The sequence below is a fragment of the Vicugna pacos genome, chromosome 13, assembly GCF_048564905.1.
Source record: "Vicugna pacos chromosome 13, VicPac4, whole genome shotgun sequence".
In the NCBI taxonomy this organism is placed as follows: domain Eukaryota; kingdom Metazoa; phylum Chordata; class Mammalia; order Artiodactyla; family Camelidae; genus Vicugna; species Vicugna pacos.
This window is the reverse complement of record NC_132999.1, coordinates 45,557,402-45,798,131: the sequence shown is the minus strand read 5'-3', so window position 1 is coordinate 45,798,131 and position 240,730 is coordinate 45,557,402. Positions and strand designations below refer to the sequence as shown.

Here is a 240,730-nt window from a genome sequence, read left to right as displayed (position 1 = left end):
ATACTAAAAAATCACTGAACTGTGCACTTTAAATGGGTGAAATTTATGGTATGTGAAGTATATCTCAATAAAGCTATAAAAAAGACAAGTAATTTTAAAAATGCAACTTTGAAATCTATTTTCATCTATTAAATACACTGGCAAAAATTTAAATGATTATTAATACCCTGTTTAAGCAAGTTTTTTGAGAAAATCAGCACTCATATTGTTTAAATTGAGTATACATTACTTTTTATGTTATTTTTATTTAAAAGACTGAGGTTTAGGGAGGGGAGGGTATAGCTTGGTGGTAGAGTGCATGCTTAGCATGGTCCTGGGTTCAATCATCAGTACCTATACACACACACACACACACACACACACACTGAGATTTTTTATTTCTGAAAAAGGAAATGAGACTTGGAAGTTAAAGAACTGAGCTCTGCTACTTCCTGGCTGTGTGATCTTGGAGAAGTGCCTGAGTCTCAGCTCCCTTATTTGAAAAATAAGGGTATCCATACCTTTCTCACAAGGATGGTTACAACCATTAAATAAACTAATATACATAAAGTGCCTGATCCAGAATTAGCACTTAATAAATATAGCTGTTTTATTGTAGTTGTAGTCTTGTAGTTATTTCTGAATCCCCAGAGACCAACAGGAGTGCAGAGCATGAAGTCATTGCTCATTAAGGATTTGTTAAATGAATGAATTCAACAGCCATCCAGAGCAACAACTCTCATTCAGCAACCCTAAAAGTAATACATTATATTCAGAGATCCAGCTCTTAAGCCAGACCAGAAATTACTTACTTTACCTCTCTGAGCCTCTGTTTTTCTCCCCTGGAACATGAGATTAATATAACAGCACTAAGTGAGATAAAGCAGATAAAGCATCTAGCTCCACGGGGCCAGGACTGTGGGACTGTGGAACGTGCTAAGCAGCCATAAAGGAAAAATACGTGAGAGAAGGAAAACAGCAGATATGAGAAAACTACAAAATGACAAAATTTCCAGAACTTTACCAGGCTCTATGCTGCATGGACTCATTCTGAGATCCATGATTAATTCCCTAATTTTAAAAGTTAGCATAGAGATTCTAATATCACTTTACCCAGAGTCACATGGTGCCACACCCCATTCAGGCCTGTCACCTTTCAAATGCTGTAATCCCAACAGAATACCAGCCCTGCTTTCCCTTAAGGAATTGCTCTCACAGGACCTGAGGCCCTGAGGCCCTGCCAGGCCCCAAACTGTCAGAGCATCACCTTCAACAAACTCATAAGACGTCCTGTTAGTAAATGCTTACTTGTGTGCCATGTACTGTGCTAAGATTTATATGCATTATTTCATTTAAAACTCCTCCACGGGGGTGAGTATAGCTCAATGGTAGAGCCCATTCTTAGCATGTGCAAGGTCCTGAGTTCAATCCCCAGCACCTCCATTAAAAAAAAAAAATTTAAATAAAAGTAGTTCAGAAAATTTTCAAAAAGGATAAAAATAAAATAAAACTCCTCCAAACATCTATGACGTGGACATGATTATTCCCATTTAAAAAAGAGAAAACTGAGTTTGGGGATGTTACAGAACCAGATGAGCATTTATCCAAATATGTTATCTAAGGTTATTTGGTGAGAGTTGTCTGGTCAGGAGGATGTCGAAATCATCGCTAAATCTTCAAAATCTTCACAATTCAGCAGGTTAAACCCATAAGTAACAGATAATGTTGGCAATCTTTGGGAGTTTTCAAAAACCAAAAATCTAATCAAACTGGCCTGGAATGAGGATTAGGGTGGGTTTGAGAAGGGTGTTTTTAATCTAATCAGTAGAAGCCTAATCCATTCCATTGTAACCTAATCAGAAAATAGCACTCTCTACAGAAACATTTAGCAAAAGCCCTTTCAGAAGACATTGGTTCAAGAATTTCAAGGTACCTCTTTCTTCATTTGGTAGTGTTTCTCAAGTTATGGTCTGAGGCTCTCTGGTGAATCAGCAAATCCGGCTACGCTGACAGCTGAGAACAAATCCCAGAATGGACAAATGCTGTTCAGTTCTATGGACTCTCATTCTCCCTTACAGCCAATTTCTATTGGCTTGTAAAAGTTCCTATAATGTGATATTTGTAAGCTGAATATAAAGTATTCTCAAGCAAAGCTGAGACACTCCCAGTTTTCTAAAAGATATTTTGTTATCAATGTTGATTTCAGTTGCCTTTTCAACTGTGTTACCCTTGTGTTTTTGTACATTTGTAGACTCTCCCTTGGGTGGCACTTCCGCTCATTGTTTCCCTGCTTGGGTAACTGTTACACTGTTAGCATTTCAATTGTCATTTTGTTTCTTAACAAACCTCAGTTATTAGAGTGCTTTTCCTGTAGGAGGGTAGGAGTCAAAGAGGGTTTGGGCATCCAGTATTGGTGACTAAGTAATTCTGACCAACTCTCCCACTCAGAAAAACTAGAAAAACTGGAAAAAAATCTAAAAATCTTTTCTAGAAATCACTAGAAAGTTAATAAGTTAATGATTACTGAGCCAGGATCTGGGAAAGGAGAGAAACTGAGGACTATAAACCACACAAATAGGACTACCTTTCCAGGTGGGGCATTTCCTGAGAGGTAACTAAGAGGCTGAATGGTGCTTATAACAGCCTTGGTAGTTAGGGGAACAGAGACTGGAGTCCAGAACCTACTAAGAGAGAAATACCTAGTAAACAACTCTCACTCTGGATTGAGATCCCAAAGGACTGTATCCTAAAAGCAAAGGTGAGTAGACAAGCTCTTTTTAAATTTTTTGGGGGGAGTGGTAATTAGGTTTATTTAGGTTTGGGGTTTTTTTTTTTTTTAATGGAGGTACTGGAGATTGAAACCATGACCTCATGTTCACTAAGCAAACTCTCTACCTCTAAGCTCTACCTTCCCCCAACAAGCTCTTACAAAGATTGAAACTCAGTTTTAAACCATCTCAAATCCTGAAACTGTCTTAAAGTGATCCCAGAGTGCCAGTGCCCAAGTACCAGCTGAAGCCTCCCTGGTTGAATATATCACTGTCCTACAGCTTAAATTATTTCTGTGAACAATTATGCAAATATAATATTCAGTCCACAAAAATCATCACACATACTAGGAGACAAGATAAAATGAACAAGAAAACAGCAGTGACAAAACACAATAGAAAAGGACACAAAAGAAACTCATTTTGTAGTCATCAAATTATGATGTTCAAGAAGACACGTGGAAGATTGATAATTCTGGCAGAAAAGTGAGAAGTATACACAATAACTAAATCCATAACTGAAAAGTAAAATAATAGAAATCAATAACCCAATGGATTGGGTTTAACAGAAGATTAAACACAGCTGAAGAGAGAATTAGTAAACTTAGAGGTAGGAAGAAAATATCCAGAATAAAACATAAAGAGGCAAAAGGATAGAAAACAGAGAAAGGATAGAGTTATAGAGGAGAGAATGATGTACAGGGCACTGGAGAACTGAAAGGACCGGATGGAAAGAGTAGGGCAGAAGAAACATTTGACATGAAAGGGCTGATTTGCCCTAACAAAAAATTAGCTAACTAATGAAAAAATAAAGCCACAGATTCAAGAATCCCTGTGAATTGTAAACAAGAAAAACCTGAAGAAACTTAAAAGTGTTATGTACATGAGGGTTGATGGGGTAGTCACTATCCTTTCACCCATCCTCCAGAGACATGGGGTCAAATCAGGGCATTGTGAAAGCCTCTATGAAAACAAAACTGAGGCAAATCCCATATATGCAAGAAATGGAGGAAGCAAAGTATACTGTTGGTGAAAGAGAGAAAGAAAGAAAGGGAAGGAAGGAGAAAGAAAGAGAAAAGCTAATACCAAAGAAAAAGAGAATTAGAAAGTTTAATAATAAAATCCTAGAACTAAAATTCTAGACATCATGATCACAAATGATCTCACAGAGGAATCCAATCGTGTATGGGAAAGATGCAGAAGCATTGGCTTGTTAGGAGAAGATGTAGGTACAGATAGGTTTTTGTTTTTTAGAAATTTACAAGAATTAAGTAAACATAAGTATAGGTTTTAAGGTTAAAGCAATTAACCAAAAAATAAAATAGCGTTTATAACACTCAAACCAGCAGAAGAAAACTTCATAATGAAAAGTGTGTGTGTGTGTGAAAATAGAGTAAATAGGAAATATAAAATATTACAGCAGGAGAAAAGTCTTAGGAGTAATTCCAATAAATATAAATATAAATATGTTAAACTTACCAATAAATGATCAGAACTCTATGATTGGATGAAATTATAAGAAACACACTTTAAAATAAATAACAGTTAAATATGAACCTAAGGAAAGATATATGTATCATAATGGTAAAGAATTGCATTATATATTGGTGAAAAAGTCACTGAAACATGAATTATAGATATATAAACTTTTATATATCAGCAACACATCCTCCAAATACAGTAGTGTAACAGAAAGAACTGCAAGAGGAAAGAGATAAATCAATCATCAAAATGAGAGATCTTATAGGGGGAGGGTATAGCTCAGTGGTAGAGTGTGTGCTTAGGGTGCGTGAGGTCATGGGTTCAATCCCAAGTACCTCCATTTGACAATAAATAAATAAATAAACCTATCCCCCTCAAAAAAAATTAGCGATTTTATACCATGACTTTTTTCAAAATATATAGATCAAGTAAACAAAAAATATCTAGGAATATCAAAAATCCAAACAACACAGTAAGATCAGCCTACTAGCTATATTTAGAATTCTATTCTCCACCTACAGAAAAGTATAGACTTTTTAAACATACATAGTGCATGTTCAAAAATACAACACAACAGTGTAGTGGGTATAGCTCAGTGGTAGAATGCTTGCTTAGTGTGCATGAGGTCCTGGTTCAATCCCCAGTGTCCCTCCTAAGGGGGAAAAAAAAGAACACGCATAATAGTATAAAGGACACCTCAACAAATTCCAAAAAAATCAATAACATGTAGACCATATTCTCTAACTCTAAGATGTGAAGTTTTTTATTGTTGAAAACTATAAATCCTATGGAGTTAGAAACTAAATCACATTATTAAGTAACCACTGTGTTAAAAGTGTATAAAAATCTTTTTAAGTGTAAAAAAAAATTACTTAGAAACGAATAATAAGGAAAACATTATATGTCAAAATTTGTGGAACAGAGCAAAAACAGTTATTTGGAGGGAAGTATATATAATTTTAACTATAGTTTGTTTATAATATCTTTTTAGGTCGATAAAATAGTTTAAAATGAATAGGCCATGCACTCCAAGAGGTTACAAAATGTTACTGGACAAGCCCAAGGGAAAAATGGAGAACCATGTGGATCCTATGAGAGAAAGCTAAGAAAGTACTAACACAGGAATCAAAACTGCGAAAGATGTGTTGGCTTTTATTCTCTGTGGATGCCCAATTATATCATCTTCCAGAACCTTTCAAAAAATTCTGGAAAATCACCAGACAAAACTACCTACTCATGGGCAAATATGTAGGTAAATATTATTATTCAGTGGATACAAGTAGTGACTTTGTGACACAAGCACTGATTCTGCTTGTGACATTGAAAGTGTATTATCCAGAATGCATAATAGGATTGTGAGGAAAATAATGAAAACTGAAAAATTACTCCAGTAGTTGCCTTTTAAAATGAATATAGGACGGACTGGTATAGCGCAGTGGTAGAGCGCATGCGTGAGGTCCTGGGTTCACTCCCCAGTACCTCCTCTAAAAAAAATAAGGAAACCTAATTACCTCCCCCCCTAAAAATAAATAAATAACAATAAATAAATAAATAAATAAATAAATAACCATTTAGAGTTACTCTTTAGGATAAAATGATGTAATGTCTGGGATCTGATTCAAAATAATCTGGGATGGGGGAAGTAGAAGAGGGTATAAACGAGGCAAGAAGGTACAGAAATTGATAATTGTTAAAGTTGAGTGATGAATATATGGGAGTTTTATCATGCTATGTAGTAAGATGAGAAGACCAAGAACAGACAAGGTTTTTTAAATCTTTTTATTGTAGAAAATTTCAAATACATATAATAAGTTTAAAAATAAAATTTAGTCTTGGCTGTTCTTGGTCTTCTATTCTTACATGTGCATTTCAGAATCAGCTTGTTAATCTAATACTGTCTGAATCTATTGGATTTATAGATCAACTTGTATAAAAGTCTTTTTCTGACACTAAGCCTTCCTACTATAAGTATGTGATAGCTCTTACTTTTTAAGGTCTTCTTTGGTATCCTTTAGCACAATTTTGTAATTTTTTATATACATCTTTTTTGTTAGATGTACTCCTGAGTATGTCATACTTGTGTTGCTACTTTACTTGTTTCTTTGTATAATTACATCATATTAAGTCACTTGTGTATAGAATTGCAAACGGCTTTTGTATACAGATCTTATCGTCAGCTGCCTTGCTATATTCTTCTATTACTCTAGTAACTTGTCTGTAGATTATTGTGTTTCTAATGAAAACAGTTTATCAACTGAGTATAATGCCAACTTTATTTTTTCCTTTTCAATAATTATGCCATGATTTTCTTATTATTTTCTCATTGCAATGGCTAGGCCCTCCATCCCATTGTTGAGTAGAAATAGTGATAGTTGACGTGCATAATCAGGCTTATAGTTTTAAAGGGAATGCTTTTAAAGTTTCCACATTTATGATAACATTTGTTGTAAGTTTTTGAATAGGTACTTTGTTTGGGTTACCATTCTAGTTTATGTTCAGTTTTGTCAAATAGTTTTCCTGAATTCATTGAAATGTTCATATGGATTTTTTCCTCCTTAATCTGTTATTATAGTAAATGACATCTATAGATTTTCTAATATGTAGGTATATTATTCCCGGGATAACTCCAACTTGGTCATGGTGTTTATTTATTTAATTCGTTATTGTTTATTATTAACTAATATTTTGTTTGGGATCTTTGTGTCTATATTCACAAGTAAAATGGATCTGTAATATATTCTCCCTGTTTTAACTTTATCCGAACTTGGTATCAGTTTATATTGGCCTCATGGACTAGGCGGGAGGTGGGTATTCCCTCGTTTTCTATGCTCTGGAAGAGGCTGTATAAAATGATCTGTGTGTAAGAATAATCTGTGTCTTGAAAGTTGATGGTATTTGCCTGTAAAACCATCAGGGCCTGGTGTTTTCTTTGTTGGAAGTTGTTTACTGCTTCAAGGTTTAAAAAGTTTTTATTATGAAATAATCATAGATTCACAGAAAGTTGCAAAAAAATGTACTGAAAGATCCTGCATACCTTTCACCCAGTTTTCCCCAATGGTAACATCTTACATAACTCTTGTACATCAAAAACAGAAATTTGGCCTTGGAACAGCCCACATGCCTTATTCAGATTTCACTAGTTTTATGTGCATTCATCTGTGGGTGTATGTGTGTACAATTTCATGTAATTTTATGACATGTGTGAATTGGTGTAACCACCACTACAATCAATATATAGAACTGTTTCATCACCACAAGGATCCCTTCTACTCCTCTTTATAGCCATAACCACTCCTCCCCCCCATTTCTAACTTCTGGCTACCACTAATCTGTTCTTCATCTCTATAATTTTGTTGTTTCAAGAATGTTAGATAAGTGGAATTATAGAGTATGTAAACTTTAAGGTTGTTTTTTTTTTTTTCACGCCACATAATTCTCTTGAGTTCTATCCACATTGTTACATGTATCATTGTTCCTTTTCATTCCTGAATTAAGTTGTATTCAGTAGTGTGGTTGAAACACTGAATTTTACCATTGAAGGACATTTTGCTTGTTTCCAGTTTTGGGCTATTACAAGCAAAGCTGCTATCATCAATTATGTACAAATGCTTTGTTTTGTGAATATAATTTTCATTTCTCTGGGATAAGTGCTCAAGAGTACAGTGTTAATCATTATAAAATTACTTGCCTTTTGGTTTTTCTTGAGTCAATTTTTGTTGTTATATTTTTCCATACAGTTGTCCATTTCATATAAATTTTGAAATTTATTGGCATAAGTTTATGATAGTTTTATCTTTTAAATCTGTTTTCTCTATAGTTATGGCCCCTTTATTGTTTATAATATTAGTTATTTCTCTTTTTCTGCTTCTATTTATTCTCATTCAGTCTTACCAGAGATGCGTTCACTGTTAGCTTTTTGAAAAAAAAAATTTTTTTTTTCTTCCCTTTTTCCAGCTGGAACCATGGAGGGTGCAGAAAAGGAGAGAAGGGTTACTGCTGTGCCAGAAACCCTTAAGAAAGAGTGAAGGAATTTCACAGAGCCAAAGATCAAGCATATGAGAAAGAAATTCACCCAAAATGTGCTTCAAAAGGCAAAGAGGAAGCTTATCTACAAAAGAGCTAAGCACTGTCACAAGCATTATAGGCAGATGTACAGACTGAGACTTGAACAGCTAAGATGGCAAGATTTCTTACTTTTGGCTGCTTGACTTATTAATTGGAAAAGATGTATTGAAATCATCTGATGTGAAGGTGAATTTAGAAATTTCTCCATATAGTTTTATTAATGTTGATTTTGTGTACATTTATACTATCTTATAGGAGTATATATGTTTAGAATTTTTATATCTTCTTGGTAAACTGAATTGTTTACCATTATATAGTGATCTTCTTTATCCTCGATGACGTTTTTTGTCTTAAAGTTTTTTTCTTCTGATATAAATACATCCGCACAAGATTACTTTTGGTTAAATTTTAAAAAAAATTACTTTTGGTTAAAATTTACTGAAAGGTCTTTTTTTTCTCCTCCATGTCCCCATGAATTTTGCTTTTTTAATCCAATCTGACAAATTCTGACTTTTAACTGATGAGTTTTGTCCCTTTAGGCTTATTGCAATTATTAATATATTTAGGCATTTCTACCTCTTCTTTTATTTAATTTTACCTTTTTCTTTGTTCTTCCTTCATTCTTTATAAACCTATAATTTATATCATTCCTCAAAGATGAGAATTTTAGCATACTTTCATGTTCCTTGGTGTCTCCCCACCCATCGTGACAATATTGTCTGAAATTTTAATAATGTGTTGTTATGGAAATATTTTTTCCTCTTATGAGGAGAGAGAGGTATTCGTTTTTGTTTTTGTTTTGTTGTTTTAAGACTACAGCAAGCCTTTCCACAGACTTTGATTAAGCTTACTTCTGATCTCTTAGAGCATCTCCTGGACTTGTTTCTCTTCTTGAATTCTCTCCAAGAACATTTTTTTATGTGAATCTTTGTGTGGCAATACTTCTGAAGTTTTGCATACCTGAGACTGTCTTATAATTATACGTTTACATTTGAATGATAATTTGGATAGTTCAAAATGATATTCTTCAATCCTTTAAAAGATTTATTCCATCCTCACCTTGTATCTATTCTGTCTGCCATATACTTCTAGAGCACAGCTATCTGTTGCCGTGTTGCGGTTGAGAAGTCCAATTTCAATCCTATTTTTTACTTCTTTGTAAATCACTTTTCTTTCTAATTAGAAGTTTTAGAATTTTCTTCCTTGGATTGATTTTCTTCAATTTTATTAAAATGCATTTAGGATTTTTCTTACCATTCCTTTTGGGCACTTCATAAACCCTTTTAGTCTGAGGTCTTTCATTTTCCTTTAATGCTGAGAAAGTCCTTTCTTTAAAAATTTTTTTCTCTAATATTAGTAAAATATGAATATTGGGACTTCTGCTTCTTTCTTCCATGTTTCAAAATATCTTTTTTTTCTATTTTCCATTACATTATTTTTCTTTTCTTGGAGGCTTCTTCAATCTGATCTTAAATCTTAATAATTCATCCTTCAGCTATATCTAAATCAACTATTTCTCCCATCTATAATGTTCTTTATTTCAACCATTATATTCTTCATGGCTAATATTTTTCACTTTGTCTTTATTAATATTTCTTATTAATTTTTCATGTTGCTAATATTTTCCTTATCTCTTTAGTGTATTTATTATTCTATGGACCCTTTGTTTTTAAGAACACTGTTTCTGATAATATGGGTAATCAAGTTTGTTTTTCTTCTGAGGTAGTTACACTTGGGTGATATCTTCTTAATTTGGCCTGTTGGCACCTATTCTGAGAATATTGACTCCTCTGCCTGGAAATGCCTCCCAGAAAAGGGGGAAGAGGGAAGGGAGAAGGGTCAACCCCAGTCTCAGCCAGTCCCAGCAAACATCACAAAGCCCTTCCAGCTTTACCTTCAAGCCTCTAATAAACTGAAAGTGCACTTTGGAGCTGGGTTGGGTGGAAGTGGAAGATTCAGTGCCCAAGGCTGTTCAGGCACTGTCTGTTTCTCATCATCTTGATTTGACCACTGTGACCCCAATCCCACAGATCTGGGCCATGACCCCAGATTTCTGCAGCAAGTGGCCAGGAAACAACTGAACCAAGGTGATGGTGGAGGGGAGACAAAAGCAGAATTTAAGCTGCTTTTTACTAATTTATCCTTTCATAGCCTTGCTGTATGCACATGTAGACGCACCAATTAAAAATAGTCTTTCCAGGGGTTTCTCTCTTTCGTTTGCGTTTCTAATGTTCTGTGTCTGTTTTAGCTAGAGTTTCTTCAGCAGGTGACTTGGAGGAGGAAGCAGCAGCTCATGCTATTTTGCCATTTTAGTAGGAAGTAGAAACACACTTTTAATCTTGATTCCAAATTTGGATCAAGATAAATTCCTCAAAAATTAAACATATGCTATATGTTTAATAATAAACAATTAACATGACCTTCAATTTCACTCCTAGGTAGATACCTGGAAGAATTGAAAACATATGTTCACACAAAGACTCACACACAAATGTTTATGGTGATATTATTATTAGTCACAAAGTGGCAATAAGTATCCATTTGATGAATAAACAAAATGTGGTATATCCATATAAAGGAAAACAGTTCAACCATAAAAATTAATGAAGTACTGATACAGTGTGGCTGACCTTGAAAACATTATGCAAAATAAAATAATCCACAGAAAGCCATATATTGCATGATTCCATTTATTTGAAATGTTCAGCAGACAAATCCATAGAGACTGAAAGAAGGCAAGTAGTTGCCAGGGGCTGGAGAAAGGAAAATGGGGAGTAACTGTTAATGGGTTCGAGGTTTCTCTATGTGGTGATGAAAATCTCAAATTAAATAGTGGTGACCACTGCACAACCTTGTGACTACTAAAGCCCACTAAACTGTACACTTTAAAAGGGTGAATTTTTTGGTATTTTTATGAACTGTGTCTCAATTCTTTTGAATTTTAAAGCAATTTAATAAAGGAAAAATATAAACTATTTTCACTTATAATCGGAAACAAATGTAAAGAAAACACCAGCTAACCAAGTGAAAATGAGACGCTATAGTATAGCAATTAAGAGTGTGGACTGTGGTGGGGAGTGTTCAAGTGACAGAACACATGCTCAGCATGAACGAGGTCCTGGATTCAATCCCCCCGTACCTCCTCTTAAAATAAGTAAATAAATAGACCTAATTACCTCCCTCCCCCCCAAAATATAAATAAATAAATACAAGAGTGTGGACTATGGAGTCAGGTTACCTGATACATCCCTTGGTCCATCAATTCCTGAGTGACCTTCAGCAAATCATCTAACCTCCCTGTACCTCACTTTCCACATCTAAAATATGGGTACAATACATCTACCTCAAAGGGTTGTTGTGAGAAGTACATGTAATTAAAAAAAAGTGGTTAGAACTAGTCTTGGCACATAGTAAGTGTTCAATAAATGTTGTCTATAATTATAATAAAAATCATACAACTTGATCAAGTGGGATTAATCCCACAGGCAAAAGCATGGCCAATATTTTTTAAATCTACCAATGTAATTTATACGTTAATAGATTAATGATGAAAAGCATAAGATTATCTCAATTGATGTTAGAAAAAAGGCAGTTTATGAAATTCACCTCTTTGTTATAATACTTGTTAAGCTCAGCAAACTGAGAATAGATGGAAGCATCCTTAACTTGGTAAAGGTTTTATACCAAAAGTCTACAGCAAATGTTACACTTAATTGAGATTTTTTTAATGTCTTCCTTTTATACTAGGAACAAGACCAGGTTGTCCAATCATCACTGTTGTTTACCATGTTACTGGAGGTCTGGCCAATGCTGTAAGGAAAGAAAAAAGACTTAAGAAGGGTGGAGATTCAAAGCAAGGAGATTAAATTATTACTACTTGTATAGGACATAATCATTTGTCTAAAAAAGCCAAGAGAATCACCAAAAAAACAATTAGAATCTATAAGAGAGCTCAGCAAGTTTGCTGGATATCAGCCTACCAAAAGCAGGGGAATTTCTCTCTGCCAGTAATAACCAGCTAGAAAATATAATTTTAAAAAATAAGAAACATGTAACAATAGCAATGAAAATCTTAATGTATTTAAGAACTAATAAAAAATATGCAGATATCTACAAAGAAAACTTTTAAGACCATAGAGATGGAGATAGATGATAAACTGAATAAATGAAGAAACATGTTTTCGGTGGAATAATTAAAAATTATAGAGATGTCAAAACTTCCCAATAGTTTACAAATTAATTGCAATCTCAATAATAATTCCAGATTAAAAATCCACAAGTAAAGGTCCACCTTGACAAGGCTTATAAAGAAGGGGGACTAGCCTTATCAGATATTAAGACTTACTACAGTAAGCCAGAAAGAGAAAGAAAAATACCATATGAAATCTCTCATATGTGGAATCTAAAAAAAAAACCCAAAAAACCCATAAATACAAAACAGAAACAGACTCATAGACATAGAATACAAACTTGTGGTTGCCAGGGGGATAGGGGGTGGGAAGGGACAGACTAGGATTTCAAAATGTAGAATAGATAAACAAGATTGTACTGTATGGCACAGGGAAATATATATAGGATCTTGTGGTGGCTCACAGCGAAAGAGAATGTGACAATGAATGTATGTATTTTCATGTATAACTGAAAAATTGTGCTCTACACTGGAATTTGACACAACATTGTAAAATGACTATAACTCAATAAAAAAACGTTTAAAAAATAAAATAAAAAGAAATTTCAACTATTAAAAAAAAAGACATACTACAAAACCATGGGAATAAAATACATTTTAGCATTGTTCAAGAACACATTTTTGTTCAAGGACAAATAGACCAATGAAATAAAATAGAAATCTTGGAGACAAATCCATGTAAATATAAGAACTAAATATACAAGAAAGGTGTACCACACTCAATGTGGAAGGGGTGGTTTATTTAGTAGGTAGAGTTGGGAAAACTGGCTCACAATAAATATGATATACAAAGATAGACTCAAAATGGAATAAAAACCTAAATATGGAAGGTAAAAGTCTTGAGTTAATAGGAGAATATATTTTACCTAGGAGTGGGTAAGTAGCCTTTAAATAAAATTTAAATCAAAAGCACAAACCATTTTGATCACATTAAAATTAAGGATTTCTATTCAAAGCATGATATAATGCACAGAGTCAAAAGATGAAGACAGAGTGGAAGAAGACATTTGTGATAATTAAAACTGAAAATGACTGAAAAAAAACGAAGGAATTCCTGCAAATTAACATTGGCAAAGGATATGAGCAGATAATTCACAGAAAAGTTAAAGCAAAAGGCTAACAAGCATTTGAAGGGATGCTTGGGCTTAGTCATCAGAAAAATGCAAATTAGAACCATGGTAAGACATCGCTTCATACTATTAGAGCAGCAAAACGTAAAAAGCCAGACAATCTGAATGTTATCAAGGACAGATATCTGTATCTGTGTCTATATCTATATCTTTATCTATATCTATCTCTATCTATATAATATATGTATCTATATAAATCTAAAAAAATCTATCATTCATTGAGCATTTACTATGTGCTCAACGTTTTGCTATGTTTGAACCTAAAACTTTGGACCATGCATTTTGACTTCATGGTACAGATTTGGTTAAAGAAATGGTCTAGAAACAATGACAATTTCAAACTCTGTGCTCACATACATGCTTCCTATTGGCTACAATAGATGGACTTTCATCTTCCTACCTAAAGCCAATCTCTCTTGAGTCACTAGATTCAAGGACCTTGCTCCGTTGATCTTCCTCTTTCTCTACATCATCCGCTCTTGCTCTCTACTGGGTCATTCCCATCAGTTTACAAACATTCTATTTCTACAATCTTAAAAGAAACTTCTCTTCACTCTACCCTCTCACCAATCTCCAAAGAGTTGTGTCTTTTTGCTGTCTCTCATTCCTCTCATCTCATTCTCTTTTAATCCTACTCTAATCTGGTTTTTGCCCCCAAGCTTCCACTGAAATTGCTTGGCTAAAGTCACCAATGACCTCCATTTTGTTAAATTCCCTGCTCCTCCTCCTTGTTACACTTACTTCTCTTGGTTTTGAGGACGCCACATCATCTGCTTCTCATCTCTTTTCTATCTCTTTGTGGATTCCTTCCCTTCTCCCAGACTTCTTAATGCAAGAGTGCTCCAGGGCTCAAAATTTGATCCTATTCTCTTCTCTGTCTCCTTTCACTCCCTTGCCAGTCTCATCCAGTCTCATAGTTCAAATTCCACTTGTATGCAGGCAACTTCCAAATTTGTATTTCTAGCCCAGATCTCTTTCCTGAACTCCAAACTTATTTGTCTGTCTAATCACATATTGCTTGAATCTGCTTGAAAGTTGAATTGGGTATCTCAAATTTAAAATGTTCAACAGATATCTCAAATTTAAATGATCTTATTTATATATTATTCCTAGCTGCTTAATTTCAACAGGCTCAAGTCTCTCCTGATTGGCTACCACTCAATCTCTCTCTTATCATTCACAGCCGAAGTGTTTGAAACAGTTATAGACATAAAGATTCTACTTCTTTGCCTTTCCTTCGCTCTTCGACTGTTGAAATCTTGCTTCATGCTCACCGCTGCAACTAAAATCTCTCAATGTTAAATCCAGCAAATACGGCTCATTTCTGATTCTTCCTGGGCTTATATCCTGTGCTGTGTAATGGGCATTGGTGGCTTGTACACCCCCAGGCTTCACTCCCCCTTTGACTGCTAACAACAGATCCATTTTCCAGTGGGGAACAACCTTCTCACCCATCTTGGTTCAGGGGACACCAATCCCACCCCCAAGAAAGGAATAAGCTTATGGCCCAGGCTTAACCAATTCATACATCTCAGGAAATGCCCAACGACTCAGTCCGGACCGCTGAGAATCATTCCCAGGGCTTCTCCTAGAACTAGTACGAAAGAACTGTGCTTTTCCTACGGACTTTGCTAAGCTGGTAGACTATATGTCTGGATCTGCCAATTGTTATCATTGTCCCCTCACAGAAAGAGCTTGCTTGTGAAGAACGCTGACGCACAAGGATGAACACCTCAGAACTAGCCATACCCCAAAGCTAATCCTCTCGTCTGAGTCAAGAAACTCTTTTTTCTTTTGTTTTTGCTTAAATCGGTTTTATTTGGGCTTCTATTATTTACAACAGAAAGCATCTTGGAAGATACTGACTGCATATTTTATGTTGCTGTTATCCATGTTTTAAATCCTGGATTTTCTTTTTTTGTTTGTTTGGTTTGGGGTTTTCTGTCTTTTTGTTTTCTGAGGGGGAGATAATTAGTTTTGTTTGTTTGTTCATTTATTTATTTATTTTTAATGGCTGTACTGGGGATTGAACCCAGGACCTGGTGCATGCTAAGCACTTACTGTATCACTGAGCTGTACCTTCCCCTCCCTTAAACTATCTTTTTCTAACAAAATCACTATGTGTCATTCCACTTTGACAATAATCAAAAACTTTGTTGTTCTAATAATATCACCTAAAATAACTTAAACAAATTTGCTTTTTTGACTCCAGTATTGATAAGTTATCATCTGAGAAAAAAAAAAAAAAGATCCTATTGGTATCAGTGCCCTGGGCAAATGTGATATGTTTTATCTTACAGTTCACATCATCTGCTGCTATTTCTGTACCATGAGGTTGAGTTTCTAATTAAATTTACTATTACTTTCATAATGACACAAATTATTATGTAATAACTAGCATGAAGCCACCATTAAAAATCTGCAAAAAATTACACAGATAAAGCTTAAAGATTATTATATAATGACCTACTAATTGTACCATATCAATTGTTTGCTGCTATGGAAATTTCATTACTACAAATACTATAGATTGTTTAAGTTTATTAGCATATAACACTGATAATAAAGTGTTATGAATAATATAAAATACTAAATCATAAAATTACTTCTCCCCAGATATTAGAAAAAAAATTTTCTTTGAGATCCAGAAAAAGAAATTGAAAAGCTCTTGTGTAAAGTTTAATTATTTAAAAAATATGTATGTAGTTGCTTACATTGAACTAGGTGCTCTCTTCAGCATTTTGGTTCCATTGACGACACTTAGTGACAACTCTAGATGCCTAGACTTCTGAAAATACTAGATGGATTGCCAGGAAAAAAGGAAACAGTTCAGAGGTACTAGTTTCAGCAAAACATAGCACTAACACATTGCTGGTAGGGCAGGATATGAGTTTACTTTGGACTTCTACACTCCACATAACTGATAGAATTCAGAAAAAAACTAGAAAAGACCAAAATAATAAAAATAACAAAAACAAAGAATCCATTAAACCAAATGTACTTTCTGCCTATCAGGCATCTAACCACGAAACTTTGCATTTAAAACAGGCAACTCTGATTGAAATGATCTATCTTGGGTAAGAAATATTGAGTTTCCAGATAACAACACAGGTAGAAAGTTTCGGAAACTTAATACTCACAATTCTTCTGGGGAAAAAAAAATCACTAAATCCTGGTTACTTTAGTCTACCTCAAAGGATTCTATATTTTGTCTACATTGTAAAGTCTTTGAGGATTGGAAAAAAATTGAATCAACACTAGAATGAGAATGAAAGCAAAGATTGGTAGCATTGACTGCATATTCCTAATAAACATGAAGAAAGTGAAATGCACACCAACCAAAATGAAATCTGATTCCAAAAATATATCCATGTGCAAAGGAGAAAAAAATTTGGGTGCCGTTTTTGAACATATGATACTTATGATTCACTTTTTGGTGAGGGAATATCTAAGCTCATCCAAGAAAGTTAATGAGTGTGATAATGGGAACTGTTCTTAATTTGGCAAGAATCATAGCAGAATTTGATACAATTATATCAGAACATTTATGCAAAATATAAACATTGACACAAAATAATATTACACACTGTTTAGGGAATAAAAGATAAAATGAAATAATTAAATGTATAAACAGATGCAATGAGTAAGATTATGTTGAATAAAATAAGAAATGTTAGACATTACTCAGTTATTTTAAATACAACTCCAGGAACAAGCTATGTAGAGCACATAACAATTATTTTAGATTTGTAGATTTGCAAAATGCAGAAATACCTACATTGAACATCTTGAGAGATTTTGTTTGGCAGATAAATTGACTAGGGAAAGATTTTGCATTCTCAGTAGACCACTCAAAAAAACTGAATTTAGACAAAAATAACCCAAAAGGCCAGGAATATGACAATGCAACAGAAATGCATGGAAAACTATAATGAATTATAACAGAAGATCCTTGAAAAATAATTCTAGGGAAATCTTAGACTTTGTATATTCTTTAAATTTGATAGTGAATGATGTGATAAAAAAAATTCTTTTGACATCACTGATTTTTTAAATATTGCCTAGGAACTATCCAGCAAAATTTCAATTTTGCTGAAATGTTGAAGTATTTTGAACGTGTACTTTCAAACTTTGAATATCAAAGTTGAATCCATAATGAGAAAGTGAAAAGAATGCCATAATGCCACTAATAGCTCAAGAGGCAGGATGCAGAATCCTTCTTAGGAACTTTTAATTATATTAATAAAGATATAGATTCCAGAATACAAAGTATACTCAAGCAAATTTCAACTTTTAAATGTATTTGCTTGGGGCTAATATGAAATGGTGTTTAGATAAAAATATTATAAATGAATCATATAGGAAACAAAATGTAATATACATAATGCCCTTAAAAGCATTGAAAAAAATTAGGACACTCTTTGTTTAAAACAGGAAGCCAGATTTATGAAAAATGGATTATTGGTGCCAAATTACAGAATTTAAACACTGATACCATTAGCCACATAGAAAATGCTAAGAAAAAGGAGGAAGACTCATTTTATTGTGATTTCCAAGATTAAATTTCAAAATTATTTCATTTTATTTTGCTATACCTGACCCACTAAAAATATCCTTAAAAGAAAGATGTATGATACTGAAACAATATCATGACCTTTTAAAAATGTTCTAATCCAGACAACATATATAACTCAACATATATATATGAAGAATATGGACTACTGCAACTCTGTAAAAATTTACAACTGAAATCACCTTTATGCATAAGAGAAGATTTTGATGAGACATTAATGTGTTAAGAATCAAAAATCTTGTTATTTTCTAAACTCCAATATGACTACCATTGAAGAATTGCAATGTATTTGCAACAATACTTTTCTATTATTTTACATTCAATATTTGATTTGTGTAATTTATACAGAATGACAATGTTTGTCATAATTGTTATTACTGAGAAATAATTAACTTATAAACTGCATTACTGGACGACAGGGCAACTTTTTCTAATTATTTTGTTTTTGTTTTCTTTTTTTTTTCCTTTGTAGTATAGTCAGTTTACAATGTTGTACTCTGATTCTTTCACACAAGGGATCAGCAAAATACAGCTTGCATGACAAATTCTCAACCTGCTCCCTGTTTTAACATGATCCCTACAAGCTAAGAATAGTTTTAACATTTTTGAATGGTTAAAAAAACAATCAGAAAAAGAATACTATTTCTTGACACATAAAAATGACATAAAATTCAAATTTCAGTGTTCATAAATAAAGTTCTGTTGGAACACAGTCACGCCCACTTGTTTAAGTACTGTCTGGGCTGCTTCCATGATCCAACAGCAGAGTTGAGTACTTCCATCAGAGACCATATGATCTACAAAGCCTAAATAAAATATGAACTATGTGACCCTTTACAGAAAAAAATTTGCCCATCCTTGCTTTAAAAGGCACTGTAGGAGCTTGGTACAGTCCTGTATAGACATGGATCCAAGCAAGGTTCCCTATGGATCCCCCAATCACCTAGTTGCTTCCTGAGCATCTCACCTTGATGGCCCATAGACATCTTGAATTCAGCCTGGCCCATACCTCCCCATACCTACTCCTTCTGGCACCCCCATCAACCCAGTGGCTTAAGCCAGAACTTTGGAACTATTCTTGAATCCTCTCCACTTGAACTTCCCTGCTCCTGCATCCCATTAATTACCTCTTTTGTATCTTCCAAATCCATCCCCGTCTCCACACACCTACCAACCTAGCTGAACATCAGCATTTCCTGCAGGATGATTAGACCAATGTCCTCAGTGGGGATTCTGGCCCCAACTTTTGGACCCTCTAATCCATCTTCCACTAGGTAGCCTGGATGGTCTTCCTAGAATACAAATCTGACCTCATCATTTCCCTTCTTCAATCCCTGCCCCGGTAGAGAACTAGACCGTTTGTTTATCCATGGTCTCTTGCAGCCACAGCACTATCTTTCCTCTGGCCTCTTTCTGTGTGGGTGTGATGGGACCGACAATCCCCACATCTGGCCAGTGGGCCACCCCTGGGTGGGACATTGAGCCAATCAGACTCTTTTCTGGGAGTGTTAATCTTGAGTGAAGATACATAGAAATGCTAATCTATTGATATGAGAGGCAGCTTTATACCGTAGGATTTTGGGTCTGGGCTCTGGAGCCATAAAGCTTAGATTTGAATTTCAGAATTCAAATTATATATACTGTGTGACTATACTCTCATTATACTGTGTGACTGTGGGCAAGTCACATAACTTTCCCATCCCTCGATGTCCTCACCTATGCAGTAGGGAGTCAGAAAAGTTCATGCATACAGAGGACTGGCCACTTGAAGATTCAATAGGCTCATACATGCACAGGGCTGAGAGTAGCACTTGGCATGTGGTGAGAACCTAGTAAGGGCAGCTATCCTTACTACCTAGAGAGTTAGCACACGAATTCCTGTAGCTGGGACCCCATCCTTGCTCTTTCCTGGGCCTGGTTGTTTGTTCTGTAGCTCTCTTTAAGAGTGCCCTTTGTCTTTCTTAAAATACTTCCAGTGGAATCTTGTTATTTTTAACCAAAGACCTCTAGCCAACACTCTCTCTGTGGCTTCTCACTGCCCTGGGGACACAGGTCAGAAACCTTCGTAAGGGCTCCAGGTCCTGGGTGTCCAGCCCTGCCAATCTCCCTCCTCCAGCTCCTTGTGTGTCCCTGAATTTGCCAAGCTCTCCCTTTGAACCCAGATTCTCTGCTTCCTAGTCAGGAATGCCCCTTCCCGGTTCCCACACACTTGTCCTCCCCCAGCCTCCAGGTATCAACCTTATAAACTCTTCCCCATTCTAGTAAATAAAAGCAGGTCACAGCTACCCATTCCTGACAGACCTCTGGAAAGGGGCAAGGCCCTGCCCCCACCCCCACGACAACTGGGGTCACTGATAAGAAGAGACTTGGGACAACCCCTCTGATCAGAATTCTTGACCAGATTTGCTCCCATTTTGCTCTTTGTAGTCTGCATTAAGAAAAAAAAATCACTTTTGTTTTGCATTTTTCAAATAAAAATGCTATGATAATATATAACATTCTTTTTAAAACAGGGGTTCTGCTACATGCCCTTCTTTCTCCTTTCTCCTCCCCTCTCCCCTACATCCCTGGGGCACCCCCACATTCAGTGTCTCTTACTTTCCCTTGTCTCCAGCAAGCTGAGAGCTCTTGGAAAACCAGGACCTCAGCTTCCCCACTTCAGAGGCCCCAGGGCCTGCCCAGGGAGGGGATCAGTTAATGTTTAATGATTGAGTGAGTACATTTTAGAGGGCAATGAAAGGGGCCTAACCTCGGCCTTCCGGGGCCCTTTCCGCTGAGTTAAGGAACCCTCAAGGAATCTCTGGTCAGCTTACTGTTCACAGATCCTCTCCCACAGCAGCAGAACAAATTGACGCCACTCCCTACCTACTCTACCACTGCAGTCCCCCACTCCAGGAGAATCTCTCCCAGAGCTGCGCCCTTGACTCCGCCCCCTCTGCGCAGGGGTGAGGCAGGGAATGAACGGGTGGGTGTGGGGGTGGGGGTCTTTTTCCCAGACCCGGGGGTAAATAAACGTCACAGTGTCCTAGAACCCAAAGAGAAGAAACAAACTGTTAACTGAGAGGTTAGCTGGCACCTGGTGCCAGGAATCGCTGTATTTTCAATTTTCTATTTTGTGCTGTCTAGAACCCGTATTACCTCTTAAAACAACAGCAAAGCCAAAATAAATACTGCTTTCCAAGTTGTCTTTTTGTGTCTGTGTTTTGATGTTGTGGTTTACTATTCTTTATTTTCAGTTGGGTAAGGCCAGGCTCCTTTCCCCTGTGGACACACAGATTCTGCACACATACAAACCCCAGGAATGAAACCACTTTACAAAATTACAAGCGGGAAGAAAGGGCTGGGAAAGGAGCCAAATCCTGGAGAGGTCTGGGTGCGGAAAGTCCTTTGAGTACGCCAGGTGCCCTCTGGACTGTTACCCCACCGCGGGCTCTCCGCCCCCTTCCCCACCGGTCAGCCTGGCCACACCTGGTGAGGGGGGTAGACGGTGAGGGGGTTGCGGGGGTGAGGGGGGCCGAGCACAGGTGCGAGCAGCCCAGAGGAAGCCTTGGATTTTGCCACATTCCCTCTATGACCTCTCTTCTTAAAAGAATGATTTCACATCTGCTCTTTTTCTGGAAACACCTAAAAGTTTTTGAAACAAACAGTTAAGTTTTTTTTTTTCCTGCGGGAGGGGGAAGGTAATTAGGTTTATTTATTTATTTACTGGAGGTTCATGGGGATTGAACCCAGGACTTAGCGCATGCTAAGTACACACTCTACCAACTGAGCTATACGCTCCCCACCAAGATTTTTTTTTAATGTGCTTTTCAAAGCAACTTTCGGAATGGCGCTCTCTTTTGCTTCTTTCACCCTCCCGCTGTCACCACATGTTCCTTGGGGGTCGGTGAGGGTGGTGGGGGGGTCCGGGTCTGACCTGTGAAGTTTCCGCCAGGCCTACCTCCTCCCCACGCTGACATCTCAGAGGGAAGAAGCCACAATTCCCTCCAGCCAAGAAGGAAATGAGTCCCCATCGGACGCCTGAACCCCGAGACCCTCCGAGGGGCTTGCACAAATTTATCTTACAACTGGCAGACAAATTCTGGGGACTTGGAGGTGCGAAGGGCTTGCTTCTGGTTCTTCTAAGTCTGTCTCCTGCTTAGTTACAGAAAGCATGGCTGTGCTCAACAGCTGAAGAAACACGGGAAGGATCAAGAAAGGAATTTCTCCCAACTCCACCTCCCCATTCTGCCTCCAAGCCCACGTGAAAGCTTGGCTCCCCAAGTTGCACGGACTGGAAGAACCAAGCAGGTGTGAAGGGCTCAGGCTCTGAAGCCAGTTGTGGGCTAGAATCCCTGCTGGTTTACCTCCGTTTCCTCACCTGTAAAATTGCACCAGGCACTGCCCTATGCGGTTGGTACTTATTAATTCATCCTGACCACAACCTTCTGACGCAGGTGCTGTTGTTACCTTCATTTTATGGAGAAACCCAAAGTGAAGAAGGTTGCTAAGGGCGCCGCTAGTAAATGGCACAGCTGGGATTTGAGCCCGAGAAGTTTGGCACCACTAAGCTCTGCTGCTGCCCTGTGACGTAATCATCTTTATCTCAGAGAATCTCTTAAAGGAGATAGGAATGTAAAATGCGTCCCACAGAACCTGAGGCTTAGTGAGCACTCAGTAAACAACCCATCATCATGAATTGTCAGAGGCAGTCACAGCCATGGTAGAGTCCTTATGTACTCAAAAAATAAAAAATCATAAGGAATTTTAAAGAAGAGGAGGAGGAGGAGGGGTGAGGGAAGAAGAAAAACTAGGAAAGAAATAGAGAAGGGAGGAGCAGGGAAGAAAGAAAAACCAGACCCTGGTGATTAAAGAAGACTGCTGAATTTTCTCTTTAATACCTTTGCTTTAAAAAAGCATTTAAAGGGGAGGGTATAGTTCAGTGTTGGAGTGCTTGCTTAGTATGCAGGAGATTCTGGATTCAATCCAAATAAATAAACCTAATTAACTCTCACCTAAAAAATAAAAAAGCATTTACATTTCATTAAATGTTATTTATTCTTTTAGAAGTTGTAATTCTTACATGTGCTCATCATAAATGTTTCAGACAAAACTGCAAAAAGCCACAGTCATGGAAATTGGTATGGAGATTCCTCAAAAAATTAAAAATAGAACTGCCATGTGACCCAGCAATCCCAGTCCTGGGCATATATTCAAAGGAAATGAAATCAGGATCTTGAAGTGATATTTGTACTGTCATGTTCATTGCAGTATTATTTACAACAACCAAGATATGGAAGCAACCCAAGTGTCCTTTGACAGATGAATGGATAAAGAACATGTGGTGTATATATGATGGAATATTTTTCAGAATGAGAATGAAGGAAATTCTGCCATTTGCTACAACCTGGGTGAACCTGGAGAACATTCAGCTAAGTGAAATAAGCCAGAGAAAGACAAATACTGTATGATCTCACTTATAAATGGACTCAAAATGAGTGGAACTCCTAGAAGTAGAATGCTGGTTATCAGGGTCTGGAGAGGTGGGGGAAATGGGGAGATGTATACAGCTGCAGTTATGTCAGATGAATGAGTCTAGAGATGAAAGGTACAGACAAAATGATTATACTTAATACTACTGTATGGAGCACGAAATACACTAAGAGAGTAGTTTCCAGGTGCCCTCATCACACACACACAAATGGTAACTTCGTAAATAGGTGATATGTTAATTAGCTTGACTATAGTAATCATTTCACTATGTATATCAAATCATCACATTGTAGACCTTAAATACATATGACTTTTGTTTAAAAACATAAATAAATGGAAAAGATAACCCCAAAGACAAACAAAATTCAAACATAGAAGTCCTCTCTCAGCCCACATCCGCTGCTGTACAGCTCATTTTTCTCCCTCAATGAAATATGCAAACTATATGTTCAGTTCTACTGCCTCCTTTTTATCAGCTGCATAGTATTTCATAATATGATTTTTTTTTTTTTTTTATGCATCCCCCTTATTGGGGAACATTTATTTTGTTTGTAATTTTCTTTTCACTATTTCATATAATGCCTCACTAAGCATTTTTACAGAAATATCTTTGGCCCCTTAGGAAAGTATTTTTCAATGATAGATTCCCCAGAATAGAATTTCCGCACCTAAAGAAACATGAGTGTAAAATTCATACTTTTATTGAGTGAGTTAAATATTTATCAAGGTTTGTTATGCCTTGTACTCTTCCCGGTGCTGGAAACACAACAGTGGGTGTGACAGATGAGATCTTTGCCATCATAGGTCTTGTATTTGTGGGGGTGGGAAGGGGAAGGGGAGAAAGCAAGTAACTCAAGTGTTAAGACACACAAATTGCCCTCCAAAATGGCTGCCCAGTTTCAAATGCATTAGTAAAATATAAGGATACACGAACACATCCAGACACTTCACCAACATAGGCTATCATGTACATTAAAAAATTTTGTCAATCTGCTAGATGAAAAAATTGCATTCTTCGTTGGCTTTTTTGTAACTTTGGGATATTAAAAGTCTTTTTATGTTTCTTAGCCATTTCTTCTGTGAATTGCCTATTTGCATTCTTTATTTTCTGTTAAGTTGTTTATTTATAGGTGCTCTGTGCTGACTCTGTGTGTATTAGTTATACATTATAAATATTTTCTCCCAATCTGCTATTTGTCTTCTAATTTGGTTTTGGACTCTTTTTAGTACATAAGTTTAGATTTCTTTCTCATCAAATTCGTCAATCTTTTACATCACGGCTTCTGGGTATTTGTTAGGAACACCTTCCTCAACCCCATGTTATAAACTTATTCACCTGTTTTTTTTTTCCTGAGCTTTAATGGTTTTAAGTTTAGTACTTAAATCTTTAAGGGAGCCAAACTCTATCTAGATGAGAATTCTGTCCTTCCCCAACCATGAGTGACCTGATGGGTCCTTAAATCCAATGGCCCTGAATTCCCTGCTACAGAGGTGGACCTGTCCTGAGCCATCCTCAAACAAAGAACTCTTTTCCTTGTAATCCTGCAAAAAATCACTGCTAGCTGTGGGAAAGTACCTTCCCAGTCTGCCCTCTGGCAAACTCTACTAATCCATAAAACCTATCCTTTGTTCTGGGCGTCTGCCTCTCTCAGTGTCTCCATCACTCTTAACTGGCAATTAGAGGTTCACACCCCACGCCTGGCCCTATCACCTGCACAGAGCACTCCATTCCCACCACAGCAGATGCCTCCCACCCTCATTCAGTGAATCCCACTGGGAACTTGGTCAGGGCTCTGATCCCAGGAGCCCTAACCCCACGAATTCCCTAAATGTTTGCTGCATAAATATGTACACAAACTTGTGAATTGCATGCTTACTATATGCACTTGGCTTAAATATATATGACATATTCATCTCTATGTATTTTTCTACTTACCAAATAATACATGATTATCATAAAACATTTACAATTGTAGAAGTCTACAAAACGTGCAAGTCTTGCAAAACGTAATCCTGCCCCTTAGTGAGAACCACTGTGAACAGTTTGACATACAAATATTTCTTTGAATTCTTACAACAGCTATGCAAAATAGGTTTTATTATCCTCATTTTCCAGATAAGAAGTTTGAAGCCAGGGAGGTGAAGCAACTTAACCAGGGTCACGGAGCCAGTAAGTGGTTGAGTCAGGATTGGCAAGGGCAGTGGTCAGGCCCCAGAGTCTTTGCCCCTTCCCTAAAACCTACCGTTGCCCCACAGGTTACAGATGAAAGTTCCCGGAAACTCTTGTAGAATTAAATAAAATCATGGATGCCAAGCAGCCAGCAATGCCTGATACAAGGGGACTACTAGAAGGAGCGGGTTCCTGATAATTTTTCATGGACTTGCCACTTTTGATTTTCCAAGAATTCTAACATTCTGGGGTTTGGTGCATGACCCAGGATCACATGTGGTATTCTCTGGAAGAGCCAGATCCTGGATAGCCTCTTCACCAGCAGAAGATGTAGTAGACCTGGCCTGGGCTTTAGAGACAGTGTGATGGTAAGACGCACTCTAGACAAGATTCAGGAGCCTGGGGTCCTAATCCTGGCTCTGCTACCTGTGCTTGCTGTGTGACCTTGGACAAGTCACTTCTTGGAGTTTCCGCTTTGTGTTTTTAAAGTGCAGATAATTAAAACAGCCATCACTGAGTCACAGGGCTATTGGGAGGTGATGGACATGAAACTGGAAATTTGGGGGGAGGTGCCGCTTGCTCCTAAAGTCCCTTGTGCTTCCCTCTCTTTGTACTTATCACTCTGTACTGGAGATATCGTTTTGCCAGTCTGGCATCCCTGAGAGGAAAAGCAGAACAATTATATGTAAATAAATATATATAACTGTCAAGTTCTATACAAAACAAACTATGGTTACCAAAGGGGAAAGGGGTGGAGAGGAGGGATAAATTAGGAGTTTGAGATTAACATATACACCTTACTATACATGAAATAAACAATAAGGACCTACCATACAGCATGGGGAATATTCAATATTTTGCAATAACCTCTAATGGAAAAGAATCTGAAAAAGAATATATACATAATTGGATCACTTTGCTGTACGTGTGAAACTAACACAATATTGCAAAGCAACTATACATCAATAAAATAAAGTTAAAAAAAAAGTCAAGTCCTACGTGTGTATTAAATTTGTTGTACAACAAGGTGATTGAGCTTATAAACCCCAGAACCAGACTACCTTGGTTCAAATTCCAGCTCTATTACTTAATAATTGTGTGAATTGGGCAAGTTGCTTAACTCCTCTGAGACTCTTTCAGTTTCCTCATCTATAAAACAAGGGTAAAGTCAGCACAGATTTCATCCCGTTGGTACGAAGATTAATTGAGCCATTGCAGATAATGTGTTTAGAACAGGGGTCAACCAGCTACAACTCATGCGCTAAATCTGGCCTGCCGCCTATTTGTATAGAACTCACAAGCTGAAAGCGGTTTTTATATTTTTAATTTTACACACACATAAAATAGAGGAGATTTGTTTTCTGTCTTGTTATATACATCCCTACATGATAGTGTCAATTTTGGCTCTTTGCCTGCAAATCTTAAAATATTTCCTAGCTAGCCGTTTACAGAAGAAGTTTGCCTACCCCTGGTTTGGTCTAATTCCTAACCCCTAGCAAGAGTTCAGCGAATGATTAACTATTTATTACAATGGGAAGAGATAAGTATTTTTGTCTTTGTTTGTACAGATGGTGAAATGGAAGTTTAGAGGTGGAAGTTAGCCTGGTCACTGTTATGATTTTTGCAGCATTGCTCTGGGATGTTTGGGACTCTGTGAGGGTGCCCTGGGGTCCACCCATACAGCTGCTTCCTTAGTCATCACTTAATCATTGGGAATCATGTTGAAAAAGAATAAAAGGCTTCCTGGCCTCTGTACAGGAGGTGAGGTACAAATTCCCTTCACTTGTAGATTTCCCCTCAACCTGTCTGGGAATTCTAGCAACCAGGAACCGTCTATCCATCATACATTCATATAATAAATATTAATGGAGAAACTGGGCTTCACTCTTTCCCTGCTGGGGCTGCCATTTAAACAGGTAAGCAGCTGGTGGGCTCCTGCTCACAGCCTCACTGCTGCAGCTCAGAATGGGACAGAAGCTTCTGCCAGAAGATGACCGAGGATGGATGCTGAGAACAGCTGAAGAGACAAGAGACATGGCCAGAGCATGCTGCTCCCCCAATCCCAGCTTCTGCTAAAGAGAGGTTTGTGTGCCCATGAAGTTGAAGGCTGTCTCCCTGTGAACTAGGTATCATAAATCTGCACTGGTTTAAAAGTTCAGGGTTTGGAGTCAGGCCAGCCTGGGTTTGAATCCCAGCTCTAGCCACTATTTATGTGGCCTTGGGCCAGCCATCCTCTCACTGGGCTTGGAAGCAGAAGTGACCTTAAGAACCATCCAGGCTGAAGTCTTCATTTTGCAATTGAGAAACTGTTGTAGGTTAAATGGTGTCCACCTAAAATTCATATGTTGAAATCCAAACCCTCAGTATCTCAAAATGTGGCCTTATTTGGACATAGGACCTTTACAGAGGTAATCAAATTAAAATGAGGTCATTAGTGTGGGCCCAAATTCGATATGACTAGTGGGAGAAATCTGAAGACAGACAGTGCACACAGGGAGAACACCATATGAAGATGAAGGAAGAGATCGGGATGGTGATTCTATAAGTCAAGAAGCACCAAAGGTTGCCTGAAAACCGCCAGAAGCTGGGGAAGAGGCATGGAACAGATATTTCCTTACAGTCCTAAAAAGGAACCAACACAGTCAACATCTTGATCTCAGACTTCTGGTCTCCAAAACTGTGAGAAAATAAATTTCTGTTGTTAAATCAACCAGTCTGTGGTACTTTGTTATGGCAGCTCTAGCAAACAGATATACAAACTGAAGCCAGGAGATCTGTATTCTGTAGACCTATAAAATTCACTGTGTAACGGCACGTAATCCTGTCTTAAGCTCGATTTCCTCATTTATAAATTGGGATCAGGATCCTACCAATTCAACAAATGTTTTAGCCTCCTATTATGTTCCAGGCTCTGGGAATTCAGAGGTAAGTAATTCCCCAGTCCCTGCCCTTCGGGAAATAACAATGCGGGTACAATAGTGTGAATGTGTGGCAATTTATAGTGCAGTGAAACATTATCAGCAGGTTGATAGAAATCGGTACAGAGTACAGTAGGAAAAAAGAGGACGGAAAGATTGATTCTCTCTGGGAGGTGCTAAGTGTCACATGTACTGGGTATTGAAAGATGGCTTGGTGTTTACTGGCTGACAAAGCGAGGCAGGAGGGGTGGGTGGAGCATTCGAGGCAGAAGGAATAGCTTGGGCAAAACCCAAAGACACGAAACAGCAAGATGTGTTTGGAAAGTTGCAAGCCATTCGATAGCGTCAGTCCTCCAGGAAAGTAGGAAGATGGAAAGTAAGGCTGCTTCTGAGTGTTAGCCTGGTCAATAGAGTAGACCTGGAATCACATTGCCTCCCACTAGGTAGCCAGTGTGACCTTGGGCATGTTAATCAACTGCTCTGGACCTCAATTCCCTCATTTATTCATTCATTTGACTATTGAATACCTATTCTGTGCTAGGCACAGTGTTGGATATTCACAATACAACAGCAAATAGGGCAATCAAGGCTGATGGGTTCTTGCCGTCATGGATCTTAAAGTCTATTGGCAAAGAGATAATAAAACAGATAATGTTTATTAGGATTAGGTTTAGCTGCAAATACAATTAAGCCCAAACCAACTGTGTCTGGATGGTGGTCCAGAGTTTGTATGTCATTCTGTTGTCAGGACATAGGTTCCCTCTATTTTTTGGCTCCACCATGGTTGGTCTTAACCTCAAGATACAAGAAGCCAGATCTACACTCCAGGAAGAAATAAAAAGAAGTGAAAGGGGCATAAGTGATCACACAGAATCCCTTAAGAAGAGTTGACACTTAGGACTCTTCAGAAGAGTCTCTTCAGCATAGAGTACTTCCCCTCCATCCCATAGGCCAGACCGCTGTTACCTGGCCACATTGGATAGATGCAAGGAAGTCTGGGAAATGTAGTCTTTATTCTAGGTGGCTTTGTGCCCGGTTGAATACTGGGAATTTTGTTAACAGAGAAGAGGAGAAAACTAATAGACTTTGCTATGCAAGTATAAGAGGAAATTGTGTGAAATTTTTTCTGTTGTACCAGATTTGGGGATTTGGCCCCAAAGTGGGAAAAATTGCTGCTAAGTGCCTCAAATTCTAAAAAGAACCACAGTAATTGGGGAACCTGCAGATAGGGCCAACTTCAGGCGTGTGAACTCTGCAATCTTCTGGGGCCCCATCCTCAGCAGAGCCCCAGGCTTGGTTAATGCTCTGCTGTCACCATCTTGATATTCTTAATAATTTCATTTTTGTACCAGAAATCCAAGGGAAGGATGGAGTGTGCACAAGAGGGAACAGATAAACATAACATGTGCCTACCAATCCTCACCAGACCGTTTTGCATATAGTGTTCATGAGGCCCCTTGAGCATAGGATTCCAGCAGACCCATGATGTGTGGAAATGCAGTGGAACTCACAGCAAGTGCAAAGGAAGCGGGTTACATCTGTGCGGGAGTTCTGATAGTCCCGGCAGACCATGGCTCCTGTTTCAATCAGAACTTTCTTGGAATGAATGAAAAAGTCGACAGCATTCTAAGAAACCCAGATGATCAGGGGACCCTACCATATTCTTTCTCATCCATGTTACTTCCCTATGTTAGCCAATCACCTTGAAAATGACTACAAGAAGGAAAGGGAAAGATAGGCAATCCATAGCTCATTTCATTCCTTATTCATTAGTATTTCATATGATTAACTATTAGTAGTAGCAGTAATCTTATTGTTAAGATTAATATTATTATTATATATAATATACATTATTATTGTATTTCATTTCCTTCCTTATTCACCAATAAGCCAAAGGTAGACAGTGTTGATAAAAATATGTGCACATCAAGAAGAGAAATAATTGACAAGCCATAGAAATAGACTCATAGACATAGAAAACAAACTTTGGTTACCCAAGGGGAAAGGGAGAGGATGGCTAAATAGGAGTTTGGGATTAACAGACATACACTACTATATATAAAATAAATAAACAACAAGGACCTCCTGTATAGCACAAGGAACTATATTCAATATCTTGTAATAAGTTATAATGGAAAAGAATCTGAAAATATATGCATACATATATATGTCTATGTATAACTGAATCGCTTTGCTGTATACCTGAAACTAACATTGTAAATCAAATATATCCCAATAGAAAATAAAATAAAAAAAGAAATGAAATAAAAGCAGTTGATTTAGCGTCATACAGTGTTTCCACTATTCTGGTAAAATCAAACTACATATGTAGGTACAAACTATGAAATTCAAATTATGTAAATTTTGTGATTTGGCATGAGTTAACTGCTCTTATATTTGCATTTAAACCCAGAATTTTATATAAAACATAAAAATATAAACTATAAAAATAAACACAAAACATAAAGAATGGCAAATTCATGCTAATAATTTATTTTTTATTTAAATTACATTAAATAGCAAGTGAAAAATACTGTAAGTCTAGAGAACAACCACACATTATCAGCAGAATATTGTCAAAGTTCATTTATGCTGTTGTCTGTATCAGTACTTCATTCTTTTTTATGGCTGAATACTACTCCATTGTGTGGATATATTACATTTTATTGATCCATTCATCAGTTGATGGAGATTTGGATTGTTTCCACTTCGGGATGCTGTGAATAATGCTATATTTATAAACATCTGTGTACACCTTTTTGTGTGGAAATATCTTTTCAATTCTTTCAAGTTAGAGTGGAATTGCTGGATCATATGGTAACTCTTAACGTTTTGAGAAGCTGCCAGACTCTTTTCCGAAGCAGCTGCACCATTTCACATTTCTACTAGTGATTGTATGAGAGTTCTAATTTCTCCACATCCTAATTATCTTTGGGATTACCACCATCCTGGCAGGGGTTGGCTAATTTTTTCTGTAGAGGGCAGGCAGTTACTCAAATCGGATAATGTAGCAGAAGAGTAACTATAGACAATTCAGAATGAATGAGTTTGATTGTTTACAAAGAAATTTTATTTACAAAAACAGGGTGGGGAGTTTGGCCCAGAGGCCATAGTGTGCTGATCCTGGCTGTAGATCATTGTAACATGTCAAACTGGGCACATATTTAATATCTGAAAGTGACTTGTGGACTCTGACCTAGATGTCATATCATTAAGGGTGTTATTACTCAGTCAGGGGAAAAGATGGAAGAACTAATGAATTACCATGTTTGTTATACTAGCAATAACCATAAATGGTATATGTGCTATGGAAACTCATTGTATGAGTACCTAACCTAATTCAAGATAAGGATGAAAATTTGAGGGGTTTGCAGTGGGCTAGTGATCTAGCGGCTGAAGCCTGAAGAGTGAATGGCAAGTGGTTGCAGGAAGAGTAATAGAAAAGCATCCAGGTGGAGAAAATCCAGTAGCAAGAACAAGATTACCATGTTTAAGGAAATGAGAAAAGTTCAAAGTTGTTGGAACCAAATATGCAAGGCAAGGTGAGAGAGGTGTATGGGGTTTGGTGTTAAAATGTCTTATAAATCAAGCTAAGGAAATTTGAGCTTGATTGGGGGGGGGTTGGTCTTTTTCGTTTTGTTTTATTGTTGTTTTTTTGGGGGGAGTTCTGTTTTTTAATTTTTTGGTGGTTTTGTTTGTTTGTTTGTTTTGAGCTTAATTTTTTTCTAAGGATAACAGGAAGCAGTGAAAAGGTTTAAGGATTTAAGAGCTGTGTTTCAAAAAGTCTTGCTGCACAGACACCCTCGCCTATAAACTGGAAAAGTTATTATCTACTTCCCAGTGTTGCTGTGGCAATTAAATACAATTATGTTCATAAACTACTTAGTACAATGCCTAATAGTAGATATACAGTAAAATTGTCACAGTAGTAGATGTGATAAAAGTGACCCATAAATCAGATGTGATTAGATATCTAAGGGAGTAAATCAGAAGTGACAAATGTGGCCTTACAGCATGTTTTCTTTTGCCAGAACAGTATTTAAAACATTTTAAACTTAGTTACTAACATTTAAAAATCTGGACTTTTTACATAAATTTTAGATTCCCAGCTTCTCTTAAAAATCGGAAGTTCTGGCAACTTCACTTACACAGCCACATGGCAGAGTAAGAGCTGTCTGGTGACAGCTGCCCTGCTAAGAGGCACAAACGTTCAGTTTTCCCCAGTCCCCACCTGGCCCACTCATTCATTGATGGTATCTGCCTAACTCCTCCAGGCATTTGAGTTTGAGAATCAGGGAGTAAATTAACTGTGTGGCCAGGGATTTAGGAAGCCACCAAAACTCTGACGTGACGTGTCTCGGAGTAATCTCACCAACAAGCCAGGACCCTGATCAAGGGCACTGTAGTCTATTTGCAAAAAGGCTGAGGGAATCATAAGGACCCTAAGCATAGGACAGATAAATACCAATTGACGACGCCCTTCTAGCTTAGAAATGTTTTGGTTACCAGTAACAGATGCAAATTTCAGCTAGCTTAAGCAGTAAGGGGAATTCTATTAAAAGGTGACTGGAGAGGCTGTGGTTTAAGATGGCAGCCTGACCCTTTCCTCATGTTCTGTTTGGAAACCCAATTAAAATAATAGAAAAATATTTTAAAATTATATATTTGCACCTAAAAAAAAAAAAGAAGAAGGTTCATTCAATAGTGAACTGGAAGTTTCAAAAAATTTCAGAATGATGGCAAATGAATGCCAAGAGTTAACTGATGATGAATCACATCCCAGAAAGCAGTAAATCTGAAAATGCAGAGAGAGGACGGCAGGAAAAGAGAGAATCACTATTTCTGGCAGAATTCTAGAAAGTTCCTGACTGGGAAATGAGAACTAGGAGAAAGGACTGGAGTCAGAAATGGGCTGTAAATGTAGATACTAATTAAATGTCCCACCCAAAGGCCCTTCCACCACATGGAAGGGAATGGCAGGATGTAATGGGAGGCTCTTCTTTAAGGCAATTGAACAAAGTCTCTGGAGACAGTGAAGACAGCTGGAGCGGGAGCTACTGCCCCAAGAAATCTCTCCTTTAGAGGCCCACCAGCACCACGACGGCCCCTCAAACTCCTCCAGCAATGAGGCCTTCAGTCACAAAGCTTCTGCCAAGTTCACGCAAGCCCCAGAGAGCCTTTCGATTGCCTCTTTCTTAGAAGTACACAGCTAACAAGGCTTGCCAGGCATTTGACGGAAGCCTGCTATGTGCAAGAGTGAAAGAGGAAGGCCAAGATAAGCAAGTAGGAAAAAAAGATCACAGAGGTAGCAAAGATAATTTAGGGACCCTACTTAGGATCCTTGGAAAAATCTGAAGTTATACTAATCCATTAAATAGCAACAGTATGCTTTTTAAAATGAACAGAACAAGAAAGACTTCTTGGAATTAGTAATAGGATTACTTGCTTTTTAAAAAAATGCAGCTGACGAATTTTAAATAAAAGTTCTCAGAATGTAGGACTGAGAAACAGAACATTTGAAGGTTGAATAAATAGAAAACTTGAATCACCCATCAACAGGAAGAGACTGGAAAGTGACTAAAGCTCTATTATTTTTTTAAAAAGGTGTGAGGCCAGATGGTTGATGAAGAACAGATTATTTAAGATTATTGATTATTGATCTCAAAGTCATGTCCTACAATTATTTATTAATAACAAAGAGAAAAAAATGGTAACCTTGCAGTGAAGAAACTTGGAGGACACAAGCTTTATCAAATGGTCAACATTAACATCACCATGACTGGGACAAGCTGAGTTTATCCGGGTGCCATGCATTTAAAAGGACATAGCTCACTTTTGTGACATTCTTGTTAAAGATGCATCACTTGAATCCAATCATGAGGAAACATTAGACAAAACCATCCGAAGGACATTCTACAAGATAACTGGCCTGGACTTTTCCAAAATGCCAAGGTCAAAAAACAAATAAATGCTGAGGAACAATTCCAGATTAAAGGAGATTAAAGACAGGACAAACAACAAGTTTATACTGTATAGCATAGGGAACTATATTCAATATTTTGTAGTAACTTATGGTGAAAAAGAATATGAAACGAATATATGTATGTTCCTATATGACTGAAGTATTGTGCTGTATACCAGAAATTGACACAACATTGTAAACTGACTATACTTCAATAAAAATATATTAAAAACAAAAGACAGGACAATTAAATGCAATTCATGACCTTGGATTTGATCCTGGATCTGAAAAAAAAATATCTCGAAGGGCATTATTGCAACACTTGATGAAATTTGAATATGAACTGTATACTAGGTAATAGTCATGCGCTCATATTAAATTTCCTGATTTTTATAATTGTACTGTGATCATATAAGAGAATGTCCTTGTTTTATATGCAGGGGGATGGGGAAGAGAAAGAGAGAGAGGGTGAGAAAATTATGTAGTGTAAAATGTAAGCAATTAAAATCTGAAATTCCTTGTTCTATAACTTTTCTGTAAGTCTAAAATTATATCAAAATAAATTAAAAATCATCTTTAAAAAGATGCCAGATCAGATTATTTCACAGCTGAATTCTTTCTAATTATTAAAAATCAAGTATATCTGGTGTTATTTTAGATCACAAAATTTAAGCCTCACAATTTATTTATATGAAACTAGAATAACCTTACTATGTAAACTTGATGAAGAGGGATCCAAAACTATATACCAAATCATATTATATAGATGTAAAAGTTCTTAATAAGACTTTGGCAATTCAAATTCAGCAACATATTAAGAAAATAATGCACTATGGCCAAATAGACTTAATTCTCATTATATTAAAGCATTAACTATGAGAAATATATTGATAAAAGTTAAAGAAGAAAACCTGTAAGATTATATGAATTGAGGCTGAAAAGCATTATCAATTGTTCCTAATGAAAACTCTTGAGTAAAATACAGAAACATGAAGTGAGAGTTAGTAACAGTTTTACTAATAAGAGCCAAATGTGCATCAACAGGAGATATGAAAAATAAATGTTTTATATTTAAATAGTGGAATATTACAGAGCAATGAAAAAGAAGCAATTCCTGCTCTATACAATAACATGGGTGAATCTCTTAGATCCAATAACAAGTGAAAGAAGCCAGATGTCAAAGAAAACATACTGTATGGTTACATTTACATGAAATATTAAAATAGGCAGCATTACTGTATCATAATAGAAAGTGGTTGTTTTTGGAGGAATATTGTTGGAAGGGGCAAGGGGGAAGCTTCTAGGGTGTTCAAAATGTTCTCTATTTTGATCTGAGAGATGGCTCTACAGATATGTTCATTTCTGAAATTTAATGAGGTATACATTTAAGATTTGTGCACTGTATTGTATCTATGTTATGTTTCATTAATTCCTTTAAATATGGATAAATAAAAACTACTTTTATGTAATTTTTTAAAAGCCCAACAACTTATTTACCAAAGACCAACAGCAGCATCATTCTCAATGGTTGAACCCTAAAACCATTTTCATCAAAACTGGGAAAACTGGCAAAACATAAGGATATCTGCTTACATGTTATTACTGAATTTGTTTTCAGAGGTTTTATCAAATTAGACAAGAAAATGAAGTAACTAGTATAAATACTGGAAAAGAAAGGATAAAATTGTTATTTCCAGATCCCTTGAAGCCCCCACCCCATTTCTCTGGTCCCCTTAGGGCAAAATATCTCGAAATAATTATCTAGTCTTATTATCTCCACTTTTTCTCTTCCTATTTTCTCTTTTTGAGGTTGTGGGGTTTTTTTAAATGGTAGTACTGAGGATTGAACCCGGGACCTCATGCATGCTAAGCACGTGCTCTACTACTGAGCTATATCCCCAGCCCCCCATCTTCCCATTTTGTCTCAAATGTACTCTAATCAGCCTTTTGTCCCCATTCCTCCATGGAAACAAGGTCATTGATGACCTTCATGTTTCAAATCCAGTGGTCAAATCCAGCCTCCTTTATTTGTCAGACGAGCAGCTTCTGATCCAGTCAATCGCTTCCTCCTCCCAGAAGCCCTTTCTTCACATGGCTCCTGGGCCACCAACCCCTGATCCTCCTACCTCTCTGTCTTTTCTTCCTCTGTAGTCTTTGCCAAATCCACCTCACTTTCCCAAACTCTAAGTAGTGGAGTTCCCCAGGACACAGTCCTTGGAGCTCTCTCTTTAAAAAAAAAAACAAAAAAAACCTTATTATTATTATTATTTTAACCCATGGTTGTAAATTCCAATTTTATCCTTGCAACCCCAGATCTGTATCACCAGCTCTGACTTCCCCCCTGACCTCCAGATGAGGAATTCCACTGTCACCTAAACTTTTCCACTTGGCAGTCCAAATAGGCACTTCAAACCCAACCTAATCAAAATGGAATCTTGATTTTCCCTGCAAAGCCGGCTCCTCTCCCAATCTTCCCTGATCTCATTAGTGACAACTCCATTCATCGAGTTGTTCAGGCCAAAAATATAGCATCCTTCTTGATTTTTCTCCTTCTCTCATGTCTCCCCTTTCCAATCCATCAGCAATGCTGTCAGCTGTCTTCAAAATAGATCCCTAATTGGGGCACATCTTGCACCTGCAGTCACCATGGTATGGCAAACCACATTCAGCCCTCTCCTAGGTTGTTTAACTTGGCTCCTAACCACTTCCACTTTTGCCCCCACAGTCTGTTCTCAACTCAGCAGCCAGACTGTTACTTTTAAAACTTGTCACTTCTCTACTTAACCTTCTATTCCCAAAACACACCAAGCACATGGTCACCGAGGACTTTTACCTCTACCGAGAATATTCTTCCAGTGACTCACATGATTCAGGTCACTGCTGAAATGTGGCCCTCCCCATCAAGGTATCTAAAATAGCCCTTCCAGTCACTCTACCTCTAAGCCTGCTTTATTTTTCTTATGACAGTTATCATCCCCTGATATATTTTATTTATTTATGTGTGATTATCTCTCTCTCCCCACTAAACTGTAAGCTCTGTAAGGACAAGGACCTTTATGAGTTTTGTTTATTAATGGTATTCCAGCACTTAGAACCCTTGATCCATATTAGTCCTTGGCCCAGAGTTGGTGTTCAATAAATATTTGTTGAATTATGAATGCTGAATGAAAATTTTATTTACTTAGGAAAACCCAGTAAACCCTTGTTAGAAAAAAAAAAGCCCACCAAACTACCTGTGGTAAGTTGAAGGGTAGCATCCCCTCCAAAATATGTTCGCCTCCTGGGACTTGTGAATGTGACCTTATTTGGGAAAAGATTCTGCAGATGTAATTAAGCTAAGGATGTTGAGACTGGATCATCCTGGATTATCTGGGGAGGCCCTAAATCCAATGACAGGTGTCCTCATAAAAAGGCATACAGAACAGAGATGGACAGAGGAGAAGGCCATGTGAGACAGAGGCAGAGACTGGAGGTATTTCAGCCACAAGCCATGGAACCCTGGGAGCCACCGCACACTACAAGAGGCCGGGAAGGATTCTCCCCACCAACCTTGATTTTGGACTTCTGTCCTCCAGAACTGTGAGAGAGAAAATTTCCTGTTATTTTAAGCCCCAAATTTGTCATAAATTTGTTATGGCAGTCCTAGAGAACAAATACACCACCAGACTAATAAGATAATTTGGCAAGGACGATGACTACAGGAGAAGTATGGGAAAATCAACAGTCTTTGTACTCATAATAAGCAGTTAGAAAAATAATTTAGGAGGGCCACACAAATGAAAAAAAGCTATTGTACCTAATTGTAGAAAAGGATAAAATCTTATAGAACAATATAAAATAAGAACTAAACAAACGGAAATGACATACAATTATTTCAGACTTCATGCAGAAGCATAACGTTTAAACTATCCAAGAAAATAATAAAAAAAGAATAAGGGTGGGGTCTTGCCATACCAGCTAATGAAACTTACAATGAAGAAGTTGACAATTGTATTGTATATTACAATATTATAATTTAACACCTATATTACATACTGTAACATTAAAAGAAGCAAGTGGAATCCAGAAATAGATTTACGTATACACACATACATTTATGCATATACAATGTATGGCATAAGTAGCATTTCATTTCAGATCAAAAAGATGGTAGTTTACAAAATGATGCTAGCATGACTACTATTGGTCTAGTCTAGCGGATAACAAAGTTGGTTTTTTCCCTTCTCATTATATCAAAAGTTAATTCCAACATAGAAAATAAACTATGGTTACCAAAGGGGAAAGGGAGTGGGGTGGGGAGGGATAAATTAGGCGTTTGGGATTAACATATACATACTACTACATATAAAATAAACAACAAGGACCTACTATATAGCACAGGGAACTATATTTAGTATCTTGTAATAACCTATAATGGAAAAGAATCTTAAATAGAATATATAAATGTATACGTATAACTGAATCACTTTGTTATATACCTGAAATTAACATGATATTGTAAATCAATTATATTTCAATTTTAAAAAGGTAATTCCAGATGGATTAAAGATTTAAATGCAAAAAAAAATTTAGAAGAAAACTTAGAAGAGTATCATATAACCTAGATTCTAGAGTTCAGGGAGATTCTTTCACACAAGATAGGAAATAAAGAAATTTTAAATAAAAGATAAGATTTTTTTGTCCCATAAACATTTTAAGAGAAAGTAAAAACGGTACACCTGAAACTAACACAACATTGTAAATCAACTATACTTCAATTAAAAAAAAGAGAAAGTAAAAACAAAGTCAAAGGACAAATGTTTGACCAATAAATTACCCGTAACACAGATGGCAGATAAAAGAGTTATAACTTGATTATACAAAGTTCTTATAAACTGATAAGAAAAAGATAAACCCGTTCCAAAAAACAGCAGAAAATGTGACCAGTTTACAGAAGAGGAACTCCAAATGGCCAATAAAGCTATGAAAAGATGTTCATCCTTCTTAGTAATCAAATACATGAAAATTTAAATAACCATAAGACACTATATTTTGCCTTTCAGTTTCATGATTTTCACAAAATATTGTAAAAATTAAGAAGAGTGATAACTTTGGTTCTTAGTAAGGCTGTAAGAATTGAGTTTTAAATTTAAATTTCCAATTTAAAATATACAAAGCCTTTTGTCCACCTGGCAAAGCACCCAACAGAAATACAGGCACAGTTAAAGGACAGATACACAAAAGTGTTTATTACAATATTGTTTGTAAAGTGAAAAACAAAACAAACCAAACAAAACCTGAAAACAACCTGCATCCCATTGACAGGAGAATGCTTGAATAATTTGTGACACATCACCAGCACGGAATATTTTATAGCTAATAAAAGAAAAAAATGAGTTAATTCCATTCATTTGCAACTAAGATCCCCATGTTGAAGTGTCAGGAAAGAAAAAGAAATTGCATGGAAATGCACATAATGTAATCCTACTGTTGATTAAAAAAGCATGACAAAAAAACCCCCAAATATATATAAATAATTGTGTGAGCATGGGGAAAGACATGGATGGATATACAGTATAATGTTCAGACTATTATAATTGATTACCTTTAAGGAGGGGTTGTTGGAAAGAGAAGGGGAGAGAAGAGGTAAAAAGAAGTTTTCAATTGGTGAAACAAAGACAATAATATAATCATTCCTAAACAAGCATGAGAAATACATTCATAGCAAAAATGAGGGGACAGTGTAATTGTTTGCTTCAGGGGTTTGTTAAATTAATAATGGAATGGAAATCCCTCCAGAAAAATAAATGATAGCCATTAGGAAACAGTGCTGTACACATAGATTTATATGCTGAATATGTCAAGTGAAAATAACAGGCTACATGCAGCACATGGACAGTAAGACCTCTCCTGCTGATGTATTTGTCTGTAAATGACACATGAAAGGATAAGGGCAAGAAGTTCATGGTAGTGTCTGTGCTTTGGAATTCAGGGTGGTCATCCTCCCTCTCCATGCCTGCCACTGGTATTTTTTAATTTTTCTAAATTAACTTCGAATCTAAGAGGAAAAAGACAGAGAAGTGAGTTCCGGACAAAGAACATCTGATTTCTAGGAATTTAAGAAAGAGAAGAGAGAAGACACATTAGTCCTTCAAGATGGTCTGGTAACACTGATCCTCAGAGAGAAGGGTCTGTGTTTCAATCTGATTATTCCCAAATTTCCTTTCCTCCCCCGTCTCCATCCAGACAGCAAATTGGAGAGGCAGCCTCTGCTAGACCACAAAGGGTACCTTCATACACACACACACACACACACACACATCCCCCGAAGCAAAGCAAAGTCATTTACATAACTAATAAGGGTCACTCCAGGAATCCTTCCCTGGATGGCTCTAGGTAACTTTCTGTGTTCTTCCGGGCTGACAAGCAAGCAGCAACTTTAAAATAGCAGCTTCTCTTGCTAAACCAAAAATTAAGGTCTGTCTCACCAGCCAGTCTTCTACATTATTAACAGCTAACAGACCATTAAAACCTGCCGGGTAATGTCCTTCCTTGACCCCGTCCCAGGCCTGGAAGAATTGGGAAACCTGGAGATAGATGTGCTATCAGGACTCTGACTTCATATGCCTGGCCTGGCCTTGCCCCTCCCCTCACTTACAGAGGATCAACCTAAATCTCCAGTCTGAGCGGCAAGCTCAATGTGGCTCATCTAAGGGGCTACCAAACACGGATCAGATCTGGTCTACTGTACCTTTTCTACTTGACTATTTAGAAAGGCTTATGTGACTATGGGTGATTCTGAGCAGAAAAGGGTGGTTGGTGTGATGGATGGCACCAGTGGTGTGCTGGTCAGTGCCCAACAACCGGCTTTCTGGGGAGAAGAGATAGCTCTAGTTTGCAGCATTTGTTAATTTCCTTGGTGTGAATCCTCTCGCTGGTTGATTTCAAGCTGATCTGCCACTTGACAACAGTCTGAAAATTGAACTGCTCCCAGGACCTGACATGATTGGATTCCAGCACAACATGATAAACTCAGGACCCTTCCTGGGGACACACAGACCCAGGGTTCTGACATCTTCTAGGTCAGGTCTTGCCTCTGTCCCACCTCTATGGGCCCTGTTATTTACAGAAAAAATGTCATTCTTAAGGATTTATGTTGAAGCAAAATGAACAGAATGGGGCAGAAACTCTGGAGTCCAATAGGCCTTAATTCCCTGCCAACTAAGCAGCTTCACTTCCCTGGACCTCAGTTGCCTCACCTGTAAAATCAGGATCATGATCCGTAAAAAATTTGTTGTGAAAAATGAATGAGATAATATTCATGAAGTAGTTGACCATCAGTCAGTCTGACTTCCTTCTATTCATTACCATGACCAATTGCTTATGATATGATACTATGTGCAAAAATCAGAGCAGCAAACTCCTCTTAGATTTCATCATCAGGGACAGGCTGGTTGCCTGGGATGAGGGTAGCGAGATTAACAGAGAAGGGCATGAGGGACCTTTTTAGGTGATGAAAATATTATCTTGAGAAGCCTGTGGGCTACAGGGTTGTATGCCTTTGTCAAACCTCATCTAACTATACACTAACAATCTGAGGATATAATTCTATGGAAATTATACCTCTATTAAAAAGTGAAAGAAGTGGGGACATGATTATTAATTACAGGTGCCTTTAAAAAGCATACAAATTAGAGGGAGGGTATAGCTCAGTGGCAGAGTGGATGCTTAGCATGTGCAAGGTCCTGGGTTCAAACCCAAGTACCTCCATTAAAAATAAACAAAAAAATTTTTAAAGCATACAAATTAGCAAATGGATATGAGAAAGAGCTGGGTGAGAGGCTCATCAACAGGTCAAGCCTGGAGGTGGCTCAAACTCTCTCCAGCACGGAGGCAGCTGCTAATCACAGTGACCATGGGGGTTCTGGGCGTAGGCAAGGGTGTGGTACTGTGAGTCAGGCACCCTCACACCCCAGCTAAGATCTCTCCAGCAAGCCACTGTTCCAAGACCACATGCTGAGGGAACCAGAAGTCACTGTTTATTTAAGGCTTTCCTTGTCAAGGGATGCTCAACCCAGGCAATATGACTCAGCTGGAAAATCTCACTGGCCAGAGCTGGCTGTTGGGCCAAGTTTATCGGACAGACACAGTCATTGACTCGAGCATGCCTTTGAAGACTTTTAAGCAACACCTTCCAGCTTCTTAGATTCCTACAGCCAGTGCCTCATGCACGGTGCTGAATTCGACCCGCCCCAACCCGTTGGCATCTATGATCTGACCAGAGACTGTTGCCAAGAAAACAAAGGCTTAGGAAGCCCAAAGGAAACCTGTCCTGCAATATTAACAACAACAAAAAAAGAAGGATGTCAGAAACATTCTCCCAAAAAAACCCAGTAAAATCTGGTCTATTGTACTCTTTCCTCAGAAAAGAAGAGAAAAGAAAAGAAGAGAAAAAGTTGCCACAAATAAGCCAGAAAACAGCAGTCACTTCAAGATGAAAAGTAAATAATTAGTAAGAAGAGTAGAACTTTCCTTTCTTATCATTCGAAAGATAGATATTTGGCCTAAGATCCTAGCAGATAGAAATTCCTTCATGGTGCATTCCCATTTTATTTCCACTGATTTCAATCTGGATACCAAAAGATGTGCAAAAGAGTTTAATATTAAAATTCAGCTTTTACAACCTAAGCATCCATCAATAGATGAATAGATAAAGAAGATGTGTTTTGTATATGTGTATATATATATATATACACACAATATTCAGCCATAAAAAAGAGTGAATTTTTGCCATTTACAACAACATGGATGGACTTGGAGGGCATTATGCTAAGTGAAATAATTCAGACAGAGAAAGCCATATACTGTACGATACCATTTATATGTGGGATCAAAAAAATACAATAAACTAGTGAATATAACAAAAAAGCAGCAGACTCATAGAGAACAAACTGGTGGTTACCAGTAGGGAGGGGCAATATGATAGGTGGAGGATTAAGAGGTACAAACTATTATGTATAAAATAAGCTACAAAGATATATTGTACAACATGGGGAATATAGCCAATATTTTATAATGACTAAAAATCGAGTATAACATTTAAAAATTGTGAATCACTATATTGTACACCTGTAACATATATAATACTATACATCAAGTATACTTCAATTTAAAAAAAGAAGAAAAAAAGATTCAGCTTTTAAGAGTCTAATGCAATTTACTTAATCTCCTGTGAGTGGCCAATTAATATAGAAACATCTAAACATCTTATTATGAATTTTAAAAAAATTTTACAGTAAAGAATAAAAGAGAAATTAGTTGTTATTTCTTTTCATCCATAAGAATAATGTGTTTCTAGTGTTTCCCTATGTTTCTGGGAAAATGCTTTTTTAAATTACATAATACTAACTCGGGGGGAAGTATCTCAACAGGGGTTTTTGTGTGGATGGATGCCAAAAAAACCTCCCACATTTCTTACTCTAGGACACAGTTTATGATGCTCTATATCTGTAAAAGGCAATTCTGAATAAAAACAATTTGATTCACAAATTAGGTATTGCAGAGTATAAATTCACTGCTGCCTTTAAAATAAGACATTTGTAAACAAGTTGGCCACATATACTGAATTTATGTTGTTGGTAAATTCATTTCTGTTTATCTGTTTCAAAAAAGAACCCAGACAGAATTTTCAATAGTCAATCTGCTATATAAAAACCCATCAAGTGACATTGAAGAAAATATTTGTAAATGGCTTGCTTTTACTTTTCTTTTGAAAGAACATAAGTGTTGAGAATTATGGTTTATGCTAGAAATTGACACCATGATATGAACACTTGAATAAGCCCCAAAGTTGCTTGAATTTTCTCCAGGGGCAAGCTAAATTAGATCTTGTGTTATCAGAGGTCACTCAGCTTAAGAAATGTGTGTGTTGCAATCCAGTTGCCAGTTTTTCTTTCTGTCCAAATATGCCTTGATGAGTAACAAACCAAAGTACAACAAAAGGAACAAAAGATAACCTGTGGCACTGTGTATAGCAAGCATTCTCCGTCACTAGGAAACAGAAATACATCAAGCATATCTGGAAAAAAAAATCTCTTGACCCAGATGGCAGTAATAATTAGTAAACAGGAATAGCAATAAAAAGAGTTTACATGGTCAGGGTCACGGGTTAAGGGAGTCTTAGAATGTAATTTACTTTGTTGCAGAAGGATCTTTGTTCCTGGTGAAAGCAGTTGGTACTGGCCAGCTTTCAGGGCCCTCTGACCCCAGGGCTATTGAGTGTAATCTGAGTGGCCATTTTGTAATCATTACGGTACTGGATTCCTGAGTGAGGCAGAGGGGTTGCCTGCTTATGCTGGTGGCTAGGCATGGGGCAGGGCAGGGTGGGGAGCCAGGTACCAGAGAAAGAGGAGTTACTTCCCTCTGTACAAAATGGCACATTTCACCCTTACTTCACTGGCGCTGGCTAAATCAAATAACATTCACAAACTGAACGTTAGCCCCTGCCTTGGAAAAACGGCTCCACTTTCTGAGATTTTGCAAACGCTAGCGATGGTTAAAACACAAATGCTAGCAAACGGTTTTCGTAACTTTTTGGTGAAAAACAGTTTTTCCCTACTTCAAACTTTTTAATTCACTGTCGGTCTTTCAAATTGGACAAGACTTTTAAAACAATTGTAACTACATTCTACTTTTAACATTTGTTTCTTTATGAAACTTTCTACCTTGCCATGTTTTAATATTAATATCATGGGCTTTCCAAAATTGTTAATAGACTGTATGAACCATCTCTAGACTCTAAAGCATTCTTTATTGCTCTGTTATAACACAACCAAATTTCAGGAAAAAAATTAAAGATAATGGTAAGAAATTGACCCAGAAGGAAAAGAGAGGAAGGAAAAAAGAGAAACTAAGAGATATGGAGGCCAGGGGGAGGGTATAGCTCAGTGGTAGAGTGCCTCCTTAGCATGCATGAAGTCCTGGGTTTAATCCCCAGTACCTTCACTAAGAAATAAATAAAATAAATAATTACCTCCCCCCTAAAAAAATAAAATAATGCAATATTATTTTAAAAAGAGAGAGAGGTGGAGGTCAGATTGAGAGCATCTAACAAGCAATCCAGGAGTTGAGAATGGGGCGGATGGCAAAGAGGCAATACTGGAAGAAATAAGGGCTGAGGATTCTTCCAGAATAGAAGGAACACATGCATCTTCAGATTGGAAATGTCCAAGTACTGAGCAGTTTCAATAAAAATAAATCAGCCAACTGATAGCAGCGGTTACCTCTGAAAGGCTTGGGATTGGCACAAGGCTCGAAGCAGATTTTAGCCTTAGCTATAATGCATGAATTTTTTATAAGGCGATGGCATCTGTGTATTTCATAGGCAGCCGGGAACTATTTTTATGAGAGCCTAACCAGGCTTAAATGTTGTTTCTTGCTGGGAAGGCAATCAGTTGGAAGCCGGGGAGAGAAGTCTTGAGTGAGCAGATACTTGGATCACCACCTGGGGTGTCTGCCCTAGAGATGCCGATGCCTAGGGGAGGAGACAGAGCCACGGAAAAGTACACCGTGGAAACTCTCAAAATAGATGGAGACATCAACTGCTGGCAGGAGCAGCTCGTGTTCACAGTATGCTGATGATGATGCCAGGTGGTTAACAAGCAGTAGCTGATCTGAATCTCATTAAACTCCAGCAAGGCTGGGCTATCTTGATTTCCATGTTAGTGATAAGGAATCTAAGGCTTAGAAAGAGTAAGGTACTTGCATGAGGATAAGGTTATACATTAGCAATCAAAATAGCCAACACTTACTGAGTGCTCACTACAGAGCAGACACTAAGAACTTGCTATACGCATGTATTAGCTCATTTAATCCTCACAAGAACCCTACAAGGCAGTTCTAGTTTGTCTTATTTTACAGATGAGGAAACTGAAGCCCAGATGTGTTAAGACCCTTATCTAAGCAAATTGGTGGTACAGCTAGGATTTGAACTCCATCTGAACAGAGCTATGCCCTTAATTTCACAATATTTTGCATATGTGCTGAGGACACAGAAGAGGCTAGGAAATAATGCACACTTGAGCACGAGGGGTTCGGGACAGAGCAAGGAAGGATCCTTTGGGTGGGTCTTAAAGGGTAAACTGGATTTTGCCAGGGAGAACTGGGGTGAAGACAAAGCATGAGCAAGGGGGTGTGGCTTGGGGATAGTGGGAGGAGTGGCAGAGAGGGAGTGTCCCATTCAGGGAAAGGTCTCTCATATACTTGAGGGTTTTTTTCTTTTTGGTGGGGCGGGGAGGGGAGGTAATTTATTTTATTTATTTACTTTTAGAGGACATACCAGGGACTGAACCCAGGACCTTGTGCATAATAAGCACTCACTTAGCCACTTGAGCTTCTATACCCCCTCAATATACTTGAGTTTGAATCTTAGACTGTGAAAAAGTAACCCACCCATTTCTTTCATCTTTTTATGGCGATTATAATAGGACCTATCTCAAAGTCTAGTGGGAAGATTAAATGGGATAAAACACTGAAAACTGGGGGAGAATATAGCTCAGTGGTAGAGTGGGTGCTTCACATGCACGAGGTCCTGGGTTCAGTCCCCAGTACCAAAATGCTGGCACAGTGCCTGGCACATCATAAATCTCAATACACGTCAGTTATAATTATCAATTATTCATGAGTAACTACAGTTGCCCTCTTACATTTCTGATTCTTTTAGGTGGTAGATTAGATTGTTGGAAATTTTTCTTGTTTTTTGAGGAAGGCCTGTATCACTATGACCTTTCCTCTTAGGACTGCTTTTGCTGCATCCTATAGATTTTGTGTGCTTATATTTTCATTGTCATTTGTCTCAAGGTGTTTTTTTAAATTTCCTCTTCTATTTCATTGTTGACCCACTGGTTTTTTAGTAGCATGTTGTTTAGTCATTTCTGTGTTAGGCACAGATCTTTGTTTCAAGTGATGGAGACCCAGATCAGACAAATGGCTTTTGTTTTGGAAGACTCACTTGGCCATGGGAAGTACAGGGGTCTGGCTTTCATCCATCTCAGGGACAGCTGACTCACGGGGCTCAGACACTGCTAAGTCTCTCATCTCTGCCTCTCTCTGCCTGAACTCTACTGTTTCGAACATATATTGGGATCACGGTGGCCAGCAGCTATAGAATCTCTCATCTTTACCACCCAGAAGGAAGTTAGAATTGTTCTCTCTCACTCTGGATGTGAACAATCTTGGGAAGGCTCTGATATAACATGGCCAGGGAGATGGGGGCCTGTAAGACAGGCAAGCTCCTATTTGAAACACATGGTACTTGTTGGGGAAAGAGAGAGAGTAGGATCATTTCCAAGAAGAGTGAGGTGTAGTTCTGGGCAAGACAAAACCACAGAGTACATCTAAACTTCACTCGCTTCAAAAAAAGGACTTCCTTGTACATACTGCTTTTTGCATAGTAGCAAAGTCAGTGTTTTGCTTACCAAGCTTTAACATCACAACCAGATTCAGTGTGTGCATGCCTGTGGAAAACTTGTTTTTCTCTCTGGAGTCTTGGAACATCTCCTTTTTGTCCCTATTGTTCTGAAATTTCCTGCCAATGTAACATGACATGGACTGATTTTCATCTAATTATTTCTGGGAACTCAGTGGACCTCATTATGGTAACTAGCATTCTTCAGAGTTTCTGAATTGTTTCTTGGAGGAATTCCTCTCTTCTTTCTGGAACTCCTGAAACTCAGGAGTTCCAGAAAGTCCTGAAACCTGCTAGACTGGCCCTCTCATTTTCTGATTATTTCCTCCCCTGTTTTCCATCTCTGTCATTTGCTTTACTTTCTGCGACAGTCCCATCATATTTTGTTCCAAGTTTCAGTGCTATCATCATTTTAATTCCAAGAGCCATTTTATATGGGTGTACAACATCATTTGACACAGAAAAAAAAAGGTTTGGATTTTTAGAAAAATCTACACAAGCAAAATAAAGAACAAAGTTCTTTTTATGAGATTGGTTTTCCCAGTATCAGGTCCAGCTCACGAAGGCGGTTTCAACTTCACACAATTAATGGCTAAAACCAAGATGCCTTTGGGCAATGGCCCAAGTGCTGATTTTACTGGTTTGCATTGAAATCAGTGAAAACTGCATTTGGATCAAGAGAAACACCACATTTGGAAGCAAAAGAAATGGGAAAAAGTGTCGCTTTAGACTAATACTGTGCCATTAGTTGATACATTGACAACGTGTCAGATGATTTAGTATTAACCCAGAAAACTATTAAATAGGATAAAGCTTTCATTGTAGATTGATGATCCTACAGACTGAAATAATTGTTGTATTTTTGTGGCACCAGTTAGAATCCCAAGAGAGAAATGTCTGGAAGAACCTCTGAAGTTTCAAGACAATCTGCTGGAGATGAAATATTCAAAGTGGTAATAAACACTTTGAAACACATGAGATATTTTGGAAACAGTGAGTAAGTCCAGGTTCTGATGGTCAGGCAGAAAGTGTGAGCTCTACACCACCAATTCCTTCTGGGAAACCTGCAAGCCAGGTAATACTTGTCTTATTGGGAAAAAAAAAGCTTTCCTGTATAAGTTTGCAGAAATTTGCCTATAGATCTGAATTCCATGTTAATTGAGGTTAACGAAAATAAAGAATCGAAGTAATAGAAGCTGCTACAATCTCTTCTGTTTAGAGTCAGAATACCACTTCTACCAGAAATTGACACATTGTAACTGATGGTACTTCAAAAAACAAAAAAACAAAAAAACCCACTTCTGATATTTCATATCAAATTACATGGCTTCCAGGGACAAGTGTATAGCTCAAAGAAATACATTTTTGTGATTAGTTCTTACTTTTCAGACGAAAGTTATTATCTTTGTAGAAAGTTTTATTCATTTTGTTTTTGTGTTTTGTTTTGTTTTTTTTAGAATCTGGTTGAGCTTAATTAAAAATTGCAAAGATGGCATGAAAATAGTTACCAGTATCGATGAAAATGTTCATAAATTCAAGGCAAAATTCAACTTTGGGAAATTGATACTGAAAAAATCACATGCTGGTGGTATGTGAAATAGAAGGATGGTCTAATTGTTCTAATACAGAATTTCAACAACTCTCCAGTTCCCAGGCCCACCCTCACTCCGAAGCCAGAGCCACCTGGTTCTACCATCTTCTGGGCTTTGGGGGGACACTGCAGTGAAGTTAGGTGGCTTCTCAGCTGTGCCCTGGCTGGTTTAGATTCAGCTCAATCATCTTTCTTCACCTTTTAGTTAGAAGGAACACATAGTAAAGTGTGTGTACAGTCTGCATATTTAACTGGAAATAAATAAATGGTGCTTTTTCACTTCGTTTTTTTTTAAACCAGAGGAACTTTTTTTTTTTTCCAGAGAGAAATCACTTCAAAGTCCAACTTATGAAAGAGAAAAAGTGGGGTTGGTTTGGTTGGGGCAGGAGTGAGGCTGTCTCCTTATGGGATGTTTTCTGAGTCCCTTAATCTCTAGACCAAGGTTTCATTTGACTCAATCAATTTGGCAGCAATCATGTGATTTTTCTGAGCCAGGCCCCATGCCAGTTCCTGAGGATACAGATGTGGAAAACAAAGTCCCTGCCTCAGGGAGTGCATGGTCCGGTGGTACAGACAGATGGATGTATAAATAATTATGAGGTTGCTGGTCCTGGAAATGAGAACTGGAGGGGCATCAGTCAGGACTTTTAGTTGTTCCTGCAGGAAACCCAGGCAAACAAGCTTAAGCAGAAAAGGTGGGAGTAGGAGGGGCCATTAGAAGGACTCGAGTGCCTGTGATGGGTTCCCAGGAGGGCCTGGACCCAGAAACCAGCAAAGCTGCCTCTGGCAGCCAAGTGATCCTTTCTGTTTCCTCTGCTAGTCACCCTTGGAGTCATCCTCATTCTTGTTTTCTACACTTTGCAAGCCGTCAGCATGTTTTGTTGGATTTGCCCTCAACGTCTATCTAGAATCTGACCCTTTTCACCAACCCCACCACTATTCCTTTGGTCCTAGCCACTATCCCCTTGGGCCTGGAATCTTGCTTAGCCCCCAAACAGGTCTCCCTGGTTCTGCCTCTGCAGCCACCTTAATGATCATGCTTTAAAGGTTAAGTCAGAGGGTGGGGATAGCTCAGTGGTAGAGCACATACTTAGCCTGCACAAGGTCCTGTGTTTAATCCCCAGCACCTCCTTCTAAAAATGAATAAATAAATAGACCTAATTACTCCCCTGCCCCCGAAAAATAATAAAATTCAAAAGTTAAGTCAGATCATGTCACTCCTCTGCTCTAAACTTCCCCCAGTGGCTATTCTCATTCACAAGGCCCTGCAAACGCAGCTCTTACTGATGGTTTATCTGGTTCTGTCTCCCCTTGCCCACTTTGCTCTGCCTGGATTGTTCTTCCCTAAGGGGTCACAGGACTTGGTGGCTCTCCTCCTTCATATCTTGACTCAAACATCACCTTCTTGGTGAAGACTTTGCTGGACACCCTAATGAACATTTCAATACTAGCCCTCTCCTGCCCTGACATGTCCTATCCCACATCCCAACCTGATTATTTTTTTCCTCCTTAGCTCCTAGAACCATCTAACTTTTATTTTCCATATTCACCTTGCGTGCCATCTATCCCCAACTAAAACATGCCTTCCAAGAGAGCAGGGGTTTTTGCTTTCATGGTTCCAGGATGTATCCCCAGCGCACAGAACAGTGCCTGACACACTGTTGTTGCTCAATAACTATTTACTGAATGAAAGAAAGTCTGGTCCCTCTTCTCTCTGTAGACTCCTCACCCCTCTCCTCCCCCTCCTCTTCCCCCTTCTTGTTTCTGGAGATAAATTACTGGGTCTGTTCTGGAGCTCTGTGATAAATTCCAATTTCTCAGCCCAAGGACTCTGAGTGACCCAGTCTGAGTCAGCTGTTTGGCCCTGGACCAATCAGCTATGGTCACTGGGGAGGGATCATATCCACAGCCTTTTCTGTGGTAGGGATCATTTCCCAGAGAATCAGGGCTGAAAAGGTGGCCCAAAATGTCTCTATGAATGTCAAGAAGCAAACTAAAATTTATCTAGAAAACAGAAGCTGCCATATCCATTTTTTTAAGCCAGAACAACAAATAAAAATCTTTGGATTTGGGGTTTCTTTTACATTTGTGGCAAAAATGCCAGTCTGGTTTCCTGCCACATTCAACTTCCCCTCTGACTTAAGCTGTCATGGTTCCCACAGTCCTCCCCCTGCTGTCCTGGCCAGAGAGGAGTGGCCGGGGCGGATCTCTGGCCCAAGGAAAACCAGTCCTTTTGTTGAGTTGAGCCAAGGGAGACTTTCCCAGGAACTTGAGCAAAGAGACCCACAGGCCATGGTCAGTTGGTGGTGGGCTCCAGGGCGAAGAGGTCCTGATGTAGAGTCAGGATCCAGGGGCACCTGAACTGTGGCGGGGGCCAAGTGATGGGAGAACAGCTGGGAGTGATCGTCACTGGTCTGTAGAGAGCAGCTCCCGGGTGGCCCAGGAGCAAAGCAGAGCCGGGTGGATATAGCTCAGCGGGAGAGCACGTGCCTAGGAGGTCCTGGGTTCAATCCCCAGTACCTCCATTAAAAAAAATAAATAAGCCAAATTGCCTCCCTCCCTAAAGATAATAATTCTATATACATATACATATAACCAAATATATATATTTTTTATTTATTTATAAAGAGCAAAGCAGAGACAAGAGATGGCCTTGCCTCAGAGAGAAGGAGATGAGACTGGCGTCCAGTTTGTCCTCTCCTTAGCTGACCCTCTCTTCCCTGCCTGGGACTGTGCTGGTCACTAAGGATGCGGATAAACAAGACAGAAGGGACCTTCCCCTGCAGAGCTTGCACTCCAGGGGGAAGAAAAACACGAAACAGTTAGTCATGTGGATAATCAATTCATTAATTAGAAGCATCATCACTGATGTGAATTAATGATACTACAAAGTAATTATTTATGAATATTCCAATATTCCAGTGTGCTATAAAGACAAAGGACATGGGCTGTCACTCAGCCTGGGCTTTACCGCTGGGACCTCAGAGCGAAGTAGGAGTTAGCTAGGCAAAGAGGGAGGGGGAAGAATATTCTAGAAAGAAGAGGTGGGCTGTGCAAAGGCCCTGAGGCAATAAAGGATATGGCACATTCAAGGAACTGAGGGAAGCCCAGTGTGACTGAAATGTAGTGCACAAAAGGGAGGAGACAGAAATGGTGGGCAGGGCCAGCCTTATAGCCACAGAAGGAGTTTGGATTTTATTCCTCCAATTGCAGAAGGTGGAGGGGGTGGCATTACTTCAGGGACTCTAAGCAGGGAACACCATGATGTCACAGGCAGTTTAGGAAGGCCACCCTGGAGGCAGGTCTAGATGTGCGGACATGGGAAAAACGGTCAAGACAGATCTTTAAAGAAAAAAGGCAGGTTGCCAAATGCAACATACAGAGCGATCTCAGTTATGAAAACACAAGCAAACATTTTGTTTTACTCAGACTTACAAGGACACAAGTATAATTAAAAGCATCATTTGCTCTCTCAGGGAGCAGTAGACTTGGGATTTATGAAATTAATCATTGCTCTGTGCTCAGTTTTCTTTGAATTTTACAATGAGAGTAGAGTAAATGCCTGTATTACTTGTTTGAGTAAATGAATGAATGAATGAATATCCTGTTTTAATAAAAGCAAAGAAACAAATAGTGGGTTTTTCCAGAAGCAGATCCCAAAACGAAGATTCTTGTACAAATGATTTATTACCAGGAGAAACTGGTAAGGGAGTGTGGGAAGCCGGACAGGGAAGAGGAAAAGGTCAAACAAGGATGTGATTTCAGAAAAAATCCAGAGGGCAGTGTAGCGTGTTTGATCCTAGCGGGAATTCTGGAGTAGAAGTACCTTGCCTGAGTTGTCTTGGTCCGAGGCAAGGGAGCTGGGCTGCCATCTCCATTCCCATCTGTCATGTCATGCGCACTGGTTGGGGGCATGGGGATACGGAGCCAGGGCTAGGACTTAACCCCCCGGGTAATTCTAGCTCTCTGGAGGCCAGAGCTGCTCAAGCAGCTGAGTCCAATCTTCTGAGGAAGGCTCTAGGAGCTGGGCCATTGGAAAGGAAATCAACAGCACCAAAACCAGGGCAGACGCACAGAAGAGGATCCATGGAAATCTGGATTGAACATCAACAGTGCCCATGACGACATTAAAAAAGTTGTTTTTTAATAGGTAATATGCACACATGGTATGTTGCCAGAGGTATTCTGTGCAGGTACAGCTTGTATGTATCTATTTCCTACCCTCTTTAAAAAACAAAACAAAACAAAACAAAACATGTAGTTTCATACTCTGAATATTCTTTCTTACTTTCTTTATTTCACATCTTGGAGGCAGCACCATGGCAGTGCACTTAGATGCGTCTCATTCATTTCAGTGACTTGTAGTATTAAATTATATGGTCAGACCTTACTTTAAGCATTAAGGAACATTTAGATTATACCTAGTCTAGCAGGGTGGGTATAGCTTGGTGGTAAAGCAAGCATGCATGAGGTCCTGGCTTCAATCCTGTTTTTCCATTAAAAAAAAAAAGTATGTATTCATACCTAGTCTTTACTACAACAAAACTCCAATGAATATCCTTTGTATGTGTCTTTGTGTCTGTATGTGTCTGTGTCAGATCTGTAGAAGTAGTATTGTTTGATACAGGGTTATATGCAGTTAAACTTTTAAAATGGATATTAGCAAATTGCCTTCCATAGGCCAGGTACTGAACCACCAATTATGAAACTCTCACAGGTTATTTAACTCAGATAAGAGCATCTTCCATAGGAGTATTTTACCTCTCTTCAGTTGGTGTTTTTGTGTCCCGGGCCTTGAAGCAAAAAGCAAATATAGTTTATGAAAAGGAAAAAAAAAAGCTCAGTGTCTCCCAAAGAGACTCCACCAGGTCAAAACCATGGTACCCCTGGAGCAGAAAACTGACATTGACTTCTTCTGACACATCATCTGACAGTATCGCTCCAAAACAGAAAAGGAAGGGAACTATTTGTGGTTGAGTATCTCCTAGGCCCTTGACATCTATTAACTAAATTGGTCCGTGGTGCGTGGTTAGTTTCCAGCTCCCATATCCATTCTACATCCAGGTGACGTGTCCAAGCTGGTCAGGATAATTCCACCTTCCTTGACGGTGAGGGCTCAGTGATGGGTCACAGAACCCAATTCTGTCCAATAGGACCTGAGAAGGCTCTCCCAGAGGGCTTCTGGGAAATGTTTTCTCCTCAGAAAGAGTCACAGGATGGTACGGGTCTCCTCTCTTCCTGAGCACTGTGGTGCTTGGATGTGAGGGCTGGAAGTGTAGCTCTGTCTTTCAACCTGCCAGAGGACAAGCCGACACTAGGACGGGCAGAGCAGAGAGATGTCCAGAACCTGGGTCCTGGATAGCATCGTGGAGTCATCAGCCAGCCTGGAAGCCCTCCCTACCTCTGGACCTTGTTAGATGCAAAATAATAGACGTCCTGAGGGGGAGGGTATATACCTCCTTCGTGCTTAGCATGCATGAAGTCCTGGGTTCAATCCTCAGCATCTCCTCTAAAAATAAATAAATAATTAAAGAAACCGAATTAGCCATCCCCAAAAAAGTTTTTTTTAATAAAATCAATAATAATAAATAAACATCTTAATCCTTCAAGCCATTTTGAGTTGGGTTTTCTGTTCTGTACAACAGAATGCATTGCAACTGATTCACACCAGTATTATCAACAACCCCTCATCACACAGTCTTCACAAGTATGCTGCTGAATTTGGATCAATATGTAAAATATATTTACAGTGCTTTACCTGAGGACAGATACTGTTACCATGATGTCTGGCAGACAGATGGCTGAGACGTGTGACAATGTCTCAGCTGATGCCCAGGAGACTAGGTTTCAACTGTAATATGCAAGAACTTAGCCTTCTGAATATGAGAGAATGTGGTGAAGGCAGGAATTCCTGGGTGATAGGCGTGGGCACATGAACATGCCTTGCTCAGTAGAGTATCCTATTTGCCTAACCTCAGTGATGGGTTTAGGAAAGAATGGGCATTTGCCTCTGAGTCAGATGAGTCTTCCTGAGATTATTTTCTCCCAGAACTTTTGGAGAAAATTATCTCTTTCCCCTGAAGTTGCTAAGCTAAATCTTAGACTGCTGGAGGCCATCAAACTTCCCACACAGAGAGACTGTAAGGCAAGAGGAATGGAAGATATTATCTGAGCTCCTGGATCCGGCCATACCTGACACTAACTGTGTTATATTTAGAGTTTTCTAATCTCTCTCTTTTTTTTTAACTTATTAGATCTGAGTTTCTGCCCCTTTCAGGAGAATCTCCTATCATACAGCACAGCCTCTAATACTGACACATGTGTTCCTTGAGTCATATACATGAAGATACATTATATGTAACTTGGGGATGCCATTCATTTTGCATAGGTACATTTTGGGAGTCATGTAAATAGTGGATGGGATTCTGACCCCTTGAGGGTTCCTTTGGAATACAGGCCTCATCCTGAACCATGGAACTAAAAGGCCTTGGATCCTCCTTTAGGAGAAAGCAAAAAGAAGGCTGAAGGGAAGGAAGAAGGGTGAGGTATACACTGTCCTGTAGGGTTAATTGCACAGGCTTCCGGGTTGGTGACTCTATCTGAATTCCATTTCTACCTCTTAATCTCTGTATGGCCCTGGGCAATTCACTTTCCCTCTCTAAGCTTCAGTTTTCCCACCTGCAAAAGTAGGCTAATAATAGTGGCAATCCAATAGATCTGTTTTAAGGATTAATGAAATAATGCACATAAACCACCACTCATTTCATTTCCAAGTGACAGATGCCAAGTCAAACTGTCTTTTATCATAAAAAAGAATTTATTGGCTCATTTCACTGAAAAGTCCAGGAGAAACAGCTTCAGGTATAGGTGGATCCAGGGGCTCAAATGATGTCATCAAAAGTTACTCTGTAGTCTCTGCTTTCTTTTGCTCTGGCTCCATTCCCAAACAAGCCACACCAAATTCAGTATTTTCTCACCACAGTTACAACCCTAGCTCAAAGCACCATTGTTTCTACTTTGATGACTATAACAACCTCATAACTTGTCTCCTTTCTTCCTACCCCTGACTCTTCACTGTCAGTCTCATCTCCACAGAGCTTTCTTTTAAAGAGCGTGAATCAGATTATATGACTCCCCTGCCCAAAACCTTCCAACAGATCCTTGGAGTAAAATCCAAATTCCTCTCTATGGCCCACCAGGCCCTTCAAGACTGGCCTCTGCCTGACCACACGAACTCACTTCTGCTTCCCTCCTCTCTCACTCTACTGCACTGGCCTTCCCATTTTTCCTCATGCTGGGAGTATTCCCTCTGCCAGGAACTCACCCCTGTGGCTTGCTCCCTAACTTCACTCATACATAGTTCAATTCTCTTAAGGGATCTCAGGGAGAGCCCAGGCTTCTATCGTCACAATTCCAAGTCCAGTAAGGAAAAGAGAGATCTCTTGCCCAACAGTTTGTACACAAGTCCAGGGCTGGCTTTCATTGGCTCAAATTGCACCCTGGACACATCCCTGAACCAATCTCCATTGCCAAGGAAGGGGCTGAGATGACTTGACTGGCCAGGCTCTAGTCACATACCCACTGACTAGAAGCTGATGGAAGTTTGGCCACTGTGGAGGAAGGCAATTCCCCAGGAGAAAACTGAGGTCAAGTTACCAGAAGGGTGAAGTAATGCTGGGCAGCAAGGGAAAAAAAAGAAAAAAAAGTCTATTTTCTGTGTTTTCATGGTGTCTGACAAATAAGTGTTTGCGGGCAAAAAAAGAAAAAAAGAAAAAAGCCAGCTTGTATTGCCTGCAAAACCCCTCTGAGATCTTCTTCATCAACATTCATTCATTTAACAAATTTTTATTGATATCACTCAATTCCAGGCTCTATCCTAAGGGACTCTACTATTCTCTTAAATCAAAGTGTGATGGATGATGTGAGTTGTCTAGAACAGGGCCTGACATTTATTCAACAATATTTATTGAGCTTTTATTAGTATTGGAGAGGAGCTCAGATCGCAGCTGTGAGCACCGTAGGTGGTCCCTCTCCTCCCAGGGCTTATATTTTAATGGAAAAAAAGGCCAAAAAAGAACATTCAATCTGAATGGAAGCACAAGCCACTCTTAAGGCTAAAACTTTCTAGGGAGAAAAAAGGAGTATCTTTGGCTTATTCTTTACTGATAAGCCCTTTGAAATTTGGAATTGTATACTTGTATTAATCATTTTTTAAAAATATTGATTCATTATTTTAAAAAGTAATGCCATAATGAATGTCATTGAACTGTTTAGAATGGCTAAAGTGAAAAGACTAGAAATGCCAAATGCTCAGGACAAAGTGGAAGAGCTGGAACTTTCTTACATTGTTGATGGTTCTTTAGAGAACTATTTGGCTTTATTTCTATTTCTATTTCTATTTCTATTTCTATTTCTATTTCTATTAAGAACTATTTCTTATCAAATTAAACCTACAACAACCCTCTGACCCAGCAATTCCACTCCTTAACCTAAGAGAAATAAAAACTTAGGTTCACAAAGAGATTGAGATGTTCATACCTTAATACCAGCCCCAAACTGAAAGCAACCCAAATATTCATCAACAGAAAAATAGAGAAACAAATTATGGAATGGCTATATAATGAAATACTACTCATCAATGAAAAGAAACATTGATACACACCCTATGTATGACTATTAAGAAGAATATGCTGAATGAAAGAAACCAGATTCAGAAAAGTCATATAGAATGCTTTAATTTATATTCAATTTTAGAATAGGCAAAACTTAGCCAGGGAGAGAGAAATGGGAACAGTGGTTGCCCTGGGTGGGAAATGGGGTTCACGGGGAAGAGAACTTTCTATGGGGCTGGCAATGTTCCTTGTCTTGGAGATTTAAGTTATGAGGGTGTTTTCATTTCGCCAAAACTCATGGAACTGCATGTTTAAGTTCTGTCTGTGCATTTCATTGAACGTAAATTATACTTCAATTTAAAAAAAAAGAAAGAAAAAAAGTAGTTGCAAGTATTTGAATCAGGGAAGTTACTGCTTACTACAGAAATGTGCGACAGGATAACTCCAGGAACGTGTAGGTGTATGGGAGAGGTCATGGAAGGCCCCTACTGAGAAAGTGAGATTTCAAACCTTAGGAAGACGATGAATTGTCCGTGTAAACTGGGATGAAGGAGGAAGGCGAGCTCAGCACAAATATGTTAGCTTTTCATCGGTGAAGACCTTCCTTACCAAGTACCTGGCGTTCATTTTGTGCCTGCAGCTTTCATAGCTGTGTTATCATTATTTAATCTCCCAGTGACCCTTCGATATCATCGTTTTGGCTCCCATTTTACAAGTGAGCAAGCTGAGGTCAAAGGACTTGCTCAAGGCGAGCAACTAGGACGTGTTAGGAGCCAGGTTTTAGGGCTGCATATTCGGTGTTACGGTTCAGAAACGTAACCTGAAACAGTAACCACAGACTTTCCAGGTTGGGAGGGCTGAAGCAAAGGAATGTTCTATGGAACAAAAGAAGGGCTGGGCCGGGGTGATCGCACCTCTCACCTCCCCAGGCGCCAGCCTCCAGTTCTCCTGGGAGAGCCGGGTGGGGGTGGGGGCGCCAAGGTCTGGTTCCATTCCGCTGAGTCAGCGGCTCCCGAGACCAGGGCGGGTAGGCTCTGGAACAAAGGGAGTCCTTGGGGCTAAGGGGCGGGGTCGTGGGACGGGGGCGGGGCTCAACTCTGGGGCGAGGGGGCGGGGAGCGGCGAGTTCAAGAGCGGAGTGGGGCGGGACCCGCTCTGGGGGAGATGGGCGGGGCTGGGAGGGGCCGGAAGCCGAGGAGCGGGGCTCCAGGACGGGTGGGGCTGGAGGCGGGGCCCAAGCCGCGGGCCAGGAGGAACTGGGTGTGGGAAAGAGAAGCTGGGAGGGACGCAATGGCGGGGCCCGAGGGCTGGACGCCGAGTCTGAGCGCCGGATACTCCCGGAAGTTTCCTGGAAGCCGCTCGCTCCGCAGCCCCACCTGCTGGTCCCTGCCAGGCCCGCCTGCCTGGAGGAGAAGGAGGTCCGAGGCTCTGCTGAATTCTGGAGCAAGTCTTTCTCCTGCGTGGGTCTTGCTTCTCTTCTGCAGAGAGACTAAGACCCATTTTGTTTCGCTGGGTCGTAGGAGAAGTGGGTTGGGAGAATGGAAGTGAAAAGAAAGCCTTACTGTCCGTTCCTTAATTAAAGTATACTTTATATTTGCCAAGAAGAACTGTACTAATAGCTTTACTGGTATTTCATACAGTTTCCATTTTCCCACACAACAATCCAGGAAGTAGGTGACGTTATTATCCCGTTTTGCAGCTGAGAAAACTGAGGCTCAGAAGAGCTTAAGTGGCAAGCCCACATTAACATAGCAGGTGGCAGAAGCACTTCAACCTGGGGTCTGACTTAGCATTTTGGGGTCTTTCTCACCCTAAAGCCTGTGCTCTTAACCACCATGTAATTGTTGCCTAATTATTCACTCATCATTCATTCAAAAGATATTTTTGATCACCTAGTCTGTGCTTGGTCATGTACTGGATGTAAGAAATACAGTGAACAGTTTACAGTTTCTGCACAAGTAAAGCTTACAGTCTAATTGGACGACAGGGAACAATAACAAGAATAATAACTCAAAGTTGTGATGTGTACTTTGGTGGAAAATATAAGGAAGTATAAGAATGGTGTTATACTGTACACCAGAAATTGACACATTGTTAACTGACTATACTTCAGTTTAAAAAAAATGGTGTTTTCTGGGCGCTGAGTGCCTATTATGTACCAGGTTCATGCTAAACCCTTTATGATTTGACTTGGGTCTCCAGCCCACTTCAGATCTAGATCAGACCTGTTTGAACATTGTGTTAACCAGGACCCTAGCCATTGCAAGTGACAGAAACCTACCGCAACAGAAGCAAAAAGAAAGAGGTGAGAATTACTGATAAGCTCTAGAGGTATAGTAGTTTGAGATATAGCTGGATCCCAAGGACTCAAGAAAAGTTCTTAGGAATCCATTCCTCTCATCATCCCTCAATTATTATTTCCATGCAGCCAGGCAAGTTTAGCTCTAGACAAATAGCTCTAGACTTTCACTGACATTACAGCTTTCATCCCAGAAGAAGAGAGAGCACACGTCCCCCTGGCTTCAGCATAAAAAGTAGTCTTGAGAGGAGTGTATAGCTCAGTGGTAGAGCACATGCTTAGCTTGCATGAGGTCCTGGGTTCAATCCCCAGTACCTCCATTAAAATAAGTAAGTAAATAAATAAAACTAATTACCTCCCCTTTCCAAAAAAAAAAAAAGTAGTCTTGAGGATTGTTCACCCTGTTCACCTTGAACTCCTGGCAGTTGTCCTAAACCCTTGCAAAAGCTGAATCCCCAAGCCAGCTCTGTCTGAGCTCCTTGCTCTCATCTATCTAAGGTGACAGCATTAATTATTTTTCTTTTATAACAACTATTGAACTTCATGCTCATATCATTTTGTTCCAAGTTAAGCATTGTTTTGTCACATTCTGGGTTACAATTACACTAACAAGTATTGACCCAGCTGTTCTCCCTCATGTACTGGGGGATAGGGACATGGATATACAACTTATTCATTCAACAAGTATTTGCCGAGCTTTTGTTCTGTGCCGGGTAAAACCATCAGGTGAGCAGAACAGACTTCAGTCTTGCCCTCACGGGTACTTACTATCTGGCGGGAGAGAGATAACAGACACTAAACACAGGTGAGTATATAATTATCCTTGTGCGTAGTGCTAGGAAGAAAGGTGAGGTGCTCTAAAAGCTACTAAGCAGGGACCCTGGCCTGGTCTGGAAGGTCAGGGAAGACCCTCACTCAGAAATGTTTGATGTGACTTTTGAATGACTGATAGGTTAATTAGGCAAACTAGGGGAAAGAGTATTTTAGATAGAGGAACCTGCATGTGCAAAGGTCCTGGGGTAGAAAGGAGCACAATATTGTCAAGGACTTGAAAAAGATCAGCATAGTACATGCAAGCAAGAACGAGGACTGGCATGAGATGAGGAGGAAGAGGTGGTCAGAGGCTGGTGGGTTTCTCAAAGCTTACTGTCTGAAAAGATAGGGGCTGTGCACAGAGGATAATAAGGATAGTGGTTGCCATTTTTGTGTGTGTAAATCAAATGAAGTGCTGTGTGAAAAGGCATAATAGTGCCTGGCATAAAGCACTCAGTAAATGGTAGCTTCAAATATTATTCCCCTGAGCAACTCCTAGAGGTCAGGGATTGGATCCATTTCTTCTCCATGTCTACAGGCCCTCATGGAAGGAGAAGACTCAGCAAATGTTTTTGAACCAAGCTGGAAAGGGTGGCATTTAATCTGTGCCTCAGAATATGAGGACAAGAAAGAAGACTTCTGGCCAGGGAAGGGCATAGGCCTGGAGGCAGGAATAGATTTCACTGATTTGGGGAAGGGGGAAGAGACTTTGAGGCTGGTGGAAAGGGGAGGAGGTTTGCACCATAATGGTCATCGGTGGGTTGCCTCTCTGGCATCCATCCCCTCTGGTTTTTATTTGGAGAGCTACCCATTCCCCTCCCACTTAATTTTTTCAGTTTATGGAAGCATCTCCATCCCGTTCCATCTCTGATCACATTTTGTTAAACCAGATCTAGAACTAAGCGTCTTTTGATTTCCATAGATCCCCCTCACACAGGGCTTTGTGTGGGTAGCAGACTTTACTAAAGATTTGGTGGAAAACTGACTATATATATATATATATATATATATACATATATATATGCAAAAAAAAAAAGATTTGGTGGAGATGGAAGGAGGGTTTTAATACCTAAAGTTGGTCCCTATTTTACTCTCTTTCTTAGCAACTTGTGAGTTTCCTTTGTAGGACTTATCGCCACTTGTAATTATTTTGTCCTTTTACTTTTTGTTTGTTTGCTTCCTCCAGGTGATTGTAAGTAGGGACCCATCTTGCTCTCCACCAGGTTTGCAGGGCTCAGCACTGGTAGGCAGTGGATGGACAACTGTTAAATGAATGAATGTGAATATTAGTCATCTATCTGCAAAGTTCCTCTTCCGCTGGGAGATTTTCATCCAGCTCACCCCCTCCAAGTTTCCCAGGCCTTTTCCCTGTCCCCTTTCTCACTTAAAAAAAAAAAAAAAATAAAAAAAATAAAAAAACCAGTTTATCCTACGGGTCCTCCAAAATTCTTTTCACCTGGTATGTAAGACATGTTCCTTTTTCTCTAACCCCTACTCCCAAACCCATCTGCAAATCCAACCCCCTCAAGGAATTCAGAAGGAACAAGAGGCTTTCTATATGAGGGACCCTCTACTCTTTAGGACACAGCTGGGGTTTTAAATGGCCCCTTTCTTCCACCATTACCATTTCATCCCCAGAGCCCTGTACAGGGTTTGGCATAGCAGGAGCTGAAGCTGCATGGGCTGTATTAAATTCAGGGGAATGGAGAGACTTTAGATGGTGTGGCAGATTACAGGGGACCATAAGTCCTTTGTCAATCCTCCTAGGAAGAGATAAGTTCCCCTTTCTTGAACCTGGGCTGGCTGGTTGCCGTTTTGACCAATAGACTATGGTGGAAGTGATGCTGTGCCGGTTCCAAACCCAGCTTTTAAAAGGACTGGCAGTTGCTACCTTGGTCTCTTGAAGCTCTGAATCACCATGTAAAACTGCAACGATCTTGCAGGAGAGACCACGTGGGAAGACCCTGAGATGTTGAGGAGAAGGGCCCAGATCAGCTCAGTCTTATTGCTGATGCCACCAAGACACCAGGCATGTGAGGGCAGCCTCCTGGGTGCCTTGGACTCTCAGACCAGACTAACCACTCACAAAATACTGCCCAGTGACCCTGGTTGATGCCATGGAGCAGAATAGCCCAGCTGAAACCTGCCTAAATCCTTGATCCCCAAGATTGTGACACATAGCAAAATATTTTAAGTTGCTAAGTTTTGGGTTGATTTGTTATGCAGCAATAGGTCATTGAAATAGCAGGAGCAAGCCCCTCAGGGAGCCAGGCCAAGGATTCTGGCTGGGCCACCACCAGGACTCAGGAGGGCAAGTGAGTGACATTGGTGGGAAAGGAAAGCAATGAGAGCTTCATTTGCACCTTGGCAGGGCTGTGGCTGAACAAACAGGCAGTCACTGGCCACCCCATCTCTCCCTGGCTGGCCCAAAGAGAGAGTCCTTGGTGGTCCATGGCATTGGCCTCACAAAGGAAGTGTTGATGTACATTGTACTGATGATATGGGACAGAAGGGGCACATATATATTGAGTTCCTACTGTGTGCCAGGCACAATGATGCATGACTCCTTACACTCCCAGTACAACCCCGGGGAGAGGGCATAGCTCAGTGTCAGAATGTGTGCTTAGCATGCCCGAGGTTCTGGGTTCTATCCCCAGTACCTCCATCAAAAAACCCAAATAGGGAGGAGGGTATATAGTTCAGTGGTAGAATGCATGCCTTGCTTGCATGAAATCCCGGGTTCAATCCCTGGTACCTCCACCAAGAATAATAAATAAACAGATGAACCTAATTACCCCACCCTCCAAAAAAAATTTAAAAAAACCCAAAACCGAAAACAACCAACCAAACAGAGTACAACTCAAAGAGGAGGTGGGAGGGGAGAGAGATGCAGATAATGGGTCTGCATAAGTAAAACAGGCTTGGGGGGAGGGTATAGCTCAGTGGTAGAGTGCATGCTTAGCATGCACAAGGTACTGGGTTCAATCCCCAGTACCTCCATTAAAATAAATAAGTAAATAAATAAACCTGATTACCTACCCCCCACCCCAAGCAAAAACAAAAAACCAAACCAAACAAACCAACAAAAAAACCTGAGGCTTGGAGAGGAAAAGCGATTTGCCCCGGGGGCAGAGTTGGGATTGGCGCCGCCTGTGCTGCTGGTTTCATAGCTCCAGCGATGGAATGTGGCCCGCCCACATCGGAGGGCTCAGAGGGCCTCGAAGACCTCACGGTGGTGACGACTACAGCTCCGGATGGGGCTGCCATGTGCCTTCAGTTGGTGCCACCTGCCAGGATGAGGTCTTTTATATTTTTCCCACGGAGAGAAGAGAGTCGGCTGTGTAGAGAGCCCAAATTCCCTAAAGCCCAGGGAATTAGGCCATTTGTTCTTACCACGCCCGGGGAGAGCAGGAAATGCAGCAGGACCCAGGCAAAGAAGCGGAATCTCCGCCCACAAAAGAACCTGGCCTTTAGAGCCAGAGACCAGGAGTCCTGTCACGGCTGTGACCTGGCGAGGGAACGGGCCCTTTGCCTCACTGAGCCTCAATTTCCTCATTTGTGGAAAGGGAATAACCACAGGACCCAACCTGCTGTTCTTTCACTCATTCATTTATTCATTCATTCATTCTCTTATTTACTCAGCAAATACCTACTAAGCACCAACAGGACCAGGCTGGCTGCTTAAGGTGCAGCCCCGGCAGCAGTGTGCCCATGACGGACAGACCCCCGGCCAGTCCTGCAAGGAGAATGTAGGAGTGGGGAGAGGGGATCGTCCCCAGACCTGGAACAGTTCTTGCCCCTTCCAGGGGCTCTGTTTCCGCTTCTGGGCAATGGGCGTGCTTATCACAGTGGAGGCTCGGAGATACTTCCTGGGGCCTCTGGGCAAAGGCTGTGGGGAGGTGAGCAGATCACGGGGTGGAGAAAAGGCAGAAGGAGATGGTGGCTGGTTTTCAGGGCTAAGTCCTGTGACAGCAGGATGGGTCCTTTGCCCGTCGCCATCCCAAGAGGGCAAGCTGGGGCTGCAGAGGCATATGGAGAAAGGCTGAGTCTGGCAGATGGAGGAGGCCACTTTGAGCTCCACTGAAGGTCCAAGCTGAGACTCAGGTCCAAACCAGACTGCTCCAGAGTATGGTCTGGCCAGGACACTGCAAGCCACCCCAAAATGGAATAAATCTTTCCCCTGTTTACAGCTTTTACAGTTTTCAAAGCCCTTACCCTCTATGGCCCAAAGATATACATTATTAGGGTCATTTTACAGACGGGAATAGTGAGGCTCAGAACAGCAGCTGGCTTGTCTAAAGTGACCCATTAAATTGAGGCAAGAATTCAGCTTCCTGGTCATTCCTATTGCTCTGTCTCACCCTGACTTCTCCCATCTCCCTCAATGACCTGCTCCCAAACCCAGGTCCCCATCTACCCTTGGAGTCCTCCCCATTCCCATCCATGGTGATCCAGGAGCTGTCATCTTTCAGGAGGAGGGGAGGTGCCAGGGAAGGGCAAGGATTCAGAGGGGCACAGACTGGAGTGGAATCCTACTGTATCACACACTCTAGGCAGGCAGAGAGGATGCTTTCCTGTGCCTGGAGACCAGCAGAAGGGAGCTCACACTTCATATTTTACATTCAGTACCACCTGTGATTCCCAGAGATCCCTGTCTGGTGAAGGATTTTATAAGTGAAGCAATAAGCTTCTGAGAAATTGTAAGACTTGGCCAAGATTACCTAGTCAACAAGTGCCAGAGCCAGGACACAAACCCTGGTCTAATTCCAAAGCCCATGAGCTTTCTGAGGCACAGACCAAGAAAGGAGAGGGAGAGGAAGGGCACTGGCTGGGTGGCAGGATGGTCAGGCATTCAGGAAGACATGGACTCAGGCTGTCTGGATGGGAGAGGTGGTCCCCTCCCAGTCTAGATGTCTGGAGGCAGTGCAGATGCAGCACTGGCCAGCAGGTGTCGCTGTGACAGCTGAGCTCCCCAGTGTTCTTACAGAAGGAGGTAGAGTGAGATTCCTTAAGAGCAAGACTAAGATTGTAAAAACAAGCAAGAGGCAGTAAGGGTGAAACAGGGGCTGTCCCTCTGCTGGAGATGATGGGGAGGATGAATGATATCCTTTAAGAAAAGTATCAGGCCAGATGCTCAACAAACAGGTGTCTTCCCACTTTATCACCTGTGAAACCTTAATTTCTTCTTGCTTCAAAATGGAATTGAAAATGGGAATTACAGCAGCTGCTTCACAAGGTCTCTGTGAGGATTAATGCAGTTAATTTAAGTCTGGCATGTTGTAAGGACTTGGTGAGTGTTAAATGTTGATTGTTTCCCTCCTGCCCTGCGGGGGCCCAGGGCTTCCTTCCCACCACCCTCACAAACCCCACCCTTCACGCCAAGGACCCTCCAAGAACACAAAGGCAGGAGACCAGGAATGTGGACAGAAATGCATGCAGGCTGTGCTCACCTGGAGGATGAGAGAGTTTGGAAGTCAGTGTCTTTGGCAGGTGACATCAATGCCTTTATCCCTGAACCGGTGACAATAGCAGTGAAGGAGCCAGTGGCACACGTGGAACCCCAAGCCCAGTGCCTGGCACAGTAGCTGCAGGACTTGATGCTGGTGCTGGGGGCTTGGGAGTCCCTGCTCTGTAATTATCAACCAATTTCTGATTCTTAATCTGCCTCTGGGGGCAGAATGGGGTCCTTGGGCTTTCTCAGTATTTCTGAAAGCCAGAGAACCATCACATGTTTAAGTGGGAAGAGGTTGTCAAGGCGACAGAGGAGTCTCTGTTCTGGATTGGGATCACCAGCTCTCCGGGAGGTCACGTGGTGAGTGGTGCCCTACAGAACTGGGGCAGCTGCTGCCTTGGGCAACCGGGGAATAAATCAGTTATTAATCCATGTTCTCTCTTTAAAAATGGGGCCAGGATGAGGGTGGTAATTTTAAAAGTTGGGAACCACCCATCTAGCTTCATTCCTCTCCTCACCTCAATGCCATTTTATGGTAGAGACACTGAGGCCCAGTTTAGAGCCAGTCTCAGAAGCGGCCTGTGGTTTGATGAACCTGGGGGTCAGGGGTTGTCATTTTTTCCACAATGGAAAGGAATTAACATTTATCAGGGGCCTTCTCTGTGTCAGGGGCTTTACAGGTGTTCTCATTAATTATCACAATAACCCTTTGAAATATTATGCCATTTTACAGATGAGAAAAATGAGGCTCAGGTTAACTACTTTACCCAAAATCTCACTCGTTCCCCCTTGATGACTTAACTCACTTTATTTCCTCTGTCTAGAGGAGTAATTCTCTACCAGGGGCAATACTGCCCCTCAGGGATACTTGGCAATGTCCGGAGACACTTTTGCTTGTCACTACTGAGGGTGGGGGAGTACATCTCGTGGGTGGAACCCAGGGATGCTGCTAAATATCCTACAGTGCACAGGCCAGCCTTCCAGGACAAGGACTGATCTGGCCCAAGATGGGAATAATGCTGAGTCTGAGAAACTCTAGTCTGGAGAAATCCATGCCCTGCCCTCTGGGTCACTCCAGGAGGCCCTCCCTGAGTCCCCCCCTGGGAGAGGCTACGTCTCCTCATAGCCCCTGCAGCCACCACCTGTCCTAACAGGCACTGATTGTGCTGCCTCGAACCAGAGCTCTTTGGGGAAATGGTATTGGATTGATAATCAATAAATGCTTATTGACTTGACATACAAGGTAGTGCCTGTCTCTCTTTTAACCCCATGCTTCAATTAGGGAGGTGATTCCTAACATTCCAGGACTGGAAAGAAAGACCCCACAGCCTCTTTGTCCTTGCCAGAGAGATAGCGGGCTTCCTGTCACTCCAAGCAGGATGAGGCTGCATGACTACTTACCAATGCAGATGTAGGACAACGCAGATGCTAAAAACACGGGCTTTCAATTAAAAAAAAATTAAACAAACAAACAAACAAACAAAACCCCATAGCTCCTGATTTAAGGATCTAGCCCTGCAGCTTGCTTGCTGTGCATCCATGGGCCTGTTACTTAACCTCTCTGAGCCTTGGCTTCTCCTTTATGAACTGGAGATAATAATAACCACCTTATAGGGTCACTGTGAGGTTCAAATCAGACAATCTGTCCGCAGTGCTTAGCACTGTGCCTGGCAGAGGGCAGACATCTGAGAATGTTGGCGATTACTATTTTGAGGAGATGCAAGCAGCACTGGAGTTTCCATTAAGTAATACCAGGGTTCCTTCTAACTCTGAAATTCCCCAAACACGCTAAGTTTTCTCACAACTCTGTGTCTTTGAACAAGGTGTTCTTTGGGCCTGAACTCCTGTTCTCTCCACACAAGTCTTCCAAACACATTTCTCTTCTTTCTCCAAGTCTTAGTTTAAAGTATCACCCCTTCTAGGAAGCCTCTCTTGATTGACCTCTTCACTTATACTTTCATCATGATTCTCCACCATATCCTGGGATCATCCTGCCATTTATAACACCTATTTTGGGGGGGGTTGGTATTAAATTTCCCCCCTATACAGTCTGGGGGCTCTCTCCAGGGACAAGGACTGGGTCAGATCTATATTTGCACCCTAGCACCAGAACACAGGCATGTGGGGGCAACAATAAACATCCATGAAATGAACCCATGTGTCTGATTACATGACATTGTCCAGTAGGATTCTTCCATAAATCCATGTCTACCTTGTCCCAGGCACCTTGCACTCTCCACCAATGAACAGGTCAGGTCCCTTTTCCCTCAGTGCTCCAAGTTTTGAGTTTTTGAATCCAGAAGATCATAGGGAAGAGTGGAGGGAAGGAGACCAACAATCCATTTCTCCTAAGTACCTGTTCAGTTTCTTTAAAATGAGTCTTCTATTAACAATCAGCACCTCTGTAGGACTTTTAAAATATGTCTACAAGTTCCTTGACAATCTTCCCCTCGAAAGACGAAGACTAATTGCTTACTCCTTTGGTGTGGATTAGACTTAGTGAGTCACTTGCAATCAATAGAACGTGCTGGAAGTGATGGTGTGTGACTTCTGGGTCTTCCTAGTCTCTCTCTCTCTCTCGGATCAATTGCTCTGCATCCACTTATGTGGATCACTTCCTCCACGTAAAAAGCAACTGGGGTCTCCTGCCAATAGCCACGTGATTAAGTAATCTTAGAGGTGGATCCTCTAGCTTAGCCAAACCTTCAGTCATCTCCAGCCCAGACCTAACTCTTATCTGCAAGTTCATGAGAGACCCTGGTCAGCACCACCCAGCTAAGTTGCTCCCGAATTTCTGACCCACAGAAACTGTGAAAGATGGTGTTTGTTGACTTAAGCTGCTAAGCTTTGGGTAATCTGCTATACAGCAATAGGAAACTAAGAGTGTCCCAGAACAGTGGTTCTCAACCCTGCCTGGGCACTGGAATTCCCCATGAGGGGAGTATGTGTTCAGTTGTTAGAGAAAGAGCCAGGGGTCAGAGTGGCTGGATTTAAATACTGGTTCTGCCACTAATTAGCTGTGTAATTTCAGATAGGTGACCTAATCTCTCTCAGCTTTGGGTCTCTATCTATATCCTGGTGGTCCTAGAACTTCTTAGGATTGTTAGGAAGACTAAACCAGAAAATATGTGTCAGTTCTGCCTAGAAGGTAAGTTGAAAGAAAGTTAGAGCCTTGTCTATCCTATTCATTGCTGTAGCCTCAATGTCTCAAACAGTTCCTGGAACATAGGAGGTGCTCAGTAAATATTTCCTGACAGAGAATGAACTCAATAAACAGAGAGCTCAAAATGCTACTCTGTATCAGCTCCCTGGCTTTCCTACCTCAGTCTTCTCTGCTGGTTCCTCCTAATTTTCTCTAGCTCTAAATGTGGAAATGCCCCAGGACTCAGTCCTCAACCCTCTTTCCTGTCTACTTTTACTCTCTTGGTGATTCTATCCATTCTTATGACTTGAAATACCATCTCAGCACCAATGATTCTAAGCTTTCTATCTCCAGCCCAGAACTCTCCTCTCTTATACCCAGCTACCTCCTTGACATCTCCCCTTGAATGTCTAACAGACATCTCAGACTTTCCATGTCCAAAGCCAGAATGCTGAAGTCTGCCCCCAAACCTTCTCCTCCTGCTGTCATCCCATCGCAAGGACAGCTCCATCCTTCTGCTCGCTCAGGCTGAAAAATTTGGGGTCCTGTATGATCCTTCTCTTTCATTCACGCCCCACAGCCAACCTGCCAGCAAATCCTCTTGGTCCTACCCTGAAAATACTGGAATCCAGCCATTTCTCACCTCCTCCACTGCTGCCACTCTGGCTGAACACCACCATCACTCACCTGGATTGTCTTGATAGCATCCGACCTGGTCTCTGTGTTTCAGCCCTTGACCTCTTACAGTCAATTCTCCATATAGTATCCAAAGGGATTCTTCCCATCTCTGTGGTTTCCCACCTCAGATCAAAAACTGAAGCCCTTCCAGTGTCCTTCAAGGCCAAGTCTGACACACTCCCCTCTTCTCTCTCTGACTTCATTTCATACCACTCTCCGCTTTCCTTGCTTTGAACCACACTGGCTTCCTTGTTTCCCTCCAGTATCCAGGCTCCCACCTCAGGGCCTTTGCACCTGATGTTCCCTTTGTCTTCTAACTTCATTAGGTCTTTCATCAAAAATATTTCTCAGTGAGACCCTCCCAGCTGCCCTGATGTCCAATATAAAGCCGGAATCACCCCTATCCTGCACTCTCTTCCCTACCCTATTTTGCTCTGTGACACTTATCTGACACACTTTCTGACATACCATCATTTTACTGGTTTACTTATATATGTCTCCTCCTATAGATATCTCCCATGAGAGCAGGGATTACTTTCCATTTTGTTTACTACTGTATCCCCAAGGCCACATGGTAGGTTCTTAACAAATATTTGAAGAATTGATTCATATGCTTGGGTCACTGGAGCCCAGAAATCTGCATTTTAAAAAGACATCCCAAGTACAGTTAGGGTTGAGAAACCCTATCCCAGAACGTCAGGAACAAAGCAGCCCAGGGATATTCTGCAAAGTCCAGCCCTCACATTTCCCTAATGAAGTCACCAAGGCCAGAGGTGGGCGTGGCCCCAGGTCCTGGGGTGAGTAGCGGGCAGAGGAAGAACTAAAGTTTCAGTACGGGATGCCCAGCACGGGGCTCTCCCTGCCGCACGAGTTGGCCTGGACCTGCTCGGTCTGATTCCAGGGCAGATGGTGGGGGGGAACCACTGAGTCCCCGGAACTGGGGCTCAGGGTGAGTGTGGCCCTCAGCTCAGGCGGTGGTGGGCAAACTCAGACCTACCTTGACCCAGACTAACTTAGTGGTGAAGTTGTCAATATTTAAATTTAAGAGTTGATCACAAGGGGGAGGGTATAGCTCAAGTGGTAGAGCGTGTGCTTAGCATGCACAATTCCCAATATTTCCTCTAAAAATGAGTAAAACTAATTACCTCCCTCAACAACAACAACAAAGAGTTGATCACAACTTTTGAAATAATTAACCCATTTTTTTTAAAATGATAAGACTGTCACAATTTAGTAATGAATGAAATTGAGCTTTGGAGAGATAGTCTTAAGAGTCCTTGCCCAGATATGAGGGAGCTGGGTGGCAGGCAGAATTTGGTGGGGGCTCCATTGTCACTGGAGGAGGGGAAATTTAAAAAATATTTCAATGCTTCTTTCCCTGGGTCTAGGATTTCCCAAACCTGGATCACGTGTAAAAAATGCAGATTCCTGTCACTGCCCAGATGATGGGTTTAGTGTGGCTTGAATCAGGCTCAGGAATTTGGATTTTTAAGGGATTCTTATGCTTGTAAGCTCGAGAAACCCTGCCCAGGGCCAGTAGCCTCTGGTGTAATGAATCTTGTAAGGCAATGAGGTCTTGGTGTCAGGCCCTCCTTCATTCTCAATCTGTTTAGGAACTGTAAGACCCATTTCTAACACATTCAAGCATACGCTAGTCTGTCTATAAATCCCAGAACAGGGGGGAGGGTGTAGCTCAGTGGTAGAGCACAAGCTTAGCGTGCATGAGGTCCTGGGTTCAATCCCTAGTATCTCCATTAAAAAAAAAAATCCCAAAAGACTCTTGCACTTGTCAAATGCCTTGGGGATGCATATTCTAGTGCTTCCTACTGCTCTGGGCCCCTTTATGACTCAGCAGTCATTGGACGATAGGTCCTACTTGGATTACTCCAATGTGCAGCAGAGGTTGCTGGGAGATGGCCCCAGGATGACAGGAACTGCCGGGGCTGTCCTGGGCTTGGTGGAAAGACCAGCTTGACTGGTTTCAGAGTGATGAATGGGGACCCAGGGACGTCTGACTCCTGCAGTTCATGCTGATCATTCCTCTACCGCACTGGCCCTCCCAGGTTTACACACATAGAGCTCATGGTCACACACGTACCCTCAGGAACACACATTTACACAGGGAAGTGAGAAACTCTAGCCCTCTTCCAGACAAAACACTGCTTCCTGCTTCCCTAACCACCTCCCTTCTGGCCCTGCCAGTTCTCTCTCCAGGACAGCTCTAACCGGGTAGCTTCTGTCAAAATCCTTTAATAGTTCCCACTGCCCTCACATCAGGCTGACCCACTCTGGTTTGACATTCAGGGCTGCTATAATCTGAATACGACTCCTCCCCCATGGAAGGCAGAATAATAATCCCCAAAGAGGTTCACATTTGAACCCGTAAATGTGTTACCTGGCAAAAGGGATTTTGCAGATGGGATTAAGTGCTTTGAGATGAGAAAATTATCCTCAGTTACTCAAGTGGACCCAATCCAATGATATGAATCCTTATAAGTGGAGAACCTTTCTTGGCTACAGTTAGACAGATGTGATGATGGAAGAAGGGTCAGAGAGCTGTGATGTTGTTGGCTTTGAAGATGGAGGAAGGGGGCTGTAAGCCAAGAAATGCAGGTATCTCCTAGAAGCTAGAAAAGGCAAAGAAGTAGATTCTCCTTTAGAGCCTCCAGAAAGGAATGCAATCCTCCAGACATCTCGGTTTTACCCCCAGGGAGATCCATGTTGGACTTGGACCAAATTGTAAGATAACGAATTTGTATTGCTTTAAGACACTAAAGTGGTGATAATCTATGACAGTGATAGAAGACTAATATATTCCCCATGATGCTTCCTCCAGCCAGTTAGGGTCTGGCCATTCTTACTCCAGACACCATGGGTTCTCCTCCCCCCACAGCTTTGCTCACGTTGTCGTCCCATCCAGGATGCTCCGATCACCTCCTTCCCAAGCTATTAACAACTGCCGTTCATGCTACACTGTCCTCAGCATTGACCACCTGCTATCAGCATCCACCCTTCTGCCTGCTCACCCCATGGGCTCTCCACTAGACCATAAACTCCTTGAAGGTGGTGTCTCTGATTTATTTCCTTCTGACTCCATAACCAGGAGTGGTCCACAGAGGTCTGCAGAATGGACCCTGGCATTCTTATGTAGAACCCCTGGTTCCAGCCCCTAACTGCATCAAGATCACCTGGGGAATCTTAAAAATCTCAATGCTACCAAATCACCGTGGAAGAATGGGAGGCAGCTCCACATTATTGGGAGACTTCCAAGACTTAGAGTTACATGAAAGAAGGAGGGAGTTCAAAAGTGAGTAGAATACAGCCTGAAAGCAGTTTTGGAAGATGGACCACTGCCCCTCTGCACCCCCATAAAATTACGGGAGTAAAATCTCTGAGTGGAATGAGACAGGAGGGAAGGGGGCAGGGCACAGTCATTCAAGGAATGACTGCAATTAACACCAAAATGGTGGAAGATTCAACTCCCAGTAGGCCTTGAGGCTCAAAATGACAGATTTGACTTCTAGTAGACCTTGAGCTTCATTATATGCTCATTGTAATATTAACATGGTAAATGGCACTCTCACAGGTGCCATGACAGCTCCAGGGCTAAGCATAAAAGGTCAAAGGGTGAGCAGCGGCCAAATTCCTGGGAATCCGAGCCCCTTCCCCAGGATAGTTGGAATGGTCCTCCCACTTGTTTGCATATGAAGCTACAGAGCCCATAAAAACTGTCAACACGCACCTCATGGCCTCATGGCCACCTCTTGCTCCCTCCTCTTCAGACAAAGCCCACACACACTCTGTCTATGGAATGTGTACCTACTTTTACTTTAACCTGAGCACACAACCCCCACACCTCGCGGCCTTTCTTTTGCCTTCGAAACAGCCTACACTCTATGCAGTATATATCTCTCTAAAAATAATCTATCTTTACTCAAAAAAAAAAAAGTCAGTAGAATATGTTACAATTTGTGTGAAAAAGGAAAAAAACATTGATCTAATTTTAAAAATTGACTACCTTTGGAAAGAAATGAAAAATAGGCAAGGGTACATAGCCTTCCTGAAACTTTCTGAATCCTGTACCCATATATACTTATTACCTATTCACAAAAATAAACAAAATTTTAAAATTCAAAACACTGATTCAGGCTGTATGGCTAGAAAAGGAGCCAGGATGTCCCAGAGGGGATGCAGGAATCTGTGTCTGAAGCACCGTCTGCCAGCTTATTCCAAGGCAGGAACTGAATTGATAGGAAGAGGGCAGAGCCAAGATGCAAAGGGTATTTGAAAGCATAAACTTAAAATGCACTTAATCAGAAAAATAAACAGAAAGCTCTCGAGGGATTGTGAAGCCAGGTTTGGGAACCCATTGATTTAGTCCCCTCTCTGGAATTTACAGATGAGGAAAGAGAGGGTAGGTGACTTGCCCAAAACTACACAGCCAGTCAGAGGCACAAGCCAGTGCCCAGGAACGTCTGATAACGACAGTGACATAGATCCCCAACCTCTGCCCACCCTTCATGTGGGGACTTCTCCCTTAGAAGATCCTGCCAACTCACAGGGCAGGAGGACTGGAAGACAGAGAAGAAAACACCACTTTCAATCAACCCACCTGCACAGAGACCAGGGGGACACTCCCTGCCTTGCGAGGTCCCAGTGAAAAGAGAACTCAGTCTCCTTGAAAAAATCATCTTATAAAAACAAAAGGCTTCAAAGCACCAGTGGCTAAACCCATTGAGTAGAAAGGGGGCTGGGGGTGAGATGACAGCTGGCTGGGGCAGAAGAGAGGGCTGGAGGCAGGAGCTGGCCCAGGGGCAGGGCAGCAGCCTGGCCTGAAGAGAACTGTCCCCTCTTGAGCTGTACCCATCAGCTAACCAGGCTGACCATCTGGGACCTCAGTCCCTAGAGTCACCAGAGGAACACCTGGGGATGGCTCTTTGGCACAGACCTGCAGATTGGATGGTGGGGTGGGGCCCTAGCTCAGGATATCTTGGCCTTAGAGAGGAGGGAACACTAGATCCAAGATCAGAGGGTGGAGAATAAGGAATGGTCACCACGGGCGGGCTCAAGTGTGCAAACTGGCTGACCCCTCTCTGGTTCCTGCATGCCTCCCACCCTCCTTCCTAAGCCAAGGCCACTCTTATTTCACAGGCCAGAAGCTGAGGCCTGATCCTTCTGCCCTCAGATTCACCAGCCTGTGCAGGGTCCCCAGGGGTGTCTGTGGAGGGAGGTATGAGCTGTCATCTCTACTTGTTCTTAAGGAAGTGTGCTGGCCCACCTGACCCTCCACCATGGCCCACACCCCCATTCTGCCTCTTCAGAGCAACTGAGCTTGTTAGAGGTTGCTCCTGGACACCGGCATGATCCTGAACGCTGGTGACTGGGCAGCGAGGATGAGTCCTTTCCCATAGGTCTTGCAACTGTTGAGATGGCTAGAGCCATCAGGGACTGGTGGAGTTGCTGAGGGGTGGGGGATCATGGGTGCAGCAGTCTCAGGGATCCAGAAGGGGGTGGGGTGATTGAGTTGTGTTCCCCCCTCCTTATCTGGAGAGAGCTTGAAAGTTAAGGGTGGATAGAGGCCGAGTCTAAAAAGGCTTCTCTGTGGGTCAGGCTGAATTCAGGGCTCTGGGATCCATTCATCCTGTTCCCCACAAGAGAACAGGTGTATTGCTTTAAGAGAGTTGTTGGCAAATAGTGGTGGTGGTAGGTGACTGTGGTGTATAACACATGAGTTCGAGAGTGTTCAAGCTGGAAGGGGGATTGGAAATGGAATTCAGAGACCAGACACTGGGTTTTAGAGTCTGAAACTACAGATTGTATACTGTGTTCAAGTCTTGGCTGTGTGGCCTCAAGTAAATAGCTTTACATCTCTGAGCCTCAGTTTCCATATATGCAAAATGGGAATTGACAAAAAATTCCAATATAGTCTGGGGAACTGAGAGTCAAATGAAAGACTAGAAAGATCTCCACTTACTACAGGATTATTTTAATTATTTGAGTTGGGAAACTGAGGCCCAGAGAGGGCAAGGGCCTTGCCAGATGTCACACAGAGAGCAATGGAGCTGAGACAAGAACCCAAGAATGCTGCTTCTAGTTCAGGGTAACTTTCCCCAGGGCTGATGAATGAGTGTGGTGAGATGGGGCGAATTTGTCTGTCCTGCCCTTTCTCTCTGGACAGGGGACAGGTTCTGGGTGAAGGGTGAAAGGAGAGGCTGGAGAAGGGAGGGAGGCTCCAGCAACAAGCCAAGGCTGAGATTAAAAACAAACAAACAAACAAACAAAAAAACCCCGCGATCCCCCTCTCCAGCCCTGCCCCGCCCCACCCCTTAAGTCCGGGCTGCTAAGGGCCAAGTCCAAGTCCACTTCAGACCCAGATCAAGCCGGCGCAGGCTGCAGTCCAGTCAGCGAGCCGCCAGGGGGCGCGCCTGCCATCTTGGCTGGAGCTCTTGGCAGCGGCTGTCGGTCTAGCCGCGGGGGTGGGCGCGGGGCAGAAGCTACCCCGACCTGCAGGAAATAAAGGCAGGTTAGGGAAGCAGACCCATAAGTATGGGGGCGGAGAGATCCGGCTGCCCTCCCCGCTCCTCCCTCTCCTTCTTTCTCCTACGCTAAGGGCCGGGTCCCTCCACCCCACTCTGCTCCGCGCCATGACCCACGTGTACAGAGGCTGCAGTTGTAAATGCGACGTCTTCTGGGGCGCCTGGTATCCGTAGGAGTCAAAACCGCCGATGAAATCAACTGCAGAAGGGGAGATGGCGCATGGTTAGGGATGGGCGTGTTCAGGGCAAGCTATGGAAGGCTACTTTCTGAAAAGAAGGAATCTGAGGACCAGACCCCTGTACTGGCCCTTAGGGGTGGGGCTTTGCTGCGGCATTCTGAGGGATGGGGTCAGGGTCCAAGAGGATAGAGAGCTGAAACCTGGGGGAGTGAGGCGGGTGGGGGTGGATGCAGGGGCTGGGTGGCCCTTTAAGGGAGAAGGCTCTGGGGAGGCGGAACTCCAGTGGGCAAGATCTCCAGGGGGTAGGCAGTAGGACGAACTAGGAATGGGCGGTGCTTGAGAGGAGTGGGGCGGGGCCTAAGAGGGGCGGGTAGTGGGGCGGTGCAAAAGCCTTGGACTGGGCATCTGGATGTCCGGGCCTCAGCCCAGAATGAGCTGGCTATGCAGATCCCCATCCATCCTGCCGCCTCTTCTTCCCAGACCCAAGAGGGACTCCTTAGCTGACCCAGGGCTCCCCGCCGCTCGGGCCCCTGTCCAGGGTGCTGAAGGCGTGGGGTGGCTCATGGCCAGGCTTTCCCACTTCCCCAGGGGCTCCACACTCACAGCTGTCCTCCTCCTCCAGGAACACTTTGCTCACGTAGCAGGCGAACACGAAGCCGAACAGCTGGGGGAGGACACCGCGCGTCAGGGAGGGAGGGTGGAGAGGGAAGCTCTTTCTTTACCCCCTGCCTGTCCCTGCCCACTCCGACTAGAGGGGTGGGTTGCGCTAAGAGGAAGGCACACCCATAACAACTTCAAGTTAAATGCCTGCATCTTAAAATCAATGTATTTGTTTCCATTCTCCGTTCTGGGAGTGTGACTTTGGACAAGGAATGATTTTGCCTCTTTGGCAAAATCTGGGCAATATCTTACTGGCTTGTTAAGAGGAAAGATGATTATGTGACTTCGTGTGGGTAAAGTGCCTAGGGCAGGGCTGGCCCTTCTGGAAATGAGAACTATTACTATCCTGAAGCCATTCTCATTTTATTCTCACAACTCTATGCGGTCGATATTGTCATTCCTTCTTGTGAATAAGAAAACAAGCTTGGAGAAAGCAAGTGACTTGTCCAAGGTCACAAAACAGGTATATTGGAGATTTAAAGCCAGGACTGACTCATTGTCTGATGCCTCATCCTATTTATTAAATCTGCTCACTCCCTGAATAGGGGTATAGCAGGGGTGAAGGGAGGTGGTACAAAATACAGAAACAGAGCCAGACAGAAGCACAGGAGGTTCATCCCCTCTTAACTAGGGCTAAACAAAGGGGCTGAAGTGGACACCATCTCTGGGAGTGTGTCAGGTAGGGAGCCAGGAGAACTCACAGCTAGGAAGATCTGCAGGGCACTGCTGAGTGCTTCGATGTAGGGATAGTCAAGCAGGCAGCCGGTGACCGAGATGACGTGGTGGTCCTCCAGGGCCAGGTGGGAGTTCAGGACAGGTGTCACCAGGCAGCCTGGCCCATTCTCCATCCACCAGGAGCGGTGCAGGGACGTGTTGAAGGTCATGATGAAGTCCCGGTCCTGGGGGCAGAGGGGCCTAGGATGCTGAGCTGGGTTGGGAGGAAGAGGGAGTGGATCCTCCCCAGGCTCCAGGAGACTGTATATAAGGCCTACTTCACACCTGGGTTGATGTAACAGCTTCATTCCCAACTTGATTTGTGAAAGGTATGAACTCTGTATCTGCAAGTCAACATTTGGCCAGTAGGTGGCGCTCGATGAACATGCAGGCCGCACTTCTCCATCGGCAATGGAAGAGGCTGTTGCAGACCCACAGGTGCCCCAGAATTTCAGGGCTGGAAGGGACGTTTTAACAGTCACTGGGTCCAATTTTCCAGCCATTGGTGAAATCGTCAATACAGACCCCTTCACAGCCCATTCAGCCTCTCCATTGCTCTCTGCGCGTGACCCTGGGCAAACCTCTCCTCTCTTAGTCCTTGATCTCACTATTTGAAATGGTGAAGGGATTGGTCTGTATCAGAAGTTCTGGGGGCTGGGGTATAGCTCAGTGGTAGAGCTTGTGCTTGGCATACACGAGGTCCTGGGTTCAATCCCCAGTACCTCCATTAGAAAAAAATAAGAGTTCTTGCTCATCTATGTATTGTCCATTAAAAAATATTCACTGCATGTGGGCCAGGTGCCAAGCACCAAGCACCAAGCATTGAGATGTGTAATCTCCTTTCATCCCCTCAGCAACCACATGAAATTGGGATTCCTATTACCTGCACTTACTAGATGAGGAAACTGAAGCTCCGAGAGGGTAAGCCACTTGCCCAGGGTTTATACAGCTAGGAAATGTTCCAGGTGGGATTAAATCTTGCAGAATTATAAAGCCAGTGCTCTCATTCATCTATTTTGCTTCCTTTATATCTAAAAATAGAAGTCATGCCCTCTGGGCTTGCTTTTTTCCAAGCTAAATACTCCCACTTTCTTCAATAGTTCTCCATGTGATGTGGTCTGCTCAATTTTCCCAGAACAAGCTCTACCTAGTCTCTTTCTCTTCTGAAAACTATCGATCAGAACTAGACCCAAATCTTTGTGGTCTAAGCAGTACAGAGCTTGTCACATTTTTATCTCCTTTGTACCAAACATGCGTGGGGCCTAAGAGTAGCTTTTGTGGCTGCCACATACTGCTGGTTTCTACTGAGACTGTGACCAGCTTGCACCCCAGCGCATCTTCACACAGACTGTCCTTCAGCCTCATGTGCTCCAGTAATTGTTTTTGAGAAGGGCAGGGGAGGCCAAAAAGAAATGTAGGGTTGGGGTGGGGGTGGGAGCACAGATTATTTGAACTTGTTGGTCTCCTTAAGAGATGATACCTAGGACCCGCACCACACAAGGATCCCTCAGGGCAGGGGACAGGAAAGGTTGGGCTCTGCCTTCTGGCACTGCCAGGCCTAAGGCTTACCTGGGACAGCTGTCCAACCTCCAAGTAGAAGCAGATGATAAATGCATTCCAGCCAACCCAGAGCACCAGCCAGGCTGCATACTGGGGAAAGCAGAGATGGGATCAGGGTGGGGCCTGGGGGAGTGGGGATGGGGTGCATCTATGGACTAAGGAGACCTTTGCAGAGGAAATTAGGACAATGTCTCACTCAGAGAGCACTTCATAATTTACAAACCATGTTTACATCCATCCAGTCCTTACAACAGCCCTGCAGGGAAGGCACTGTCTTTCTCTTTAAAGATAACTAAGTTAAGGCCCAGAGAGGGGGTTTACATTTTCCAAGATCACACAGCTAGGAAGATGTAGGGCTGGCACAGAAACCCAAGTCCTCTGGTAGCTAATCCTATCCACTCTGTAGAGAACAGACCCCAGACATCCTGCCCATGGCAAAGAACTAGAGGGAAGATGAATGTTTCCACCTAAATCTTATGCCTGCAATTCCTGTGGCAGCTGCCTGGCAGACAGTGCTATCTACAGTGGTGCCTGGGGCTTTTCTGATAACTGGAGAGAAGCCTCCTATATCAGGTGAGGGAGAGTTCTGGAGGGGCCCTATTCACCTGGCTTCTGGAGCTGAGCCTGTGGGAGGTGGGGAGAAACACTAGAATGAGTGTGAGTGGGCTCGAGGGGTGGCACGAAATCACTTGTCATTGTTATCATGGGTGTCAAGCATTTACATAGTAAATCAACCAAAAAAGAGAGGTGTGTGAATGGGTCACTGAAGAATAGCAGGGGACAAGGGTGAGGCCAGCTGAAAACAGGAGTTTGACCATCAAGGACCAGAGCCTGGAAAGAGGGACGGAATCCTCTCCTGGGATTAGGGCCAGGAGGCACTGGCCTCAAAGCCACACCAGCCACTCTAGACTACATTCTTGATGAACATCAAGGGACAAAAGCCAAGCCTTCCTGAAGCAACTTCAGAAACCAAACAAGGCAAAGTCCATCCCTTGCACGGGCTTACTGGGGCAGCGTAGTGATGTGGCAGGAGCCTCTGCTCTGGACATGATGCTCTAATCCTGCCACTTATTAGCTGTGTATCTTTAGGAAGCCTTGTAACCTTTCTGAGCCCCATTTCCTCATCTGGAAAATGGAGATGGTGAGACGGACCTCTCAGGGCTGTCGTAAAGACAAGGAAAGCACGTGAAACTCTTAGCACGTGCCTGGCACCTGGTAGACACTCGCTAAATGATGTATCTTATTAATATTTGGATTTTTCCCTAGAAAATTCTTTAGGAACGATACTAATCTTGTCTCCACTGAGCAAGATTTGGACATCCACACCATCAGCCAGGCTGGAGCCAAGATAGAGGCAGAGGTCTGGGTGCCTGGGGCGGAGGGCAGCTCTGGCTGGAGAAGCAGCGGGGCACAGATGGGGATGAGAGGAGGGGGTTGGCTTGGGAAGGGGCCAGGTGAGCCATACCAGAATGAGGTACCGGGAGCGGTACTGCACGGTGCCAAAGATGCCCAGGATAACTGCCATGATGTGCAGGAAGTTGGCTAGGATAGGAGCCCACTGGTAGCCCAGGAAGTCAAAGATCTGCCGCTCCAGTGCAGCCACCTGTGGAAAAGAACAGGCTGAGGCCAGTCACCCCCTAAAAGAGGAGCAAAGGGACTCCTCGCTGACGTTGTGGAGCAGGGGACCCCAGTTCCAGTGGTGACGCGGCACCATGACCTGATTGTACACAAGTCTCAGAGGCAGCTCAGCCCCTCGGTACTAAAGGGATGCTGGGAGGTGAGGACAAGGCTGTGAGCACAAAGTGGTGGAGCCTTGACCAGCATGTGGGGTGGGCTGAAGGGAGATGGAAGCTAGGGTTCAGAACACCTTCTTCCTTGCCAAGAAGCCTTCCCCACTGGCACCTGCACCTTCCCCAGGGATGGGGGAGCCTCTTAGCCAGGAGAGTCAGGATCCAACCTGCCTCCCTCCAGCCCTGGCCAAGGACTGAACCACGGCCCTGGAGGACCCAGGGAAGCCTGTGGGCCCAAGTTGTCCCTTCCAAGGGCCCCTATCTGGAGGTTGCCCTGGCTCATGGCATCCATGGGCTATAGAGAAAGCGATCTTTTTCACTCCCTTCCCCCAAGGGAGCTGTAGTAGGTTGTACATTTGACCTTAAATTCTTTTTCTTCCTGCTTCCACACTCTTTGGCAGTGCCTTCCAACACTGACTCTGCTTGGTCATGTGACTCGCTTTGCTCAAAGGGACTTTAGCAAAAAGGATGAAAGCTTGAAAAACACTGGGGCATTGGACCTTGCCCATTTGCTACACTTGTGACACAGACAACACCTTATAAAAGAGTTCAAGCTGACCTGCTGGAGGGAGAGAGGCCACAGTGAAAAGAACCGAGGTGCCCCAGCTGACAGCAAGTCAACCATCAAGACACATGAGTGTGGCCATCTTAGAGCATTCAGATGCCAGCCAACCCACCAGCTGACCAAAGACACGTCACCAGACCAAATGACCTCCCAGCTCATCCACAGAATCATGAGCTAAATAAAATGGTTGTTTTAAACCACTACGTTTTCAAGAGATCTGTTACACAGCAAAAGCTAACTGATTCAGGATATAATTAATATTCCTTTTCCAGTAGTTGCTGGTTCAACTTTTCAGCTGATACACACTTAGGAACAAAGATGCCAAGGATACCAACTGTCATTGACTGTCCCATATCCCCTCTTCTGTTGACAGAACTTATCTCTTTGTTTTGGAAACTGCCTCCCAGGCCCTCAGTCCTTGTGACTTGGGCAGGGCTGAGCCCACTTCTAATTTCCCTGGTGGGCTTGTGATCCAGCTCTAACCAAATAATGAACACACAGTGATATATCTGTACAAGGATGGACACTCACCCTGCGCCCTGCTCCTGAGAGTCACCTGGATAGTTGCGGGAGCATCAGGACAGAGATGCTCTCTATCTGCCAAGATACCTTGCTGGGTGTAGTGCCAGTTGAGAGCTGTTGGTGGCTGTCTTTGCCACCATGTGGGGACAGCCTGCTTGAAGAGGAAGAAAAAGCTGAGGGACACAGAGTGAGGGGGGAAGAAGGAACAAGCAAAGGGAGTGTCTGGGAGATATCATTTTAGTCTGAGGATCTAGCCATCCCTAAAATGAATTCTCCCTCCTTGTATCGCTGATTTCTGTCACTTGCAACCAAGAGTCCTGACTAAAATAGAAGGGGAGAGAAGAGAGTCTGACTAGGGAGGGAGAAAAAAGATTCTGATAAAGTAACAATACCTCAGAAGCCTCTTTCCCAGCAGGGAGGCAGGGGGAGGTAGAGCTGATGCTACAGATGGCAAAGTTTGGGCAGAGACCCAGGAAGCTACAGGCGCATCCCTGGCACTCACCTAGAACCTGCCTGTCTCTTGCTGGTGACTCCCCCTCCCAGGGCTCTACAGATTGTAAACAGCTTTCCAAGTTCAACTTTCACTGGGTACTTCTTGGCAGAAAGGCCCTACTGAGATCATTATCTCAGAATAAAGAGACCACAAGGCTCAGAGGGGAAGTGACTTGCTCAAGGTCACACAGCAGGTTGATGGCAGAGCCGGGCAGTCATTCTGCCTTTCTCTGTCCCATCCTGGAACTAACACACCACCTTTCCCAGTTGGACGTGTGGATTCTGGCCGAGACTCTGACACTGATTCGTGGTGGACCTGGGCATCTACCTTCCCTGCTGGGTCCTGGGCTCCTCTTCCATACACAGAGGCTGCCAGACTAAATGACTTCTAAGGGCGCTTCTGATTTTTATTCCAGTGGCCTGCTGACCCTGGGAAAGAAACTCCCCAAGCTGCCCCCCTTCCCAAAAGCTCCTGCCACACTTCTGTTCTCCTTTCTACCCTGACTCTGCTAGGCCTCAGGGAGCCCTGATGGTTTGGGGTCCAGCTTGATGCTCAGCTGGCACATGGTCCCAGCAAGGAGGTTGTGAAAGAGTTGCCCAGGCTCATAGTGTAGCTGGGGTGACACCCAGCCTGGATACGACCACCTAACATGATATTACCCCACCCCAACCCTGGCCTTTGCTCAAAACCCCTGTGTTCTCAGGGCCCTCACTAATAGAGTGAGCAGCACTGGAGTCACTAAAACTCAAGTCCAAATTGCAGGTCCGCTGTGTGACCTAGGGCAAATTACTTTCCCTCTCTGAGTTTATTTTTTTTTAACTATACATAGAGAAGATAATCTCTTCCCTGAGAAGTTGTTGTAAGGGTATGGAGACATCACATAAAATAACAATTAGACTTACTATATGGTGGCTAATTAGTAGAAGACCTAACAGTCAATGCTTAGGCGGTTTTGAAGGCTGCTAGGATCTGGCTCAATCCTCTCTTCCCGGTTAGATTCTGCCCCTAAGTAGCTAATATAACAGCTGAAATCCCACCTTCATTTTCCTTTTCCTATATCCAAGTCCTCCTTGGTCTTCAAAATATAGCACAATTTTATCCTTTCCTAGGAAGACCTCCAGACTGCCCCAAAGGGATTTCTCTTTCCACTGAATATGGAACACTGGCTGTGCCTGTCACTCAGCCATCCTTCCAGCCTCCCTCCACCCTCGCATCCAACACTCACCCACTCATTCATCAAAACCCCATCCACATCCATTTATTCATCCATCTGACGTCCGTCTGACATGCCCTCATCCATCCAGGGTCCATCATTTATTTATTCACAGAACGTTTAGTCTGTGTCAGGCCCCGTGTTGGCGCTGGGATGCCAAAGTGAATACATTGCGGTCCCTGCCTTTGGGGAACTCAGAGCCTAGTAGGGGAGATGGATGGAAAATCAGACTCTTACAAACCATTGAGGTCAGCGCTATCACCCAGGCCTGAATGATGCTGCCTCTCCCTCCAATGGTGAGTACAGAGATCGATTTAAATAAATAAATAAATAAATATTTTAACCGAGATTCAGTGTCTTATAAATAATCCCAATTCTAAAGTTATTATTTTTCATTCGAAAACCAAAGTCAAATATTCCAGAACTCCTGCTTGTGCAGCAGTGATATGCAGCTAATTAACAAATAAAGAACCAAAAAATAGAAGTATCTTCCCCATCTGGTTGCAATGGCTTAGAAACAATTATCTGAGGACTGCAGTGATTGTAAACCATAACTGGCCTTGGCCTTGGTGTGTCTTTTCACTTTGATGGGAGGAGTTGTGTGGAGACCACAGCAATCTACCTCTTTGCAAAAAGTGCAAGTGCACATGCATTGAAGGGGGAAAAGTGACTTCGGGGATATTTTTACCTGGTCATCCTGCAAGCCAGGTCAAGCTGGCTTCTTGGATGTCTCTCCTAAGTTGGCCAGTGCAGAAGCGTCTATGGGCAACTGATGCAGCCTCCTGCCTGATCTCCTGGCTACCACCACCCCTGCCGAGTGCTTTTTCTAAAGTACAAAGCTGGTCGAGTCATTGTTCTCAACATAGCCCAGAGAGCCTGGGGTAATCTCTACAGCCTCTGGGCCAGCCAACTCCCCAGTCACACAGGGTCCCAGACAAGTGAGACCAGCCCCTGACTGTAGTCCCAAAGGGACAGATGAGGTCAAGTCCTCCCCAGCCTCACAGCCCTGCCTGGATCTGTCAACGCCCACAGAGTAAGTTTCTGCCCATCAGTCCTTTCTGCCCTTGACCTCCACAACCCTCTGTGCTGCTTCTTCTGACCCAGCCTTCCCCCAACGCCGTCAGCCCCTTGTCACGAGCACTGCCACACCAACAGGTGTCTCTATGGGCTCAGTGCCTTCCCTAAGGGGTCCCCCCATCCCTTACATGCTGTACCCCAGGAGGCTACCTTCTCTGCAGGCTTCTCAGTGACTCTGTTTCCTTTCTCTTATCCCATGTTCCTCAGGCCCAAAGGTGGGTTTGGTATCTGCCGGGGTCCCCAAACTGCCCGCAGAACTATACGACCCCATATCTGTACCACCCTCCTTCACCACTGGCCTTGGCATCCACTGGCCTTGAGGTCTTGTCCCTTCTTTGAAAACGAGTTTGATCCCAGCACCATCCTGGTCAACTTTGACATCTAGGGGCCACTCGCTTAGCACCCCAACCTCTCAGTCTCTTAAGTCCTATGCCCTGACCTGTGCCTCCAATCCACCTCGTCCACTGCCACCTCTTGGATTGCATCATCACCTGTAACTACCCTGCCTCCAAAGTCACCAATTCGCCAGCCCCTCTTGGACCACCCCAGACTGCTTCTCAACACCCTTTGCGACGACAAGCCCAGTCCGGTGCACCGAGTTCCCAGCCCCCACCCCTCTACTCTCTCCCATTCCCCACTTCACATCCCAACTTGACCTGAGGGGATCACGTGACCCTCACTTCGACATCAGCTTTGCCTCTAACCCAAACTCTTATACTCCTCTGCCTTTTCATCACGGCTCTCAGGAGAAGGCCACACCTGGATGAACCTAATGAATCGTTTTCTCAGTGCTCACAAAGCAGCGAAGCACAGCTGGAGGAAGTCACTCCATGGCACAGACTGGCTCCACTGGAGATCCAGAATCACTGACTCCGAGAGGCTCCCGATGCTGTCCCACAACCCGACTAGGCTTCTCTGAGGAACTCACTTTCCCTGAAGATATCTCAGATCTTCTCACTGTCCTCAACCCTCCTGGTCCCCTTCACCCTCACTCTGGGTGAAGACCTGGTCTCCCCCACCCCCACTCACTATAATTGAGGTGCTGTCCCTCCTCCCACCCAAGGCTACTGCCTCCTCCTGCACTATGAACCCCACCTCAGGAGTCCACACCATCCACCATCTCTTCTTTCTTGTAAACTCAACCTCTCCCCCTGCCCGGGATCCTTGTCCCTTGCTCCTTAATATGCTCAAGTCTCTCCTATTAAAAAAAAAAAAAAAAAGCTCCCATAGCCCCCTCCAGCTAACGCCTTATCTATCCCAAGCTCTCATATCCAAAACTGTTTAAAGGTCTCAATGCCCTCCCTGTCACTCACTCCTCTGCCCACGTGCTATAACAATTCGGTCCAGGGGTTAGAAGCAGAGCTAGATTAGAATCCTGGTGCCACTGGTTTTTCTACAACTTTTGGCAAGTCACTTAACCTCCCTGTAACTCAGTTTTCTCAACAACAAAATGGGTATGATTCACAGTACCACCCTCATCAGTCATGAGGAGAGTCATCACGATTTAAAATTATATTCCGTTGCTGAACTCCCTGCCTCCCCACTTGCTTTATTTTTCCCATGGTACTTATCGTTGGCTAACATCCTATTCACTCTTATTTACTGTTACTCCTGCATTAGAAGGCAAATTCCAGGACAGCAGGGATACTCACTGCTGCATTTCCAGCGGTGAGAGCTGTACTTGGCACACAATAATTCTCCACCTCCCTGGCCACTCCCCTGATGCTGGTGCAGCCCATCCTCCTGCACAGTCAGGCCCCTAAGTGTAAGCCATATCGCAGCTCCTCTTCACGCTCCACGTGTCCCAAATGGATGCCTTCCCAAGCTTCAGTTCCTTCGGCCTCCAACCCCTTTATAACCGAGTATCCACTGGTTGGTTCATCTTAATACTCCCAAACCTGGTCTGCTTCCTGTGATTTGGGCCCCACGATATGCCCAGCTGCATGAGCCAGAAAACTAAGCTTTAGACTCTGGTTTCCCTCCTGCCCCCTCACCTCCATGCCCAGCCTGTCATCACATCCTGTCTCTCTGATCTTCTGAATCTCTCACATCTGGCCACTTTCTTCCTACTTTCTCTCACCTGGCTGATTGCAATACCAGCCTCCAGCCTGCCTCAAGCCTAACCCACCCCTCTTTTCAGAGTGGAACCTCTACAAGGCTCCCCTGCTGCCCCTCCCCCTGCCCTTAGCTCCCCACCCCCACCTTGATTATTTATTTATCGGGTAGCTGCCAGCTGAGGGGGATGCAGTTGCCATGGGAACCTTCAGCCCCGAGTCAGGGCTGCCTCTGTTCTCAGTAGGATGCTCTTGTCTGTCTAGACGCCAACCCCAGGGGCCCAACACCAGGTTGGGGGTTGGGGGGCGGTGAGAAAAGAATAATGCAGACGGGCCCACCCGGGTCCCAGGAAGCTGGGGGAGAGGGCGAGTAGAGGGCTGGGCTTGGGGGCCACGGAACCCATCAGAAGCCTCTTGTGCACAAGCTGTTGCCAGCCAGTTCTGCAAGTCAGCTAGTTTCCTGGCCAGAATTCCAGTCATGTTGCTATGGGACTTAGATACAGAAGTCAGGCTGTCTGGGGAATGATGCGGAAGGGGCCCTTGAAGTTTCTGGAGAGTGGTTTGGTCCAGCCTGGTACCGGCTTTAGTTCACAGAGGGCTGAGGCAGGAAGAGCTCGTCAGCTGGGGCCAGGCAAACCTAAGTTCCATTCCCAGCTCAGTCCCTGACTCACTGTGTGACCTTGGGCCAGTTACTTCCTCTTTCCAAGCCACCCAGTTTTGTCATTGGGAAAATGTCCCGAGGATTCAGACAGTGCTTGTGAAGCTCTCATCCCAGTGCCTGGTACCCAGTTGGTGCTCAGTATGTGGAAACAGCCTTCGCTGCCTCCCCAAACTCAAGCCCCCCTTTTCCCAGTGGATTTCTGAGGCAGCTGACAAAATTAAACTCGACTCAGCCCCTCATCCGTGAAATGAGGTAGTGGGACTGAAGCCACAGACGGCAGAGCTAGAAGGACCCCTGGAGATATCTGTTGGTCCAACCCTCTCATTAGAGAGGTGAGCAAACTGACAGCAGAGACGGGCAGTGACTGTCTACGGGGAGGGTCTTCTCTCCCTCCCGGAGCTCTTTCTCTGACTCCAGGGTCCATCTGGGGTCCCTGCCATTTGAGCAGGAGCTGAAATAAACACCCAGCAGGAGATTAAAAGAAGTACAGTCACGGAGACCAGGTAGTCTTTGGCAGAGTCAGGGAAGATGGGCCTAAAAGGGCACAATTCATCAAACAAGTATTTCTTGAGCACCTATCAGGTGCCAGGCCCTGTGCGGGGTGTAGGGTGTGGCTTCAGCCGCAGAGAGTTTAAGCCTAACAACAGCTACCACAGTCCTCTGGGAGCGGATGGTGGGGGACTCTGCCTGATTCCCCACTCACTGTGTGTAGTGACCTGTGGGGACTCCTTACTCCCAACACACACACACACACACACACACACACACACACACACTCTCACTCCCTTTCTTTTCCAGGGCTCCCGCAGCACTTCTGCCTCTCTCTGTCTCAGCCTGGATCCTGCTGGAAAATGGCCAAGGCTATCACTGTTATGTGAAAAAAAAAAAAAAGCACAAACAGCTGCAGAACAATATGATTCCATTTATGTTTAAAAAAAAAAGACAAGAAATGTATGTGACTGCAGATGCACCATCAAGAGCCAGGGAAATACACACAGCGAACGGTTATGAGAAGTTCTCTCTAGGGAGTGGGCTTGGGGAGACTTTTACTTTTAAATACACACACTTTGGAAATGTTTTACAACAAAGCTATGATCCTTAAAAAGTTAAGAGAAAATGCTTTAAGATGCGGTGGACTCATTGCTATGTGAAAGGGCACCAGTGTGGCTCAGAGGAGCTGAGGTCTCCTCCTCCTCTGATGTGAATGTGCTTTGGGATCCTGGGCAAGACGCCTCCTCTGGGCCTCGGTGTTCTCACCTGTACAATGGGGGCCTCTGAAGCTCCAAATGGCTAACTAGGCCTGGTGCTGCTGCAGCCCGCCTGCCGGCAGGGGGACTGGCCTGAGGGTCCTGTGACTCTGCTGAGAGCCTAACAGTCTTTCTTCCCCAGAATGTGGTTCTGTCAGCCCCCTTCCCACAGCCCTTGTATGGCCACCTTGATTCGAAGGTTCCCTTTTACAGAGGAGGCTCAGGACAGTCCCTGGAGTCCCTGAAGTCACTCAGACAGGATGTGGCAGAGTGAAGATCTGAGTCCTTGTCTCTATGACCCCCTGTTCTTCCCACCCACCAGATCTCTCTCCAGAGACAGCTGAGGGCCTACGAAGGGGCAGAGAGGAGGTTGAGGCAGAAGCTGCTCTGCATCAAAGGGCCTCCCGTGAGCCACCCAGTCCAGCCTCCCGGCGGCAGTGGTGGAACAGCTAACGTTGATTAATCTCGGATTAGTGCCAGGTACTGTTCTGAGTACCGCATATCTGTTCTGTCATTCACTCTACAAACAGTTCTTGAGTGTCTTTTGTGTGCTTAGGGCTGAGAACTGAGTGGTGAATACAGAGGGCCCAGTTTCTGTCCTCACGGGATGACAGTCCTGCCCGCTCCCTTCTCAGGGCAGACACCGGAACACCTGCCCCAGGCCAGAGAGCAAGGGAAGGGGGACAGGGGAGAAGAGAGGAAGCTCTTTTCCATGGGAAAAAAAGCAGAACAAAACTTTAACCTCTCCAAGTGGGTGCTTTTTTTTTTCCCCAGTGGGTCTTAGCATTGCCAAGTCATTTATTCGGTAACTACTGTATATTACCCCTCATACTCAGCTCACTTCTCTTAATCCTCTCCTACTGAGAGATGAGGAAACTGAGGCTCACGGAAGTGAAGGGGCTTGCCCACGGGCACACAGGGGAGCTGAGACTGCAACCAGGCTGCTGTGGGCAGGGCCTCGCTCTTCCCCACCACACAGTTCTCTGGGACTGGGCTACTCGCACCCCTGCGGCCCTGCACCCTCCTCCTCAGGACAGCTCCCCTTGCTCCTCAGGCCCCAGGCTGCCATCTGTCTGTCCTTACATCCTCCCGCTGTGGTCCAGACCTCTTCCCCATCTGGGCCTGGGGGAGCCAGGGAGCAGCTGGTCACTACCTTCTGCGTAATTAGCCCTCAGAGACCAGGCTTGGAGCTGTGAGAGAGGCCCAGGACCACCTCAGCAGGCAGGTCTGGCCAGCCCTGGACCTGTCAGGAGGCAGCGGCTGGGGCTTGGTCTCTGTCTCCATGGCAACCCCACCCCAGCAGCCCAGTGACTGCTGACCCGTCCCAGCTGAGGGGCTCCTCAGGCCCCCTCTGGGCAGATCTATCCCACCACACCTCTGAACTGGCAGCTCCATTAGAACAAGGGGCCTGGTGGTGGCCTAATTAGCATACATCTACATTAATTTGCATAAACCCTAGACCTAGCAGCCCAGGGTGATACCAAGGTCAGTCTAAAATCAAAGGGTCCCTCCATCTCATGGGGCGCCTAACTAACTCCTCATCAACCATCTGGTCCAAACCCACAGGCACCAGAGTGGGAGGTAGTGTGGGCAGTGCAGAGAAGGGCCTTCAGGCCAGTGACTCTCTGTGACTCAGTCTCCACCTCTGAAGAATGGGCACAAGGCACCTACTTCACAGCAGTGTTGAGAGGCCTGAGGGGTCTTCCAGATTCATTCCCAAGCCCAGGCCTCACCCATCCTTCCAACCCCTTATCTCCACTCCTAGAGCTCTATGATTTCTGCCTGTGGGGCAGGCCCTTTTCACAAGCCCAGAAAAGGCTGCAGGAGCCCACAGAGCCTGCCCTCCCCCAGGAGGCTCCTCCCACCAGGCCCTGCCCCAACCCTAACTTCTGAGTTCTGACAGGAAGTGATTAGAAGCTGCAGGCTACCAGCTTTGGTTTTTCATCAGTAGTGCCTCTGACCTGGTGCTGCCTTCCAGCACTGCCCGGCCCACTCCAGGGCATCCTTTGGAAAACCATGTGAGGCAGTTTACGGTACTCTCTGGAGCTGAACTGCTTGGGTTTCTCTTCCATGTGAGCCTCAGTCTCCCCATCTGTAAAAGGGGGATAACAAATCTCTGGCACTTCCTGCAGTTGTAATATTAAATGAGATAATGTAGGCTGAGTGCCTGGCACAGTAAGGGCCCCACAAATGTTAACTATTACTGCTAAAATAATGACAGTAATGAGAGCGAAACCTGAGACCACCTGGAGGGTCAGAGGAGGGGATATTTACGTTTGGCCTTGAACTGGCTATAATAATGAAACACTGGACACACTCTAGATGTCCCTCAGAAGGACACACAGTAAATTATGGCATCTCCAGATGATGAAACCAATGCAGCCATTACAACGGGGCTTCGAAAGTGGGCCAAGCTGCGTTGTGTGAAGAGGCAGGCTGCAGGGCCACTTGAGAAGTATGACGCTGTTTTTGTGCAGAAGAAAGAAAAAGAAAGAATCATCAAACTGTTAACTCTGGAGAATGGCATTGGAGGGGGTCTTTGAAAGTCAACTAGAGATATTTCTGCACATTTTTATATTGATGAGTAACACTTTTATAAGAAAACAAAGTAAAGAAGAAATTAATAGGAGACCAAAGCGCATGGACAAAATCTGAGGTGTAGGCAGGGTGACCAACTGTCCAGACTGGCCTGGGATGGTGGAGAGTCTCGAGGTGCAGCACTTGAAAGGCTAGACCCTAAAGTCCCAGGCAAACTGGGACAAGTTGGTCACCCCAGCTGCCGAAGGGTGTGGATCACTAGGGGGCCTGAAGATGACTCTGGATGGGTGAAGTGAGGAGTGGCTGGGGAGACCTGCAGCTGGGCCTCAGACCCACAGCTTTATCCTGCTGGCCCCTAGGAGCCTGGGCAGGTTAGAACACGGGGCTCTCTGGCTGGGGGAGGAGGCTGAAGGTGGGCAATTGGATGGAGATGCCGAGGCTTCCTTGGATGGCTGAGGGCAGGACCCAGAATCCCTCTCCAAGCTTGAGGTCCCACTCTCCCAGGACTCCAACCTTCTTAGCGACGCCCAGTTCACCTTTGCCTGTGTCCCAGTGTCCAAACTGCTGGCACATCCCTAGTGCCGTCCCCCAGCAGGCTCCGGAGTGGGCAGTGAAGGCCTGGGAGGAGGGCGCCCTCCAGAAAGGAGCACTTCAGATGGGGTGGAGGGGAAGACCCTCCAGGCAAAGAAAACCCAGCAAAAAGCAGGCTCTCCCAGGAGATGCCAGCCACAGATAAATGGACTTTTGGATAAATATAAAGGTGATTAATCGGATCCCCCCATTAGGTACAATGAATGATACCATATAATTAAGTCAAAAACTCGTGGCAGAAAGTACCTTAATGGAGCAGCCACTTAGGCAGGGAGAATTAATTAAGGAGGTGTTGAGAATTTCAGGAGTGGCTATGAGGATGGAGGTGGGGTGGCAAAGACCAGAAGGTTGACAAAAGCAATCGAGAGTTAATATCTGCTCAGCATGGGACTGAGAACAGAGCCCAGGAATTATCAGCCCAGGCTTCAGAGTCAGGGAGACCTGGGGCAGAGTCTCAGCTGTTACTTATACGCTGTGGGATCTGGGAAAGTAACTTCCTGAAGCCTCGGTTTCCTCATCTGTAAAATGGGAATGCTACTACTACTAATATCCACTTCTTGGGGCTGTGTGAGAAGTCAATGAAGTAATGTGAGGAAAGGACTTTGCATGTAGTAAGTGCTCAGTAAATTATCAGCTTGGACATCACTTTCCCTCTTGGGATCTTAATTTCTCACTGGCAAAAAGAGGATAATGTCTTATCTTCTTCACAGAAAAATTGGAGGATCAAATAGGATTGCAACCATGAAAGCAATTTATATACTATAATGTGCTTTTTAAACTGTGAAGCAGTCTACCCACATCTGTCATTATTAGGATAATTAATAAGTCCTTGGCTTCATACCAAGGCCAGATTCTTGCTGCTTGTTCCCAGAGAAGCTATCCAGTGTAGTGGTTAGAAGTGTGGCCTTGGAGCTAGACTGTCTGGGTTTGAATCTGACCTTTAACACTTCTTAGCTGTGTGACCTTCAGCGAGACACTTAACCTCTCTGTGCTTTAACATCTCCACCTGTAGAATGAGGATAATAACAATACCTATCTCATGGGGTTGTTGTGAGGCCTAAATGAGGGAATATATGTAAAACATTCAGAAAACTTCCTGTTCCGCAGCCATGTTAACTGCGATGATTGTTCCCCACAGTGTAGACTCTGGGCCTGGGTCTCCCACAGGCTCAGAGGACCCCGATTCTGAAGGAGATGAGACCACAGTCATCCGTGTGTGTAGGCCCCTTGGAAGCCAGGTAGCACTTTTCCCCACTTGGCCTACCCAGTCCAGCAGCTGCCTGGCCCCGCGTTGCCGCTTGCTTCACCCTGTTCTCACTCACCCTCCAAGCATACATGGACACTGATGGCGCCAGGCCTGCGCTCGGTGTACAGACGAGTGACTTCATGTGTCAGTGCAGTGAGATCCCAGAGAAGCGAGCAAGGCTTCCCCTCTGGGGACTTACTTGCCCTGAGCCGCCCTATGCATGTGGCTTTGTGTCCCTTTAGTTTATTCCTCTCACTCTTAAGCATCATTTTGTACATGGAGAAACTGCGCCCCAGGGAGTAAAGTAACAGACCCCAGGTCACAGAGTCGGATTCAAATACAGAGCTGTGACTCCAGACCCTGCCCACCACCCCATGTTTCCCCATCAGCCCCTCTGGTCCATGCACAGCATCACCTCTTGGCCTGAGCCCCTCGCTGCTGAAACCGGTGCCCTCTCAAAGGATGCACTCTGTACCAAAGACACAGAGATGTGTTCTGTTCAGACCCATCATTTACCAGACGCCCAGCAAGTCTAAACCTCCTAAGCCTTGGTCTCCTAGTCTATAAACAGGAAGAGAATAAACCTCAGAGAATAAACTTCAGAGTTGACATGAGAGGATGGGAAGTGGGGTGTCTGACACTGAAGGTGCACCCAATAGGTGCTGTTCTTTGGTCTTCTCTGAGTCCAATCCTTCCAGCCACCATCACCCCCACTTTTGTAGACTGTGTTCTCACCCAGCTCTGCCTCCACTGAAGTTTTCTGGTTCCCGGCTTCCTTCAGTGAAGGTTTCTTTCATTCTCTCTGGAGGCCTTTCTTCCTTGCCAATAAGACAAAACAGAGAGGGGCCTTCCTGCAGTCCTTTGGCTTTCACCTCAAGCAGGGCGGCCTGCTTACCTTCACAGCACCCCTGCAACCCCCTCATGTTAAGTGTGCTATTTGCTGGGCCCCAGGGCTCCCTCAAAAGGCTCCCTTGAAGCTGACCTGGCACTCCCTCCAAGCCAGCCTGGCTGAGCAGGCCTTTGAGAGCGGTCAGCCCTTGCCTGTAGCCGAGGTGCTCCGACAAACACCAGACAAGATGTTTCTGTGTAAAAACCTCCCGACTTTCAGTGCCTCCTCCTGACTCTGCCCTTTCCCTACTGGACTCTGGTGTGAGTCTACGACATCCTACCTGACTCAGAAAATTATGACGCTGAGACTTTGGGCAAATCAGTTGAACTTTCAGGGCCTCAATTTCCTCATCTGGGGAATTGTAACCCCCACCCTTGTTGCCTCCCAGGTTGAGGGATGGATTCAATGGGATAAGTGATATCTGGGAACCATCAAGCTCTCCCCTCACAGGGGAGCCCTCCAGGGCTTGCACTTTCTGTTCCACCTGGATCAAGAGAAGCAGCGCAGGCAGTAAAGTCCAGGCCCCTCCTCCTTCCCACCAGCAGAGCTGACCTCCAAGGAGTAGACTGCAAGAGAGGAATCTCCTGGAAGTCTGTTTTATCTTAAAAGAATATGCATCTAATATTTGAGTCTGAGATAGAGCCTTCTCCTTATCTCGTTTCCCTACAGATCAGGATAGAATAGATGTTCTGCAGAGATGCAGTTCTTTATCCTGTGACTCAGCCTCCTCCCCCCTAAACCTGGCAGATGCAGAAACTGTAATCTGAGAAGCCAGAAGACTGGGTGCAAATCCTGCCTCCACCAATTACCCAGAGGCCACACAGCTAGTAAGCCACTCAGCACGACTGAGGCTGTTTCCTCATCTGAGATGGGGTAGTGCATACCAGGGCCCATGTCTGTAGGTCAGGCCAGAGAAAGGCTGAGAGGAGGGAATGAGGAGAGAGGGTCCGAGCCTGAGGTCGGGGACATGGAAGCTGGAATCACTGTAGGAAGGGTTTTGAGAAGACTGGGCTCTATAGAACATTATTAGACCTTTTCATTCTCCCTTCATTTGTTCAACCAATAAATTTTTACTGAATATCACTCACAATGCAAGACAGTAGAGGTATAGTGGTGAACAAAAGCAAAAAAAGACACAGCCCCTTACTAAACTAAACACTTAACAAAATGGGAACAGAAGGGAACTTCCTTAACCTGGTAAAAGGCATCTATGAAAAACTCCACAACTAACATCATACTTAAAGGTGAGACTGGAAGTGTTCGCCCTAAGATCAGGGACAAGACAAGGATCTCCACTCTCCTCACTTCTATTCAACATTGTATTGAAGGTTCCAGCCACAGCAATCAGACAAGAAAAAGAAATCAAAGGAATCCAAATTGGAAAGGAAGAAGTAAAGCTATCTCTATTTGCAAGCTATGTCTATTTGCAGATGACATGATCTATTTTTTTAACTGAATGAAAGATTCTTTAAATTCTGTAGTACTTTACAATTTTTATAAGTTTCACACACCTGATTTCATATATTCCCATAATAACCCTCTCTCCCACCCCCTATTGCCCCTCCCCTTCCTTCTCCCCACTGATAACCACTTGTTTGTTCTCTGTATCTGTGAGGCAGGTGACATGATCTTGTACATAGAAAGCCCTAAAGAATCCACAAAAAACTTGGAGCTACTAAATTAGATCATCAAAGTTGCAAGATCCAAGATCAATATACAAAAATCAGTTGTATCTCTATATACTAGCAATGAGAAACCCAAACTTGAATTAAGAAAATAATTTTGTTCACAATAGCATCAAAAAGAATAAAGTACTTAGGGTAAATTTAGCCAAGGAGGTGCAATACTCATATACTGAAAACTACAAAATATTATTGAAAGAAATTAAAGGCCTAAATAAATGGAAAGACATCCACTGTTCACAGACTAGAAGACTTAATGTTGTTACAATTGTAATACTTCCAAATTGATCTAGGGATTTAATGCAATCTCTATCAAAATTCCAACTTCTATTTTTGTAGAAATGGACAAGCTGGTCCTAAAATTCATATTGAAATGCAAGAATAGCCAAAATAATCTTGAAAAAGAACAAAGTTGGAGAACTTATACTTCTTGATTTCAAAATTTACCAACACACTACAGTAATCAAGACAGTGTGGTACTGAGATAAGGTTAGACATATAAACCAGTGGAATAGAATTGAAAATCTGAAAATAAACCCATATATTTATAGTAAGTTGATTTTCAACAAGGGTGCCAAGACTATTCAATGGAGAAAGCATAGTCTTTTCAACAAACAGTGCTGGGACGCTTAGATATCCATATGCAAAGAATGAAATTGGACTCCTACCTCACACCATATATAAAAACTAACTCCAAATGGATCACAGACCTAAACATAAGAGCTAAAACCATAAAACTCTTAGAAGGAACACCACCAGTGTAAATCTGAGTGACAGAATAAGTGACATTTATTAGATATGATACCAAAAGCACAAGTAACCAATAGAAAACTAGATAAATTGGACATCTCCAAAATCAAAATCTTCTGAACATCAAAGCCTCTAAATACCACTAAGAACATCAAAGCCTCTAAATACCACTAAGAAAGTGAAAAGTCAACCCACAGACTAGGAGGAGAACGTATTTGCAAATCATAGATGTGATAAAGGTCTAGAATCTAGAACATATATAGAACTCTTACCGTTCAACAATAAAATGATAAATAATCAAAAATGGGCAAAGGATCTGAATAGACATTTTTCCCAAGAAGATACACAAGTGGCCAATAAGCACATGAAAAGACGCTCAAGATCATTAATCATTAGGGAAATGCACATCAAAACCACAAGGAGACACTACTTTACACCCACAGCACAATTATAATAAAAAGTACAGATAATAGTCAGTATTGGTATGGAGAGGATGTGGAGAAACTGGAACCCTCACATACTGCTGGTGGGAATGTAAAATGGTGCAGCCACTGTGGAAAACAGTCTGATGGCTCCTCCAAAAATTATACACAGTTAACACATGGCCCATCAATTCCATATCTACGTATATAGCTGAGAATTTAAAAGAAAGTTCACACAAAACCTGTACAGGAATCTTCACAGTGGCATTATTCACAGCAGCAGCAAAGTGGAAACCCAAATATTCATCAGTTGCTTAACGGATAAACTAAATGTGATATAGCCATTCAGTGGAATATTATTCAGCCATAAAAAGGAATGAAGCACTGGTCCACGCTACAAGATGCAAGAACCTTGAAAACATTACACTAAGTGAAAGGAGCCAATCACAAAGGATCACATAGTGTATGATTCTATTATATGAAATGTCCGGAAGAGACAAATCCAGAGAGACAGTAGATTAGTGGTAGCCAGGGGCCAGTGGGAGGGGGGATTGGGTTGGAAGTTTCTTTCTGGGGTGATGCAAATATTCTGGAGGTAGTAACAAAGGTTGCACAACTCTGTGAACATATGAAAAACCACTGAATTGTTAAAATGGTGAATTTTATGGTATGTGAATTATATCTTAATATAAAAAAGGAGAAAAAGAGGTCCAGACATTTTTGCCCTCCTTGTCCTTACGGAGGTTACATGTGGGGGGTGGGGGGAGAGGGAGGGACACCTATACATCTCGCAATTTCTATTGCATTAAGTGCTCTACAGGAGGGGTACCAAGACTGAGAACTATGATGGAAGTGGTTGAGGAAGACTTCCCTGAGGGAGAGATCTGAAGGAAGAGGGCTTAGCAAGGTGAGGAGAAGCAAGAAGTTCAGGCAGAGGGTTTCACAAATATCCTACCTGGGAGGGTGCTCAGTGAGTAGAAGGGACCAGAAAAGAGCCCTGCGTCAAGAGATGGGGAATGAGAGGCATCAGGGTGCCAGAGATAAGGGCTGGGACACCCATCATCCCATGCCCCGATGCCAACACGGTGGGGTTGGAGGCGGAGCAGGAAAGCAGCTTGGGGCTGGGGAAGGGGCACCAAGCCCTCCAAGTGCCCCGTAGCTCAAGCGTCACGGGGGTGGGGGAGGTATATGCACCTACAGCGGGGTCAAGTGCTCCCAGTCAACATCTGGAAGGAGTTGGGAGGTCACTTCTCCCGGCTGAGTCACTCTGCATGTGACCTGATAGAAGGAGGAAAAAATCCAATTCCCTGACTTATTCAGTGTCACCTCCTATACTGATGCTCCTAGGGAGGAAATACGGACAAAAATCAGCCTCAGTGCTATGGCAACAGCAACCGCTTTTGACTTCCTGTCCTGACAAAAGGCCAGGTGGGAAGTCTGCCTAGCAACAGCGGTGGGCGTCAGGATCCCGCTTCCATCACCGTCCTGCCTTGGCTCGGGTCCCAGCTGCTTCTTCCAGTGGAGAATCACAGCAGCTGCCAACATCTGGACAGTCCTTCACAGCTCAGACTGTGATTTATGCCACCACCACCCTGTAATGTGGGATTATTAACCCCATTGGACAGATGAAGACACTGAGGCTCAGAGAGGTGAAGGGGAGCCCCGTATCCTTGCCGGTATCTTGGTATCCTTCCCTCTGCACTGCCTTTACCCTCCCAAATGGTAAAGGTCCGTTTGTGTAGGTCTCCTGCTCTGATTCATCTGTGGCACAAAGGAATAAATGAGTGGAGTGAATGTCCCCCCCCACACACAACCCTCTTCCTTTCTTGGTAATCTGCCAGTTCTGGGGGACCCTGCCTCCCCAGTGTTCTGCTCTGGTCTGTCTCAAGAGAGAGCCAGGGGAGGGGTCATCAGGGGCCTGTGTGAGCTGGGATGGGTGTGTAAGAAGGGATGGCAGGAGAGGGCCTGCACAGGAGGGACTACCCCCCAACTGCCCTCCAGGTGACAGGGCTGAAGCCTTTCCCTTCAAAACACGTGGCTCTGAATGTTAACACTAGCATTAATAATGATGGCTAATATTTTGTGCGCACTTACTCTGTGCCAGGCTTTGTGGCAAGTGCTCTGTGTGCGCCCTCTCATTTGGCCCTCACAAACTCGGGCAAGTGAGGGATGGATGGTCGCCCCTGTTTCATGGAGGGGAGTGCAGCCTGAGATCTCAGAGCTGGAGAAGGGGCAGAGCAAACCAGGTGGCTCTAAAGCCAGAGCCTGGCTCTTCACCAGATCCCTGCGGCCCCCAGGAGACTTTCTCATCCTCACCCCTTCTCCCATCCTCCATCCCCAGGGCTGGCTGGGAAGATTAAAAGGGAGGGCAGAGGAGCTGAGGAGTCAGAGTGGAACTGCCTCCTGCAATCATTTCCTGGCCCGGGGCCAGAAGGCTGCTGGCAGACCTGTTGGAGGAAGAGGTGCGCTGTCAGCGTGGAAGCAAGGGGGGAGGGAGGGCCCCCTCCCCGGGACCGGGCCCCTGCCTGATCTCCAGGCCTGGTTTACAGGAGGAAGGAAAGGGAAGGCATGGTTCTTAAGTGCCTACTATGTACACACGCTGAGCACTGCCCTTTAATGGTGATATTCCATTTTACCCCTAGAATGACATGAAAGAATCATAGCTAACGCTTATGACATGCCAAGCATCTCTTAAATGCTCAGCATGCTTTGATTCATTTCATCCTCACAGACACGCACCAGGTAGAGGCACTTTGCACAAGGGAAGACTGTAGCCTAAAGAAAAGTAACTTGTCCAAGGTCATGTGGCTGGTAAAGCTTTGATCCAGGACTAGAGTCCATGAGTAGCAGGCTTCCTATCCTGCTGGGGGAGCAGTGCCTCCATTGTCCAGAGGGGGAGAGTGAGGCCCACTCTTGAGGTCACTAGGTGTCAGAGTGAGGTTTGAGTCCCTTCTCCTAGGAATGTCTGTGGCATTTTAACTTAGCAGCATCTTTGCTGCTGCTCCCCATCAACTCCTGCCCAGAAACACGGAGACCCCGGGAACAGTTCTAGCTGCAGACTCCTGCCCACAGCTGCCCAGAAGCGAGCAGAGAGCAGTCTGCTTCCACCCACCTGGGGAGCTTATTTTTGTTCAGAGTATCCTTGTCTGGAATCACACACCCAACTACAATCCTTCCCAGAAATGACAGCAGACCACTTCCTGGAACAGTCCATGAAGGGTCCTGATGCAGGTTCCCTGTCCTCTGCTGGGACACTGAGGGAAGGAGACAGAGATTGGACCCCATGGGGCCCCCTGCCTCCCTGGGCCTCTGTGTACCCATCTGTACAAAGGGTTGTAGCGATGTTCTCTGGGGACCTTCAGGCTCCCACATTCCAGGATTGTCTGTCCAGTTTCCCTTCCAGCAAACTGTGTGCCTTGCAGACACACCACCTCAGAGAGCCTCATCGTGATTCCCACCAGCTGTAATTACAGCAGCTACTACCTCCTAAGCGTTGACTAAGTGCCAGGTGCTGTGCTGAGTGCCTTTCTTTTTTTAAATTGAAATATAGTTGATTTACAATATTGTGTTAGTTTCTGGTGATTCACAATCTTTTTTTTGGTCCAGAAACTGTCATTTTTTAATTGAAGTGTAGACGGTTTACAATGTTGCATTAATTTCTGGTGTACAGCACTGAGTTATACATAAATATATATATTCACACTTATATTCTTTTCCATCTTCTTTCTTTATGATTGTTTATTACAGACTGTTGAGTATAGTTCCCTGTGCTCTACAGTAGGACCTTGTTGTCTGAGTGCCTTTCACAGATTCTCAGTGCATTTGCTCGGCAGCCCTAAGAGACAGGTACAATGCTCTCTACTTTACAGATGAGGAAACTCGGCTTGGAGAGGCTGAGCACCCTGCCTGTGCTCACATTCCCAGAGCAGAAGCAGAATGTCTCACCAGTGTCTCATGCAGCTGGGAGGGTGAGAAGTGAATCCTGTATATCAAATATTTGGCCACGGGCCTTGGTAAATCACGTCCCCATGCCCTCCATCCTGACTCATCGGAACCAGCCAGCCCAGCCTGTCACAGCTGACAACCATGGTGTAATTCCCAGGCTGGGCCCCAGACAGCTTCTCACTTCAGGAAAGGATCCCTGGGTCCCTGGTGGCCTATCATGGGACTGACAGCTAGTGGCAGCCTGGGGACAGCAGCTCACTCATGGCTCCCGGGACTGCTGACCAGCAGACAGGCAGTAACAGGCTGGAGCAGCTGGCCTCGCCTGAGGCTGGCCAGGCACCTGGGAGCCCCTGCCTGCACCCCATTCCCGAGGCCAGGCTGTTCTCAAACAATTGGGGAACTTCAGGACCGAAGCAAGAGTACAAACAGACCATCATGTGTCCAAACATTTAAGTTATGAATCAAGCTAACAAACTCTTAAATAGAATACGTTCTATCTTCCAACACAGACATAATTGTCTGGAAGGCCAGGCTGTGCGCTGAAATTTCTCTGAACCTCAGAGTTCCATGCTAGAAGGCAGTAGTGTCTTCTGGCTCCCTTCTGTGCAGGTCTGGACACCCTGGGACACATGTGCAGGCAGCAGCCACACCTGCCCCTCCCCCAGGCAGCTGGCCCTTGTCTGTCCCTGGGGCCTGGGAACGCACATACCAGCTTCACAGCCTCCCTCTGGAGAAGCTCCGGCGGGTCCTGAAAATGGGCTTGGGCTGATCTAATGGGGGGCTCTGGGGTCTGTCATGAGCAAACTGGGAAACCCTCAGTGCAGACAGGTTCCCAGTCTCAGGCCACACAGGTGCCTGGACTCCGGACAGCCCAGGGGGATGGAGAGAGCTTGGGACTTAGCATCAGGAAATCCAGGCAGATCTCAGCTCTGCCGAGTGCGTGCTGTGACTTGTGGCCGGTGAATTCCCCTCCTGGGTCCCGTTTGCTCATCTGAAAAACAGGGACGACAGCTCCTGCCTGGTGCGGTTGTAGTCAGGAGCAAATGCTGCAAGTCCGTGAGAAGGTTCGTGCATTGCTTGCAGACTGTTCAATTCCACTGACCACCGACTCTAAGAAGCCCTTCCTTTAACACTCAGCTCCTTCACCATCTTCTTTTCTGCACAGCACTGGCCACACCCCAAAATGATCACTGATAGTATCTAAGCCCACACAGGCCAGGACTTTGCCCCCGACACCACTGACTCCCCAGCACCTAGCACAGTGCTTGGCTCAGAGTAATCGGCAGCTCTGTGACTATTCACTGGGTTTTCCTATCTGCTTATGGGGTTCATGCAGTCATCACCATCACTGGGGCCTTCTGAGGGCCAGACTCAGTGCCAGGCTAAGGACCAGACAGCTCAGGCACCTCTCTAGGCCCCACAGAGCTCAGTCTAGAGAGAGCGATTTGCTGTGAAAACAGGAACAGATTACAACAGAGTGATGCCTGTCATAACGGAGGCAGCGGGGACAAGGAATAGTCGAGCCCAAGGAAGACGGGTGCGGGAGTCCAGTGATGCTCCAAAGAGGAAACGATAGGCAAGCTGGCCTGAAGGAGATTAAAAGGGGCAGGGACTCCAGGGGCAGGAACAGCAAATGCAAAGGCACAGAGGTGTGCGGTGCAGCTGGTGTGCTTATGTCAACATGGCCCCGAGCTCAGGGACACGGAAGTGGTGAGCGCCAGGGTTGGCGGGGGGGCCTGGGCAGCCCAGTGTCCCATGGGTTAGACCAGTAATTCTCAATGTGTGACCAGCTGCAGCACCTTGGAACTGGTTGGAAATGCAAATTCATAGGCTCCACCTCAGACTTACTAAATCAGAAACTTGGGGCGAGGTGCAGAAATCTGTATTTTAACAAGCCCTCTTGGTGATTCTTTTTCTTTCCCCCAGGGGAGAGGTAATTAGGTTTATTTATTTAATTTTTCTTCTCTTTAATGGAGGTACTGGGGGTACTGGGGATTGAACCCAGGACCTCATGCATGCAAAGCATGCTCTCTACCCTCCCCGCTTCTTGATGATTCTGATGCACGTTAAAGTTTGGGAACAGTTAGACGTCCTCCTGAAGGCAACAAGGAGCCATGGAGAGACTACAAACAGAAGGAGGCAGGCTCAGCCTGGACTTGATAACGATCTCTAGGCTAGGAAAGGCCCCCATCGGAAAGCCGGCCCCATGTGAACCCTCATCTCCAGCTGGACAGAGCCGCGGTATGTGGCAGAAGAACGATCTATCTTCACATGTGAGGGAAGGGGCCCCTGGGAAGTCAGGGACGCCTGGTGTGCACAGGGCCTGCTGCCAGGGTGACTACCTGTCACTTGGAGGGTTAGTGCCCTACAGAGGGTCAGTGAAGGGTAGCCAGTTATCATGGCAGCCTCCCCTCAGGTAGCACAGAGGAAGGGAAGAAGGAAGCCTGTTATCCACAGGTATCCATCCCCATTCCCACAAGAGAGCATCTCAGCCCTCCGCTCCTCCTCTGACCCCATCTAGCCCATCATCTCCTTCTCGGTTCATTTGGGCCCCAGGTGGCAATTTCCTCCCCTCCCTTGAAGCCACACCCTCCTGTCACAGCCTAAGGGCTGGGGGGCTGTCTCCTTGGTTACAGCCTGGGCTCCTGTATCCATGGTGACCCTCCCTCAAGAGGCCAGAGACCCTCATCTGCTAGGCCTTCACTTTCCTTTGCCGAGGGTGGTTTTGGGGGCAGCGACCCAGAGCAGGGCTCTCCCACTCTCCCTTCAGCTGGCACATTGTGAGAATAAGAGGAACGAAAAGATTCCATGTGTTACCTTCGACCAGGAGACAGACACTGAGGGGACATTCAAGGTCCAATTTGAAGCTTGGGAGAGAGCAAACTAGTGGGGCAGAAAGCACAAGGAGGGTTCTTGAGTCCGAAAGGCCTGGGTTTGAGTCCTGCACCCACACTGTGTTATCTTGGGCAGGCTCTGTCACTTTCTGAGCCTCAGTTTCCTCACCTGTCCACTGGAGAAAATATTAATACCTACCCGCTAGGGTCCCTGCAAGATTAAGTAAGAAAACACATCTGAACTGAGAAGCGGAGTACCCAGCACCTCACTGAGTCCTGTCTTCCTGTTCCTCAGGGAGGAGGAGGGACACCTCCTGGTGGGTGACCTCTTTCTGCTGGTGGGACACCTGGTGGGGAAGTGCAGTGGCTCTGGGGTCAGAAACACTCCATAAACATTGACTGCTAGCACTCTTATTATTATTACTGTTCATCATCTGGCAATGAATGGAGCCCTGCCTGGTAAATTGCTTCCTCCAGGTAATTTACATTTCCCATTGTCATTGTAGGCTTCATTCACTGCAATCTGATACAAGGGGATGTTGTCTAGAAAGCTGGGGCCACGTTGTGCTTCTTAGTTTTCCTGCAGCGCCTGGCCCTGGCCCTGGCAGGGAGCACCCAAGCAGCTCAGCATGGAAGGGACTTGGAAATCACCTACTTTAATTTAGTATGTAAGGCAGAAAGCTCTCCTCCCTGGCCTTGTCACATGCTTGGATGCCTCCAGGGATGAGGTCCTTATCCCCTAGCGAAGATGGACCAGTGCCCAGGACTCTACGGAGGCGGAGCTCCACGGGGTGAGCAGGAGCTGAAGGGGCAACTGCAGGAGTGGGGACCATGGGAACTCCCAAGGCCACCCCCATGCCCTAGCAACTCCCCTTCCCCTCCCGCTGAGACTTGATAATAAGAGTGGTTCTAATTATGCTCTAATTGCTTTCTTCCAGGCAGTTTCTCTGGAGCCAAGGAGTTCAGAGTTCATGAATAAATGAAGAGGGAGGAAGTGGGGTGTTTACTGATCCACAAATCTCTATGTGCCAGTGTCTGTCCCACGTGTGTGGGCATGCAGCTGTGTGCAGTTTTGCATATATACATACAAACATGCAAATATACACATCATAGCCCCCAGACGCCTCTCTCCTAAAGATTGGTGGTGGTAGTGGTGGGGGGAGCGTAAATGGAAAGTAATAAAAAGTGTCCTAAACTGGCTTTGAGTCCCAGTCCCAACTCGGCCACTGACTTGCACAGTGGTCTTGGGCAAATCCTCATTTTCCCAGTTGTAGAGAATGGAGGTGAAGTAATGTCTGCCAGCCTCCCCTCAGAAAACTCAGACTTCAGGTTGTCAGTGGCGGAATCATCCAGCTAGACAGACCTCGACGGTGCCAGGTAAGCACTGTCGCCCTCAGATTGCCCTTTCTCCCAGATGCCTCATTCCCTAAAACCTGGCAAGCAGCTGGGGGCTCCAGGCAAGTGGCAGGAGGAACACACACATCTCCATGCTGGTGAGACACCTAGTGGGGATGAGAAGGGGTGGGGTGGACTGATGGAGGAAGAAATTGACCTTCAAGATCAAAGCAAAGTGCTGGGTCTGAGGGACCCCAGGACTGCCTGTCTCCTCAGTGGCTGGGGCCAGGCCAGGTGGGGATAATGAGGATCCTTGGAATTTGCTTGTGGAAGGAAATCTTTTCAGCCTTCATGACTTCCACTAAGAAGCCAAAGTTAGCAATCCTGGGTTTTGGCATCAGCTGGAACCTGCCATGCCACTGCATTGCTGTGTGACTTTGGGCAAGTAACTTCAGCTCTCTGAGCCCCAGAGCCTTCATCTAGGAAATGAGGACAACAGCGGTCCATTTCTGGGGCTGCTGCGAGGGTGACAGGCGACGACACATGTGAGGCCAAATGTTAGAGGTTAAGAGTGGGACCTGGAGTCAGACTGCCTGAGTTTGTAGCCCAGTTCTGCCACCACCTGACATTACTGCTTGCAGCCTCAGTTTCTGCAAAACAGGGACTATAACTGCATCTATCACATAGGGGTGCAGCGAGGGTGAATGAGCTACTACAGGTAAAGCTGTTATGACAGAAGGCAGTGCTTTGCGATGCTCAGTAAATCTCCATTGGACATTTCACGTATGGGGAAACTGAGCCCCAGAGAGGGGCAAGGATTTGTCCGAAGCCACGAAGCCAGATTACTGCAGAACCAGGCCTATGCGGGAGCCAGCTGCTTGCAGGGCCCCCTGTCCAGACCTTGAATGGATAACTGCAGACCTTTCATAAGACCTGGGCCATTCTGCTCAAGATTTGAGGCCTCTGGGGGAGCTGAAGCTGCCCTCTCCTGTCCTCCCTGGTGGTTCTAAGGCTGGCTCAAACCAGTGGGATATATCAGAGGGCAGGGAGGGCTGACCCACCTTCCCAGCCCACCTGGCTGGCCCCTCCATTCCAGGGCTGGCTGCAGAGGCCTCAGAAACAATTCAGTGGTCCAGGACCAGAACACCATTTGTCAGCCCTGCATGGTGGTGGCGGGCTCGTCTCCATGGCAACAGTGCAGTGTGAAGGCATCTTGGCATCATTAGGGAGCGCGCTGAGTAGTATAAACAGAGGCTGCAGTAGATTACACGCCTATTATGAGCAGTCTCGGGCTCTGAGCACTGGTAATTATGCCTAATTGTGCATTTAATTGTGTAATTGAAAACCCACGTCTCCGGTTCAGGCTGGGGCTGCAGAACCTAACACCCCCTCAAAAAAAAAGCTTAGGAGCAATCCCTACCCTAGTAATCCCAAGGCAGCCTCCCTTTTGAGGGCAAGGACTAGCCAGAGCGGGCACGGGGGTGAAGTACCTACAGACTCCCTTTCCCCGACTTCCTGTGCTAGCTCAGCCTGGCTCTGTGATTTGATGGGCGGTGGGGAGCATGCTTAAGGTAAAGCGACATGGTAAAAACACAAAAATGCTCACAATTTTCATTATTCATAATAAATACCATTTTCTGCTATTGCCACTGACCTCTCAGGACCTAGAATCAGTATCTGGTTCCAAGGGACCCAGATCATCATTAGATCCATTACATGTCCAAGATGTCGTCCAACCCATGTATTAATTTTTTTTTTAAATATTTTATTTATTTATTATTGTATTACTTATTTTTCATTTTGGGGGGGAGGTAACTAGATTTATTGATTTTTAGAGGAGGGACTGGGAATTGAACCCAGGACCTCATGCATGCTAAGCATGCATTCTACCTCTTGAGCTATACCCTCCCCCCTGTATTAATTCTTAATCACTGCCCGATACAGGGAACTCACCACCTGATTCTCAGTCCACTACTGCAGAGCTTCTGTAGATAGTTTGAAAACCTCTGATGGAGTTTAATATTCTCTCCTCCATTCCCTCAGTTTCACAGACTGGAGAAAATGAGGTCCAGAGAGGGACAGGGCCAGCTCCAAGAAGCACAGCAAGTGAGAATCAGAACCCTGGGATTCCGACTTGCAGCTGAGGGTGTATTTTGTACCCTAAGGTGACTCAGCACCAAGAATTGTGCCCAAGATTCTGTAGGCGCTTCATAACTATTTGGTGAATGCAACTCTGGGTAGAGTTAGCTGGTGGCGATTCTTACTCTCTGACCCAACAGCATTTTATCTCTCTAGGGTTCAGGAAGTTCCCCTGCGGTGGGCCAGGGATTAGTGATGGGTTAGAACCTCCTGCTCTTAGCCTCTATAGTCTGAGACTTGATTTTACAACCAAATAGGCCATGTGGGCATTTGGGATGGGGAAAGTACACTCATTCAAACAGAGGAAAGAAGAGGTCTCCCGAGTTCCTGACAACCTGACACCCAGGTGAAGAGCCGTGGGCCGGCCACTGGAGGCAGGAGCCTCCCCCATCAGTCACCTGCAGCAAGGTGGGCTGATGTGGCGGCAGCTCTGATCTCCACCTGGTAAAGGATGGAACTCATCGATGAGTCAGAGCCAGAGCGCTCCCCTGAGATGACGAACCCAAACTTCTCCCTTTACAGAAGGGGACACAGAGCACCAAACTTCTCTGTTTCTCTCGGAGTGAGTGCTGGACTCTGTGCCCAGAGCTCTTCCTGCCTTGTTTTGGTCATCCTCGCTATAGTCGCATGAGGGCGTATTATTATTATTCCCATTTTACAAAAAGAGAAGCTCAAGAGACAGTAAGGCCAAGGCCACGCAGACTTAGCAGAACCTCTGCTTCAACTTGGGCCTTCAACTGGCTGAAAAAGGGGACACGTCCACTTCCCATCCCATGATATTCTGGTTCATAAAAACGGCTGTCTCATTTCTGGAGCATTCAAGAGTGTGAGCCCAGCAACAAGTTTATATTGTATAGCACAGGGAACTATATTCAACATTTGTAGTAACTTATGGTGAAAAAGAATATGAAAATGAATATACGTATGTTCCTATATGACTGAAGTATTGTGCTGTACACCAGAAATTGATGCAAAATTGTAAACTGACTATACTTCAATAAAAATATATTTTAGAAAAGTGTGAACACTTTGTGAGCTCCTCTCAGCATATCTTACCTCCAAGAATGCAATCTCTGAGGCAGATTACTAGTATCCTGATTTAGAGAAGTACAGGTGGAAGTTCAGAGAGGTTAAGTGTCTTGCCCAATCTCACCCAGCTACAAAGAGGCAAAGATGGAACTCAAACCTCAGCCTGACCCCACAGCCCAAGCTCTTCCCAGCTGAACTCCCTGCCTCTGGATTTACCAGCTGCTTTGAAAGGCAAGGGCCAGGAGGCCAGGGTAACTCACTAAAACCCGCAGCCACAGTAACTGCTCTTCCAAAACCCTAGTGCTTGCTGGCAGGAGCACGTGTCCCAGGGAAGAATGCTTTGCTCCCTGAGGCTCCCCCTCAGTCTCCGAATCACCATCCCTCTCCCTCTCCAGGATCAGCAGGGAGGCTGAGAGCACTGGGACTGGGGACCCCCAGACCAAAGCCAGCTCTACCCCTTGTGGCCATGAACTAGTTTTTAAAAACACATCTCTGGTCTCAGCCTGCTCTCCCATCACCCACTCCTCCCTGAAAGTAAAGAAAAGAGACTTCAACCATCAAAAGCTGACCATCTCCACTTGGTCCAGATTTTGCAGTTGTTCTCAAATCCTTTCCCCTTGATCATTCATGTGAGGTCTAGACTGTATCTTCTGTTTCCTTGGTAACAAGTCACTTCATTCTTCTGAGCCTCAGTATGCTCATCAGTAAATGGGTATAAAGACCGTCCCTATCTCATAGAGTTGTTATGAGGGCTGATAAGTCTTCAATGCAGGTTAATTTCCTTCCTGGGTAACTTTTCCTTAACCCAAGTCACAGTTCTCTTAAACCCAACGCCGGCCTTGGGGTGAGTAGAAATGGGGGCAGGGCATGGGGGTTAGCATTTGAACAAGTAGCTCAGAAGGTCTGGCATTAGTAACAACTCTGTATGGAAGAAGAAAGATTCAGATGTCTGTCGGCTTCCACACCCAGCACCCCCACCGTCCTACAGGGGAAGGAACAGGGCATGCGAGGTAGAAGCTGTGGAGTCCTCGATCTGACTTTTGAATCCTCATTCTGTCCCTACTGTTTATGTGGCCACGGATAAGCCGGCAAATAACAAGCAACAAGGTATATAAAGCGCTTAGTGCAGTGCCTGGCTCACAGCAGACACCAAACAACAGGAAGCTCTTACTGTTACTACTACTTCCTACAGAACCATATATTTTCCCTGTAAAGAAACTAAGACTTAACGGGTTTATGGGTATGACTCTGATCACTAAAATCTCTAACAGAGGCAGAGATAGGGCCGAAGTGACTTATCCAAACCTCAAGGCAAATGACATCCAGGCGTAGGGAGCACTTGCCTGGGCCAGTGCCATCTGGGCACCATCTTAGGGGACCCTCCCCAACTGCCATGGGGCAGGAGCTTTTATTCTGACTACAAGAGAGAGGCAGAAGCTCAGAGAAGGTAAGGGACTTTCTGGAGGTCACAAAGCAAGGCAGCAATGTCTGTCTGATCCCGGAGGTATTACCCTCTGTGCCAGATCTCAGAGCAGCTGCCATATGTGGGACACTTATCTCGAAATCACCCACCCACCCACCCCTGGAAAGGAGCAGAACCAAGGCCATCTGCTGGCCCCTGGAGCCCCCTGCTCCATTCCACCTTGCTCTGTCTACCTCATGTGGTTCTTGACGGCTGTTTGGCCTCAGTCTGCCCATCTGCAAAAGGGAGTTGATCACCCCAGTCCCAAGCCTGTCCAAAGCGGTATGACAGACAAAGACGATCAGCTGCCTGAATGATTTTGTGCTCCTGGCTCTGAAGCCTGGCCCAAGGACTGGAAGCACCCAGAGAAGAGGCAGCCCCTCCCCAGGAAGCTTCAGAGCTCAGGCCCCTGCACAAGCCCATTTCCCTCGGTCTTCACCATCACTATTGCTAATAATGACATCAATCAGGTTGACCACGTTTCACACCATTACTCGCAGCTCAGCAGGAAGCTACACATTTTCCCCCTCACCCACCACCTTCCAGAAAGCCAAGAGATTTCCAGAAGGGAAGAGAATGAAACTGATGATTTTTCTGAGTACCTACTGTGGGCGTGGCACCCAGCGAAGCCCTTCGTACGACTCGGCGAAGTAGGGATGATTCTTCTCTTTTCCAGAGAAAGAAACTGGGGCCCCGGGGAGCGAATGCATGTGTCCAAGGTCACACAGAGCTGGGACAAGAACAAGCATGGCAGTGATGTATTACTGACCACTCACAGGCTCACAGTGGTGGGATCCTACTGAAATATTATCATTCTCATTTTCAGATGAGGAGACTGAAGTTTGATGCAGTGAAGAGACCTGTCTGAGGTCACATGCTGCTTCAGCGTGAGCAGCAGAGTGGCACAGGGTGGGGAGGGTGGCTCTCTGCTCCGGGAAAAGAGTGCCTGAATCTTGGTTCTGTCACTGACTAGCTTAGAGACCTCTCTGAGCCTCAATTTCCTCATCAAAAAAAGGGGATAATAAAAGCATCTATCTCATTTTGTGGGAAAACAATAAGAAGGAAAAAACAGTAAAACAGTTAATGTTTATCGATTGTTTAACATGCACCAGGCACTTTGCTAAGCACTTGACATGTGTAAGCTCACTGGGTTAAATGAGGTATTGCATATAAAGTGCTTAGCACAGGACTCCAGAAATGGGAGTGATGATGATGATGATGATGATGAAGGCACTGATGATGATTCCCTTGGGCAAGCCTCAGTTCATCCTCTTTCTGGAAGAACAGAGTGGCCTATAAGGTTTCAGAAAGGAGGGGGACCAGGAAAGAAGGGGAGGGCTTGGACAGGGGAGGGAAAAAGAAACACATAAAAATTAGGGAGTGAATAGCATTGATAAGGTCAAGATGATATGCCAAGTAGGGAGAAAGCAAGGGATCCAAGATGCTCTACAGAGTGAAACCAGACTGAGACCCACAGAACCTCCAGGCCAGTCCAGACATCATCCCAGAGTCCTAGATGGGCAGAACTGGCAAGACCCTAGAGACACAGACCAATGTTTCTTTCTTTTTATTTATTTGTTTGTTTGTTTATTTTTAGGGGGGATGTTAGGTTTGTTTGTTTGTTTAAACAAAGGTACTGGAGATTGAATCCAGGACATTGTGCATGCTAAGCACAAACTCTATCACTAAGCTCTACCCTCCCCTCAAAAGACTAGTGTTTCTTCCCATTTTACAGATGGGGAAAACCCTTGCCCAAGTTCATAGGATATAGTGGTAGAGGTGAGCTTGAATCCAGGCCTCCTGACTCGCAGCTCAGGGCCCAAATACCTGCCGTTTCCCACAAAGGAAGGGTGCAGGGGGCACCTGAACATGTCTGGGTCACAATTCCAGGGACACATCTCAGGGTATATATCATTAAGATGACAACAATAAAAAGCTAGTTTATTTAAAAATCTTTTTCAGATTCTTTTCCCTTTTAGTTTACTACAGATATTGAATATAGTTCCCTGTGCTATATAGTAGGACTTTGTTGTTTATTCTATATATAGTAGTTTGTATAATCCCAAACTCCTAATTTCTCCCTCCCCCTCCTCTTCCCCTTTAAGAACTGTAAGTTTGTTTTCTATGACTGTGAGTCTGTTTCTGTTTGGTAAATAAGTTCATCTGCATAATTTTCTAGATTCCACGTATAAGTGATATCATATATTTGTCTTTCTCTGTCTGACTTACTCCACTTAGTATGATAATCTCTAGTCCATCCGTGTTGCTGAAAACAGCATTATTTCATTCTTTAAAAGCTATAGTTTATTGAATGCTCACTCTGTGCCTGGCACAGTGTTAACTAAGCTCATTATATGCATTTAATCCTCACAACAACTCTAAGAATTGGGAAATATGTCTTATCTTTTTTTACCCTCGGAGAGGGTAAGCAACTTGCCTAAGGTCCCACAGCTAGGAAGTGAGAGCCAGGACTCAAACGCATGTCTGTCCTTTCAAACTCCAGAGCCTTGTCTACCTGAATGGTACAGCTCCCATCTGCTTCTCCCACCCTCCAGTGCACCCTCACACCCTACTCCCTCACCCAAAGCAAGTCTATCCCAATCACAGAAGAGTGTTTAGAACTGGCCTGCTTTATTATAAGTCAGACCCACTGGAAAAAGAAAAATGACACAGTTTCTTTGTAAAGTTTTCAGCTTAGAAACATTTAACAGCATCTTCCTTCTCTGCCCCTTGGATGAGAGGAAACAGGCTCCCTTCAGCAAACTGGTGAATTCCAGCATTTGGAAGCACATTATGGAAGCTGCCAGGGAGCAGAGGCTCCTGGCAGTTAGCGACAGCTGAAGGGCCCACTCTGCAATCGGCCCAGACAGAGCAACAGACCTAAGAGACCAATGTTCAAGTCCCTCTTCGAAACATCCCCAGATTATCTCAGGTAATCCTCTCAAGCTGCCCAAAGGCACCCAGTCAGGACGTAGAAGGATCAGAATCCCACCCAGCCCTTGTCTAATTCCAGAAACCCTTGCACTGGTGAGCCCTCTAAATGGAAGGATGGGTTTAGCTTAGCTGCGCAGAGCTATGGAGGCAGGTGAGGGCGGGACAGGAAGACTGCCTCCACCACCTTCACTTCTTTAGAGTAGTAAGCATCTCCCAAGGGACCCCCGACTTACCAGGGCCAGAACTACTTACTTTATAATTAAGAAGGCAACAGAGGATGCTGGTCAGCTGCCTGGCTTCATAGCCTGGCCCCTGACTGCACAACTTTGGGCAAGTTACTTCATAGGGTTGTTATGAGGATTAAATGAGTTAATACACAGAAAAGTGCTTACAAGGGTAACCTAGTAAGTGCTCCCCAAAGCTCATCAACAGAGAATGACTATGAGACAAATTGTTAATAGTGGTTACCTCTGGGGTATGGGACTGGGCATAGAAGGAAACTTCTTTATCTTCTGGTCTGTTTGGTTATTTACTGATTTAATCATTTTATAATATCTGTATATTACTTTTCTAACAAAAATGTCCTAGTTTAAAATTTAAAAATTAACACAGAAAAAAATCCTCTGAAAAGTTTCAGCACTTCTTGGCATTTTATGTTCCTCAAAGGAGATAAAGAAGCGTGTTTCTACTGGGAGCCAGGAGTTGTCAAATAACTGATTCAGTCATTTATTTTACAAATATTAATGGAGTGTCAGGCACTGTTCCAGCTGCTGGGGATTTAGTGGGAACAAAACAGATAATCTCTGCCCTTCTGGAGTTTCCATTCTACCTGATCTTAATTAATCCCCTCTGCAACCCTCACGGAGGAGGAATTACAGAGGGGCCGACCAAGATGGCCCCGTGAGGGGAAGTCACTTGCCCTGCATCCAGGGCTACAATCTTCAGGGCTGGTTGTTTTGACCACTGCTCAAGGGGACAGGTCTGTGGATGGCAAATCTGGGGCTGGGGTCCCCAAGAGAAGAGAAAAAAGACAAATGAGGAGGTCTGTATATCCACATGCAAATCTTCCTTCTGCATTACTGTACTGTGGTAGAGGAAGGGCAATGGATGCAGGCAAAAGCGGAGACTCCGATCATAGAGTCCGCATCAGTGAGGCCCCAGCTCCCCAAATTCACGCTCATACCCGAGTTCTGCCCATGGAGGTCCCCATGCACCTCTGTCTAGTTGTTGTGCCTCAGCTCTAGGGTAGACAGGAGATCCTGGTCTCTCCTTAACCACTTTCCCAAATTCACCTTCCAGAGCCTGAGCTAAAGGGTAGCGCTGGTCCCCTTCAGCCCCTAAATTCACTCCACTGGCCCCCCTGAGACAAGAACCCGAGTTCCCTGAGCTGGAATGAGGTATAGTGTCCCCAGATGCTCGCATCCTCCCCGTGGCACCAAAGTATCCCAACCTTCACCTGTGCCAGCTCAGGCAGAGGAGCTGGTCTGCCTGTCCCGCGCTCCACCCCCTACCCCCATCACCACCCTTGCTCTGGTGGAACTGATGACTGACGAATGCCTGTGGCCACAGCCAAAGCAGGGAGGGCCCGCACCTGGTTGGTCAGACTGGCCCAGGACTTGGTAGCTCCTTGTGACCCTCTCCAGGGAGGCGGCTCTCCATTCCCAGGCCTGCCCCATCAGGAGGGTGGAGGGAGGCAGGAACAGCACAAAGAAGCGAACGGTTCTTGGAGTCTAAGATCCCAACACACACAGATGAACATGGGCCAGAAATGGTCAGAGATCTAGAGACATAGCAAGGAGAAACCCGGAGAGAGACACACACAGGAGCAGAGACTTTTGTGAGAAACATTCACAGGGGCGGAGACCAGAGGCAGAGACCCAAGCAAACGAGTGATCTAGAGGAAAACACAGGGCAGGGACCTCATCAGATCAACACACCAGCATCGGACACACCCCCAAGCCCCAGCGAGCCACAGTCCCACGGCGTATCCCCCTAGGAGGAGGCCACTCTTACAGCGCGGGCCAGACGCTTCCAGCCCCAAGCGCGGGGCGGCCGGGGACTTGCGCACAGGACACACTCGGGGACCGAGGAGCGCCGGGAGAGAAGCGCACACAAAGAGACAGCCTGGCCAGCAGAAGCAGGCTCCGCCCGTCCGCTCCGTGACTCCAGACCACCCCCCCATCCGGGCGCTCGCTCCCAACACACACAGAGACACAACCCCACCCGCACGCCCCAGGACCCCGCCCCGCCGCACCCCACCCGGCCTGGCCGCCCGGGCGCGCGGCGCTCACCAGCTGCAGGCAGCAGAAGGCAACCAGCGTGCAGCGCCCGCTGCACTTGCCCATGGTTCCGGGGGCCGCGCGCGCCGTCCGCCGCGGCGCCCCTCTAGCTCGGCGGCCGCCGCCTCCTCTGCGCCGCGCGGGCTCTGCGTCCTCCCCGCTGTGCGCCCCAGGCGGCGGGTCCGGGCGCCTAGGGCCGGGCCCGGGAGCGCCGGCTTCTCAGGGCTGGGGCCGGCCGCTCGCGCTCTGAGTCCATGGTCTGTCCGCCCGCGCTCTGGCTCTGCCGCGCCGCGCCTCCTTTGTCTGGCCGGCCGGCCGCCAGGCGCGCCTCCTGCCCCCGGGCGGCTGGCGGGGAGCAGGGAGCGGGGAGCGCAGGCACCCAGCGCGGCGCAGCGCAGAGCAGCACTGCCCAGCTGGGGCAGCCGCCCGGGAGCTCGGCGGCCGCGGCTCCCCGGCCCCACCACGTGGCTCCGCCGCCGCGGCAGTGAGGGAGGGAGGGAAAGAGGGAGGAGAGGGGAGGAGAGGGGTGGGGCGGGGCGGCCGAGGGAGCAGAAGGGAGGGGAGAAGGGGTAGAGAAGCGGAGAGCAGGGGCGAGAGTCAGGGAGTGAAGTGAGAAGAGTGAAGGCTTGGGGACTGATAGCTCTGGGTCAAATCCAGACTTCACAGCTCACTCGCTGTGTGACCTTGGGCAAATCACATCACCTCTCCGGGCCTCAGTTTTCTTAACAAACAGGAATAATAATGACCTCTTCAGTGCTGCCGCAAAGATGAAATGCAGTTCCGTGAATAAAACACTTAGCTCTGTGCCTGGCCTCTTGAGGGTGCTGGCACATTCCTCTGTCCACCTTGTCTCTAGGGCGATGCGGTTCCAACTTTGACCCCCTATTTCCACTCCAGTTCCCAGGTCTACTCCCCATCCCAGCCTCCCTCCTAAGTGCCTGGCCACCTTGTCTTCCTTCCCTCTTTCCTTCTGCTGGCCTTTACTGAGCCTCCACTGTATACACACCCCTGGGGGCCTTATGATCCAGAACAGCAGTGCTGTTCCAGAACCCACTGAGCTTCCCAGTCCAGGGAACAGGCAGGCTCTCGGGGCAGGAGCATGAGCTGCCTGATGGCAAAGTTCTACCCAGGGGGCTGTGGCCAGCCCCTAACCCAGGTTGCAGTGGGGAAGGAGTTAGGAAGGGCTGGCCAGTAGAAGACTGCCTTCTCCAAAACGCCCCCCCCAAACACCCAAACTCCCAAACACATCTCAAATCCATTTAATCATCTCAACCCGACTCCTAACTTCTTATAGTCATCTTGATGATTAGCATCACTCAGCTGGGAATCCTTGCGTCATCCTCCGGGCTTTCCTATCCCATCTGACTCATCATGACATTCTATGAACTTATCTTCCAGCTAATATCTATGAAATACCTACTATGTACCAGGCTCTCCACTGGGGATAAGGGGATGAACCAGTTGCTGCACTCACTGAGAGAACAGTCTAGTGAGGGATTGTCCAGAAAATATGCAAATACATGACGACAAATTCTGATGTGTGCCTTAAAGGATAACAAAGAGTAAAAGACTAAGGGGGCCATAATTCAGATTTAGAGACCAGGAAGGCCTCCTTGTGGATATGGCATTGATACTGAGAAGGCGGGAAGGAGTGGCAGAGGAGTGGAGAACAGTGATATGGTAGAAGAAACAACATTTCTTATTCTTTCCCTTCCTCCTCACTCTCTCTAGCCCTCTGGACTCAGCAGGCAGTATGGTATTACAACCCAAGGTTCTGGACCCAAGCAGCCTGGGTTGTAGTTCCAGCACTGCCACTTGTATGCTGCTTACATAGCGAGCACTCAGATGCATGATTTTTTCTCCTTGGAGTGGCTACATAATTTGTGAGGTTCAATGCAAAATGAAAATGCATGGCTCCTTAAGGCTCATTAGGAATGAAGACACAGCGGAGCATTAAACCAAGCACAGGGAGGGCCCTGTGGGCCTGCAGAGGACACCCACTCCTGAAGGCAGCCGTTGTCTTCTCCATGGACCAGCAGAACGGTCTCTTCACTGGTCTGCCTCCTCCACCCACTTGCCAGCATGCCACTTGGAATTTTAAAACACACAGAATATTGGTAGAGTTGGAATTACGTGAGCTGGTTTTCACTTGGAATAAGCTGAGTTAACAGTGGGAACTTTTCTCAGCCATGCTTGGCGAGTGACAGCTGTGTCTAACCAGGTTCCATGACTAGACCGGCCTCCAGGAGTCTGTGAAGTCCCTGAAATAAATAATATGCAAAGCTTCATCTGAGCAGATGTGTCTTTTTCTGGGGAGAGGGTCCACAGGTTTCATCAGATTCCCCAAAGAGTCCGTTTCCCACTAAAGAGTAAGAAGAACCAGTCCCACAAGGACTCAGCCCAGATGTAAGTTTTCTAGCAGATCCTCTTTGGGGCCTCTTCCAGATAGACAGTCTGCCAGTTCCCTCTGTGACGCTAACAATGCAATTCAGTAATAATAACATTAATAGCTCCCATTTGTTGAGTGCTTACTCTGAGCCAGGCACTTAACATATACTATCTCATTTAATCTTAATAAGAGTGGATTCCACTGGGGCTGTTACCATCCCTTGCCAGGCACCTGGCTGTATCACATCATGCCTGTGACACCCTGTTCCAAGGCCAGGCTAACTCACTCTTGTCTGGCCTATGGGACCAGGGATGATGGCTTGTCTGACCTCAGCAGAACTAGCCTCTGCCCCGGGTCATTCCATTTAGTCGAAGTCCTGCCCACACCACATATGCACCATGCCATCTCTCACTTTCATGCTTTGCACATGTTGTTCTGTCTAGAAGGTATCTCCCATCCAAATTCTTAGCCTGGAGATCTCCCATTCACATTTCAAATCTCAGCTCTCCTGTTACTTCCCCACATGCCAGGTTTTCCTTAACACTCTGTGACTTCAAGGAGGAGCCCCTCCTTTGGGATCACATGTGGTCTGTGCTACGTCCAGGAGAACTTTCACTAGGATTTATTTTACTTGTCTGATTTTGTTTCTGCCAGTTGACTGTGAGCTCTATGAGGACAGCAACTGTGTCATAAATCATCTCTGTATCCCACAAGGCTTGGATCATGTCAGGAGTTAGCAAATGCGTGATGAAAGAATGATCTTACTGTCCTGGGTCCTAGCATACCTCGTGCTCTCTTTACCACCCGGAAGTCCAGGATTCTAAGGGGGAAGGCAATCTAATTGTAGGAAAAGATAGAAGCATCTTTGGCAAGACGTTGTGGGTGTTAGGAGCTAAGGATAATGTCAGGAGGGCTCAAAGGAGTCAACAAAAAAGATGACTAAGCCTTGGACTAGGGAAAGAACGTGGGGGAAATGAAGCAGGATTTAGAAATAAAGGACAGATGATTCAGAACATACCCACACTTCCTGAGTGAGAAGGCAGGAGCATGGTTGGCCCTAGAGAGAGGCACATTAGGAGCTGCTGAAGTGAAGAGGAATTTATGAGGTGTTAAGTTATTCCCTTGCCTTAAACCAAGCCCAGTCAGTGTCTGAACCTTCTACCACTAGTCCCTCTGTGGGTTAAAACACTGAAGGCTTCTGCGAAAGTTCACTCGTAAGATAGCAGAAATGTTAAACCTATTAATTTCTCCTTCCAAGTTTGAGGGCTGAGCATACTAATAATAGTTCCTGGGGTGTTTTCCAACCAATTCTTCAACACCAGTTGGTTGTTCAACAATTTAATTCAATTCTGACACTAACTACGCACAGTTGGCATAGACCCAAAGCTTAAAGATTCAGTACCCTCAAAACTGCCTCCCCTTCAGATGCTAGCTGCAGATCTCCAGCCACCCCTATGTCTGACCAACCAGCTATAAATTGGGGGTTCCCATGACCTCCTTTTCAGGTTGGATAATTTGCTTGTGAACAGCTCACAGAACTCAGGAAGGTAATTTACTCACCTTTACTGGTTTATTAGAAAGGACACAAATCAACAGCCAGATGAAGAGGTACATACGGTGAGGCCTGGAAAGGGCCCGGGCACTCCTGACTCTGTGGAGTTGGGGTGCACAACCCTCCCAGCCAGTTCATCAGCCAGGAAGGTGCTCTGGATCTCAGTGTTCCAGAGCTGTTACAGAGCTCGGTCTCCAGATGGAGCTCAGTAAGAGCGGCTACAAGTTTCCATTCTTCCACTCACTTGGTCTTTCTGGTGACCAGTCGCATCTTGAGTCTGTCTAGGGGTCCCATCCTAAGTCACCTCAGGTATGATCAAAGGGACTCATAAATAAGACGCACTCCTATCACTGGGGACTTCCAGTGCCAGGGAGAGGGACAAAGACCTCATTCTATCACGGTAGCTAACATCTCTTAAGCATCCTGTGCCAGACACTATTCTGAGCAACTTCTGTGCATTAACTCATTCAGCCTCACAAAAGCCTTTTGAAGTGGGGACTGTTATCACTACCCAGTATTTAGGTGAAGGAACTGAGGCTCTGAGAGGTTAGATCACTTGCCCAGGGTCATACAACAAGGAAGTGGCAGAATCAGGATTTGAATCGAGGCAGAACTACTTTACCTATACCATTCCTACTGCATTCCTTACAATTTTCAAACTTCTTTTTTAGCAGCAGACACTTCTCTTCAAAAGAAATCACACATCTGTAGAACTGAAAAACAGTGGGACTGCTCTGGTTGTGTGGAGAAAGAGGACTGGCAAGCTGCTGTCTCAGTCTGCCCTCCCATCCTGTGACAGCCTCCAGATAGCACCTCAATCCCAGGTCCCTCAGGAACAGTGCAAAAACCACTGGCCTAGATGATCTGCAAGGTGCCTTTTTTGAAGAGGGGAGACATAAAGGGAGAATCTGAAGAGCAGAGAGGTTGAGTGGGTTCTGTAATGTCACACAGCATAGTAAGGGCAGAGCTGGATCTCAAGATCTCTGGGTCAGTTCCATTACTGTGTCAGGCACTGGGCTAGGAGCTTTGGAACCAAAGATGAAGAGGGTAGGTGCCTCTGAGAATCCCTGGGCTAAAAGCCTGGGGGCTAGCACACTGGCCAACAATGTGACATCGTCCACTGCTTACTTCTCTAAACCCAGCAGCTTCACCCCTTTGCCTTTCCTCTCTGGGCCCTGATGCCATCTGAGTTTGTGACTCTTGGGCCTGTGGGAGAGATAGAACATATAAACAGATATGAATGATACACAGAATGGCATAGTGACTGTGAGGTACAGAAACCAAGTGATGGAAAGAATGGCTAACTGCTTAGGAATAGGTAGTAAGGGAAACTTCAGAGAAAAGATGACTACAACATAGGCTGCCAGACAGAACAACAAGTGCAGACACAGAAGCGTTTAAAGGCAAGGTGCATTCAGGAGCTATGACCCCTTCTCTTTAATTTCTGCACATACTTTTTATTGCCTATTGCCCCCTTCCTGCCATCACTCCTCTCCAACCAACTTCTTTCAAATCTTTAAAGGAAAAAAAAAACTCTGATAAGAAAGAATGGCTGAGAATAAAAGAAGAGGATAGAACAGGGCATATATGAATGGTCAGGAAGCCCTAAACAGCTCTGATGGCAGATAAGCCTGTAGAAAGTTGACTCTCCTTGTCTGGGTTCAGGATCCTTAGCACAGACTTCGCTGACAGCCAAGACAAATCTCCCTTCTCACTAGCCCTCAGGGGCCACATGGGCTTTCAGTTAAAGTCTGTCCTCAGGTGAGCTGAGCTGGGGACATTGAGAGATGGCAGGAGGCCTTCTCCAATCGGCCCCATACTTGCCTGGGCCTTTATTATGCTGCACTGGGCTGGCCCAAGGGCCAACTGGGGATCGGAAGACAGATGGAGTCAGCTCTGGCCCGGCCCCTCCAGCAGGTCCCAAATGCCCTGATAGGATTCTCAACCTCCTGCTGGCTCCTCATCCCTATTTTCTATAAGCCCTCACCCAGACGTCCTTTCACAGCAAACAATTCACTGAATCCTAAAATTACTATCTTAGAGGCCGAGGTAAACGGCATGTAAAATCATAGAACAGTGGAGTTGCAGAAGACCTTAGAGGTCCTCTAACCAAGTGGCTCCTGAAGGTTAGTGTGTAGACCACCTGCATCTGAATCAGGGCCCCACACCAGCTCAACTCCAGCAAAATCTCTGCAGGTGGGACCTGGTTATGGGTATTATAAAAAATATTCTCCTCGGGGACTCTGATGAGCAGCTCTAACCCTCTAAATCAATACCACACAGGCATTCCCGTCAAATGGTCATCCAGCTTCTGCTTGGCCACTCCAGAGAGGAGGACCTCTCTACCATTCTGCGTGTGGACAGCTCCGATTCAGCTGCTTTCTTTGTTGAGTGTAAATCTGCCTTCTTACCATCCACTTGTCTTGGCTCTGTACTTTGAGGCTTCCCCAGAATCAAAAACATACTAGGTGTGGTTGACTTCCTGCGCTGAGTACTGAGAGAACTTTGCTGGCTTCTTTTCCTTAAAACGAAGCCCAAAGGTGCCCACTTGGCTTTTAGACCATTTGCAATATGGTTCCAACACTTTCCAAGGTTCCTACTCATCTGTCACTCCCCTCAACATGCTGTTACCATCACCACATGCTGTGTGTCATTTTTTATCACACCAGGAGTTTTGGTAATCTGTGAAGTTGTCCATGTTTTTCCCACTACCTAGACTGTACTTACTCCCCCTCCCAGCTCCTCTTTTCTCCAGCTTCCAATCTCCTTTTAAGATTCACCTGAAGTGTCATTTCCTCAGTAAAACTTTCTCTAACTTCTCCTTAGGCACTGCCTCCCAGTTTGGAGGTATACCTCTGACAGTATGTATTAGATTGAATTTGAATTGCTTATTTGTATCTGTTTCTAAAACAGTACATGAGAAGACACAAAGCACAGATAAATGTGGTACATCTTCCTGGAGTGTCAATTTTATTCGGCGCTCAGTCGTTTAAAACACTTATTAATGTAAAACAAGCACAGCTGTATTATGAAGCAGCATACAAAATCACACACATTTAAATAGCCAATTTCACTGGGAAAAAAGGTATGGGGAAATATTCTAGACTAAGAGACACTAGAGAGACAGAAAACCCAAATGCATAAAACTTCACTGATTCTAGATTGAAAAATTAGCTGTAAAATTTTTTTTAATATTGGGGAAATCTTAATATGATCATTAGATGGAATTGCTGTTAATTTTCTTAGGTGTGGTAATGGTATTGTGGCTATGAAAGAGAATGTTCTTAGGAGACAGATACCTGCTGGAGTATTTAGGAGTACTTGGGAGTAAAGAATTATGATGTCTGCATCTTACCTTCAATAGTCATTGAAAGTTATATATGTATGTGTGTGTGTGAAAGAGAGAGACTATTGAATTACTGAATCTAGATGAAACAAACATATTCACTACATTAATCTTTCAATTTTTTTAATGTTTATGTTTGAAACTTTTCAAAATGAAAAGTTGAGTGGAGAATCATACATTTTATAGATCCAAGGTAAGATTTGAAAGTTATTAATTTCAGGACTCCTTCCTTCTGCCCCAGTTCATTCTCCTCTGCCATTAAGACACTTATGGGGAAAAGTTTAGAAAGCTCTGATTTTTGTTTCTCTCCCCACTATTCTGCCCTGTGATCCTTCAAAGATGAGGCTATGACTCAGTCATTTCTGTATTCTCAGAGCCCAGCACAGGGCCTACCACAAAGGCCTGTTGAATAAATGTTTCTTGAATGAGCAAAAGCATTAACTTACTATGCATGTGACCTTGGGAAAATTGTATCTCCTTTCAGTTTCCCCTTCTGTAAAACGAAGTTGGACTAGATGACTGAAGTACTTGTAAGGTCTTTTCCAGCTCTAGAACATTTGGATGCTATACTTGGGGCTTTGAAGGAAGGTTAGAGGTCATTTTTCTGCACAAAGCCCCACAGTCAATCAGGCAGAGATGACCACAGTGGATCAACCCCTGCCTCCTGGTCAAACTCATGTTTCAGCTCAGTCGTGGGCACTGGGAGAAGCGTTCTTAAGTTCTCACAGACCACATGTCATAGTAGTGGTTTTCTTGAGAGCCAAGGGGTGCCAGGAGAAGTCAGTCTGGCTTCATGCTGCCCCCCCCCCCCCCGGCTATAGTTATAGCCATGGCTACCACCTGGGTGGTCAACTTTGACTGCACATTGCAATCACCTGAGAAAGCTGTAAAAATACTGATGCTCAGAAATAGACTCACAGACATAGAATACAAACTTGTGGTTGCCAAGGGGGAGAGGGGTGGGAAGAGATAGACTGGGATTTCAAAATTGTAGAATAGATAAACAAGATTATACTGTATAGCACAGGGAAATATATACAAGATCTTATAGTAGCTCACAGAGAAAAAAATGTGACAATGAATATATATATGTTCATGTATAATGGAAAAATTGTGCTCTACACTGGAATTTGACACAACATTGTAAAATGATTATAAATCAATAAAAAATGTTTAAAAAATATTGATTTTCACCCCAGAGATTCCGATTTAGTTGGTCTGGGGTACGATGCAAGCATCAGAATTTTCAAAGCCTCCCTAGGTACTTCGAATGTGCATTCAAGATTAAGAGCCACCAAGGCCTATGTTGTGGAGATGGGGTAAGAACTCCAGCTAGGTTTATGTCTTGGCTTTGCTACTTACGAGCTGGTTGATCTTCAGTGTTACTTCTCCTCTTTGAACCTGTTGCCCCTCAATGTGACAAGGGATATAAAGCATGTAAGCCAAAAAGAACAATTAAATAGTTAAGGACAACTATTACTGAGTGTACAGGAGAAGCTTCTGTGGCCTTCCTAGGACTCTCTGAGTCTGTAGAGCAGTGGTTCTCAGACTTGCATCAGAGTCACCTCGAGGAAGTGTTCTGAAAACAGAACGCTGAACACTTCATTCCCTAGTTTCTGATTCAGTAGGTGTCAGGGAGGGCTCGAGTTTACATTTCTAGCACGTTCTCAGATGATGCTAATGCTGCTGTTCCAGAGACCACACTTTGAGAATCACTGCTGTAGTGCAGGGTTTCTCAACAGCATCACTAATGACATTTTAGAGTACCTGCTTCTTTGAGCATCTTTGGCCTCTACTCACTAGATGTGCATAGTATCCCTCCAGCTGTGACAATCAAAAATATCTCCAGACATTGCCAAATGCCCCCGGGGCAGCAAAACTGCAGAGTTGAGAACTTACTGCTTTAGAGGATATACAGTAAAGAAGAATCTAAGAGTGTAGGTTGAGTTGCAGAGGCAAGCGAGAAAAAGAAGCTGAAGCCGAGAAAAAGGGAGTTTGGGATAACTCAGGGCCTGATGTGGACAGCAGAGGCACCCATGGGAAGCTTCTTCAAAGAAGGATCACTATGGGTCTGGGGTATAGAGACAACTGACCAGAAGGCAGGCTCAGAGGTCAGACTTGGCTTCATCCGGTCCCACAGGAATAGAGGCTTTTAAGTCTGGCCCCTCCTTCTGTCCTGGGACACAGCTGTCAAGCCCTAAAGTCTTCTGGAAGGAGCAGATCCTGTCCTACCCCAAAGGGCCTTTCCCTAAGGCTCAACTGCCTGCAGCCCCAAATCGCTCAGGACTCTCTTACCTCAATTTCCCATCCACACACTATGAGATATTAACAAGCAGTAGACTTTAGGTCTGCCAGGAACAAACAACTCTGTAGCTCTGCTGTGAAGAAGCAACTCAAATAAGAGCCTTGACCCGTCCAAATCCACCTCCTTGACCATTCAGCTCACAAAGCTCAACCACCCAGCGGAAAAAAGACCTGGCTCTTTAAGTGCCAGCAGTACTAAGTGCCAGAGACTGTGTAAGTCACAAAGGGAAATTAACTGAAAACCAGAGATGCCATTACTCAATGGGGAGTAATCTATCTCTCCCAAAGTGAGATACAATGTGCACCCTCTGGGGATGTTTTATATTCCCCAGGCTAGGGCCTCTATTCCCTACAAATTCTAAGTGGCACTATTTTCTGCTAATGGCTTCTACCCTCCTTTGAAGAAGGCACTTGGGAGGAGTGAAAAGGCTGAGGTTAGAGGAAAGCCCTTCTCCAGGGCCTTGGTTCTTCCCAATCATTGCCAACTTCTCAAGGGACTGGTAAGCTTTTAAAAATGCAGTGTCAAGGTTCAAGCCTTGTTTTACCCCTAGCCAAGAAAGATGAGGGTGGGTGAAGGGGACTGGACTAATGCTGAGGTATGTAGACCAGGTGTTTATAAGGGATTAGGAAGTAAACTATGATTGTGCTAGAGGTGTGAAAAGTGGCTTGCAAACTATCTCTGGCCAAGTCTCTTCTGGTTAAAGGCATAACCATATATATAATTATTGCTCAGGTCTAAAATCTGAATCACCTTTCCCTTCGAAGATCCCACTATACTTAGTATAGTTAAGGTTCTAAGCATTCCTGCAATAAAGAAACCAGTTTCACTTTATTTAACTCAGTCTTTCCTGAACTTATTTGAGCATGAGATCTTTATGCCCCAACATATCTAACATACCAGGAAAATGGTATGCTGTGGAATACACTTTAGGAAGCCTCAACCTATAGGATACATTATATGAAGTACATGCTCTCCAGGATTTGGCTCCTACTTAATTTTGCAACTTTACTATCTGCTGCTCCCCATTGCTAACCATGCTGAAGTTCTTTTGGTTCATGAAACACACCAAACTTTCAAGCTGGTGCCTGCCGTTTCTTGGAATGCACATGTTTTTTGTTCACCTGGCAAAGTCCCAAAGTCCTACTCATTCCGTAAGACCCAATCTAAGCATAATCACATAATCTGTGAAACTTCAGCCTTAACTCCCAGGAACAACAAATTGCTTTCTGTTTCCAGTGTACTTTATTTAAACTTTATTCACTGTATTGAAAGTAACTAGTTTGACAGCTTTATCATCCCACTAGTTCCTTCATTAATGTCCAAGTTAAATCTTGGACATGTGCTCACTTAAAACTATCCTCTCTTTCGTAACTTAAGGTAGAGGATTCAATTTGTGAGCCAAAAATATATAACCAAACATTTTCAGAACAGGTTGGAGGTGTGAAGACCTTTGAGTTGAGACAGGAGGTTCAGAAAATACACACTCCACTCCCCAGTGCCAGATGGGATTCATCAGTGCCGATCTGTGTGCTGGGCACAGTCACCCAGGGAGATAGTAACCTGTCTTGGGGATAGAAGGCAACTAATAGCATTTCTTAATGCCTGTTAGTTTGAGAAAGACAGACAAACACACAGAATAATTAAAAAAGTCTTAGACAATATCATGGTCCAGTTACACCAAAACTTTCTCATATTCCTTTTGAGTTGAGTTTTATACAGCATTCCAGCCAATGCTGTTGGTTACCAGCTCAGACTGCCCCAGATCTGCCCACTTCAGCAAACCAGAACAGGTACTGCTGCTCAGAGAAGTGTTTTTGGTAGAAGGCACAGTAAACACAGACCCTGTTCATTAAAGACCATGTAAAAATATGTAAGAACCAGGTTCTTCAGACCTTATTTATCACCTCATGACTGCTATGCTTCTAGTAGAAGACAAGTATTTGTTACTGATAATTATTCTGTCATTTTCATGGGAGTGAGTAAACCAGAAAACACAGAAGAGGAGAAAAAAGCCCAAAATATCCCACTAACTTCTCAGGAGTTTAAATGGATTGTATGTATCCCCCGGCCACATCATGCCCTGCTTAGATTTATGGAGATGAAGCCTCAAAGAAAAGACAGCAATAAATCCAATCCACATGGCTCTTGTAAAAAGACATCTATTTGGCTTTTAATACAAAATGAGTCAGAGAAACACAGAAAGAAAATATCATACAAGTTACTGAATTAAAAAAAACAAAAACCCCAAGAAATAAATTTCAGTCATATTCCCTGTCTTCAGCCTGGATCAGGAAACAGGAAACTACAACCAATGTCTGTCTCTTTGAAGAAGACTTATTTAAAAAAAAAAAGAAGAAAAAAACCAAACAGTCCCTGAAATCTGGCAGGTGGTTTTAAGAGACCACTGTAAGCTTGCCTTAATCATCCTGGTGAAATGGGATACATGTGTTGCTGGAATATGGCCACCTCTTCCTTGTTTCTTGCTAGTATTGATCTTCATCTGAAGGGAGGATGCTGGCTTGGGCATCATTTGATGCCACTTATGCTGTCTGAGGTCTCAGGGTCAAGCAGCCTTGCGGAGTCTCCTCACTGAATCTCTCCCATATATAGTCTCTTGTCACTGGATGCTGAGAGAACTGAGGTGAAAAGAACAGAGAAGATAACTGGAAATAAAGAAGGCTAAAGGAGAGTTGGTGCTCAAGGGCTCTTATATCAAGAGGCAATTTTGGTATAAAAGAGCAATTGGATTTAGCTTAAATTCCCCTCCTCCTAAACATCATTGACAAGAAACCACAGCCTGGCTTTTCAATCCAAGTCCTCTAGAAACCACGAGGACAAACCGTGCTACGGGAACTACACTATCAGGGTCTAAATCCTGATATCACTTGTCAGTCAAACCTTACGAAAAGACCTTTTCAGTAATTCTAGAAGAAAAGAATCAACGTCTGTTGTCATTTTATAAATGTGCTTCTGCTTGTTATACTTAGCCCTGGAAGAAGGCACATTTTCTCCTTAAATTCAAGGCCCATTATTTAGTTTAGCTAGCTGATAAAGTGTAAGTTGCAATTTATAACTGAATATTAAGAAATATCATTCTTTTATCTGAATGCATTATTGAAACATAGACCTGAAGCAAGTAAACTCAAAGGAACAAGAAACAGACTAACAAACTCCCCTTTGAGGCTGAGAAGAAAATGATCATTGCTCTTACTCTCACCACTTAGAACAATGGTGAAACTGTCAATGATCCCCATAAAGACTGCTTGCATGGAAATTCACATAAAACTCTGCCTCTGTATTCTCAGGGTCCCTTTAGGGGGATTCCCACAGTTTCCCTTTCCCCTTTGTCAGGACAGACTTACTGATGGGTTCGTCAGGGTGGAAAGCCACTTCATTGATGGAGCCAGCGTGGCCCGGTAGTTTATACAAAATCCTCCTGCTTGTGGTATCCCACACATACACAAACCTGCAAGGTATGATAAAGAACAAGCCTCAGGCCTCCCAGAGCTGAGAGCAGCACAGAAGCAGAGCTTTTTAAGGGAAACAGAAGCAACCATTTATTTATTCACTCCATATTTACTGAACTGTGTTCTGACTTTCAGAAACTAGGAATACAGATTTTAAATAAGGCATGGATCCTGCCCTTGAGCAACTGAGTGGAGAAATAGAAATAGCTTAAAATATAAGCATTACTGGTATTTTCAAACAAAAATTTCTGAAATAGGAATGATCATGGAGAAGTAAGATGAACATTTTCCCTCCAGCCCCCACATAGAAATCTTCTTTAAATAGCACCTTTATAATTAGGATGTGTAGTTAACTTCATATGCATCCAGGAATGTCTTGAAGGACACCCAACTCAAGGCAAGTTGGGAGCCTAGGCTGCGGATCCATCTGAACTTCTCAGTATTGTATTCAAATCAGAGCCCTCAAAAGGGACAGGAAATTTTGGCTACATAAACACAACCCAAATACTCACTTGATCCAAATTTTGCAATGAATTCATGGGAAGAACACTAAATTGTAGCATGGGAATGGGCCAACAGAAATCAGCCAGTCTAACCTCATCTTACAGATAAGAAAACTAAGTGACTTCCAAGGTTACTAGCAGCTCAGCGGCAGAACTAAAATGAGAACTCTTAATACACTCCAGTATTCCCCTTTCACTTACCATCCTCAAACACCTCATGATCCTTGGCAGTGCCCCCAACCTCCCAAAGAAGTTCCTTTGACCCTTAGCCTTGCTTGGGCGATTTTAAGATGAAGGTAAAATAAATAAATATTATCTTCATATAATGACACAAAGATAATCTGTTGGTAAATTTTAAATGCTAGTGGTTTTCAAACAGGTTATTTACATATTTGTTTTGTTCAGTCAACACCTGAAAGGGTACACTCATCAGTACTTGATTATAAAATGCCTAGTTCTGAACAATATCACACTTTTGGTCTAAGATGCAAATAAACAAGAGCTTCTTAATTACACTGTTTAGCTCACAAGGGCTAGGCTCCACAGGAAATAAATAAAAGTTCCAAGCAAGGTGGAAGAGAAGAAGGAGCCCTATGTGTCTATAGACTCCTTGGCTCTGATGCTTCTGTTTTCCCTACTGTCTGCCTTCCTGCCATGCACAAGTAACTGTCCTCATTAATCCAGCTAAGGCGACGTAGCATAGTGGAAAAGTGTATGAGTTCTGGAGTCATAAAGACCTGGGTTCAAGTCTCAATGCAACTATTTAATAGCTAAGTAATCTTAGACATTTATTTAACTTCTCTGAGCTTCTCTTTCCTTAGTGATACGGAGTACTGATGGAGACAATACTGATTTCACAGCTTGATTCAGAAAAATAATGAAATATATGCAAAGTGCCTGGCATGCAGAATTAATGATAGTTATTGTTATGATGAATAAAAATATTTGTTATCAAAACAATTACAAGAACTCAAAAGGCTAAAAAAATAAAAAAATCAGTCATAGCAGAGACTGACCAGTCTTCTTGTAGTCACTGATAGGAACTATTGAATGGTTTCATGTCTGAACATGAGGAGGTAGGTCATTTACATGGAGGGAGGGGAAATTTGCCAAATTCAGGCCAAGCTGAAAAGCAGTTCTCTGAGAAGGAAGGATACATTTCTCAGGCAAATAAAAGCCAGCAGAATCCCAGATCTCCAAGGGTTTACTTCAAGGCCTCCCTCTCCACGGCTGCCAATCAGATGCTAAATTTGGAGGGAATCCTTATCCTCTCCTTATTTTGGCATGGCAACATTCAGCAGGGACCAGGTTCCTAATGTAATAGAGCTACTTGTTGACTTGAGGCTAATTGGCGAGGTGGCCTATGAATTGTGGCAACCCTCAGCAGATAGACACACAGGCTTTCGCTGGACCAGTGCCATGCTTCCACATGTGAGGTTTAAATTAACGGTGGGAAGGGAAAGAGGGAAGAGAGGACACTGAAAGTCAGAAAGGCCCAATGTTAGAAGCAAACTGCTCAGAAGAAAAGCTAGGCAGGTATCGTTAAAAAACTTAATTACATGGGAAGGATACAACATCTCTGATGAAAATCATGCAAAAATACTTAGAATGGTTCTTACTGTCAGAATGTAAGACACCTTAGGCCTGTTTTTTAAGGTCTTTAGAAACCTGGCAACTGAAAATTCTTTTGATTCTCTCTTCAAGGCAGCTCTCCAAACCACCAGCACTCAAACCAGCAATGTGCCACTGTTTTACCTGGGTCCCTTCCCCCCTAGAAAATACCAGAATACTTGTATTTTTCATTAAATGTGCCAGAAAAAAAAGGGGGACTATAGAATAGTCAAGTATGTTCAACATTGTTTACAAGTCAGAAAGTGTGGGACAGACCAAAGTGAGGCTTCTTTATGGTTGTGCTAGAGCCCCAAACAGGAGAAGACTATGGAACATGCTGAAAGCCCAACCTAGCCTAGGAAAAGCTTCACATCTACATGATGGTGCCTGTTTCAGTCAGGCAACAGAAAAATCTCTAAAGGTGGAGGAAGATGAGGTTAAGCTAAAAAGGGGTAAGACAGCTCCCAATGGGACTAAACCTAGGGTCTGCCTTCAGAGGGCATCATTCGTTACCATTTCACATTTGTGCCCCAACAGCCTGGGCACATGGACATCCCTATGCAACCTCTGACTCTCTCCCAATTATAGGTCACCATAGACATATCAATACTACGATCATCTGACCAAAGAATTCTCTCCCTTCTGTTCCTCATTTATAATTTAATTCTTCAGCCAGTTTACATTGACAGTTAAAGCTTCATAGTCTTTTAATTCAGCTCAGGGTTGGAAAATACCTAACCCACATGCTGCCACACCTCTCATCTAGCAATCATGACACTTTTCCCATTGAACCCAGACCCAGCTCTGAATCAGCTATTACCAATAGCTGAGCTGATATGCAGGGCAAAGTCTGACTGCCATCCTTGAGCTAGGGATTCATTCATGTAGTATTCACTAACTGCTTAGAATAGGTCAAGCACTGCCCTAGGTTCAGAGATGACTAAGACTCATTTCCTGACATCTAGGAACAAATAATTTAGTAGGTGTTTCCCACTGTGTTTGTTTTACTGTAAGATGTAGTAAATGCTAAAAAAGGTTAGGTGTATATGGTGTGACTACAGGACAGAGCAAAGAGCAATTAGTTATGCCCAAGAGGTGAGGGACAGAGGGCCAGGGAAGTTTATAGATATAATATAAAGGTGGTTACTAGAGAGATATAGGAGTTTGGATAATGGAGAAGAGGCGATATGAGAGAGAAGACTGGAGGCACAAGGGATGTAAGAATAGGGAAAGTTCTAAGTGAGGGAAGCACTGTGGTGATGGTGGGGGAAAAGTACATACAATATGCATTTGAATGAACTGAAGCACGGCAAAAGAATCTAATAAGGGAAACTGAAGCCAGATTAGGAGTCTGAATTTTATTTTGATGGCAAAGGGAATCCATCAACCAAAGAAATTTTTTACCCTTCAGGTCTAAAATGTATCCAAAGAGGGTAGAAATGATGTGTTTGTCTACACGAGCTTTAAACCTTTCAGACTGAACATGGCTTCATCTCCGAGCACAGCTATAACTCTGTCTGCTCAGCTCAGTATCTGCACTTAATGTATTAAACATGAGAAGACACCTGCATAGCTACATCATTCTTTACCTCACACCCAGTAATCCTTACCTGTCGGCTGAGCCAGCTGCTATCTTGCTTCCATCAGGTGACCAAGAACATCTCAGAAGATTCTATAGTGATGAATAAGCAGGAATCCAATGAATACAATAATGTACCAAACCCATCTTTATTAGACTACAGCATCACTAAGAAACTTTAAATTTCTTAAGTAGAGTTTTAATTATTCTCCCCAGAATACAGCCAGCAATTATCTTATATTTCACAGCCCAAGACAGCATGCTTTGCTGTATTTCAAACCATATAAAAACCAACTGTAGAAAATGCTTAATTTACAGTAAATTAAGAGTGGACCTGGTAACAAAATTTTGCCTACAAATGGAGGCTCCCTTTGCTCCATTTATCTTGTTCCTCATTAATTTTTTTTCTATCTGGAAGTAAAACAAAAATAAAGCCAAATCCATCAAAAAATAAAATTTGATTTATAAAGTGAAACCGAATCTCAATTGGTTCTCAAAAGAAAAACATTAGTCTATATTTACAAACTATATGGAGGAAAAGCTACTTGTAAGAGCTGACCTAGGATTTCAGAGTTTAAGAAAATTTCTCTCTCAGAACTTGGCCTGTGGTGCTCACTGAAGGAAGGGATGTATTCTCAGGGCTCGAACAGCTGGTTACTGGAGGGGGAGGGATGCCATCTGGGTAACAGCCATAGGAGGCTGGGTCCCACATGCAACACTCCCCTATAAGGGTCAAAGTTCCCAAAGAATTAAAGAGTGTCTTATTGAAGTCAGAAATCCCAAATTTGAGGGGGGGCCCCATCACTATCTATCTATATGAGTGCCTTCTTCCATATGTTTCTGTTAGTTTTATTTCTGGCAAGAACAGTTTTGATGGAAAACAGTGGTACTGGAACGTAGCCCTTTCTCAGGGCTCTTTACCCTTAGCATCACCTTTTAAAAAAAAATTGAGATATAATTGACCTATATACATTGTATTAGTTTTAGATGTACAACATAATGATTTGATATATATAAATGTTGCACCCTAGTACCATCTTAAATGTTTCTTTGAATCAAATGGACAGTAAAATTCCTCTGCCATGCAGAACTTACCTTTTCAAAGTTGTGTACATTTCCTTGAAATATCTTCACACACCTCTCTTTGGGAGCAAACGGCCGGACATCCCAGACCCGCACTGTGAATTCAAACAAAGCAAAACAATTATCAACCAGGGGCCTCCTGAGAACCCAGCTGAAATCAGTATCATGTCAATGACAGATGTTATTTCCTGGGTAAAGAAGGACCACCATAGTATTCTGCTACCTGATAAGGCTTTTCTCTTTTTCTAATGGGAATGAAATGCAGCCGAGTTCCATTAACAGGCACTAAGGGCACAGAGGAAAACTTGAGAGCGGAGGAAGGGAAAATGTCAAACACACTGCTGGAGATTTGCAAAAGGAAGCAGCTGGGTGTGATACTGATTTCAACAAAACATTTTGTAAATGATTCTTCTGCCAACCCCAAGAGTCACATCTGGCAAAGTTTCAGTATGACAATCTAAATACCACTGACTACTGTGATAATCTATAAAAACCAAACTTGTGACTACCTTTTCTAATTTAGCTCATAGGGGTACCTTACAGTTAAGTTGGGAACAAGGTCAAATATATATATACATATATATATGTATGTGTGTGTGTGTGTGTGTATATATACATATATATATAAATATAAAAACACTGTACCAAGAATTAGAAAAAGTGAAATTTGATCCCAATTCTATTATATATATGGGGGATATCAGGAAAAGAACAAGGTTCCTTGTGTTTTGGTCTCCTTTGTAAAATGAGAATATCACTGTTCTTTTTTTAAAAAATAAGAATATTTTAAGAAACAAATAAGATGACATATGTGAAAGGGCTCTAAAAGATTGGTGGCAATAAACAAAAATAAAGAATTCGTAATTTTATTATATAACCATAACAAGAAATTCTTATTTTTACTTTAATAACCATTTATGGATCTCATCTTTCCTTACTATGAACAATGTTAGAATTAGACAACAGCAAGTCTACTGAAATAGGATGTAAACACTCACAGTAAGCAGTGGCTACAGCTATTGTAAACTAAAGCTAAACCTACAGTGGAATTTGAGTGATGTCATTTTATTTGAATGTGAAAAAAAACCTTTGAAGTCAGACAGGCATAAAAAGGTGAAGCTATGCATGGAAGTTTGCTATTGAGCTGAGAATACAGTCAGAAGGTAAGCCTGTTCATTCATTCAACAATTATTAATTGAGCACCCACTGAGTGTGAGGCACTGTTTTTGTTACAAGATGTCAGTGAAAACCTTTTGGTTTCTGACGAGTCTATGAACCAGAGGGGTATTTCCAATCTCTCCCAATATTAAGCATATAATCCAACAAGCCATCTTTCTTTATTGCCATAGTAAACCCATTCTCCCACCCAACAACTCAAAAACAAGCAAAGAAAGGACAAGAGTGTGTTTGTGTAAATCCAGGATAATAAGGATCTCTTATCACATCAATGCTTTGGAGTGGGGAGGACAGACATACTGGCAGAAAAAGCACAACTGAGATATCAATGGGTTTATTGATCATCTGAGCTTGTTAGTTACTCTTTCAAAATACTTGAGAACTGCCTTGGATGGATCTCCAGACTCTCATCATTCTCAACAAACTAATCACTAGGAGTGTTTTGGATCCTGCTCGGATCCATAGCCTTGCATGCACAGCATACAAGAGCTGAAATGGGCCTTAAAGGAAAGTCCACTCTTCTTACATTATCAGTGTAGAAACTGATGCCCAGAGAGGAGAAATGCTATATGCAAAGTTGCTCAGGGATTAGATGGAAGATCAAGGACTAGAATCCTGGCTTCCTGACCATCTCTTCTAAAGCTTTTCTATTACAACCTGTTTTCCTAATTGCCCTGGTGGATACCTGCAAGCCATCCTTGACTTTTTCCTTGAACTCTTTTATCCCAGCACACATTTCTAGCACCTAGTGACCATTTTCTTTAGGGTCCACAGGGCACTGACAGAGCTTTCTTTTCCAAAGTTACCTGTATTGTCCATTGCATTGGATAAGAGATAAGAGCCTTCAGAACTTAAACTCAGGCCAGTCACTGAATCTGCGTGGCCTCTCATTGTGTAGGTCAGCTTGTTTTGGCGCAGGTCCCAGACCTGCAAAACAAAGTAAGAAGGCACTCCCAGAAATCAAATTGTGAACAGCAAAGAAATAGAGTTACTAAAGAGTCAACTGCCTGGGAAAATTGGTATCCCTTCTTAATCTGCCTCTGGGCCAAGTATTACTTGACCACAAAATACAGGATTTCTATCAAAGAAGAAAAAACTCTTTTGTCTTTCTAAAAGAAGTGTCAAAGTTACTATGTTAGACTAGAAAAATATAATGAATGTCAAATACTAAGGTAAAGTTTAACAAAAAGAAATAGAATCTGAAGAGATTATTTTCAACCCATAACAAAATATATTAGGAATTTAAAAACTAAGTAGCATTTAAAATGCTTAAACTATGATTCTTAGCAACTAAAAATAAACTATTAGAACCATATGAAAACAAAGAAACAAATCATTTGAAAAGGCATGATTGCATGTAAAATGTATACAGCAAGGTAATATGCAAAACCATGCCTTAAAACTTCATTGAATGTCATAATATGCATATATACATACATACACACTACAGAAAAGCATATTTATTAAAAGAAAAATAAATTGTACACTCACTGTTGCCAGGGTAGGAAAGGTAAGAGAAATGGTTCAGCTGAAAATGACATAGTGTCAAACAGGAAAAAGAAACTGTTTATTAAATTATGGCTGATAAACACATTGCAACACTACAAGCTCTCATGCTAGAGATCGAATAGCAGAGTGGGAAGAGTGAGGATTTAGGGTCAGACTGAACCCAGTCATTGCAACTCAAAAGTTATATGTTATTGGGCCACTAACCCTCTCTTAGACTGTTTCTGGTCTGTAAGATGGGGATAACATTTACCTCTTATGGCTATTGTGAGGATTACTGATGGAATGCTTAGCAAGTGCCTGGTACACAGCAGGCCCTCAACAATTGGTAGCTATTACTAACTACCTAACTTTCTAAAAATATTCTGATGATCAAATGTAGAAATGTTTATAAAATAAGCTATTATTAAGCAAATAAGTAAAATACAAAACAGTATTTATATTTACATAGACTGCAACTACGTAAAAAATGTATTAAAGGCAATAAAAATGGTCTGGAATGTCACATGGAAAAAGAACAGCAATTTTGTTAAGGTCATTGTTATTATATAAAATTTCATCCGAATTTGATTTAATATTGCCACGTACTTTTCCTAAATGAAAAAAAGAAAAATTTGCTGTCCCTTTAAGCAAGGCATGTTCCTCATCTAGAAATGAGTTCGGTGTTGTTATGTCAAAGCAATACATAAGGCACATAACTCCACTTTTTCCATCAATAACTCATTCATGTGTGGAACCCAACACACTTTATATACAATCATTTTTGTGTCAGGATGTTTGCTGCCTCAATAATCAGGAAAGCCTGAAGTGGTTGACATTTTTTTTGTTCAAGCCATTGTTCCTCCTCTTCAGAGAAGGCATTGTTGAAATCTTTAGCTTTCTAGGAGAGAATGCAATTCATCATCCCCCACAGCATTTGGGTGCTATTTCTAGACTTTCCTCTTTGAGGCCAGCACACATTGTTTTGCAGAGCCAAAATGCATCTGGGATTTGCCAAAGAAAGAGTGAGCAGGGCACTAATTTAAGCAAAGTCATTTTGCAGATGTCCTAATCAGCTGTTCAGTGAATGTCTGGGCATCTGTTAGTGGCAGGCACTGTTGGAGATAAAAAAGACAACCCTGCTCTCAAGGAGCTTTCAGTCCAGTAGGGAGTAAACAAGTGATGAGAGGTCTGTACAAGGTGCAACAGCAAAGATGGCAGAGGGTTTAATGCTCCTGTGATACAGAGATGAGAGTAAGGGGAGGTTTCATAGAGAATAAAGCACTTGAGCGGGGTATGAAGAAGAAAGAGGTATTTTTTCATTCAGACAAAGTAGAAGGGTATTCCCAGGCAAAGAGAATGTATGAAAGCAGAGAGGCATGAAAAAACTGCTGGGTTGTAGGGAATGGGCAAAGAGAGGCAACAGACAATGCGTGAGCAGTAGGCAAGCAGAGGCCAGCTCATGAAAGGTTTTGAATGCCTAGCTTGGACTTTTTAAATCTCCCTCACTGGGGAGCCACAGAAGGGTTCAGAGTAGTGGAATGGGTTGTTCAGATTCTAGAAAGGTCCTTCTGGCCCAGATAATTGGAAAGGATGAGAGCTGAGGCAGAAGAATCAATGAGGATCTATTCTATCCCTTTACCCACTACATTAAAAAGAAAAAAAGTCGACTAAACTCCCATTTTAACCGGAGCTCAGAATTATAACAAATGTCAAAGAACTGCCAGCCAGACCTTCAAGTCATCAAGCAGAAGAGCATTTTCTTCTTTTATTAATCTTCCTCTGATTCCCCAATCCTATGCCCAGGAAGAAAATCCCAAGAGAAACATATTTGCTCAGAAACATACACAGAATTTGCTCACCTTAGATTGACTTTTTAAATTTATTTACTTATTTATTTATTGGAGAGCGTGAACGCAGTCCCCCACTACCACAAATTATGCAGTCGAGTTTCCCACATTTAGGGAAATCGCAGGGATCAGCACATCTGTAGTACAATGGATAAGTCTCGCCCTGAGAAAACCACCTTTGTGATCACGGTATCTCCCCTGCCAGGTAAGTATCACCTTAGATTTTGAAGAGGTTTCCATTCCCTCTTTGTTTCCCCCTTCTTAGAATAGGCAGTGCTATCTGAGACTGAGAAGCAAACAAAAACCAGGCTCTTCAGGAGCACTTCCTAATGTAGTAAGGCAGTGTAGGAATTTGTCAAGCAAGTGCTCAAGACTGGTAAGTCTCTGACTGCTTAAAAGGTGTTTGTTAATTGACTAGAGGCAATGGTAGAGTGCAAGATTATTGGCCATCTGGAGACAGAGTTCTGGTCCTGGCTCAATCGCTGAGTGAGTGACTACATGATCTTAGCCCAATCACTTAACCTCCTAGTGTTTTGCTTTAGTGATCTGTAAAATAAAAGGGATAACGAGATGTTTAAGGTCCCTTTCAGGTTTGACATTCTCTGTGTGTTTCTGATGGAAAAGGAGCCTCTCTTTTGCATTTTTAAATTTACGAGGGCCGAAGGACAACTGTCTTTCTGGATCCAAGGGCAGTTACTCACCCCTAAGCATGTCAGAATAGGGTGTTGTTAAATAAAGAGAAGACAAATTCTATAGTCTCACATCTCTCCAGCACACCCCTTAGTCATACAGGAGCAAAATGAAGTCAAACAACCATAGCAACCTGATATCAAATACTGTCTTTGTTAATTGCTATCACCAACACTATTTGCCAACCTGTATCCAAAATATGAAACAGCCTTGTATTTGTTAACACATTAATCTTCATCTAGAAATCTATTCTATAAAAGTAATTAAATATGGAGTTTAACACACAAATATGTCCAGGACAGCATAACTTGTGATAGTGATACATATGAAACAGCCTAAATGTCCAGTATATGATTGTTGATTACTAAATAATTGATTTTTCTAATAATAAAAGAAAAATGATGATGATGGCAGCTGACATATACTGAACATTTACTATGTAACTGCCATGTTGCAAAGAATATTATATTTTTTACCTCACTGAATCCATGCAAGAATTTTATGAAGACAACTGACTATTCCCATTTAGAGATAAGATATGGAAACTCAGAGAGGTTAAACAATTTTAAGATCACATAGCTAGCAAATTAAGTGGCAGAATCAGAAAAAGGATCCTAAGTTCTGGGATGTTATGCATAGCCCAGTAGCTACTGTTAACAATACTTACTGAATATCTGAAAGTTGCTAAGAGAATAGATCTTAAATGTTCTTATCACAAGAAAAAAAAAAGTAACAATATGAGGTGATGGATGTTAACTAGACATCTTATGGTAATCATTTTGCAGTATATACATATATCAAATCATATGATGTAAATCTAAAACTAATACAATTTTCTATACCAATTATACCTCAATAAAACTAGAGAAAAAAAGAAACAGAAAAATAATCCTAACTACATTGCTAAGAAGAAAGTAAGAGCGATATATTGGAGAGCAACTAGACTGAGGGCCTAGTTTCATCTAAGAAATCGTTTCTAAAGAGATGTCTGAGCTGAGCTTTGAAGACTAAACTAGCCATAGCAATGTGTACAGTGGGGGGGCTCCAGACAAAAGACTAGATATATGTTACTAAGTGAAAAGAGCAACATGTAAGATTTTATCCAAAGTGTGAACATTAAGATGTTTACATACAAAACACTATGGCACAGAAAAAGACTGGGAGGAAATATACTGAAATATCAAGAGTGACTAAATTTGGATGCTAAGACTGCAAGTGATTTTTTTCCCCCTATTCTTACATTTTCTAAATTTTCTTCAATGAACAAATGATCGTTTTTATTAATAAAAATATTTAAATTATAATAAATAATTTAATCTCATTTTAATAATTTTATTCCTGATAAAGTTGTTTTTATTAAATATACATTTGAGTGCAATTTTTGTATTTCTGCAAAACTTTCAAGGTAAATAAGTAGTCAAATCAGGAAAGTCTACCTTGATTTTTAATTTGGAAAATAAGATATACTGTAAATAGCGTACAGAGTTTCCAATGCTGACAAGAGAATGCAATGATCCTGACCAAGTACCACAATAAGAATGTCCCAGTTTTGGGAATACTCTGCACTTCTAGTTAAAAAAATTCCTTGAAAATGAGGCACTGAAAGAAAAATTCTAATGTTTGTGAACCGGATAGACTTTTTAGTTTAGAAAGATAAAGACTACAAGGCTGTGATGTAAACTTATTAACTGCCATACTCATGGGACTATAGTTACACATTCCTCAAATCTGAGATAAGTTCAGATTTCAAAACAAAATTGGTATGTATCTACAGACAAAGGCTGGGATTAGCTACCTGAAGAAATAATCTAACCTAAGAGAAGGTATAGCATACAGCGTGTGTCTGAGAAGATACGGAAAGCTTTCAAAACAAAAAAGGGACTCAGTCCTTTCAGGACTATGGAACAACTGGATACATTTGTTTATAGAAGGCCCTGAAACAGTATAGACAAAGAGCACGAAATAAGCCACACAATTTGTGGCAAGAAGACTTTACTAGCACAAGAATATTATTCTTAGGCTACTATCCCCACAGTAGAGATGAGAGGATCAAATTCTCATAGTTTAAATTTAAGAAGCCAGTCTCAAAAAGTTACCTACCGTAAGATTCCATTTATATGATGTTCTAGAATAGGAACTACAGGACAAAGAACAGATTAATGGTTGGGAGGGATTAGGTTGGGTAGAACGTTTGACCCAGAGGAGTACTATGAAGTTTACTGGGGTGATGGAAATTGCTCTGTACAGTCTGTGGTAGCTACATGAATCTACACAAGCATTAAAATTCATAGAAATTAAAATTAAAAATTAATTTCATTGTATGTAAATTTAATACTAACAACAACTTAAAAGTATGGAAATTATCATAGCTTAGTGACACTAATCCACTTTCATACATATTAGAAGCCCTCTAGTGATTCTAATGATAGTGGGCTCCCAAACTTCACTCAGGGAAATAACGCATTAGCTATTAAGATGATCTAATTAGGAGGAGGGATAAATTGGGAATTTGGGATTAACAGATACACACTACTATACATAAAATAGACAAACAACAAGGACCTAATCTACAGCCCGGGGGACTATATTCAATATCCTATAATAACCTATAATAGAAAAGAATCTGAAAAAGAATATATAATAATCACTTTAACATCTGAGACACTCTAAATCAACTATACTTCAATTAAAAAAAAAATCTAATTAAGCCCTCATGTTCTGAATGCACATTTCCCAAATAGTTATAGGGCAGAAAGGGATATGAAACTGAATTTTGGAAATGGTGATTTCTGAAGTACTTATAAGACATCCAAGTGGGGGATGCTGAGTAGCTGGTTGTATATGTGGATGTAGAGATGTAGCTCTAGGCTGAGAACACAGAATCACCAGCAACAGAGATGACAATTAAAGTCACAGAACTATATGAGAATTGTCCACGGAAAGGTATGAAGTAAGAAGAGCACCAGTTCACAGAGAAAAAAAAATGTGACAATGAATATGTATGTTCAGGTGTAACTGAAAAATTGTGCTCTACACTGGAATTTGACATAACATCGTAAAATGACTATAGCTCAATAAAAAAATGTTAAAAAAAAAAAAGAGCACCAAGGAAAGAACCCTGGGGAATAATGACATTTAAAGAATACACAGAATAGCTTGCAGAGGTATCTGAGGAAGGATATGCCTGATGGAAGGGGTAGGACAGTACATTGTCATAGCCAGTTTAACAAACAAAAAAAAAACTAAAAGGATCTACTGGATTTAGTAACAGAGAGATCACTGATGACCTTGAAGAGAATAAAACAATGGAGGCAGAAGCCAGACTGCTGAGGAGTGATCATGAGATGGACTTGAGGAATGAAAGGAGGGTGAGGAATTAAAGACAGTAAGTGGAGAAAATCTTCAGGGGATTTCTCACAGGTATTAAGAGTATGACTCTGGAACCAAACTCTGGGTTTGGAACTGAGGTTTCATCACTTATTAGCTGTGTAACATTGGGTTAAGTTGTTGTGCCTCTCTTAGCTCAGTTTCTTCATCAGTAAAATGGCATTAATAGCACTTATTTCATAGGGTTGTTGTGAAGTTTAAATGAATTAATAAAGTAAAGTTCTAAGAACAATGCCTGACACAAAGTTAAGTGTTAGATGATGATGATGGTAACACTATTATTATTAAAACCACCATCACTGTCTTTCAAGAAGTTTGGCTGTAAAGGGGAAGACTGACAGGACAGTAACAAGAAAATGTGGAATAGAAGACCCCTTTCCCCACCAAGAGAAAATCTGGACATGATGAAATGCTAATGAGAAGAAAGCAGAAGAGGAGGTTGAAAACATAGGATCTGGGAAAATTGATGGCACAAGGTAGAGATAGGAAAAAAGAGTTGAAATCCTTTCATTTTAAGGGACCACCCTTAGACAAAAGCAAGGACATTTCACCCATAGTAACAGCAAAGGAGGCAAGGAGGGATGGCAATACAGTACAATTTCTAGGTAGAGACAACATAAGAAGTTGAGTATTTACCCAGTTATTACTCTCATGACAAAGTAGAAGGTAAAGTCAAAGTCTTTGAAATACCTAAGGAAGCCAATAAGCAAAAGCAGACACAAACTGTATCACCTCCCTCTGCCCCTACCCTCAAACATTTCATACTTCATAGCACTTGCTATGTCCAGAAACTCTGCTAGGTGCTCTAATACATTTGGCTCATTTAATCCCCATGACAACCCTATGAGGTAGATATTATTATTACCCCTGCTACACACACAAGAAAACAGAGGCTGAAAGAAGTAAGAACTAGCTTGAAGTCACAAAAAACGAGAAAATGTTGGAACTGAGATTAGACCCCAAGTCAGTTATTTGAAAGCTTGAGCGACACTGTACTGCCACATAGTCTACTGCTTCTTTCTCTAACATCATTACCTCCTCATATTCTTAGCTATGGACTCCCCCAAAGTTTCTTTCCATATTCTCAAAAAGAAAGACACAATGAGAGATTAGGGTACAGAATCACAAACTGATTCACTGCTATCTTATGAGGCCAGTGCAGGTTAAAAAAAAAAGGTTTCAAATGCCTTTAGGCAGGGAATGCACTCTTCATTTCCAGAGTTCCCACACAGGGACTTCCCTCTTCACATTAACTGCCCAGTCCTTGACAGCATTTATATGAGCTGTAATATAACCTTGATTTAGGAAGTCAATGAGGATAGGACAGAAAGAAAACAATTTGTAAGTTATCTTCCATTTAATTGGTACAACGTGCAAAGCTAAGAAGTTCAGAAAGATTTATCCCTGTGAGTGGAGACAGGTAAAAGGTAAACACAACATAAACATCTAATATACCTTGATATCGTTGTCTATTCCACCAGAAATAATCTGATCACTTGTGTCATTGAAGGTCACAGCTAACACTTGGTAGGTGTTCTGAAATGTCTGGATGGCTGCTTTCTTACGGATGTCCCAAAGCTGAAAAAGAGGACAAGAGTCTATAGTAACATCACTCTAAGAAGTAATTGCACAGTACACCACACAGTCCAAGGACTTTGTGGAGGTGAAAATATCTGTAACAGGAACCCTGTTCAGAAACTTGTCTGGATATCCTATTAACATGGTGAGTAGTGACTACAATTTTGCCAACATACCTGAAGGTTGGTGGAACAAATCACTTTGGTTATATTTTTAGACTCCTTTGTTATAGTCTGAATGGTTAATCAACATGCCCTTAGAGTGGAAATCTTCACCTTGTTTATTAGTTCATATGTTCTTAGTACATCAAGGATATTAGACCAGTGTTTTAAAATTGTAGATCCTAAGTGGGCTGTAACTTACATTTAAAAAATATATAGGTAGAGAGAGGAGGTTACATCAGTGAAAATGGCACAGTAGGGAATGCCCAAAAATTGTTTCTCTACAAAAGTAGAGAATTACCTGGCCCAAAAAAAAAAACCAGGCAGAATCAACTTTATCAGAACTCTAGAAACTAAAATTTACAGCAACCAGGTGAATGCTTAATGAGAATAGAAGTCACATGGGTCCCAGTAAGAGAAGTTTGTAGTGTTTTAACTTACCCTGGCTCCATTCCTACTCAATCAAAAGCTTTGAGGGCAAAAGCCTACATTCCTAGTATAGGTTCCTAAGAGCCTGTTATTTCTTATTTTCAAAGAATTATGGGTTTAAATTAAAAAAAAAAATTATTACTATTTGCCTGTTTGGTGGCTCCCTGAACAATGATCTTAAACAGTCTGACTTTATTTTGCCTAACTTGAAACTCTCCCAGGACAGAGCATTTGTCTAAAACATTTAAAGTCAAATGCATTAGCCTCTCTGCTGGCTGGGGCAAGAGAGAACAGCTGGGCAAACAGACAAACCAAAAAATTGGGGAGGAAAGGCTGGGAAATGAGACAGTTTGGACAATAAGGGCTTTGAAAAAGCTTTGACATATTCTTGGAACCCTAGAAGGCCACTTGCATGTCCATGGCTGGGAACATGCTTAGGGAAGAACTGAGAATGACCTAAGCTCTCACCTCCTGCTGACCTTCAGGCTTTGCATGAGCAGGAAGTGAAAGCTAATGCAGAGTTGTAAATAGCCTGGCTGAGAAGTGAAAGCAGGGTCCAAAACACCCAGAGAGCCAATCTACAAAGTCTGGCAGAGTTCTCCCTGCCCCATCAGGTGATTAAAGGTATCTCTGTTCAATCATTAGTGAACCACTATGCTGATGAAACAGAGATTTCAGTGCCTACACATGACAAAGAATACAGACTTTGCAAAATTAGTTCAAGAAATTCACTAAACAAACAACAGCTACAAAACACAGCAACAACAAACTCTGGGGGGAATCTAATTTCCAGAGTTGTTACATTACAATATTAAAATGTCCAGTTTTCAACGAAAAATTATGAAGCACAGAAAGAATCAAAAAAGTATAAAGAAGAAGAAGAAGAAGAAGAAGAAGAAAAACTAATAGTCTTTTCAACAAATGGGACAACTGAATCACTACAAAGAATGGAGCTAGCCCCTTACACCCTTACCGCATACCACATGCAAAAATTAACTTGACATGGATCAAAGACCTAAATGTACAGCTAAAACTATAAAATTCTTAGAAGGAAACAAAGGGGTAAATTCAGGACCTCGGATTTGGTAACAAATTATTAGACATGACACCAGAAGCACAAGTGACAAAAGAAAACATAGATAAACTGGACTTCATAAAAATTAAACAACATTGTACATTAAAGGACAGGTATCAAGAAAATGAGAAGACAACCAATAGTGGGAGAAAATATTTACAAAACATATATCTGATAAACATCTAGTATCCAGGATAAAGAACTCTTATAACTCAACATCAAAACCACAAAAAGCCCTATTAATAAATGGGCAAAGGACCTGGATAAACACTTCTCTTCAGAAGACATAAGCACATGGAAAGATAAATGTTCCAAAAAAGAGTACTTAAGTGGGTAGGGATAAATTAAGAATTTGGGATTAGCAGATAAAAACTACTATATATAAAATAGATAAATAACAAGGTCCTACTGTATAGGGAAAAACTAGTATATATAAAATAGATAAATAACAAGGTCCTACTGTATAGGGAACTAAATTCAGTATCGTGTAATGAACTGTAATGGAAAAGAACATGAAAAAGTATACATGTATAATTGAATCCCTTTGCTATAGGCAGAAACTAATGCAACATCAAAAATTAACTACACTTCAAAAAAAAAAATTAACCAAGTTAAAAAGAGTGCTTCAATCCTCTTCAAGAGACCCAACAGCCAACCCCTACCCATCAAACTCTCTGGCTATAAAGTCCAAACCTCTTAGCTTGGAATTCAAGGCCTTGATAATCTAGCTCTCACATACCTTACCAGACTTACTACAATCTTTGTCTTAACAAATATTCTCTACTCAGATCAAGTCAATCTTAGTTTTTACCCTAAAAGCTACAGTAGCCATTTAAAGTTTGATTCAAGTGTTTTATTTTTAATTTATTTTTATTAAAAAATTGAAGTATAGTTGATTTACAATGTTTCAGGTATACAGCAAAGTGATTCAGTTATATATACATATATACATGTTCTTTTTCAGATTATTTTCCAAATAGTTTATTATAAGATATTGAATATAGTTCCCTGTGTTATATAGTATGTCCTTGTTGTTTATCTATTATATATATTGTACTGCGTTAACTGTTAATCCCAAATTCCTAATTTATCCCTCCCCCTATTCTTCCTCCTTTGGTAACTGTAAGTTTGTTTTCTATGTCTGAGAGTCTTTGTTTTGATTCAAATATTTTAGGACTTTAGCTCCAGACAACCATGATTTTAAAATGATTGTATTATTTTGAAACAGTCACACCAAAGACGCTGTAAAAGAGAACTTTTTTTGCCTAAATCATTTGAGAGTTGCTGCCCTAATGTCCTGAGATTCCTAAATACTTTGGTGTGTTTTTCCTAAAAAGATCTTCTACATAATCTCAACACTACCATCAGAACCAAGAAACTAACACCAATATGTTACTACCATCCTCAGATCTCATTCAAGTTTCACCATTTGTCCCAATAGGGTCTTTCATTGCAAAAGGATTCAGCCTGGAATCATACGCTGAATTCAGCTGTCAGGTTTCTTTAGTTTCCTTCAGCCTAGAAGAGTTTCTCTGACTTTCCTTGAGTTTTGTAACACCTGACACTTCTCAAAACTACGGGACAGTAATGTTCCTCTATTTGGATTTGTCTGATGTTTTCGCATTAGATTTGTTATGCATCTTTGGCAGCAATCAATTTGATCATTTGATTAAGAGATTTTTCTGACAAGCTTTTTTGCCTAAGACATTTCAGGCTCCTCTTGTACTTTCCCTGCCCAGTCCTGAAATAAGGAACTCTTTTAGTGGAAAATGGTCCTGAAAGGCCAAGACCTGGACAGAAGATGTGCTCATTAGTTTTGGGGTGTTGTTGATCTTAAACTCGCTAAGTGGACAGTTAGTCAATATATGCATACATAGGCACACACACACATTTATGAACACACATTTGCATCTATGTTTTCCCCTATACCTATCTGTTCATATATGATACTTTCAATTCGATACAGACAATGCAAGATGCATTTTACTTTTCTCTTTCTGTATTGGTAACTCCTTTCTCTGACAGTAAGAAATCTGCATCCCATTGTATTTATTATATTTACTTATTTGATCAAGCTTCCTGTATGCAACCAATCTCCTACATCCTCTTCCAACCTTCTCCTGTATGGATGTCCTCTTTTCCTGCATGAACTGTGATTCCCACTCTGAGCTGGGCTGATTCTATAGGAACCCCTTCCTCACCCCATTTGGGTGATCCCTCTCTGTGAATACCCTCCTCACTCTACTCTGGCTCTAATATCCCTTTCCAGGCTGCTCTTCCCCAGGGAATCCATCCTCATCCTGCTCAGCCTCAGATTCCCTACCTGAACTGCTCCTACCGTGTGTGGGTACCCTCAACTAAGGCTCTGATACCCACATTGTTTCTCCTACCAGTGTGTAGATGATCCTTGGACCCTGCTAGGGAACTGATTCTCCTTGCTGGGTTGCATCCCCTTTCTCACCCTCCAGTTGCCCAGACTGGGCTACCTGTCCTTTGTAGTGTGGATGCCCTCCTCCCCCTACACAGTCTCCAACTCCCCATAGTGAACTGCCCCCGTCCTGTATGGATGCTCTCTTCTCACTTCACTTGGGTTCTGACACCCAACTCTAGGCACTTTTGCCTACCCTCACCTCTAATCCAAACAGCTTCCTTGCTTTGGTCTATGTAATGACACTAAGATTTGAACTGTTCTTAAAAGGGAATAATGTATATTTCACTTAATTGCTTCATTAGAAGAAAGAATGAATTGCTAAAAACGGTTTGAAAAGACTAACATAGATAATGCCCAAGATACCACTTCTAGACTGAAAAATGCTACAGTGAAACCTCTGCTTTCTGTTGAGAACTCTAACAAATACAAAAACATGACATATTCCTTCTTAAATAAGAACAAGTTACTAACTCCTGTACTGTACTTACAAATCTGGCAACAGAAAACAAAACAGCATTCCAACTTGGCAAGTAACTAAAAGGCATACATAAAAGGGTGTTTAATGAAGCATTAATTATAAATAAGTTGAAATTAAAAATAAAGAACTGGTTTAAAAAAAGTTTACCTATAAGTAATGTGATATATTACACATTTAAAAAAATGTTTTTTTGGTGGGGGGAGATGATTATGTTCATTTACTTATTTATTTATTTTTAATGGAGGTACTAGGGATTGAACCCAGGACCTTCTGCATGTTAGGCATGTGCTCTACCACTGAGCTACACCCTCCCCTTGATATATTTATTACACATTAAAAAAAATACTACCTTGAGTAATAAAGTTAAAATAATGATTTCAAATTACATTTAATTAAGGGAGAAGAGAAACAAGAAACTGAAAGGAGGAAAGAGCAGAAAAGGCAAGATATTCACAATGAAAGGAAGTAGAAAAAGAAAAAGCTAAGGAGAAATGGAAAGATAAACATGAGGACAGAGATGAAGAAAAGACAAAATGAAAACAATGAGAAAAAAGTGAAAGGAAAGGTGAAACTAAACAAGACTAAGTTTCTAGATGTTTATTGTAGCAAGCTGTCAATAAATGTTTGTTAACAAAATTCATTAGGGCACGCTTATCTCTTACTGCCTTTTGAAATGCCAATTAGCAAGTCAGTTACTGTTAAGTCTCTTCAACTATAGTACATCTAGGTTAAGAGCTCTGGGAATCATTCCTAAGGCACAGACTCTCTTCTTAGTCAAGCATCAAGGGGGCTCAGGTGATGGTTTATTATAAAAAACCATTTAGTAGAAATCATCTGAAAGCAGATAATCTAGCATGTCAATGTCACCACCTTTAATTATGTAAAAAAAAAAGCCATATTAATTAAAAAAAAAAGCAACAATCAGAAGTTTAGTCTGGCTTCTCAGATGTACTCCTTTGAAGTCCCTCACTGTTTCATCATAAAAATATAATCCAGAGTCCAAAATTGGTGCCAAAGAAATAATAAAATAGTTGGTATTACAAAGCGGTGTGTCCTGTGTACCCTTGAAATAAGTTACTATTTCTAGGCCTCATTTTCTTCACTTGTAAAGTGCTGATGATGGAAGAGATCAACAGCTCCTAAAATATCATACTTGCTACATCAAATTACTTGAGGAACTTATTTAGCATTCTGATTCTTAAAAACACAATACCATTTGCATTAGCATCAAAAAAATAAAAAAGAGAGAGAGAAGTATTTAGGTGAACTAAATAAATGGAGAGATATTCCATATTCATGAGTAGAAAGATGCAATATTGTCAAGAAGCCAGTTCTTCCTAACTTGATCTACAGATTAATCATATTGACCAATGCAATGTCACCCAAAATTCCAGCAAGTTATTTCATGGAAGTCAACAAACTGGAGTTTACGTGAAGAGACAAAAGACTCCAACTTGCCAACACAATATTGAAGAAAAACAAAGTTGGAGGGCCGACACTACCTAACTTCAGGATTTACTCTAAAGTTAGTAATTAAGATAGCGTGGTACTGGAAAATAACAGACAGAAAGATCAATGGAAGAGAAGAGAAAGTCTAGAAATAGTCCCCCATTAATATAATTAATTGATCTTGACAGAAGAGCAAAGGCAATACAATGGAGCAAAACAAACGACGCTGGCACAACTGTAAAAAAATGTAAAAAATGAATGTAAAAAAAGAATACAGATACAGAACTTTCACCTTTCACAAAAATTAACTCAAAATGGATCATAGATCTAAATGTAAAATGTAAAATATAAAACTGGAAAGTAACATAGAACATAGGTGACCTAGGGGATGATGATGACTTTTTAGATACAATACCAAAGACACAATCCATGAAAGAAGTAACTGGTAAGCTGAACTTCATTCAAGTTAAAAACTGTGAAAGACAAGGTCAAGAGAATTAGAAGACAAGACACCGACTGTGAAAAAATATACGCAAAAGACATGTCTGTTAAAGGACTGTTATCCAGAATACAGTACAAAGAACTCTTAAATTCAACAATAAGGAAATAATCAGATCAAAAATTGAGCTAAAGAACTTAAAGACACCTCACCAAAGTATACAGATGGCAAATAAGCATATGAAAAGATACTCTACATTGTGATTAAAAGAGGAGGGTGGAGGAAGGGGGAATTGAAAGAAGGTAGTCAAAAGGTACAAACTTCCAGTTATAAGATCAGTAAGTACTAGGGATGTAATGTACAACATTATGACTAGAGCTAACACTGCTGCACAATATATAGGAAACTTCTTAAGAGAGTATATCTAAACAGTTCTTATCACAAGGAAAAGAATTTTCTTTTTCTTTTTTGTTGTATCTATATAAGAAGATGGATGTTGGCCACACCTACTGTGGTAATCATTTCACAACATATGTAAATCAAACCCTCTTGCTGTATGCCTTAAACTTATACATGTATAATGTATGTATGTCAATTATTTCCCAATAAAACTGGAAAAAAAAGAGATGTTTCACATCATACATCATTGGTGAAATGCAAATTAATATGATGAGATACCACAACACACCTATTAAAAAGGACAAAATCTGAAACAGAGAATGAAGGGCTGCAAATGGCAAAATATTCTTCTTTCTTACGGGTGAGTTGTATTCCATTACATGCATATGCTGCATCTTCTTTATCCATTCATCTATTGATGTGCACTTAGGATGCTTCTGTATCTTGCCAATTATAAATAATGTTGCTGTTAATAGCAAGGTGTATGTATCTTTTGGAATTAATTCTTATTTTGTGGTTTGCTTTAGTCCTTTGATAACTATGTAAGTTTAAAAAGCTAGAGATTTAAACATTCTTAGAAACAATGAACAGTGCATATATGTAAACTTAAAAAAATGTGCAGTATACTGTGTATATGTATTTACATGCAATATATTGTACATGTGCAGTCAAACTGCAACAACTCTACCTAATAAAACTGAAAAATGAAAAAAGAAAAAAAATCTGAAACATTGACAATACCAAGTGCTGACATGGATGGGGAGCAAAAGGAACTCTCATTCATTCTTGGTAGGGAGGCAAAATGGTATAGCCAGTTTGGAAGACACTGTGGCAGTTCCTTACAAAATCCTTATCATACAATCCAGCAATCGTGCTCCTTGGTATTTACCCAAAGGAGTTAAAAACTTAGGTCTACACAAAAACCTGCACATATATGTCTAGAGAAGCTTTATTCATAACTGCCAACTCTTAGAAGCAACCAAGATGTCCTTCAGTAGATGAATGGATAAATAAACTGTGGTACATCCAACAATGGAATGTTATTCAGTGCTAAAAAGAAATGAGCTATTAAGCCATGAAAAGACAGGGAGGAATCTTAAATCCACATTACTAAGTGAAAGAAGCCAATTTGAAAAGACAACACATTTTATGATTCTAATTATATGACATTCTGGAATAGGCAAAATTATGGAGACAGTAAAAAGATAAGAGGTTGCCTGGGGTTGGGAGGAATGAATAGATGGAGCATAAGGGATTTTTAGGGCAGTGAAAATACTCTGTATGATATCATAGTGACAGATAACTTGTCATTATACATCTGTCCAAACCCATAGAATGTACAACACTAAAAGTGAACCCTAACGTAAACTATGGACTTTGGGTATGTGATAATGATGTGTCAGTGAAGGTTCATCAGTTGTAACAAATGTACCAGACTGGTTGGGGATGTTGACAATGGGGAAGCTATGCATGAGTATGTGCAGTGGTTGTATGGGAAATTTCTGTATCTTCCCCTCAATTTTGCTATGAACCCAAAACTGCTGTGAAAAAATAGTCTTAAAAAAAAATTCCATACCAGACCTACTAAACCAGAATCTGGGTATTTTTAACAGTTTCTTCAGGGAATTCTAATATGCAGACAGGTTGGAAATCACTGGACTAAATGACCTTTAATATTCCATTCTATGTTACTAAAGCCAATGTTCTTGTTACATATTGACTATAACTTCACAACAGCTTTGTAAGACATATATAGTGCTGTCACCATTCTAAAGATTGAGAAGCTGAAGATCAGAAAAGTGAACTGCCCAAGGTCATACAATTAAGTAAATAGCTGAGCCAAGAACCCATTTATTCTTGAATGGTATCCATTTTATTCCAAGTCACAGTGGTTCAATATGGTTCCAATATTATTCTGTGGGATACTTAAAAAAAGGAAAAAACCCCAACTGCTTATTATTTTAAACTTATTTTAAAAAGTGTCTGTTTTGAGAACTGTCTGATGAAATAAAGTTGTGGCAAGGAGGTACAGCACAGGTGGGAAGGCAAGATAAAGTTCATATTATGTCACCTTAGAAACCCTCAACACAGACAAACAACACCCACCTTAACTGTACCATCATCACTGCCAGTGCAGACAAGCTGGGGGCCCCTCCTGGCTGGATAACAGGAATTCACAAAGGAAGTGTGTCCCTTCAGTCTTTTGACCCTCTCGCCTGTTTCACTGTCCCACACAGCCACAGTTTTATCTGTGGATGCTGAGAAGAGCATACTAAAAGACAACAGGAAGAACAACAACAAAAAAAAAGTGAAGACAAACAATAGCAATCTATCTCCCCCACTGCCAAAATGTGTCCAACTCTTCAAGATCACTAACATGTTGTGCTTTGACAGTTAGGTACGTGCTGCTAGAATGCCTTACCCCCACCTACCAAAACCCTAACGGTGCTCCAGACACAATTATGAGGTCTACCATATGAAATGTTAAAAAAAATTTCCCTTTGTCAGTCCCCATGACAGAATATACATCTAATACAGCAGTCTTCTCAATCTTTTCCTCCTTTGTGATATACAACACTTTACACGTAAGACATCCACTCCTGCTGTGGAGGTTAAGACAGAGTGTAGAAATTCCTGACTCAATGGCCCAGTAACTCTAACTCTTTCTTTAAAAATGAAAGCCTTTATTTTGTCTCTGAGGATTTCTATGCTATGATTGATTTTATAACGCTTTCTTTATTCAAACAGGAAAAACGTACACAAAGTTATGCACTCAGTTGTTCAGGGAACCCTAAAACTGTTAGAGGTCAGAAGTGTGAAACAATAAATGTTTACTGAAATACCTAATGGGATTAATTAACTTTGTACAATCACATTTCTATATTATCTATAGTTATTCTAAAATTATGCAATCATTAAAATATTTATAATAAATAATATGTAAACAGGTGAATAACGGTAAAGGCAAAAAGCAACAGACAAGATTATACAAATAGTTCTAATATATACATAAAAACCAAACTGTTTTGAATAGGAAAAAGGCTTGAGAAAAACACATCACAATATTAATAGTGATCACCTTTTGAGTAGTAAAAATGTGGGCTATTTTGTCATTTTCCTCCTTTTTTGGGGGTTTTCTCAAAATAGACTGTTTTAATACTTTTATAATAAAAAATAACTAATTTCTACATAGAAATTACATTTTGTTTTATGTCTTAAAAAAGAAAATAATTTTCTAGGCTGTTTATACATTAGATAGAGATGATGTGTTTATAAATGCATACATGCAAGAATAAAAACCTCACTTGGGGTGACAGAGATAGGACAATAAGTGGTTGTCCAAAATGCAGTAGTTTTTGACAGCATAGTTTCCTGAGAGAAAATTCAGGGGTGAAATGTGAAAGTATGTCAAAAAGAATTAAGTACAAGAAGCAGTTGTCATTCACTGTGCAGGACACTCACCTCCCATCGGTGTTATAATGCAGTTCCATCACTGCTCCACTGTGTCCTTTCAATGTAGCATAGTTGTCACAGTCACCAAAGACATTCCACAACACTGTTAGGGAGACAGGGGTTCTGTGAGCATTACTAGGCAAAAGAAAACTCATTATTGGCATGGAAAGAGTATTCAGGAATTCACTAGAACAACAGTTCTGAAATTATACTCCGTTGGAACACTATTAGTTCTATTAGCTAAATCAATTTTCCTCATATTAAAACAAAACTAATGCAGTATTTTCACATTTCATAAAATAAAACATTTTAGTTAATGGATATAATTTTTTAAATCTTAAGTGTTTTCTTCTGTACTTTTAAAAAAGTTGGCATTCACTGTTACTTGTCTGCTATGAGCAGAAGCAGACCGCAAAAATGATGGTACTTATGGGAAACTTAGGAAGCTGCATCTGACTTGAAGCTCACATGGCAATAACTTTTTACTACATTTACTCATTCCACACATAGCAAATACCTACGCTAGGTGCTGGGGTAAAATAAGGTAAATGAAGAGACAAAATTTCTATCCTTGGGGACCTTGGTCCAGCACAGACTGAAGTGTGATGAGCGTTACTGAGAAACACTCTATACATAATAAGGTACTTACAGCTACTTTTCTGCTGATAAAACTGTTTCTAGTTTGTTCGATGAAATTAAGCATATCAGTAATTCAAGAATGTTCTGCAAGGATTCCTAAGCCTTCCAGATACTTGGCCACCAGTAAGTTTAAGGACCATAGAACTAGAATACCTAAATCAAAACAGTGAAGACATCATTCAGCCTGAGGCACAGTTACAAGCAAAGAGCCAAATGACTCATTTCATCTCACAATTTGGCAAATGATGCCAGAGAAAAAAAAAGTCAGATGCTTCTGTTACCTCCTCTTTTGCTTTTTCTCATGACTTCCCCACTGTGATTTTTCCCCCCACTTATTTCCCCAAAAAGGGTATTCCTGACTAGTAGCTGAGAATCTGGTAACAGATCCTGATGATGGACAGGTAGATTATCCAGTGAGTTGCTACTTTAGGACAGATACACTCCTTCCTTCCCAAATGCTAAGATTCTGAGAGAATGGATCAAGAGAAGAGCCTCCTATCTTTGGGAAAAATAAAAGTTCTCTCTCTCCTCTTACTCCCATTAGCCTGTTAAGCCTAGATCTTCAGTCTTGCTAAATCAGCTCAAGATTTGCCTCCATGAGGAAGATTATTCTCAAACTAGATTCAACTCACTTTCCAACTGGTAGCATAATTCCTTTTGTATTTACCACATGGACCCAGAGGTCTATAACCAAAATCATTCAGCATTTTTATGACCCTATTTTAGCATGTTAGCTACATAGTTTGTTATGTGACCAACTCAAACTGATACCTTCTATGGCACTGAAGACTTTAAAAAATAATTACTATTTGGCAGAGATCAATTACTCAACTCAAAAACTATGCCTTACAAATCAGTCGGTCAAATCCTGCAGATGCTAAGGTGGATCCACTGGGGTGAAACTTGCAGCAATACACCTCCCCTTCATGTCCTGAAAGAAGCATGATTGGGGCTTGAAGAGAGGAACATCTTGGAGGCCCCTAAACAAAAGAGAGAAGTACATGGTAGTCACTACATTCAGGCAAAGGAGACTGAAAAATCGGGGAGTGGGGGGTGTAAGGATAAGATGAGGAAACAATGATTGAGTATATTTCTCCTGATTCAGAAAATGGCAACTCTTCTCACATAACTTATGTCTCCAATCTGACACTCTCCTGCTGAGGTTTCCGGTGTCTGTCTGTCATACTAACTCTCCTCCTCTCTCACTCTGCTCCTGTCCCATAGCCAACTTTTAATTGCTCAAACACATTAAACTCATTTCTGCCTTAGGATCTTTTACATCTGTCCCTGACAGTAACCCCCTTACCTCAGACCTTCCTGTGTGTGGCTCCTTTCAAATGTTTCCTTTTCAGAAAGTCTTTCTTCGATCACTCAAACTCAAGCAGCACCCCACCTCCCCTCTGCACTCCATCAACCCTACTGTATTTTCTCACAGCACTTATCATTACCTGAAATCACCTTCTTTATGTTTGTTTACATTTCGTCTCCCCTGCCCTGCCACTAGAAAAGCTCTGTGAGTACAGGAACCCTACCAGTGTCATTCAACACTGTTTTCTCAGACTCTAGTTCATTTAATGAATGAATGATTGAACTGAGCTTCCTGACAACCCTGCAGGGGACATATTATTAAGGAAAGTAGCTTTGATGGTCTTGGACACTAAGCCTAGGCCTGGGCAATTCACAGAAATCTGGGCTGATATTCTTACTTGTCAGACAGAAAAAGTACAGTATTAAAATCCCCAGAGCTCTTCAGTAGTTTCCAGCTTATTCATTTATTCAAAAAATACTATGAGCTGGGCACTGTTATAGCCACTGAAGAAACAGTATTGAACAAAATAAGCAATGGAGTTTATGTTCTAGTGGGAAGGAGAGACAGAAAGGAGGGAAGGCAGAAACAAGTAAAACATACAGATGTTGGAATGTGAAAAAACAAAGCAGCAATATGGATTAGTGAGTACAGGGTACTGCAATTTAAAATAGGCTGATCACTGAAAAAGTGGTATCTCAGCAGAGATTTGGAGGAGCTGAGTGTGTAAACCGTGTGGATATTTAGAGGAAGAATATTCCAGTAGAGGGAGCAGCAAATGCAAAGGCTCTGGGGTAGGAGCATGGAAGCCCGTGTGACTTGAACAGCATGAACAATAGAAAACTGGTAGATCAGAGATTGAGGGAAAGAGGGCCAAAGACTGTCAGGATTTTAGTTTTACTCTGAGTGAAGTAAAAAGCCATGGAAAGTTTTCAACAGAGGGTAACACAATTTGATGTTTAGGAGTCCTCCGGTTGCTGGATTGAGAACAGATTGAGCATCTGAGAATAGAAACAGGAAATCCATTTGGATTCTACTGTATTAATGCCAGATGAGATAATGGCTGAGGCCAGGAGCTAGTGATGGAGGTGGTAGAAGTGGTAACAAGGATGGATATATTTTCAGGAAGGTGTCAGCAGGATTTGCTGACTGGCTGGGAGAGGAGTTTAGGGAGGGGACATATTTCTTCATTTGAGTCCAACAACACAGAAGGAGAGGTGTAATCACTACTTCTATTTTACAAGAAATGTAGTTAAGGCAGGGATTCTGGGTTTAAAATCTGTTCCTATCACTTACTAGATAAGTCTGTTTCCCCATCTGAGAAATAGGATAATAACAACTCCTAACTCTTAGGCTGTTACCAAGTTTCATGGAGCTTTCATATACAAAGCACTTAGTACAGGGGCTCAATGAATGTTAACTACTTAGTGCAGAGAAACAGGGGAAAAGCAAGTTGCCCCAAGTCCCAAAGCTAGCCAGTATCGTTCATTTCCTTCCGTTCTTCCCTCATTCATTCATTCATCATCCACTCTACCAACTTTTCTTAACGTTTATTCTATGCAGGATCCCTAAAAGATTAAGGATGCGAAAGGTCCTTAATAATTCTAACGTCACCCCAAGTGGGCGGTCGAGACACTGAAAACGAGGGTCAAACGGGGAAACACATGGAGCATCGCAGTATATCGACAGCTTTTACAGTGTTTTTCTGCTTTAACTCCAGGTAGAATCTCGTTCCGTCCCCGCAGTGCCGGGAAAGGGCCAGTGCGGGATCACCCAGTGCACCGCTCTGAGGAGGAAGATGAGCTGAGGGCCGAAGGCCGCCTGCTCCTTCACTCACCGCTTGCAGCAAAGCTCCCGGCGCCGCCTGCTGCTGCCCGGCTCCGGGGCTCGACCCCGCTGCTCCCAACAGCAATTCATGCCGCTGCCGCTTGACTGGGACCAGCGGCAACTCTGGGCCCTTGCGCTTCTGCTGTTCTATCATGGCGGCAGCCGCTCTACTCAGACCGCCACTGACCGCGCCGACACCCTCAGGCACCACACGATTGGCTCGGACTTAATCTTTCCCCTAGAACTTCCGGCTTGGAGAAACCAATCGGCTTCCAACGCTCCCCTCTGCACTGCCCTTTGAGGAGTCTCCTGTTATTGGTCGGCTCTTTCAGACGTCACGAGAATACGATTCCAGGATTGGTGGATGGAGCTGGAGTCCCGCCTAGGCGCGCTGTGTCTTGTGGGTGGAAGCGCGCTGACTGGGTTTTGGCGTTTCGTGCAATGCTGCGGCCGGGAGACCTGACGCTGACACCGAGTAAGTGTGAGGCAGCTCGGGAGTGGGTGGCTGCGGGATCTGGAGGCGGCGCCTCCGTTATGTGGTCTTAGGCTGATCCTTCTCAGCTGCAGGTTTGATTGAAGGGACGGGGGTTGGGGGAGCAGGGGGCCCGAGAATTTAACTCCGGTGTGTAGTGGCCTCGATTCCCTTTCTCGGCTGGAGCAGAGCTTTAGCGTCTCTGCGGCTGCCTGGGGCCCTCGACAGCTGACTACTTCAACAGGCGCCTTCTGTGTCGAGCCCTTTGCCGGGCGCTCCCAGGGAGAAAAGGCCTGTTTCCCAGTTTCCACCAGGGTCCTCTCTGACTGAGGATGCCGACTTGTTTCTGCCATGATTCTGCAACTTTTTACTAGAGCCTGCTCAGTGCTTCTGAGAGAGACAGAGAAGAAGGAAATGCCCAACTCTTAGCCCCCAGAGCACAGTCTTTTTGAGAAATTCGGAGTGATGCCTGTGAACTAGGCCTTCTCCTTAATCGTCCAACTGATATTTGTTGTGCAAAGCGTCAGGGAGACATGGTGAACCAAACACGGTCCCTGACTTCAGGACTTTGAGTTCGGTGGGAAAAACAGATGCTCACCAATGATCTCAGTAAGAAATGCAAAGTAAGTGCTGCCTAGGGGAGGTGCCTGGTGTTATGAGTGCCTGAAATTAGCAGGAAGGCTTCTCTAAGGAAAGATGCCTGAACTGATAACTGAAGAGAATTCTGATTAGATGGATGAAGAGAAGAAGGCAGAGTATTCCATATAGAACAGCATGTACAGAGGCCCTGTAGCAAATGGAAGGAAAATGACTCAAAAGGCACAAAGAGGCCAGTGTGACCAGGGCAAAGAGAATGAAGGGGAGTGTGGTACAAGATGAAGCTGGAGGTGGTTAGAGGTCAGACTCTGTAGGACTTTGTAGCTTTTACTGTAAGACTGATGGGAAATCACTGAGAGTGTGTTTGCTTGTTTGTTTTGCAGGAGGAGGGGATGGTGTGGTGGGGGAAGCGGCTTGATCCCTCAGATTCAGGAGTATGAACAGATTGGAGGGGAGATAGATGCAGACAGACTACTTAGGTGAGAGTTGGTGGTGGTGAAGATTGAGGTATTGGTGGAAGTGAGGGCCAGATATTTCCTAGACTCCTTTGTACCTAAGATGAGAATTGAATATGGAACTGAGAGGAGGAGGGTGAGAGGCATCCTATTTTGCTGGCAAGTACAGTGGCAGAGGCAGTGAGTTTCTTTCTTTTTCTTTTTTTTTTAAATTTATTATTGAGTTATAGTCATTTTACAATGTTGTGTCAAATCCCAGTGTAGACCACAATTTTTCAGTTATACATGAACATACATATATTCATTGTCACATTTTTTTTCACTGTGAGCTACCACAAGGTCTTGTATATATTTCCCTGTGCTATACAGTATAATCTTGTTTATCTATTCTACATATGCCTGTCTGAGTCTGTTTCTGTTTTCTATTTATGTTCTTTTCTGGCTTACTTCACTTAGAATGACATTCTCCAGGAACATCCATGTTTCTGCAAATGGCATTATGTTGTCGGTTTTTATGGCTGAATGGTATTCCATTGTATAAATATACCACCTCTTCTTTATCCAGTCATCTGTTGATGGACATTTAGGCTGTTTCCATGTCTTGGCTGTTGTAAATAGTGCTGCTATGAACATTGGGGTGCAGGTGTCATCCTGAAGTAGGGTTCCTTCTGGATATATGCCCAGGAGTGGGATTCCTGGATCCTATGGTAAGTCTATTCCTAGTCTTCTGAGGAATCTCCATACTGTTTCCCACAGTGGCTGCATCAAACTGCATTCACACCAGCAGTGTAGGAGGGTTCCCTTTTCTTCACAGGAGAGGCAGTTGTTTCTTAGTCGACAACATTTTGGTTTTAGTGACTTTCCGCAATGATAGCCATAACTTTATTTTTAATTGATCTTTAAAATAAAATTTTTTTATTGAATTATAGTTGATTTACAATGTTACGTTAGTTTCTGGTGTATAGCATAGTGATTCAATGATATATATATATATATATATGTATTCTTTTTCATTATAGGTTATTTCAAACTATTGAATATAGTTCCCTGTGCTATACAGTAGAACCTTGTTTATTCTGTATATAGTAGTTTGTACCTGCTAATCCCAAACTCCTACTTCATCCCTACCCCCCTTTCCCCTTTGTTAATCATAAGTTTTTTTTTCTGTGTTTGTATCTTTCTGTTTTGTAAATAAGTTTATTTGTGTCATTTTTTAGATTCCATATATAAGTGATATCATATGATATTTGTCTTTGTCTGACTTACTTCGTATGATAATCTCTAGGTCCATCCATGTTGCTACAGATAGCATTATTTTGTTCTTTTTATGGCTGAGTAGTATCACATTGACTATATAAACCAAAACTTCTTTATCCAATCATCTGTTGTTGGGCATTTACGTTGCTTCCATGTATCTGCTATTGTAAATAGTGCTGCTATGAACATTGGGTTGCATGTATCTTTTCGAATCGGAGTATTCTCCAGATATATGCCCAGGAGTGGGATTGCTGGATTATATGGTAACTCTGTCTTTAGTTTCTTAAGGAATCTCCATACTGTTTTCCATAGTGGCTGCACCAAATTACATTCCCACCAACAGTGTAGGAGGGTTCCCCTTTCTCCACACCCTCTCCGGCATTTATCGTTTGTGGACTTTTTAATGTTGGCCATTCTGACTGATGTGAGATGATAATTTCATTGTAGTTTTGATTTGCATTTCTCTGATAATTAGCGATATTGAGCATCTTTTCATGTGCCTATTGGCCATCTGTATGTTTTCAATGGAGAAATGTCTGTTTAGGTCTTCTGCCCATTTTTGGATTGGGTTATTCTGTTGTTGTTATTGAGTTGTATGAGTTGTTTGTATATTCTGGATTTAAGCCCTTGTCAGTTGCATCATTTGCAAATATTGATCATGGCAAAGACTGTGTTATTTTGTGGGTTAGGAGTTGTTCCTGGGAAGTTCTACCAGTACTTCCTATAGCCCATCCGGTAATTTTGTAAGCCACATAATACCTGGCAATAAATCCCTTTCTGCTTAACCTAGCTAGAATGGGTTCCAGCATCTGCAACTGTACTCTATCAGGGTAGGGGTATTGCCAGTTAGGTGAGCTATAAAGACATTTAAGGGAACTTAGGTTACTGTTTAAATGATGAACTGTGGAATCGAAGCTGAATAGCGAAAAAAGTGAAGAAAAGGGAGAGGGCTAATAGATTGGAAGAAAGTAGAGGTCAATAGATTGGCATTCTAATGAGGTCAAAAAACAGTACTCTCTGCTGGAGGACCTCCATTTATCCTTAAAGGCCTCCTCAGTTGTCACTCTTTAAACTTCCTTGCTTCCCCCAGGCCCTTCTTCTCTTTGTTTTAATACTTCACTGATCATACTGTGTTGTGACTGGTCACTGTTATCCTTATATGACTAGGAAGTGTTTGAGGACAGGAATTGTGTTGAAAAGGATGGTTTACTGGCAAGTGGGTGTGGCTCTTGGAATGGCCTAAGATTTGTCTCTTTCTAGCTGTGAATTTTGGACTTCATTTCTTTAAAACAGAGATACTTTGTAGAATTGTTTTAAGGATTAAAAGGAGGTTTATGAAGTGCCTAGCACAGAGCCTGATACATAAACATCAATAAATGTGGTGAATTGATGAATTAACTATCAATAAAGTAAATAAAGTAAAATTAAGTACTTCAGTATTTCAGTAGAAGTTATGAATTTCTATGTGCTTTATACTGTGCTAGGCACTGAGAAATTCAAAGGATATGATGATGTGCAAGACAGGGGCTTGCTTGGAAGAATTTCACAATCTAGAAATAAAAGAAAAATATTTTGTAAGTAGGATTTGAATCCTTTCTCCATCATTCATAGTTTTGTAATCTTGAGCAAGGTAACTTAGCTTCTCTTGTGTCTTAGTTTCTTTAGCTGTAAAATCGCAGTGATGATTGCCTGTCTCGTAGGGAATTAACTTAGTAAAGACAAGTAAAACTTTAGGTTAACAGCAAATAGGAAACACTCAAATGTTAGCTATTATTAGTAGTAGACTTGGAAGGGACTTTAAAGATTGTCGACTGAAAGACCAGTGTGGGGTAGTAGCTGGTCTTGGGGTCATGGTGCTGGTACTGGTACAGTACCAACATGGCTAACTGTAAGCGGCCCTTGTCAAGTCAGTTGACTTCTTTTGGCCTCATTCTTAGTTCAGTAAGAGTAATGGGTTGAATGACCTCTATAAATGCTTTCAGCTTTTACATTTTATGAGTTCATTTTTGTGTTTTTCCTTTTTTTTTTTTTTGCCTGTTTTTCTCCTCGCTTTTGACTATTTTCTCAATAGATCCATGATCAGAGTTCAAAATGGAGGAAGCATCTGTCTAAGACAGTCACTGTGAAAATTGGTAGGAAGGAGGAAGATTGGGACACCAGTTTGGCATTTGAAAGTCTCCCATCTTTTAACCTATCCAGCGTATTGAGCTCAATTCCTTCTCCTACATTCTTTAGACCAGAATGCTTTCTTCCTTCCTTCTGTACCTGTGTTTGCCACATAGTAAGACTCTATTCACACATTCAAGAAAACTTTGAGCCTACTATGTACAGGCATTGGGAACTCAAAATCAAATGAGAAATGGTCCTTGATTACATGTTTGAAAGAATAAATCCAGACCCTGCTCATCCCAGCCTCTATGAATGATGCTCTTCTGATAATTCCTTATTGGAATCTTTAATGTTGGGACCTGATTAGTGTTAGAATTATACTCTTCAAAATTTAGATACGGACTGTGAATTCTTTTTGAGGCAATGTTGAGAATGCAGACTGTCATTATTCTGGCTTTGCTATATCTCAGTATTTTGACTTATCAATTGATTCTCCTCAATTCTTATACATAGTTTAAAAATAAAATCTCTTTAACTCGTAGAGTTCTATCCAATTAGTACTGTTAACTAACAACAGCAGTAAATCTAAATCTTAAACTTCAAAACAGCAACAACAAAAATCTTGGCCACATCAGTAAGGTGACACATGAGATGAAGTTCCAGAGGAGCTGTATAGTATCTCTCCAATTTAATACTGTTCTATGAACTTCTCATTGCTTGAGGGGAAAGAGGAGAGGATGTGGTTATTTTTTGTTTCCAATTGCAGGCATATTTTTAAAAAACACAAAATTGTGGAGATACAGTACAAATAACACTTTTAAATGAATCATTTGAGAGATCTGTTTGCTGACCTGATGCCCCATCACCCGTGAACAGCTTTCCCACAAACAAGGACATTCTTCTATATAACCATAATATAACTTCTAATATCAGAAAATTAACATTGCGTAACTATCTCTAATCCTCAGGCCCTGCTTCTCCATGCTTGGGCACTGACTCCCATTCTGGATTGCCCCAGTGTGTGGACACCCTCATCACCCTACTTCTTCCCACACTGGGTTGCTCTTCTTTGCAGATTTCCTCCTCACCCAGCATAGGCTATGACCCCACTCTGGGCTTCCATTCCCTTGACACACCTCCCATTCCCACTCCCACACTATACTTCCCTTGCTCTGTCCTTTGTTTGGGGAAGGAGGTGGCTAATACCTGGGTCCCTATTACTTCCCTGCATATACAGTTGTTTAAAATATTTAAGTAAAATGGAATGCTTAAGGAAGATTTTCTGTTTCTAGAACTATTTCAAGGCAACTCCATGTGGTGTACCTCAGTCCTTGTCAGTAGTCTACAAATGTGGTCCTATCGAACTAGACTTAGATTTATCTCAGTGTTTTGTAAACTTCTAAAGAGTAGCAGAACTGTTTTTTCCAAATGAAATGTTACACGGAAGCTTAATAGGTAAACCAGATCAAAGCTTAAGTAGGCCCTCCTATTAAAGGTAGGGCCTTCCTTCTGTAACCTGCACTCCGCCTTGCTACCATGGCCCACTCCAAGCTGGGAAGGCAAGTGAGAATCAGCAATAATCAACCTCTGCCTAATTACTAGGTAGAGGCTCCTAGCTTCCCAACTGCTCTGTGGGGGGAGGTCTCTCCTAACTCTGATTTCTTTGGGGTGGTGCTCCCCCACCTTCAGTAAGGAGGCATTCCTCTGGTTGGTTGGCTTAGGGCCCTACTTTGGCCTTCTTGACCCTAGATATTTTAGAACTGACTTTTTAAAAATAAACTTGAGTTAGCTGAGGAGCTTCTGGATAACCACCATACCTCCTAGGCAGGTTTTTTTCTAGGTATTTTATTATTTTTGATGCAATTGTAAATGGGATTATTTCCTTAATTTCTCTTTCTGATAGTTTGTTGTTAGTGTATAGAAATGCAACAGATTTCTATGTATTATTTTGTATTTATGTTAATTTTGTGTTCTTTAACTTTGCCAAATTCATTGATGAGCTCTAGCAGTTTTCAGTGGCGTCTTTAGGATTTTTTTGTGTATAGTATTATGTCATCTGCAAACAGTGACAGTTTTACATCTCCCTTTCCAATTTGGATTCTTTTTGAATAACTGCCATAGAACCCTAGATTTCTACAGCATATAATTTGAAAAATATTTAATTACATTTAAAAAAAAACAGCAACCCTTTACAATCTTGAAATTGTAAGCCTGTTACTGTTATATAACAGGATTTCTCTCAAAAATGCATGGCAGTTTCCTGCTTGAAGAATTGCATAGGGTTTCTCAGGCTGCTGTTCTACAAAAGGAGCAAATAGGAGAGCTTTAAACTTAGCTGTTCATACTATTATCACAGCAAAAATCTGTAAGAAATAACTTGAGATGGTATTGCTCTTTCCACGACCTTTGTTTAGAGAAGAACAGTTGATAGACTAAGTGGTTTGAGCTTAATTTATATGTCCTAGCTGCTGTTGCCTCTGTGGATTCTGTGTCTCACTAGTGCTCCAAGATTTGGAGGTATAATTAAGGTTTCTTAATAGAGCTATTGGCTTCAGGTTAATAATCTTTGTTCTGGGATATGAGGTGAAGGATGCTGGGCAGAGGGAAGAGAAGGACTAGAAATGAGACTGCATAGCCGGGAAGTAGATGAGGCAGGATCCAACCATGCTGTGAAACGTGGATTTAACCTGTTTACCAGTCACTTCTCAAGAACTGACAAGTCTGCCTTCATTCTATCTGTGTGCTATTAATAAAGTAATAAAACCCACCTCTGGCTGACCTAAACAGAAAAGGGCAAGTTTATTATGAGGATACAAGGTTGTCTTATGGAACTCAAAGACAGAGATGTTCCTGGGCCTTGGGAACTAGGGTTTGGAAGGCTGACAGAATTTTCTTCCATTTGTTTTAAGTGAGGCAGTTAAGTTAATGGATGGTCATTGTAAATCAGGAAGACTTTGCAAAAGTGTGACCTGGAGTAATCATCTGAAGGTGAGGGTTGCACTCAGAGTTGAGGAGAGAAGGAAGTATTTGCTTATGAAAACCCAAGGAAAATGGAGTTTCAGGTCTTATTGATGTTAAGTGTAATTGAGAGGAAAAAGAGATTTGAGATTTATCTTTAAGTAGCAGTGATTTATCCAGCAGAGTAGATATATCCAGCAGAATAAAGGCATATGGGTAAGAGCTACTAGATTGCTAGTTTCCTCTCTGTTTAAAACCAGGAGGCTGAGTATCTCTAGGGTCCCTTCCAACTCCAGAGCTCTAAGACTTGCTACCTAGGCAGCATCAGCATCACCTGGGAGCTTGTTAGAAATGCACACTCTCAGGCACCACCTAGACCTACTGAACTGCAGTCTGCATTTTAACATGATTTATAAGTAGTTACATAAATTTGATGTATCCAATAGTGATTATTATATAGGCATTAAAAAGGTGTGTGTAATTGGCTTTATTTGACCCTCTTCTTACCTGAAAATTTAATTAAGTCCAGTCATATGCTGTTAACTGTTCCAGTTTCAGTGGAATGTTTTGTTTCTGGTTCATTATAACAAGAAGTGGTTTTCTCAAATTCAAAAAAAAAAGTGTGTATATTTGAATAGCTAAAATATGATAAGAAAATGGCTATTAATTAATGATTATTAATGGTTTCATGATTCCATTAAAAAGACACTTGCACATATAAAAAAGTCTGAAAGAATATAAATCAAGTTGAATTATAGATGATTTTCTTTCCTTCATTATTAATGTAGTATCTGAACTTTTAAAATGAGCATATGTGTCTTTAATTTTATTAGGGAAAAAAGTAACCTGTGTTATCTTTTTGAAGTCACTTCAGATTCGACACCTAGCATAGTGGTTAAAATTGTGGACTCTGATGTCAGCCAGAGTTTGACTACCATTTCCTGACTTTCTGACATAGGCCTAATAAGCTGGCCTCTGGAAGCCTTGGCTTTCTTGTCTATACAATATTATAGTAATAGAACTACATCTTGAGAGTTTTGAGGATTAAATGAGATATTGGATGTCCAGTGCTTAGCACAGGGCCTGGACATTGTAAGTGCTTGATAAGTGTTAGCTTTGTTACTATTATTATTGCTTTTTTAAAGACTCATTCATATACACACCCCAAATGCCTTCCCTTGGCAAAAGAATAGCAATGATAGCAATTAAAAACCAGAAAAAACAAAACAAAACAAAACAGTAGGTTAATGGCTTTGGGTAAGTATCAAACTGAAAAGCAATAAGATCAAGGTTTCCAAAACTCCCTCCAATACAGTGGACAAAAGAGATTTGGATAAAAGTACATGGGGTTAAATCTAATGGTGTGTCCTGTAGAGACTACCTATGGATTGTCAGCACATTTCTTCTTTTTTTAAAATTTATTTTTTATTTATTTTTTGGTGGGAGGGAGGTAATTAGGTTTATTTACTTACTTACTTACTTACTTACTTACTTACTTATTTATTTATTTATTTAATGGAGGTTCTGGGGATTGAACCCAGGACCTCATGCTTGCTAAGCACAGAGCTCTACCACTGAGCTATACCCTCCCCCCAGCACATTTCTTCTTTATTGCAAATGTCTCTCTTATTGTTGCCTGTCTTATTTCTTTGTGACAGGACACTTGAATTAGCTTTAGCAGAAGAGAAATGGAGGAACCATAGAACATTAAGGATGAATTCAGGAAGACCCGATACCATGGAGAATTTGCCTGCTCTCTACACTATTTTCCAAGGAGAGGTATATTCTTTTGGCTTTGAAAACCTACTACTTATATTAAGCATAGATTAAGGGTGGAAAGCAGCTGGGTTTGGAGCTCCTGTCCACTTGAATGACTTGAACATTACAGTTTAGATAGGAAGGGCTAGGAGAACATCTGTTTCCCACATGTACCTCCTCTAAGCTCCAGACTTGTAACTGCACGCTTGGCATCTTCATTTGTATACCTTCCAGCATCTCTAACTTATGTTTTAAACTGAATTTTTGGTTTTCTCACCAAATCTGTTCTTCTGGTCTTTTCCATCTCAGCAAGTAGAACCACTATCCATTCAGCTACCTATGCTAGAAATCTGGATACCATCCTCAATTTCTTTTCTTAATTTGATCTTGTTTCCCTCCCTCTCCAGTCTCTTAGCAAGTGCTAGCATTTCTACCTCCCAAATAAGTCTCTTCTGTCTATACTTCCTTATCCCTATGGCATCTCATTAGTTTAAGTTTTCGATCTCTTGCCTGAGCCTTCTTCAGCTCTCTACTTCTTTTGTAGTCCCCCTTCAGTCTGTTTTTCCACATTGCAGCCAGAATAACATTTTAAAAACAGTTTGGACCAAGCTACTTTCTTGAAGCTCTTCTAGGCTTCTTATTACACTTGAATACATCCAGACTTGTTCTCATGACCCTTCCCGAGCTGGCTTCTGCTTACGCTGGACAATGTTGTTTTGTTCCACTCTTCACATACTCTGGCTACTCTGGCCTCCTTGTAGCTCTGAACATGCTAAACTTGCTTCCTACTCAGGACTTTTGCACATGCTGTTGTTTCTCACTGCCCTACTTTCTCACCAGCTTCTCTTCATCTTTTAGGTCTCAGCCCTAGTGTCATCTCCTCAGAGATCTTTTTCCTACCATAAATAAATAGACTCATACTGTATTAATTTTATACTTGTTTGATGTCTTATCTTCCTCACAAGACAGTAAGCGCCATGAGGGCAGAGCCCCGTCTGTTTTGTTCACTGTTGTATATCTCAGTCCCAGGCAGGTGAGTAGAAAATAGTAGGTGCTCAATATGTCTTTGATAACTAAATGAATGACAAGCGTTTGAGGGAGAAGGCATAGTATTTGTTTAGAGAGCAGAGGCTTTGTAACCGGACAAAACCTGGATTCCAGTCCTAGCTCTTTCACTTACCAACTGTGTAATCCTTGAGATCATCAATTTCTTTGAGCCTCAGTTTTCTCATTTGTTAAATGGAGGTAAAAACAACTTTCATAGGATTGTGATGATGGTTAAATAAGCTAACATCTATAAAAACACTGTGCCTGAGACATAGTAGGAATTCATTGTTATCTCCCTTCTTTTTTTTTTTCCTCAGAGACCCTCTCTCCCTTCTCTTGAAGCAAAAGTAAAGCTAAAAAATTATTTTCAGTGTGTTGTGAGTGCCTATAGTATTTTAACTGTTATCATTCTTATAGCATTGATACTTGCTTTATGGTTGACAAAAGTTTAACCACCTAATAATGTGAGGCCTTTGAGGACAAGAGTTTGACAGTTGGTTATACATATTGTGGCTCTTGACTTCTGTTAAGTGGATCCCAACTCGTAATGATTAAGATACAAAAGATGATAACACTATAACAAATAGCAAACAGCTCTGCTCTTCAGAGCCTCTGTCTTCTTTCTTTAGGACGCATGGTATCCCCAAAGGTTAGCGAGGTACCAGGGCTCAGGCGAAGGAAATGGTAGCACTGGAAATGAAATAGATTTTTCTGATCATGAAGCCCTCACTTGTCAGGTGCTACACAAAAGAAAGAAGAGCTCTCTGCCCTCTGCAAACTAACTCAGTAGTTCCTGACCTGTCTCATATGAGATGGGGCTTGAATTAGTGTAGGTTTTATATTTTACTGTCAAGGGTGGATGGGCTACAGTAACGTTCTGAAAGAACTTTATAGTTCTAGTGCTAGAACTATAGTTCTAGTATTTCAGGAGCACGTTTTGAAAAATGTTTAGAAGTGACTGGAACTGGGGAAAGAGAAATTTCATGATAAATTGAAAAGAAGAAGCTATTTTTCAGAATATTCGTCCAACATTCAGTGAGTGCCTAATATTTATAAAGAAGACCTGGTTACATTAAAATTCAAAAAAAATTTTGTAAGCCTAATGTATGTCAGCACTTTCACACATTATGGGTCCTTGACTCTCTCCAAAGAAATTGCTAACCCCATTTTATGGATAAGGAAACTCTTCTCAGAAGTTAAGTAATTGCCCAAATGGTTAATAAGTGGCAAGTTCTAAATCAGGTTCTCCAGCTCTGTAGCTGGCATTGTTCAGCTATTTATAAATGCATGGAGGAACTGAAAGACCCAGAATTTTGACTGAATTGGGGTAGTATAGGAGGAAGGTAAATGGTAAACCGGATTATTCCAGAGTCATTTGTTTGTACCTGTCATGACATTTATCATAGCCTGTCTTGGACGATTGTCACTTATATATGTGTCTGTCTCGTCTACTAGAGTGTGTGTTACTGGAGAGCAGAGGCCATAGTTATCTCATGTATCTTGATAACTAATTCAAATTCATTTAAAACCTTTTTTAAGTTGATTCTTTTTCACAGTGCCTGACATGGTATCTTGCATATAGGTGTTCAGTAAGTATTTGAATTAAGTTGAATCTAAACCTCTTAGGACCAGTTGCCTTTGAAGAAACTGGTGGTACAGCTTGTATCCTAGCAGCTCTTCTCTTAGCAGGCTCAGCAGGGTTGGGGGGCCAGAGACTGAATAGCTGAGACACCAATAGTCATCTTTCTTTTGTCTTCTGAGAGGCATCTTGGTGCTGGAGTCTGTTAAGCATGTTAGTGTGATTTGGGACTTGGCCTAGCCCAGCCATAGCCAAAGAAATGCTGAGGGGAGATTGGTGTTGGCAAGTTGGAAATAGCCTTGCACTAGAAATCAGAAAACTTCTGTTCCATACCTGGTCATAATACTTTCTAACTTTGTGACTTTAGACAAGTAGCTTATGTCTCTGAGCCTCAGATTCCTCATTTACATTATGGGGATAACTAGTTTCAAGGCCTGTACAACTTCTAATCTGAAGATGGTAAATTCGTTTTGCCGAAACACTGAGTTTAGTTGAGATAGTTACTGAACTTTTTCCCTTGAGCTATTTGATTAATTATTCTTGGGACACCAGGCAGACTCTGTGATCATCTAAGGCAGATGCCTTTCTGTTAATTTTGAATCTGTCTGCACCCTAGGAGACACAGTGATGGAAACACCTGGTGCTGGAAATAGGCAAGGATGTGTTTTCCTCACTGAGCAGTTGAATGCATCCATTCTGGAGCACATTACCCTTCCTTTGGGGAGAGGCCAAATGACATTTCCTCCTAAGATCATAATGTGACACTGGGGCTTCAGGATTGAAAAGTGAGATTGTCTTAATTTACAGCAGTAAGGGGATTTGGGCTCCAACTTCCAGGTGCTACTTTTAAGTTGTTTAGATAATTATGCCCTTAAATAAATGTAGTTATGCAATATGAAGCATTTCAGCCCTCTTTCTAGAACAAGAGTGCCTTTAGTTGGTCCAGAAAGGAAGGATTTTCTTTCATTGTAATTTAAAAATTTAAGTCTCATCTTCTTTATAGATGTGGCCCTGTTTTACAGGGAACAGCTTGCTTTGTTAACTTGGATAAGTATTGGTCTTCACTTTTCTCATTTGAAAAATGACAGGATTGGACCAGTTAATCTCTAAAGTCTTTCCTCTATTTCCACCTTGCCTTGATCTTAGGTACTAGTATCTGCCTGGTTGTACTGTTTTTGGGGAATATCTGGTCCCTGCACTGGCATAGCATATTCATCATTGTAAAACAGGAGTTTAGAAATTTGGGGTTTTAACCCATTCTTTTTTTTTTTTTTTAATTGAGGTATAGTCAGTTTACAGTGTTGTGTCAATTTCTGGTGTACAGCACAATGCATCAGTCATACATGAATATACTTTTTTCATATTCTTTTTCACTGTAAGCTACAATAAGATATTGAATATATTTCCCAGTGCTATACAGTATAAACTTGTTTATCTATTTTATATATACCAGTCAGTATCTGCAAATCTCGAACTTTTAACCTATTCTTAATGCTGTATGTTGGAGAGTTAGTTCAAGTGCCCATTAAAAAATGAGGAGTGTGAAAGTTTTTATTCTATTTCTGTCCTAACATTGAAGTGAGTGGTGAAGTACGAGACACTGGACTAGGAGTCAGGGGACAAAGGTTCTATGCCTACCATGTATCTAATTCAGTTGTGCGCCTTTCCAGTAGTCACTAACCTTTTTGTGCTTCAGTGTCTTGAACTGTAAATTATTTAAAAAATTAACAAATTATTGAATGTAAATTAGGTACAAGTGCCATATGCAAGTGCCAGGCTCTTTATGTACATGATTTGTTATCTACCGCAGCAAAGTGAGTACAAATGGGAACTTAGGCCCTGAAAGGCAAGTTGTGTTCAGGATCCCACAGGTAAGAAGTGGCAGAGCTGGGGTTGGAAGCCACTTCTTTCACTCCAAAGCCTGTGCTTTTTCTCCATCTATACTATTCTGCCTCATCTGGAACATGGGGGCCTACCATATGTACGCCTGATTGTTGTCAGGAGCAGATAAGATAATCAAATGTCAGTGCTTTGGCCATTATAATTTTACAGTTAAAGGGAACCCATGAGCAGCTTTAGTGTAGTTCAGGACTCCCTGGGTTCAGATCACAGCTATACTCCTTATTAGCTTTGGAAATCGGATCAGTTACTTGGTCTCTCCATGCATCAGTTTTGTCATCCATCAAGTGAGAATAGTAATAGTACCAGCATCATATGGTGTCACAAGGATGATGTAAAGCACTTTGAATAGTGTTTTGCATGTAGTGAGTATTCAGTATATATTAGAGAATGGCAGTGCAGCAAGCGTTATCTGATTCCTTCCTGTTGTTTTAGTTACGGTGAAGCTGAAGCAGTGTTTGCCCAAGGTTACACAACTAAAGTCACTGAAAAGAACAAAGTTTATATGTGTAAGATTGTATTGAATATTTTATAAGTAATAATGAATTTAGTGATAAATATAGTATGAGTGACAATTTTAATCCTGGTCCCCAAGCTGGGGGATTGGGCTGGAAGACAGAGGGTAGGAGAAGAGTAGAGGTAGAGTCTGGGATAGTGACTTATCTGGTAAGGCTTTTGGGTTTTTTGTTACTATTACATAGATCCATCAAACCTCTAGCTTCTCCATCTGTCAGCTCCGAAAAAGACAACTTTTTTTCTCTCTGATTACATCTTTTCAGATTCTGTTAAAGCCTGCATATTGGCTTTTTCTCTAATTGTCTTGATAAATAAAACCTTACCCTTGTTTGGAGTGAAACGGAGCAAACCATATAGTCTGGTTGATTTGAAGTGTAGGAAAAAGATATTTCCTACATGAACCATCCCAAATTGCCAAACTTCTCTGTATTCAAATGGGAGGTCTCAGTTCCAGATAATATAAAAGTGTAAATTTATTACCTAATTTTCTGCTGTTTGTTCCTTTTGTTTGTATACCTTTCTTGGGAGATTTTAGTACATGTAGGATTTGGGCATTCCCAAATACTGTCATATCATCTGATAACACTTCAGGCTCTCCATTGTTTTTAATATGATCACACATACCTGTCAGTCTAAATTTCAAAAGGAACAGAAAGAATGTTTGACAGAATATCACTTTTAGGCAGTTTTGCAGCAGAGGCAGGCAGTACCAAGTAAAAATTTAGGGAGACTAGGTTAAATGCTGTGGGAGAGAGATTGTCATTTGTGTGACATAGATTGTTTATTTTTTGTCTTTCTAGGTTGCTATGGTGACAGACTATGGAGCCTTTATCAAAATCCCAGGCTGTCGGAAGCAAGGTGGGAGCCTATATCTTGAAATTCAGCACTCTCATTTCCCTCTCTCTCCTGTTACTCCCACCACATCCTAATTATAGGCTCTACATTTTTCAGATAGTAGTTTGTTCTAGTTTTTAGTGTATAGATACGAATATAGGTAGTTGATGACAGTTCATTTTTAGTAATTCTTAACTCAGAAGAACAGTGCTCTTGACTTGGGGGAAAGGCTGGGACATAGCCACTTGTGTTCACTTCTGGAGCTAGCTCTTCCCTAAATTTCACCTTTGACCCTAGATGAGTCACTTGACCTCTTTGGACTTAGAATTTGGGAGAGGGCAAGCTACTTAGTCTCTGAGGCTGACATTGTGAGTTTTCTAGTATATGGCATATGGAAAGGAAATAGTATTGTAACCAATACAAATATAATATAATGTTTTAAATTTTCTTCATAAATTGGTAGGTATCTTTTGAATATTTTTGGAGAATCCTTTTCACATCTATAGTCTTATTTGTTTCTCAAAACAATTATGTTAAGTAGAAAAGGTAGGTTCTAAGACTGGTGGCTGCTCAGAATGATTGAGCTAGGTCATGGCATGGCCAGGACTAGTACCCAGGCCTCCTGATGCCTAGCCCAGTGGGCTTTCTGCTTTGTTACACTGCTAGTGAATCAAAAGACCCAACTTGCTAATTCCTTGTGCTAAAATAAGTGAAAGATTTATTAGAGATTTTAATGTAAAAGATGTAATCATAAAAGTATTATTTGAAAATATTTAAATATTTGACTACATAAAAGTCGATATAGAAGTATATTTGATTACATAAAAGTCAAAAATGTTATTGCAAAAATTATCATAACCAAAGTTAAGTTAGGAAAAAGAATTTGCAGTGCATATGACAAAGGACTAATAAAGAAGGAAATAGGAAAAGTGGGCAAGAATATGGAAAGATAATTCACAGGAGAAAAAAATAGCAATTGAGCAATAAGTATCTTAAAAGATACTCTTCTCAATATTGATTAAAAAAATAGCTTAAACTAATTTATTCCTACAATGGAATACTGCTCAGCAGTACAAAGGAATGAGAAGGAAGTATTGATACATGTAATAGCCTGAGTCCATCTCAGAGAATTATGCTGAATGAAAAGCTAATCCCCAAGTTATGTATGTTATGATTCCATTTATGTAACATTTTTAACAGCTTTATTGAGTTGCAATTCGCATACCTACATTTTATCCAAAGTATACAATTCAGTGGTTTTTAGTATATTCACAGAGTTTTGCAACCATCACCACAGTCTAGTTTGAGAACAATTTCATCACCCAGAAGCAACTCTGTACCTGTTTGCAGTCACTCCAAATTCCCCATCTCCCCCTTCCCTCAGCCCCCTAGCCTTAGACAACTTATGTATTTGCTTATTCTGGTCATTTCTTATAAATGGAATCATAACAACACGTGGTCTTTTGTGATTGGCTTCTTTCACTTAGCATGTTTTCAAGATTCATCCATTTTGTAGCAGTATCAGTACTTCGTTCCTTTTTATTGCCATTCCAAAATGTGTGGAATCAACAACCAGCTCTAATTCTTTGATTCTCTGATGCCAAGTGAATGTCCTACAATTCAGTTCAATTCTGACATTAACTACTTAGACATAATGTCAGACTCCATGGGTTTAAGATCTCAGTCCCACAAGACTCCCTCACTTCACACACCACTTGCACATATCGTGTTCCCACATTACCCACTCTTCTGTCTGACTTGGCTACAGATCTCAAGGTTCCCATACCACCTTTGCAACTTTTGATAACTTGCTAGAACAACTCACAGAACTCAAGAAAATACCATACTTACTATTACAGTTTATTATAAAAGATACAAATGAACAGCCAGATGAGGAAGTACGTAGGGCACAGTCCAAAAGGGTCCTGAGTGCAAGAGCCTCTGTCTCTGTAGAGTTGAGTTTCATCGCCTTCTTGACATGTGGATGTGCTCACCAACTCAGAAACTCTCCAGGCCTTATTGTTTCAGGTTTTTGTGGAGGTCCCACTAGGTAAGCACTGTTGTTCCCATCATTGACCATTGGTGATTTTACTCAGTCTCCAACCTCTCTCCCCTCCCTGGAAGTCGGGATGGGGCTGAAAGTTCCAACCCGTTAATGAGACTAACTCTCAATTAATCATATGATCGTTCCTCTGGTTATACCTTGAAGCTCTCTAGGGTCCCACCAATAGTCACCTCATTAGCATAAATTTGGACAAGGTTGAAAGGGGCTTGTTATAAGTAACTAGATGCTCCTATCACTCAGGAAATTCCATGAGTTTAGGAGCACTGTGCCAGGAACCAGGGACAAAGACCAAATATATATTTCTTATTATATGACAGTGTCAGTGCCAATATCCTGGATGTGATAGCATCCTATAGTTTTACCAGATGTTACCGTTGGAGGAAACCAGATTAAGGATTCATAAGATCTTTTTTTATGATTTCTTTCAACTACATTTTAAAATTACTTTTAAAATATTTTTTGAAGTGTTGGGTATTTCCAACAATAATTTCACTTACTACTGAGAGCATGTAAATTGTTAGACTTTGGTAATGCCTGTGAACATTTTTAATGTGCTTATTACTCTTTTAATCTAGTGATTCTTTGAGGAGTTTGGTTTGCAGTATGGAATTAGATAAATTATGTACCTCTATGCAGTGAACTATACAGATGATAAAAAGAATGATAACTGTTTCTAAGATACTCTGGTGCTGGTCCCTTCTTCATTTTACCAGAAAAGTCAGTGGAAAGTTTTCATATAATTCCACCACAGTGATATAAGACACCAGTGGTTATAAGTAGCTTTCCAATTTCAGAGATTTTAAAGTGGAGGGGAAAGTGCATTGATAAAGCAGGCTAACTCTCAATTTACTGACATGGAAAGGTGCCTAAACTAACAAAATGAAAAAACATGTTGCACAAGAATTTGTATAGTGTGACCCTTTCCCCGTTAAAGCATGTTTATATATGCTTATGTTTAAACATTATTGTGTATATTTAGAAGAAAGTCTAGAAGAATATTCAATAAATTTTAACAAAGGTCACCTCCAGGGAGCTTAGCTTGCTAAGGGAGAGGAGATGTGCGTGGAAAAGGGACTTTCACTACTTGCGATTTTTTTTTTCCAAATTTTTCTTCTACAGAAGTCCAATAGCTGATCTTCAGCTTAAAGCCATGCCTCTAGCCTTGAAGACTGACTACTCTGCAAATTGCATCTTGGCGAATTAGAAACAGCTTACTAGTAGCTTCCAAGCTAGCAGTCAGCAATCTGTAATAAAGTTTCTTGTTTTATGTTGGCTGGAATTTAGTGAGCCATAACTCATACTCATCCCTGTAGGCTATGCACCTCTTTTGGTCTGAAGACAGATTTTCTTGTCAATATACTTGCCCTAGCTGCCAGTACCTGGAAGTCCCATCCTTACTTGAGCATTTATTTGACACTTTGGGGACTGTGCGGGGATTACAGGCCTGCCATCTTCCAGCAGTTAGTCTTCAACTCACTTGTGTCTGTACCCTGTCAGGTGATGCCTCTGATGGTGGCTGCTAGTTTACAAGTGAATCTCTCCGTCTGACAGCTGTGTTGAGACAGGCCTCCGAGGGAGCGCTCAGGGAGCCAAATAATTAGGTAGAAACTCTGTGAGTTCTAATCCTGGGCCCTTCTGTAGGTTTATTGAGTAACTTGAGCAGTTGACTTTTCTGCAGTCCAGTGTAGAAGTTTTTTTTTTTTCAAAGCTTCTCTGCCCTTAAATGGGGGAAGATTGTGCATAAAGTCCCATCTTGAAAGGACTGATTTATGAAATAACTTTGCTCTCTGGATTTTAACATCTATGATTCAAGAAGGTAGACTCTAATTTGAGTTATTTTTCTCAGATTTTCTTTCCCTTTATACAACGATGGACACATTCTTTATCTGTTCTGATGTATTTTCTAACACCAACCACATCTCCAGTTCTCTGGGCACCAACTGGATGTCTAATAGTTCAGTTCAATTTTGATACTATCTACCTGGAGTTAGTGTCAGTTTCCACAAGTTAAAGGGGCTCATTCCCACAAGAATGTCCCCACTTCAGACGCTAGTTGCAAGTCCTGAGCCACTCTTACTTCCAGCTGACCCACTGTGAATCAGGAGTTCTCAAGACTCCTTCCACGAGTTTCATAATTTGCTAAAGCACATCACAGAACTCAGAAAAACACTTCCCTTTTGTTTGCTGGTTTATTATAAAGGATACAAACAGGAATAGCCATATGGCAGGGATGCATGGGGCAAGGTTTTGGAAGGTGGGGGAGCAGTATGCAGAGCTTCCATGCCCTCTGGCGTACCAACCTCCAGCAAACTGATGTGTTCACCAATCCGGAAGCTCTCTGAACCTCATTGTTCAAGAGTTTTTGTAGAGCTCAGTCTCCAGCTCCTACCCCCTCTTTCCTGGAGGTCAGTGGAGCTAAAGTTCCAGTCCTTTGATCACTTGGTCTTTCTGGTGACTAGCTCTATCCAGAAACTATCAAGGGGCTCCACAACTAGTTCACCTCACTAGCATAAACTCTAGTGTTATTAAAAGGGGCTTATTATGAATTACAAAGACACTCTTGTCACTGGGGAAATTCTGAGAGTTTTGAGAGTTCTGTGTAGGGACCAGGGACAAAAACCAAATATATTTTTTCTATTATACCACATCTGTGCTGTCTAATACAGTAGCCCACCAACTGTTAAATTTGGTTTATTTTAATTAATTTAAATGTAAACTTAACAATAGCTACAGAACTAGTGACTATCGTAGTGGGTGATGCAGTCCAATGTATTTATGAAGTTCTTTTTTCCTCTACTATCCTCTGCCCACCAGCAGTAAACTATGAAATTTTGAGAGTCAAGATTGTTCAGCGTTAGGCTTTTGAAGTACCTTGCTTGTGGTGGAAGTGCAAATATTTTAGTAGTGACTTCAGTTTATCCAATAATTGTTGAGTTCTAATTTTTGGTCATGATATTATGTGGGAATACAGAGATAAGAAAACATAGCCCCTGCTGCTCTCAGATTGTTCATAGTCTAGAGATCTAAAGAGATTACAATATAGTGTAATAAAATGAGTGAAGTTGCAGTCAATCCACTGAGTTGTGAAATAGTTAGGCTAGTGGGATGAGTTGGCCTGCTACAGTGCCTGAGATATAGTGAGTGTTCAGTGAATTTTATTAAATGAATAAATGAATCCTAGTCCCAGCTTCACCGTTTACTAGCTTGTTGACTATAGCAAGGTTGCTTAGTTTTTGAGCCTTAGTGTCTTCATCTGTGAAATGGGAAGGATGTGTGTGTTTTAGAGTTTCTTAACTGGCAGGATCATGTCTTACTCATCCTTGGATCCATTTTTTGCTTACAAGATAGTGGGTGTTTAGTAAATGTTTGAATGAATCCAAAATCCCAACAAGATAAAGGATGTGAAAGCACTTTAACTTATGTGCTTACATTATTGTCATATCCTGCTGATTGGAGGTAACTTATTTGAAAAGTCTAGAGAGGGAATTCAGATCCCCCAAAGGTAAAGGAAATCTCTTATTTTGACATTTTTTGGCTTCAGCTTTCCTCTACTGGATTGTAATTTTTACCTCTTTCCTTTATTGTCAATGGAATTTGTGAAAGAAATTAAGTTGAACCTAACACAGTTGGGAGAATATTTTTAAGGGAACTATAATAGGCTATCTCTATTTTTCTCATATGATGATTGAGATGCTAGCTCTTTTCACGTTGTCAGATTTTTTTTTTCTTCTCCCAGCAGACCCTCAGATGGGACTCATTCTGTTTAAGTGTTGTGTTGGGTTTATTGAATGTGATGATGGACTTGATATGCCCTTTGGGCATTTATGGCTTAAATCCAGGCACAAACTGTGCTCTTCCATGTGGCATGATGAGCAAAGCATTTTTGTTTCTGTCTTGGAGCATATGCTAGAACAGAATTAGATGTGTTCCAGCTATTGTAGATGAGATCATCTTTCTCTCTTTAATTGAAAAGATAACAGATTAATAATAAAGAGAAAATGGAGAAATATCAGTATGTTTTAGAAGACCTGACAGAGTCATATTTGAAGTGCAGTTCTTTATCAGCTTGTGTCCTTGAACAATTTACTTAACCTCTGGATTGTTTCCTCATGTGAACCTATGTCACAGGCTGATGTAAGGATTAAATGAATCAGTGGATGTACTGTATCTAGTGAGGTACCCAGCACCGAATGAGGGAGTCTCATGTTTTATTTGATGCTCTCTACCACATACACTTAATTCAAGTTTTGGTGGTGTATATGGGTATCAATGAAGTACTGCCCAAGAATTCAGACTGTCTTCTGAGAATGAAACTAGTGTTGAATCCCCTATACAGAGTATATAGGATTAGCCATAGATAGACATATACCAGGTAATTGCCTGTAAATCTGTGACTGAAGAGATGGGAGCATTCAAGACTTCATAGGATAATCTGGGTTTAATTCCAGGGAAAAGAGATTGGAATGAAATTGCATTTAGGAGGCTGAAATCTAATTGATTGTATCATTCTATCTAGGGGGAGATTATATGAACAGATAATCAGCCTCTGGAACACAGTAAAAGAAGCCTGAGAGCCTGAAGTTGGCAGTATTTATCTTGCTTTACTAAGGCAGAAATGAACCTGATGATAGGAACTAGAGAGATGGATTCTTTTATGAGAAAGTGATAGTCCATTAAACCTTCATGGACTAGAAACATTTCTCAAAACGTTTGTCTCCCTCTTGTTCTGATTCCATGTTGAAGCAATTTCTGATCACTAATTTAATTTTCAGGTATTTGATACTGGGGTCAGTAGGTAGTTTACCTAGATAAGGATTTGGAACCTTCCAGATATAAGAGAAGTATATCCTCTATTGTAAATTAATAAATTGGTGAATTGTGTCTGTCTCCTAACCAATACTAAATTCATAGTCTGATTAATGTATTTTAGCATATAAACATCTGCATGCTGAAGACTCCTACATTTGTATCTTCAGTTGATACCCCTCCTCTGAGCTAGACGTACATATCCAACTACCTACCTGACATTCACATTCAAGACCATGAGCTAGATCATTTCCCTTGTTTAATTCACCTAATAAGCTAAGGCCTTTTGTGGGGAGGGTATAGCTCTGTGGTAGAGTGTGTACTTACCATGCATGAGGTCCTGGGTTCAATCCCTAGTACCTCCACTTAAATAAATAAATAAATAAATAAATAAATAAACCTAATTACACCCCCCCCCCAAAAAAAGCTAAGGCCTTTTGGAGATGAGCCATTAATGCCTCAACTATAAAAACCCTTTACCCTAGCATAACTATTTTTATGTTCCCTTTTCATCTGTGTCCACATGAGACGTAGTTTTACATAATTTCAATCATAGTGTGCATATCATTTTCACATTTTGCTTTAAAAAATATATATTTTGGTTTTTATGATTAAAAATATTGCATGCTTATAGAAAAATAAGAAAAAACTACAAAAGCAAATAATAATTATGTGATATTACTAGCACATAGAGATAGGCATTAATATTTCAGTATATTTATTTATAGTCACATATGTGCATAAAAATGAGCATATTGAGATTAAGGGTATATTCTATATATCCATTTTGTAGCTTTTACACTTAATGAATGTTAAACATTCCTTTATCTTTTAAAATACTTTTTGTAAACATTTAAATGGCATTATTCTGTTGTTCAGATGTACCACATAATCATTTTAAGTTGTTTGTAATTTTTCATTATCAATGCTTTGAGAAGTGTCATATTTAACTAAGAGTGATGCTTGGGCCAAAATATATCCTGCTTTGGGATCAGTGAGAGAAGGACAAATGGTTAATTCATTATTTCCTTCTTCGTAGTACTCCAATAAATAGGCCTGTTTCAGGAAAGGGAAAAAGTGTTCTCTCAAGTATATTAGACTCAACATTAATTTTCGTCATAACTTCCGTTAGCATCCAGGAAAGAAGTAAATTTTAGAATTAGAGGACAGTTGCAGCAAAAACATGTCAAAGTGAAAGGTTTCCTTTCCTTTAGGGTATCTGAATTTCCTCTCCTGACTTTCCAATTAGGCTAGTCTGCTCATTATACCATCATGAAAAAGAAAAAAGCCCAGCTCCATGAATTTTATCCAATTTGGAGATAATGTGATGGTCTAAAATTTAAAATGTGTTTATATAATGTATATAAAACATTTTGGCTCTGGAGGTATACAGAGAGATATATCAGCCTCCAGAATCAGCTGAAGTAGGTCTGAGAGAACCAATAACCATGATCAGAGAAGGCAGTAGCTTCGCATAGGAGCTCCAGAGAGGGCAGATACTTTGGGTGCAGCCCTGTGGATGCACATGTGTGAGAAAGAGACTGAGAGAGAGTAAAGATTAGTAATTCTCCCAGGAAACTTCAGGAAGGGCAGTTTTTCTGGATATTGATCTTTGACTTATCAAGATTTTTCTGTAGATGCCTGGTTTATTTTCATTCAAAATAATTGTACATTATATTCATTTCCCTCAGAATAGATAAAATTTTCTCTATTATTAAAACATTTAAAAATAAAAGAAAAAATTAACCTGTAATCCTATACCCTAGCATAACCATTATTATAGTATTTTGGATTATTTCTTCCTAATTTTTAGAATCTATTTTAATCATTTTTCTTATTTAAATGAGAAAATGCTAGTTGCCTGTAGAGCTTGGCACATAGTAGGCACTCGATAAATATTTACGAAAGAATGAATTATTTATGTATTTTTACATAATCTTTTGAACATTGTTTTTATTGGACCATCATGTGGCTACATGTACCATAGTTGACCATTACCCTATTGCTAGATATTAGGTTGTTAATCTGATTTTTTTCTGTTGTAAAAATACGTTGAATATTTTGATGTAGATCACTTTTCTAGATACATGTAGATTTTTCTATGTGTAAGATGATTTTCTTAGTCTCAGAAGTGATTATGGGTCAAGATAATTATTCGAACTCTTGGTTGCAAGGGACAGAAACACAAGAGAAACATTTTGCCTAATTTCTGGCTAATTTTTCTGGGGAGTGCAGGATAAATCTGGCTTCCCCCAGGGCTGGATCAGGTGCTCAGTTTTTGCCTTCAGGAGTTTGTCTCTTGTTTATGCAAGCTCTTCTTTGCTTCCTTCTGGCTGACTTTTGCCACCTAGTGGTAAAGATGGATATTGCTAACTTTTTGACAGAAGTCTTGAGACAAATGATTTGATTTAGCTAGTGTCTTGTGTCTGTCCCTGAACCAGTCAATTACTGTGACCAGGGGGATGAAGTACCTTGATTGACTAAGCCTGTGTCATATGCCCACAGTTGGGAGTTAGGTCAGCTCCAACCAAATTACAAGGACTGACCAGGTTACTTTATAGAATGTAAGAAAGACAGTTCTCCCAGGAAAGGACCTTGGTCAGACAGGAAAATGATGTCTACTATAAATATTTTATTAAATGTCATTATTAAGTTGTTTAATAATTATTACATATTTTAATTTAATTTAATTTTATTAAATATTTTATCATTCTTGATAGTCATTGCTAAATGATTTCTAAAAATTTATATTAACCTCAGCAATATTTCTTATTTTACTATAGTCTCATCAACATTGGATATTATTAATTTTATTTTTTAAATTTATTTTGCTAATTTAATAGATTAAAAATGGCTCCTTGTTTATATTTCCTTTTTTCACTTAACACCTATCCTAATTACTTTCTGTAACTTCAATTTAATGGCTATTTACTCTTCCTTTTGAAAAACTTATCATAATTTACCAAGCTGTTTTCCAATTATTGATCATTTAGGCTGTTTTATAATTTTTACTTTTAACCTCTGTATGTAATAATACTGGAAGTATTTTATATGCCATAGGTTTTTGCCTCAATTGAGTTTTATTTTAGAAAAATTCCAATGGTGATATTCTTGCATCAAAGATAAAAACATCTTTGTGCCCTTTGTTTTCAAAGAATTTGACCAACTTGTATTTTTACCAGTGTTATATAAATGTAGTTATTGTATCACATCTGTACTAACATTGAGCATTATTTTAAAGAATATTTGTCAGTTGATTAGATATAAAAAGTGACCTCAGTTGTTTTAATTTGCAGTTTTAAATTAACAAAAACTTTTTTAGTAAATCCCCAGCTCCTATCTTTTCCTTACTGTGTTATTTAGAGTATGAATACCAGACATGCCTTGTGCTTTATTTCCTTTCTTCTCCTTGTGCCCAGGTCTGGTCCATCGAACTCACATGTCATCCTGTCGCGTGGACAAGCCCTCTGAGATAGTAGATGTCGGAGACAAAGTGTGGGTGAAGCTTATTGGCCGAGAGGTAAAATTCTCTACAATTTTAACTGCTTAAAAAGGTTTAGGAAAAGCTGATATTTTCTTAGTATTTCCTGATGATATTTCATGAGTGTGTGTACTTTTGTTAACTGTGGCTGATAATCTTATTTTCCTGCTGCTGTAATCTGACCTGAATTTAAACCTTTTGGCTGTCTGTCATGCAAACTCAGAAGGAATGGTGTGACCAGTAAGAAGTGTGGTGCAATAAATACATGTTTATAAAACGTCCCTCCCTGAAATTCACCCAAATGGTGGGTGTGAAGAAAAAAACCAAAAAAAATAAAGAACCAAAAAGAGAGAAAACTTAATCTGTGGGCCAGGCTTTTATCACAGAGCTGCCAGGTGCACTTCAGTGTGGACCAAAACAAAAAAGGACAGAGTTTACAGTCATTTTTCTTAATACCTGATACCATGCAATGTGAGGGAAGTGAGAAAGCACTGGAAGTCCCTGTTAAAAAACTCACTTAAGGGGCTGTGGGTGTGGGCAGACCACAAGAGAAATGTGCACATACACTGAAGCCTGTTTTTTTAGCTGAGAATGGCAGGGAAGACAGGCCTGAAAGAGATTTATTCAAAAACATTTGAGTGCTTAATATGTACTGGGTCTGAGGGATATAAGAGTTAACCAAACATGAATGACTCCAGCGGTTATGGAACTTACATAGCATATAACTGGAGGAGACAAAAAGTAAGCATACTAAAATAATCACAGGTTACAGTAAGTGTTTTAATAGGTTCAGACAGCATCTGAGGTAGATTTAGATAAAGTGGTCAGGAACAGACTTTATGGGGGATGGTAAAGAGAAAGGAACTAGTCATGTGAAGTTGGGATAAGAATATTCCAGGCAAAGAGAGTAAGTAGCTGATGCAAAGACCCCAAAGTGAAGGGGGCCTTCAAGTGCTAGAGGAAGTGAAAGAAGACCAAAGTGGCTAACAATTATCTTCATGTTTAAAGATGCTCTTACTCGTCTTCATGTTTAAGAAGCTTTTAGACGAAGTCCAAGAGACCTAGTCTACTGGAATGTTCTGAAACCCATTCTACATTCCTGAATCTCCAAACCAATTATTACGCTGAACTATCTGAAAGAAATACCTGTTATTTTCTATCTGGTTACTTCCACAGGCCTTGGATTTCTGAGCAGCCATTTTTGTCTTTCCTTTCAGGAGGGTCAGAATGAGATGAAAACTATTTCCTAAAAGGCTTTTGCCCCAGGATCTGCCTGTTATGCATATTAGTACCCGCAACTTTCCTAGCACAGGACTTCAGCCATTAGAGGAGCTCAGTGTTTGTTACGTCAATTCTTAGATAATTTTAGAGTAGCAGTCTAAATGATGTATGTTGAGCTTTTGCTGACTTTGCTTCTGTCTTTTTCAGATGAAAAATGATAGGATAAAAGTATCCCTTTCCATGAAAGTTGTCAACCAAGGGACTGGGAAGGACCTTGATCCCAACAACGTTATCATTGAGTAGGTAAAAGTTTTGGAAAGGCTAAAGTCCTTCTACCTCTCAAACCACAGAATGCTCTAGTGAATCAGGCCTGCCTGGGAACTCTACCATACATAGACTGTGACATTGATGAGTTATGTAATCTTTGGGTTTTAGAGGTATAAAGTGTTATAAACAACACTCTACTGCATAAAGTTCTAAGGTGAAATGCAAACGTGCAGCTCCTAGCATAGAAGTACTCTTATCAGTGGTTTCATTTCCTTCCTCTTACTCTTTCTCTGCTTCTACCCTTTGACTGTGAACAAGCATTCATGAGATACCTTCTGTTTGCCTTTCTCCTAGCTCTAGGGCTGAAAAAAATGTTGCGACCGCATGGGAGGAGCAACTCCAGTGGGGTTTTAGACTCCTACATCTTGGGAACACAATACCTTACTTTCACTGGCTCTTCTGACCTTTCACCTAGGAATGAAAGGTTTTCTATCTATGTAAGCTACTGTCTGATGATTCAGGGAATTTTCTGTCTATCTCTCAATCTTTCTTGAATATAGGCATTCCTCAGAGATACTGTGGGTTTGGTTCTAGACCACCTCAATACAGCAAATATCTCAATAAAGCAAGTCACAGGAATTTTTTGGTTTCCCAGTGTGTATAAAAGTTATGTTTACACTTTCGTCTATTAAGTGTGCAATAGCATGTTTAAAAAACAATGTATGTACCTTAATTAAAAAAGACTTCATTGGGGGTGAGGGTATAGCTCAGTTGGCGGAGCGCATGCTGAACATGCACTAGATACTTGGTTCAATTCCCAGTACCTCCATTTGAAAAAAAAAGAAAAAGAATACTTTATTACTAAAAAATGCTGAAACAGTGACAGTAGTAACATCAAAGTTCACTGATCACAGATCACTGTAACAGATCTAATAATAATAGTAATGAAAAAGTTTAAAATATTACAAATTCACCAAATTTGACACAGAAACACAAAGTGAGCAAATACTGTTTGAAAAATAGTGCCAACAGTGCCAATAGTGCCCTGCTCAACTCAGGGTTGCCACAAACCTTCAATTTGTAGAAAATGCAGTATCTGTGAAACACAGTAAAATGAGGTATGCCTGTATATGCCAGTGATTTCTGACCAGGGGTTCCTAGATCCCTAAGATCCCTTGAAGGAGTCTTGGGGGTTTATGAACTGTTTCTAGTGTTTTAGAAAACAACTAAAATCATACGTTTATCCTCAGGTTAAATGTGACATTATTTTGTTGCTTCTGATAATAAAATATCACATTGTTTATCTCATGCTAATCAAGTGCTCTTAGTGGCCATCATGTTATTTACTAATTTTTTAAAAACAAGAAAAAAAAATTAAATGTTGTTTGAATGGGATCTTGGTGGCAAAATGTTTGGAAACCTGTGTGTTTATAGTTCTGAGCAAAATCATTTTGGATACAAAAGAAATTTACCTAAAAGGAAGGGAGGTGATATTTATTGAATACATACTATATGCCAGACATTATGCAAGGTGGTTTATGTACATTAATGCCTCTGTTTCTCATAACAACCTGCAAAGTGGGTGTTATCCCCATTTTATTTTATTTTCTTAGTTTCTAGCTTGATGCTTGGTGATAACTTGCCTGTGGTTGTATGGCAAGTTATAGTGGGTCAGGGACTTGAATCTGGGTCTCCCTGATGTTAAACTAATGCCCTTTCACCACAGGATGTTTCTAGGTGTCTCATGTGACTTACAGAGTTTTTCATGTTTCTGTAGTTTAGTCTCTAAATATTGATGTTTGTAGGCCTGATTAGTGATAGATACTTTCCACTTACATTAGGAATCTATTGTAATTCAGAAGTGTTATTTAAGCCTAGCATTGATTGAATGCATTGTAATAAATGACTTCTGGCCCAAAGAACCCTGTGTATACAGACTCATCAAAAAGCAGTGAGATTTCCCAAGCTCACCCTTATAAGGATGAAATATAAAATAAGTAAGATAAAAGAGCTGCCTTTGTCACAACAAGGGTAGGGAAGAGAAAGGACTCCCTGTTTTTATGCAGCTATTTCTAGACTGCATCCAGGAAGGCGGCATCACATAGTGGAATAATGATAGGGTTTTTTGTTGTTTTTGTTTAATTCTATTTATTTATTTTTATTTATTTATTTATTTATTTGGAGGGGTATACTTAAGTTTACTTTTATTTTTAGACGAGGTACATGGGGATTGAACCCAGGACCCTGTGTATGCTAAGCATGTGCTCTACCACTTGAGCTATATCCTCCCCCCAGGTTTTAGAATTAGACTTGAGTCAGAAAGAGTCCTCGTTCTGCCCAAGCTAGTATTTGACCTTGAGCAGATTACCTAGCCTCTTTGAACCTCAACTTCTTCACTATAAAATGGAGGTAATGACACCTACATCTCAGAAATGATGGTACAATTTAAATAAAATCTTGTTTATAAAGAGCCTAGCTTATTGTCTGATCTATAGTAGAAACTTAATATACAGTAGCTACTTGTAGTTATTGTTATAAAGTGTTTCTTTGTTTTTCCTCTAATATCTGAGGTTATATATACCCTTTCTTTTGAAAGAATATATAAGACCCATGAGAACAAGGGTCACTTCTTATCTTTATTGTCTCCCATAGTGCCTGGTGTGTAGTAGTCATTTAGTTAGTGCATCCATTTACTCATTTAACAAGTATACATTGGGTTCATACTCTGTTTGAGGTAAAATGGCATTACCAGGGTTTCCACCTAAGGACATTACTGCCTGGAGTAATGAAATAATTATGCAAATAACTTTAACATAAGGCAACATGTAATAAGTGCTAAAAGAGTGGCATAAGGGAAGGATTCTAGAAATTAGCTTGAAGAGGAAGAGTTGATATGAGGCCCTTATAGAGAAGAAGTGGCAGTTGAGCTAGGTCTTGAAGAATGGATAAGATTTTGTTAGACAGCAAGAGAAAGAATAGTATTCTAGGCAGAAGAAATAGTTTGAGGAAAAGCATGAGGCAGGAAAGCACATGCATATTCAAGAGTCTCGCTTAAGGAAAGAAGAGGGTGTAGTGAAGTACTAGAATGTAAGGCTTGCAAGGTATGTTGGGGGCAGATTGCAGAGAGCTCTGAATGTCAGTCAAATAATATGAATTTTTAAAAAGCCTTTGACTGGGAGACATTCCTCATCAAATTATTCTCTCCAGGTACCTCATTCTCTGGCCTCACTCCATTAGGCTCAATATCTTCATGCTCTTTCCAGCTACCCACAGTTTGCCTCAACTACCTTTCATTTTCCATCAAGATCTAGCTGTCGTCTGTTTCATTCCCTCAGGCCCCAAAGTATTAACAAGGTCATCTAATAAGGGAATCTGCAAATGGAATGGGGCTAAGTACAGTTTCCAGTTAGGTTTAGCCAGCATAGTATAGTCTTTAGAAAGAACGTTTATGTACTGCCACACTGAAATTATCTGTTTATATATTGCCCTCCACTCTTTGAGGAAAAAGACCATGTCCTATCATTTTAATATATTTACTCGTATCATTAGTACTAGCGTTGGTGCTTGCCATTTATTAGTTAAACTTAAAAAAAAAGATTAATCCAACTATGTGTGCTAGCTGGATTAGGGGCTGGGACACTGGTAAATGAACTGTTACCGTTTAGGTGAAATGTAATGAAGCCTAAACTAGCATGATGGCGATAAGGACAGAAAGGGAGACATGTTGTGGTGACACATTTGTTGAATGGAGTGTCAGGTAGGAGGTTTGATTTGGCTTATAGTTTGTTTGAATCCACAGAGTATTGGAATTAATTACAGTGAGGGTTTGCTTAAGCTGTAACTCATAGCCACTTGAAACTCAGTTCTATAAACAAGGTCATCTGAAAGCCGTGGAGTTTTTGTGACTGTTCAGGTTATGTCCCCAAGATCCTACCTTGTTTTTTTTGTTTGTTATTGTTGGGTTTTTTTAATTTTAGTATAGTGAGAACATTTAACATGAGATCTACCCTCTTAACAAAATTTTAGGTGTGTGATACGGTATTGTTGGCTATAGGTACAATGTTCTACATTAGCTCTCTAGAACTTACTATCTTCCTTAACTGAGACTTTATGGCTGTTGATACGTCATCATTCCCTTCTTCACTCTCCTCAGCTTGGTTTTTGTTACTCATAGGACAGAGGGTGAGGCAGAATGTAAAACAAACCTAGTAAAATAAAATGAGTAACTCTGCCTATGGTAGCAGGCAGCATTTTATAGAGGATGCAATATTTTAGCTGAACTTTGAAGAATAACTGGGACAGAATATGGAGGACCTGAGTACCTTTATCCTCTCTGTTTCTTCTCCTGAGCCCACGCATCCCATGAAACTGTTGGCTAAAATATGTGAAGTAGATGGCTTTATTCTGCTTTGATATTGTTACCCTGCATTTCTCTGGGTAATGTGGCTCTTTTGGCAGGATAGTTCTCTGTTTTTGCTAGACTCTACAGAGACCTGGTGAACAGTGAGAAATTCTTAGGTGGAGTCAGAGTTCAAAGCTAAAGATGTTCAGGTAAAGGAAAATATTTTGGATGAAGAATAAAGAAATTTCAATAAGGAGTTATTGATGCTATTGCTTGCCAAGCCTTGGGCTAAGGTGCCAGGTAAACCAATGCAAGTAAGATATTTTTTTAAAGGGCCCACAATCTAGAGAAGAAACGTAAATTTGCTGTGATATGTGCTAGGATTGAAGTGTGTGTAGAATACAGAGTTTGCAAGAAAGAATGATCGGGGTGATATTCTTCAGTTAAACATTTTCAAGAGTACCTGCTCTGCAGGTCCTGTGTGTTAGAGGAAGGGTAAGAAACAAGAGCTATGACAACTGGGATGCTTAGCCTCTGCTGGTAGAGGTGTAATTGGTAAATACACAGTCTGGTGGTGTCTCCTAAAGCAGATGCCCTAGAACCCAGTAGTTCCACTCCTACTTGGAACCAGGCACTTCCCAACAGAAATGCATATACACATATATGTTCACCGAAGGACATGTGCTGGAAGGTTCACAGAAGCACTGTTCATAATAGAAATCACTCAAATGCACATCAATAGCAAAATACTTTACAGCAGTGAGAATGAATGATCCACAACTGCACACAGCAGTATGGCTGGCTCTCACAAATAAGTGAAAGAAGCCAGACACAGAAGGGTCCATACTGTGATTCCATTCATATAGTTCATAAAAAGTAGGTAAAGTTAATCTATGCTGTTAGAAATTAGAATAGTGGTTACCCTTGGGGGAGGGAGGCATGGTGACCAGAGGGGCTTCTGAGGTGCTGGTGATGTTCTGTTTATCTGAGTACCAGTTACATGGGTATTTCAAATTGTGAAAATCAGTCAAGCTGTGTGTTTATGAACACTTTTCTCTATGTATATTATACTTTGGTCAAATGTTTAGAATATTTTTAAAGTGTTACGGGAATGTGAACAGAGATAATTCTGGTTGAGGGGCTCAGGAAAGAAGACTTGATAGAAGGAGAGGCAGTAACTGAGCTGAGCCTTGAAGTGTTTGGGTGTAGTTAGGTGGTGAGGAGGGAGTAAAGAGGGGAAGCAGAGCATTTCAGAAAGAGGGAACTGCCTAAGCAAAAGCAGTGAACCATCTGGAGAAAGTAGAACAGTCTGGTTTGGCCAGAGCATATTGTACAAGTGAAGATGAGCCTGGAAAGTAGGTTAGCGACAGACTGTGAAAGGCCTTGAATACATAGGTAAACAATTTGGACTTGATTTTCTAGGAAGTCACTGAAGGTCTTTTAAACCCAGGAGTGACCTTGTAAAGGTTGTAGTGGGCTTAGTGGGGTGAGTAATTATAACTTCATCCCCTGTACATCAGGGAGATGAAATCTAGTCTCATTTATAATTATTAATTCAGAGCCTTGTCCTGAATGAGAAAAGTTGTCTATTTCACATTGCTTTCACTGCCTGTCTCCTTAGGCTTGGTGCTTTTCCTTCTTTCTCCCTTCTACCCACCAAAAACAAAGCAAAAAACCAACATACAGTATTAACTTGTAGTGTTTCTGACCACATCTCTTAAGAGGGCCAGCAGTCAGTATCCTTTTCATTACAGGCAAGAAGAGAGGCGGAGGCGGTCCTTCCAGGATTACACTGGGCAGAAGATTACCCTCGAGGCTGTCCTGAACACTACCTGCAAGAAGTGTGGCTGTAAAGGTAAGGCGAAGCCTTTGCTGTTTCAGTTTTTCTCTCCTTACAGACAGACCCTTTACTGCATGAGGGAAGCCACCCAGTGTGTGTTTAGCTCACTCTGTTTTTTAGCCAAGTGACAGCCTCACCTGCTATTCTACTGTTCCTACTAGACTCACATCGGAGTTCATGGCTTGATGCTTTTTCTGTTCCTTTGAATTCTGTTCCTGCCGGATACTATACCACCATCACGACTCCCCTCTCTCCACAGCTGATGCCCTGCCTGTACAAGGTCCTCAGATACTATGTGAGGAGAGGTAAGAGTGTTGGATTATGACTAACACTCAGTTTTTATCTCGAAGGACCATTATTGTTTTGCTTCAAAAATTAAGCAACTTGGAAATACAGCCTTTAAGAATCCAAGTCAAACCCTTTCTTGCTTACCTTTATCTCTTTAACTTCAGAGTTCTGAATACAGTATCTTTTTAGTAGTAGAGAATACCGGCTAGTCACTTCCTTTTAGCTCTGTTTCCTCAGGTCTTCTTTAGTTCTACTCAAATATTAAAGAGCTTTTTCAGCCTGACTTCCTTTGTTGGAGCTATAATGAGAGGGATTGCCAGCCACTCATTTTCAGAGGGACATCAGTTTGTCACCCCTTTACCCTAGCCTTCCATCCACCCTGCTCTCTTGATTTTTTTAAAATGACTGGTAGCAGCCCTGGTTGCCTTGGTTGAGGTTGTGGAGTTTAAGCCCCAATTTATCATTAAAGTAGAGGGAAGAAGTGAAAAATAAATTTTGAGAGAAAGAATATTTCCTCACTCTTAATTATAGGAACATTCCAGATATTTGGAAAACTTTATGCTGTATTCTCTCTCCTTCCAGACACCATCCAGCTTCTGGACTCCAAGTTGCAAAGTAGTTTATATATAGCTTTTTGATGATCTCATCAAATTCTTTGTGCTCCTGAGACAGGATCTACAAAAAACTCAGACAAAAACCAGCTGCGTAGCATCTGTTAAGGGACCCCTTAATAGCACTATAGGCTCAGGGAGGTTGGGGTTCTCTTAACTTCAGCTTGTGTCCACCAGGTGTTACATGAGGTAGAGAAGAATAATGAGAAGTGGAATTTGGCCCAGGCAGGCCAAAGGTGGTTGGTTTTGGTACTGCAGAAAGCACAGGGCAGAGAGGCATGAGACCTGGGGTATGTTTTAGCTCTGCTGCTATCTGTGTGGCCTTTAGATGCTTCACTCCGTGCCTTCATATCCTCTGCACATGCAGTGTAGGACTTGATCTCTCAGGCCCTTGCCAGACCTGACAGTCTGAACGTTGAGGGCCCCTAGGTGACCATGCTGTCTCTCTGTTAGCTTGAATCTGAGTGCTGCCTTCCTGCCTGTTGCCTAAGAGCTATCTTCCTTTAGGGCTTGGCCTGTCGCTCAGCTCCCTCTGCTAAGTGTTGTGCTCTCTGGAGCAGCATTGTCAGTAATGAGTTCCAAATAGATCTTTAAAAGTTACTAAGCCCAGTTGCTAATGGAGGGCAGCGCAAGTCTGTGTCCTCACATCCTGTGCCATTTCCAAAGCGGTGCCAAGTGCTCCCCACAGCTCTAGGACCAGCTGCAAGTCTAGCTCTGGTTGAGTGAGCAGTGCCATCCTGAGGAGACAGAAAATCTTCTCTGAATGCAACAGCTGCTCTGAATGAACTCAGTAGTACCTCCTGAACCAGCTAGCCCCTTTCAGGAGCCTCGGTCTGGGGAAGGTTGGCCTGCTAAGGGGAGAGACTGCTTTTTCCCTCCCTACCATTTCCACGTCTCTTCCACAGGCCACTTTGCAAAGGATTGTTTCATGCAACCAGGTGGGACCAAGTACTCACTGATACCTGAGGAGGAGGAGGAGAAGGAAGAGGCAAAGTCAGCAGAGTTTGAGAAGCCTGACCCCACGAGAAATTCTTCTAGAAAAAGAAAGAAGGTGAGTGCTGTCTTGCTTATATTTTATTTATCTTTTTTTTTGTTTTAAAATAAAAATGTACTTTTTGCAGAAATTTTAGAAATACTAAAAAACATAAAGAATATTCAGATTTCTTGTCATCTTTGCACCCAGAGAGACTCTTATAGTATTTTTGGTATATTCCAGTCTTTTTTCTAAATAAACATATAATTTTCAAGGTAAATGTGGTTATATAATTTTCATGTATATACATCTGTTTTTGCACATGAACACAAAATCATGGTGATACTAGGTATAGTTTATATCTTTTTTCATTATACTTAACAAAAGCATTTTCTAGTATCTTTTAAGTGTTCTTCAGGAACCTGATTTAAGGGCAACATACGATATTTTACCCTATGGCTGTATGATGGTTTATTTAATAATTTTTGTACTGTTAGATATTTTTATTACTTCCAATCTAAATCTTTGGCCACATCTCTTACTGATTTCTTTGGGTAAACTCCTAAATAAGATTACCGAGTTAGGGCTTTAAGGCTCTTGATAACATCTAATAAAATTGTCTTTCAAAAATGTACTTATTTGCACCCAGCAGTGGATAAAAGTGCCTGTCTTACTGAGTTGTGTCTCCCATCTACTACTTATAGCAGAACAATTCAGGAAACAGACGTTATTGTGGTGCAGAAAAAACCAGTACATTTGTAGCGTGCAGCACAGAGAGGAAATGAAAAAAAACTATGCTGTAGTTTGGTCAGAAATAGTTGTTCTCTTGTAGTGTATTCGCCTTTCCTCCCAGCACCTGATAACCACCATTCTGTCTTCTGTCCGTATGCTTTAGACTACTGTAGGTACTTTATAAAGTGGAATCATACAGTATGACAAAAAGATAAACTTTTTGTGACTGGCTTACTTGAGTTAGCACAATGTCCTCAAGGTTCATCCATGATATAGCATGTGTCAGAATTTCCTTCCTTTTTAAGACTGAAAATATTCTAGTGTATGCATATACCGTATTTTGCTTATTCATTCATTTGTTGTTGACATTGAGATTCCTTCCACTTTTTGGCTTTTGTGAATAATGCTGTTGTGAACATAGTTGTACAGATATTTCTTCACGACCCTGCTTTCAGTTTTTGAGAATATATACCCAGAAGTGGAGTTGCTGGATCATATAGTAATTCTATTTTGATTTTTTTGAGGAACCACCATACTGTTTTTCACAGCACTATACCATTTCAGATTCCTACCAGTAATACACAAGAGTTCTAATAGAGCACTGTGTTTTACAATTGGTAATTAGGTCAAAGTGGATGATGATGTTGTTCAGTTGTTCAGTTGTTCTGTCTTTTCTCATTTTTTTTCTTTTTTTTTTTTAATTCCCAAGAGAGAGTTGTGAAACTGTCCAGTCAGTCCATGTCTCTTCCTATTTAAAATCCTTCAATGATTTCCAATTGTACTTAAAATCCAAACTGCCTCCTGTGAAAACAAACTGTCTAACTGTATTCCTCTTCAGCTACTGCCTTTAGCAGACAGTACATTATATCTAGCTAAATCATTGTTGTACTTTTTTTATGTGCTTATTTTTACAGTTACTTTCTACTTAAGGCAAGGGCTGCAAGTTTTCTATTTACACATACTTAACTTATGTGGTTCTGTTATAATGTTTCTCTTTTAAGTAGGACTTTTTAAAGTTAAAAGGAAAGTATTCAGCTTTTATGAAAAAAATTTAAGTGAAAAAATAGTAAGTTGTAAAACACTCGGAGAAAAAATTGTGGCAATATTAGATGAATCAATGGCACTTGGAAAACACTGATTTAGAGCAGCGGGGCTACTATCTGAGTTTGGTACTGTTCTCCTGTGAACCAAAGAAATAGAATTTAACAAAAATCCCTACTCCAAGTGCTGCCCTCCAGAAGCTGCCTGCAAACCTTCAGAATTGCCATGTTTGGTCTAGCTCCCTCAGAGTCAACTGTGACCCACCTTGCCTGCAGTATTACTTATTTTTTAAAAAAATTTATTGAAGTATAATTGATGTACAGTATTATATAAGTTACAGGTGTACAGTTTAGTGATTCACAAGTTTTAGAGGTTATGTTCTATTTATAATTATTATAAAATACTGGCTATATTCCCCATGTTGTACAATATATCCTTGTAGTTTATTTTATACATAATAAGTTGAGTATTGCTTATTTTTGTAAACAGAGCCTAACTTACCTTTATCCTTGGTGCTGGTATTTCTAGATCCTTCCTCATAGAGGTCTGAGGACTTGACTTAAAGAGGGAGATGGGAAGTTCCCCCCATGTAACCTCATTAAAATGTAAAGCAAAAGAAGGGCAACCCATAATCTCACAATTTTATCAGAATCTATATTATTGTGTCACATATTTCCTACCAGCTGTTTTCAAATTCATGCTTTACCTAGGTGTATTTAAAATGTATGTACCATTTTATTTCCTGCTTTTTTACTTTGTCATAGCATCTTTCCATTTTTGCCATGCAATCTTGTAATGCTCAATTGCAGTGTCTCTGCAGTGTTGCATCAAGTGGGTGCTGAGGAATTGCTTTTTGGAGGCAGTAGAGGATGAACTTAAGAACCTGGGCTATGGAGACAGACTGCCCAGGTTCTAATCTCAGCTGGGTCACCTCACTGTGGAACTTAGGCTAGTTACTAAACTTCTCTGAATCTGTTTCTCTGTTTATAAAATGGGAACAATAAGCATCTGTTTCATAAGGTGGTTAGAATGAAGTGATGCACATAAAACTCTAAGCACAGTGCCTGGCAAAAAGCAAAGTCCAGTGCATGTCAACTACAGTTAGCTGTTGCTTAAAAATAGAGGCTTTGTGGTCAGGGACTGGGTTCAAGTACAGACACTGGGTTCAAGGAGTTCTTTATATATTCTGAGTATCAATCTCTTATCAGATTTATGACTTGCAGATGTCTTCTCCATTCTGTGGATTGCCTTTTCACTGTTGATAGTCTATTTTTATTTTTCAGATTTACATTTTAAAAAATTGCAGTGAAAAATCATATGAAACTTATTATCTTAACCATTTTTAAGTATACAGTTCAGAAGGAGAGTTAGGTATATTCACATTTTAAGTATATAACAGTGTCTTTTAATGTACAAACATTCTCAGTCATGGTGAAGTCCAACATATATTTTTTTCTTTTGTTTCCTGTACTTTTGATGTTACAGATAAGAAATCATTGCCAAATCTAATGTCATGAAGCTTTTTTCTTCTGTTTTCTTCTAAGAGTTTTAGTCTTAATTCTTAAGTTTAGATATTTGATCCATTTTGGGTTTTTTTTTAAACGTGGTGTAAAGGAGGTTTCAACTTCATATTTTTGCATGCAAACATCCAGTGTTCCTAGCACCATTCATTAAAAAGACTGTCCTTTCCCCATTGAATGATCTCAGCATTCTTGTCAGAAATCATTTGACCATATACATGAGGATTTATTTCTGACTCTTTATATTCTATTACATTGGTCTAAATGTCTGTCTTTATGCTAGTGCCACACTGTTTTGATGATTCTAACTTTGTAGTAAGTTTTGAAATCAAGAAATGTGAATTCTCCATCATTGTTCTTCTTTGTCAAGATTATTTTGGCTCTTTGGGACCCTTGAGATTCCATATGAATTTTAGGATGAAATTTTCTATTTTTGCAAAAACTGTCATTGGAATTTTGATAGGATTACATCAAATCTGTAGATTACTTTGTGTAGAATTGACATCTTAACCATATTAAGTCTCCCATGTTTTTTCATTTATTTGTGTTGTCTTTCATTTCTTTTTTTTTTTTTACATTTTTTACTGATTCATAATCATTTTACAGTGTTGTGTCAAATTCCAGTGTTCAGCACAATTTTTCAGTCATTCATGGACATATACACACTCATTGTCACATTTTTTTCTCTGTGATTTATCATAACATTTTGTGTATATTTCCCTGTGCTATACAGTGTAATCTTGTTTATCTATTCTACAATTTTGAAATCCCAGTCTATCCCTTCCCACCCTCTACCCCCGCCCCCGGTAACCACAAGTCTGTATTCTCTGTCCATGAGTCTATTTCTGTCCTGTATTTATGCTTTGTTTTTGTTTTTTAGATTCCACATATGAGCGATCTCATATGGTATTTTTCTTTCTCTTTCTGGCTTACTTCACTTAGAATGACATTCTCTAGGATCATCCATGTTGCTGCAAATGGCATTATGTTGTCGGTTTTTATGGCTGAGTAGTATGTCTTTCATTTCTTTGAGCAGTTTTGTAGTTTTCAGTGTACAAGTATTTTTACCTCGTTGGTTAAGTTTATTCCTAAATATTTTATTCTTTTTGATGCTATTGTAAATGGAATTGTTTTCTTAATTTTCTTTTTGGATAGCTAATTGTTAGTATATAGAAATGCAACTAATTTTTGTGTGTTGATTTTGTATCCTGCAACTTTTCTGAATTCATTTATTAGTTCTAACAGGTTTTTTTTTTTTGGTGGAATCTTTAGGATTTTTTACATATAAGATCATGTCTGCAAACAGGTAATTTTGCTTCTTTAGTAGAGCTAGATTTTTAACTCTGATTCTATTTATATGTTCCAAGGGTTTTTCATTCTCTTTTAACCTTTTAGGGGTTAAATGGTATATGCTAGATTCCTAAAGTCATTCTGTGGATATCTCAGTTCTGTGAGCCTTTGGTTAAGTTGCTTTTGCATTGCTTGATATATTTGGTGAAATTAGTTATTGCTTTGTTTCTAAAGCTGCTTTGACATGTGTATTAAGTTCACCAATAATTATTAAGGAGCTGTTAGGTATGAGGGTTTTTATGGCCTACTTAGTCAACCCATTCTCCTACCCTCCATCGCTCTTCAGTTAGTAAAGAAATGGTCTGATGAACAATGGCAGTAATAATCATCATACCTTATTATTTTTTAAAGTACCTTTGCGTATATTAACTTCTAACTCATGAATTCTCTTTGATTAAAAAGTGCTCTGGGGAGCTGAAACTGTGAAAACTTCTCCCTTAATGGTCATTGTTTCTGTCAAGGTATCATCTAGCATCATTGTCTTTTCATTTTATTGTTAATCCCTTTATTATCTTTTATGCCTTATATTTGTTTAATACTTACAGTTTATAAAATACCGTCATTTTTTATTTTGTTTTATCCTTATAGAGTCCTGTGTGGTAACCAGAGTAGGTAGGTGTTATTATCCCACCAATTTACACATTAGGAAAGTGGAGATTAAAAGAAATGGTCTCACTCAAAGACACACAGCTGCAAGAGAGAGTGCTGAAATAAGAACCCAGTTCTTCAGCTTATTAACCCAGTGTTCTTTCTGTATACCACACTGCTACCATTAATTCATTTAGCTCTTCAATTATTTATTTACTCAACAACTATGTATTGAGTGCCTCATACACATCTGTTGTGCATGTGTTAGGTGATTGACTTATCAGGATTTATAAAGTCACTTTTTTGCAAGTTTTGCCCTATTACTAGCTACCCTCAGCAATTACCTGATGTTCTCTGTTAATCTATTTTTGTTCACAATCATAAATCAAGATTCCAGGCCTCCTGTCTGTTTCCTTTCCTCCTCTAAATCTTTGATTCCAACAGGAGGTTGGCTTTCCTTACCAGTAAAACCTACCTGAGATGGATATTTTGGAGTGTGCGAGAGTGACAGATTTGGACACCTGTTCCAGCATTAGTTGGCTCTGGACCACGCAGAACTAGAACCCAGAAAGTCAGAAACACGCTGTTGGGTTCTCATCTCTGCTTCTTCACAAGACTGCTTCATTGTCCCACTTCCTTCTGCAGTCTGGTGAAGAGAATGTCTAATGTAAAGCCTCTAAGACAGGAGAAGGTGCTAGGCATGTTGCGGAACCCAGAAACAGCCCAGGATAAAGAAAGGATGTCACCTGTTCCAAATAGTGCCTGGCACATACAGACATGTGCCTTGGATGGACAGACTCCATGATCTCTGCTCTCTGTAGCTCCTCAGATTCTTTCACTCACTGAGACCTGCCCTCAGTTTGGAGAGTAATAAGGACTGATTCCTGCTGCTACCAGTAGGTCATAATGAAAGGAGCAGGGGCAGGAGTGAGAGATCTTCCTAGCCCTGAGCCTCTTCTCATCAAACATACATGAACTGAATGCATGTCCTTGTCCAGAAATCTCATGTGCTTTGGTTTATTTCTATGCTATATCTATTCAGTACCGTGACAGTTTTCATCCCAGTGTCTGCAAATTGTTAAGTCATTTTTGTTCGGCATAATTAGAACAAGAGGAAACTGTGTGTTGCAAATGGAAATGGACTATGAAGCAGTTGGTAGACACAAATAGAGGCTTTTATAGTGAAGCTCTGGGTAATCTTTTCATGAACCTGTGGTCTGTGCCTTGCTGGCCTCTTTCACTTACCATGTGCCATCATAGGTCTTTCTGAATCACATTATCTTAGGAGGAAGCATCTGCGTTGGGGATCAGGCTGCCCACTTAATATAGTGAAGTTTAGCTATATTTGGTCCAGAATATAATTTTCTTCCCTTGATGTGGCTACTATAATTACTGTTTGCTGTACTATGTATCTAAGAATAGAAATGGGAATGTCATCCCTTGGCTGCAGTGCTGGCTCTGTTCCACTGTCCAGAGAACTTCTGGTGCCTATCTTAGAGGTTGCCAAGCCTGGGCCCATTCTGCTGGAGCACAGAGAATTGTCCAGTATAGTCTGCTTAAAAGCCTTCAGTGATCCCCTTTCTTCTATGGAATAAAGTCTGAGTTCCTTTGAGACTCTTCACTGTCTGTCCAACTTCCCAGCATCATCTCTCACCAGTCCTCCCCCTACACCATTCATTAAAAGAGCTACTATGTGCGAAGCTCTGCTCTAGTCATTGCAGGTACTCTAGTGAACAAAACAGGTAAAATATCTTCAAGGCACTTACTTTCTAATGGGGGCCACAGACAATGAGTTGGTAAGTAAATACACAATAGTACTAATACGTTGAGTAGTGGTAAGTGCTATGAAGAAAAATTAATTTGGTTATGAGAGATAGGGAGTACTAGAATGGGGAGAAGAGGGTAGGTGACTTGCCTGTCTAGATAGGATGTAAGGGCAGGTCTTTCTCATAAAGTGTCATTTGAGTGGATATTTGAAGGCAATGAGAAAGCAAGCTACTCAGAAAAGTGGTGAGAGAGCATTTCAACAAATACAATAGGTAGATATTAGGAGTGAGCTTGGCATGTTTAAGGAGCAGTGAGGAGGCCAGCGTAGCTGGAGGAAGTGAATGAGTTAGAGGAAACCAGGGCCTTATGGGAGAATATGAGGACTTCAGCTTTCACTTAGAATGTGATGGATGTCATTAGAGGTTTTGACTAAAAGGATGACATGATCTGACTTATCTTTTAAGAGAATTATTCTGGCTACTTTGTGGAAATTAGATAGTCAGGTCAAGGTGAAAGTAGCAAGCTAGTTAATAGACAATGGTAATAATCCATGTGAGAGATGATGGTACCTTGAACTAGAATGATAGTAGTGGAGGTTCTGAGAAGGGAGTTGAGGTATGGATATATTCTGAAGGTAGAGCTGACAGAGTTTGTTGAGTGATTGGATGTGAGGTGGAAAAGAGACCAGCTGAAGATGACTGCAAGGTTTTGGACTAACTGAATTAAGAGAAGGAATGCAGAAGTAAATATGGGAGTAGAGAGCAATCAACTTTAGTCTGAGTTACTATCTATGCAAATGGGAGAGAAAGCTGGAGAGGGGAGCAGGGAGTGTTTGCCAGGGGCAGGGCATCGGAGTTGAGCCACCTATCAGATATCCACATGGATGTGTAGAGGAAGCAGTTGGATGTGTAGTTTGGAGTGAGAGATACACATTTGGGAGTCATCTACACGTAGATGGGATTTAAGTTCATATATGCGATTACATGGAGAGTAAATACAGGGAAGAGAAGGAGTTTGAGGACTTCAGCCCCAGAGTGTTTCAACTTTTAGAGGTTATGGAGATGAAGATGAACTTTCATTTTATATTTTACCTTTCATCTCATTACTTTCATCAGAGAATGTGGTGGAAGTTAAGTGAGGAATGTGTTCTAAGGCAGATGGACTGTGTCAAGTGCAACTAATGATCAAGTAAATGAGGCCCAAGAACTGACCATGAATTTGGCCATATGGAGGTCACTGGCAACTCTGACAAGAGCTGTTTTAGTAGAGTGGTAGGGTGACAACCTGGTTGAAATTGTTTAAGAGGGTTGTTTTTTAATGGGAACTATTGTAGCATATTTGTTTATTGTTGGGAATGAGCCAGTAAAAAAGGAAAAATTGATGCAGAAGAGAGTACAATTTTGGGGCTGATGTCTTTGAATAGGAGAGAAGGGATGGGATCCAGTGGCAGATAAATAAGCCCCACAAGATCTTTCATGCATTTGCCTCCTTCTATCTTCGCTCTGGCTGCAAGGCCCTCACTTCCCTTCGTCCATCGGCACTACCACCACCACTCCACCTGCCAAAAACCATGTTCATCCTTCAAAAGTGCAACACATTACGTATCCTTCATGAGGCCATCCTCAAATTCCTCAGACATTATTGATTTCTTTCCCTTGTGTGTCCATGGCATGTTTTTTATAGTTTTCTTACGTCACTTCCATGGGCTGCCTAGTATCTTAACTAGCCTTTCTCCTTGATGAATTTGCTCCTTCAAGACTCCTGATCCCTGATTTCTAATGTAATTTAGCTATTATAAAAGACAAGTTAGTTAATAGATATTCCTGGCTCATAGAAGGTACTCAAGAAATATTTGTTGAGTGAATATACTGTATGGTTACAAGGAGTTACTCTTTCCCTTGTTTGATGAGATTGGCTCAGGTTTGGAGGAATGGTGCCAGTCACCAGTACTGAGGTCCTGAGTGTGTTTACTCACATCTGCTAGTAGGCTTTGCACTAGTAGGCGCTCTCTATTTGTCTGACTTCTATTAAAAATCTGTGTGTTTTTCTTATCTCCTTAGCAATACTGTAAACTGTGGCTCTCTAATGTGCTTTGTAGGTAATAAAGTTCAGTAAATATTTGTGAGTTGATTAATAAAACTATTCCTTTTGGTCCTACCCTTTCCAAGCTATAATAAACTAGTACTTGCAGGCAAATTCTAGCCAGGAGTCACATTCTATCTTACTTTCCAAAAGTTTGCCCTAGTGAATCAGTTTGAGAATCAAATTATCTCTTGAGAATCCATCAATTTCTCAAGAATAAGAGAATTAATAACCAATGCTTTCTCAAGAATAATTCTTAATACTAAATAAAAAAGAATAAATGTTTGCTTGCTTGATATCTGGCTAAATCGGTACCTTCAGGAAATGCTAGGTTATTAGGTGCTGCCTAGGACTTAAAAGGACATCTAACTTGGGGCCTAGCTTGAGTCAAATCGAGGTTCTACCACTTGGGCAGGTCATTTTATCTCAGTCAACCTCTCTGAAGTTGTAATTTTCTTTCCTGAAAATACAGAGACAGTTATGCCCACTTAGTAGATTTGTTGTGAGGGTCATGAGGTATGTGTGCAAAATGTCTAACTCAGCATTGAGAAAATGAAGTACTCAGTAAATGTTAGCTGCTGTTATTCTCCCTTGTCAGTTATTGTTTTTCTCTCGTACAGGGTTGCTGCTGTCCTGTTTCAGAACCCTAGACAAAGTGGATGAGCTGGCTGCTGTAGCACATGACACATACCTTTCCTAGAGAGTGGTTTTGAGCCACGGCTTCTTCCCCCGCCCCTCTGTGAGCTCACATCCCTGGGTCATTACCCTTTAGCTTCCCTCCCCCCTAGAATGCAGTCAAGGGGCTAGAAGCTAGTTTCACCTCTGGCTTTCCATCTTCACCCACCCCAACTCCGAACTTCCGTCTTGAACTACAGCATATGAAGTAATTTTTGTTCTCTCTCTCAAGGTTAGATACACAGTGAAAATGAGGCCATTGGATTTTCTTTGTTCAGGTTGCAGAAGAGCTTTTATATCAAGATCGAGGTCTAGAAGGCCACCTGCCTAGTCCTCCTTGCTAGCTACGGTCCATGTTCCAGCATGCCACAGTTCTCTAGCAATTTGTTTTTCTCTTTCCTCTTCCTGAGCCTGCATCATTGAGAGAAAGCAAAGTGGAAACAATGCCAAACTCGGAGTTAGAAAGTACAATATTCTTGTCTTTGGTGTAGCTTAACTCACTTTACTTCTTTGAGTTGCAGTCTCCTTCTCTGTAAAATGCCTTTTGACCGTACCAGGTTATTGTCACAAGATATAGGATGCAGAAAGCTTGATAAGCTAAAGTGCTATTTGATTGTAAGGAGGTGTTATACTCTCCTTTCTGTTTGATTTATCCAGGCGGGGCCAGGCCTGGGGGAACTGGTGTCAAACTCTGTGTTTGCTTGTTTACTTTCCCAGGACTCCGTCCTACCTAAGGGGCAGAAACTGGTGAGCCTGCCAGCCCATACAGCCTGTGACTGGCTTCCATGCTCCTGCCATCCAGGAAATTGCAACATCACAAGCCAAACCATTGGTTTGCCAGCTCTCAGCTCCTCTCAGCCATGGGTCCTGCATCTTGGTCATGAGGGCTGGGAAGCTTCTCTCTCTACTCCATCAGAGATTCCAAGAGAGAATTTTGGTTTAATCTTCTCTCAAAATGTTGACTCATCTTCTGTAGAAACTTGGCTAGACTGTCAGAACATTCTGGAGGTCTCTGAAATGAGAAAATAATACGATGCTTCTAGCAACCAGAGTGCCTACCATGTGTCAGGCACTATGGTTAGTACTTGCCATGTTTAATCCTCATAGCGTCCTTTGAAGTAGGTACTTATTATTGGTAATTTACTAAAGGTTTACTGAGGTTCAAAAAAATTAAGTCCCTTGTTCTAAATCACATAATAAGTGGCAGAGTTGGGATTTGAACTCAATTCTGTCTTATTCCAAAATTGTTGTTCTGACCACTGCACCATGAGGCCTCCTGTCACTATACAGGAAAAGGACCGTGTGCTACAGAAGAAAACTCACGAGGTTTCCGGTCGTATGGTCTACATGCAGATCCCAGCCCTGCCTTGTGTGATCTGGGGCAAGTGGCTTTCAGCCTCTCCACCTGCAGATGCTGTCTCGTTAAATCTTCACCACAGCCCTGGGACGTAGGTGCTCTTCTTATCTCTGTTTTACATTTGAGGAGACTAGGCCTCAGTGAGGTGAAATGACTTGCCCAAGGTTACAGAAGAGTAATGGTAAGTGGCAGAACCAAACTCAAGTCTGGGTCTAACACCTGATTCCACGTGTTGTTTCTCAAAGCCAGTTGCTAAGGCCTCGTCTATCCGACAGACTTACAGCTCTCAGGATGCTGGTTGGAAGCCCATAGGAGGAGCAGGAGCCTTGCCCTCTTCTGCTCTTTCCTCGCCCATAATCTCTCCTTAGAAACCTTTCTGAGGCAATATACACATTTACAATTCAAAGAAAAGGTTTGTGCAATACTTAAAAACTGCTCTGAGCACCGTACAGAATGCAGAAGCCTGGGAATGTGTGTCTCTTCCTTTGTGTGTGTCTTTGCTGTGAATTTGGCAGCATGGTGTGGGGGGTATAGGGTTGAGAAAGTTCTTTCTGAGCTTTTTTATTTATCAGTATGCTCTTGTAAGGTTGTTGCGAAAGTTAGAGATGATAAACATTCAAGGGCAGCAGGTGGGGCCTTATTCATTGATAGCAGTTATTCTCCTGGCAGCTAATGGAAACCAGACTGGGAGGCAGAAATCCTCAATCTATTTACTCTCTATTCTATGACTGTCTTATCCTTGGATACATGAGGTACTATCTCTAGACAGACTAGGTGATCTCTGATCTCTGAGGACTCCTTCAGCTTTAATATCCTGTGCTTTTTAAAAATGAAAGTAATAAATGCTTGTTTAAAAAAAATGAAAAAGGACAGAGAAAGACCCCAGCTCCTCTGTTTTTAGTTCATTCCTGAGGTAACACTTGCTGCCTGCTTGTGTACTTCCCATGTTTTCTGCGTAAATATGTCCAAGTATATATATTAAATGTATATTACTTAATACACTAAATAATTTATACATGCTTATATAATATATATGGTGTGCATGTATATATGTGTATAAACATACATATATATATGTTATTCACCCTGGAACCTAGACTATATACTGCATTATGACTTAATCCCTTTTCACTTGTTTTGAGCATTTTTTCTTATTAGTAAAGATATAATTTACTTTTTTAAAGCAAATATACACATACAGTGTTGAAGGTTTTTTTTCTCCCCCCAGGAAAAGAAGAAAAAGAAACATAGAGACAGAAAGTCATCTGACTCTGACAGCTCAGACTCTGAGAGTGATACAGGCAAGAAAGCAAGACATACATCAAAAGACAGCAAGGCAGCAAAGAAGAAGAAAAAGAAGAAGAAACACAAGAAGAAGCACAAGGAGTGAGAGTGGAAAGAATAGAGGGGGTGGTTGAGAGAAGGAACCAGGAGCCTTGTACCTTGAAACCCTGGTTCCTCGAAAGACTCCAAAGTGAGAATATGGCCTCCCACCCCATGACTTCTCTCCCATGGTAGACAGCTTCCCCTCATGCCGCAGGCAGGTTTGGGAGTTAGATATCAAAGGCATCTGTCTGAATGAGTTGTTCCCTTACCACTCCTGGTCCCTTTGCAAATGACCCCTGCAGCTCACCCATTCATTCACCCAACTTCCTTCATTCAGCAGCAGGTCCTATTACCTTCTCCAGCTGCCACTGCCAGAGCCAGATTCCTGTACGGAGTCCAGGCTACAGCCACAGGCACTGCTGTGGAGGGGGGTCTGGCTGTAGTTGGAGAACAGTGATTGGCCCCTCCCTGTTGGTCTGCCCTGGGCTGATTGGTGGGTCTGCTGCATCCAACACAGGGGCAGAGGGAGAACATGGTGAGAAGTGGTGCTCACTTTTTCCATTTCCCCTAACATGATTCTACTATGTTAGAAGTGACAGCCAGTGGTCACAGCCAGAAAACCATTGTTTGCAGTGACTGAGCTTGTGTGTGACATTCCTCCAGACCACTGAACCAGACAGCTCAAGCCAAGATCATTGCTTTGCTTTGTATTTACTACTGTGTGAGTCAGTTGGTTCCATTTCAAGTTTCTGCTTAAATTCCTGGCACTATATGGAAGTGTGTTTGGTTTTAAACGTACTGACAGTCTGTACTGGTATAATCTCTTTCTGTAACTTACGGACTTAAAAGTCACTGAGTCTGCATTAGTTGACAGAAAAACATTTAATATGTTACCTTAGATCTTGGAGAGAGGCCCAGCTAAGGTACAGAGCCAGAGTACTAGCAGGTCACAGCCTTCTAGGGGGAACACTTATAAGCCCTCGCTTCTGTAATGATCAGATGACCTCTTCCCCAGGGCTTGGAGAACCAGTAAGAATTTGTATGAGTAATGGCCTGGCGCATAGGTGGAAGCTCAGCTTCTTGGCCAGTGGAAATTTTCTCCCACCACCACTGGCACAAGCCTGGATCCTGTGTCCTGAGCCTGCGTTCTGGAGAGATCACAGCATTCCGGAAGAGCAGCTGTCCAGACCTAAGGGCGTTCAGTGCAGGGTGGGCCTGGGGTGACAGTTCAGAAGCTCCACCACCGAGTGATTATTCCAGGCTAGACTAGCTCATTTGGCCACAGGGAGGGGGCAGTGAAAGGCATGGTGTAGGTACAGCTGTTTTATTTTTTGTAGGTATAAGGTGATCAGCTGTCACTGTCCCTGAGACTGTCCATTTCAGTCTCTTGTCCAGTGCTTCTTCCTGAGTGGCAGTCATTTCTGCCCACTCTGACACACATGGAAACTGAGACTCCCAAAGTCATGTCACCAAAGGCAAAAAGGCAACTGGGTGGCCTTGGCTGTGCTTTATTGACCTCAGAGCACCCTTTGGATGCAGTTTAAAAAGCAAGCATACACAATGAGAACTGGAACTGGATCCAGGCTGGTGCCACCTGACCCCAGAAGAACTTCCCCAATCAGTGCATTTGTACAAAATGCCAGAAGGAAAAATGAGGCAATCTGGTACGGAGTCCAGGAGCAGCCAGTTGGCAGAGGAGCAGGTGGTGAAGGAATGGGCAGGTCATGCCTCTTTCTCATAAGTGCGAGTGCTAACTACACTGCCGTGGGTGAGCGTCTGGAAGAAAAGACAGAGTCAGGTTAGGGCAGGGGTGAGGGCACGGAAGGTATTGGGAGCACTCTCCGTTCCGATGGGGTGAGCCCTCTGCCTTCATGCTAATCATCTTCATTTACTGACTCCCCACTACGTGCCATGTATCTTTTCCTAATGCTTACGCCAAGTCTTTAAGTTAGGTATTATAATTCCTCTTTTCAATATTTGGGAAAATTTAGCTTTGAGGGAGGAAGTAACTTGGTCAAGATCCCAGAGTGTTTCTTTCCTTTGTACCATTCCTCTCCCTTCATCCTTAGTGCCTAAAATTGTGCCTGGCACATAGTAAACAAAAAGATAAATAAAAATGTCCAGAGACTCTTAGGGAAGGACAGTACTAGGCCACCAACTCTCTCCACCCCTTCCCCTAACTTACAGGAGGACCAGGGCCAGAGGCCCAAACTCTCATCATCCAGCCCAGCATCACCCATGGTTTCACCATAGCCTGATTGCCCAGTATCTATTCCTGCCTGTCACATTCCCACCAGAGCTGGGTACCTCACTGTTAACTCCGCAGGGTCTCCTGTCCCGTGTGAGTACAAGAAATGCAGTGAGCAGGTTACACTGACCCGAGAGGGTCTGCAGTGAAGGTGCTGAGGCAGAACCCCGAGGCCGTTCAGAGTTAGGAGGCAGAGAACATGGGTGGCTGCTGTCTCTGCCTCTGGGCCTGGAGGTGTTCCGTCAAGACTGCATTCTTTGAGTGAGATCCTCAAGTTTGTCCCTAAACAGACAGATCTCCCAGCCTGGTTGTCACTTCCAACCCAGGCCATAGTCAGCTACTTGTAATAAGCCAGGCATGGAAAGCACAGAGGAGGTAAGCCTGGAATAAAATTTAAAGGACTGTGCTGTCAGTCGGCCCCACCCATCACCCGCCTGTCCCCTGCCCAAAGGCTTAGGAAATGGGAGCCTCTCCTGCGGGCCTGGGATCAGATTTGGCCCTGCTTTCTTCCTCTCGCTGGGGTGAGGCAAGGTGCCAACACAGAGGATGAAACTAAGGCTGTGGAACACCTACTGTAGTCCTGCCACACCAGTGATGCTTTGTGCTCTCCAGCCACTGTCTCCTTCAGATTTCCCTGCAGCCCCACAAGGTTGGTGTTTTAATACCCACTTTACAGTTGGACTTGAAGAAAGTGACTTCTCCAAAGTTATGCAGCCTGTAAGCTGAAATTTAAACCTAGGCTTGTGTAAGTCCAAAGCCACTTCATAGAAAATTCCTACCTAATACCACCAGGCCCTGCCTCTAACCCTCCACTGCTCCAGCTTCCATGGTCCCAGGGGATGACCTTGGGTTTTCGCAATAGGCTTGGCTGAAGAGGTAGTAGTAACCAACTGGGTAAGGTTCCAAAGTTGTCCATCTTACCAGGATGAGTTTCCCATCAACGAGTTCCCGCACAAGTGTTGACTCTTGTCCATTCCACTTCTGCAGGTGGACAAGTTTGCCTCCATCCAGCGTCACAGTGGACTGTGGAAAGAGGGTAGAGGCCTGAGCTGTGATCTAAGCTAGGACTGAGGGATAGGAAGGAGTCTGGTCCTTGGGGCCACAGAGGACTCAGCCTCTAACCAGAAAGAACCACTGATGGTGTGAGGGCCAGCTCCGGCAGCCCACCTCCAGCCTAGCCCCGCAGGATGTCTGGTTCACCACGGCTGCCTGGCCCAGGGAGGGGCCTTCAGCTGCTGGGCGAGTAGGGGGAGAGAGGCATATAGTGGAGTCAGACATCCTGGCTCTGAGAAGCACCACCAGCCTTCAGGATGGGCACTTATCCCACACTCTAGGTGATGCCCACAGCCCCAGTCCCACCAAGATACAGGGGGCGTGCACCAGCCTAACCCCTGGGAAAGACTGTTGAGGAGGAGGAGTCCTGAGAGTCTCCAGCCTAGTGCTGATCATATGTAATGTCTGAAAGACCCTTGGGGATGGAAGGTATTAGGAAATTAGACTCTATCCTGTATTCCTACTCCTATTAGTCCCCATCATGTGACCCCTTCAGCTGACAAGTGGGCAGCAACTGACAGACTCGGACTGGGTGCCCTCGGAGTTTTCCGCAGCCCTAGTCAAATGTCCACTTACTTTTCTGGGTGCTGCCAGCCTGCATCAGCTGGTCCTCATATGGCAGCTCTCCCTGGTCTCTCTTCTCTAGAAGTTTGGGGGCTCTAAGCCAGGCTAGGGAATCCTGACTGAGCAGGGTTCAGTAGGAGAATCAGAATCTGTGTAAGTGTTCAGGGCTGGTGGGGTGGGCTGTGCATCCTTACCACCACCTTCCTCCTCATTCCCACCACCTTCCTCCTCATTCCCATTCCCCTACTTTTTTGTCCATTCAGAGCAGGTTATTTTAGCCTAGGCATCCCAGAGAACTACTGCTGGGTTTAACTGGGCTTCTTGTCAGGTAGGTGAGCTCAAGGAGGTGAAGGTGTGTGGTAGGGCAGGCACCTCTCTCCAAGGTAGGCTGCCATCTTTGGGTATCATCCCGTCTCTGCTGCCAGCTTCCTGTGTGAGCCTGGGCTGGGCTCCAGCTTCCTCCACAAGGAGGAGACTAGACCCTCTCCTGTCCTTGGGGGCAGCTGTGAGGAAGAGGAAACAGCTAAGGAGCTGAATGATGTCTCGTGGGAGGATACTGCTATAGGGACACCCTGTTGAGGGCAAAATCCCTTAGTTCTCTCTCGTCCATGCCTGGCCCAGGGGCTGGGAGGCCTGAGGCAGGCTGCCAAGATAGCCACCACAGGGTGACAAGCCCTGAGACTGGGAGTGGATGTCCCCTCTCTCCCTAGAAGGAGGGAGGGGCTAAGGCTTGGCAAGAAGACACTACAAACACACCTAAGACAATTCTCCATCCAGAACATAGCTTTTCCTGCCTGTAGGCTGGCAGCATTGGAAATAGTTCCTCAGGGTCGCTGGCCAAGCCCAGGAAGTGAGGTTGGAGAAGAGGAAGCATCTGAGTGGGTCTCAACCTCTTGCCCCTACATGCCTCCTTTGCTGCTGGAAGCCAGGATGACCTGTTCAGTGGAAGACCCTGACTTCTGGGCATTGTTCCTAAAGCACTTGAGGTCACAGCCATGTCCACATAACTCCCCCCATGTATGGAAGGGGAGAGAAAGCCAGAGCTGTTTCATGCCATGCTCAAGGTCACCCAGCTGGAGCTGAAGTAGACGCTGAGGTCAGGACATCCTGGCTCTGTGCTGCCGGCTCCTGGAGGCAACAGATGCTTCGCAAGAAGGGAGGGAGGAAAACAAGAGGACAAGACTACTGCATTTAGCGCCTGGGACATCCAGCACGGCATAGGTTTCGTGGACTCCCCCACAATAGCCTACCCCTCAAGGTGCCATAATAGGGCGCCATCCTGTTCCCTTTCAGGGCCTTCCCTTCCCCATGACCCCCTCCTTGACTCACCTTGACCTTCCTGTCATCTGCTGTTGTCTCATCGAACTCCACTCCCAGCTTGAAGCTGATCGCTGTGTTCTTAAAGGTGCTTTGCGTTTTTACGGTGATTGTGTCCCCATTCACTTCAATGATTGTGGTAGGCTTAGTCATATTGCCCACCTGCCTGGTAGCAAAACCCACACCTGAGGGCAGAGGGCAGGTTATGAGTAAGAGCTGGAGCAGAGAGGCAGGGTGCAAGGAGCTCAGTGAACAACTCTCAAGCCTGGATGTGGGGAAGGGGGAAGAGGAGGGCAAGAACTTTCAAAGATTTTGCGTGGCCATTTTAAAATTCAGTCTTCCTGTTAGTTCTGTGAGGTGAAGAGACTGCTGACCGCATTAGACAGATGAGAAACTTAAGGGACAGGCATGCCTCACAGAAAGTGGCAGAGCTGAGATCAAAATAAGCCACTATTAAGTGCTTTCTGTGTGGCAAAAACTGCACGTGTAATCTTCAGTCCTTCCAGTCTCCCTGAAGGACCGATGATGTTATTATCTCTGCAGGTGCAAAAACTGACAGTGGTTGAGGCCCAGGGTCACAAATCTGGAATTCAAACCCAGGGTGTCTGAGTGCAGAGCTCACTTAACTGCTCAGCTGTACTGCCTCCCAAGACGAGCACAAGGCTCCCTTCCAGGGCACCTGAGCAGCTCTCAAGGCACAGGCTGAGGGAGAAAGTAGATTAATGTGGACTTTGCCTTCCAGGCTTTATGGACAAGAATTTCCCACCTTTGGAAGTTTTACCCTGAGACACTGGTGCTCTTTCCCCCATATATGGTAACAAAGATATTTTCAAAGCCTCTTCTCCATGATGTAGGAGATGGGCAGAGGGGAGTGTTCGTCTCAGTGTACAGCCCTCGGAGAGGCCTAAAGTAGTAGGCAGTCAGACTCCAGTCCAGGCCTCCTGGCCCCTGGTCTCAGGCCCTGTGGGGACCCCTCGGGACCCAAGCATGGCTTCCCTGGGTGCTGGGCAAAGATCTGAGTGCTGCGAGAGGGTGCAGAACAAAGAGCCCTACAGGTCGTGGCTTCCCTGAGATCTGTCCTTTTACCTCCAACCTCCCCTCTGCTCCCAGCAGCCTCTACTGAGCTGTCCTCCAAGGGCAGAGGCTGTGATGAGGTGGTGGGTGGTAAGTCCTCAAACGTGCCTGGCTACGTGGGTTGTTTTATTTAATGCTTATAACAGCCCTGAAAGATGAGCTTTATTATTCCCAATTAAGAAATGATGCTTAGAGAGTGAAGTGACTTGCCCAAAGTCAAAGAGTAAGTAGCTGACCTAGACGTGAATTTAAGCTCTAAAACTGTTCACTGTTCCTCCTGGGCCATTCTGCCTCCCAGCATGTACTTCATCCAGGCCCTACGGCCACCAAGTGTGCCTGAGATGACTGGTACTCACTAGGCTGAGCGTCTTTGTCCCCTGAGAACTCTTGGTCTAAAACAAGAGGGGCATAGGCAGCCTCTGCAGCTGTGCAGCTGCTGGCCTACCTTCCTGGCCACTGAGGGCCTTGGCCTTGTCCCCCTGCTATCAGAGTGAGTCAGGCCAATCCCATTCCCAGCACAGAGCAGGGCCTTGTCGCTGCACAAGGAGCTCTGTTTACTTAGGACCTACCTAGAGGTGTGGAGTATTTGAGGAAGGAAAGCACTGTGGAGTAGGTGAGGGACTGAGCTAAGAGAAACTTACAGAATTAGGAGACTTGGGAAAAGCTGGGTTCTACTGAGAAGTGAAGCTGAAGCTATTTACTGAGAAAGCTGAGGAGGGTCTTTTCTCTCCCCTGGGCCCCTCATCTTTTCCGTCTGTACAACAAGCAGGCTGGATGGATTTTCAGCACCCTAGCCCAAGCTGGGGTAAAATAAAGGAGCAAGGGTGGTAAGGATGTTGCAACTCACTTCAGGGACCCGGGTCTTCTGTTCCAATGTCTGCTGGAAGAGGTTTGGGAGAGGAACTAGCTCTGGTCATTCCAACTTCCCCAACAGCTGCCCAGCAGGGCCCCCTGCTTCTCCAAGAATGACTTCCTTCCTGGAGTCATTGGGCATAGTGCCCAGCATAGAGTAGGGGCAGTTGAGTGCTTTGGTTTGGCCTCAAGAGCCAACACTTGTGGTCCTTATTTCAGGGGGCAAGAACAGAGTGGGGAGGTGCCTGGAGTGAACCAACCCTTCTTTTGGCATGTGCTGTCATCCTGCCCCCGTTCCCTGGGAGGAAGGCATGGTACCTAGCTCAATCATGAACAGCCATCCTGTTTTCCCTATCCCAGCTGGGGGAAGGCTAGGATAATCTCAAAGCTGGGGATTCCAGAGAAAGGATATCACCCTCTCTTGTCTAAACCCCTATCAGGAGGGGAAGGGCTGAGGTCAATCATTAGTTAAGCAGTTCTTACCATTCCCACCCCCAGGGCCCATAGTGGGATCTGCTCTGGGTTGCCAGTCTAGAAATCTAGGCTTTCATTCAGCTCTGCTGTGGAAGTGATATGACAAGTTTCTACTTTTTCTGGGTCTCAGCTTCTCCATCTGTCAAACCAGGTAAGGTATGGGGATCTCCAAAGTTCTCCTCTGCAAGATTCTTTGACTATTCATTCTTCCCCATCCCAGCACCACATCCTCCTTGACCAAAGACCCTCCCTGCCTTTGCCAGGTCTTGGTTCTGCTCCAGACCCCTTTGCTGCACCCCTCCACCAGACACCTACCCAATGAATGGTGATCCTCGGGTTGCAGCTGGTGATAGGGTCTCTTGCTCTACCCTACTACTAGGCTGAGTGATTAAAGCCTGGTTACACACCACTGCAGGACAGAGACTGGCTAGTGAGAAAGAGGGCACAGTCCAGTGAAAATCCTTTACCCTACTAACCCAACATAGAGGGGCAGGAGTTGGTGCTAACTGTGCAGGCCCCTGTCTCACTTCTCCTCATATCCCATTCATCGTTGTTCCCCCTTTATCTTCCACCTCCCGGGGATTCCCTACTTCTTTGGACCATTGGACATGCCTATCCACCCCATTCCCATTCCGTGCTCAGTCTCCAGTTCCTAAACCACCCAAGCTTCTGTTCTTTTCCTCCCCTAGCTAGCCTCCCACTTTCTGGGATCAGTGCTTTCTTTCCTTTTAACCAAACCCGCCCCCTACCTCCAGATCATATGCCCTTCTTCCTCGAAAGCTCCTCCCTTCCCCCACACCGACCGACACAGCTGCCTCCTTGCTCCTCCTTCCCTGGGAATCCCTCTAGCCAGGTTCAGACAATGATAGCCCCCTCCCAACAGGCTTCGCACGTCCTAGCCCTGGCTGCCACATTTTCCGCGTCCTGAGATTCCCCAACCTTGACCCGGAGGGATGCAGAGGCCTGCAGGTACTAGCCAGGGCTGGAGCCCTGCTCCACGCCGGGCTCGCGGCCAGCTCCCTTCAGCCCAGCATCCTCAGCCCAGCATCCTGAGCCGCCCTTACCTAGTGACTTCATGTAGTCATCGAAATTCTTGCTGTCCACTAGCTTCCAGGTGCCCACGAACGCGTCCACCATGGTGAGGCTAGGCTGAGAAAGAAGAGGCAACAGAGCAGGCGTGTAAGGACTCTGGGACCGGCGGCTCCCAGCGCGCGCTGCCGCTTTAAATGGCCCCTGTATCACGTGACGGGGCGTGGCCCACACCCCCGCTCCCGAAATAGGAAGCCCCAGGTTGGCGCTCACTCTCCAGGGGCTGACCGCCCATCCCCCAACCCGCCAAAGTGGGAAGGGGCAGCCAGTGGCGCCCAGCTCGCCTGCGTCAGCGCGGGTCCCCGGGCTCCGAGTCCCTGCCCCGGGCTGGCAGGACCTGCTCCCTTTCCTGACCTCAAGGCGCTCTTACGAATCTGAGAAGGAAGCAACTGGGGGCTCTGTGCCCGCGAGCTGGGGCGCACGCCGCGGACATCTTCCGCTCCTCCCCCGAGCCTGGGGTCGGAACAGAGATCAGAGACTAGAGGAGAAAGGAAACTCGCCCCTGGGCTGATGCCCAAGCTGGGAAAGCTCTGGCCGACTCTTCGCGGCGCAGGCATCGTGGTCTTCATTTAACAGGTGAGGAGTCCGAGGCTCAGAGGGGGACTGACAAGGTCACAGGAAATAAGGAGAGGGTGTGTTGGAATCCAGATCGCAAGCCTGGTCTAGCTGGCCCCAGACCCAATGATCTCCTGCCACCCCCCACTGCCCCGTGGCTGGGAGAGTCACCAGGGGCAGCGTGTGCCCTCGGCCTCCTCCGGGCAAAAGCGTGACCCTTCCGGTCGCGCGGCGCCTGCTCCCACACGTGCTCGCCCCTCCCCGCAGAATGCCTCCCGCGCGCGCCTTTCCGCCCGGCGGTCCAACTCCCCGCTCCACCCTGCCAATGCGCCAAGCTTTTCTGACCTCTGCGCACAGCTACGAGCGTTTCCTCCGGTCGGCGGTTCCCTCCTCACCCTACTTCAGAAATTCTGCCTTTCCAGCCAGCTCTTCAAGGCTCAAGGACACCTCCCCGTTATGCCTGACTGCTGCGGCCCCCACCAGCCGCCCTTTCTCCGACCTCTACACACCAGCAAGCAGCCGCACTTTCAGAGACCGGCAGTCACCTCCTGTAAAGACCTTGTTTGACACTACAGTTTCTAAAGCACTGTTAATATGATCCACCTTGTATGGATGTTTATTGCATGCTGAGGGCTTTAAGTGCATTGTCTCACTGAACTTTTAAAACAAAGTCCATGAAATGGGTGTTATTATCCCTTTTACAGAGGAGCTAACTGAAGCTTAGAGGAACCCATTCATTTCTTAATCCAGCAGTTATGAAAGCACCTACTTTGTGCCAGGCCCTGGGCTAGGCTCTGGAGAGACAACCATGAACAAGACAAACTTACCGAGGAAGACACAAAACATAAGGGAGTGGTGCCCAACTAAACTTCAGCCAGCAGAGGTGTGCACAGGGTGGGGAAGCAGGAGCCAGCCCAGGGGCCCTGGGGTGCCGCCAGCTCTGCCACACACAGGTAATGTGGCAACCCTCCTTCCTGGACCTCTGTTTCTTCATGTGAAGTGGAGAACATCTGCCCCCACCTCCCTTCCCCTAACTTTCTGGGAAGATGGCCAGGGAGGAAGAGCCCTCTCTCCCCCAAGGCCTTGGTTCTTTTGGACAGACCCACTTGCCAGAAGACCAAAGGGCCTATTTCTGCCAAAGCTGTAGGGACAGGCCTCAGGGCTGGGCATGGAGCCCTGATGACCTCACTGCCCGAGCAGGTGCAGAGGGAGGAGGGGAGTGGGATTGTTTCTGACTGAAGGTCACAGCCTTTAGACACAAGGCCTCCTCCTTTCTCAAACACTGAGTGGCTAGAGACCCAGAGACCAGAGCTCTCTCCCTACATGGTCTTTATGATGGTGGAGAGCTGGGGCTGGGCCAACAGCTGCTGGCAGAGAGATGTAGGTTCTAATTATGATTCCCGTGGGTACCAGCTATGTGGCTGTGAGCAATTCATTTAAGCCACCCAGTCTCAGTTTCATCTTGAAAATGGAGGGAATGGCAGTAATGACCACACAGAGGTGCTAGGGATCAGATGAGACAACGCATTTAAAATGCAGAGCACAGTAGACTGAAGAAATATTCGCTGTCACTGCTGTTACCCTCTCCATGGACAGTGCAGGATTCCTCAGACCTGGTCTCAGCTCGGATCCTCACCTGCTGGGCCACCCAAAGCAGATTGCTTTGCTTCCCTAATCCTCAAATTTTCTCATTTCTGAGACAGTTCGAAACTGCTGCAGCTGTGAGGAAGGGGCTATAGAGGTCTTTAGGATGGGTTGAGGGGGACACTGCCAGAAAGTCCTTTTGCTTCCTCTCTTGGGCCCTGCCTAAGCTGAGCAGCATGGTGCTTTGAGGAACTCTAGACAAACCCCAGGCCCGCTGTTCTCGCTGCCCGACCCCTACCTCCCCACCACGCTCAGACCTGGCTCACCAAAGTTGACTCCTAAGCCACTCGCTCCCTATCTCCTTCCCACTCGACTTTTAGCCTTCTCCATTCAAAGTATGTACAGCCTTCTCCTCGTTCCTCTGATTACCTGCACCCTCCCTGTCCTGGTATGCCCACTACATTTGGGGAAAGAGGAGCAAGGGGAGGGAATGTGAACCCTGTCCCTTTTCCTGCCCCCTATTCTTGCCCTTGTCAGATCCAGTTGTGGATGTAACATCTGGCAGGCAGGACCAGCCCCTGCCAAGAGCAGCATCTCCCCAGCCCTCACCCTATGGTGATGTCACTGTTCTGTGTTTCCACGGCAACCACAGGCTGGGAAGATGGAGAAGAGGAGAGATGAGTAACCAGAAGAGAGCCAATGAGATGGGCCGGCAGCACCGGATGATCTGTGGGGCCATGGGGAGGCGGGGACAGGAAGGCCTACTCAGCACCTTCAGCTGTTCCCTGGCCCTCCCTGCTATCTGCACGCCTCTGCAAGGGGATGTGCTGCTGGCACAGGGAGAGATGCGAGAGGTAGGGGCCAAAGAAGCTGAGTGTGGAGGCTCTACTGACCCAGGGACATAGAGGACGCCCCTCATTTGCCCCTTCAGGGCCTAAGTCAGTGGATGCTGACTCCCCACCCCCGCCCCCCGCCCAGTACCTGCAACTGGAAATTTTTCTCTTTGGCTGGTAATGGGGGTGGGGCTCTCTGACTCTGCCAGCCGTGGAATCAAGTATTAGACAACCCTTTTCTCCACACCCTCCATACCCTTCCCTTGGTGCCTGGTCTGTTCAGAAGCAGGATCTTTAGAAAGAGGCCTGGTTCTCAGTCCCAAGCCTGCCACTTACTAGCTAAAGATCCAGAGCAAACACCTCCCCCTTCCAAGTCTCCTTTCCTCCCAAATGGAGGTGGGCCATCTACTACCCTAATCAGCCTGAGGATTGAAGAAGATAACATAAGGAAAGCCCAACACTCATTAACACTCAATGAATGGTGACCTCCTTCTTCCTTCTGGGTCTCCTCCCCAGGGCAGTTGACCCAGCGGTGCACAAGAATGAGCCCTTTGAGACTTGGAACCAATAGAAGAGGACCCCAGTGAATCTCCATCTCCTCCTGGCTGACATCATTGAGTGCCTTCAGATGCTGCAGAGAAGTTTCCTCATCCTCCCTTTCTTTTGAAAGAATTCATTCATTCCACCAGTCTCATCGAGCATCTGCCATGGCCAGGCCCTGTGGAGACCCAGGGTAAACAGCCGCAGCCTTGCCCTCCCTGAGCTCACAGTGTGGGAGGACTGCGGCCACAGTCAGTGGAATGGAGTGTTCTTTCTGCCACTAGGAAATCGCTTCCTCGTTCCCCAAGAGTTCTAGATACTGTGGATCTGAAAGAACAAATAATGGCAAAACATAGAGGCTTACTCAACACCACTTTGCTTCTGAGAAACCACTGCCCATGGCAGGGTGCTCCCCGGAAGGAGAACAATGGCTCTCCTTGCCTGGGGTGGGGGAGGGGAGAGGGTGCAGCTCCAAGCGGAGGGCAGTCACCCCTGCCCTCCCGGAAACCAGCTGACGTCCCTGTTGCTGACTAGATCAAGCTCAATCTCTTTAGCCTCGTCTCATCTGTTGCATTAGTCTACTTTATTACTGAAATCCTATTCCAAGAGGAGTGCCTGGCAGACAGTAGGCATGAATGAATGACCATTGACTAACTGAGTGAGTGAATGAGTATATTGAATGAATGAATGAGTGAGTGAGTGAGTGAGTGAGTAAATCTATCTACCTCCCCAGCTTTAGGGGCTCTGGAATGAGACTCACTATTCTGCCCCTGTTACACAGTAGCTGTGTGACCTCAGGCAAGTCACAATCTCTCTGGGTTTCCATTTCTCAATCTGCAAAAAGCACAATAGAATTCCTACCCAGCCAGGCCTCCCAAGGACTCTGGGAAGATAAGATAGGGTAAGTTTGGGAATGCAGTACAAAGGTTGTTTCTCTTCTCAGCCTACTTCCCTGGCTGCCATGGCCTTCGGCAGAAGACCCACATCCTTTGCCACGGCTCCACAGCCCCCATGCTGTGGCCCCCACCTGCCTCTTCAAGCTCTCCACACTGCAGTCACTCTGCCCTTTATATGCCTTGAAGGGGTGCCATGTTTCTTGCTTGCTGTCTGCCTAGAATACTCTTCCTCCCCAGGCCTTACTCTTTTAGTTAATTCCTGTTCCCTTTTCAGCTCTCAGCTTAAATCTGCTTCCTCCAGGAAGCCCCATCCTCCCTGCCATAGCACGGTGTCCTGCTTTCATGGGGTCCCAATGAGACAGGAAGGGCAGGGCGCAGCCATTAAAGGAATGACACAGCAGTAAGCACCAAGATGGCAAAAAAGTCAACTCCCAATAGACCTTGAGGCCCAAGATGGTAGGAGATTTGACTTCCAGTAGACCTTGAGCTTGAACATACGCCCACTGTAATATATTAGCATGGGAAATGGCCCTCCTGCAGGCGCCATGACAGTTCCAAGGCCAACCATGAAAGGTCAAAAAGAGGGCGGTGGCCCAATTCCTGTGACTCCCCGCCCCCTTCCCCAAAGTAGTTGGAATAATCCTCTCACTTGTTAGCATATTTCATATTTCATATGCTAACAAGTGAGCCCATTAAAAACCAGCAACACCACACCTTGTGGTGTCTTGCTCCCTCACCTTCCAGGATGACCCGTACTCTGTCTACGGATGTGTATCTACTTTTACTTTAACCACCCTCCCCCAACACCTTGTGGTCTCTGGCCTTATGAGATGGCCTATACTCAGTTTATGGAGTGTGCATCTCTCTGAATAAACCTATTTTACTCAACTGTGGCTTACTCTTGAATTCTTTCCTGCACGAAGCCAAGGACCCTCCCAGAGACTTACCTGGGACCTGGGACATGGCCATCTTCTCACACCCCATTTTCCTCTATCATCTTTATTTCAGAGTCTGTTCCCATTATACCTGAAATGGTGTGAGGGCTCCCCACTGTGTCCACAGGGCGTGGTGCAGGGCCGGCATGGATTTGTGGAGTGGACAGTCTCTCTTGAGCAAAGAAAGCTACTTGTCCTCATCAGTGTTCTGTTTGAAGTCTCCCCCTCCCCCAGGGTCCCACCCTTGTCTGTTGCTCTCAACTTTCCTCCTGCCAGAGTCTCCCTTCTCGTGTCCTCTTTCTCACTCCATCCCTGAAGGCCACCAGATGAGGCCCTCTCCTGTGTAGAGTGGGGCCCCAAGTACTCCCAGGGGAAAATTGCCCTTCTGGGCACATAGGTGTAGCCTGAGCCTCCGAGGTAGTGTTACTGGACAAAAGTTCATGTGCCCAATGCACAGTGAGGCCAAACAAACCAGAACATTGGAGTTGGGAGCAAAGAAAGGTTTATTGCAGGGCCAAACAAGGAGGGTGAGCAGCTCAGGCTCGAAAAACCCAAACTCTTAGATGGTTTTGGGGAACAAGTTTTATAGACAAAATTTGGGATGAGTGCTGCAGGGTGTGTGACTTTCTTATCGGCTGGTGGTGAGGTAACAGGGCGGTGTTGCAAGAATCTTGTGCTCTGCCTGAGGTTGCCATCCTGCACCTGGTTGGGGACCTTAGTTCCTACAGGAGGAACCAGGACCCTTCCTCGCGGCTGCACTACGTTCCTCCCTTAGTTTCTGCCCTCTCTCCCTTCTCTTGGATCTGTCCTTTGGAACTCAGGGAAGGCGTAGGAGGCTGAATGCAACCTATTTCTTACAAACAAGAAATGGGGGACACGGAAAAGATTTGTACCAGGGAGGACCCCACAGGGTCCTGCTGTTTCAATAGCTCTCTTTGGGGACAAGGCAGTTCGCAGGAAGTAATCAAACAAGACTTGGGGCTACCCCTGGCTCCTTCCCAGAACTACTCCTCTATCAAATGAAAAATTTGCCTCTGAAAGAAAATACAACTGATATTGGATTAAGCAAAGTATAATTAGCCAGGCTAAACCTAATGCTTACAAAGCAGCACCTCACACCATCATGAGGTCCGTGACATGCTCAAGTGTCACGTGACCTGCCACCAAACAGATGGTTCAATGGTCAATCCCCTGAATGCACTTCAGTCAGGAGTAGCTTGCCCAAGATTCTGGAAAATTTCAGGCAGCTCCAGGAGACCTAATGGGCCTGGCTGGTGTGGACATGTGAGCGCTGTTTGTCCTTAGGTGAAGAGAGCTGGCAAGCCATGGCGGGGGGCCTGCAAGGGAATGAGTGTTAGCCTCGGAAGCCTGGGGCCAGACATGTTCTAGGAAGCAGGTATAGAGCCAAGGCTGTTGGTCTGGCTTGGGCTTTTTAGGGGCCTGGGAGTTTGGGGTTGGCTGGAGGTCAGTGAGGGGCAGCATCCCCTGGCTCAGTAATAAATAGACACTAGATAGGAAGAGTGAACAGTCCTTTGCAGGAAGGACTGGGTAGGCTTCTGGACAACCAGGACTGGAGCCCATGGTGAGACAGTTCCCCTTCTAGGGGTAGGAGGTGACAAGACTGAGAGATTACAAGGCTGGGATCAGAGTCAGGAGGGATGATGTAAAATGACCAAGGCTGTCCTCCCTGCAATGGGCCATCCAATGCAGGGGTCAGAAGGGCAGCATCAGGAGTCAAGAGCTGGCTCTCCATGTGGCTCCGTCTGGTCGCCTTCTCCATTTGGTGAACCAGCATATGAGCTGCCAGGGACAGGGGCTGGGTATGGAGAGATTGCTGGTAGGGCAGTTGGGAGACATGATACCAGCTCTGTGAACATGACCAGTGAATCTCTGTGCCTATTTCCTTCTCTGTGTGATGGGGTTAGTAATCTCCACCCTTCAGGGTTGTTGGAAGGGACAAATAAGACTGTGGGCGTTGAGAAGCTTTGTATGCTGTGGTGCAGAAAATGATTGCTGCCATTGAAGTGTTAGAGCAGGCAGATGGCTGGATATGAGCAGAGAAAGGGGGACGCAGGCCAAATGGCAGGAACAGAGGAAAAAAGGAGGGGCATGGGCCAAATGCAGGAAACCCTACATCATGTATAACACAGGGGTCCCTGGGCAGAGAAGGAAAAGCAGGAACCTCTGGGCTGATAAACGGTCACAAATTTGGGGATGACAAGTGGCCTGGAGGCTGACAAAGAAAGGTGGGAAAAGGCAGGAATCACCAGTGTCCAAATGTAACCTTTTGCTCATTATACCCTCAGATCAATAAAGTTAGCCTTGCAGATCAGAAGTACCGATCATGCACCAACGCCATGACACTTCCGATCCAGACTAAATAAGGACAAAAATCCCTCCTCCCTTCGGGAAGGTGGAGTTGGGATGAAAATCAGGGACAATGATCCCAAACCTTTCCCTCCCCAATGAATATTCCACCCATTCATTTTTATCCTCTATGTAACCAACTTGCCAAAGAAACTCAGGGCAGCTGCTCACTTCAGCCTGTCCGCTCTCCCCTTGAGAGTGGGCTATCTATCCCTTAATAAATCTCCATTTTACTTTCTTAATCTCTGGGTCTTGTCTCTGAATTCTTTCCACGGCGGGACAAGAACCTAGTCACCAGCCATAGACACAGCCCTTACCAAGTGCCAATCACTGGACTTAGCAGTTTTCTGTCTTTCAACTCTTGTAATCCTAACGATAACCCAGTGATGTAGGTCGTTATCCCCATCACCCACGTACACATGAGATTTGGGCCCAGCAGACTGGTTCTAGAGTTTGTATGGCTTCACCACTATGCTGCAGTGCCCTTCCCTGTAACCATCTTCGCCCCGTCTTGCTCTGCAACCTTGGGCCACTCTCTTTTTCTTCAGTGTCCCCACCTCCATGGTGGGGGGCTGGGCCAGATGATCTCCTTAATCCTTCCAGCTTCCGAGGCTGGTAGTTCAGGAGGGGAAGTTCCAAGTGGGGAAGAGGGTGAGGTGGAGCCAAAGCGGGGAGAGGGCAAATGTTTCCAGCATCTCTGTCCCAATCCCGCCCCTCCTTCGTGGGTAGACTAGCAGGTCCCCTTTGCCCTACAAGTTCTGGGGCCAAGGGAGCAGGTGATGCTTAGCCCCAGCCTGAAATACGCACTGGTCACTGAGGGTCACTGAACTCTGAGTGCCAGGACTGTCCACCTCGGCTAGCAGACCCCAGAGGGCAGCGAGGTGACGGCCGGCCAGAGCCACACCTCCTAGTCTCCACCCAGCCATTCCAGGCCCCCACCTTCTTACTCAGGGTCAGTTTATCTGGGCACCAGGCCAGTCTGGGGCTTGGGATAGGACTATTTCTAGATGTCCTCCTTGTCTCCTTGGTCTGGGCCTCTAGCCAGCTCAGGACACCCACATAAACCACACATACACACACACACTCTCTCATTGAACTCGACTACCACTGGCTTGGTGTCTGGCCTTGTGTAGGGTACTGACAGTCAACAAATAGCCCAGACTCGACTCTCACCCTTTTGAGAGATGGGAGAAGTGAGTGTGTCTACAGATTATGACAATGCAGAAAGGCTATCGGTATCCCAGAGGGCTGTACCCAGACCATGGAAGACCAGAGGAGGGGACAGCTCATTATGCCGGGAGGGTCAGGAAAGGCCTCATGTGGAAGATGCCCTTTGGACTGGGTCTTGAAGAATACATTGGGATCTGCCAGGTGGGAGAGAAACTGGGGAGGCAGAGGACAGGGAATAGGTAAGCAAGGGTGAGATTTTTCCTGATGGTTGATCTGGGATGAGGGCAGAGGGTAGAAGTGGCAAGTGATGAGACTGGGAGGATAGTTTAGGGCCGGACAAGAAAAGGCTTTGCCCTTCATGGAGGAGGCTAGCCTTTCTTCTGAAGAAATGGGGAGTCATGGAAGATCTGGGGCAGGGCAGCACCATGATCTGACACATATTAAGAGTTTTCTGGCTCTTGTGTGGATCCTGGACCGGAGACTGGTTAGGAGGCTGTGGCAGCCGTCCCGGTCAGCTCACCCACACCCACAGCCAGCAGGAAAGGGAACAGGAACACACCTCTCCTAATTAAAGGCGTGACTGGGCAGCTGCACACATCTCTCCCTGGGTCAGAAATTAGTCACACGTCCACATGCAAGTGAGACTGGGCAACATGGTCATCCTTCTAGACAGCCTGTTAGTCTAGAAAAAGGAGAGAATGGATATCAGGGGATCAGAGGTCTCTAATATAGTAGTTACAAGTCTCTCTCTGAAATCAGACTTCCTGAGTTTCAGTCCTGCCTTGCCACTTACTGGCCATGTGGCCAGGTCGCTTGCTCTCTGTGTGCCTCAGTCGCCTCCCCTGAGGGTACAGTGAACTAACACACCAAGTCCAAGGGCGGAGCCTGGCACATAGTGAGGCCCAGAGCTGTCTCTGGTTTCTGAGGAAAGGGAGTGTTTTGGGGACAGGTAATGCCTGAGTTCCCTGAGGCACTCATGGGAGCGGATGTATGGCCAGGGCCCCAGGACTATTTAGCCCCTTCCTTTAAACCCCTTGGTTTAGCTGAAGCAGAGGATGCTGGGAGCAGGGCATGGGAGTCCGGGAGTGGGGGATATCAGTTTTGGAAGGAATTCAAGAATACATGGCCCAAGAAAAGATACGTCTGGACCCAGGATCTTCAGACACTGCCCAGCCCGGAGCCCCTTCCCCTCGCAGGACAGCAGACCTCCCAGGACCAGGAGCAGCTGGTTTCTTTTGAGTCAAGGGCACTTGAAACAGGGCTCAAGGGCTCAGACACATAGCTGCTGTGTGACCCCAGGCCTCCAGCCACCATTGCCCTCTCTGGACCTGGGTCTTCCCATTTGGAAGCTGGGGTCACTTATTCCTGCCTTCCTGCCACGTAACTGTGAAGACTGCATGTTAGTCCCAGCTCTGGAATTGGGTTGCACCTGCAAAGCTGAGCGCCTGGTGGGATGGGTTGCTGCAGATGACAGGGCGCCCTCTCCTGGGAAGGGGGAGCATTGCAGTCTTGTCCCACCTCCCCACTGTGGCCTGTGCTCCCTTCCCCAGGCTACTGGCTGTGAAGCAGGGTGAGATAAGAGAGCTGATGTGGGAGCGAGAGAAGAACCTAGAAGGCTGGGGGTGGGAGGGAGGAGTAGGGGGAAGATATAGCAACTTCAGAAAAGAAGCATAGTGGTAAGATTGAGGGCTCGCAGGCCGGGAGGAGAAGCTTAATGTGAGTGGGGAGCTGTCTAGAGTTAGCCTTGGAGAGATCCATTCTTCAGGACCCGATGGGGTGCTTGCTGAGGGCAGGCGCTGTGCCTCATTCACCTCTCTGTCCACTTCCAGGACACGACATAAGCCCCCACAGAAAATAGGTCTGCTGTCAGAGTTCCTTGGCTGCCTGAGCAGCCTCCTTTCCCTACCCCCTGCCCTGGCCTTCAGGAAGCCCCCGCACCCAGACTCTGCTCAGGGGAAGATCTGAAAGTCAGCCTTGAGCGGAAAGAAATGCAGCTGGGAGGCAGGAGACCGGGTCCCAGGCAAGACACCCTCATTGCCTTGCTCTGTGTCCTGGGACAAACTTCTTGCCCTCTGGAGCGGTCTTCCCATCTGACCAGCACGAGGAGGCGCTGTGGTTTGAGAGCCATTTTACACCAGAGACTCCTATCTTCAAACAAATTCTTAGGTGGAAGTCCAAGAGGTGAAACATGTAAAGCAGAGCTGCACCAGTGGATGCCAGGAAGGGGCCTGGAACCTACTTGTGTGGTCCAGGGGGCCGGCAAGGCCAGTGTAAAGGGTGCCAGGATGGATGCTTGGATCTCTGGGGGGCTGGCTGCCCTACTGCTGCCTGTCCTTTCTGCAGCCTAGGGCTGGGGATGGGGACGGTGGTGAGGAGATGGGTGTCTAAGTAGCTTTGGCAAAGAGCAGGCAGAGTCCCTCCCCGATTGCCCTTCTATTTCTGGGAGCCAACCTCACCCACAAAGATACAGTGATCCTTCCTGGGGTCCCTGGGATGGTAGGAGGGGCCCCAGAGAAAACACTCAGATTCCAGGGCCTCTGGATGCTTAGCAGGGCTTGGGGTCCTGAGTAGGAGGATAAGGAGAGAAGAAATGAGGGGAAACCATGAGATTTGGCATCAGAAAGTGCCTGGTGCCACCGGGTTAAGTGATCTGGGGCAGCCACAGCCCCTCTCTGGGTCTCAGTTTCTCCGTCTGTACCATGAGGGATGAATTTGATGCTATCCTCAAACCCTCTCATTTGTGACTGGAGGAAGGATGGGGTGGGGTTGGAAACTGTGCTGTGGGTCTGAGTTTCCTAAGAGAGACGGGAATTCTGCTTGTAATTCAGAGGCAGGGGTGGTGGGTACGGCACCCGAGGCATGGAGGGGCTGGGGTGGTGGTGAGCTGGACTGGCAGGAAGGCTTAGTTTGAGCCTGGGTTCTGCCACTGAATCGGTGTGTGTTGTCTGCTCTTGGGGCCACATTCTCCCCATCTGTGTAAGGGGACCAGATCCAGGAGTCAGTGACTGTGTCTGGAAGCAGACTGGGGCAGAGGTCTGGAACTGGCCCAGGGCCAGGGTCCCACTGTGCAGAGAGCCAGGAATGGCTGTCACAGGTACGGGGAACCTGAGAGTCAGGTAGGGTGCAAGTGCTGAAGGCAACTTAGGGGTCAGGTGGTTTACAGGTGGCCCGAGGAAGGCCACCAGTTGTCCAGGGTCCCAGAATGGGCTGGGGGTGGGGCCAGGCCCAGAACCAGGACTCCTGACCACCCATTTCAGCTTTTCCTCACAGGAAGCCCTGATTGGGAAGTGCAGGAGCAATCTGAGAAGTGGGGAGACTGACCCTTCCCTGATCCCTGGGGAGCAGGGAGGACAGAGGTGACACCTGTGGAGATTGTGGCGCACAGTGTAAGCCCAGACAGCGTGGCTTCCTCTCCTCTGTGCTAGAGACTGGTGATCTAGGAGTTTCCAGCTGCCCTTCCTATCTTCCCACAGGGGTGGGGCTGGGGGTGCAACGGGGCATTGGGATTGTGTAGAGGCAGGGGCATGAGTCTGGGCTGAGAATACAGGGAGGAACTGAGAACAGAGGCTTTTCCCTGCATCTGGGGTGGGATGGGGTAGGTTTGCCTTGCAGTTTCTGGAATTCCCACAGAGACCAGCATTCCTCAAATCCCGAGGAAGAGACATCCCAGGCATGCACCTGCACACACCCACACACACATAACCACACTCAAAACCAACTCACATGTCGCCTACCCTTGACTGGTTACACAATTGGTGGGATCCAGTGCAAGTGAAAATGTTGGCCCCTCGTTAAAAAATTATGCAGAATTTCAAGATGATGACAGCAAGCATTAAACCAAGAGCAAGGTCCTTCTGAGTGCAGGGCCCTGTTCAACAGCATAGATCTCACACCCATGAAGCTGACCCACCACCACTGAGGCACACACTCCTCTCCCTTCAGGAATACACAATTGCAACCAGGTCCCGGGTTGCTGGAGCCTTGCACTGAGCCAGAGCCCTTCCCAGCTGGGCAGGTCCAGCTGCCCCGACCAGGGCTGCTACAGTTCCCTTACACCCACCCCTCATCTTGGCTGCCACGGTGTCTTCCACCCTCCTACTCCACACACCACCCTGCCTGCTGGCTTGGAGGACAGGGGGATGCCAACTCCTCCACCCACCCTGCCTGCCAGCCTGCAGGGGAGCAGCTGTCAGTGAAATGCCCATAATAGAAATAATATCCAACACTTGAACATTAACCATGCCCCAGGCGCTTCTAACACTTTACAAATATTAACTCTTTTCATCCTCACAACTTAATGAGCTGGCTCTTGTTATATGTCACCATTTTGCAGATAAGGAAACTGAGGCACAGAAAAGTTAAGTCTCCTGTCTGAGATCACACAGTTAGGAAGGGAGCTGGGATTTGAATCCAAGCTGTCAATTGTTGCCATGGCGCTGCACCAGGAAGTATGTCAGGCACTGTGAACCCAGAGCTCCCATGGCCTCTTGTGAAAGGAAGGAAAAAGGTGATTATGATGCACCATCACCTTGACCAGGACCCAGGGACAACCCCGGAGCCGCGGCTGGGATCAGACAGCAGAAACAGAGATGATTGCCTTAATTACAGTCTTACTATTTAGGAGATGTCTGAGCTAGAAATATATCCCTTTTTTCTTTCTAAAAACAGAAATGTCAAATATATAATGAAGGCTCCTTTTCACTGACAACGGTTTACGTGGGTGGAAAATGGAGAGTCCACATGGTGGCCAGTTATGGAAAAGACTTTCCCACTAACTGGAATGAAGGGAAACGCACTGTGCCAGCGAGTCCTGGGCGTCCAACTGGCCTCCTTTAGTATCATAGACCTTCCCATACCTACCCACCTTCTTCCAGAGTTGCTCCTCTCCACTCGGTGTGGCCCCCGAGCGCCGGTCTGAACCCTGTGACTCCGCCCCTTCACATCCTGACCATGACTGATTGGTCCAGGAATGCGTACCCGGTCCAAGCGGACCAATCAGATCTTTTGTCTAGGGATTGCGGCTCTGCTTGTCAGCCGGCTTGGGCTGGTCCCTGACCTAAGAACAGGTAAACCTGTTGACGGTAGAGCAACTGCCTTCACCTTCACTGCTGTTACACCAAAGAAAAGAGGCCAGAAGCTGTGTACAGGAGAAGAAAAGAATAAAGTAGGGATGAAAGGATATGTGGGGGCTGCGATTTCTCTTCCTCCCCTGCATCCTTCCATAAGATAACTCCTGCTTTTGTTTCAGTTAGCCTGAGAAATTGCTGTTACTTGCAGTCCAACAGCCTTTTCTAAGTTTAAACTGGAAAACGTCAAAGAAAAATACCACAAAGTCCCTGAATGTGTTAGCTGTATTGGCTTGTTGAAAATGACAGACCCCAAAGGCACAGAGGTCCCTGTGTCCTGGGAGTGTCTCCAAAGGACGTTTGAAGTCATCTGTCTCTTTGTCTTGAAAATACTTCCCACAGTGGAGAGGGCTTTCCCAAAAAGATATGAAACCAAGTGTCCTTACTGAGTTTATGATTAATCTCTCTATCCAAAACTTATTCCCTTTGTTGTCCCCACTGACCTCAATCCTGTGCTAACTGAGCACTCATCAACCAGAGTCAGATAACTAAAATTGCTGTTGTCAGGGACATCGTTAATGCACTAAAATTGCTATGATAGATAACCATCATTAATGTACAAATTCAGGTTGTTTCTCCAGGGCAACATAAGCTCACAGACTCACGAGCCATGGACCAACTGGCCAGAGAATCACAAACCAGAAACACCCTGGCTCCTGAAACTAAGAAATGTCACAGAAATGTCACAAGACAGTGATTAATCCCAGCCTCTTTGTTCTTCCCCTTAAAAGAAAACCCCAACACAAAGGCCAAGCTGGAGTGGATCTGAGGCTTGTCTCCCATTCCCTTGCATGGTCGGCCCCCTGCAATAAACCCTTACTTTGCCACAAGCTCCTGCAGTCAGAGTTTGGCTTTCTGCACGCACCACAGGCACACGAGCCCTTTGCTCAGTTTCAGAAATGTGCTTTGCAAAGGACTCTATTAAACTTGGATCTGTCCTTGGGGGAGGGTATAGCTCAGGTGGTAGAGCGCATGCTTAGCACCTAGGGGGTCCTGGGTTTAATCCCCAAGTACCTTCATTAAAAATAAATACATAAATAAACCTAATTAGCTGCCCCCACCAAAAAAACTTGGATTTGTCCGGTGGTGTGCCCACAAATATTTGACAATTGTTTCTTCAGGAATCCAACTGTAGACATTATATACATATGCATATATATATTTATTATACATTTTACTGATATAAAGGATGTGTAGAATAGAATTTACAAATAACAACACGATGTAAGAACTGTTGATTGTAAATTCCATATTGTCAATTGATTCACCAGAAGGCTTTTGCTAATTTTTTTTTTTTTTTTGGCTGAGCATGCACTCTACCACTAAGCTCAACCCTCCTGCTTTTGTTAATTTTTGCCCAACTCTAGTATTTCTAGTCAACCTGTGGTTACAATTCAACTAAAATTTGAAATGGAGCTGCATTCCAGTCTGTACTAACTCTTTCCCCAGTAAATGTATTGCCATATAGTCTGATACATGATCTACTGTTACACTAGTCTCACTCTCCTGTAAATATATCCATTAAACTGAAACCTCTTTCAGCTTCAGCACTTCAATTTAGTTTGCACCGTTACTATTTGGTCCATCATTTTCTTTAGTCTAGAAAGTCAACAAAACAACAAAGCAAGGCCTGATTTGTAACCTTTGCCAGTTTCCGTGTTGTAAATACTCCCACCTTGGCCAACCTCAAGTTACCAGCGTGATGTCACCAAGCACAGAGTCGGGAAGAGGTGTGTGGAAGTGCACTGTCATGTCAAATTCCACTGTCAGCTACGATAGGTGCAGATAACCTCAAGAGAACAGAGAATAGTGAAGGGTAGTAAAATCATTAGGAAGGCATGACTTTTGAGGATTATTTTTATATAATTTATATATATATATATATATATATGTATTTTTTTTTTTTTTACTTGTAGCAAGTATTACTATCAAACCCCACTCATTGGGCCAGAGACCCTTGTAGTGTTAATGAAAAACTTGTCTCTCATGTATATATTTCTTTTTTGGGGGGGGTAAAAAAATCTTCATTGGATTATCTGTTAGTTATTATCAGAACACAATTAACCCAAACACTAGAAATATAGTACACAATTTGATAAATAGCTATTAAATATTAAAAGTAAACATTTATTACAAGTGTACTTCTTCAACAAATGGCTAGGGATTTTTTTCTAATTCATTTATATTTCTGGATGAAAATGAATTCCACAAAGAGATAGAATTCAACATTAAGTCTATTCCCATTGTTTGCTTTTATAGATGTAAGTAATGATAAACATTCATATAAACAAGTATATATTTCTTAGTTGTAAATTTATGCGATTGAATTTTGAATAATGCCCATTCAACAACCAGCTTGCAAAATTCCTGGAACTTTAGCAGCTGGTTCCTGCTAGTTGGTGTGAAGCAGTTCTGGCGCACTGCTGGTCTAGTCTCCACCCAAACGCATCCCATGAGACACTGTCAACAAAAGGGGCCCCATGACTGGAGTGCCTATGGTGAAGCCACATTTTCCCTGGGGGCGGTTTGAGCTGGTTTGTGACTTGGAGCAGAGGAAGAAACTTGGAGCAATGACTTCGTTAAACTCAAAGACACAACAACACAGCCAGTTTGGCACAGCCATTTTGATTCTGTCATTTCAAAATGTGAGATTTTTAAAAAAATTATTAAGTCCTCAACAGACATCCCTGACCCTTGGCCTCAGTCCATCTTTGCACCCCATTCTGGGTCTGAGACTCACCAAGCTTATCACAGTCTATAGTTGCCTATTTTCGACCCAGCACCCAGAGAAGCAGCCCTTCTCTCTTTTATTCCTTTTTTTAGTTTAATTTTTGTTTGTTTGTTTTTGGTGGGGAGAGGGAAGTAATTAGGCTTATTTATTTATTTTTAGAGGAGGTAGTGGGGATTGAACCCAGGACCTCATGCATGCTAAGCATGTACTCTACCACTTGAGCTATACCCTCCCCCAAGCCAGCCCTTCTTGTTTGCTGGGTTTTTCCATCTCCATCACCACTTGCTTGTCCCTCTTTCCCAGGGAAAAAGCAAAACTTCCACTAAGATTGCGATCTCTGCACAAGCCAATGTGACGGGGAAAATCGTTTAATTTTAAAAGAATGCAGTACCTGTTATACTCCTCCTCATCCTTCAAAACCCCACTCACATATCACCTTTCTGATATTTCATTTTCCAGCACTGCTGTGGCTATGACTTGTCCATATTCCTGTTATATTTACTCAGACAAGAATGTGAAGGTTTGTTTACTAATCAGTGCCATTGACTAGGCTGTGAATTTTTCCTCAAGGGCAAAGGCTGTGTCTGTCATGTGTGCTACTGTGTGGCCAGTGGCCAGTGGCCAGTACAGGGTCTGGCCCTGAGGGTTTTCTCAGTAAATATGTTAAATTAAAAAAACGGAATATATATTCCATGCCATGGGGCTTCCTATAAGCCCTGGGAGATGATGTCGACCTGGTCCTTCCCTCGAGGAAGCTCTCCTTGGGGCCCCTTGCACCTCCTCTTAATCTCTCTAAATACGTATTTCCCACTTGGACCCCTAAATGTCAGAGCCAGAGGGGTCCCGGGGCTATTTGGTCCTATTAACTTGGGCAGATGGGGAAACTGAGGTTTGGGGAAGGACAGGGACTTGCCTGAGCTCACACAGCTCATTCAGAGGCTAGAAACCAAGCTTTACACCTCCCAGATCGGGGTTCATCTGATAACTCCCTTCTTAGAGGCAGAGAAGCAGGCCTAGGCAGAAGATGAGCACAAACTCACACAGCAGTTGAGGGGCAGAGCCAAGGTTCGGGAATTCTATCCCACCCAGATCTCCCCCAGACCTTTTCCTTCCTTTGGGGCCTGGCAATGAGACTTGCGGGTGCCGCCTCCATGCACCCAGGATCAGGGATCAAGACGGAGGATTCCTCCGGTTCTCATCCGGGAGTTGAGGGAGGCACTCACCAGTTTGTCCACTAGAGGGCACAACGGAGCCCGACTAAGAGAGCGGTCCTCTCACTGAGCCTCCAGCCTCGGTTCTTCTGTACTTAGTCCAGATGGGAAAACAGAGGCTTTGGCAGGAGAGTGACTTGCCGAGGTCACCCTGAGAGCCAGAGGCAGAGCTGGCACTTGACCTGGGCCTCTTGATACCAATCAGGTGCATTCCTTGGGCGGCGGAAAGTGGCCTGGGGGCGGGGCTTCTCCGCCCGTTCGAGGTCCCCGCTTCCCCAGTCCCCTTAATCTTCCTCGCCCCTTCACCCCCATCCCCCTGCCTGGCCCCACACCAAGCTGTGCTGAGCCACATCCCCGGCTGGCATGACACTGCAGCTCTCCCTGAGATACACGGGCCAGTGCTGTGCCCCAGCCCTCACCCCTGCTCTGTCCAGGGCACCCCACCCTCCCCCGTGCCCCGTGTCATCAACACAGGTCTTTGTGGCTTCGGAAATGTTGTTGCTTTCTCTGCTTGCCTGCTTTGGGTGGGTGGAGAAGAGGGCTGGCCTGGGGTCAGGCGGGGTGGGCTCTAGTCACACCAGCTACTCAGGCACAGACTCTTGGTGCTTCAGTTTCCTTGTCTGCAAAGCAAAGATTATAGCAGTTCTGATCTCAAGGGGGTTTTGAAAGGATTAAATGAGATAACACATCAAGACTGAAACCTGCATAGCATCTGGGAGAGCCCGTGAAACCCTCTTCACAGAAGACAGAGGCCCAGAGAGGTCAGATAAGGAGGGAACTTCCGAGTCGAGTGCCAGGTAAGATTACCAGGCCATGACTCAAAGGTGTAAGAAGTGGAACTTTCTTTTTTTCAGTCCAGCATTGTGTCTAACTTAGGGTGGGAGAGGAATTTAAGTAGAATTCAGGCTTGAGTAGGCTAGTGTGTTTCCCAGCCATGTGTCTGCTTGGGTTACCTTGGTGACATCCACTGTCCCTTTTGCTTTTTAAAGAATTTAAAAAATTTTTATTATTATTATTATTTTATTGCATTATTTTATTTGAGGGAGAGATAATTAGATTTCTTTATTTATTTTTATTTATTTGTTTGTTTTTCAAGCCAGGACCTCATGCATGTTAAGCAGGCAATCTACCACTAAGCCATAGCCTACCCTTGCCTCCTCCGCTCCCCTTCCCCATCCCTTTTGCTTTGAATGGCCCTTCTGGGGCCAGTATCTCTCTCCACATCTTCTGGGTCATACTGGAGGGCACAGGAATCATTCTGCTGAGTTGGAGGTCACACTGTGATTTGGGGGTCATTCCGGTGGGTCCCCTCGGGGCTCTGGCTGCCACCTGCAGGGCCCTCTCAGGGGCCATGATGTCTCTGCTCCCACCACTCTCTCCATCCTTCCTCCTGTTCTAGCCTGGGGAAGCCTCTAGTCTACCTAACAGACCCTCGGCTTGTATGGAGTGCCAGGAGAGTAGGAAAAGGGTAAAATATAAATATTCAGAGAGAATAAACAGATCAATTACATCAGTACAGATTTCTGGAGTGTCTTTTATATACCAAGCTCTGTTCTAGGCCCTGGGGTTGCAGCTCTGAGCAAGCAGACACAGTCTCTTCTCTCAAGGGGAGCGGCAGCTCACAGACAGTGATGGTCACAATGGCTACCATGTTTGAAGCCCTACTATGTGCCTGTATCATCTCATTTACTCCTTCAAAAGAATCATGACATAAGTGCTGCTGTTATCCCCATTTTACAGGTGAGGAAATAGAGGCATAGAGAGGTTCAGTAACCTTGCCCTAGCTAGTAGATAATAGGGGTAGGATTCTGAGCCAGGAAGAACCAGGCAGTCTGAAAATTCAATAAGGTCACGAGGTAGAGAAGGGCTTGCTCTGCGTCCAGCGGATGACCCGTCCAGCGTTTCCTGAGTGAGAAGGTGGTGTTTGAGGTAAGACCCACCTAGTGATAAGAAGCAGCCATGCCTGGATCTGGGGACAAATGTCGCAGGCAGAGAGAATAGCAAATGCAAAGGCCCTGAGACAAGGATGAACTTGATTTATCAAGGGCTGGAAAGAAAGCCACTGTGGCTGGGAAGTCAGGTGTGAAGGAGAGACAGTGCTAGTAGGGGAGGGGAGGGGTAGATGTGCCCAGAATGGCAATATTAAACTCCATCAGGGGGTTTGCAGCTATCTGGTCCTCTTCCCTTGAGCTTGGCAGGGCCAAGCCCTACGCCCATAAACCCCAGGGTGTCATTATCTGCTGCCCTTGCCTGCAGCTGGGGCACCCACAGCTGGGGCCTCTTCTAACCTCTCATGGGTCCTGGGACACTGAGGACTATCTAGCTGCCAAAGGGAAGGGGGCCAAGGGTGGGCTGGAGTGGAGGGCCTGGGGCCCAGAGAAGGCTTTTTGGCTGATACGGCACCAGGCAGGAGATGCTGACCACCGATTCAGAGCTCCGAGGTCTGTCCCAGTGCTGGTGAAGGCATTTTGATTGGAGTCATTAAGATCACCCAGCCCTGATGGCCTGAACTTGAGCCAAACTATCCCTTACCGGCTCCCTTCAACTTCCTGGCCTGACTTCTTCCACCCCCAAGGACAAGAGAGGCCCCTCGGGGAGCACTAATTAGCACCCCATCTCTGGATTCCAGGGCTTTCTCCCTGCCCCCAGCCGGGGAAAGATCTCCTTTCAGAGACTAGGTGTTGCCTCCACCCCTCCTACTTCCCCCGGATGCTGGTGGTTCAGCTGAGGCCAGTGCAACCCTGTTTCCCAGGGCCTCTGGGTCCTGCCTATGGGGAATTTTCACCCATGGGTGCCTTTGCCCACGCTTGGAATGCTCTTTCAACTTCTGTTTACACTGAAAATTCCGCCTTCCTTATTCTTCAAGGTATAACAGGTGAACTCCTTCCTTCCTTTTTCTCTCTCTCTCTCTTTTTCTTTTCTTTTGCTTTCTTTCTTTTCTTTTGTTCCCTTTCTTTCTTCCTTCCTTTCTTTCTTCCTTCCTTCCTTCCTTCCTTTCTTTCTTTCTTTCTTTCTTTCTTTCTTTCTTTCTTTCTTTCTTTCTTTCTTTCTTTCTTTCTTCCTTCCTTCCTTCCTTCCTTCCTTTCTTTCTTCCTTTCTTCCTTCCTTCCTTTCTTCCTTTCTTCCTTCCTTCCTTTCTTCCTTCCTTCCTTTCTTCTTTCTTTTCTTTCTTTCTTTCTTTCTTTCTTTCTTTCTTTCTTTCTTTCTTTCTTTCTTTCTTTCTTTCTTTCTTTCTTTCTTTCTTTCTTTCTTTCTTTCTTTTCTCTTCTCCTTCCTTCCTTTGTTCTTTCCTTCTTTCCTTCCTTCCTTCCCTCCCTCCCATTCATTCATTCTGCTCATACATTTTGGGCACTCATTCATTGGGCTTCTGCCAGTCACTGAGGGCACAGAGTGGGTAGGACAGACCCTGAGGTCAAGGGGCGTATTAACTTGTGTAAGTGGCTGAAGATAAAAAAGCAGGACTGGTTACATACTGGATGGGTTCCGACGCAAAATAAAAATGTGAGACTCCTTGTTAAAAAAAAATTATTAAGAATTTCAAAGCGGTGACAGCAGAACAGTAAACCCGTCAAGGGGTGCTTGCTGATTATGGGTCTTTCTGCAGAGGCCGTACGCCCAGGAAGCTGGCCCAGTACGCAGGTGGTTCCATCAGACATATGTGGTGGCCGATGAGCCTGGGAGTCATCCTGGAGGAGGTGATGTCCACAAATTGCCAAAGGCCAGAGGAAAGAGATGCAAAGACTCTTCTGGGAAACTGCAAGTTTTCCAGGCGATGGTGAGAAAAGAGGCCAGAGGAGCAGGTGGGGCCAGAAGGTGCAGGGCCTTGTGGGCCGAGTAAGGGAGTTGAGTCTTTATTCCATAGTCAGTGTAGAACCATTCAGAGTTCTAAACAAGGGTGTGATGAGATTCTCCTTCTAAAAAGATCATTCTCAGAGATGGGGAAGAGCTCAGTGGTAGAGCACATGGTTAGCATGCACGAGGTCCTGGGTTCAATCCCCAGTACCTCCATTTTTAAAATTAAGTAATTAATTAATTTAAAAGATCTTTCTGGCACCAAATAAGAAATACAAATAATAAATATGTGAAACATATAAATAATAGTATTATAAATAATACAAAAAATAAAAATACAAATGAAAAAAGTTCCACTTCACTAGTAGTCAAATAAATCAAAAGTAATTTTTTTGTTGTTACCAAAAAACGTTGTTTACAATATCAAAACTTTGGAAATGACTTTAATCCACACAGATCAGGCTGATGCCCTTGTTCTCACAGGTCCTGAGAGGTGTGTTGGGGTTCTCCAAGCCATGTGACTGACATGGGGTGCATTCCCAGGGGGTTGATTTTATTTGATGATAAGTAATTTCAAACCATATTTTTCTGTTGAAACAAACATGGCTCTTCACACCATTAAGATGGTCAAAATAAAAAAATACAATGACAAATGTTGACAAGGATGTGAAGAAACTGGAACCCTCACCCATTGTTGGCGGGAATGTAACAGGGTGCAGCAACTTTGGAAGACAGTGTGGCAGTTTTCAAAATGCTAAACAGTATCACCATATGACCTGGAAAGGCAACTCCTAGGTGCATACTCAAGAGAAGTAAAAACGTCCACGCAAAAAGTTGTGTATCAATGTTTGTAACAGCATTTCATTATTCATTATAGCCCCAAAGTGGATGCAACCTGAATGCCTATCAACTGATGTACAAATAGAATTTTTAAGTGCTATATTCATATAATGGAATATTATTTGCTGTTTATCTATTTTGTATATAGTAGTTTGTATCTGGTAATCCCAAACTCCTAATTTATCCCTTCCCCCACCCCCTTTCCCCTCTGGTAACCATAAATTTGTTTTGTAAGCAAGTTCTGTTTTGTAAATTGTGTCATTTCTTTTAGATTCCACATATAAGTGACATCATCCTTTTACTTTTTAAAAGCATTTCTGTCTTTTCCTAATTTCTTAAAATTAGTATATTCAATCTGTGTCGTGCCCTGCCAGATGCAAATCTGGGAGATGGGACACTGGGGTGAACCAGGCAGATGACTTCCCTTCTCTCGTGAAACAGGTATATTTTATAACTGGGAGAAACAAAACCCAGAGTAAAGGAATACAGTTATTTTTTTAAAGGATGGAAAGAATTGCACTGGGAGGTGTGTCAAAGAACCAGCGGGAAGCTGGAGTCCGGATTAGGAGGCGGATGCAGCTGCTGGGCAGCCTGGGGGTAGTGGAGTGGGGTTTGCCTGGGAAGACTCAGCTAGTCATAGAGCATCTCTCAGCCCTCACGCATTGTGCACACTAATGCCATCCCTTCCACTGTCTCAGCCTCAGTTTCCCCATGTTAAAGGAGAGGACACATTCAGTGTGATTTTTGTTTTTAATAGCTCTTTTTTTAAATCACCCAGACTCTATTTTTATTTTCTGGGAATTGTTTTTTCAGGGCCGGGGGAGGTAATTAGGTTTGTTTATTTATTTTAATGGAGGAACTGGGGATTGAACCCAGGACCTCCTGCATGCTAAGCAGGTGCTCTACCACTGAGCTATACCCTCCCCCACTGTTTTTAATAACTCTTCATTGCACTCTCTCCCCAGCCCCTGGAAACCCCCATTCTGTTTTCTGCCTCTGTGACTTTGACTGCTCTAGGCCCCTCATCTAAGTGGAATCATACAGTATTTGCCCTTTGTGTCTAATTTATTTCATTTAGCACAATATCCTCAAGGTTCATCCATATTGTAGCTTGTATCAGAATTTCCTTCCTTTTTAAGACTGGATAATATTCTGTTGTGTGATATACACTAGGTGGGTTTGAGTTTCCTTCAACTCCAATGTTGCAGGATTCTCAGTGCCAAATTTCTGTCCTGCCTGGGGCTAATTGCTGCCTAGAGGGGTGGGGGCTTTGGCTACAGGCAGACTTTTCCTCCTGCTTGTGTCGCCAGGCAGCCTGGAGAGGGCCCCATGGGAATGAAAGGCTTTGGCTAAATACCTGCTGCCCTCTCTCTGAGGCTTCCATGGCCAGGTCAGGGCCCAGGGCAGGGCAGGGCAGGGCAAAGGAGCTAATGATAGCCTGCCAGGGGCTTGGTCATCCAGTTGAAACAGATCTCCATGGCCTGGCCTGATTACAGGGAGCCCTGCGCTTCCCCTCCCCGGGGCCCAGGCCGGCCCCGAAGCAGCCTCTGCATGCCCAGCTGTTCTGGGGCAGCTGCAGAGATGGGCTGGCTGAGGAATTTGGGGTAGCAGCTGCCAAAATGCCTTGACTCTGGGGGACAGAACAACACATACAACGCTTGGTGAAGCCAGCAGTTTCTCATCTGGGGGTGATTAGTAATAACAGCCACTATTGCTCGAAGTTTTAATACGTTCGTTGTGTGCCAAGCACTGAATGCAAATTATCTCATTTAGTCTCACACAGCCCTAGGAGGTTGTTATTGCTAACCCCATTTTACAGAGGAGCAAGCTGAGGCTGAGAGAGCTTTACCTGGGACCATGCAGCTAATAAGTGGCCCAGCTAGAACTGGACCCTGGTTCTGTGCTGAAGCCCGATCTCCTGCCCTTGGTTACGTGATTGGGTGGGACCTTCTTTGGTGAGCTGCTTGGTGGGGGGCAGACGTGTGGCCGAGTGTATGGAGATCTGTTGCCTTCCCTGCATCGACCAGGCAGCAGCTCTTGTAGCTGCTTGGTGGTTTCTGCTTCCAAACGTTCTGTGAAAGCCACTGCTGTAGTTCATCTCGTTTAATTCACAGATGGAGAAACCGAGGTCCTCGGAGGGGCAGGGAGCTGTCCAGGGTCACTCTGACAAGGTCCATGGCAGAGTTGGAATTAGAACCCAGGTCCAGCCTCCCAACTATGCTCTGTTTCTGGTGCCCTCCTGGTGGCCTCTGGTGGCCTCCTGGATCTTGTATGTGACCCACACAGCAGGAGGGCACTCTAGGACCTCATCTGCTCGGTCTGCTGGGCCTGGACACCTCACCTACAGTGACCCCCTCCTACAGCAGGCAGTGGTGCAGAGAATAGAGCATAGGCTAGAGCTCAGTCCTGACTGCTGCTACCTTGCTGTGGGGTCTGGGCGGCTCTGCTCTTTCCAGGCCTCAGTTTTTCCCTCTGTACAATGGGTGGTGGGGTGCTGACAGTTGAGGCCTCCAGGCACTGGGCAGGGGAGGAAGAATGGTTAGACAGGAGGTAACTTGTGCTTGGAGAGGAAGAAAGGAGCCACGGGGCCCCAGGACACCTGTCTTGCCTCACTCTGCTCTGGGAATCACCCCGGCTTCCGCCGCCCACACTCCCACTGCTAACCAGGGGACGCCGCTTGGCCCGAGCGTGTCCAAGCCTTAGATGACAGAGTTCTTGGTCCCCAAGGTTGCCCTGGGGCTGGTGGCTGCCCTTCCTTAGCCCCAAGACAGCCCCTGACCCTGGGGAACAGTGCTGGCCTCATGGGGGCTTAGAGGGGGCTGAACTCACTCACTCACTCAACACGTGGGTGTCAGCCTCACCCACCCACGTGTGCTCACATCCCTACGCATGTGCGTACTTGCAAACCCACACACGCACCTCACACAGCAGGGACTCTCACAGGCCAAGAGAGCCCCAAACTAGTTCTGATTTTTGAGGCTCCCCGTAAGTTAAAAATGAAGACATGCTGAAACAGGCTGGTCATAATTGTGGTAGGTTTTACGTGTTTTTTAAAAAATAAATTAACATCTTTAACACACACACACACATTCACAATTCCGATGTAGCTGAGTCATAAGATAACTGCAGGAATTATAAAAGATATGAGTTCACAGTGCCACGTGGTCTGCTGACAGGGTCTAGGTTAAAATTGTAGGATAAACATCCTGGTCTTCTCATCTTGCACATGATTCCCTGGGACTACACATCCAGCCCCCTTGGAGGGTTATTTTTTTTAACATTTTATTATGAATAATTTCAAGCATCTGGAAAGGTTGAAACAATTGTACAGTGAACACCCATCTCCTCACCATTTGGAATCTATAATGAACATCTTGCAATATTTGCTTTATCACACATCCATCCCTCTTTCCAACCATCCATCCATCCATCCATCCATCCATCCATCCATCCATTCATCCATCAATTCATCTCATTATTCCTCCACTCATCTGT

General features: G+C 43.1%; 4 protein-coding genes, 1 long non-coding RNA gene and 2 other non-coding genes across 10 annotated transcripts; 2 read left to right on the top strand and 5 right to left on the bottom strand.

Moving 5' to 3' along the window:
* Positions 1-74,665: 74,665 nt before the first annotated feature.
* NKAIN1 (sodium/potassium transporting ATPase interacting 1) lies at positions 74,666-116,554 on the bottom strand. The gene is made up of 7 exons (XM_031683926.2): positions 116,097-116,554; positions 81,853-81,990; positions 80,397-80,477; positions 78,815-79,012; positions 78,057-78,117; positions 77,392-77,473; positions 74,666-77,242 (listed from the first exon to the last, which is right to left on the bottom strand). Exons 1-7 carry the CDS (start codon positions 116,148-116,150, stop codon positions 77,233-77,235), a joined length of 624 nt encoding a protein of 207 aa, XP_031539786.1. The 5' UTR covers positions 116,151-116,554; the 3' UTR covers positions 74,666-77,232.
* An 11,267-nt stretch (positions 116,555-127,821) lies between these two features.
* SNRNP40 (small nuclear ribonucleoprotein U5 subunit 40) lies at positions 127,822-158,389 on the bottom strand. Its single transcript, XM_006196894.4, has 10 exons — positions 158,182-158,389; positions 155,889-156,018; positions 154,409-154,502; positions 153,053-153,218; positions 143,963-144,085; positions 135,902-136,022; positions 133,932-134,014; positions 132,868-132,929; positions 129,039-129,142; positions 127,822-128,312 (listed from the first exon to the last, which is right to left on the bottom strand). Exons 1-10 carry the CDS (start codon positions 158,323-158,325, stop codon positions 128,263-128,265), a joined length of 1,077 nt encoding a protein of 358 aa, XP_006196956.1. The 5' UTR covers positions 158,326-158,389; the 3' UTR covers positions 127,822-128,262.
* LOC116282985 (U1 spliceosomal RNA) lies at positions 138,480-138,643 on the bottom strand. Its single transcript, XR_004192533.2, has one exon. It is a non-coding gene; the product is annotated as a U1 spliceosomal RNA (small nuclear RNA).
* Positions 158,390-158,541: 152 nt separating the features above from the next.
* On the top strand, positions 158,542-206,756 carry ZCCHC17 (zinc finger CCHC-type containing 17). 3 transcript variants are annotated; one of them, XM_006196896.3, is made up of 8 exons: positions 158,542-158,646; positions 167,678-167,798; positions 173,619-173,676; positions 183,943-184,043; positions 185,433-185,524; positions 191,589-191,689; positions 193,479-193,624; positions 205,887-206,756. In XM_006196896.3, the coding sequence occupies exons 2-8, from the start codon at positions 167,733-167,735 to the stop codon at positions 206,046-206,048; spliced, it is 726 nt and encodes a 241-aa protein (XP_006196958.1). In that variant the 5' UTR covers positions 158,542-158,646; positions 167,678-167,732; the 3' UTR covers positions 206,049-206,756. The 3 variants fall into 3 exon arrangements, with proteins under 3 accessions (XP_006196958.1, XP_031539788.1, XP_072831007.1); XM_072974906.1 differs by lacking the exon at positions 158,542-158,646 and adding an exon at positions 158,682-158,738; XM_031683928.2 differs by lacking the exon at positions 167,678-167,798 and having other exon boundaries at positions 158,574-158,646.
* Positions 206,757-207,476: 720 nt separating this feature from the next.
* FABP3 (fatty acid binding protein 3) lies at positions 207,477-215,637 on the bottom strand. Of its 2 annotated transcripts, none has more exons than XM_006196901.4 (5): positions 215,556-215,637; positions 214,631-214,715; positions 211,179-211,351; positions 209,154-209,255; positions 207,477-207,760 (listed from the first exon to the last, which is right to left on the bottom strand). In XM_006196901.4, exons 2-5 carry the CDS (start codon positions 214,701-214,703, stop codon positions 207,707-207,709), a joined length of 402 nt encoding a protein of 133 aa, XP_006196963.1. In that variant the 5' UTR covers positions 214,704-214,715; positions 215,556-215,637; the 3' UTR covers positions 207,477-207,706. The 2 variants fall into 2 exon arrangements, with proteins under 2 accessions (XP_006196963.1, XP_072831008.1); XM_072974907.1 differs by lacking the exon at positions 215,556-215,637 and adding an exon at positions 215,156-215,264.
* Positions 215,101-219,951, top strand: LOC140700737 (uncharacterized). Its single transcript, XR_012079348.1, has 3 exons — positions 215,101-215,231; positions 217,447-217,648; positions 218,144-219,951. It is a non-coding gene; the product is annotated as an uncharacterized lncRNA (long non-coding RNA).
* Positions 219,952-238,086: 18,135 nt separating this feature from the next.
* Positions 238,087-238,159, bottom strand: TRNAA-AGC (transfer RNA alanine (anticodon AGC)). The gene has a single exon. It is a non-coding gene; the product is annotated as a tRNA-Ala (tRNA).
* Between the last annotated feature and the right edge of the window lie 2,571 nt (positions 238,160-240,730).

Bases quoted from the DNA above. Each gene is read 5' to 3' on its own strand.
- FABP3 (XM_072974907.1), bottom strand. From the start codon at position 215,224: ATGAAGACCACGATGCCTGCGCCGCGAAGAGTCGGCCAGAGCTTTCCC. The intron at 211,352-214,630 runs GTAAGGGCGGCT...CTCTGCCCTCAG, and splicing joins TGACTACATGAAGTCACTAG to GTGTGGGTTTTGCTACCAGG. The intron at 209,256-211,178 runs GTGAGTCAAGGA...CTCTTTCCACAG, and splicing joins CAGATGACAGGAAGGTCAAG to TCCACTGTGACGCTGGATGG.
- ZCCHC17 (XM_006196896.3), top strand. From the start codon at position 167,733: ATGAATTCAGGAAGACCCGATACCATGGAGAATTTGCCTGCTCTCTAC. The intron at 167,799-173,618 runs GTATATTCTTTT...TTGTCTTTCTAG, and splicing joins ACACTATTTTCCAAGGAGAG to GTTGCTATGGTGACAGACTA. The intron at 184,044-185,432 runs GTAAAATTCTCT...TGTCTTTTTCAG, and splicing joins TGAAGCTTATTGGCCGAGAG to ATGAAAAATGATAGGATAAA.
- SNRNP40 (XM_006196894.4), bottom strand. From the start codon at position 158,325: ATGATAGAACAGCAGAAGCGCAAGGGCCCAGAGTTGCCGCTGGTCCCA. The intron at 136,023-143,962 runs GTATATTAGATG...TTTGTTTTGCAG, and splicing joins GAATAGACAACGATATCAAG to GTCTGGGACCTGCGCCAAAA. The intron at 129,143-132,867 runs GTAAGGATTACT...CATACCTTGCAG, and splicing joins GCAGCTGGCTCAGCCGACAG to GTTTGTGTATGTGTGGGATA.
- NKAIN1 (XM_031683926.2), bottom strand. From the start codon at position 116,150: ATGGGCAAGTGCAGCGGGCGCTGCACGCTGGTTGCCTTCTGCTGCCTG. The intron at 81,991-116,096 runs GTGAGCGCCGCG...TCTTTTCCACAG, and splicing joins CCTTCTGCTGCCTGCAGCTG to GTGGCTGCACTGGAGCGGCA. The intron at 80,478-81,852 runs GTATGGCTCACC...TGCTTTCCCCAG, and splicing joins GCTCCCGGTACCTCATTCTG to TATGCAGCCTGGCTGGTGCT.